The sequence below is a fragment of the Pleurodeles waltl genome, chromosome 7, assembly GCF_031143425.1.
Source record: "Pleurodeles waltl isolate 20211129_DDA chromosome 7, aPleWal1.hap1.20221129, whole genome shotgun sequence".
Classification (NCBI taxonomy): Eukaryota; Metazoa; Chordata; class Amphibia; order Caudata; family Salamandridae; genus Pleurodeles; species Pleurodeles waltl.
Genome location: NC_090446.1, coordinates 50,939,524 through 51,227,881, shown reverse-complemented (window position 1 = coordinate 51,227,881; position 288,358 = coordinate 50,939,524). Strand labels below are relative to the sequence as shown.

The window sequence follows — 288,358 nt, the reverse complement described above, 5'->3', positions numbered from 1 at the left end:
GACTGTTCTAGCACAGTGTTAGCTACACAGTTAGGGGGTCATTCTAACCCTGGCGGTAAAAACCGCCAGGGCGAATGACCGCGGTAGCACCGCCAACAGGCTGGCGGTGCACCGCTGGGCATTCTGACCGCGGCGGTTCAGCCGCGGCCAGAAACGGAAAGTCGGCGGTGTACCGCCGACTTTCCGCTGCCCATGAGAATCCTCCATGGCGGCGGAGCGCGCTCCGCCGCCATGGGGATTCTGACACCCCCTACCGCCATCCTGTTCCTGGCGGGTCTCCCGCCAGGAACAGGATGGCGGGAGGGGGTGTCGCGGGTCATGGGCACTGCAGGGGCCCCCGTAAGAGGGCCCCACTTTGTATTTCAATGTCTGCTTTGCAGACACTGAAATACACGACGGGTGCAACTGCACCCGTCGCACCGTCCCACCTTCGAACCTTCCCACTGCGCCGGCTCAATTCTGAGCCGGCATCCTCGTGGGAAGGTTGATTTGCCCTGGGCTGGCGGGCGGCCTTTTGGCGGTCGCCCGCCAGCCCAGGGCAAATCTCAGAATCACCGCAGCGGTCTCACGACCGCGGTGTGGTGTTCTGGCGGGGTTACTTTGGCGGGCGGCGGAGTCTCTCCCAGTGATGGACTGATCTGGGCCTAAAGAGTGCTATTGTTTAAGAGATTGTGTGCAGGAACACACCCTGATCAGTGGTAGGTGTGTACATGTTTACTATCAAGATATATCTGCAACCTGTAAGAATGGTGTATTCCCCCGCAAAACCCCTGTGCCACCCTTGTCGCTGAGGATCTGGAAAGGCAGTCCAGGTTTCGTTCAAAAGAGTAACTCTCTTGGAAATGCGGAGTACTCTGTAAATATTGTTTGGCCTCACCAGAGTCTTTGTAAAGTTACTCCTTCCCGTCTCTTTAGTTGGGTTTCTTGCAATAGGACCATGTATATCCTATTTCATTTCAGATAATCCTGGAGCCTGTAGCATTTTTTCATATTATTTAGCCCCCTGAGCTTACGGGATACATTCCTTTCTATAGCGTGTCTGTGCCATCTAGATTATGTTTTTAGCCCAGTCTGTCTCCGATCTTCGCCACCGACCAGTCCAACCACCCGTTCCCCACCAACCCAATACAGTGCATGGAGCACTGACAATCACTGACAATCACAATAAAATAAAAAAAGTACACCCTTTCCTTGCCCCCGAACAGAATGGTAACACCCTTCCATCCTAATGTGACAAAATAAAGCAAACATTCAGGTGAGCGATAATGCCCACACACCTAAGGAGAGGAGATACTCAAGGTGTGTGCAAACTCCCCAGCAGTACCACTTACCATTCGGCCATGTCAATGTACCGAGTTAGGCTGTCACTTATCTTCAACTATATCAGGGCTGGAAAGGATGCCTTCATACTTATACAACAGGTTTGTATCCCCACACTCACCTGTCTCCCTAGTTTATCATAGCCTCAAAAACATTTTAAAGTGATCCACTTCTCCATCCCACAAATTTCAAGCCGTCTTGCTTCCAGCAATCTTTTCACCTTCCTCACAATAACATCAATCCATTCCCAAACTCTCTCACTTCTTTTTTTTCAAACATCTCGTAATGAAGCCTCATTCTCTTGCCCGAGGTATCCCACACAAACATCTTCCTTCATCTGTGCTCTCTCCCTCCCACAACCAGGGGGTGCACATCCACCCACATCTGACTCTCCATCCCCCAACTACCTCCCAAAAACCCTTCAGCCTTTCCTACTATGGAAGCTTGTCGGCCCCAATCCCCTTAGTTAATGTAGGGTGGGTGGGTAGAAAAACCTTCTTAGCCCCCTAGTGGTGCGAGGAGTCAGGAAGGGGCAGCAACCCCTCTCATGACTCCATAAATAACATATCTTCCCATACCCCACCCACAACACTACAATCTGGTCCGGCCTGCCTAACCCCAACAAAGTTTCCCAGGGGAAGACTAGGCTGTGCTTTAGCTTCCACTGGGACCCTCTTTCTCACTTCTTTTTCCCAAACATCCTCCTATGAAACCTCTTTGTCTTGCCCCAGGCATCCCACACAAACGTCTTCCTTTGCCTGTGCTTCCTTCTCCCCCACTCTCCCTTCCCCAAGGGGTGCTCCCCACCATCTTACTCTCCATACCCACCAACTACTGCCACCCAGGAAAACCCCAGAGGGTGTTTTACTGCCCCACCGAAACTACACAACATAGCAATCCAGTGTTCACCCCTTTCACACAAACATCACTCACTCCACAGTTCTCAAAGCAAATCTCTAAGCTTCATCATATAATATGCATTGCCCAGGTCAGAAAGATGGACCCCGTCAGTACTAAAACATTTAATTTCTTCTTCATTAATGCTCCCATCTGCCAGCACCTAATGTCCCTTGCCAGAACACCCTTATAGCCCGATTGAGCTTGCATGTTTGGTAGCTCCCCTCCAGTTCCCACAAGGTGCAAATTCTGTCCATACCAGGCAAGCCCCCGCCAATTTCTGTTTCAGTAAAATCAAGTCTCTTTGCATGTGTTGCAGTAATATCCACGCCAATAGTTGGACCAAATAGTTTTCTCTCACATTACAAGCATGTCTGGATAACCCCATTTTAGTACCATGGTACCTAAAAATGGCAACAAATTGCCCTATCTCATCTCACTCTTCCCCCCACCAGAGCAGCTCATTTCTGCTGCAAGGCAATCCCAGGTTTCTTCCATATATCTGCCACTCTGCATATTTAGCTGCCCATTGAATAAACAAATGTCCCACAAGAAAAAGAATAGCTGAGCGAACTTCATGGATAAAATCCCTTTCATTCCCCCAGCCAGTGCTCCTCCCTTTCATTTTCTCATATATGGCTCACAGAATTTCGACTTCCACCTACCAATTCTGAAAATCTGAGACTAACACAATCCCAAATGCACAGCCGCGTTTGCTGCTCCAATCCAAGAAGGGTGAGTCCTGCATGATCATGGCCTAGATTCTTCAAGGCCCTAATCAGTACTGCCAGGAGCATAAAATATGTGACTCTATAACCTCCTTCATGACAGAATATCGCTTCCTCCCTGCATCCTGGGCACAGCCGAAATCTTCACCGTTCACTCAGGAGACATGCTTGCTCTCGTCCACCTTCTTGCAACTGTATCCACTTTCCCCTCCCTAACTGTTCAGTATTGGATTTCTTCTGTCAGATGACCAATTGACTCTGCTCCAAATGCATCTCTCCATGCCTCAGCCAGCCTCACGTCCTATGCCCAACAGTTCAGACACCCTAAATGCTCCAAAAAACATCCAGACCATGCATAGCTTGGCTACCCCAAAGTTGTCATAACAGCAATCAGATAAGCATTGTAAAATATCAAACTGCAAGTCAAAAGTAATGGCTTCCCGCAGCTCCCTGTCCCTCACACTCCTCTCCCTGCCATTCCCTTTCAAAATTCTACCCAAAATCTAACCTCTCGCTGTGTCTAATCTCCATTACAACTTAACGTAAAAAGACAAACCCGCCAACTTCCCCGCCATTGTTGTGGGCAATAAACCTTTATCAGGTAAGGACAAAACAAAAACGTATCACCTGTCCTTCCCAGACACTTTGATCCTGGGTCAGAGGCCTCCCTGATCTCTCTTCAAAGACTTTATATTTGTTCCAAACAAGCTGATAGCTCCACCTGGTAGATTCTACCTCAAGACACTAGCCGAATCACTCTCACACCCACCATTCCCAGTACTCTGCAGAAACAGGCATCTTGTTATCCTGTGACCTGGGTGCCAGACCCAATGCCATGGCCACCTCTCTGCACACCATCACCCATCCCAAAATAGGCCAAACCTTGAGGTCCTGCTACATCAGAAAAAAATTGCACCCACCACACTGTGTTCTCCTCATGAAATATCATAGTCACAACATTGAAATCCTGCAGAAAACATTTCCACTCATCTAGATCCGCTCTTACTGCCAAGGAAATCAGCATTCTGTGGTGGGGCAAAGTCGCACCAGCCATGGCCATGCAGTGGTTACAAAGGAATCACAAAAGCACTTCTGACTGCTTGTTTAGTAGTAAAATATAGCAAAAAGTTTTGAGTGGGTTTCCCAGAGCTTTTGTCTCCTGCTGCACCATCCACATCATGGCCCTGCTGCCTGCAGGATAAACTGCGCGTGTGACTGCTTGCTTAGTGGTAACGTACAGCAATAATCTGTGCTCAGTGGGCTTCCTAGGGCGTATGACCCCAGTGCCACTGCACTTACTGCACCATCCAAATCATGACCCTAGTACTTGCAAGGTAACTGTGCTTGTGACCGCTTCCCTTGTGGTAGCGTATAGCAATAATCAGTGCTCAGTGGGTTTCCTAGAGCCTTTGGCCCCTGCCGCACCATCCAAATCATGACCCTAGTGCTTGCAAGGTAACTGTGCTTGTGACTGCTTGTCTTGTGGTTGCAATAATCAGTGCTCTGTGGGTTTCCTAGAGCTTTATGCCCCTGTGCCACTGTAACTGCTGCACCATCCAAATCTTAGCACTACTGCCTGCAAGGTAACTGCACTTGTCAGTGCTTGCCTTGTGGTAACATACAGCAATAATCCGTGTTCAGTGGACTTCCTGGAGCTTTTGGCCCCTGCGCTGCTGCACCATCCAAATCATGGCCCTAGTGCCTTCAAGGTAACTCCGCTTGTCAGCGCTTGCTTAGTGGTAACATATAGCAATAGTCAGTCCTTGGTGGGATTCCTAGACCTTTAGGACTCTGTTCCCCTGCATCTGCTGCACCATCCAAATCATGGCCCTAGTGCCTGCAAACTAACATGAGGAAATTGTTTATATTTAATAATAATGTATGAGTTCTGAAAAAAGCACAGTTGTAGACAGAATATGTAATTTTTTTGTAGTTAAACACAGAAGCTTATGTACAAAATGCTTTTAAACTTATCCAATTCTCCAAAACGAGTTGCCACAGATGTCATAATTAAAGGTTATGCTTTACACATCTAAGTAAAAAACAAGCTTTGTTAAGTTGCATTGTAATGTGTCTGGCTCTTTTCTGTGAAAAGATCTTATCCTCTGCTTCACAGTGAACAAGCCATAAACAGCATAAATTGCCCAAGATCACTATATGTTAGGCTGAAGCTGAGACTGAAATGTGTTTTGTACTTTGTACCTAAAGATGCATTTTCACAAATTAAATGGACTCATAAATGATGAATTTTCCCCAAAAAAGTGCTAATGTTTTGTGCAGCTGAAAAACAAGATACCTATTGAGATAGCTTAGTCTAAAATCAAATTTAAAAAAGGATACAATCAGGCTCCATGGGGAAAGGCTGCATTCCTCTTTTCTATAAAAGCTGTCACTTTAAAGTCAGCAGATAGCAAAACAAAAAAAACAGTCTCCTACTAAAACACATCTTGACATTGGACCTCAGTGGTTGAATGCCTAGCAAAGGTGACGGATAAGAACAAGATTTAAAGGCCTATTGACAGAAAAGGAGTTCATAGAACATGGCTTTCTCATCTGGCGGGAGGAACAGAACCTGGACAGCCTAAAGCAAATAAAGCCAGCAAATGAGAAGCGAGAAATATGAGTTTCAAACTACAAAGCCAATGACAAGCGACGTCAGAATGCATCACTAGGCCAACTTTCTGAATCTCCACAAGGTGTCTGTTGCAAATCAGACAGGTGTGCTGTCTGGTAGGCTCCAACCTAAAAACCCTAACAACTTCTGTATCTTTCTGCTCTTCAATCTTCTTTCTCCCATCACCTCCTCCAGAAAACTCTTAATCTCCTAAACCTTTCCTCTTGTTAATCTTGCAGTCATCGGGGTTTCGAGCTAAAAAATAGCAATGAGAACACACTATTAGTTTTATTGGATGCCACCAGGTCAGTAGGTGATCAGGGCAAAGCAGTTGCCCTGGTTCTACTTGAGCTGTAAGCAGCCTTTTAAACCATCTCTCATAGTCTGCTGAGCAACAAACATCACAAATTTGGCTTACATTCTAAATCCTTACAGTGGTTTGGCTCCTTTCTAAAGAATAACATGCAAACAGCCCAGCTGGATACTTTTAGTTCATTCTCTTATACATCTAAATGTGGAGTCCCTCAGGGCTCTTCACTGAGTCTGACCTTTAATGTTTGTTTCATCATTACCAGAAATTGTAAGAAAATGGGGTTTCGAGATCTGTTCTTTTGCAGATGATACCCAGCTGATTATATTAATTGGGGAGAATCAAGATGAAACCCAAGGATATGTAATCAAATGTTCTTCTGATGTAGCAGGATGGTTGACAAAGCATTGTCTAAAACTAAACACAGATAAAACGATCCTGCTATTCGGTGGGGCCTATCGGATTTGGGACCCCTTCTGCAGGCTGGCGACGCTAGTGGATATGCCAACACCCATGAAATCAGCCAAAAATCTTGGGGTCATCATCGATGTTTCTCTTTCCACGCAGGTACAAGTTAATGCCACCTGCTGAAAATGCTTTGGCATTCTTAAACTTCTGAGAAGGTTGTTAAAGTGGAAACCGACTGCCTGGTGAAAAAGTATAGTTCAGGCCCTTTTATTAAGTAGACTGGACTATGCAATGCATTGTATGTGGGACTGGTTGACTACCTCTTAACTAGACTACAAGTGATTCAGAATGCTGCTGCAAAGCTGATCAGCAACATGGACAGATTCAGCTCAGCATCTGCTTGCTTGACTCCCAGAATTGGTTGTCTATGTCAAACACTTGTTTGCCATGCTCATTAGGGAACTGCACAAGATTAGGCCCGGAACTCTGCAGGCTAGAATGGAGTTTTATATACTATTGTACGGTCTGATACCCTGTAATCTTTCTCTTGTTAAAACTAAGCAAAAACAAATGTCAGAACAGTGGTGGCTGATCCCTTTTTCACTTGCCAACGGCCCTTCGGCATTTTCTACCTCTTGATCTTTGTCTCACAGATAACCATTTTTGGTTTAGAAAAAAGTTAAATGTAACTTTTTTCAAGATAATGTTCCCCTTTCAAATGATCATAATGATAGATCTGTTCGCACAGTCGAAAAGATAGGGTGCCTTCTAGCACCATGATATTCCCTAAGGGATGAGTGTTGCATTCTGTAAGTATTTTAAATATAAAATAGATATTGTTAACAGTGTCCAGTCCCATGCCTAAAAAAGTAATCAGCAGCATGCTGGGGCCTTCTGCCTTCTCTGGGCCAATGGAACCCCCAAGTCAGCCACTGTAGCCTCAAAATGCCTCAAAGCTCTGTGGCTTTGTCCTGAACCTCCCCTCCCAACAAAGAGGAAATCGTCCAAGTAGGTTGATACTTCCTGATATCCACTCTGCTTTGTAGAGACTCATTGCAAGAAGGAGTTGAACCCTTCGACAAAGCACAAGACATGGGCACGAATGTCAACGTAATGGGCAAGACTGTCAATGTAAATACCACCCTCAGATTGCATGCCCAGCAAAGAAAAGGTATCTGGGTCTATTAGCAACAGCCGAAAAGTTGACTTGATGTCACACCTCGCCGATTCTGCCCCCTGGCTACAGACCCTGACCAACCTGATGGCATCATCCACGGAGGCATACACAACTCTAGTGTCCTCTACTGCAATTAATTCATTCACCAAAGTACCCTCCGGCCAGGACACAACCTGTATGCCCTCTCCACCTTTTTGGGCAGGAACTCTGGAGGAGATATGATCAAGTCATTCAAAGGCCATTTGTAAAATGGGCCCGTAACCCTCCCTCTTTCTTTCTATAGTTTGGCTGCTACCACTTCAGGCACTGCCTTGGCTGAGTGCAAATTGTCAGCCCACACTGTAACTCTGGGACCCTGGAAACCAATCTGAACCCCCCCTCCCCACACAAAAACCCCACTCCACTCTCACAGCTGGCTGCTTGCCCGGGTTTTGTGCTAACCAAGACATTAAGCCGCCCAATCTAATTGGCACAGGACCTTTGGCCCAACAAGGCCCTGCTGTCCTCTACCTCTAGACACCTTCCACTGTTGATAGGGGGTGGCCAACGTGAAACTCTGTGTGATGGGATGTCGGTCTCTACATTTAGAACACTCATGCTTACTTGCAAGGGTGCCTAGAGCAGACGCCTCTGTTAAAACTCCAACAATCACCTGTGTTACTACCTGTGACTGCTATCTTTGGCACATTACCAGCTCTCCTTGACACGCTGCAGCTAAGGGAGACCTACACAGCATCTGAATGTTCCCAAATAAATCTCAGCCCCCTGGTGGTGGGAGGAGTCAAGAAGAGGCAGCAACTTGTCTCCTGACTTCTTTAAATAGCCCTCCTACTCCAAACCCACCCACAACACGCCAATCCTGTTCAGCCTGCCTAGCCCCCCAGGGAAGACTAGGCTGTGCCTTAGGTTCCCCCTGGACACTCCAGCAATTGGGGCCATAAAGTGAAGGAATCCAATACCCACTTTACCCAGTATTGTTTCAGAGGGGTAGGAGCATGCAGCGTGTGAGGATTGTGCCGGGTTGCAGAGCCACGCTGGGAGCTACTCCATGAGCCTTAGGCCAGTGTCCCTCTCGGCAACATCTACTTGTGATATTTACAGTAACTTACTAATATTGTCTATGAATCTAAATACCCCAATGAATGTGTCAAATAAAGAAATTTAAAAATTATCGCATTACACCTTATTTCCCCATCCTACGTCGCCACTGTTCTTAAGAGTATTCTTAACTCATTTTAAAAAGCTCTTTGCGGATCTGTGCATTGAACCATGTTACTCAAACCTAATCAGCAAGTTTCAGAAAGTCCCTTTTTCATGTTATTTACAGACCTTCATACTGCGTTACAAAGGGGATTATCATCACTGGATTGGCTTGAGGAGGGATAATAAGACTCAGCTGTGGATGTGGGTCAACGGTACCAGATTCAACAACTGGTAAGTGCTCGTTTGTTTGCTTTACTCACTACCAGACACTTTCACTCACTAGTCCTGTGTGAAGCTAACTACAAACCAACATACAGCTCAACACTGATACCTCTGTTAAAAACAAACTCACACGCAGACACAGCTGTTCTGACCACAACACCTATGTATTTTTAGATTCCTCTCCTGTAAAGTGTTCTGTCTAAAGCTCTCCACTGATACAATGTCAAATACTATAAAAAAAGACTAGCATTGGAAAAGCTAGTAGGTGTGGCCTTCACCGCCAATGTCTGTGGTGTGGTGGTTTATTGTGTTTTTTTTGCAAGCATATGGAAGATATATCAAAATAATAAAAGTAATAAGTGCTGCCAGATAACTATAGACATAGGGGGTCATTACAAACCTGGCGGTCGGTGACCGCCAGGGTTAAAGTGGCATTCGTACCGCCAACATGCTGGCGGTACGAAAACCCATATTTTGACCACTGTGGTTGCACCGCTGGGGCCGGTGGTATTCCGCCATTTTAGCCCCGGCGGTGATAATCCGCCAGAGCAGCGCTGCCCTGGGGATTATGACTCCACTACCGCCAGCCTGTTTCTGGTGGTTTGCACCGCTAGGAAGAGGCTGGCGGTAAGGGGACTCTGGGGGCCCCTGCACGGCCCATGCACTTGGCATGGGCAGTGCAGGGGCCCCCAGGCAGAGCCCCGTCGCGCATTTCACTGCCCGAATTTCGGGCAGTGAAATGCGCGACGGGTGCTACTGCAGCCACTGTACATCCGCATTGCCGCCGGCTCAACTACGAGCCGGCAGCAATGTTGATGTGACTTTTACGCTGGGCCAGCGGACGGTAACTCTCCCAGCGGAAAAGTCAAAATACGGAGCCAGCCATACCGCCAGCACTGGCGGTATTCTGGCTCCCGAGACCGCTGAGGTTGTAATGACCCCCATAATGTGCTTCCAATGAGAAAACGAGTTACAAGTCTAACAGAGCAGTCGGCGGACATCTTGGGACTGGATTGAGCATTTTGTTTTACTGTTCCAAGAAGGCCAATCACTTTAATACACACACATAGGTAAATACTTCACATGAAATTACAGATACTTGAAAATACTTACAAAATTACAGTTGGCAAACAATATGGAGCCCTCCTTAAGGTGGCCTAATGAGGATTATCGCGCTGAAGATTTTTAACCCTCGCGGCATATGAAGCAAACCACCAAATCGCTGGCCAACAACGGAATGTAATATAATAGAAACAATTTACATGCTTCACCTGTAATAGCATTTCACCTTTCTGTTCGTATTGTCTTTAGCATATGCGTTTCACAATAAATAAGACATAAAAATGTTCATAATTAAACAGATCAGAAAGCTAACACAACTACTCCCAATAAATCAGTTACACACTTTGCCTGTATCATGAGCTTGACACCAGCCAGCACAGGCCTGTAGTAATGGCATACACTTCCACAAGGCGAACATCATGAATACCGTCTCTGGCATCCGCTTTTAGTAAGTTAAATTTTGGGTATATATATTTTTTAAAAACATAAAATTGAAGGACGCCTCCTCTAAAGCACACGTTTTCAGGCAGATGTACTCATGTACAAAAGAAAAATGTCACTCGGAGGCGGAACATTAAATACCTGAAGTGTTGCTTTTGATGGTGGAAGCAAAATGAGAATGGCATTTGAACAGACCGTGTTTGAAGATGACTTGCCCCATGCCCTTCTAGCTAATGTATGTGTGTACAAATGCTTTCCATAAGCAACAGAAAGCCCAGGAGAACAAGGCTGCCCCACAGCAATATTAACCTCTTTTGGAAACAGTGAGGGTTAGTGATGAGTGCATTCAGTAATTGAGAAATAAGGTTATTGTATGTTGGAGCAGAAAGGTTCTGATGCTGTAACTCATCACCCTGAATAAGATAGTTCAATGACAGCCTTTTCCAAGAGTCAGGGCTATGTTCAGAACTGAGAGTGGTACGGAAACCTGAGAAGACTGTGAACAGAAATGCCAGAACCCCTAAATTCAAGGTGTTACTCTCTTCTGAAGAAGGGGAAATATCCTCAAACACGTCTAGAGTTACCCAGCACTGGCTGCAACAACAATGGTGAATACTAAAGACTTCACTGTCACTGAACTTTCATTCTCCTGGCAATGAGCCTGTGCACCAGGTCACTTGCCTAAACTAGATTCATCCACCACATCTGAAAACAATTCCAAAGCACCCTCTTCCTCATCCCTGCCATAGAAATCTGATGGACATCCTTCAAAGGTATTCCACACTCACAAATCCTTTGTCAACCCTGAGTTCCAATGCACTTTCTTTTAGGGAATCTAAGACCCAGAAAAGATGGCCAAACTCAATCTCTGGTAAAAAGTATAATCCACACTCACCTCTCTACAGGCAAAATTCAGATGGCCAAAAATGTACCTGAAAGTCTCTGACTTGGGACTTTTCTTTTGCCTAAATCTTGTCAAAATATCTATTGATTTTTCTTTTTTTTACAATGGCAAGCTCACCTCAATGTTTTCTGAATCCAGCTCCAAGCCCAAAAAGTTAGAATTTCAAATGTGATCTAGCGGAGAATTTGCACTCTTGTATCTCAGGCTAACGACACCCCCAAAACCTACATCAAATCTTAAAACTTGCCCAACAAAACAGTACATTCTGCTGATAGTGGAGTACCAACTATGAAAAAATAATCTAAATAATGCGTCATATTCCCTGTTCTAGCACAAACCTAAACAAACTCTGATGGAAAGAACTCAAAGCCTCCAACAATGAAGAAGAAATGGAAAAGCCCAAACCTGTATACTGAATCCCACATAATTCAGAATCCACAGGATGCACTAGCAGTAGTCAGAAAGCTGACCTAATATCACACTTCGCCACAGCTGCTTCTCTCCCAAACTTGTTACCCAAGGGAATGTAAGAATCCACCAAAGTATAGTGGACCCTCCTCATCTCTTCTGGTAGGAAATCATATACTGACTGCCCTTCCGGACAGGGTAGGTTATGTATAAGCCTAAATTCCCCTTTCTCCTTCTTGGTACCACCCCAGTGGGTAAAATGATAAATTCAATGGCCAATCTGAAAAAGGGCCTCGCATTCTCCCTCCCATTCCTCTTTCATTAGTTTTGTCCAAATCAAATGTTCAGTTGCAGAATGTTTGTTCTCTGCCCATCGACGTTCCTTGGGCTCTCATATTAAAGTTCAAAACCTTCCAACAGCAGTGAAGTCTCTCCATAAAATGAAATCTAGTGCGGCAGTCTATTGTTCTTAACTGACATACAAGCCTTTCCCAGGGTGTACTCACCTCCACCACCCTCACCGCAGTCATTGCTGTCAATTCTCCCCCCTCCTCCCTTGGCCCCCTAGTGCCCCAGTGCCCTGAAAGGGCCTATATATCACTAGTCACCGTTAGGCAGTATATATCGTCAGTGCCAGCATTCTAGTACGTAAAAAGAATTCATTGTCCAGCTGTCCCCAAATCCCATCTTCCTCTTCCCTAAGCATGCCATGAACTCCTTGTCATACCTAACCGATGCCCAGCTACCAAGTTAGTTGCACCTTCTTCCTTCAAATATATTGAAATAAGACCACACGGTGATTAGGAAATGTTTCTTAATATATACTAGAATAGATAAAAAAAGGCAGCTGTCCAATTCTCTACTGAAACCAGCACCCTGGGCCTCATGGAAAGCTTGTATTCTTCTTTTGAGCCCTCCTTTGTCCTCAAGTCCCTATGTAAGAGCCTGCATATTTCAATATACTCCCTTTTCCATATATGCTCCTTGATCAACACCATCAAATTCTGCCTCAAGGGATTAGTAAATCCCTTGTAAGGAATCTTCTTCTGTTTGATATCTTTGCTGTCCTTGTCCCCTTTACCATCCGCCTTTGTCAAGCTCCCTTTATCATTCACTCCTTATGCTGCATCCTTAGTGTTTACCTGCTCCACTTTATCACCTTCTGGGCTGGTCCCTTGATCCTCCACATACTTGTCTTTAGACAACCTCCCCACCTTACCATCAGTTCTGTCAACAATATATACCCCTATAGATTGACCGAAAACTGTTCTTCCCTATTTTCTGTAACACTTTCTTGTATCATTTAATGGAAGCTGGCCGTAATGGTTCTTTCTGGAACAACACCACCTAATTTTCTTCCAGTCTCTGGAACACCGTCTGCAAAACTCCAATAACTTTGTTAATCATTCATTCGCCCACTATGTTGATTATCAGGTGCCCACCACCACTCTTTTTCCTGAACCTCCACACTACATATTTAATCTTCTTCCAAATTATCCTCATCATAACCCAATGAGGTATCCTCCCTACTAACACACATCACTTCATGGTGCTGGGTATTTAAGCCGCACTAGACTGTCCCTTCTGTGCTCCTCTGTCACTGACACTGACCAAGCCTACCTTTCCCACCTGATCAGCTGAAAGTCCACCCTTTAGATGGATCTCCCTCTTCACTTGACTATTCTTTTCCAGCCACTCCCAGCTGCCCTTAGACTGACAAAAACCCCTCTGTCCTTCCTCCTGGCCCCAGCTCCACTGAAGGTGGCCCATACTGTGCTTGGTCATTTCTTGCCCCACTTGAAACAAATACTGCTTTGTCTTGCTTAATAAAAGCCCTTTTCATAAAGACAGCTGATTCCACTGGGCCACTAAATGCCTAAGGAACAGCCTCTCTATAACATTCTGCTAAATCCACACCGCCAAACTAGCCTCATTCGCCTTCCCAATGCCCCCCACTATCATCATCCAGCAAAGCTTGTATTATCACCAAACAGGACACCGAGTTCATCTAACCTTGCAACCTACCATGTACGTTCATGGCGTGAAGCTGCAGCAGTCCTATTTTTATTTCTGTTGACCAGGCCTGCCCTCGAATATGAGATAAATCTAGATGTAGGTCTGTGTCACACAATGGCCCATCCACCTCCTCTATTGCTGGTGCCACCTCCAAAGGAACAGAAAGCATTGTGATCGCAGAGGAGTCAGACCGCTGGGGTTCCTTCTCTGAAAGTGGTATTGGGCCTATCCTCTGCAACCTACATGCCTTGTTCATGGCCTCCAGAGCCCCTTCTGGCTTACCCTGCTTCCTAGGCACTGCCTCCGCTCACATTCCTCCTGTGACGGGCCGGTCCTCCTCTCTATCACTCATCTTAGAGGGGCTGCCACCTTCCCAATGCATTTTCCCTTTATCACACCTGCCCGTGGGGTATCTCAGCCTTGGAGGGTCGGCCCACTGGGGGCACCTCATCTGCTCCTTCCACTGCATCCGGCTCTACGACCACCGGCTTTAATATGCTTTTTGGGGAGAGCAGGCTAAAATAGCAGTCACTACTCCCCCAGCCTAACGCCTCCAGGCTTAATATGATGGGCTCCCCTCTAAGGCAAGTAAGGCTTACTGTGTGCTCTTGACAGCACTATATCCACCTTTAGCAGGAAGGCAGTACAAAAACCTGCCAAATCTTGCACTGTCCCTGATGACTGACATGTCGAGTATCTAGAACAAAGGAGGATTCAGTCTTAACTACCCTCTTCTTTAATGTTTCTGACCTTGCCCCTCTAGACTACTTGCCATTGGTTGTCCCTCCCCCTTCCGTGGTTACCGGACCACACCACCTGCCCCAGAAGCCTGGAGGAGTTCAAACACCCTCTGAACAGCAGCTGGGCAGGGTGCAGCTCCTCAGACACCACTGGACACCACGCTCCTCCTTGGTGACCCATGAGCTCCTCATCTGAGCCCTGAGGCCAGAGTCACCCAGATGAGGTTATTGCAATGCTTATATATTTTGATCTGCCTTCTCTGTCCTGCTCTGTTGGATTCTCACAGGCAGATCAGGAGATGTCAATCTCTTACTGGTTGTGTTTGTTCATTTCTGGGATAAAAGACAAGCTGTGCTAGCATGATCCCTGTCCCTCCTTCCCTCCAGTGCATACATGTAACCATTAATTCTTAAAACTTATGATTTATATCATTCACTGTCACCCACATTGCAAAGTCTCTCTTGATATTGTTCTGTAAATGTGACTTCCAGAAAAAGGCGCACATGTGCAAGCCCTGATAACAGTACACTGTATCACTGGGTAGTGGACAAGATGGGGAAATTGAGGTTCTACTACAAGCTCCCCTCCATCCTTACCTACTTTCCAAGCCTGCCACTGAAATATACCCACATTTATACTAGCAAGGACTGGGCTATATCTAAGTATTCTTGCTTACTGACATTTGGTCCTGAGATGGGGCTGGAATTGCCCTCTGCAAATGTGATTACTTCCAAAGGTGGAGCTGAGTGGCCTCCTCTGCTGGCAGGGAAAACCTGCATTCGGAGCACACACCATCGACTCAGGTGTACCAATCCAAATGTATCTGCCAACTATGCAGTGTGCGCCTGTGATGTGTATTGTGATGCGGCCCTTCATGCTCCCTTGTTAGTGACGTTTGGATGGAAAAGACAACCTCCCTTTTCCTTCTCATCTCCATCTGCATCCCATCTGTTCCTCCTGCCCTCTCTGTGGACTTGTCATATTATTTAGCCCCCTGAGGGATCAATACATCCCAGCATTCCTCCGTTCTCTGACCTTTCCCAAAGTCTTGTCACATTGGTTATCCCCCTAAAGGTTGGATACACCCCAGATCTTCAGATTATTCACATAACATATCTTCACTTTCTGATTGTAAAAAGCCCTCGTTTGCCTGCTGAGTGTTCCTTAGTTGTGATTTTGCAGCTTACTAGGCTGACCTATTGTAAACCCTTGTTTACCCTAAAGAGACTCACATTACTTTTCCTACCTCCTCCATTGAATGAATTCCTTTATGATGTCTTGCTTTGCAAATAAGTCTTCACTACCTGCCGCCTGCTGCACAGGGTTAAATGTGTAACCAGAGGACCACTAGACTGAGACATGGTTCCCAGGAAGCCCATGTGCCACTTTCAGATGCAGCAGTTCACCGAGTCCACCATCCCCGAGCCAGTGTCTGTCCTGCCAGGCTTCCATTCCCAGGCTGGTAAACTTGTAGAATGGTTTTCCCTTTGTACAGAATTTGGAAGCATTACTGATGTATAAGACTTTGGTAACATTTATTAATTTCTTAAAGAAAACTTCTAGAAAGGCACTAAAACTGTTTTTTTCTTGTTGCAGGTTCACAGTAAGAGATTCCTCGGAATGTGCTTACTTAAGTTATTTAAAAGCCAAAAGTTTGGAATGTGATTTCCTAAACAAGTGGATCTGCACCAAAGTGATCACATAGGAATGAAAGGACAGAAAATGTAATACATCATCATCACTTTCGTGGGTGACAGTGAGAGAATATCTTGAGCACTCTTATCCACAGTGACTGATGGAACTCCTATTACGCGCCCTCCCTTCCCCAGACACCTCCTGAGACCGGGCGCTTCTCTCACAAGTTGCAGTGACTGATGAGACTCAGAGGTTGAAATGAGTGTGGAATTATTCACTGCATTCTTAACTTTATGTTCTGCCTTTCTAGATGGAAACATCTTATCACACTGCGTGCTTGGAGTGGATTTAAACGAAGTAAAACATAGGTGTCAGAACAGTGACGTTTTCAGAATGATTAGCTGCAGGATCGAGCAGCGACTTCACAAAACTTTTTTTGTTTCAGTCCGTTGTCGTTTCTTCGCTCACAGGCTCTGAGTAGATGACCAGATGAACAACAGCTGCCTGGAATGTGACAGAGACCAGACAACCAGGCCTGCCCAGACTAGAGCCCCTGTTCCGGCGGACGAGACCATGATTCTGAATGGACCCAAATCTTCTCAAACTGTGACTGCTGTTTATCCCCTGCAGCTGGTGATTGACAGGCTGTGGAACTGCACCAGTGGCACAGGTGGGTGTGAGAATCCATCTGCATGAAGAGCACAGAAGTGAACCAGGGGCTCAGTCCTCCAGAAATCTACTCCCTATGGTGAGTCAGATTTTATCAGTTCGAGCTATTTAGGGTCGTTCTGGCGAGGAGGCAAAGGACTGGCCTGACTGGTGTACAAAGGATGTGGAATTGGAGGCTGTATGATGTCAGGTTCTTTTTCTAACACTGTACAAATATTCCAAAATCTTTTTTTTTAGTAAAGATGAAAACACTTACTTTAAAAATAATTATTTGTTAACATATTTTAATGGGATGAAAACAAATCAGAACACTTTACTTGGTGATGTGCAAGTGATAAATATTTTAGCTGAAACCCAATTTCCACAGATTATAGTTTATGCACTATATCGTTTTACTGGTAAAACTGCATGTTAGTGGGAAATTTGTGGCCATTTCAGGGAAAAATGTAATATTTGTAACTGACTGTGTGCTCACGGTTTATTTATATATTGATTAAAAAGAAGGGCCGTATTTACAAAGCTTTGGCACAGGGCATCGGCGCAAGCCTTTTTGCTGTGCCACCCTGCGTCAAAACAAAAGGGCAGGAATGCACACAAATTGCTGCAGTGCACCAATGCAGGCACCCTTGCAACATGGTGCAAGGATGCCTGCATTGCAGGGATGACTGTTCTGTGCAGAAAGGGAAACCTTCCTACACAAAATCAATCAATGGCGGCAATTCGCTCCTATCTGTGCAGCTGAATGCAGCACACATGGAAAGAGAAAAAAATGGGGAGAAATAATTTTATTTTTCCCCGTTGGGCCACTCTTACACCACCCCTGGGAGGCGTAGGCTTTTGACTCATTCCCAGATTTAGAAAAGATTGTAAATGTTGGAATGCGTCAGAATCGATGGGTATTCATGGTAACACCCACTGCAACACCCATGGAACGTCTCAGTGACGCAAAGTAAGGTAACACAGCGGCTTGCACTGCGTTGCCTTACTCCAGATCTACAAGGCCATGTAAAGCCACGCAAAGTGGGTGTGTGTGGCCTGGTAGATATGGGTCTGCAGTCTGTGCTGCTGGTGCGTCACAAAAAGTGACGCACCGGTAGCACAGGCTGCTTGTAGATATGGGCCCGGGTTTATAAACATCAACTGAGTAACATTCCCTCCCCCGTCCTGAAGACGATCATTAGTGAACTAAGAGGCAAGTCAGGGGCAAGATTCTATATGAGGGCTAGATTCGTATTATACATGGAGCAAATATGTAGCTATTAAATCAAACACATTTTTTTTTCGTACAGCAGAAATGCTGACCTCACCTCACCTATCTCAAGGTGCTCTCATTTGTGATAATGAAATAAAAGGTGACTGTAAAATAAATTATTGTGTAAGATAACACAATTTGACACCATTTTCCGGGTCATACGTAACAGTTCAGTAGAGTACATTTTTCAAGACACTAGAACTGCATGTAAACAGGCGCGGCCTGAACTTGGCTGTGGTGTTAAGGTTAATTGTGCCATTGTATTCTCTTAAGTGTGTTTAACACAGATAATTGTAAACCCTTTTATGCAATAAAGCTTTTTACAAAACAGTTTATTTGAATTGCATATTTTTCTTTTTTTTTTAAATCACCATTGATTTGGAATTTCTGTGTTCTGTGATACATGTTCAGGCTTAGCTACCATCCGTTCCCCTCTCCCCCCTCCACACACACACACACACACACACAGACAGACAGAGTACTCCCTGATAGTAAGTCTCTGCTCTTAACCCTGTCACCCACTGAAAGTCAAGGCCTTAAGCACAGGTATTCTGCAGTGCAGGGAGCTCTCAGCAGTACCTGCTTCCTCTGCTGCATAGGACAGTGACAATACTTATCACAAGGATTTCCTGACTACCCGTGAGCTGCAAGTGTCCCGGTGGACTGGGCTGGCAGTGCTTCATAAATCTCCTAAAAATTGGTGCGCAGGTGTATCACACTAGCAAGGTTCTAGAGATATTCTTAATTTACTGTGAGGTTTCTGCCACACTAAAAACATACACCAGGAATTAACCATCTGTATCCTAACAACCATCCAGGGTGAAGCACGCAAGCTGTATGTCCAGCCAACCCATTATAAAAATTATCCGATTGGCAGCAAGCTCCTGGCTGGGCTCTTGGGAAGTTAGGTGCTATTGCCCCCACCCCTCTCCCCATTTCCCATCAGGATTGACCACAGGGTAGATGCCAGATTGCTCAGGTTTACTGAATAGGAGATATCTCTTATGGTGCTTTAAAATGTTTGGTTACAAGAGTTACTAAGCTATCCAACAATAACACACTAAAGTTGGGAAGCCAAAAAAAGAATATTCCTGCGTGTGCCACAGAGCTCTGTCCAAACAGGTTTATGACAGTTAGTTTGAGAACTATGAAGTCGGCTCGTCATGCCTCACTCTTATGTCCCAGACAGTTCTGTTCCTGTTATCTCCTGTTTATCAGATAATTACAGAGCAGAAACATATTAATGTGCATTGAAGCACGTGTGTTGTTGAGCCTCACCATTCCCTGATTTTATTTCATTACTTTCCTTTTTCAGGCATATCTGCTACCGCAGTAGATTCCTTCATCTGAGAAGTTCAATCCTGTGCAATTATCATTGGGGATTCCCTGTTGTCTACTCACTGCAGCACTTGCTGAGCTAGAATTCCAACCCTAAGAAATCGGGCTTTAAAGTTTGTGAGTCTTTTCTCTTTACCACTCCCACCACCTCAATGTTTTGTGTGCTGCATCACAGAGGAGATAATAGATCCAAAAATGCTGCTAGGTTACAAGTTCAAGCCCAAGAAAAGAAAATCATTGTATCCGTACAAGTTGCACCAAATGCTCAGACCATGACCTTGCACCACTTGTATCAACCTGCTCACATTCTCTCTGTAGTTACCCTTACTTTTTAGGATCCAAGGCCACTTGTGACACCAACCGTGATCCGGGAGTGAAGGGTCAAGCAAGCAGGTTGATGTAAGTGGTGCAATGTCACAGCCTCAATCAGAGACCTGCAACTAAAAAAAGCAAACTTAGCTTGTAATTTACACAAAAGCTTAAAAACAAACATTTGAAAAGTCACCAGGTCTTGCTTTTTAGACCTATTCAACAGTTGGAGGGGGAGGGGGGGGTGGGTCAGGAGAGAAAGCAGCAATGGACGGTGGGTAATTCAAGGGTAAAGCAATCAGGACAGCGGAGGGTGGATGGGCACTAAGCAAAAGTGACAAATGATGGAGGGTGGGTAGGGAAAGCAACAGGGGGAGGGCAGATGGGCAGGCACTAATCTGCAATGGAGGGAGGATGGGCAGGGAAAAGGCAACAGTGTCATTGTAAGGCAGGTGGGCGAACACTAAGCAAGACCAGCAAAGGAGGGAGGATGGATGAGAGGAAAAACCAATAACCGCTGGTGTGGGTAGAAAGGTCAGTAGCGAAAAAAATAAACAAATGGGATTGGGTAGAGTAAAGCAGGAAAGGAGAAGATAGAAGCTTCAGGGAAAGTGAAAGCCACACTGGCGACAGCGGTGAATGCAGTACGTCATATAGAATGACATAGGTGGGAAGCTGGCTAGAGGATGTAAAAACACACATCTCAGAAGGTCTCGGATGAGAGACCATGTGGACTGTGGTGAGGGGACAACAAAACACAGGAGTGCCATTAATAGTCATGTGATCTTGGACACTGGCAGAAAGGCACACATGATGTAGGCAGGAACATGACAACTCTCTAAAAGTAGAATTTTCAAAATAGTAACTTAACATTTGACTTTCCTATTACATGAGTGGAAGACATATTTCTCTAGCTGCTCCCAAATGAAGTTATCACTTATTAAATGTAATAAAATATCCCAGTGTTAGTCTACAGGAGAGCTAATCTTGCTTCAGTGAACAACAAGTTTGGGAAGTTTCACCTCCAAGAACTGTAAGACATGAAATATACATGTCCTGCATTTTAAATACTATGCAGGCTGCCTATATCTGTTAGGGCCTACTTTAGGGGTCACATATGCATTTCTAAGGAGGGTTTAGGCCTGACAAAATTTGTTCTGACAGATCAAAATGGCAGTTTCTAAAACTGCACTACAGGCTTGTTTCACAGTGATACTTTAATGGGTCACCAAATGAGTGCTGCAGCCCTCTTGTAACATATAATTTACAGGTTCTGGGCACATGTAGTACCTTATATTAGGAACCCACAAGTAAATTAAACAATCCAATCCAGTGTATACCAATATTACCTTGTTTGTTTGAGGTCAGTATTTTCATGGTTGCCTTTCTTTTCATTTCTTGTCTATCAACACAGTGTTTTGGTGCCAGAAGCAGAATCGCAATCGGAATCGGAGCGGGCGGCGGTCAGCGGCTGTCAGTGTCAGCATCTGCACAGCATCCGCCTCCGCACAGCATTTCTCCAGCTCTCTCCAGGGGCCAGCGGCAACCAGGCAGCCCGGGAGATCTGGCAATCCACGGGCCAGGAGCCGGCGTCGGAGCGATCCAAGCCTGGTGGGAGCAGACCGAGGCTTCAAGGCGGGAGCCGTAGCAGCCGGAGTTGGAGTGCCGGAGCTAGGGAGCTTCGGAGATGGTGTCAAGCGGCCGGGCAGGCTGGTAGCACTCTGAGCACCTGAGCACAAGGAGTCCAAGTGCACAAGGGAAGTGGCAAGAGGACCGGGCTAGGACCGGGAACAGCTGAGCTGCCTGGCCTAGTGAGCACCCGGCAGGCGGGCGCAGGAGTGAGGTGTGGGCAGGAAAAGCAGAGCCTCGCAGCAGCGGCGGCAGCGGCAGCGGGGGCTGCAGGAGCTACGGCGGACCAGAGAGCTGTTGCGGGGACACTCGTCTCCCTCTCAGTGTGTCAGGGGGAAATACAGAGCAGCAAGTGGCAGTGAAGAGAAGGACGCCGCGAACCGGAGGTTCACACCGCCGCGGGGCACAACTACACGAGAAGGATCGCAGAGGAGCAGGGTTGTGGGGACCCACCGGCCAAGTTGCACCCTTCTGTGGGGGGCACGAAGCGCAGGTGCGCTAGTGAAGGAATCCACAAACTGCTGCCAGCAAGGAGCAGAAGTTCCCTTTCTTCTCCGGCCTTCCCCACCAGATTGAAGCTACCTGACTCCACTCGGCTCTCTTCCTCGCAGCAAGCCACTGACTACAAATCACCTAAAGGACTTGGCAGCACACCACCCTTCCAGTGCTGAACCAGCCAGGAACAGTTCCTTGTGATCAGCACACACGCAATTTTAAACCAACCACCAGTCGAAAGCACTTAGATATTGCCTGTCAACCCAGAGGCAGCAGCAAGGATGACATTAACACGTGGAAGGAAAAAAGCAGTAAAGAGGCAAAGGCAAGGCTCCCCAGGGGAAGGCCAGCACAAGCCAAAAAATGAATCAAGAGAAAGGAGAGTACCCCCAAATCCGGCACAAACAAAGAAACCGCCTTGCAAATCTCCAAGCAAGGGAAACAAGCAATTGCAATGCAACGGGTCTCGCATTTGCTCGTGTTAGAGCTGATAGCGTTGTAGACTCCTAACCCGACTTTTCACCTATCGGCAAAAGTGCATTTATGTACGTAACCCGAAAAAGTGCAATTAACTGTGTAAAGCGCTCGACTTCTGCCAAGAGACAGAAAACAGCGAGCCTCGCATGTTTTCTGTACTTGGTCGATGCGCTCGAGGAGGGCTATCCACCGGAAAAGGCATGACATGTGCATGCCTTCCACTAATGAAATCAAGCAGATTCTAACAGGCAAGTCCACAAGCCAATGACAGACACTGACCTGACGTGGACAGGGCTCCGAGCCCTTTTTAATTACTAAAGCTTCTCGCTTAGCGAAACGCATGCGCAAACGCATGCGACGCAGGCTCAACCCTAAAAAAGCAGGATACAAAATCAGACTTATTGCTCACCAAAAAGGAATCAAATTCCTCCAGCGCCCTAACGGGCATAATTCCTGCCAATGACTCTGAGACAATATGCATAGCCGATGTAAAGACTGCGCAAGACACTGAGAGGTCCCACATGGACTTGGGAAAAATCACCACGCCAACTCCCCAACCAAATAAAACCAGCTTAATGATCAGTGCAGAAATCCACAGATGTTACCTAGATGACACTTTTTCTACTTTAAACCTTAGTAACTGGAACAATTAGGATGAGAGCCCCACCCCTTTTCCAAACAACCCTCCCAGGCAGAGTTCGACAAAGAGTGCATCATAATTGAGGGATTTCCACTGATAGACCTTTCAGACACCTGCTCAGATGCACCTTAGGGCACTCATACTGCAAATAACAATACACAAATGAGATCGACCTGTACTACAAGCTCACCACGAAAAGATCTTTCACCTTGTAATATAACAACTACAACAACACTCGACAAGCATGTATCCTCAGCTGGCATGGCAATGGAGCAACCAGAGCAATTTGAGGAATTTGAAGACTCACTAGACCACACAACGGGGGCTAAAGCAAATGTAGTACCATCAACATCAGGAGACTCATGGAAGGCCTTGTTAGCAACAATGGATGCGATATCAGCAGCCATCCAATTTCAAGCAGACAGGCAAGACACTCAGGTAGATTTACTCAACATCCTGGCCATCCACATTGTGAGCATCGACAAACAAAGCTAAATCCTTGAATGATCTGATACACTCATACACCCAGCAGGTGAGATGTCAGTGCTCCATCACAGGCGATAACTCACAAAGATCCCTGGACATCTTAAACGACATCTTGAAAGACGTAAAAATCCAGACCCTTAGAACTGAAGAGCATTTTAGAAGTAGCGGCGAGAAGACCCCCAAGAACCTAGCAAATAAGGAAAACCCACAAAACGCAAAGAAATCCTATGAGGAAAGCAATAATATCAGCGATATTCACTTATTCGGACAGGGAATGCCTCAGAGCAACACAGAGGGCAGATCATGCCTTAGTACACAAGAAACGCGTTCCCCCACAGGCGGATTGAAGGTCTTAACTTTCAACAACTCAATAGTTGAGGAGACATCCCGCATGAAACGGGAAAAGAAACAAAAAAGGAAGGCACGGAAAAAAACAAAGGGGATCCAGCAAAGCTGCATATGGAAATCATTTGCTCAATTAAATGGTACGCAGTATAAGGAATCAGAATGCACTGAAAACAGAACCAAGAGCCGCCAACCTAAACAGAACAGGTCGGAACGGCCAGGCAGCAAGGATAATTTTACGGGCGAACCAAGTGCTTCAGTTAATCAATCAACATCACAGCAACAATCTCCGAAAAACCCCTGTTCCAGCAATAAGCAGGGAAGCAGTATTTTGCACGGCGAGTCAGCCTTAAAAGAATTCCAGGGAAACAGAACAATCACCAGGCAGTGCGCAGAACAGGCAATACAGCGGTCTACTGATAGACAGGAAACTGGCAAACCTAGGGCGCATAACCCTCAACGCATAAGCTCTGCACATAACATGACTGTAACTAACCAACCTGCAGGTAACGACAAACAAACTTTCGATCATGGCTACCATCTTTGGTCAGATGACTGCACAAACAGCGCAGCACAAAAAAGTATCCCAGGATACCAGATAACGCAGGACGACGTGGCCTCAGGAAAATAAATTACTTTTCATTCCTTGCTATAATTTGAAGGGGGCTTTTGACATTCTAAATAGAGGCACCATATTGAAGTTAATAAATGCGATTTTGTCGCTGGCTCACATTTCAACAACTGAATTGATGACACTGGAGTTCACTCCACTTCCAAACAATAAATACAAAGAGTGATCGCTTGGACGCACTTGTGTGACTCCGAAATTGGGAGACTTTTTTTATGGAAAATGTATTTATTAAGGTCATAGAGTCAAGAAATAAAGTCAAGAGTCGCACAGAAGAAAAGCCATGGTTCAACAGGACATTGCGCAGTCAGAAAAATTAAGGCCCTCATTCTAACCCCGGCGGTCGGCGGAGAGGCGGCGGTCGGACCGCGAACAGACCGGCGGTCCAAAAAATGGCATTCTGACCGCGGCGGTCACCGCCGCGATCGACCGCCACTTTCCCACTCCGACCGCCACGGCGGTCATGACCGACGGGCTGGAGTTTGCGCACTCCGGCCCGGCGGTCGACCCAAGACCGCCAACCGCATCATGACCCTGCTTACCGCCGCGGTTTTTGGCGGTCGGGAACCGCCATGCGAACCATGGCGGTAGGCACTATCGGGGCCAGGGAATTCCATCCCTGGCACTGATAGGGGCCTCCCCCACCCCCCATTACCCCCCACGAGTCCCCCCCCCACACCCTCCACCCCCTGCCACCCCCCCCAGAGATGTTACAAACCCCCTGCCCCCCCCACCCCGACATGCACATACACGCACCCCGACATGCACGCACCCCCAACATGCACATATGCACACCCCCTACACACACACATACACAACGGGGGCACATACCCGCACACATACATGCCAACATGCGCACCCGCCGAACTACACACATTGCCCGGTCGGAATACGCGCCGCGGCATACCGCCGCGGTCGGCGGTCTTTACCGCGGCGGTAACTCGGCGGTCTTGCGAAAAGACCGCCAAGGTCAGAATCACCCCCTAAGTCTCTAGAGAATCAAAAAAAGTCCTAATGGACGTACACTGGGGGAGGAAATCTGATGGCACAAGGCTTGCTGAACTAAGAGGCAAATATAAGAAAAACTGCTGGATGGCAAAAAAGATTTATCATGAGGAGCTGTGGACCAAGCTGCTTATGTCCAACAAACAGAAAAATAACAAAAAGTTCTGGGAACTAATAAACTAACTTACTAAGGGGAAAAATCAACACACGAATGCAGGTATTGATGCAGCCACATGGGTGGCCCACGTACAGACAATGTTCTCACTTCCAGAGCACCAAGTGAAGGAGGAGGCCACACAGACAACCAACGACTTAAGTAAGATTAATTTTGGCTTCAGAATAACAACGCAACCAGACTCATCCCCAAATGGAAACAAAGGAAAGCACGCATTAATGACCGTTGATATAGAAACGCTGATAAACCTTATCAAGAAACTAAAAATGGAAGGGGCAGCTGGTCAGAACGGTATTCCGAACGCCTTGTTTAGAGGAGACCCTTCATTCTGGGCGCAATATTTGGCGTTGCTCTTTAACGATCTCCGAGGCTCAACGGGTCTTCCAGATGCATGGAAAGGCGGCATTATCCACCCTATATACAAAGCAGGTAACCCCGCAATTCCTTCAAACTACAGGCTAATTGCATTGATAGATGTGGAAGCAAAACTCTACGCATCCTGTCTACTGCAACTAGGAGAATGGATTCATGACAGACAACTAATCCCCCAATGCCAGACAGGTTTCAGAGTTGATATGGGTGCTTCCACCAACCTGGCAACCCTGGCTTTGCTGGGAAACAAAGCCAGGCTCAAGAATAAAAGGTTACTTGCATGCTTTATTGATTTAAAGACAACTTTTTATTGCGTACCAAGAACCCGCCTATGGGAGAAATTGAAAGGTTGGGGCCTACCATACAGCCTTCTTGGCGCAATGATGGGCCTGTATACATGCACTGGGCGCAAGTAAAAATCGGAGAGGGCAGCCACCTGACAAACAGATCACTAACAGCAAAAGGACTTAAACAGGGATGTGTATTGGCTCCCACGCTGTTCAATTTATATCTTGCTGACCTAGCCGAGGCTCTAGCTCCCGTAAATAGCCATCCGCCAGTGTTGGCCAAGAAAGGAACCACATGGCTACAGTACGCAGACAACATAGTTCTACTCAGCCAAACACCTGTTGGGCTACTGCATAGCATTGATGCATTTTATACTTACATAACAATACAAGGCCTAGAATTGAAGTTGAGTAAAACTAAGGTTGTCCGCCTAGTTGACAGGAAGTTTAAATCCGCTTCATGGTTCATAAATGGATCCCGGGTGGAGCTTGCACCCACATAGAAGTACTTGGGATTTACCATGGACCGTCTGTTGTCTTTCAAGCCGCAGCTAGCTGTCGCTCAAGCAAAAGCTCTCTCATTGACCTATGGCTTTAAGGTTCTAAAACAAAAACTGAGCTGCCCCTCATACACTCACCTGCTTTCTGTCATGGCAGTGCGGCTAATGGCCACCATCACTTATGGAGCCGAAATCATGCTGGGGAAGGAGGCAGCTTTCATCAATCGAGTCCAGACAAAGGCTTACAAAACAGTCTTCCGGATACCATGACCAGTATCTCCAGCTCAGGTTCGTTTGGAATTGCGTCTGAAAAACTATGAATTTCAGAGTAGATGTGCCTTCATAAAACTATGCTGGAGGATGCGCGCAGCTGAGACTGGTACATTAAACAACCTATGTTGGATGGAAATTGAGGAGCAACAGCTTCATAATGATAAAAGCACCTGGGGTAACCACTTAAATAATTGCATTTTAGCACTAGGTTTGCTAGAAGCCTGGGACCTGAACTCGGACAAAAAGGAGTTTTTTCGAAAGGCAAACGCTGTCACTAAGAAGAAATCCTTAAATTCTGACAAACACAAACTTGCAAGTAGACAGCACGTCTGGACTATAATAACATCATATAAAACTTTACGGGCACAGGAATATCTAGCAGCAACCTTCACCCAGTCGCTGAAACATCGGGTCATGCTTTTCCGCTTTGGGTTGATGGAAACAAGGGTATGGTCCCTTCATGGAGATAGCAGGATCTGACATATTTCTGTCGACTGTGTGGGTACAGACAAGTGTCATTAGAACACATTTTTGTGTGTGCCCGGCTCTGCAAAACCGCAGGACATTTTATCTGAAAAACATTTTTAAGACATTGAACTTACGCTCGTGTAGACCGGCCATTATTAGCTGGCTCAGTGGACTTTCAATCCAGTTTTCTTGCTTAGGGACCAAATTCATGGTACAGGCCCAGAAAGAATTAATAAACAAGTTGAAGCCGAGTGTGCAAGGGCCACCATTTCATGATTAGTAAAGCTCTGAAAGTTTTGTTCCAGCCAGGAAATAGCCCTAGGTACTACTTAAGATGCTCACTCAGCTTCACTCAGCTATTATTATAGCGTTCGCAAGGGAGCAAGAAGTCCTAAAATTAAGTTTAAGATCAAGTTTTGGAATCAGTGGAGAACCTTTTTAGTTATGCACAATTCTTTATCATCCCATGTCTCCTTTTACATAATGAGAAGGCAATGTTTTATGTCATTATGTATTTTGGAATTGCGATGGTTTTAATTAACTGTGTTAATAAAAACTTTTCAACTTTCAACTTGATTGAAAGGGAGAGTACAAGCCCTTTACCATTGGTTAACAGGCATAAAGAACGCAGAGTCCTAAAGCTGACAAAAAGAGATTCTGGAGTAGCAAAGACAAAAATCCTGGGAAATACCATGCAAAGGATGATCATTTTTTTAAAACACTTATCATGGCATGCTTCACGAAAAATAAAAAAAAACGTTCCAAAAAAAGCAGACACTGGTGGAATCATGGAAGGGGCCAGTCAGATGGCAAGGAAGCTGTGCTCCATGGGAAGGACGCACACCACCATAAACAAAACCAGCAAATAGAAAGCAAGCAAATGTGACAGACAAGTCCAGTGGTAAGCAATGGGCTTAATGCTTTCCTGGTAAGCTTATTGCATGTCCTTGCGATCGTTTTGACCTAAAACTCAATACTCTGAAAACTTGACCAGCCTGTACATGAAGTCTGATTCCCAGACAAGCAACAACCAAAAGGCCTTTCCTGGCCCCTGCTGTATACATTTGCGTGATGGGTGGCATAATGAATGGTGGCCATGTTGACATGTGTCAGGGGTTTCCTTTATGTTGCGTACAAACTAGAACTAATTGAAGGCCAGACATGAGTATGTGTGCATAATGCTCAGGAAGCTATTATTCTGGATGGTGATGCTAACTAAAAGAGTTTGTGTGAAACTACCATATTATCTTAGTAGCAGGTTGACATTCGTTGTTTAACAAAAAAAATCACAGTGGAAAGGCATCTTCTGTTCTGCTGTTTGGAGAGTGAATCACAGTGCAAGGCTATTTCCTTGGAAGGAACCAGCATTTACTAAAGTTGCTTGATTCTTTTAATGTATCTCGGACTGTGACATTGTTTGTGGATTTCAGTGCAAATGCAAGAGGCTGCACAACTGCCCTCTCCCCTCTTATAGAGAATCATCATAGGAGAAGATTTTTTTTCAGAGATCTGGAAAATTGAGAGATGCATACATGAAGACTGATTGCATGCTTGAGCGAATATGCTAGAGTGCCATGATCAAACTGCAGGCCACACTGCTATCCATGGTATGTGAGAATATGTGCATGGCTTGGCATAAAATAGGTGGGGAAATTATTAATTGATAATTGTTCAACTAATATAATTCGCAGGAAGCTGATACCAACTAAATACTTCAGTGTGAGGTATGGATTAGACTCATTTATTAGCACTAGTACAGACATGCGATGTAAAATGTTCTCTGTGTTTCTATTTTTCGTCTTATTCTCAAAAATGAGATTACCAAAATAATTACCAATATTCTGATTAATAAGGTTCACCTACCAATAGTAAACAACCTTTCATTATTAAATGCCAACAACTGTATATGTCTACTATTTCCAGGGGCTGGGCTAGGGGTTCATGTTTCTATATAGCACCTATGTGAATAGGGCTTTGTGTGGCAGAGTTGTCTGACTCATCACACTCTGAACCTGGATAAGCCTAACTTGTCATAGAGAAGAGTGAGGCTCTGTCAACACCTGCCCCAGCTTCCTCCACTGCTGTGTCTTGTCTTGATGTATATAACCCTTCAGACACCCTACATTTTTATCAAACACTTCAGAAAATTATTTAATGAACCTAGAGTCTCTTTCAGTTAACACAGCTTTGAAGCTTTGCCTATCACACTACTATATTTCTTTAGTATAATCTTCCTTCAGTCCGACTAGTGGCGAGGCTTTGGGATCGAGCAAAATTCCCAGATGTCTCTGATGAGGCCAACTCAAAACAGAGTGCCCTTTAACAGGAACATACACTTTCCCACATATCTTGCTGCTCTAAAAAACAAACAAACAAAAAAAGAAAACGCTATAGTCTGTCCACCATATCTACTAGGTATGACATCAGGATCTTTTAAAGCCATTTTATCTGACTTTATTTGTCAAACATCTCATTGTACATCCAACAGAACTATGCACCCAAGTCCACAGGAGCTTCCATAGATAACCCATCAATGAAAATTATATCTTTAGGGTGATTTTTTTTCCTTTCTCCATCAGTAGATACAGACGAGATGCAATATCCTACAGCTTTAATGGACTCAGAAGAAATTCCATCAAATTTACTCAAACTTTTCAGTGAGTGACAACATTTAGCAAAATGTCATTTCTTGGAACACAGTTTCCAAGCCACATTCAAAGCTGGACATTTAAAAAAAAAAAAGGCAACATGTCCAGGAAAACAACATCTATAACATACCCTTTTAAGTTTCACCAGTGTTATTTGAGATGTTCTGCTTTTGCTGTCTTCGTCTGAAGACAGATTTACCTTAACGACACCAATTTTGTTGTTTCTTTCTAGTTCGTCCACATAATCTAAAAAATGCTCCACACATTTAGCAATGGCAGTCACTTAAATCAACGTGGTAACATCCTTCAGCCATAGTTCTTCTTTCATTTTATTAGAGCGACAACAAAGTATGAATCGATCCCTTATTCATTACTTCAAACTGAATTTAGAAGTTGAGGCTAATTTCTTCAAGGTAGTTCAAGGTAGTTATATACTCTTCAATACTCTCCCCACATCTTTGCTCTTTCATACTAAAGTGTTATCTCTCTAACACTGTATTAACTTAAGTTTGTAAATGCAAATTCCACTTTTTATTTTTATACGTCAAACTCTTTCAAATCTTCTTCTTCGGCATTGTCCCAGAAATTTCTCATCCTAAGCAATGCATAAGAAGAGATTTGTTTTCTCAGGAGTAAGGTTGGATCCACATACTTTGGCAAAATGTGCAAATGTTTTTTTCAATTTGGACCAAAGTGTACATTGTACTGCCTCCGTCCAGGAAGGACCAAAACACGTTGGTTTCTGCAAACAGTTTTGTTTTGTGGAATAAAACTGTTGGAGAACGAAGCTGAAAAACTATGTGACTTATTCTTTTGTTGTAAGGAGCAACACTATAAGAAATATGGTCCTGCTGCACAAGCACCACACCCCGCATGTCAAAGAGCACTGTAGCATCTCAATGAGAAAGACCCAGCAGCTGTAAAATATATATATAAATATTCACACACCCACTCAAACAGGCAAACACTTTCACAGTCACTTTCACACCCAGACAAACACTCTTACACCCATCTCAGAGCCAGAGAGACACCCTCATACCCACTAGGCACACCTCTGACACCCACTCTCACATGCAGACAGACACTCTCACACTCACTCTCACATCCAGAGAGACACTATCATACCCAGTCCCTGAGGATGAAATGTGTGGGCAATGGAGATTATGGGGTCAGGGTAGAGGTTCCCTGATCCCCTATGAATAAATAAGATGTGGCTAAAGACTAAGGGGGTCATTACAAGTTTGGTGGGTGGAAAAGGCCCCCGCAAACTCCGGCGGTCAAGTTGCTGCCAGTGCAGTCGCCTTCCCGCAGGCTCCATTACGAGTTCCCTGCTAATTCAGTGGGCGGAAACTGTGTTTCCACCAGCTGGCCCAGTGGGTAACAGCCCACAACTTTGACATCGGCTCATAATTGAGCCGGCGGGAATGTTGCTGTGTGCAGGGTGCAACAGCACCCATTGCGCTGATCATTGTCTGCAATACAAGCGCGATGAGACTGTCCATGGGGGCCCTGGCAATGCCAATGCCAAGTGCATGGGCAGTGCAGGGGCTTCTATGGGCCCCCTGCACCCTGTCTCTGCCAGCTTTTACATGGCAGTTACAAAGCTGGCAGAGAGGTGGGTCGTAATCCCCAGAGTGGCGCTACATGCAGTGCTGCCCTGGCATATTAGGACTGCCAGCACCACCAATCCTGCCAGTGGAGGGAAACTGGCGGTGCTGGCGGTCTGACCGTGGGGCAACCACTGGCGGTCCAACCGTGGCACAACCGCCACGATCAAAATGTGGCAGTCAGACCGCCACCGTGACCCTGGCGGTCGTAATGAGGCCCTAAGTAGTGGGCAGTAATTGCCCACTTCATTTTTTGACATTTTTCTAAATCCGCAGCTCCAACTGCAAGGCTCAACACTGCCCCCAGTGTAAATCGAGGACTGTATTGGCAGATGTTGGCGAACGTCAAAATAAAATACATATATAATCACACAACCACTCAAACAGGCAGACAAACACTTTCACAGTCACTCTCACACCCATACTCACAGCCAGACTCCTTCACACCCACTGTAACACTGAGGATCAGACAGACACATACACACACACACTCATACGCCCTTATACAGTATAACGCACACCCTCTCCATGCGCTGCTAATTACCCCACATATTGCAACACTCATGATATCTTTGATAACCTCAATACATGTATTGCGCCACTTTGTAAATTTGGCGCAAAATTTTGGCATCATTGAGCCACATTAGTGTAAAAAAAAATGCTAATGTGCACAAGGAGGTGCTACGAGGTCCTAAATTGGCGCCTTAGCTTTTTTCCCTTTTGTACTTCTGTTTCCATCATGAAGCCAATCGTCCAAGTCCTGCCATTGCTGTTGCTACTTGACGACGGACCAATTCAACCTCGTTGTCGCGTGAATCTCAGGTAAGCTTCTTTTGTCACTTGTCATTTGAATTGCCTGTTACAATTTGCTCTAGACTCGTACATTTAATAAAATGTTTTACAAGTTATTTTTTAAAATGTGTAATGCATATTTGTTCATGATGTTGTTGTTTATGAAATATTAGGAACACACCTGTAATAACAGTTTTTTTTTAAAATTTGTTCTAAACTTACATCATGATAACGGACAGCTACCACAAATTTGACATAAATCTAAATACATATTTTGTATATACAGCCGTGTTCATTTCATGAACATATGCATTTCACATTTTTTAAACATTATAAATCTAATTTAAATCAGTAATAGCACTCAACAAGTTAAGAATTTTTTCAAAATAAATGTAAAATCAATTTTAGTTTCAAACTTAAAACATACCTTCAATTTATTGATGTTACATAACCCTTTGTATAGTGCATTGTATTACTTTTATTTTGGAATTATTTTTATTAAGGTGAAATGCATAGGTGCTGTTTTTTTACTTATCAAAATCAAATAGCAACAATCATATTAAGACTTAAAAATAAAAATATGATTTATAATTCTTGGTGTAAGTGTCCATTATCATGAAGAATGCTTGCACCAAGTTTATAATGTCATTACAAGTACAAATGTTTCTCATGTTTGAACTTCATAACATGTCATACTAAAAACTTGTATTTATGGTTTAAATGTAAGTAAGATTATGTATTTCACAATTACATCATAAACATTTTAATAACCAATGTATTGTACATGACTGTTGCAGGATTAGCGCGAGTAATGACACGAGTCTTGATGGATATACGGGTACTTGCTAATTTATTGGTTGAATATAATAGTATCTTATAATGGATGGTTGTTTCGTGCTGATTTCATTCTCTGGATATTTATTCCAGGCAGGGGTTCACGGCCTCTTCCTCTTTTCTTTCTGTTCTTTTCGGGCTCTCTGGAAGCACATGTGGGAAGAAGAAGAACAGTCTCGGTAAGTGTTTGTGTTTTAATTTTTCCTCTTCCTGTCTCTGTCTTTCCCTTTTCCACCAGCTCTCACTTCCTGGTCTTTGGGATTTGGTATCTCTCTCTCTGTCGGTACCGTTTCCTTTTTTCTTTCCTTTTCTGTTCTGCAGTGGCTTTTCTGCTTTCTGGTCTGTTTCTCACATCTGGGTGGATTTTCCTCTGATCACTGGTTCACTGTCCCTGTATTACTCTCTTCTCGTTATCTCTTCCTGTCCAATATTATACTCCCGTTGCAGTTCTAGCACCCTTCTCTTTTAATCCCGCTCACCCTCCCTTGTGCCTTTGTACTAAGCATTTGTGCCTTCCAACCCCCATGAATTTGGGCTTAGAAAACATCTTTCCCCACCCTCGCGAATAACTCCCCTCCCGTCTTCCCTATCCCTGCCCAGGTTACTGCCACGCACCTGACTCTGTCACGCATCTCCTGAAGCGTGGCGGGAGGTTGCACTCTGCTCTCCGGAGTCTGCTTGCTCCGTCCCCGTTTGGGACCGCCGACTTCCTGGTTCTCTCCTTCCTTCCGTATCCGAGTGGAGCAGACTGCTCCATGATCTCCCTGGGTCCTCCGTTCGCATCTTCAGTTGCTCCCTCTTCCTCCTCCGACTTTGCCGTCGCCTTCGCATCTCTCTCGTTCGCCTCCTCTGCTCACGAACGCGATGCCGAGCCATTAAAAGGGCCGTGTACCTGCTGGTGCTGACACATGACCTCAGGATTGGTAGGATGGTGAAACACTTCTGGGTCAACAGAGGAAGTGCCAGCACAAGCAGTGGCATAGTGCGGGCCAACCCAGTCCGGCCCGTCACAGACACTCCTCCTAGAGAGCGGCAGCAGATGATGCTCAGGAGCCGGATAGCGGGACAAGAAATCTGCATTCAGCATGCAGGTACCAGGTGAGTGCACAATCTGAAAGGAGAAGGGTTGCAATGAAAGAAACCACCTCAGGACCTGAGAATTAGTGTCTTTGTTGCGGGCGACCCAGGTGAGAGGCACATGATCCGTGACAAGGGTAAATATCTGACCAGTGAGATAATATCGTAGCGACTCCAAAGCCCACTCAATGGGCAAACATTCTTTCTCGATTGTTGGGTAGTGGGCCTCTCTGGGAAGAAGCTTTCAACTTATATACAGTATAGGGTGTATGGACCCATCAATCTGAGTTTGGGATAAAACCGCCACAAGCCCCACATCGGAGGCGTCAGTTTGTAATAAGAAAGGTTTTTGGAAATCCGGACAGCATAATACGTGATTCGTAGTTAAGGCTCTTTTCAGCTGTTCAAAACTGTGTCGTGCAGCTTCGGAGAGGGAGGTTAGAGCGTTGGGACAAGTCTTCTTGAGCAGATTCGTGAGTGGTTCTGCCACGGTGAAAAACTGAGGGATAAACTGTCTGTAGTACCCTACTAAGCCTAAGAAGGCTCTTACATCTTTCTTTGTTCGTGGTATAGGTATCTGTCTGATGGCATCTATTTTTTCAACCTGTGGATGGACCAGTCCTCCTCCTAAGACATAACCAAGATATCTGATATTGGTGTACCCCAACTTGCATTTTTCTGGGTTTGCGGTTAGAGGGGCTTCCCGTAATGTGTGTAAAACCTCACTCAACTGTTCTAGGTGTTCATTCCAGGTGTTACTATAGATGATGATATCATCCAGATACGCAGCCACGTATTGCTGATGGGGTCGTAAGATCCTATCCATAAGCCGTTGGAACGTGGCAGGAGCCCCGTGGAGCCCGAACGGAAGGACTGTGAACTGATGAGACTGGGACCCGACGGAGTTGTGAATGCTGTTTTTTCTCTATCCTCTCTTCTCAATGGGATTAGCCAAAACCCTTTTGTAAGGTCCAAAGTGGACATAAACCGGGCTTGGCCTAATCTCTCAACGAGCTCGTCGATGCGAGGCATGGGATGTGCGTCAAAGTAGGTTAACTCGTTAACTCATCTACAGTCTACGCAAAACCGAGTACTCCCATCCAGTTTTGGCACCAACACCACTGGGAAACACCAGGGGCTGTTGGAGGGTTCTAAAATGCCGGCTTCCAACATTGATTGGACCTTCTGTTCTATAACATTTTTTTTTTACTTCTGGGATACGATAAGGGGGCTGTTGTGAGATAGCCTCATTTTTGGTTTGTATTGTGTGTTCTGCTAACTGTGTTCGTCCAGGATGTTTGGAAAAGACATCACGATCATTTTTAATTACTTGTATTAGTTGTTCTTGATAGGTGTCTGTGAGAGTGGAATTCGTCTGGGGAAAAATCTCCTCAGTAAGATGCTGCGTGGGAAAGGACAGATGTGGGATTTCATCTGTGGCCTCATTGGTAATGCCCGTTGGTTCCTGCCATTTTTTTACAGAGGTTTATATGGTATATTTGTTCTCTACCTTGGCCATAGGGAAAAGCTAATTTATATGTGGTGGGATTAATCTGCTCAACATCTTCGAAGGGTCCTTGCCACCAGGCCAGTAGTTTGTTTTCACAACTGGGAAGGAGGATTAAGGCGTTGTCCCCTACTTTTAAACTACGAAGCACACTTTTAGTATCATACCATTTTTTTTGTTTCTTTTGTGATTCCCCTAAGGTGTTGTGGGCTTCATCCCACACCATTTGGAGATTGTCCCTCAACTCCTAAGTATATGTCAAGAGGTCTTTAGCCTCGTCTTTGGTCTCTTCCCATTGCTCTGCCAGCATTTAGAGAAGAGTCCGAGGAGGTCGTCACAATAATAATTCAAAGGGACTGTGTCCCAAAGAGGACTGACCGTGTGTGCGAATAGCATATAGCACGAGAGGCAGTTTTTTTCCCCAATCTCTACTTACTTCGGAAATACTCTTCCTGTGTAAGGATTTTATTGTCCTATTGTACCTCTCCACGAGACCGTCCGTTTGTGGGTGGTACACTGATGTTCTGATTTGCTTTACTCCTGGTGTTTTACTTACTTCTGCCATTAGTCGAGACCTAAAAGGGCTCCCCTGGTTGGTTAATATTTCTTTGGGGAAGCCTACCCTGGAAAAGAAATCAATCATTGCTTGTGCAATCCCTTGGTATGCATACTGGGGAGGGGGATTGCTTCTGGATAACGGGTAGCATAGTCCACCAATATCAATATATATTGCCGTCCCCTACTGGATGGTGAAAGGGGTCCCATAATATCCATGCCCACTTGTGAGAAAGGTGTCTCTATGACTGGCAGAGGCTGAAGCAGAGCAGGTTGGTGTGGAGATGGATTGAACAATTGACATTTTGGACAGTCAGAGCAGTGTCTACGTATGTCCCTGAAAACTCCAGGCCAATAGTACCGCCGGAGTATTGCTACCTCAGTTTTTTCCCTTCTGAGATGTCCCTCCCCATTATCCCCATGAGCTAGATGCAAGACCTGCTGTCTGTGACTTCTAGGAATTATCAATTGCTTCTGCCGCCCCCCCTCTGTAGTAGGTATTCTATATAGGAGATGGTTTTGTATAAGAAACTTTGGACCTACTGCATGCTCCTCTGGGTTCAGGGCTTGTTGCCAAGCGTTTTTCAGTGAGGGGTTGTCTCGTTGGCTCTGTCGGAAGACCCCTGGAACGGTATACACCTTGCTTGCTACTTTTGGCCTAGGACTGAGCAAAGTATTGTGGTTTTGCATATAGTCTTGTCGTTGGACCCTTTTTTGTCGTATACTGAGGGTTACCTTTGGATTTCGACTTACTCCCTCACCTGCCCCGAAAAGGACTTCCTCCCACCAAGTCTTAAGAGTGTGCTCCTGACCTGCTTTTGTTAACAAAATGGAAAAGTCTTTATAGTCAGTTCCAATGATGATAACCTCTTCCAGGTGAGGCAGCACAACTACTTTGAGGATTTCCTTCTCTTCTCTCCACTGTAATTGTATCAGAGCCACCGGGTAATATCTTTGATCCCCATGTACACATGCAATCAATACTTGTGCCTGGGGTATTAGTTGTCCGTGTCCTACCAACTCCTGTCGTATTACACTCTGGCTACATCTGGAATTGATTAACGCGGTCCTCTCCACACCATTGAGAACAATTGGGAGAGTGTAGGAGGGTTTGTCTCCACCGGCCCAGAAGACTCTCCCTTTTGCTACTCTGATCTCCATGGGTTCCGCCGTATTCTTTTTATGCGGGCAATATCTTGCTATATGGCCCCACTCAGAGCAGTGGTAACACTGAGGACCAGTGGTTGGATAGGTGGGGTTAGAGGGGTTGTTTGATAGAGTACGGTCTTGTCCCTGTAATAACATGGGCCTTTGTGTTGTTCCTCTCCCTACAGTTGGACGCACAGGGGAAGGGGCTGGATGTCTGCTGGGGTTGACTCTGAAATCAGGGCCCCTGTGATACGCACAAGCTAGATCGATAGCTGTTTCGTTAGTCAGACCTTGGTGCTGTCTCACCCAGTTATGGGTGGTAAGGGTAATGCATCCAAACACTTTTCCAAGACTATGATGTCAAACATTTCTTCTCAGGTGTTTTCTGTTGGATGCAACCATGCATGTTGAACCCTATAGTAGAGGGTGCGGGGATTCTCTTGTTGTTGCCATTTGGTTTGACGGAACCTGGCACGTAGCTTTCGCTGTCCAGACCTACCCTTTCTAGTATGGTTTTCTTGATATCTTCACAGGGAAGAGTACCACTGGGGTTGATAGGTTGATAGGTAGCTTGTAGGTGCCCTGTAAGCAGTGGTGCGATATATTGTCCCCATTTCTCTTCTGGCCAGCTCGCAGTGCTTGACACTCTCTCAAAGTTGGTGAAAAAGGAATCCGGGTCTTCATGTTCCTTTGTACCTTTGCAATACGCTGCTGGGCACATTGGGATGAACCTTCGTGTGGGGTATGGTGTCTGTAAGCTTTCCTAGGGATGTTTCATGTACAAGTTGATTGTTCGCCATTATGGTGGCTTGGCTCTTGAGAGCGGTCTGTAGGGCTTCTCGTTCTTTTCTGGCATTACGTCTGCCATGGTAGGTTTCTCCTCCACTGTTTTTGATGTGTTTCACATCCCACTTCTGACTCCACTTGTTCCAGGATTGGCGCGAGTAATGACACGAGTCTTGTCGGATATATAGGTACTTGCTAATTTACTGGTTGAATATAATAGCATCTTATAATGGATGGTTGTTTCGTGCTGATTTCATTCTCCGGATATGTATTCCAGGCAGGGGTTCACGGCCTCTTCCTCTTTTCTTTCTGTTCTTTTAGGTGTCTCGGGAAGCACATGTGGGAAGAAGAAGAACAGTCTTGGTAAGTGTTTGTGTTTTAATTTTTCCTCTTCCTGTCTCTGTCTTTCCCTTTTCCACCTGCTCTCACTTCCTGGTCTTTGGGATTTTGTATCTCTCTCTCTCTCTCTCTCTCTGTCGGTACTGTTCCTTTTTTCTTTCCTTTTCTGTTCTGTGGTGGCTTTTCTGCTTTCTGCCCTGTTCCTTACATCTGGGTGGATTTTCCTCTGATCACTGGTTCACTGTCCTTATATTACTCTCTTCTCGTTATCTCTTCTTGTCCAATATTATACTCCTGTTGCAGTTCTAGCATCCTTCTCTTTTAATCCCGCTCACCCACCCTTGTGCCTTTGTACTAAGCATTTGTGCGTTCCAACCCCCATGAATTTGATGATATTTTGACTCCACCCCCTGTTGCTAGTGAATAGGAGAGAGATATTGTGAATAGTTTACTAACAGAACTACAAACCTGTTTCGGTGTAAAACATTGATTCACTTTAGCGAAAATTAGAGGCAGCCGTCCTGTTAAAACTAATATGCTGTTCAGTATCTACATCTCTCAAATGCAAACAAGAAGATTAAATAGACATCTAAAATTAGATCAGCCCCCAATTCTGGTAATAGGTATCAAGCCTCAGTTTGAACCAAATTCACTTGCTTTCTCTCTCCATTGATATACAATTATAATGCTTAAACGTGTATAATCAAAATGCAACAAATCTCCCACGTTTATTTACTTCTAGGCATAAGGTGATCTATTCATTTAAGCTTTTAAATGATCATGCTAAAAAGGCCATTCAGCGCCTGATTTAGATATTGGCAGACTGGCTACTCCATCACAACAGTGATAGAAATCTCATCCGCTGAAATCGAAATAATGACCTTAGTTTAGAGACAACCATACCTGTAAAATTGGTATGGGGCACAGAACCTTGGCAGGTTTTAGGGTTAAATTCTTTGTCATGTGACAAGGCTTATATATCTTCGCTCTGGTCTAGTCTCACATCCATGTTCTTGGGGTGGGGTATAGACTAAAGATTAGCGTATTTAGGTGTTGGGTCGGCAAGTTAACTCCTTTTTAGGCCTCACCTACTAGGGAGCACAAGCTGTCTGATTGCAAAAGACCTATTGTCAGCTTACAGTGGGCTTAGAGCTCGCCCATTGCTTACCAATGGTATACTTTATTGTCATTCTCATGTGCTTGCTTCTTATTGAAACGCTTGCCTGGTCCATCTTGCCTTTTCAATGCTCACTTTTAGGTAAAAACGTCTTTCTTTTTGTCTAAGCGCTCCACAAAGGTGCATGAGTTTTCCAGCTGTTTGCCTCATATGCTTCTTCCCGCACCCATGCTCGTACTGCTCTTTCTCACGCATGCCCTTTCTTCCTCCCACCTTGCTCTCTCTCACCTGTGTACTTCTCTTACCCCATCTGAGCTCCACATTGCTTTCTCTTGCGTGGGTTCTGCGCTTCCGTGCCCTCCATGTTGCTGCCACCCACTCTCCATGTTGCTTCCACCACCTTCCATGTTGCTTCATCCTACCCTCTGTGTTGTTCCCACCATCCTCTGTGTTGCTCCCCCACCTATGTCCCCTGTGTTGCTTTCCCTGCCAGCACCCTGTGTTGCTTCCCCCACCTTCACCCACTGTGTTGCTTGCCAACACACTTAAAAACACTGCTTTTGTGCTCTTTTTTACCAATTCAATTTAGATAGTTAAATAACAGGTAAAAAAAGCACCCTTATCATTTTGTTGCCAAGCACATGTATGGTGTGCATCCCTACAAAATGATGTGGCCCACATCATTATGCCCTTTCCCCCCCTCTTTAGCCATGCTCTCCAACATCCCTAAAAACTATTGGCAAAGTCAATATGTCCCACAGGTGAGACCTACTGGCTTTGGTAATGCTTGTTTTCTTCAGCTGTTAGTTTGGTAACTGCATTCAAACTGTTGGACTGTCCCTTATAAGTGATGAATGTTGGACTACTATGTTGGCCATCTATACTATCCTCAGGAAACTTTGTTTAATGTACATAATGTCACCGACTATTATAATAATGATTCACTTGCCATAATATTCAAACATGTTCCATTATCAACACTTAAGAACAAACTCTCCCAGCAGATTCTCATGTTTTATATGTAGTAAAAATCTAACAACACATAAATACATACACAAACAATCCCTAATTTTATTTGTGTGATCTTCTACATTGTTTTGTGTTTTCACTACATGCAGGGGCCTTCCTCCTGCATGGGGTCGTAGCTAGTCCAAACGTGGAGAGCGCATTTGTATTGTCACCTTTCTTCACCATATTTGTTTTTATTTAAAAACATTAAATTCACTCTATTTTAAATAATTCTTCAAATCTTCAGAGTAAAACAAAAGACACAATCCTTTAAAACGCTTTGTTGCTTAGTTCAATTATGTTGGAATCTAAGATAGGCAGTGGGTTGAAGAAGCTGCAAACATCTTTTCAAACTTAAAGCATGGGATTAGGCGAAGAAAAAACCTTTTTTGCATAATCCTTTCATCTCCTTTGAAAGACTGACTCTCGAGAATTTTAGAAAAATGTAATTCCTTACTATTGGAGGCCATAAGCAGAATTAATAAAACAATTGCTTGCCATAGTTTTGATATACTTTTTTGAATACAGTTGATTTAATATTTAGAATTGGACATATGAACTCACCATTTGTCTTTTTCACATACCTTTTACAGCAGACTAGGCTGGCCACTGATCATCACATCAGGGCCAAGTGCTTGTTCAGCACTGTAAAGTCAGTGTGAATGGCACAACACTGTATGCCAGAGGGCGCTGCTTCTTTCTGCCACTCGAGTAGATTTTCTTTTTGAGCTGAAGCTTTCTTAATGTGAATGGACACAATGGGCTGCAACGGCCGACATTGAGACATCTGGCTGGAAGGTGTTCTAGCATCCGAAAATCTGCATAGAGGATGCAAATTCTCACTAACCAACTTAGTGTTGGCGAGCCACGTACAAGAAAGAACTGTGGGCCTGATTCTTACCTTGGCGGGCGGCGGAGGCCGCCCGCCAAAGTCCCGCCGTCAGGTTACCGTTCCGCGGTCGAAAGACCGCGGCGGTAATTCTGACATTCCCGCTGGGCTGGCGGGCGGCCGCCTTCAGGCCGCCCGCCAGCCCAGCGGGAAAGAGGCTTCCACGATGAAGCCGGCTCGGAATCGAGCCGGCGGAGTGGAAGCTGTGCGACGGGTGCAGTTGCACCCGTCGCGTATTTCACTGTCTGCGCAGCAGACAGTGAAATACATTTAGGGGCCCTCTTACGGGGGCCCCTGCAGTGCCCATGCCAGTGGCATGGGCACTGCAGGGGCCCCCAGGGGCCCCGCGACCCCCCCTACCGCCATCCGGTTCCCGGCGGGCGGACCGCCGGGAACTGGATGGCGGTAGGGGGGGTCGGAATCCCCATGGCGGCGGAGCGCGCTCCGCCGCCATGGAGGATTCAGACGGGCAGCGGAAAGTCGGCGGTACCCCGCCGGCTTTCCGCTTCTGGCCGCGGCTGTACCGCCGCGGTCAGAATGCCCGGCGGAGCACCGCCAGCCTGTTGGCGGTGCTACCGCCGACCTCCGCCCTGGCGGTAATTACCGCCAGGGTGAGAATCAGGGCCTGTGTCATTTGGCAGTTGGTGGAGTTTTGCTGGAGCTCTGCGCTCCAAGCAGTGCCTAGGGTGGGCAAACTCCACCAGCGGAGCAGAATTGTTTGTCCACCCCTATTAGAAATGTGGTTTCTGGTTGGCTAGGGTATGCACCTCAGCCAGACAGAACCCACCCACTCTAGTCAGGGCAAGGGATTTACACGTCCAAGATAACCCCTGCTCATCCCCTTGGTAGCTTGGCACGAGCATTCAGGCCTATCCCAGAGGCAACGTGTACAGCATTTGCACAACATACGTGACGCAATATCCCCACCACAAAGGAAACTCAACACCACATTATATGAAAATATACTGTATTGTACACAACGCAATTATTAGACCAAACATCACATATCAGTAGTATCCTGCTACTTTAACAGTTGTCAGAATGTTAGACATTAGTTAGTCTGCAAACTAGCAGTAGTCACATATAACACACAGGTTGCTCAGTATTCCACAACATAAGCAGTAGTCAGGAAACACGTTATTACACCAAAACACTTGTCATAAGAATATCATATTTGCCCATAGTAGGAACATTATAACCCATATGGCAAGTCATCAAAACATATTAGTGTGGTATGCCATTAATAGGAACATTTACATACATACTGTATATAAACATCATAAAGCAGGAAGGCAATATATGTATTCATCAAGTCTGTAGAAAGAACTTAGAATAAATATATGGTTCCTTTAGGGAATACCTGTGGTAATGATGAAGTCACATCCAGTGCATAGAAGATGAAAAATGGGGCCCCTGGCGCTTCTCTGCGCAAAACGGGGGCCTCTGGTATCCTTTGGGTTAGAGGAGGGTGGCAGGCACCTCCTCTATGTTGTGGATGGGCCCCTCCTGGGGCCTGTGATCACTGGGGGTCTCCCCGGGCCTCAACTGGCCCTCACGAGAGGGGGGTACAGCGTTCTCCAGATAATGCAGGGGGGGGTGCGTGACAGGCCCCTCCTGGGGCCCTTGATTTCTTGGGGTGTCCCCGGGCCTGCACTGTCCCTCTGCTGTGGGGGGAGACCACCAAACTGACGCCAGCCCACGAGGGGGCCAACGAGGAGTCTGCGGCTCGGGCGAGCCTCCGGTGAGGCTGCCACCCTGCCCGCAGTTTAAACAAGAGCCCTCCAGGGATCGGCAGGCGAGGGAGAGGCGTCCTCCTCTCCTCCCTGCTTTCCACGACGTTCCGGCCCAAGGCAGGGCCTTCCGGTCCCCCGGGGGTGCTCTTCAGAGTGGTTTTCACCCCGGGGGCACCAATAGGAGCACGCTTGCTCCAGCTTCAGCCAAAAAGATTTTCTTTGTGCCCGGTGGCACCAGGAAGTGCTCTCCACTCGCGCTTGGATAAAACAGCCGCCCCGGGTTGCGGCGGTGATTCTCAGCTCCACAACACACTTTTAAAAAATCACTTGGGCAGCAATTGAAGCCCAGGTCGCGGCGGTGATTTTGTCATGCCACAAATCGGAGAAAGAGCAATCTCCAAGGCGCTTGCAGCAGCACTCCCCACAGCTCCACTTCCAGACATCGGGAGAAGCACTCCTGATGTCTGCAGTTCGTCGCAGGAGTCAGGGACCACAGCACCCTGCACCGGGGGGTGGGGGGGGGGCAGAAGGCTTAGGAAAAAGGCCCACAAGGGGAGGGGCCCAGCAACAGGCCAGCAAAGAGGATGTGAGCAGGTGGCAAGTCCCGTACAGTGACCAGGCAGGTCATAGGTCATCACAACAGCAGCAGTCCTTGGCGGTCCCTGGTGAGTCCTTCCAGTCCTTTGTGTCCAGTTCCATGATGATTCCAAGAGTCTCCAAATTGTGGGGAAGATTCCCCTGTACTTATACTCAGTCCTTACAATGTTTTTCAATGGTAGGGAGGGGAGGTTCCAGTCAGTTACAACTGGCTCTGGGAGTGCCGCCTCTCTCCTTCAGCACAAGCTCCAAACATCAATGGGGGGTAAACTACCCTATTGTGTGAGGCAAGGGCACAGCCTTCACAGATGCATGTGTGCCCCACCTCCCCTTCGCTCAGCCCAGGGTGACTATTCAGTATGCAGATGCACCTCTGTGACACCTCCACCCTCCCTGTGTACAGGCTGTCTGAAAAGTATGCACAAAGCCCCAACTGTCACTCTGCCCAGACGTGGATTAGAGTCAAGCTGCAAAACACCAGAGTCATAAGCACAGAGAAATGTGCACTTTCTAGAAGTGGCATTTCTGTCATAGTAGTAAAAGATACACCTACACCAGTTAGCAGCATTTATTATCACAACCATACCAAATATGCCTACACTACCCCTCATAAATCAGACAATACCCCTTAAGCATAAGGCAGGTCATTTCTAATGCAACCCTTTGAGAAGGCAGCACTCACAACAGTGAGAGACCAAGTTAGGCTGTTTGTCACTACCAGGACAGGCCACGCAACCTGGCACATGTCTTGCCTTCTACATACATGGCACCCTACCCATAGGACTAACTAGGGCGTACCTTAGGGGTGAATTACATGTAGTAAAAGGGGAGTTCTGGGCCTGGCAAGTACATTTAGATGCCAGGTCCCTGTGGCAGAAAACTGCGCATACAGGCCCTGCGCTAGCAGGCCTGAGACAGGTTTGAAAGTCTACTTCAGTGGGTGGCGCAAGCAGCGCTGCAGGCCCACTATAGAATTTAATTTACAGGCCCTGGGTGTAGAGATACCACTGTACAAAGGACTTACAGGTAAAATAAATATGCCAACTAGGTATAAGCCAATCATACCAACTTTAGATGGGAGAGCACCTGCACTTTAGCACTGGTCAGCAGTTATAAAGTGCTCAGAGTCTTAGAGCCAACAGTGAGAGGTCCGATAAAATAGGAGGAAGGAGGCAAAAAGACTGGGGATGACCCCGCGTAAGGAAAAAAAGTCCAACAACACCTATTTGATGTCACTAGTGAGGAAGAGGAAGCCCACTCCAGCATAGGGTGTGCACCGGCCCAGCGACAAACAAGACCTTTCACCAAAAGACTCCATACAGAACTGAGAAACCAACTAGATGGTGTATGAATACCACCAGCCAGAAAGAGGCCAATATTGGAGTTCCTCTTGGCATTGAGCAAGAGTACGCAGTGATGACTGAAGGCATGCCCTTTCACCATATGGACCTGTTCCCACCCCCTTAACTCCAGAGTCCCCCCATACTCTTAGACCTCCACCTGCAGCCTCCATAGCAGCATCATCAACTCCTCCCAGTACCACCAAGAACAACACCAGCAACTGAGGGGCACTTCAGTCCATGAATTCCACAGCAAGTTTGTATAGCACAGTCTTTCTCTAGCTTATGTATCCTTGATTGTTCTCAAAGGAGGCCATGGTCTCTAAGGCCAATCAGAGAAGCTCAGGGAGAAACCTCTCTTGATAACCAGAACTTATTTGCAGTGGTCAGTGTACTTTGAGAGATGGCCAACTAAGCAGCTCCAAACATTTTGTGGTCTCATGAGCTCCCTGATAGCAGGTCTAATAACACTTCTGCCTCCCGCCCCACCAACTATTGTCCCACCTCCTGGTTCATCTGTCATCCTTGTTTCTCCTTTTATACCTTGTTTCCTTTTTCTCGTTGAGCTTCTGTTCCTGCCACAGCAGCCATTTAAAGTCCACATCAGAGGAGGACTTTACAGTTGTATGAAGAGCGAGAATGAGGATGGCCAGAAACTTTTGACCCTGAGTGAGGAACAGGACTCACCCCCTTTCTCTGATTTGAGGGTTTGAATTTATTATAGTTTGGGATAGTGGGCTGTTTTTTTGGACTCTTGATGGACATTTTTTGATTGGTCATCTTTGTAAATTGACTCCTTCCCTTGATGTTTCCTGATGTGTCATATTATTCGCACACCTTGCTTCAATTTTGGCTTTCCCCTGTACATTAAGACTCCAGTTTATTTAATTTTGCCCTTTCCTAACGAAAGGTTAGAGTTTTACAAAAGTAATATTTTGCCTAATACTTTTTTATGATATATAAACATTTCACAAAGTTTAACACATTAATAGCATTATTGTCTTTCTTGAATACAACAATATTTACAGAGTATTGCATTGAGTATCAGAGAAAATAAATATTTAGTTATGTAGAAAATGTCAATAATATAATCAGTATTAAACAAGACTTTAAAGGACAAAAAAGAAGATATCCTAAATAACAATTGTGTATGTAATAACTTCAACTTCAAACATTTAACACATATGAAAGACACAGGTATTTTTAAAAAATAGGATACACTATTTTATTCTTACAAAATACTTTCAGTGAGTGTGTTAGGGATGCAGTTCAGAAAGTTCACAAAACATAAATTATTTTTGGGGATTTATTCAACTTCACCTACGCAATATTGGTGGTGAGATTTTTTGAAAGTGTGTTACTGTTGTAGGTGGCTGAGTTGGTGGTGTTGGAGGTTGAGGTAGTGTAGGTGGATGAGCTGGAGGTGCTGGTTTGGCAGAAGTGTGAAGTAGCGCAGGTGGTGTGCCCCTCCAAGGTTGAGGTGCCACTGTAGAACTGAATGCCCAGTGTCATTGGCATGTTTTGCTTTTTGCCTCTATCATCTTTATGGCCAAGTCCTGCTGACTTCCACATTCTCCACTACAGCATCAAAGATGTTCTCAATGCATCTTGCCATGTCTTGGTAGCATTTTGCAATGATATCCAAGGCATGGTCTGTCTGTCAATCATGTGAAGAAATATTTTAAAGGAGACAGCTATCTCATGCAGAGTAGCCCCATTACATTAAAATCCTCCCACCCATTAGACAGTTGATCCTCCCAGAGAGAAGCATTAACCATGTTAAACCGCCAGCAGGCGTTGCTATCCGACATAGATAGCAAGACAGTTGTGGAAGTGAGAATGACGATTGGGGGGCAACATGTTACTCACAAAGCTTGTTCTCTCACCCTCAGATGACTGAGAGAAGACCAAAAAATCACTTTCTTAGGAGGAGTGTGTGTGAGATTGTACAGTACCTGTTAGCTGAGAGCTGTTCGCTCATCTCCTCACTTCATTGTCTATGTATCCTTCCTCCAGCTGCAGGAATATAAGAAATACACTTTCACTATCTGGGAGCACATGCCTCACCCTATATCTTGTGCAAGGCCAGGTCGCAGGTATCCAAATAGATCACACAGGACTGCATTACTCTGGCTCACTCACACACATAATACATGTATCGACTGCACACTACTGTGCTTAACACACACTTTGGATATTAGTGAAAATAAGTGAGTAAACCCATAAAAACAGAACTTTCAAAGAGTAGTTAAGTAGGCCTCCATTCCAGTGACACAGAAATAATGGTCTGGTGACACTGTTGATCCCTAAATCACTGTATACTGCACCACCACTCTTAGGCCCTGATTTATACTTGTTTTGCACCACATTTGCGTCATTTTTTGATGTAAAAGCAGTGCAAATTTACAAAATATAATTGCATTTTGTAAGTTTGCACCACTTTTGTGTCAAAAAATGATGCAAATGTGGCGCAAAAAAAGGATAAATCAGGGCCTAAGTGCTAAACACAATGTCAGGGACATAAGTAATTTGTCATGAAAGAGGGCATGCTTGGTGGGCCTCGCTTGGAAACAGGTCAAGTCCAAGACCATTTATCATGACAGACAGGCCAATCTCTTGCACACAGGCTAGATTAGTGTGATGCCATGGCCAAAAGAAAAAAAATAGGAAACTGGGAACATATAGTCAGGCATTTAGGGCAAGAGCTTTCAACTGTTACTATGTAGGGGACATTTCAATCAATCAATCAATCAAGGATTTATAGAGCGCACTAATCACCCGTTAGGGTCTCAACGCATTGGAGGGGGGGAGCTACTGGTCATACATCCATGTCTTGAGGCGTTTCCTGAATGTCAAGGGAGTTCCAGGTCTTGGCGGCTAGGTGTGAGAAGGATCTTCCTCCGGCGGTGGTGCAGCAGATGCGAGGGATGGAGGCGAGGGCGAGGCTGGCGGAGCGAAGATTGCAGGTGGGGGTGTGGAAGTTGAGTCTGTCGTTGAGGTAGGCTGGGCCTGTGTCGTAGAGGGCCTTGTGTGCGTGGATGAGGAGTTTGAAGGTGATCCTCTTTGATACTGGTAGCCAGTGAAGGTCTCTGAGGTAGGGGGAAATGTGGTCACGGCATGGGATGTCCAGAATGAGGCGGGTGGATGCGTTCTGGATTCTTTGCAGCTTTGTTTGGAGTTTGGTTGTTATTTCTGCATATAGGGCGTTTCCATAGTCCATTCGGCTGCTGACCAGGGCATGGGTGACAGTTTTCCTGGTTTCGACGGGAATCCACTTGAAGATTTTGCGGAGCATGCGGAGAGTGTTGTAGAAGGAAGAGGAGATGGCATTGACCTGCGGAGTCATGCTGAGTGTGGAGTCCAAGATCAAGCCTAGGTTGCGTGCCTGGGTGGTGGGTGAGGGCGCGATTCCTAGGGAGGTGGGCCACCAGGAGTCATTCCAAGCTGAGGGGTTGGTGCCAAAGATGAGGACTTCTGTCTTGTCTGTATTTAACTTGAGGTGGCTTGATTCCATCCAGCTGGCGATGGCGTGAAGTCCGTTGTGGAGGTTGTTCTTTGCAGTTGTAGGGTCTTTCTTGAGGGAGAGGATGAGCTGAGTGTCATCTGCATAGGAAACTATGTTGATGTGGTAGGTTCATGCGATCTTGGCGAGGGGGGCAATGTAAATGTTGAAGAGCGTGTGGCTGAGCAAGGATCCTTGGGGAACGCCACAGATGATTCTGGAGGCTTCTGACAGGAACGTTGGGAGGCGGACTCTGGGTTCTGCCTGAGAGAAATGACGAGATCCAGTTGAGTGCCTTGTCACGGATTCCAGCGTTGTGGAGGCATGTGTGGAGAGTGTGATGGAATACGGTGTCGAAAGCTGCGGAGAGGTCCAGGAGGATGAGTGCTGCTGTTTCTCCTTCATTGAGCATGGTCCTAATGTCGTCTTTGGCAGCAATGAGTGCAGTCTCGGTGCTGTGGTTTCTGCGAAATCCGGATTGGGAGGTGTCGAGTACCTTGCTGTCTTCCAGGAACCGGGATAGTTGGCTGTTTACGGTTTTTTCGATTACCTTGGCTGGGAAGGGGAGGTGGGAGATCGGCCAGTAGTTCTTGGGGTCATCTGGGTCTGCCTTTGGTTTCTTCAGGCGGGCATTGATTTCTGCATGCTTCCATCTTTCTGGGAAGGTGGCTGACTCAAAGGAGCTCTTGATGGTTTTGCAGAGGTGGGCGGCAATGATGATGTTTGCCTTATTTAAGATAATGTGTGGGCAGGGGGTCCGATGGTGATCTGGAGTGGATGGAGGACATGGAGGTGGTGGTGTCCTCTATGTTGATGGGGGTCCAGGTGTGGAGGAGGTGGGTGTTGCTTGGAGCATTGGTTTCTTGGATGTTTGTAGTCAGCTGGTGGGTGTGGGGTTTGAAGCTATTGTGGATTTCAACGGAAGTGGGTCGCCAGTGAGTTGCAGAACTCCTGTGATGGCGGGGGTTCGTTGAAGCAGGTCCTCGGGGTGGAGAGCTCATGGATGATGCCGAAGAGCTCTTTACTGTTGTGAGCGTTGGCGTCAATGCAGTTTTTGAAGTGGGTCCTTTTGGTGGTGCGGATCAGTTGGTGATGTTTGCGTAGGGCATCCTTGAAAGCGATGTGGTTGGAGTTGGTAGGGTCAAGGTGCCAGGTTTTTTCCATTCTGCGACATAGCCGTTTGGATTCCTGTAGTTCTGGGGTGAACCAGCTAGCCTTGATTCTGTGGGAGGTGTTTGGGGATTTTTGGAGCGGTGCGATGGTGTTAGCGCAATCTTATATCCAGGTTGGTGGTGGCTGTGTTGGGATCCAGGGTCCCAGGGGGTGGGGCCCGGGCGAGAGTGGAGATCAGTTGATCCATTGATATTTTGCTCCAGTTGCGTCGGGGGGGGTTGTGTGCAGTGGTGGTGAGTGACTGGTTTCTGGTAGGAGAAGTGGATGCAGCGGTGGTCTGTCCAGCTGCGTTCGGTGGTGTGGCTGAAAAAAACGTGGTTGTTGGGAGAAGATGGGGTCTCGTGTGTGTCCTGCGGAGTGGGTGGGTGAAGTGACGAGTTGCTTGAGGCCGAAGTTGGCGAGGTTGTTGATTAGGTTGGTGGTGTTGATATTGTTATTTTCTAGCTAGAAGTTTAGGTCACCGAGGAGGGTGTAGTCTGTTGAGGCGAGGGCTTGGGAGCTGATGGCATCGGCGATGTCGTCGCAGAACTGCGGTCTGGGTCAAGGGGGTCTGTAGACCAGTGTTCCTCTGAGTGGGTTGTTGGCGTTGATGTGGATTTTGAAGTGGAGGTGATCTGCGGAGTTGATGGTGTCGTGGGAGTTGGTGGAGACTCTTATGGTGTTTTTGTGAACTATGGTGATTCCTCCTCCTGGTTTGTTGATTCCGTCTCTTCTGGTGATCTTGTAGTTTCTGGTATGGCTATGGCTACGTCTGGTTCTGAGGCCAAATTCATCCAGGTTTCGGTGAGGAATGCGACGTTGGGTGAGTATGTGGTCAGGAGGTCCCAGAGTTCAATTACATGTTTGTGGACGGAGCGGGTGTTAAGTAGGATGCATCTTAGTCGGTTGTCTGTTTGATTTGGAGTTTGGAGGTTAGGTTGCAGGTGAAATTGCAGGCTTTGCAGGAGAAGGGGCCTTTGGTGCGCATCGGTGTGGACTGGAAGCAGATGGAGGAGCATCCTGGATTAAGGGCGTGGAGTTCGTTGGCACTATAAAAGTGTTCAGTGGCACGGGAGGCGTGTTGGCCTGGTGGTCTGGCATTGGGCGTGGTCTTGGCGCAGACGGGCTTGCCTTTGCCAGCGGTGCGTCCGCACTGCGGCCGGCATAAGAGGGGAGGTGGGAGGGAGTGGCAGCTGGGAGGAGGGAGGGAAACCTCCAATGGGAATGCAGGGGGGCGGGGCAGCAGGAGTCAGGAGCGGGAAGAGCTCCGAGGAGGAGGGAGGGGGGCAGGGCCACAGGGAAGCAGCAGCGCGAACCTTCTGGGAGAGGAGAAGCCAAGAGGCCCAAACAAGCTCAAACAAGCCCAAACAAGCCCAGACAAGCCCAAAACAATGGCAGCACTTACCGGAGCAGTGGTGAGGTGGAAGCGACCTGCCTGCAAGGATGCAGGGTCAGAGGTCGCTTCTAACCTCGTGCTGCGGCCGGCATAAGGGGGGAGGTGGGAGGGAGTGGCAGCTGGTAGGAGGGAGGGAAACCTCCAATGGGAGTGCGGGGGCAGCAGGAGTCAGGAGCGGGAAGAGCTTCGAGGAGGAGGGAGGGGGCGGGCCGCAGGGAAACAGAGGCGCAAACCTTCCGGGAGATGAGAAGCCAGGAAGCCCAGACAAGCCCAAAACAATGGCAGCACTTACTGGAGCAGTGGTGAGGAGGAAGTGACCTGCAAGGATGCAGGGTCAGAGGTCGCTCTTCCAACAATACCCAAACACAAATTGCAGATTCTATGAGCCAATTGAACTCTCTTATAGTTTATAAATGGCAGCTCTCATTATGGAGGTTTTGATTCTGCATTTCCAAGTGGTTCAGAGCAGTCTAGTTATTTTGTTGCTGCAAAACTGACCTTGCAACCAGACCATGAGAAGTTACTTGGAAACAGTTTTCTTTTTAAGGTATACTTCTAAGCTGAGGCAGAAAATAGAGACGTTTTCTGAGGTTTTACATTGTGTTTGACATGAACCTGAATAGTTTGAAGTAATGATTTTAAGTTTACCTCTGAGGAATATAGATCTATAAGTAGTGATTGATTGGTAGATAAATAGGCAGAGAGAGATAGCTGAAGACAGATAATTAGATATAAATATAGACAGTTATAGAGATAGATATATATAGAGAGAGCTATACATAGAAAATCTCAAGCTTTCAAACTATGATATACAGAAAACTCATGGAATGCAATTTATTGGGTGCCCCCTAAGGTCTTCAGAAACTACACTCCCACACTCCCTTATAAAGCATAGTAACATGAACGATGAGGAACTTTAGCTTTTTAAGAGTGATTTAATCAAATTCAAGCCTGGACAAATTAACAGCTTTATTTCAACGCACGCATCATTTTCTGGAGGCTACTAATTGTTTCTGAGATTTTGCCCCACTGAGTTATCCGCACGTGTATCCTGCTGGGATTTCCTTCATGCTTTTACTCCAGTTTACACCCTGGACCCGCAGCTGTCAGCATCCTTCTGGCAGATCCAGAATAAACTGTTGGTGCAACTAGAGGATGCTATGGAGCCGCTGTTCACCGCTCCACACCGGCCTCCATCAGCAGGGCCTGTGACACTGAACCTGAAGAAACATGGACATTAATGTGAGGCGGCGGCTGTCAGTGTTAATAAAACAGACTTTTATTACAAAACATTGCGTTCATCGCAGTAAAATGTGAAGCGAGCTTTAGTGACTAATGTGCACAACAAAATAGCTTCCACCGGAGTGTGTCACAAGACATCTAAACAAGGGCATGTGTTACTAAAGTGTTTTAAAAATTCAAACTACAGATCTGAAGTCCTTCTCCTGGCTGAACTAGTTATTTACTGAAGTGCAGCGATGAGAAGATGGCACTATCTGCTGCTCACGGTTACACAGCTGTCTCCTCTAATATAAACTCTTGTAGGTGCCCTGCAAATAAAGGTGGAGTATGGTGAGGGGTTAGCAAGGACCTCTGCTGTGCAAAGGAGTTACTGTGTGCAGCAAAAAGCACATCGACACTGATAAGATAATTTAGACACTTGGATAATTGGAAAGTAAAACGCAAACCAGAAATAATATTTTCACAGGGCTTCACCGGCCACTATACCCATTTATTTAAGCACATCAGGTACAACGAGCACATTCAAAGTTTACTGCATGTTTTCGCTCAATTGTTTCATTGTGACACCAACAGATTTGTCTGTAATTAAAGGGCATAGATTATTCTGCCTTAATGTGGTATCATTGCATCAGTGGTGAAGGTTTTCTGCTTTAGTGTAAATGTGGTTCCTTATGAAATATTTAGGGTAGAGATTTTAAAGCACAACTTCCTTGCAAAATAGACACAGTGATGAAACTACTCTATGACATCCTAAACCACCCTTTGGGGTATTTAGCAGAGTAGTAAAGTAGATTACATACAGACTAAAAATACTCTGTGGAAAAATCCCATCAAATGTTTCCTTACACATGGGCTACACAATATGATATTTTGTGTCTTTCTAAGATTCTACCTAGCTTGTCATTGCATTCTTCGTGCAAAATTACAAACGGTCCCCTATTCAGGTACTTATATAAGGACGCTTAAGAAAACAAATAGGTTATGTATTATTTGTGACAAGTAGATAGGATGAAATGACAGCTTTACACTTTGTTTTGGGAATGGCTCAAAAGGTTGACTGAAAATCTTAGTTCCAAATGGTGTTTTCCATCACACATTTGGCCAGAAACTAGCTAGTCAATCTTGGTACACAAGACAGACACAGTTCTTATATTTGATGTAGTGAGTCACTGGGTCACACAAACTGTAGAAAAGCTCATTCTCACTCATGAAAATCTAAAGATTTTTTTAATAACTTTTGGACCTCTGCTGTGAATGAGTCTCAATCACATAGTTTCATCAACTGTGAACTTCTGCTAAATTATTTGAGCTACAACTGTTAGCAATTATCTTTTAAATTAATGTCTGCTCTGTTCAGCTGCAGAAAGGGCACTAAGCAGGTTGTATGCAACAGATGTTTAAATGTGTCTGTAGATGCACAGAGTCTGGGAGCTGGACTTTTCTGTCTCACTTAGTGTGGCACCTCTACAAAGGTAGCATTATGGCAGATGGAACCCATAAAAAATGTTTAATGTCTGCTTTGGCTTTCCAATTCAATTGTCAGTGGAAGAAGAATGGACCCTCTCTTTTGGTTCAAGAATAAAGCCTTTAGTGTTTGGATTGACCTTTACATTTTGGTTAAAGTGTGCCTAAAACATCACTTTTGGCTGTCTCAAGGCACAAAGGGGGTCATTTTGACCCCGGCGATCAGTGGTAAAGTGGCGGTGTTACCACCAACAGGCTGGCGGTACATACCGCCACATTATGGCATTGGCGGGTTGGCTGAAGCAAACCCACCAATGTACCACTCCGATCGCCATGGCGGTAGCAGCCGCCGGGCTGGAGATAAGAATCTCCAGCCCGGCGGCTGCTATTATACCGCCTCAGGCATTTTGACCCTGCCTGCTGCCATGGTTTTCCTGGTGTTCATAACACCACGAAAACCATGGCGGTAGGCCCTATCAGTGACAGGGAATTCCTTTCCTGTCACTGATAGGAGGCCCCCTCCCCACCAAACACTGCCCAGATGCCCCCACCCTCCATACACAATCCCCCTTCCAATCCCCCACCCTCCCTACACACACACATGCAGACACGCACCACACATACACACACTCACACAGGCATACATACATTCATACACGCATGCATCCATTCATTCATGCACACATCCGGACCACATTCACACTGACACGCAGACACGCATTCACATATCCATTCATACATGCATTGTCACACATGCATACATACATGCAAACAACACTACACATACATTCTTCGCATTCACTCACACACTCACACATTCATGCACATCCCCCCAACACACACACAACCTCCACCCCCCTCCCCCCTGTTGGAAACCCAACTTACCTGGATCCAGGGGGTCTTCCTGCAGGGGACAGGACGGGGGCTGCTACCTCCAGCAGAACACAGCTAGGCCATATTATTTGACATAATACAGCTGGCGGCGGTCTACTGGCGTGGTGCTGCTGGTGGTAGGAGTGCCACCTTAACGCCATCCGCCAGCATGGCCACAGCCGGATTTCTGCCCTTCTTGTAGCAGAAATCCGTCTGTGGTCATATTATGGAGGACGGATGTTAGCCTTTGTTAGCGGTCTTCTGGCAGCCGTCGCCGCGGCGGTAGGCGGGATTTACTGCCAATCTTATAATAAGGGCCAAAGTCTTTTATGTGACTTTTTTGTAATAATTCCTTGGTCAGGGCCTTATAATAAGGGTCTTATTCACTCAATATGAGTTACTTGACGTATTAATATTTAGGCATATCTCCCTGAGGCAGATTCAATGGGACTCATGCTTTGAGATGCCACACTAAGTCAGATATTTACTCTGATGGGCTGCTATTCGTTTAAAACTTCTTCTTTAACAATGGGAACATTCTTGGAGATTGGCCTAGTCCTGGAAGCAGAAAGCATATGTGAGTGAAATCTCCATGAGCTGATTTGCTACTGCTCCCTGAAAAAACTTTTGCAGGCTGCTCCCATATGGAATAAAGGGAGGACAGGGAAATTTCTGGTGCCAGTACCCTTCAAAGTCTGCCGGAAAGAACCCAGGTCTGGATGGCTGAAGATTGTCTCAAATATAGATATGTCCTAGTTTTTCTCTCAGAATAGTTATTCCCATAACATTGTCCAAAAGAGTTGGACAGCCTGTGTAGAAAGTCACAGATTTGGATGCTCAGATTCTGAAACTCTCCATCTCAATTTTTAAACTCCTGCAAATGGAATCAAGACAGAAAAGTAGAGGAGCAACAGAAGGAGGAGCACTGACTCATTCAGTAGATGAACCCTGTCCAGAATGTGGAGAATCCACTCTGGGTGGGTACTCCTAGCCTTTATTTCCAAAGCAGGTGGCACTAGCTCTATGCCTCCTTCTTAGATCTCAGGACTTGTAGTCATCTACAAACGCTCTATCAAGTGGTAACCTCCACAGAAAAGGGTCTTGATTCATTGAATATCTGCACTTCAAGCTGCAAAATCTCCCAGAACTTCACCCTGAATGGAACTCTATCCTGCTAACCATCCAGATTGCGATACTCTTTCACCAGCCTCATAACCAACTTCATCACCCACCCCTCACCATCAACTATCAAGCCTACATACTCCTCTGCAACCTCAACTTCCACCTGGAAGACAGAACAGAACCATGCTCCAAAGCACTCCCTGTAAGCCTGAACAACATTGGACTTACTCGGCTTGTCTCAAGATGAACACACATTGCAGGTGTAGGAGGCCCGCCTGGTTTGTAGTGGGTACCAAGGGTACTTACACCTTACACCAGGTCCAGTTATCCCTTATTAGTGAAATGTAGTCAGTGTCTAGAAGCCAGGCTGTCTAGGGGTAGCTGTAGCTGAGCAGCCAATGCTGAACTAGGAGACATGCAAAGCTCTTGAAATAACACTGTAGTCACACAGTACTCACACCCATGAAAGGAAATACTCAGTGTTACAAAAATAAAGGTACTTTATTTTGGTGACACAAATGCCAAAAATACCTTAGAGACTATACTCTCTTAGGAGCTACGTAATCTACACAATATATACACTAGTATCCAAAAACAGGTAAGTAAACAGTGCAAATATACTGACAAGCAGGCCAAAAACCATAAGCACTGGGGTCCTGACTGGCAGGATCCCAGTGACACAGTCAAAACATACTGACGTCAAGCAGAAATTGGGGGTAACATGCCAAAAAGAGGGTACTTTCCTACAGCAGTACACACACTGGACCCCATCTTCACCACCAGAAACAAAGTACAATGCCATTTCACTGCTCACATGGACAGGCCACACAATCATCCACATCCAAATCAACACACTACAAGTCAACGCACCCACCAGCATCAGCCTGCCAAGCTGGGGCAAATTCTGAAAATCAGACTGGATTAAACTGTGCAGACTCCCTCAAACCCAACAAGCACAGAAGAGTCAACAAGCAGGCCAGCTGGTACACAGAGGACCTTTGAGACACCATATAACACTGCACACAAATAGAGAGAGAAAATGAAGAGCCAGCCACAAATCCATCAACAGAACCACCTGCAAGGCTTCACTCAGACGCTCCCACCAACAACTGAGAGACACTAAAAAAAGAGCACTTGCTGAAAGCATCGAATGGAGCTCCAACAGCATCAAAGACATCTCAATTGTCAGTCAAAGACTTCAATCAGTTTTCAGAAAGAACCACAGCACGCAAACAGCAGTCATTGCAGCTACCAATGACATCTAGGCCATCCTAGAGTGAGGAGAAACAGCAACGCCCATCCTTTTCAACCTTTCCATGGCAATCAATACAGTATCGCACAACACACTTGTCAACAGACTCCATCAGATCGACATCCAAGGACCTGCACTCAAGTGAGTTTGTTCTCTCCTCCTAATAAGAAACCAAAGAGTCCGACTGCCACCCTTCACATCTGAGACCAAGAACCTGATCTGCAGAGTTCTCCAGGGATCGATCCTCAGCTCCACCCTTTTCAATATCTACAGGACACCACTCACCAACATCATCTGATCCCAGGACATCAATATCCTGTCCTACACCGACAACACACAACTCTTTCTCTCCCTGATGGACAAGACAACCACCACCAGATCCACCTTCACCACTGCATGAGCAGAATGGATGAGTAACAACTGCTTGAAGCTCAATTACAAGAAGACGGAAGTACTGGTCTTCATAAGCAAGAACTCTAATGGTGGCTGATTAAACTAGGACCAACACCAAACCCTCACTTACCACATCAGAAATCTGGGGATCATTCTGGACAACAAGCTCAACCTGAAAGCATAAGTCAACGCAGTAAGCACCACCTGCTTCCACATCCTTTGTTTGCCACAAAACATCTTCCAGTGGCTGCCACTACACACTAGACATATTGTCACACAAGCACTCACCACTAGCATGCTTGACTACATCAAAGCACACTATGCCAGGATCTCCAAGCAGCTCCTAGTCAGACTCCAGATCACCCAGAATACCGCTGCAAGACTCATATTCAACCGCCCATGCTGCATCCACATCTCACTCCACCTCAGAGAGCGCCTCTGGCTCCCCTTTCAAAAACACGCAAATTCAAAATCCTCATGCACACATACAAAGCCTTACAAAACAATGGTCCAGCACACCTTAACAACCTCATACAATTTCACAAGCCTAACAGACACCTAAACTCAGCCTTACTCCTACTCGCACACATTCACTGCATTCACAAGAGCAGAACTGAGTTAGTTTGTTCTCATACATCCCATCAAAAAGATAGAATGGCCTCCCACAACACCTCAGAGTCTTCTGCGTACTTCTTGAGTAACAGAAGAAGCTGAAGACCTGGCTCTTCTAATTACTCTGAAGGGATACTTACCTACCACCTGCTCAACCAACTGGATAACCTCACAGGTGTTAGTAGTACCAGAGTGCCATACATATAGACATAACATGACAATACTTAATTTTGCTTGTATTGTTGTACATTTCCTTAACGTCTGTACGGCGGGTGTCGACCAACATCCACGCACCTTCCTCAGTGTGGCTGTCGACTATTGGCAAACACTGGGGAGGGTTATAAAGGGCCCCCATAGAGCTTTGCTCCTGAGGGTTTTCTTTTATTCCCACAAGGTTCAGGTTGCTCAGGAAGAGCTTTCCAAGCAGCCTGAGCTTTTTTTTTGCTTGTAATGACAATCAGTGCAGGGCGAGCTGACTTCATTACAAACAAAAGTGAAAGTAAAATGAGCTGAAGGGCTTGTTTCGCTTTCACTGAATCAGTGCTCAGGGTGATATCTCATCCCACCCGAGCAATAATTCGTATGGGAGAAGTATTGTTGGAAAGGGAGGAATCTCCTCTTTCTGATGAGTGGATCTCAGCTTGGGGGTCACCACAGGAGAATGATCACCAAGCAGGGATCCACCCTCTAGGCATCAGGGATGGGGGAGCGGCTCCTTAGGCAAGGGCTTGTGCGCCCCCCCAATATATTTGTACAGAACAGCCTTTCTGCCCACCCTGGTAGGGCAGATGGGGCAATTGAGCCAATCTGCCCCCCCCCGGTAGGGTGGGGGCAGAACGACCACGAGACATCAGATATCTTTTTTATTGAAAAATATAGGGGTAGAGTCTGCCCACCAAGGCATGGCCATACCCTCACCCAAAAACACCTAGAATAGTCTTTCTGACCCCTTGGGGGCAAATGAGGACAGAAAGCCCACTAGACACCAGGGATTTAGTTGAAAATACATTTAAAATATAAGGGTGGGGCCTGCCTGCCAGGGCAGGGCCGTGCCCCCTCCCCAAAGTACCTGGAACAGTGTTTCTGCCCCCCTCAGGCCTGGGGCAGAAAGTCCACTAGATACCAGGGCTTTCTTTATATACATTTAAAAATGTATTGGTGGGGCAGCCCACTAGGGCATGGCTATGCCCCCATCCCAAACTACCTATTACAGTCTTTCTGCCCCTCTATGGGGCAGATGGGGAAATTGGCCCGATCTTTCCCCCGGGGAGCAGAAAGCCTACTAGACACCGAGATTTATTTTATATACATAAAAATATAAAGAGGTAGGGTTTTGCCCATAAGGGCATGGCCGTGCACCCCTTCCCCCAAAATACCTGTTACAGTCTTTCTGTCTCCCTGTGGGCCAGATGAGGAAATTGGCCCGATCTTTCCGCCGGGGAGCAGAAAGCCCACTAGACACCAGGGATTTCTCTTATATACATTAAAACATAAAGAGATAGGTTTTTGCCCATAAGGGCACGGCCATCCCTCCCCCCCCAAAAAAAATACCTAATACAGTCTTTCTGTCCCCCTATGGGGCAGATGGGGAAATTGCTGCTGATCTGCCACCCTGGTTGGGGGATGGGGGCAGAAATCTCACTAGACACCAGGGATTTCTTTTATATACATTTAAAATTATTGGAGTGGGGCTGCCCACCAGTGCATGGCCATGCCCCACCCCAAAATAGCTGGAACATTCTTTCTACCCTCTGGGGGGCAGGAGGGGCAATTGGCCCGATCTCTACCCTGGGAGCAGAAAGCCCACTAGACACCAGGTATTTCTTTTATCTACATTAAAAAATATAGTGGTAGGGTCTGGCCATAAGGACATGGCGTGCCCCACCTCAATATACATGTAACAGTCTTTCTGTCCCTGAGATGGACAGAGAGGTAATGACCACAAATTCATCCCCTCGGGGCATAAAGCCCACTAGGCACCAGGGTATTTCTTTGAAAAAACCTAAACATAGGGGTAGGAGTTGTCCACCATGGGAATGGCTATTCCCCACCCCACTGATCTTCCATTGATATTAAATAATACCACATTCAATCCAGAGGGGATTTTAAGCAAAAGCACCATTAAATTGGGAGAATCTACCTTTAGTAGCGTATGTGAGCATGCAATGTTATTTTCCACCACAATTAGCAACCCTCCAACCTCCGGCCCAAATTTCTTTGGAGGCATTGCATCCACACTATGTGTGACAAAGCCATTTATAAACACTTTTTCTACTGCCTATGGTTCTTGTACTGAGCAAACATTGTGGTTCCCTATAAAATAAATTAATTCAGAATCAATAAATTTGGGCTTAATCCCTGCCAACTTCCATGAAATCATGGAAAACCCTTCATGCAGCTCAGACGTCACTTGGACCTGACGATCTTCATCCACTTTCTCATGTGGCATCATACTGGGGTCAATTAAAATAAGGGTGACTTTTCCCAGTTGTATCTCCTGATCCTAGAGTATTCCATGAAAGTGCTCACATTAGGAGGGTTAGAACCTGAGGACTATAGAAAAAGGGAGTGCAGAGCATAATGTGCACACACAGCCTGATAAATGGTGTTCCAGTAAACACAGCTGAATCAGTGTCGACCTGTGAGAGAAGTGAGGATGTATGAAACAGGAGCTTAAACACTTAAGTGACTATGCATTGAGAGGGCAGTAGTTCTCATATCAAGAGGTAAAATGGTAACTAATGCTGGTTTAAGACAGAACTAAGGTTTCACAAGCATGGTAAACAATTTTTTAGTTGAAAGAGTTGCAAACCCAGGAAACAGCTCCTCTGAAGTGATTTCTAAGGCAATGAACAGCCTAGAACAGCCTAGAACAGGGCCGGACTGGCCAAGGGGGGCATTAGGCATTTTCCCGGGAAGCTGGAACTGTGGGAGTTGTATTGCAGTGGTAGGGACTGTGTTTTTTTTCTACTTGGGGACGGTTTTGCAGCGGTGCAGTGCTTCACCCTTTCATCCAACCCCTCCCCCTCTTCCCCCACGGAGCTGGTCCAACAAAATTGCGAGGGTTGCTTTGGGTTCCCAGTCTGGCCCTGGCCATTCCTAACTATCCATATTGTCAATTAGTTCATTTAACTTGTTTTCACTGACGCTGAGCCAATATCTAAGCTCTGCTGTCCAGTGCCCGACACCTGTCAGAATCCAGCTGCTTAGATGACCGGCCCAATAATGTGGACACTGTCAGCATCTCTTAGTCAAGTTTGAGTTGCCTCTGCATGGGCTTTTCAGGGATGGGCAAGGGCAAACCTTCTGGTGATGGGACAGCACAGAAGCGCCCTCTTTGTGCTGTTGAGGCTTCTCCAAGGCAGTGTCAAACCAAGGAATATCTGGAAGTGGGCCAGCCAACAAACTGACAGGAAGAGCCGAGCCAAGGGTCTGGCTCAGATCTTAAAGTACATACAGGAGCTGAGCCCTGAAAATATTTTCTGTGTAAATCATACAACAAACCACGTAAAATATGGTAAAGTCTCTTCAAAAGTACGAAAAAAGTATATTTCTTTAACATGTGGGTACATTGACATGAAAAGGGACAATATAGCACTGCACGGAGAAGTATTCATTCAAAGTGATAGCTTTGTACACTGGTAGTCTGAACTCTCATATATGAAAGTTATTTAGTATGCGGCAATGAAGAAAAACAGGTTTGGTGAAATAAAGTATTTTCTTAGGATCATACAGTATAAGTTGGGAAGTCACAATGTATCCTGTTTTTTGGCTTCATTTTGTACAAATTAGCCTGGAAATTGGACTCTCTTTGTCCTGCCTTAAATTAAGGCTTTGTTTTGACCGCAGTTCAATTTCTGTCATTTTTAAATACAGCGTGAGCTCGAGCCAAAGGCATTAACAGCAGCTACTTTACACGAGGTCACATGCATGATCTACCAGCAAATTATGTGATGCGCTCAGAAGCACAGGGTTCAGAGCCCACCTTGAGACTCCCCAGTTCCACAGTCGGCAGCTCCAACAATAATGCTATATCCTGGGCAGAGAGGGGGAAAGCAGCCAAGGAGAAGCCGCGTGAAAGCTCGGCTCATTATTTGCTCGGCAACAGGAGATCATGCAGAACCAAGCCAGGCTCACCCACCCCTAGGCATATCTACTCTTGCTGAGCAATAGCGCCGAAGTATGGGTGGCAGATGGAGTTGCTGTCTAGGTGGGATAAATCCAAGACAAACAGCAATTACGAAGAGTCAGTATTCACAAGGACATACACACAGACACACAAAATCACACTATCCAGCTTGTGAAAGTCTCCCCCACTTATCTGCGGCTGCTGCTGCCAGAAGGCCGGCTTCTAGCAGCATGAAGACAGAAAAACTACAGCAACACAAAAGGATGATGGACGGAGTGTTAAAACTTTTAAAACACTCACCCCCAGTCATAGATTTGGGTTTAATCTATCATTCTTTTGCTCACCATGCCACCCCAGTTTGGAGCCTGACATATGCAAATCAGTCTTGACCCTGTTCCACATGGGAACAGTTCAGACCGAACTGCCAGACAAGTTCCTCCCTGGACCAGTAACACGCATCCTGGGACCGGTTTTAGGGTATCACCCTTCATCACCCAGGCTAGCTTGAATCCAGTGGCAGAGTGAGCAAGGGACCCACGTCTGGACATACCCTTCACACTTAGGGAAGAGATGGGCACAGTAATTACAACAGGTCAAATCGCTTGCACGCTCATCCTAAAAAATGACAACAAAGTTAATAGATTTTGCATAGGTATAAGGCAGCCAGATGACATCAGATGCTGCTGCTGACCTATTAGCAGTAAGAAAAGGAGAGTGACCGGAAAGCCTACTAGTGGTAAGTAGTGGGAAGGCCGGTGGTGGGATGTAGTCCACTTTTACATTTTTTGTTTTTCACTCAAAAGATTTTGCCACAGCGCAAGCACCGTGCAGGCGAAACCTAAAAAGGCTGCTGCGTCTTTCTTGTTAGGGTCGAGCCGACGTTGCATGCGCTCGCGCATGCGTATCGCAGCGAGACGCTTTAGTTATTAGAAAAGGGCTCGGAGTCACGTCAGTGTGTTTCATTGGTTCGTGGGCTTGCCTAGTAAAATCTGCTTGCTTTCATTAGTGGAAGGCATGCATACGTCATGCCTTTTCCAGTGGTTAGCCCTCCTCGAGCGCAGCGACCAAGTACAGAAAACATGCGAGGCTCGCTGTTTTCTATCGGATCGTGGACTACTTTTTCTCTATTTTCCTAGCGCGATCTCGCTTGGCAGAAGTCGAGTGCTTTACACAGTTAATTTCACTTTTCCGGGTTACGTACATAAAAGCACTTTTGCCGATAGGTGAAAAGTCGGGTTAGGAGTTTACAACGCGATCAGCTCTAACATGAGACCCGTTGCATTGCAAATGCTTGTTTTTTCATGTTGCAAATGAAATCATCACAAATGATGTGTTCAATTGGCCTCTAAACTGCCTTCCTCCGCCAGCAATGCAAGCTTCACCTGAACGCTAAACTGCTGACTGAAAGCTAAGCCGGAAAAGGAAACACGTCTATAGCACGCAGTCCGGCATTGTGGGGCGAGCCGAGATTCGTCCAGACTTATAAATGACTGCTTGGTAAGCAGTTCCTTTCTGTGAATTACGAGACGTGAGCAAGTAATGCAAGGCACTGTTAACAAAACAAATGCCGTCTTCCTCGCTGATGGGCACAAGCCACCCGCTCGGCTCCTGCCAGCCTCCTGCCCGGGCTGTCCTGTCGATCAGTGCACACGCCCTCCAGTCCTGACCAGGCATGCTGACCAGCAATCAGCAGCATTTCAGCAGCCGGCGTCCCCTGCCCGCTTAACTCTGGTCGCAACCCGCAGTTGAGAACACGCATGGCTCATCTCTGCACATGGCCACCCTGAAGTTACTTTGTATACTATCATGCAGATAATGTGAGCCCGACCCCCGCATTGTAGGTGTTATTGTAACTATCATCGCGCAGACCACACTTGTTTTATTGAACTGAGCGAAGCTCAATGTGGATACAAAGACTCCAACCGCCACGGAAACTGTGCTTTATTGGCAGCACTTGCCAGGAATACGATACTCCTCGTATTTTCATTTCCATTCCATGCCTGAATTTTGAAACACATTATCTCGAAAAAGTATCAGTCGAACTCTAGACACGGACACAATGTCGAATCATATATATACAAATAAATAACATTTTATGGTGTATTGTCTTGCTTACGTTGGATACAAATAATACCAATACTCAGTGCTTTATTTGTGCTTGTTGTTTCCGGTGCTGAGCACCGGCACTTATTGTTGAGGGCTGGCGCTTATTCTTCGCCCGCAAGCATTTGCTGCTGGCAAAAGACACATATGGGAAAGATGGAGGAAGGGAAAAACGAAAAAGCGTCACAATGAGAGAAAGCAGTAAGCTGCAAGAGTGAGCTGTAGGGGCAGGAAGTGGCTGTAAAAAAAGAATGAAGTGGCCCGAGATGGCTTCAGGATTACGCTCCCTCAGTATTCCGTGTTACCACATTTAATTGCAACACCCACAAGTTTAGGAGGAGAACTGTGAGCACTGGCACCTTTTTATTTACAAATTAAGCACTGCCAGTACTCTTCCCGTTCTGGCCATGCCTGTCTTAAAAGCAGAATGTTGCACACAGGAGCAGTGTAAACACAGAACACATCTACTTATATGGAGTGCGGGCAAGGAGTGAAAAAAAGTACCTCAGAAACACGATGCTTGTGGAAGGACACTCGCTGCCAGCCTCTCATCACAAACCAGAAAGGGTACTTTGTCCAAGCTCCAAGGAAAGGAAGAAGCCCACGAAGACAATGAATCAAGAGAGGAAGTACAGCCAGAGATGCCAGAGGCAGCTGCTGACCAATTAGAAGTAAGAAAAGGAGAGTGACTGGGAAAGCCTACCAATGGTAAGTAGCAGGAAGTTGGGAGGAGGGCAGTAGGCAACTTTTAATACATATTTTTTCTAACACAAAAGATTTTGCCACAGCACAAGCGATGTGCAGGCAAAACCAAAACAGGAAGGAACCCAGAGAAAGAGACACCCACCGGGAAGATGAGTGGGTGAGGAAAAGAGGGAAGGGCAAGAGTGAGCCCTGGATGCAGTGAGGAGCGCAAGGCAGCACAGGGAGAGGAGGGAACAAGATGTGCGCTCACTTTTAGTGTAGAATAAGAAATGAAAGAAAGATAAAGTAGATCCATTGTGTCAGCAGGATAAAAATGTTTTAAGTCCAAAAAGGCACACAATGCCATAGTAGTCCCTAGCACTAAAGAAAACTACTTTATGTGTGGATATGCTCCTTGTGAAAGGGAAACATGTTGTAACTCACGGTGAAGTCAGACAATGGCTGAAGTAGGCAGTGGTGAAAGAAAATATGAATGACTCATCAATTGACTAGTGGATACAATCTGGCTGAAAACCCCTACAAGTAATTATGTTATTCACATAATTTTAATAAAAACAAAGGTCAAACCAACACCTGACCTAAGAAAGTCAATGGATTTGGGGTTAGCTGTCAGCCTCTTCCCTTTGCTAATGCTTTTTTGTAATATTTTGTAAATCTTTATTACAAATAGAAGGCGAGAAGGTTGAAAAGATATAGAAGAAAAGAGGCTTGCAAAACAGAGATGCTCACAATGAAAGACAGAGAGGGTTGGATAGATAGATAGTGCTAGACCTGGCATCCTTGGTGTGGTCTCTCCTAACATTTTGCCTCTGTTTCCCGGGTTGTTTCTGTGTGCTGGACTCTGTTTTTGCCATTTTTGTTACTCTGGGCACCTTACCACTGCTTCCCAGTGCTAAAGTGGAAGTCCTTCTTATTTGTAAATTGCATGTGTAATTGGCTTTTCCATTATTGGCATATTTGTTTTACTAGTAAATACCCTTTAAAATGCAATACAGGCACCCAGGGCCTGTAAATCAAATGCTACTAGTGGGCCTGCAGCATTGGTTGTTCCCCCCACAAGAGTAGCCCTGTAAAACATGGCTCAGACCTGCCACTGTGTGTGTGTGCAGTTTTAAACTGCCAATTCGACTTGGCAAGTGCACCCACTTGCCAAGCCTAAATCTTCCCTTTTTATACATGCAAAGCACCCCCAAGGTAGGCCCTAGGTAGCCCCATGGGCAGGGTGCAGTGTATGTTGAACGTAGAACATATAGTAGTGTGCGTTATATGTCCTAACAGTGAAATACTGCCAAATTCGGTTTCATTGTTGCAAGGCCTATCTCTCCCATAGGTTAACATGGGGGTGCCTTTAAATATAATATTAAAATGTAGATTCCCTTTGAGAAGAAGATAGAAATTTAGAGTTTGGGGTCTCTGAACTCACAATTTAAAAATACATATTTTAGTAAAGTTGTTTTTTTGATTGTCTGTTTGAAAATGGCACTTTTAGAAAATAGGCATTTCCTTGCTTAAACCATTCTGTGACTCTGCTTGTTTGTGTATTCCCCGTCTGGGTCAGACTGAAGGTTGGGCTGCTTGTGAATCCTCTCTAGACAGTGATACAAAGGGAGCTAGGGTGTAGCCTGCATATCTTGATGAGCCAGCTGGGCTGGAGGGGAACAGAGGAGTGGTCACTTAAACCTGAATAGGCTGTGCCTGTCCTCACACAATGCAGTCTCCAACCCTCTGGTGTGTGTCTGGGGCCTTGCCTGGGCAAGCCAGGATCTTGCAAACAACTGAGACTTCTCTTTGAAGTTTGCCAACTTCAAAGGCAGAAAGGGCTATAAGTAGTAGACCCAAAACCTCAGAACATCAGATTGCTTCTCAAATCAAGAGGAACCTCTGGTGAGCTGAATAGCAGAGGAGCTGGAGGAGGAGTACTACCCCTTTGCCTGTGAGTGTGCTTTGCTGGGTTAACCTGCAGTTGCTGCATCTGCCTGAGAGGGGACAAAGATGGACTTTGTAGTATATTCCTGCTTGTGAAGAATCTCCAAGGGCTTGAGTTAATTTGCCTCCTGTTTTGAAGTCTCAGGGCCATCGAAGACTTCCTCTGCCAGCACCTGGACTCTCTGCTGAGGCTCCTGCCCTGCCAAGTGGTGCCCTAGCCTGTCTCTGGGCCCTTGAAAGGGGACCCTTGAAAGGTGAAGCTGGCAGAACAAGGACTGAAATCCACGCACAGAATGCTATGCGGGGAAAATTTAAATGCACCACCTGCCATGCGGCTGAAAAACCATGTGCCACCCACTCTGAGGCTGAAATCAACGCATCACCAGCATCGCAGCTGGGAAATCGATGCAACGCCTGCTTCGTGGCTAGAGAAACCAATGCAACACCCGCTTGCGGCTGCTAATATCGATGCAAACCCTAAGCAGCGTGGATTCCTAACACCGTGCAACCGGATTTCACATGCAACATCGCTGGGCGTGAAAAATTGACGCAAGCCTGCGTGGATCCAAGGTGGCCATCTGGGAATCGACACATCTCCCTCTTACGGGAGAGAAAAACGACGCACCGCCGACCTGACCAGAGAAGAAACGACGCACGGTCTCGCTTGCAAGTGAGAAATCAACGCATTGCTGGCTTTTTCGACCTACACTCGCCCATGCAGCTTTAATTTTTACACAAACCAGGCACTTTATATAACATCAACGCATCCATTGTTTTCTATGGAGTAAGACTCTTATTATTTAAAAAATTCATACCTTGACTTGTGCATGTCATATTTTTGTCGTTTTGGTCTTGTTTGATTTATATAAATATTCACTATTTTCCTAATAGTGTTGTGCCCATTTTGTAGTGTTGTCACTGGGTTACTGTGTGTGTTGGTAGAAATAATTTACACATTGCCTTTGACATAAGTCTGACTGCTTGTTCCAGGCTAGAAAGGGGGTGAGCAGCTGGTATCTTGAGTGTGTCTCTCCGTTGCCCTGGATAGAGCGAGGGTCCCTGCTTGGACAGAGTGCAAACTGACTGCCAACCAGAGACCCCATTTCTAACATTGGTGATCAGCGGTTGGGATTGGACTTGTATTTGCACTTGACATACAGTGATTAAGTGTACACAACTGTTTTCAGTGCAGACCATTACGTGACCACATATGACTTGTTTTTGCATTTTCTCTTTTTTGGACTTCCCTGCTTCCAGTTTTTTGTGATTTTTGAACTTGTCTTGGGAACTTTCTGTTATTTGTGAAACTTTGCATTTTTTGAGTAAACCTTACCAACATGTCTCAAACTGGGGATGCACAGCTGTGTCTACAAAGGCAGTTTTTGAGTTGGAAAACTTGAAGAATACACAGTGGCTCACCTGAAGCAGTTTTGTAAGGATATTGCCTGCCCAATCAGGAGCTCCACCAGGAAGGAGGAGCTGCAAAAGGCATTGAGGCCCTGGGTGGAAGCCAAGGAAGCTGGGGGGTGGGGGGGCACACAGAGGAGGAGGGTGAGGAGGGGCAGAGTGTTCATAATGTGGTAGTGGATGTACCCGTTCTGCCTGGGGGGGGGTCTCCAGGGCAGGCAGCAGTGTGTCATCCAAGGGTCTGACTCCTTAAGAGTTGCAGGACAGACAGGCAGAGAGGGCTCACCAGTTGGAGTTAGAGAAGCTGAAAATGGAGATGGGAGAGAAGAGACTGGCCATTGAGGAGAAGAAGATACTGTTGGCTCATGAGCTTAGTTTAACGGAATACGATTGGAAGAGCTAGTCTAGTAGACATGGTGGCAACAGTACCTCAGTGCAACCTGAGACAAGGGTACACATTTCACAGGACTCAGGGAAAGACTATAAGAGGATGACATCTATCTGTGGTTTAAGGGGTATGAGTCTGATCTCCACATGAACATGGTCCCTGAAGCACATTGGGGGGCGAGTCTGTGGAAGCACTTTGAGGCAGAGGGGAGGGACACTCTGACACCCTTAGGGGATCCTGAGGGGCTCACCTACTCTATCATGAAGCATGCCCTACTCACAAGATATGGTCTCACCTCTGAGCAGTATAAGGAGAAGTTTAGGTCCTATAAGAAGAAGGATTCCTAAACTTGGTTGGAATGTGTAGACTCTTTGTGCAGGTCACTGGATGGTTGGGTGAAAGGCAGTAAGGTAACAACTTTTGAGGGGCTGTAGAATTTGATTGCTTGGGAGCATTTGTATAGTCTTTGTTTTCAAGAGCTGTGTCAGCACCTGATTGACAGCAAGCTGACTGGCCCCAGGAAGCTTGCGCAAGGAACAGACCGCTGGGAGAGCCCCAGGGTCAAGAAAAGGTACGGGGGAGACCATGCTTAGGGTGGGCATGGTCCCCATCATGTTGTCGGGGTCAGGGTGAACAGGGGGAGTCCTCTAAAGGGCCCCAATCTAGTTCCCTGGGTAAGGATTCCCAGCCCCCAGTTGAAAAGAAACTATGGGTCTCAACAGGGAAACCTGCAGGGACTGGTCCCCGCAAGTGCTATGCATGTGGTCAGGTTGGTCACAGGAGGGGTGATCCCCATATATCCTAAGGAGACACAGGCACCTACTGGTGCTCAGTAACAGGGTTTAGCCAGTGTAGCCCTTGGAGAGTAGTTGGTTCCAGGTTGGTGGAAGCCAGCTGAGATGACCCTTGTCTCTCAAGGGAACAGTGATATGATCCAGAGAACCCTTGTGTCTGAGAACACTAAGAAATACAGACAGTGGGTAACAATCAACGGACAGAGGGTGGAGCCTCTGAGAGACACAAGAGCCAGTGTGACTACGGTGAGAAGTCACCTGGTGTCTGGAGAGCAGGTAGCACCCAGGCACTTGACCAAGTAGTTGCAGTGGACAACTCAGAGTGCCTGTGCAGAGTAGCGCAGGTTCCCTTTGAACTGGTGTGGGGGAGGTTCCCCAGGTTCCTTGAGGGTAGCTGTGAGTCCAACCATGCCTGTAGATTGTCTGCTTGGCAATGACCTGGAGGATTGCCCCTGGAAGGAGGTGGAACACAGATCTCACCTGGAGATGTTGGGTCTGCCTGGATGGATGTGTGTGTCAACCCATTCAATGGCAGCCCGTCAGGGTGATCAGGAGACACTAGAGCCTGAAAGAGTGCCCCGAGGTGTCTGTAGGAGGCTGGACTGGCTTGTAGTGAGTACCAAGGGGAACTTACACCTTGCACCAGGCCCAGGTATCCCTTATTAGTGTATAGGGTGTCTAGCAGCTTAGGCTCATAGATAATGGTAGCTTAGCAGAGCAGCTTAGGCTGAACTAGGAGACGAGTGAAGCTCCTACAGTACCACTAGTGTCACTTGCACAATATCACAAGAAAACACAATACACAGATATACTAAAAATAAAGGTACTTTATTTTTATGACAATATGCCAAAATATCTCAGTGAGTACCCTCAGTATGAGGATAGCAAATATACACAAGATATATGTACACAATACCAAAAATATGCAGTATAGTCTTAGAAAACAGTGCACACAATGTATAGTTACAATAGGATGCAATGGGGACACAAAGGGATGGGGGCAACACAAACCATATACTCCAAAAGTGGAATGCGAACCACGAATGGACCCCAAACCTATGTGACCTTGTAGAGGGTCGCTGGGACTGTAAGAAAACAGTGAGGGTTAGAAAAATAGCCCACCCCAAGACCCTGAAAAGTGAGTGCAAAGTGCACTAAAGTTCCCCAAAGAGCACAGAAGTCGTGATAGGGGAATTCTGCAGGAAAGACACAAACCAGCAATGCAACAACAATGGATTTCCAAACGAGGGTACCTGTGGAACAAGGGGACCAAGTCCAAAAGTCACAAGCAAGTCGGAGATGGGCAGATGCCCAGGAAATGCCAGCTGTGGGTGCAAAGAAGCTGCTACTAGGCAGTAGAAGCTGAGGATTCTGCAGGAACGACAAGGGCTAGAAACTTCCCCTTTGGAGGATGGATGTCCCACGCCGTGAAGAGTCGTGCAGATGTGTTTTCCCGCCAAAAGACCGCCAACAAGCCTTGCTAGCTGCAAATCGTGCGGTTAGGGTTTTTGGATGCTGCTGTGGCCCAGGAGGGACCAGGATGTCGCCAATTGCGTCAAGGGACAGAAGGGGTGCCAAGCAAGACAAAGAGCCCTCTCAGAAGCAGGCAGCACCCGCAGAAGTGCTGGAACAGGCACTACAAAGAGGAGTGAAATGGTGCTCACCCAAAGTTGCACAAAGGAGTCCCACGCCGCCGGAGGACAACTTAGAAAATCGTGCAATGCAGGTTAGAGTGCCGTGGACCCAGGCTTGGCTGTGCACAAAGGATTTCCTCCGGAAGTGCACAGAGGCCGGAGTAGCTGCAAAAGATACGGTTCCCAGCAATGCAGTCTGGCATTGGGAGGCAAGGACTTACCTCCACCAAACTTGGACTGAAGAGTCACTGGACTGTGCGAGTCACTTGGACAGAGTTGCTGGATTCAAGCGACCTCGCTCATTGTGCTGAGAGGAGACCCAAGGGACCGGTGATGCAGTTCTTTGGTGCCTGCGGTAGCAGGGGGAAGATTCTGTCGACCCACGGGAGATTTCTTTGGAGCTTCTAGTGCAGAGAGGAGGCAGACTACCCCACAGCATGCACCACCAGGAAAACAGTCGAGAAGGCGGCAGGATCAGCATTACAGAGTTGCAGTAGTTGTCTTTGCTACTTTGTTGCAGTTTTGCAGCCTTCCAGCGCGGTCAGCAGTCGATTCCTTGGCAGAAGGTGAAGAGAGAGATGCAGAGGAACTCTGATGAGCTCTTGCATTCGTTATCTAAGGAATTCCCCAAAGCAGAGACCCTAAATAGCCAGAAAAGAGGGTTTGGCTACTTAGGAGAGAGGATAGGCTAGCAGCACCTGAAGGAGCCTATCAGATGGAGTCTCTGACGTCACCTGCTGGCCCTGGCCACTCAGAGCAGTCCAGTGTGCCAGGTCTGGAGCACACTGGAGGAGCTCTGGGCACCTCCCAGGGGAGGTGCAGGTCAGGGGAGTGGTCACTCCCCTTTCCTTTGTCCAGTTTTGTGCCAGAGCAGGGCTGAGGGGTCCCTGAACCGGTGTAGACTGGCTTCTGCAGAAATAGGCACCATCTGTGCCCATGAAAGAATTTCCAGAGGCTGGAGGAGGCTACTCCTCCCCTGCCTTAACACCTTTTTCCAAAGGGAGAGGGTGTAAAACCCTCTCTGTGAGGAAGTCCTTTGTTCTGCCTTCCTGGGCCAAGCCTGGCTGGACCCCAGGAGGGCAGAACCCTGTCTGAGGGGTTGGCAGCAGCAGCAGCTGCAGTGAAACCCCTGAAAAGGCAGTTTGGCAGTACCCGGGTCTGAGCTACAGACCCGTGGGATCATGGGATTGTGCCAACAATGCCAGGATGGCATAGAGGGGGCAATTCCATGATCTTAGACATGTTACATGGCCATATTCGGAGTTACCATTGTGAAGCTACACATAGGTATTGACCTATGTGTAGTGCACGCGTGTAATGGTGTCCCCGCACTCACAAAGTCCGGGGAATTTGCCCTGAACTATGTGGGAGCACCTTGGCTAGTGCCAGGGTGCCCACACACTAAGTAACTTTGCACCTAACCTTTACCAGGTAAAGGTTAGACATATAGGTGACTTATAAGTTACTTAAGTGCAGTGAAAATGGCTGTGAAATAATGTGTGCATTATTTCACTCAGGCTGCAGTGGAAGGCCTGTGTAGGATTTGTCAGTGTTCCCTATGGTTGGCAAAAGAAATGCTGCAGCCCATAGGGATCTCCTGGAACCCCAATACCCTGGGTACCTCAGTACCATATACTAGGGAATTATAAGGGTGTTCCAGTATGCCAATGTGAATTGGTGAAATTGGTCACTAGCCTGTTAGTGACAATTTGGAAAGAAATGAGAGAGCATAACCACTGAGGTTCTGGATAGCAGAGCCTCAGTGAGACAGTTAGTCATAACACAGGTGACACTTTCAGGCACACTTATGAGCACTGGGGCCCTGGATGGCAGGGTCCCAGTGACACATACAACTAAAACAACATATATACAGTGAAAAATGGGGGTAACATGTCAGGCAAGATGGTACTTTCCTACAGTGTCTGCCAGAGGGAGGAAGGGTAAGGGGTGTGGGAAACTGGCCCCAGAAGTTCCCACGGTCCACGAGGAGGCTAAACCTGAGGGAGATGCCCTGGAGCCTACAGGGGAGCAGGTGGCTGAACTGGGGGAGGTTCCTGAGCTGTTACAGCGGCAGCAGGAGGGGGGATCCACCAGGGAAAGGATTCTGTGAGGCACAGAAGACATGCCCTCTCTGGTGGGTTTGCAGCAGCAGATTGCAGACTAGGCGTCTGGCAAGGAGCCTGGATCACATCTGATCTATTGGGAGGATGGCCTCCTGTATAGCAAGCCTAAGGTTCCTGAGCCTGGGTCTGCCCTTGTGCTGGTGGTACCCCAGTGCCTCAGAGCCTTCCTACTGGGTCTAGCTCATGATGTGCCTTTAGCTGGACATTTGGGGCAGGACAACATCTTTCAGAGGCTTCTCACCTGCTTTTACTGGCCCCAAATGTACAGGCACTCAGATGCACACTGCAGGTCTTGCCAAACTTGTCAGGCAAGTGGCAAGAGTGGGGGGGGGGGATGTAAGGCTCCCCTCCAACCTTTTCCAGTTGTTAGCACCCCATTTGAGAAGGTTGGTACTGAGATTGTGGGACCTCTGGATCCCAAGACAGCCTTAGGCAACAGATTTATCCTGGTCTTGGTGGACCATGCCACCAGGTACCCAGAAGCCATCATTCATTTAAGGTCAATCACTGCCCCTGTGGTGGGATGTGAGTTAATGGGTGTTTCTACCTGCATGGGGATCCCCAGGGAAGGGGTACCAACTCCATATCTACTTATATGAAGTCTCTGTGGAAGGAGTGTGGGGTGACATATAAGTTCACCAATCCTTACTACCCCCAAAGCAATGGTCTGGTTGATCGATTCAACAGCACCTTGAAAGGCATGATCACAGGCCTGTCAGAGCCCTTGAGGCATAAGTGGGGGTCCTCTTGCCATGCCTTATGTTCGCCTACAGGGAGGTGCTTCAGAAAGGTCTTGGATTTAGCCCTTTTGAATTACTGTCCACCCTGTCAGGGGATCTTTGAGGTTGGTGAAGGAGGGCTTGGAGAAAGCCTCCAGTATGCTCCCCGAAGATGTATTGAGCTAGATGCTGGCCTTCAGATCCCAGACACCCTGCTTCAGGAAGCTCGCTAAAGAGAACCTGGAAGCAAGCCAGGAAGACCTGAAACGCTGGTATGACCAGAATGCCTCTCTGGTCGATTTTCAGCCTGTCCAGAAAGTGTAGGTGATGGCCCCAGTGGAGCATAGGGGTCTCCAAGATAAGTGGACTGGGCCTTTTGAGGTGGTGGAGTGCAAGAATGATGCCACCTATCTGGTGAACTTGCGGACTCCCAGGAACCCTTTGAGGGTCCTGCATGTGAAACGCCTCAAACAACACTTTGAGAGGACAGAGGTACCAATGCTCTTGGCAACAGATGATGGGGTGGAGAAAGAGAGTGGGCCTCTTCCTCACCTCCTGTCTGCCAAGGAGAAAGATGGTTCAGTGGAGGGTGTGCACCTCACTGACCCCAGAGCAACAGAGGGACTGTCACCAAGTGTTGGGACAGTTTGCCTCTCTCTTTTCCTTGATCTCATGGGTCACTCATTTGTACACACATGATGTGGACACTGGGGACAGTCCTACTGTAAAACATAAAGTTTACAGAGTGACTGATGGAAAGTACCCTATTTTGCCATGGTTACCCCCATTTTCTGCCTGATGTATGTCAGTGTGCTTGACTGTGTTCACTGGGATCCTGCTAACCAGGACCTCAGTGATAATGCTCTCTCTCCTCTAAATTTTGTTGTTGCATACTGGTAACCCAGTATTTCACCCACAATTGGCATACTGGTGTCCCCCTTATATATCGCTAGTATATGGTACCTAGGTACCCAGGGCATTTGGGTTCCAGGGGAACCCTATGGGCTGCAGCACATCTATTGCCACCCATAGGGGGCCCATGCAAAGGCTTCTGCAGAACTGCCATTGCAGCCTGTGTGAAAAGATCCATGCACCCTTTCACTGCCATTTACACTGCACTAGGTCACTTATAAGTCACCCCCATACCAGGCCCTCCGGCCCTGATGGCAGGGTGCAGAGTATCTGTGTGTGAGGGCACCCCTGCACTAGCAGAGGTGCCCTCACGACCCCCAGGACCATTTTCCAGGACTTCATGAGTGCGGGGACGCCATTTTCGCGTGTACTGGACATAGATCATTACATATGTCCATCTACATAATGGTAACTCCGAACATAGGCATGTTTCATAGCAAACATGTTGGAATTATACCCCAAAGCTTTTGCAAGCATTGTTTGTATGATTCCAAGCACTCTGGGGTCTCCTTAGAGGACCCCCTGTATTGTCATTCCAGCCTCCTGAGGTTTTCCAGGCAGCTCCTGCTGCTGCTAACGCTCAGACAGGTTTCTGCCCTCCTGTTGCTTGAGAAGGTCAAGCCCAGGAAGGCAGAACAAAGGATTTCCTTTGAGAGAGAGGTGTTACACCCTCTCCCTTTGGAAATAGGTGTCACAAGCATGGGAGGGGTAGCCTTTCCAAGCCACTGGAAATGCATTGAAGGGCACATTTGGTGCCCTCCTTGCATAATTCAGTCTACAACGGTTCAGGGACCTTCAGTCCCTGCTCTTGCACAAAACTGGACATAGGAAAGGGGAATGACCACTCCCCTGTCCGTCACCACCCATAGGGTGATGCTCGGAGCTCCTCCAGAGGGCCCCTGGGTTTTGCCATCTTGGATTCCAAGTTGGCAGGGAACTCTAGGAGCATCTGAGTGGCCAGTGCCAGCAGGTGACGTCAGATCCCTCCCCTGATAGGTGCTTACCTGTTTAGCTGACCAATCGCCCTTTCAGGGCTATTTAGGGTGTCTCCTTTGGGTGGTTCTTCAGATTCGGATTGCAAGACTCCAGCAGGAATTTTCTGCATCCTCTACTTCACCTTCTCACCGAAGAAACTGCCTCTTGACCTCCAGGAGCTCTACAAACTGCAACAAAGAAGCAAAGACGACTTCTGCAACATTGTATTTTCAGCTCCTGCCAGAAACTGCAACTGTTTCCTGGTTGTGCTTCCTCAGAGGACAGCCTGTCTTCACCCTGCACCAGAAGAGTGAAAGAATCTCCCTTGGAGCGAAGTAGTCACTCCCCTGTTTCAGCAGGCACCTCACTTCATCAATGACCAGCTGCGTGGATCCCCTCTCCTGAAAAGCTGCATGGATCCTGCATCACGGGTGGTGGACTGAAGTGGTTCCAGTGGTCCTGATGCCCGACTGTCCAACTTTGGTGGAGGTAAGAGCTGCCTCCCCACGCAAGACAGTACCCCCATGCACACTGTGTTTTGCAGTTGCTAAGGCTTGTTGGCATCCTTCCACAAAGTTCTTCGTACACTGTGCAGCTCTGGCCCCCATCGCTCTATCCTGCAACGCACATCTTCCTGAGTGGTTCCCTGGTGGCATGGAGGCCTTTGTCGTAGTGCTGCATGGGCCTCCTTTTGCACCTTTCTTGTCCCTGTGCTGTGGGACTCCTGTGCGCGGTGCCTGGTCTTCTGTGGGCCCTCTGAGTTGCTTAGAGCCCCCTCTGATTCCCCTTCCTGGGTAGAGTCCACCAGGTCCCTCCTGGTCCCTGGACGCACCATTTTTCGCTAACCATGAGCTTTGCGTGTGCCAAGGCTTGTTGGTGGACTCCAGCAGCGCAAACCAGACTTAAATTTTCCAACCGGCATGGGACATCATCTGCACCAACCAGGAACCTGAATCCATCCTCATGGGTGCCGTACTGACTGTTCTTCTTCACCTGTGGTTCTTCCGTTTCACCTTCATCCGGGTTAGAAGGGGCTCCTGTTCTCCATAGACTCTTCTGTGCTTCTTGGACTTGGTCCCCTTCTTCCACAGGTCTTCAGGTACAGGAATCCACGGTGTCTTGCAGTCTCTTCTGGTTCTTGCATAATCTTCTTTCTCGTGTTTCTGTGTGTTCTAGGAAAGTTACTGTGTTTTACTCCTGCTTTCCTGGGCTCTGGTGTGGGCTCTAATACTTACTTTTGGTGTTTTCTAATTCCCAGCGCCCCGCTACACATCACACTTGCCTAGGTGGGAATCCGACATTCGCATTCCACTTTCTTAGTATATGGTTTGTGTTCCCCTTAGGCCCATTTCTAACTTTTCTGTTCTTGCACCTGTTTTTGCATACTAATGTATATAATTTGTGTATTACTTACCTCCTAATGGAGTATAGTCTCTATGGTATTGTTGGAATTTGTGTCACCAAAATAAAGTACCTTTATTTTTTGTAACACTGAATATTTCTTTTATGTGTGTGCGTACTGTGTGGCTACAGTGGTATTGCATGAGCTTTGCAAGTCTCCTAGAAAAGCCTTGGCTGCTCAGCTACAGCTACCTTTAGAGAGCCTGGCTTCTATACACTGCCTACATTTCACTAATAAGGGATAACTGGACCTGGTATAAGGTGTAAATACCATAGGTACCCACTACAAACCAGGCCAGCCTCCTACAGAGCTAACATCAAGGATGATGTATCCAAGATGTTAGCATTAGGGGTTATTGAGCTTTCCAGTATCCCTTGGGCCAGTCCTGTGGTCTTGGTCCCAAAAGCTGCTGCTCCTGGTGCCACTCTAGAACTCCAGTTCTATGTGGATTACCGGGGACTCAATGCGGTCACGAAGACTGACGCACACCTCATCCGCAGAGCTGATGAGCTTATTGATCAGTTATGGGCTGCCAAATATCTAGGTACTTTTGACTGGACCTCTGGATATTGGCAGGTTGCCCTGACTGAGGGGGCTAAGCAGATGTCTACATTCTCCACACCAGATGGGCACCACCAGTTTAGTGTGATACCCTTTGGGATGAATGCCCCTGCCTCCTTTTAGAGGTTGGTTAACCAGGCGTTGGCTGGACTGGAGGATTTCAGTGCAGTCTACCTGGATGACATTGCTGTGTTCAGGAACACTTGCAGCACCTCGGCAAAGTTTTGGAGGCCCTGCAGAAGGCAGGCCTCACTATTAAGGCCAGTAAGTGCCAAATAGTGCAGTGTTCTATGGTGTACTCTGGACACAAAGTGGAGAGTGGCCAGGTGGCACCCCTACAGCCTAAGATTGGCACTATTCTGGCTTGGGAGCCTCCAAAGACCCAGACTGAGGTGAGAATCTTTTTTAGGTCTCACAGGATATTATAGGAGGATTGTCAAGGGGTATGGCACTATTGTTGCTCCCTTGACTAAGTTAACCTCCAAAAAGCAGCCCAGAAATGTAATCTGGACTGAAGCTTGCCACACAGCTTTTAATGCCCTGAAGCCAGACATGTGCACGGCACGCCTGCTGAGGGCACCTCACTTCTCGAAAGAATTTGTCGCACAGACTGATGCTTCAGAGCATAGTGTAGGTGCAGTGTTGTCACAGCTAAATAAAGGGGGCCTAGACCAACCTGTAAACTTCATTAGTAGGAGGTTACTTACTGGGGAACGTAGGTGGAGTACCATTGAGAGTGAAATGTTTGCTGTGGTCTGGGCACTGAAAAAGCAAGACCTAACTTGTTTGGGTCTCATTCCCAGGGTCAGACAGACCACAGGCCCCTCAGATGGTTAATGCAGATGAAGGGTGAGAATCCCAAATTGTTGAGGTGGTCCGTCTCCCTACAGGTAATGGACTTTACGATGGAACACCACCCTGGACCAGAACACGCCAATGCTGATGGTCTGTCCAGGTTCTTCCGCCTTAGTGATGAGAACTCCCATGAGGTTGGGTAGTTCCCCCACTTTCAGCTGGGGGGACACATATTACACCTGACATCCTTGGTGTGGTCTCCCTTAACTTTCTGCCTCTGTTTACCAGGTTGTTTCTGTGTGCTGGGCTCTTGTTTTGCTGTTTTTGTTACTCTTGGCACTTTACCACTGCGGACCAGTGCTAAAGTGCAAGTGCTCCTTATGTGCAAATTGTACGTGTAATTTGCTTTTTTGATGATTACCATATCTGGTTTACTAGTAAGTACCTGGTAAGGTGTACTAGAGGTGCCCAGTGCCATGCCTGAAAATCAAATGCTACTAGTGGGCCTGAGCACTGGTTGTGCCACCCACAAATGTTGGCCGGTAAAACATGACTCAGATGTGCCACTGCAGTGTCTGTGTGAGCAGTTTTAAATTGCCAACTCGACTTGGCAAGTGTGCCCACTTGCTAAGCCTAAACCTTCCGTTTTTATACATGTAAGGCACTCCTAAGGTAGGCCCTAGGTACCAAAAACCACTGGAAGTGTGGGGTGATCAGATGAGGGTAAAACTGGATTAGTGGACCCTTGATTAGTGGTGCTGACTCAGCGTGTAATACATATAAGAGGCTGTGTGTAGAGAGTGTCTATGGTAGTGGCTGTGTCTAAAAGAGGGAGTTCCTTTTACGGACTAGGTGGTCTTACACACATAATAGTGTCTTGCTTCATCATTTGACCACTTAGCCCCACCCAGGTAAGATAGTGCTAGCTGGGCGGACTCAACCTCGTTCTTAAAGGAACGACAGATGGAGTGCTGAAATAAATCTGACTGGATATTTTGCAGGGATCTAGATGAGGTGGGAATAAAATTACCATACATGTCACCTATTACGATTAGTTGGGTATTTTAATAGAGGTGCATGTAGGTAAGGTTAAAATTGTGATTGGGACTCAGTTGAGTTTTAATGACTCACAGAGTCTAAAAAACGGTGACCAACATGTTTCTGCCCTCTCTACGTGCTGGAAGGTCAGGGGAATTTGTCAGGGTCATGGATCCCTTAGGGGTGGATGCTATGTAGCATGCTCAGTGGGTGATAAAAGGTAGAGTAGTAAGCCTAACTGAACTGATTGTTCGTATATAGGTAGGTCGGTAGGAAAAATTGAAATTTAAAATAGGGAAGGTGAATGAGTGTCACAAAACACAGCACACAGCACAACACACAGGGTGGTAAAAATGCAGTGTAGAAACATAAATACACACGCAAACATGCAATAGGAGACTTACCCCGAGGAAAAAGGCGGTTGGCCCCTGGTCTGGGAGATGCCGGAGGGAGGGTATCCCTTGTAGTCACACTCTGTTAGGAGATTAGAAATTGACAAAAGGGGAGAGAGAACTAGTGAAATCTACAGATTACAGTGGTGGTGGTAGGCATAGGGAAGAGCCCTAGATGGTAACTAAATGTCTAAATAAAGGCAAGGAAGAGAATGCCTGGTAGGAAAAACTTGCCTCAGTTTAAAAAAAAAAAGTGCTTAGAACGAAAGACAGGATGTTGCCAAAGCTGTTATGCCACTTACCACTCCAAAGGGATTACCGGATGGAGTACCTAGTGCCCAGAGCCCAGCCGCTAGAGACGGGTGAGCGCCCGGTGCTTAAAAAAAAGGATATTAGGAGTTAATTAGGCACGTTGAAAATAGTGGGCCGGAAAATCAGTGTTTTACAAACGTTAGGGGCGCACCCGCGTCTCGTGTCTGAGAGCAGAGGCGGGCACGCAAAGATTAGGTGCCGACGTGGCTCGTGGTAGAGTACATGGTCTGGCGCACAGTGATGACGCGTCGCGGAGACCGTGGCGCATCGAGGGGCTCCCAGGGAAGACGGAAATGAAGTCTCCCTGGGAGAGAGATGCAAGAACAGCGCAGCGCGCTGAAGTATAGCGCGGCGCAGTACAACAAGCACCAGCGCATAGGGAGTGAAATTCTCCCTGATTGTAGGGAGCCCAAGTATGAGCTCAATATATAAAGAGAAACAACTCTCTGAAGAAGCAGGGGAAATGGCTGGGGGGGAGAGCAGAGGAGGAGGAGCAAGGGTAAAAGGCCGCGAGTGAGAGGGGAACAAGGGGGTAAGAAAAGAGGAAGGGGGAGCATAGGCAGAAGAAAAGATCAAGAGGGCCAGAGTGGCGGAGGGAAAGGGGAACAAAGAGGAAATAAAAAAGGAAAAAAAGAGGGAGAGAGGAAAGAAGAGGCAGAAGGATTTGTGGGGGGTGGGAGGGAAAAAGAGGGACACAAGAGGGGAATTGGGAGGGGGAGGTTGAAGATCAGGGTGCAAGAGAAGAGATGGGAGGAGGGATGGGGGTAGATAGTGGGAGGAAAGGGGGGAAGAGGGGAAGAAGGGGACAGAAAAAAGAAGAAGAAGAAAGGAGGAAAAAAGAGAAGATGATACAGCAGAGGGCATGAGTGGTTATCTACACCTGAATGGGCTGTGCCTGCCCTCACACAATGCAGTCTCCAAACCTCTGGTGTGTGCCTGAGGCCTGGCCTGGGCAAGGCAGGATCTTGCAAACAACAGAGACCTCCCTTTGAAGTTTGCCAACTTCAAAAGCAGAAAGGGGTGTAAGTAGTGGACCCCAGAAAATCAGATTGGTTCTAGATTCAAGAGGACCGTCTGCCAAGGAGAAGAGCTGAAGAGCCGGAGGAGGAGTACTGCGCCTTTGCCTGTAATTGTGCTTTTGCTGGGTTGGCCTGCAGTTGCTGCTTCTGCCTGAGAGGGGACAAAGATGGACTTTGTGGTATATTCCTGCTTGCGAAGAATATCCAAGGGTTTGAGTTGAGTTTGCTTAATGTTTTGAAGTCTCAGGGCCATGTAAGACTTCCTCTGCCAGCACCTGGACTCTCTGCTAAGACTCCTGCCCTGCCATGTGTTGCCCTGGCCTGTTTCTGGGTGAAAGGTGAAGCTGGTGGAACAAGGACTAAAATCCACACACAGGACGCTGCGCGGGGAAAAGTTAGACGCACAACCTGCATCGCGGTTAGGAAATCAATGCAATGCCTGCTTCGCAGCTGTAGAAACGACACAGCATCGCTTGCAGCTGCTGATAACGATGCAAACCCTGCACAGCGTGGCTTAATGACACTGTGTAACCAGATTTCACACGCAACATCGCTGGGCATGAAAAATCGACACAAGCCTGCGTGGATCCGAGGTGACCATTTGGAAATTGATGCATCGCTGTCTACGGGAGAGAAAAATGTTGCACCGCCGATCCGACCGGAGAAGAAAAGTCACCCAGTCTCGCTTGCGAGTGAGAAATTGACGGATCGCTGGCTTTTTCGACACACACTCGCCCGTCCAGCTTTATTTTTGATGCAAACCAGGTACTTTGTGTAACATCAACGCATCCACTGTTTTCTATGGAATAAGACTCTATTATTTTAAAAATTCATATCTTGACTTGTGTATGTTGGATTTTTGTCATTTTGGTCTTGTTTGATTTAGATAAATATTCCCTATATTTCTAAACTTGTGTTCATTTTGTAGTGTTTTCACTGTGTTACTGTGTGTGTTGGTACAAATACTTTACACATTGCCTCTGAGATACGTCTGACTGCTTGTGCCAAGCTATCAAGGAGAGTGAGCAGGAGTTATCTTGGGTGTGTATCTCCATTGCCCTGACTAGAGTGAGGGTCCCTGCTTGGACAGAGTGCAAACTGACTGCCAACCAGAGATCCCATTTCTAGATAGATAGATAGATAGATAGATAGATAGATAGATAGATAGATAGATAGATAGATAGATAGATAGATGGACAGACAGATAGATAGAAAGACCACTAGAGAGATAGACACTACACAGATAGAATGGTTGGTAGAAAGACAGGTAGATAGATACATAGGTATGTAAACACACATAGAGGTAGATAGACATAGGGTTGCAGAGATAGATAGATAGATAGATAGATAGATAGATAGATAGATAGATAGATAGATAGATAGATAGATAGATAGATAGATAGATCGACAGATAGATAGATAGATAGATAGATAGATAGATAGATAGATAGATAGATAGATAGATAGATAGATAGATAGATAGATAGATAGATAGATAGATAGAGTTGCAATTAGGTTCCTAACCCTTTCAGTATGGTCAGATTATTTGCTTTTTGGATCACCTGGTTTTGGACATTTTACTGTGGTTGTCTCATTACATGTGATTCACCTACGGTAATCAGATGGGAAATGGACTGTGCATGTTTACCACCAGTGTCCACCTTTTAAGATAAAACCACTGTGACGCAGCATGGATAAGGAGCTCTTGGCCGTCTGCAGCCCGGTAACTGCACACAGGTAGTCTGGTGCTGAGCAGACTCTGCAGGATTAGATGTTGACCAGGTAGACCTTATTATGTTAGTGTACACTGATATGGAAAGTCAGTGTGATTTACTGTTTTGTCTGTAGAAACACTTTATTATACACATAGGGGGATAACTACCTTAGAGCACAGTTTTGCTTACCCTTGGCTTATGTCCAGTGACATATGGAAATGAGGTGGGACCTGTATGAAAAATCTAAAATCTGCAAGTTCCAAGAGGATATCTGTACAACTTATGGGACAAGCAGAACTGTCATATGTCTCTGGGTCTGCTTAGGATCAGAGCCCAGACCTTTCGTCACCCTACTGTGCCAAGTTAATTACATTTCACTACAGCAGCCTGAAAAAAGCCCCCTCCCACACTCAAAATGAGTAATTAACAGTTCTTCCCTCTGCTACTGAGGAGGGGAGGGTGGGGATAAAAGACCTGCATCTGTTTAATACCTGTCACCTGTCCCTTTCATGCAGTCGAGCTGGTGTAAGGTACCAGTAGGTAGCAATATTGCTGTCTCTATGCTGTTTGTGCTGTATGCTGTGTGTCTTGCCCTGTAGTAGATCGCCTCCCGAACCGGTGGTGTCAGTGATCTGCCCGGTTCTGCCTCCCAACGGGCCTGGCCTGGAGTCCTAGATGTTGGGGTCGCTTGCTGAAGTAAGACACAGAGGTCCGATATTATATGCTGGTCAGTCGTTTTTATCAATAGCCATTTTTGGTATTGCGGGAGGGGTCTACCTGTCTGTTTCTGATTCGTGGGCTGCAGCACCCAATGGCGAATCCGTAGATAGTGGATCCTCCCTACTGACTGTGAGAGTGTGGTCTTTAGGGTTTCAAAAGGCAAGAGTCCCTCTTCGTCAAACAAATGTCCTACTGTTCAACATGCTGGAGATGCCCAAGGGTGGAAGGCTCCTTGGTCTAGACCCGGTGTGAAGTTCGGGTTCCCCCAGGTGGATGACAGGGGAGAGGGAGAGGAGGTCAGGCCTCTGGGGATGCTGTTTGGTCCCAGACCCTCAGGGTTGCTCTGGTAACAGGGGAGGAGTACAGGCCCCATGGTCTGTGGCATCGGAGCAAAAAAGGGATCTTCCAGAGAGGGGTACCGGCTACTGCCCAGTCCATAAACAACCATCACCTGTCCGGCTCCTGCCGGGACCATTCCACCAAGTAGTGGATTTGGACTTAGTGCAATGGTATATTCTCCCCCCCCCCAAAGACCACCCAGTTATCTCTAGGCTGTCCCTCACCCTTTGGGTGAACAGCTCCATGTAGAGGGCGAACAGGAGAGGGGAAGTGGGCACCCCTGACAGGCTCTGCGGTTGACTGGGAATGAGGCAGAGGTCTCCCCGTTAACTCTGACCGAGGCCCTCGGGTGACTATACACATTCGCTATCCAGGCTCAGAATCGGGGTCCCATGACAAAATGCTCCAGGGTAGCCTGGAGATACGGCCAGTGGACGCGATCAAATGCTTTCTCTGCATCTATACTAAGTAGCATCAGTTCCCTCCTCAAGCGCTTGGGCTTTATCTAATATGTGCATGATCCGCTTGGTGTTGTCCCCGCACAGCTGATGTGGGATGAAACCTGCCTGGTCAGGGTTTACTAGGCCAGGCATGAGCGGATTCAGACGGGAAGCTAGGATGCCCATTAGGAGTTTGAAGTCTACGTTAAGCAGAGAAATTGGTCAGTATGACCCGCATTCTGTGGGGATCACCACAATGGCTGCTTCTAACATGGAGGGTGAGATCTCCCCCGGTCCCGTGATAGCGTTAAAGTGGCATGTCAGCATCGGGGCTAAGCTACTGCAGAATGTTTGATAAAACAGGCCTGGTAACCCATCTGTCCCCAGAGATTTCGAAGCCTCCAGTCAACCAACCTCCTCTATCTTGAGTGGGGCTTCCAGCAGGGCCACCTCCTCAGCCGAAAGTCTAGCCATGTGGGCTCGGGTGAGATACTGGTGGGGAGCCTCCCCATTCGTATCCCGGGGGAGTAAAGGGTCTGGTAGAAATAGCGCAACAGCGAAGCTATCTGTGCGTCCTCCGCCACCTAATCTCCTTCTGGTCCCTGGATTGTTGCAACCATGAGTGCCTGCCTCTGGGCTCCAAGCATGTTGGCCCAGAGGTGCCTACACTTATTGCCTCCCATGTAAAAGGAGTGTCGCCGGCAGAGGGCTGCATACTCTGCTTTGTCAGTAATCCTTTTGTGGATTCTCTCTAATTCCATCACCTGTTGCTGCAGTTGGGACCACTTCTCCTGTCTGATTTTATTATCTGCTGCTGATATTGCAATAAATTCCCCTCTAATAACTGCCTTCAATGTTTCCCAGAGTAGTGAGGTAGGTGTGTCTGCCATGTCATAAATCTTTAGGAAATGGGAAATGACCTTCATTATCTGTGCGACCACCTCCTTCCTCAGCAGGAGGGTGGTTCTCAGCTGCCAGGGGCAGTGTCTTTTGGATTGGTGGGGAATGTGTGAGACGAGGGACACTGCTGCATGGTCCGACAGTGCACACAGCTCAATGTCTATCTCCCTTCGCGTCTGCCCAATATCCTTGGAACCCAGAAGAAATCAATGCAGCATAAGTCTTGTGTGCATGTGAATAATATGTATAGTACCTGGTTGTAGGATGACTGCCGCTCCAGAAGTCACTAAGGCCAATTTCCCGCAGTCTCCACACCCCCGTCGACAGGGCTCCTGTTCCCCCATACCTTGAGGCCATCCTGTCCCAGTCGTTGTTAAGGACAATCTTAAAGTCCCCTCCCGCAAGCATCCGTCAGTCCTGTGTAGTCTTGATCTCGGCCAGTGCCCAATGTATGAAACCCTCCTGTCCCTCGTTTGGCGCATATAGGCCCTCATCATGACATTGGTGGTAAATCCCGCTTACCACTGCAGTGGTGGCCGCAAACATACTGGCTTTTCTCCATATTATGACACACACACACCAATCCGACAGAATACAGCCACATACACAGATCCGCCAGTGTTAAAGTGTCGGTACCAACACACATACCGTTACACCAACAATACAACGACGACCACATCATGACCCACCAATCACCACGGCAGACATTCAATGGCGCTAAACCATTGGCGGTACACACGGGCGAACTCATAATGGACACCCAATTACTAAACTACACAATATTGGGCAATATCAAAAACACACACCTGACACTCATACACACACCACACCCACCCATCCACAACACTATAAAGCACACACCCACATTACCCACAACCCCTTACAAATTAAAACAATTGCCACCAGACTGACACCAAGACCACTGAGCCAACGAGACACAAATCACATACACCCATACATCCCTCATGCACCCCACATCCCACACCCCACCACAGCACACAACACCCTCACACCAACACACACCACACAACACCCTTGTCCCCACTAATGGAACCCCTGTTTCACTGATGAGGAGTTAAGGGTCATGGTGGAGGAAATTGTCAGGGTAGAGCCATAGCTGTTTGGAGCACGGGTACAGCAAATATTCATTGCCAGGAAGATGGAGCTATGGCGGAGAATCGTGGACAGGGTGAACGCCATGGGACAGCATCCAAGAACAAGGGACATCATCAGGAAGAGGTGGAATGACCTAGGGGGGAGGGTAGGTTCTGTGGATGCAAGGCACCAGCTCGCCATACAGACAAGCGGTGGACCCACATCTCCTCCCCCACAGCTCACAGCATGGGAGGAGCAAGTCTTGGCTATACTGCATCCTGAGGGACTCACTGGAGTAGCCGGAGGACTGGACACTGGGGAGTCAATATTTACTACTTATCACCCCCATACCTGCATGCCATCTCACCCCCTCATCCTCACTCCCATCACTCCACTCCATCCCACGCACTGCACCTGCACATATGACTAACACCAGTGCCAAGCCCTGCATGCTATACCAAGGCATGGACAGCCCTCCCAGCCCTGCATGTGCACCCATCACAAAGGTATACACAGCATAGGGGAACTAACAATCCCACAATACATTACCATACACAAAAAAGGTGGCAGGGCAACAGCAACGATAGAGGGTAGGCTAGGGATGTAAAATATGTCACAGATATGAAGCATATTACATCACTTACATCCCCGCAGGTGCCCCAGCCAATCTCAGCGGAGAAGAGGTGCCACGACTATCCAGTTTCCCAACAGAAGATCCCCCCAGTGAAGACAGTAACTCTGGACTTCTGGATCAGGATCAACAACCTGGCCCATCAGGGTCCACTGGACAGTCAGTCACCCCAGCCCACTCCCAGTCCACCACAGAGCCTCCCTCAGCAGTATCCAACACCACAGCACCCACCCAGTGTCCCCACTTCTCTGTACCCAGGACACGTCAGTCAGGAGTGTGCCCACCTGTACAGGGACCCCAGTCCACACCTCGCCCCCAAGACAATCAGGTACCTGGGCTCAGTGGCAGTGGGCACACCGTTCACGGGACAGGGGCACAGGGGCACAGGGCAACAGGGACACTGGGAGGACCGCTGGGATGCCAGGGGGAGGATGGGCCCTGGAAACCTATTCTCCAGAAGGCACTCACAAAGATTCTGGAGGCCTGCCAACATCCCAGGACACAATGGGCCAGATCCTTACCAACAAGCAGGAGAACAAGCAGCTGCGGACTTGCAGGCCCTCAACACTACCATGATCTCCATAACAGAGGTGCTGGCAGACATGGCCAACATCATGAGGGACTGGACAGCACACCAGCGGGCCCCTACCACTAGCCAGTCTATTGACAATCCCTCCACTTCCACTGCAGCTAGTGAGCAGGAGGCCCGCCACACAGACTGTACAATATCCTGGACTTTCCTCTACCATCACCCCATTCCATTGCACTTGTCCCTCAATTTTATAGCACTACAATAAACACCCTTGAACACAACTTGACTAATAGTATGTTATGTGATGAAAATGTGCATTTATGGGATCAGTCACATCTAGTGCAAATTATCAAACACTGTGATAGCAAACAATTAATGGCCTGTAACTGTCTGTAGTAATCACATCAGGACAGTGTTGTCATATGACCAGCATCGGGACAATGACAAGCCATAGGTGACAGTAAGTTTAGATGCAAAGGAAGTAAATGTCATTATGCTGCAGTCACACAAATGAAATCAATAATCAGAGCAATGAGCAGTTACACTGTCTCACCTGCCTGTCATTGGAAGTATTGATGTATAACTGATGTACTGTTGTCCACATCCTCATCCTCTGCCTCCTCATTCTCACTGTCCTCAGGGTCCATTGCTGCCACAGGTGCATCTCCAGTCTCTCCCTCCTGCAGAAAAGGCACATGTCATCCGGGGGCCAGGTTGTGCAACATGCAGAATGCCACTACTATCTGGCAGACCTTCCTGGGTGAGTGGCACAGGGATCCATCTGTCAGATGGAGGCACCTGAACCTGGCTTTTAGGAGGCCAAAGGTCCTTTCAATTATTCTTCTGGTTCGCCCATGTGCCTAATTATAACAGTTCTCAGCCCCTGTCCTGGCATTCCTCACAGGGGTTAGGCGCCACAATAGGTTTGGGTAACCAGAGTCACCTGCAAGTATTGAGGGACAAGCATTAGCCTCACACAATACTACGGGGATGACAGCTGAAGGCATACACTGACATACAGTGGGTGGGGACCCAGGCTCACCTATTAGCCACACCCTGTGCCTCTGTAGTTGGGCCATCACATTTGGGATGCTGCTATTCCTCAGGTCAAAGGTGTCTTGCACCAACCCAGGATAATTGGCAATGATGTGGGAGATGTTCTGGTCTACCAGGCACACCATTTGCACATTCAGTGAGTGGAAACTCTTCCGATTCCTGAATATCTGTTCATTCTGGCGGGGGGGGCAAACGCAATATGTGTACCGTCCTTCGCCCCAATAATATTGGGCATATGCCCCATCACATAGAATCCTGCCTTCACAGTGGACAAATCTTCTACCTGGGGGAAAGCAATTTAGTTGCACATGTGTTTCACCAAGGCAGACAATACCCTTGCCAGAACGATTGAGAACATTGGCTGTGACATTCCTGCTGCCAAGCCCACTGTCACTTGGAAAGAACCAGTTGCCAGGAAATGGAGCACTGATAGCACTTGCACAAGCGGGGTGGATCCCAGTGGGATGACAGATAGCTGATACCAGGTTAGACTCCAATTGGGCACACAGATCTGTGATTGTGGCCCTGTCCAGTCTATAGGTTAGTATTATGTGCCTGTCCTCCAGTGTAACCACGTCCCCAAGGGGTGTGTACACGGGGCTCTGTCTCCTCCTCCTATTCATCCACAGCTGTAGGTATCTAAGGGACACAAGGTTGAGTAGGCTGTCACAATTTGAACAATGGAACCACCACCTCAGTGCACATACAGCATTAATGTGATGGGACAGTGGAAATGGCTATGTATGTGCAATTTTCAGCAATGATGCAGGTATGGATCATCTGATTGTTGTCCACCACCATGGAATGTCGACTGCTTGTCCTGTATGTAAGTACAGGTGGAAGAGATGTAACTCTGCCGACGTTGGGCGTTGTGGCGGAAGGCGGACTTGCACCGCCGTGCAATTCCTCATTGGCTAATATGGGCCTCTATGGAGTACAGTGGGCAATGGGTATTAGCGGCGGCGGTGTACACCGCCGCAGACGTGACTGCCATTTTCTATCTGAATCCTCACTTGATTCCTGACTTTCCATAGGAGAACACTTACACTGCGTGTGCTGCTATGACCTGTGCCTGGAACCTACCCCGTTTGACCGGGGAAAGGGGTCCTGCCTTCACTTCGATGGAGTTGGAGCGACAGGTGGATGGGGTCCTACCCCAGTATGGACTCCTGTATGGGCCTCCAGACCAAGTACACCTTGGGGACGATGCATGTGGGAAGGATGCATGTAGATGTGTGTGCCAATGGAGATGGAAACAGGATTGGTGGGCCATATGTGTGACAGGCTGGATTGTATGTGTAATGGTGTCCTCATGTCTGTATTACCTCTGCAGGTCAGCGCCCATCAGGAGAAGGGATTATGGCGTGCCATCGCCAAGGACGTGCAGACCCTGGGGGTCTACAGCAGGCGGAGCACCCACTGTCGGAAAAGGTGGTAGGACCTGAGATGCTGGGCACAGAAGACCATTGAGGCACAGCTGGAGATGGCCTCTCAACAAGGAAGGGGTGCCCTTCAGAACCTGACCCCCCTGACGGCCTACATACTGGCGGTGGCCTACCCAGAGCTGGATGGGCGCTTGAGGGCATCACAGCATCCACAATGGGGTGAGTACAGTGGGCGTTACTACAATACTTGGTAGGTGGCATGGGATTCGGGTGATGGGTGTGAGTTAGGGGGTGCCCCTTAATCACAGGTCATACATTGCAAGGTGACCCAGCTCAAGGGTAATGGGTGTAACCTAGCTCATTTGTGTTCCATGTCAGACAGGGCTTAGTGGGTCCCAGGAGTGGGGCAGTTGGTGGTGTTTGGCCCTCATCTTGCTGTGGCATCTAGCTAATTGAATGCCAGTGCAATGCATAGTGCTCAATCCTGATCCCTGTGTGTGGCAGTACTGTGTATGTCAACTGTGGTGTTGGTACTGTAATTGACCCTGTGTTCCCTTTCTCACACTTTCCCCCCTTTCTTCTTCTGTCATCCTGTTCATGTATGCATTAGCATCATCTGGCCGAGGAGAAGGGGCACCGGTGACAGAGGGAGCTGCATCCCACAGGACCCAGGTGGCAGAGTCCACCGACGCCGAGGGAACCGGAGGGACAGAGGGCGAGGGGAGCACCACGGCGGAGACAGGAGGTGACAACACAGACTCTGATGGGAGCTCCCTAGGGGTGGTGAACACCTCTGTGACCACCCCAGCTGCAGGTACAGCCGCCACTCCCTGTACCAGCACTGCCCTCCCAGTAGCCCCTCAGCGAGTTGCCCGTGCCCGCTCACCCAGGAGGGTGGGCATCTCCTTCGCCCCAGACACCTCAGGCCCTGCCCCAGTGAGCCCGCTGCCCTGAGTGAGGAGGCCATTGACCTCCTGAGATCCATCTCTGTAGGGCAGTCAACCATTGTGAATACCATTCAGGGGCTGGCAGCTCAGATGCAGTAATACAATGCATTCCTAGAGTGCATCCACAGTGGATTGGTGGCCCAACAGAGATCGATTCAGGCTCTGGCCTCCTCTCTGATGGCAGCCATTGTCCCTGTTCCTACCATCCCCCCTTCAACTACCACTTCCCAGTCCCAGTCTCCTCATCCCCAACCCATCCCATGCACACATACAGACGAGCATGCACACAAAACATCACACAAGAGTGACACAGTCAAACCCAAGCATCACATGTCAGTCAAAAAGAACTCAGACAAACAACAGACAGTTGCACACACATCCACATCCACTGCCTCCACTGTCTCCCCCTCCTCATCCAACTTCCTCACAGCCACGTCCACACTCACACCTGCATGCACTTCTTCAACATCCACGACCAACATCACCACACCAGGCAGCATACACACCTCACTATCAGTCACCTCCACGACATCCATTCATGCGTCCCCTGTGTTCTCTCCCACCCTGTCTTTACCCCCCCTCCTAAAGGACAGAAACCCAGACACTCAGACACCCAACAGCTATCCACCTCACATCAGCACACTGCCCATGCACCTGCAGCCAAGTCCAGCAGACGTATTCCTCTGACAACCACTCCCTCAACCTACACTCCCTCAACCTCCACTCCCATCCCTCCTCCTCCTTCATCCCATCCCAACGTCCCTAAGAAACGTTTCCTTGCACATCTTGACCTCTTCCCTCGCACTCCCCCATCCTGCCCGTAAGAGCAGGTTTTCAACGACCCAGCCCAGCACCTCAGCCAAACAGTCCATGGGGACAGTGGAGGCACATTCTAGTCAGGAAGGGGAAGGAGCCCACTCCACCAGCCAGGAAGGGGAAGGAGCCCACTCCATCAGCCAGGAAAGGAAAGAAGCCCTCACTTCCAGCCAGGAAAGGGAAGAAGCCCTCACCTCCTGCAAAGGCTGGCAGGGTACCAACATCAACACCACCACCAGTGGGCACGGGCCCTCATCCCCTGCTGACATGGAGCAGCCCTCACCTCCAACAAAGGCTGCCCAGGAGGCCCCTTCCCCTGCTGAGACACAGCAGCCCTCACCTCCTGTAGCGGCTGGCAGGGTACCAACACCACCACCAGGGGGCACGGGCCCTGCTGAGACACAGCTGCCCTTGCCTCCAACAGAGGCTGCCCAGGAAGCACCTTCCCCAGCTGAAACACAGCAGTCCTCGCCTCCAGCAGAGGCTGCCCAGGAGGCACCTTCCTCAGCTGAGACACAGCAGCCCACACCTCCAGCAGAGGCTGGCAGGGTACCAACACCACAACCAGTGGTCATGGAGCCCTCACCTCCAGCTGAGACAATGCAGCCCTCACCTCGAGAAGAAGGCATGTAGGCCACCCTCCAAGAGCTGTAGTATAAAGAGCCCCCTCTGGACCCAGTGAGCAAGTTCCCCACCTCAGAGACTGTGACCTAGCACTCCCTAGCAATAAGAAATGGACATGGAGCCCCCTCCAGAACCAGTGGGCAAGTTCCCCACCTCAGAGACTGTGACCTTGTACTCCCCAGCAATGAGAAATGGGCATGGAGCCCCCTCCAGAACCAGTGGGCAAGTTCCCAACTTCAGCTGAGGTGCTCCCCACCCACCTCCCCCATGAGGTGCCTGTCCACTTCAGAGATGTTGCCCCTGCACAGTTTTGTGCGGAGTTAGTCAGGATCAAGTTGGGGCTTGGACTGTGCCCTGTGGCCATGTGGGCCCTTTGTACTTTGGACTGGGCATTGGCCCTTTTTGTACAATTGTACATATCTCTTTGTTTCCGAATTGATTCATACGGTGGCTGTTCCCATTCAATACATTCTCAGTACTGCCTTACTGTAGCCCTTGTATTATTATGCCATGTGTCCTGTGCCATTGGTTTACGTCTGCAGCTGATTGTATGTATGGTGTGTGTTTGAATGGTGTGTGTCATGCATGTGTGTGTCACTCTCCTTTTCCTCCCTCCGTCCCTTGTGTACTAGGCGGCTGTACTCACCGTCGTCATCTTTGTCAGCGTTGGTGTTCAAGGTGGAGCATGGGGTAGAAGAGCATGGGGAAGACTTGAAGTTCAGGTCCCATGGCAGCGTTGTTCATCTCTGTGTCTCCGATGGTGAGTCTTTGGTCTTCTGTTTTCTGTTTCCACCAGGCTTTTGATGGCGTTGGAACTGGCCCAGAAATCGTGGCGGTTTGCAGTGTCATGATATGGTGGGCGTTACCTTGTCATCTGCCTGGCTGTTGATGGCTACCACCATGGTGCGTCGTATTTACGCCCTGGTGGATGGTGTGGTACATTAGCTGTCAAAGGAAGTTATCACTGCCATGGTCTTAATTTGGTGGTAATTACCACCAGCCTGTTGGCTGTACTACCACCACTTTAACAGTTACTGCCAATGTCATAATGACCACCATAGTGATGCAACAATAACTTGGAAGTCCCCTATGTGTATCCGGAAGGCCAGTAAGCGACCCTTGATTTCAGCTATCTTGTCTCCCACTCCTACGTAGAAAGACCACGAGACAAGAAGTGGTACCTCTGCTACCTTGGTCCCAAGTGACGAATAGTACTGTATTGGGAAAGAGACCCAAGATCTTTAGCGCAGTCTATGGTGGCCTGCAAGTATTATGCGAGTCTCTTGCAGGAGACATATGTCACCCTACATGTGTTCCAAGTATGAGAGGACTGCTTATGCTTGGTTGGGTTGTTTAACCCTTTGACGTTGAGGGTGACTACTTTAAAGGTTATTGAAGTGAGTCAGGTGAGCTGTTGGTTGTCGGTGGGTCTATCTTTTGAGCCCACTGTCCCCCAAGCGGGAGTGGTGACCTGACCTTCATGGCTATCTGCTATTTGTGTGCATCTGTGCAAGAACATTGTGCACCCTATCCCAACAATAAACAAACCAAACTCAGAGAACCTGTTCTGATGGCTCTCCTGTGGGAGCCTGAATTCCTGCATAGTCCAGGAAAGTGAGTTGAGTGACATGAGCTGTAGGAGGCTGGCCGGGTTTGTAGTGGGTACCTTGGGTACTTACACCTTACACCTGGTCCAGTTAACCCTTATTAGTGAAATGTAGTAGTGTTCTAGCAGGTTAAGCTGATAGAGGTAGCTATAGCAGAGCAGCTTAGGCTGAACTAGGAGACATGCAAAGCTCCTGCAATGCCACTTATAGTTACACAGTACTTATACACAAGTAAAGACAATACGAAGGCCCTCATTATGACAGTGATGGTAAAAACCGCCTACCTGCACGGCGACTGCCGCCAAAAGACCGTCGCTGTGGCTACCAGCCGACCGCCATATTATGACCGTAGCGGGAATTCCGCCAGAAAGCTGGCGGTATTCCAGCTACAGTCATGGCGGCAGATGGCGGTAAGGTGCCGCTGTTTCCAGCAGCAGCGCCATGCCAGTAGACCGCTGCAGACCGTATCATGACCCATGATACGGTCTGGCAGTTTTCTGCTGGCAGACACTGCTTCTGGCAGCAGCGCCACATCCCATCTCCTGCCGGAGGACCCCCTGCAAGCAGGTAAGTCGGGTGCTCCGACAGGGGAGGGGGTGGGGGGTGTTGTGTGTGTGTGTGTGTGTGTGAGGGTGTGGGTGTATGTTTATGTGTGCGTGCATGCGGGTGTGTGGCATGTGGAATGTGTGTGTGCATGAATAGGTGTGAGTGTGCGTGTATTATGTTGTGTGAATGCATGGGTGTTTGTATGTATATCAGTGTGTGAATGGATGTATGAGTGCGTGGGTGAATGTGGATATGAGTGTGTGTATGCATGTGTATATTGGTGCGTGAATGTGCGTGTATATCTGGGGGGTCGGGAGTGGGAGGGTGTGGGAGAACTCTGGGGTGGGGGGAAGCCCCCTGTCAGTGTCAGGGAAGGAATTCCACTGGCACTGATGGTGCCTACCGCCATGGTTTTCGTGGTAGTAAGGGAACCACGAAAACCATGGCGGTAGGCGGGGTCATTATCCCGCGGGTGGGACAGTGACGGCCGCCTGGCTGGAGCCTGAAGTCTACAGCCCGGCAGCTGTTACCGCCCTGGCGGACTGAGTGGTATATTGGCAATTTGGCTTGAGCCAAACCACCAATGTCATATTTTCGGGAAAGGTACCACCAGCCTGTTGGCAGTACCTTTCTCCAAAATACCACTGTCCACCAGGGTTGTAATGAGGGCCTCAGTGTTATCAAAAATAAAGGTAGTTTATTTGGGTGACACAAGGCCAAAAATATCTTTGAGGCAATACTACTTATGGAAGTAAGTATTATACACAATATATACACTAGACACCAAAATAAGGCAAGTAATTAGACATAGCATAGTGCAAATGTTGGAAAATGGGTTATTGGTAAGGGCGAGTAAGTACCTGCACTTAGCAATAGGCCACTAACCTCCACTTAGGTCCAGTTAGGTCTCAGTAAATTAAACCCAGCTCAACCCTTGGTAGCTTGGCAACGAGCGACAAGGCTTAACTTAGGAGACAGAGTGTAAAGCATTCAAATATCACAAAACAGTAATTAAATAAAATACAGGAAACAGTTTAAAAATCCAAAACCAATTTATAAAAATAGATTATATTTTTATCTTTTAAATGACACAAAAACAAATAAAATCAGATAAGGGGAACCGGAGAAATGAATTTTTAAAGAATTATTGTTTTCTAGCGCCTCGAAACAAAAGCGTCAATCTGGTCATCTGGTCGTACCTCGACCGAAGCAAAGTCAAAGTTTAAGGCCGACCGCGATGGAGCTCGGCTACAGCCCGCGGGAGGCCTCAATCAAAAGTTTACCTTCACACTTAGTCGTTTTTCTGAAGATTTTCTTCAGCGGGACGAACCTGCCACTCCAATCCGACCTCCTGGAACTCTTCTCTGGATACGCGTTGCGGGAGCTCTCGGTGGAGATTTTTACCTTTGGATTTAGTCATTTTTTCGAGGTGAAAATCCTTCGACCGGGGTAAACCTGGATCTTAATCCGACGTCCTTGGAGCCCTCCTCGGATACGCTGGCTGGGAGGTCCCGGTCAACTTTGTACGTTCTGACTTAGTCTCTTTTTTGGAGATTTTCTTCACTGGGATGAACCTGCAAGTCAGGCCGGGTCGCGGGTGAGGCAAGCCACGGCGGGTCGGTCCCTCTTTTGAGCATTTTTTCAAAAGTTCTCCAAACTTCTCCAAACTTCTGGATCTTCTCCCAGATGTTCATTTAATGTTCTTTTAGGGTCCACAGCTCACCCCAAGGTTCCAGAAGCTCTGAGATGATCCTTGGGGGTGTGGACTACAACTCCCAGAATGCACCTGGTGCAAACTCCTTTTTGGCTACTGGATAGTGGTTAGCTGGTCGGTTTCTTCAGGAGTTGGTGAAGGGGACTCTGGTTAGCAATTTTTCACCTGTAGCAAACAGGGAGTCCCTCCTTGAACCAGTTGAAACCAGTCAAAGTCCTTCTTGTGGTGAAGCCCGAGTGTGCAGCTGGTGCAGTCCTTCAGAGTGCAGGGTCCAGGTGCAGGCCAGGGGTCTAGCAGGACAGCCCTTCTTCTTCTGTGGTTCTTCCTTGTTGGAATCTGATGGGGGATCTGAGGTGTGGGTGCAGGTCTGCCAGTTTTATCCTTGCTCCTGGATGAAAAACAGGGGGGTCCTGGTTCTCCAATCAGGGGCAGGGTCCTTCCCCCTGTGATGACTACTTCCTGGGAAGTGTGGCAAAAATCAAATCTCGGAGGCAACATTCCTCAAAAATCCATCACGGCTGAAAGTGATTTTTGGAGGTTACATCTGGCTGAGCCCACCCACTGGTGTGGCTAAAAATCATAAACACACCCTCTCATGCCCTCTCCTAATCTAATCAAGGGGGCACCTAGTTGTTTGGGTTGCAGGATGTGGGGGTGTTGCTGGGTTGCTCCAAATATCCTTCTCTGCCTTTGAAGACCAGTTTGGCAGCCCTCCTCCTTCCTGCTTCACCATCTGCTGAGGGGAGATCCCTTCCCACAGGCACATCTCTTTGTCTGAAGCCAGGCCACTTCACACCTCATCAAGGCAGCCTGGCCAGGCTGCTAGAGGCGGGCCAATCAGAGCACAGCACAAAAACAATGCAGAGCTGAAGTTGGCAACTTTTCAGGTAAAGTTTAAAACTCTTTACCTGAACAAGTTATATTAAATCCCACAACTGGAAGTTGTGGGGTTTATTATAACAATTAATTTGATACCAACCTCTTTGTATCTTTCACTTAAGGGGACTATTCAAATTAAAATAAAGGCTCCCCTTTCTAGCCTATGAAGGCCATTCACTACAATGAGGGAAAACAAATTTGGCTCTTTTTACCTCACCAGGGCTTATATGACTATTTTTATAAGGTCCCTGCTTATAGTTACATGGCACCCAGACCTAGGGGCACATAGAGCACACCTTGGGGGTGACTTTTATGTAAAAATAAGGTAGTTTAAGACTTTGGAACTACTTTTAATTCTAAAGTCGAATTTGCGTATAACTTTAATTTATAAACAGCCAGCAAGGCAGGCCTGCCTTTAAAATGACACTGGGCACCTCAGCAGTGCACCTATGGGTGCACTACCTATGCGGGGGTCCCTAAACCTACATGCCCTACCATATACTAGGGACTTATAGGTAGGTTGATTTAGCCAATTATAATTAGCCTAATTTGCATACTGATTATATACAGAGCACAGGCCCTGGGACTGGTTAGCAGTATCCAGGGCACCATCAGAGTCAGGAAAACACCAGCAAAAAGTGGAAAATGGGGGCACAAAGTTAGGGGGCCTCTGCAATCAGCCCTGTTCTCTCACAGCAAACAATAGGAAATGCTATAGAATGCAATGGGAGAAAATAGGCCTAGGGGCAACACAAACCATATACAAAGAAAGTGGAATTTGAATCACGAATTCCCCCCTAGACAAGTGTAGTGTGTAGAGAATCGCTGGGAGAGTAAAAATACAGCAAATGTAAGTAAAATACCCCACCCCAGAGCCCAGAAAAGCAGGAGTTAAGTACTGCAAGTTTCCTTAGGACACACTTCAAGTCGTGATTAGAGTTATTGCAAGAACCAAGCAAGACTGCAAACAACAAATGGTGGGTTCCTGGACCTGAAGACCTGCAAAGGAAGATGATCAAGTCCAGAAGTCAAAAGAAGTTCCAGGAAGGACAGGAGCCCCTGCCAACCCAGAAGAGGGTGCAAAAGAAGAGTCCCTGGTTGGACAAATACTGCAGAAATGCACCCAAGAAACATGTCAGCAGGTGCCTGCATGATGCCAGTGCAATGCATAGTGCTCAATCCTGATCCCTGTGTGTGGCAGTACTGTGTATGTCAACTGTGGTGTTGGTACTGTAATTGACCCTGTGATGTCCCACGAAGAGAAGTTGGATGCAGGCGAGTTTTGGCACTGGATTCATCCAACAAGCCTTGGTTCTGGCAAAGTCGCGTTTTACATCAAAGTGGCGCTTTCTGGACCTAGGAGGGACCTGGGGGCCTCAACTCTGTGTGAGGAGGAAGAGGGGGCTCTAGGCACTTTAGAGAGCCCTCAGAACACCAGATAGCACCCACAGGAGTCCCAGGATACGGAGACAAAGGCGGCGCAAAATGCTGTTGGTGCAGCACTCCAAAGGAAGTTCCCACGCCGCCGGAGATCAACTCAGTGAGTTGAGCATCACAGGGCAGAGTGCTAGGGACCTGGGCCAGGCTGTGCATGAAGAAATTTTGCAAATAGTGCACAGATGCCTCAGGAGGTGAAGAAGAGGCAGTGCACTGGGGTACTGTCGTTCTCTGGGAAGGCAAGGTCTTACCTCCTCAAAACTGGGACAGCAGGACCTCAGGACAGTCTGTGTTGATGGGGTCCACCCTCTGTGTTCCAAAGAGCACGCTTTTCACCAGGAGAGGAGTCCAAGAGAGTCGGTCGTCGACTTAGAAGGTGCCTGCGTGAGCAGGGGAGTGGCTCCGTCACTCCACAGGAGATTTCCTTGGTTCTTCTGGTGCAGGGTGAAGACAGGGAGTCCCCAGAGCGTGCACACCATGGGAACTGTGCAGTTGCTGGCTGGAGCTGAAGATGCAGAGAAAAAGTATCCCTTGTGAATACTTTGTTGCTGTTACAGCAGGTCCTGGAGCAGTCTGCTGTCGATCCGAGATCAGAGAGAGAAGAAGTAGTAGTTGCAGAGGCTTCCTGATGGAAACGTGCAAGTAGAATCTGAAGAGAACCCCCCGGAGAGACCCTAAATAGCCCTGAGAGGAGGATTGACTACATTATCAGGTAGGGACCTATCAGGAGGGGTCTCTGACTTCACCTGCTGGCACTGGCCACTTAGAGCAAGATGGCTGAAGTCTGGGACACACTGGTGGAGCTCTGGGCACCACCCCTAGGGTGGTGATGGACAGGGGAGGGGTCACTCCTCTTTCCTTTGTCCAGTTTCGGGCCAGAGCAGGGGCAAGGGGTCCCTGAACCGGTGTGGACTGGCTTATGCAAGGAGGGCACTATCTGTGCCCTTCAAAGCATTTCCAGAGGCTGGGAGAGGCTACCCCTTCCAAGCCTGTAACACCTATTTCCAAAGGGAGAAACACCCTGCTCCCAAAGGAAATGCTTTGTTCTGCCTTCCTGGGACTGAGCTGCTCAGACCCCAGGAGGGCAGAACCCTGTCTGTGAGGTGGCAGCAGCTGTAACTGCAGTGCAAGCCTCCAAGAGCTTGTTTGGCAGTACTGGGGGTCCATGCTGGAGCCCCCAGGATGCATGGAATTGGCTCCCCAATACCAGATTTGGAATGGGGCAATTCCATGATCTTAGACACCTTACATGGCCATATTCGGGGTTACCATTGTGAAGCTACATAAAGGTATTGACCTATAATGGTGTCCCCACACTACCAAAGTTCCAGGAATTGGCCCTGAAGTATGTGGGGGCACCTTTGCTGGTACAATGGTGCCCTCACACTTCGTAACTTTGCACCTAGCCTTCATTAATTGGATGTTAGACATATAGGTTACTTATAAGTTACTTAAGTGCAGTGAAAATGGCTGTGAAATTATGTGTGCACTATTTCACTGTTTCACGCAGGCTGCAGTGGCAGTCCTGTGCAAGGGTTTGTCTGAGCTCCTTATGGTTGGCAAAAGAAATACTGCAGCCCATAAGGATCTCCTGGAACCCAATGCCCTTGGTACCTAGGTACCATATACTAGGGACTTATAAGGGGGGGTCCAGTGTGCCAATTGAAATTGGTAAATAAAGTCACTAGCCTATAGTGACAAATTTAAAAGCAGAGAGAGCATAAGCACTGAGGTTCTGATTAGCAGAGCCTCAGTGACACAGTTAAGCACTATACAGACACACACATTAGGCCATAAACTATGAGCACTGGGGTCCTGACCAGCAGGATCCCAGTGAGACAGGCAAAAACATACTGACATACAGGCACAAATGGGGGTAATATGCCAAGAAAGATGGTACTTTCCTACAGGAACCTCCCACCCTTCTTTCCCGATTGGCCATCACCGTTGTGATACTTTCTAACCTCTGTAGCCTCACACTCTGTCAGGATTCTTCATGTCTCCCACTAGGGATTCTAGAACTGCCTTCTTTCGGATTCCTTGGTCTCTAGGTCCAGTTTGGTGTTCCCCATCGATACAGTCTTCCAATGTGCTTGTCTCCGCCGCCGGCGATCTGGTTGCGGCGAGGGTGGTTGTTCCTCCGGGGGTTCCTCCAACCGTAACAGCTTATACACCTCGCCCAATGGGCACAGCTGGTGGATTTTGCCTTCCCATTGGAAGATTAATCTGAAGGGATGGCCTCAGGAGTAGCTGACTACTTTGTCCCTTAAGTGGGAGGTGATCTGGCAGAAAACTCTCCTCTTTTGTAGGGTAATCACTGCCAGGCCCTGATATAGGAGCAATCCGCGCCCCTCGGAACTTCAGAGGATGTTGTTCTCTTGCTAGCCATAGTATGCACTCTTTGAGGGGGAATTCGTGCATGCGGGCCAAGATGTCCGCTGGGGGCACATGAGACGGTCTCAGCAGGCCCACTCTATGCACTCTGTCCATTCTGATCTCCTTGTCCGTTTCACCCCAGAGAAACTGGCAAGAAAGGGCCGGAAGTAACTGGAAATATCGTCCTCCTCAGCCCCTGGTGGCGCCCCTCTAATACAAATATTGTTCTGCCTTGATCGATTTTCCAGGTCCCCTGCATGTGCCTTAAGATCATTCTGATGCTCCTTCAAACTAATTACTTCCTGCTGGAGCTTCTCTATCTCCTCATCCCGGCTAGTCTCATGGTCTTCCAGGGTGGCCACCCTCTCGCTGACCTCCTCCAGCTCGTGTTGTACCTCCACAGGTCTATTTTTACTGCTTGTAAGTCCTCTCTCAATTATGTGAACAGGACCACTAGAAATGCCTCTGTAATAGCACCCTCTCCCTCCTTCTCCTGTCCCTCGCACCCTTGTCTCGTCCGTGGCCGCTGCATTCTCTTCAGCTTTGCTCGTTGCAGGCCTGGTCAGCATGTCCTTCACTGATCTATCTTTTTTCGAGCGTGCTGTTACCATTGTAGTCGTCAGGGTCTATCTGCGGCCATCTCTCAGCCCCTTTGTCTGCTGGACGCCCCACTTGCGATGGGTCACCGAGTTGTGGTCCTGGTGTGCTGTCTCGTCTGAGCCGCCAGGTTTGTTTCACATGCATCCTCTCTACTGGGGAAGTCCCCCCTAGGGGCCCCTCACCTCCTCGGCCCCAATGGGAAGTCCCTTGTGTTCACTCAGTGGTTGCAGGGGTTTCGCTCCCCTCTTGCCTGGATGATTCCAATCCCAGAAGCAGTCCAGTGCCTATTCTCTGTCCCGGTCAGGGGGAACCACTTCTGTCCATGCCCCTTGCTGCCTCGTCCAGGCTGTTTTCCAAGGGTGGGGAAGAAGGGGGGCCTGGACCGGTCCCATTTCTCCCCGGGCCGTTTTTCACTTCAGTTGGGTAGGCCTCTGCTCCAGCCCCCTGTCGTTCCTAGCTCGGCCGTCTCACTCTACCGGTCCTCCGGGTTCTCCCGGCATCCTTCAGTTCCACCACGGCTGGCACTCCCTGTCAGTTCGCATGGGGGGACCCACCTCTCCTCACAGTCACCAGTGGCCGTGCAGTTGGCCCCAGTCCCCAGCGCTTCTCAGACGGGTCCCTGCTTGACACTTCCTCCTCACCTGATCTACTCCTGGTCGGACGGTGCTGCTCCGCAGCTGCCCGGCTGTGCCTCTGTCCTCGGCCATGGGGAATCCGCAGGCACCGCCTGCGCAGGCCGGCCCACTCCACTTAGGCCCACTTCTGTGTCCCTGTCTGTCATTAATCCGTCTATCGATGGTGCCTATCGGACCGGCCCACCCACTGCCTCACTTCCTCCCAGCAGGTTGGTGAGCAGGAGCCCAGCTCTCTGCGCGGCCCTCCCAGGTCCCTCCTCTGGGGCGTCTGCGCTAACGCGGTCTGGTTAGGCCTCCTTCGCCGGGTCTGCCTCTCCAGCACTCCTCTGCGGCCCCGTCTGGTCGGTCAGCTCGGCTCCACTGCTTCTCACCTCACCTTCCATCTTCGACCAGGTGTTCTCTGCCAGGGCTCTATTGGTGCTCCCCCATTGGGCCCTTCATTCGTTAGGTCACCCCCTATGGGGTCTGCCGTTCCAGTCCCCTCCAGCCGCTGCTCCAGGCTCCCCGACGGGCTGAGCTGGTCGTCTCCCCCTCTGTTCTGCACTCAAATTGTGCTGGAGGGGCCCTCCCTGGCTTCTTTTCTAAGCCACAGGTGTCTCCTGTTCGCCACGGCCGGCCGCACCCTGACTCTCTGCAGGCGCTGTCATCTTGGGGATCTGCTGGGCTCTTTGCGCGCCGAGCTTGTACTCAGCTTCTGTCACCCCTCCACCTCCACTATCGCCTTTGGTGCAGCAGGAGTTCTCCACAGGCCTTGGAGTGATGGGGTTTGCCATTAATTGCCCCGGGAGGGGCAGGTGGACGAGGATTCTCGGTGGACTGGCGGAGAGGCACAGAAATCCACTCTACTCATCTTCATCTTGGCTCCTCCTGATGATACTATCTTGAACTGTCCCAGCATGCTGTGCAGGAGGGTTGGGACATGGGTAGAGAGGTGACGTGACACCATATGATTGGCCAGGGGTGCATGGCTTCTTGAACCTTCCACCCTTCCTTTAAACACTTTTGCAGAACGGGGAGGTTATCTCTTGGTTGGTGCTCTGGATTAAGGACTCTGCCCAAGTTGACTTCAGGACCAGAGGATCTCCCCATGGGCTAGTGGGGCTGGCCCTTCTACAACTTCTCAGGAGCAGTTGGGGGAAAGCCTTGGAGTTCTGCACCCAGACACAAAGACAAGGAGGAAGACTGGCACTGTGAGGCAGAAGAACTAGCACCCTGTAGGTTACACCAGTTTGGAGGCGAGGAGGTCTGCTGAAACTGAGGCCGCCACCGTGAGTAAGATGAGTCCAAATTACCCAAATCAGCCCAATGGGTGCTGAGTTATGGCATTTTTAATTGGTGACCTTTGACCTTTAGCAAGGATTGGCACCCATGGGGCTCCACGGCATCTCCTTCAATTACCCCCTGGGGTTGGCCAGGGCCCAGTGCAAATTGCGTTTATTTAGGGAGGTGGCATGCATGGGGTCCCCTCACCAGACTCTCTATTGGCCCAAGGAACCCATTCAATTTAAAGGGTGACCAAGAACCCATCCACAGCCTCTGAAAATAAAGAAAATGGGGGAGCACCATTGTGTCCCCACCTTGCCCGCGCCTGGGGGTGGCAGGGGAGCCACTGCAGGACTGCAGTTTGCTGCACAGAATAGGCAGGGAAAGGAAGAGTGCTGACTCCTGCGCTGGTGCGAATGAGGACGGTTGTGCAGGGAGCTGGCTGGGCCATGTAGGAATGAGCTCCCTGCATTGCCACAACAGATGGGAGATCTGGGGTATCCGGGTGGGACTGGGCACCCAAAACAAATTAAAAAGAAACAAAAGAAAAACTTTGCGCCTCTCACTGGTACAGCAGGAAAGCCACTCATAAAATATTCACTGCTCCTACAACTGGTGTGCCTCATAATGGCTCAGAAGAGAGGGATTTACATGTGTTTTCCTCCTCTTATGGTAGTCTCAGGTCGGCCAATGTTAACCGGTTTGGTGCCACGGACGTAATGGTTACGTCTGGTGGCACAGCACTGCTGTCCCATGGATGGAACCATTACGTCTTGGCACCGGCACACATACTTGGACAGGGATGGCAGCAGAAGCATTTCCGCTGCCACCCCTCCCCCCCAGGCATCTAATGACATCAGTGCACTGCACGCTGAATTCATTAGGGTCCGCCAGATGTGCTGGAAGCCATATGCTTCTAGTGCGCTGAGGAGTAACAAGGTAGGTTTCTCCTGTAGCTGGGGCGGTTGTCTAAAAGAGACATCGGGAAATAAAAGGCTTTTCCTTTCCCTCGATGTCTCAGCATTCCTGCTGCCCGCAGGGATTTCTTTTTTGTCAATTTCATTTAGGGGGAGCGGTCCCTTGGGCAAGGGTCACACCCCTTAGGGGGGCATATTGTTTATCGCCATTCTGGTCCCCCGTGGGACAGCAGGGATTTTTTCCTTCTGTTTTTGTTTGTGGGGGAGGATTGTGGGTTACACAACTGTTGGCCATTTCTGCCCCCGTGGGGGCAGAACAACCTATTTTTTAGGCCCATCTGCCCCCAAGCGGGGCAGAAAGCCCACTAGACACCAGGGATTATTTTGTTTTATTTTTTTTTGTGTGGGGGGGGCACATAACTTTTGGTCATTTCTGCCCCCTTTGGGGACTGATCGGCTTATTTTTGTAAAGCCACGAAGACGTCAGGTATTTTTTTCCTTTTTTTTTTTTTTTGTGGGGTGACCTCTTGGGAAAGGGTCAACCTCCAAAGGGGACACACAGCTGTTGGTGTTGGCCATTTCTGCCCCCTTTGGGGACAGATCGGCTTATTATTGTTAAGCCACGAAGACGCCAGGGATTTTTTTCCTTTTTTTTTTGTTTTTTTTGTGGGGTGACCCCTTGGGCAAGGGTCACCCCCCCAAAGGGGACACACAGCTGTTGGCCATTTCTGCCCCCCTTTGGGGCAGATTGGCCTATTATTATTAGGCCCGAAGCCACGAAGACGCCAGGGTATTTTTCCTTTTGTTATTTTGTGTGGGGGGCGGCCCCTTGGGCAAGGGTCACCTCCCGAAAGGGGGCACATAACTGTTGGCCATTTTTGCCCCCAATTGGGGACAGATCAGCTTTTTTTTTTTTTAGGCCCCTCCGGGGCAGAAGCAACAGAGACGCCAGGGATTATTTTGTTTTCCGTTTTTTTGTGTGGGAGGTGCAGCCCCTTGGGCAAGGGTCACCCCCCCCCCCCCCCAAAGGGGTTGCATAGCTTTTGGCCATTTCGGCCTATCTTCTTTAGGCCCATCTGCCCCCGAGGGGGAGGAGGGCAGAAACCATTAGACACCAAAAAAAGTTCTAAATGTTTGGTGGTGGGCTGTTTGTCGTCTGGCAAGGTATTTGCATGTGTGATTGTAATCTTTTATTTCTAATTTTTCTTCTACTTCAACACTTTTGATTCCTTTGCTGTGACTCCTTGTGTTTTTGGCAGTTCTTGACCTGCAGTTTGTGTAGTTGCATGTTTTGGGTAAGAAAAACTATTTTCTCCAAATGAGTATCGTTGCCATGAATTAATTCGTTTTTTTGTAAATGTTGTACTAAATGCAGGATTATGTGTGAAATTGTCTTTAGATTTGTGCACAATGATATTTGTGTTGTCTTATGTGTACCTTTCTTTTCTTTTTCCTTTTAAGTGGTATCTCATTGGTGCTTGCTGTGTCTGTGCAGAGTAGTTGCTGATGAGTCTAGCTTTTTCAGGTAAGTGAATGGTATAGTTTTTGAGTACATAACTCTCTGTAAGAAAGCCACAGTTTGTTTATTACTTTTTTTGCACAGTGCTGGTTGTTGTTGGCGCATTTGTCAAGTTACTTTTCGTAGGAAGGATCATGGCTACCCGCAGGGTGACCACTCAGCAGGATGTAGGTATGTTTTTGAGTCATCTTCTGATCATGATTATGAGACTGACTCTGCATCTGAGGCAGAGGAGGAAGTGAGAGATTGTGGCAGTGAGGTCTCTGTCCGAGAGGAATCTTCTAATGAGGAAGCAGCTCTCAGTGCAGATGAAGGGCCTGTTTTAGAGGACACTGATGTGCCAATAGTGCAGCAGCCAGCAGCTGAAAGGCTTGCCATTGGAAGACCTGAGCTCTGGGTTGCTCCAAACATGGAGCAGCCAGAGTTGCCTGCCTTTACTGGTCTCCCGGGGAGTAGAGTGTATACAGAAAACCTTTTGCCTATCAATTTCTTTCAGTTGTTTATGGACGATGTATTTTTGGAAGAGATTGTTGAGCAGACTAATTTGTATGCTGAACAGTATTTGAGGGACAACAGTGCCAGACTTAGGCCACACTCTAGAGGTACCCAGTGGATTCCCACAAATTTCTTAGGTTTAACTTTTTTGATGGGGCAGATAAGGAAGCTGTCACTGTCTTCATATTGGTCTATTAGTCCCTTGATTGCAATGGCTATATTTCCTGCAACCATGAGTCATAACTGGTATTTGCATCTTCTTTAGATGCTGCATTTTGTTGATAATGCTTTAGCCTTGCCATGCAATGATCCTGTTTCTGGCCAGCTTTTTAAGATTTGGCCTGGCCTTGATCACTTTGTAAACAGATTTTAAGAGATATATGTTGCAGGGAAAGAAATAGTTGTGGATGAGTCTTTGATCCTGTTCAGGGGCCGTTTGGTTTTTAGGCAGTGCATTCCTAGCAAGAAGGCACCTTATGGAATTAAGATGTAAATGCTGTCTGAAAATAGTATGCAATATGTTTATCATTTCCGGGTCTACACTGGTAGGGATTCCAGTATTGACACCCCTGGTAGTCTGTCCACTTTTGGAGTTAGTGAGAAAATTGTGTGGGAACTTGATAGACAACTGTTTAGCAAAGGTCACCATTTGTACATAGAGAACTTTTACACCAGAGGGCAGTGAATTGTTCAAAGTGGACACTGTTGCTTGTGGCACAATCCACTCTACCCGTAAAGACTATCCATGGGAGCTTGTACGTAAAAAACTTGAGAGCGTACAGTGCAGTGCCGTGAGTAATGATGAGCTGCTAGCTGTGAAATGTTCAGACAGTAGGGATGTCTATATGCTGGCTACCATCCATGATGAGCGTACTTCCCCTGTGACTGTTCAGAGTCAGGTTGCTGAAGTGCACATGTAAGAAAGTAGCCTCTTTCTAGCATGGTTACCCCCATTTTTGGCCTGTTTGTCAGTGTGTTTGACTGTATCACTGGGATCCTGCTAGTCAGGACCCCAGGGCTTATGGTTTGTGGCCTAATTGTCACTATATTTCACTGTTTTTGTCAGTATGCTTGACTGTGTCACTGGGATCCTGCTAACCAGGACTCCAGTGCTTAGGCTCTCTCTGTTCCCAAATGTGCATACTGGTAACCCAGTATTTCACCCCAAATTGGCATACAGGTGCCCCCTTATAAGACCCTGGTATATGGTACCTAGATACCCACGGCGTTGGGGTTCCAGGGATCCCTATGGGCTGCAGCATTACTTTTGCCACCCATAGGGAGCACATGCAAAGGCTTATGCCATTGCAGCCTGCGTGAAATAGTGCATGAACCCTTTCACAGCCATTTTCACTGCACCAGGTCACTTATAAATCACCTATATGTTATGCCTTCCAACCCTGAAGGCTGGGTGCAAAGTACATGTGTGTGTGTGTGTGTGTGAGGGCACCCCTGCACTAGCAGTGGTGGCCCCATGTTGTCCAGGACCATTTTCCCAGACTTTGTGAGTGCGGAGATGCCATTTTACGCGTGGACTGGACATAGGTCAATACCTTTGTCCACTCTCACAATGGTAACCCCGAATATGGCCATGTAAGGTGTCTAATAACTGAGAATTGTACCCCAATACTAATTCTAGTATTGGTTGTACAATCCCATGCACTCTGGGGCTCCACAGTGGACCCCTAGTACTTCCATACCAGCCTTCTGAGGTTTTCCAGGCAGCCCCAGCTGCTGCCACCTCACAGACAGGTTTCTGCCCTCATGCTGCTTGAGCAGCTCAAGCCCAGGAAGGCAGAATATAGGATTTCCTCTTGGAGTGGTGTGTTACACCCTCTCACTTTGGAAATAGGTGTTACAGGCATGGGAGGGGTAGTCTCCCAGAGCCTGTGGAAATGCCTTGAAGGGCACAGATAGTGCCCTCCTTGCATAATCCAATCTACACTGGTTTAGGGACCCCCAGTCCCTGCCCTGGTGTGAAACTGGACAAAGGTAAGGGGAGTGACCACTCCCCTGTCCATCACCACCCCAAGGGTGGTGCCCAGAGCTCCTCTAGAGCGTCCCATCTTGGATTCCAAGGTGGTGGGGCACTCTGGGAGCATCTGAGTTGCCAGTGCCAGGAGATGATGTCAGAGCCCTCCCCTGATAGATGCTTACCTGGTTAGGTGACCAATCCCCCTTTCAGGGCTTTTTAGGGTCTCTCCTCTGGGTGTTTCTGTAGATTCAGATCACAAGACTCCAGCAGAAATTCTCTGCATCCTTTACTTCATCTTCTACCAATGGAACCGCGACTGAACCCTCCAGGAACATTACAAACTGCAACAAAGAAGCAAAGATAACTTCTGCAACTTTGTATCTTCAGCTCCTGCCAGCAACTGCAAAAGTTTCCAGGTCGTGCATCCTCCGAGGACTGACTGTCTTTAGCCTGCACCAGAAGAACCGAAGGAACCTCCAGTGGAGTGACGAGTCACTTCCCTGCTTCAGCAGGCACCTCTCTGCAGCGACGACCGGTGGCGTGGGACCCCTCTCCAGATGATGAGTTTGGATCTAGCAACACAGTGCTGGACTAAAGTGACCCTGACAGTCCCAAGGTCCAACTTTGGTGGAGGTAAGGGCTTGCCTCCCCATGCAAGACAGTACCCCCGTGCACCGTGTGACTTGCAGTTGCCAAGGCTTGTCTGTGACCTTCCAAGAAGTTCTTGATGCACAGTACAGCTTAGACCCACAGCAATTCATCCTGTGACGCACATCTTCCTGAGTGGTTCTCCGGCGGTGTGGGATCCCTTGGTGTCGTGCTGCGTGGGCCTCAATTTGAACCTTCTTTGTCCCCGTGCTGTGGGACTCCTGTGTGTGCTGCCTGGCCTTCTGAGGGCTCTCTGAGTTGTGAAAGCCCCCCCCTGTCTCTCCCTCCTGCGTAGAGGCCACCTGGTTCCCTTCTGGTCCCGGGCAGCGCCATTTTCCGCTAACTCTGACCGTGTGCCCAGGCTTTTTGGCAGAATCCAGCGACGCAAACCAGACTGCAATAATCCATCCGGCGTGGGACATCTTCTGCACCAACCAGGAACCCGCATCTGTCTTCTTGGGTGCATAACTGACTTTGGCCCTCATTATAAACTCGGTGGGCCGCCAAATTTTGAACCACCTGAAAAACACTCATCACCAGCAGAGGAGTGCCGACAACGATGGCAGACCAATCAATAATGAAGCAATAGACCGCCGTCAGATCCAGGGCGGGAACCACCGCCACACAAAGCCACGCGGAAACAAAACAAATAAAAGGAAACACTCACTGGAGCCTCACACAACATGCCGAAGCAGACATGGAGAGAGAGTCCTGCTCCTTGCCATATACCTCCACGACTGAGACCGCCGACGAAGACGATGACGGTAAGTACAGCAACCTACTAAACAGGGGAAGAAAGGGCACAGTTACATACTCACCCACTCCACCCACCCTGCAAAGCACCCACAACCCCTCCCAACAGCATAGTCCATACACCCCAGAGCAAGAGGTACTTACCCGACACAAGGCCAAGATAACCTGCCCAAAATACACACATGTGCACAACAACCGCCCACAAAGAAACAATGAACCACAGATCCAGAATGTGCCTAAACCAACACTGGCCATGTAAACTTTTTATTCAGCTCCAGGAGCAACAGAAGTCCAACAGAAGGCCAATGGCCAGTCCATAGTTCAAAGTCTGATGGGTCCAAATTGCCCCCACAAGTACAAATGGTACTCCACCTTAAAGGGACAACAATGGGGCATCCAGGCATCTCAGGGAACAGGGGCAGGGGACTTACGACTGGGAGGGGGGGCTTGGCTTTACGTTTGGGAGGTGGAGGGGGCTTGGGTCTGGTCTTTGAAGCTGGTGGAGCGGCCATGGACTGGGGTGCAGCAGATGTACCTGGGCCAGCACGGGGTCTCAAGCTCTCAGGGGAGGTAGCACGTGAATGGGAAGGGCGGACAGGGGTGGGCTGTGACGTAGGAGGAGTGGACAGGGCAAGGAGGTGGGCAAGTTTAGGGACGAGACGGGGTGGGCCAGTGGGTTCGAATAAGTCAACACGGGATAGGAAACGTTTTTTAGGGGCAATCAGGGTGGACCTGGAGGAAGGCGTGGGAGTGGAGGTAGAGGGAGTGGTCATGACAGGTGTAGGTGTGCGTGACGTGGTGGCAGGTGACTGTACAGTATGCTGAGGTGTGGTGTGTTGGGTGGGTGTTTTGGAACGTTTGAGTGTCTTGGGAGGAGGGGGGTGGACACGATGTGTCAACCAAAGTCATTGTGGTGAGTGTAGGTATGGTGTCTGGGGCACATAAATGGATGTCTGATTTTGTGGTGACTGCCAGACTGGGGTCAGCAACAGTGAATGAGGGTGCAGTGCCCGTGAGTGTGCATGTAGAGGTGACAGACAGGGTGGCGGAAGAGGTGGACACACTGGGGAAAGTGGATGTTGGTGTGTGTGCCTTTGTATATTGGCTCTGTGTATGCCTGTGGTGGGAAGTGTGGTGCTTGTGTTCTTCAGTGTGCTTCTTGTGTGTTGAGGTGTGTGCATGGCTGTCAGAATGTGTGCTTGGGACGGGTGAAGGGAGTGGGGTGCTGGAAGGGGTAGAGGTGGTTGGAAAGAGGACGGAATGACCAGGGACCCTGGCTGCAGTCAAAGAGGAAGGCCAGAGCCTGAAAAGATCTCTGTAGGCCAGACACGGCAATGTAAATGCCATCAAGGTAGGCATTGGTCTGCTGCACCTCTGATGCTAGCCCCTGGATGGCATTGACGATGGTTGTCTGCCCTACAGAGATGGTCCTCAGGAGGTCAATAGCCTCCTCCGTGAGGGCAGCAGGGCTGACTGGGGTAGGGAATGAGGTGCCTGGGGCGAAGGAGACGCCCACCCTTCTGGGTGAGCGGGCACGGGCAACTCAGTGGGGGGCAAATGGGAGGGCGTTGATGGAATGGGGGTGGCGGAAGATGACACTAAATGGGTGGGCCCACTGGGGTCTGCCACTGCCAGGGAGCTCCCATCGGAGGAGGTATCAAAGTTACTACCTCCAGTGGTAGTTGCCTCCCCCATGGTACTCCACTCGCCCTCCAACCCACTGGTCCCCTTGGCGTTAATCGACTCTGCCTCCGTGGAACCGTGGGCCACTGCATCCTCACTCGCCGGTGCCTCAGCTCCCTCGCCAGATGATGCTGATGTACACAGACAACACAAGAGAACAGGGATGGGGAGACAAAACAGGAGAGACAGTTGTAAATAGCTGAATGGAGGTACGTAACTGGTTCACACATACACCCACCCTGCAAATATTTCACCATGCAGCACCTACCGCTAAACACATGGCTGTGCCCCTGACTAGTAGCCGCAACCCTGCTCTACATCCATTTCCTACAGCACAGAGGGACCTGAAGTACTGTAGACCTGTCCCTTACAACCTTACTTCCCTTGGGGGCCATTATGAAAATGTCATCAGTCAGAGTCCCTGCCAATAGACAACATACATACTACAGCACACTAACACATCCATCAAGGAGGCATACAATGGTTTCTGTACTCACCTCCTTGTGTATGATGTTCAGCCTTCAAGCGCCCATCCAGGTCGGGATACGCCACCGCCAGAATGCAGCGCATTGGGGGGGTCAGGGCCCGACGGGCACCCCTTCCTCGTTGGGAGGACTTCCCCAGCTGGGCCTCGCAAGTCCTCCTTGCCCAGAGCTGAAGGTCCTCCCACCGCTTCCTGCAGTGGGTGCTCCACCGGTTGTAGAACCCCAGGGTCCGCACTTCCCTGATGATGGAGTGCCATAGTCCCCTGTTCTGACGGGCGCTGACCTAAATGGGACACACAGAAAAAGTAACACAGAGGTCAGACAATGACCACTAGATACAGCTGGTTATACGTCCCCTATGGGACGGACACTCACAACAGCAGAACAGGACCTCACACATGCAGCATGTCATGAATCCCACAACTGTACAGTGTCAAATGTGCACACATGTTTACAGCCATCTACCACCATTACACACATCCATGCCCCCCAATCCACTTACTCACCTGTACCTCTCGTCGACCATAGAGCTTGGCAAACAGGGGTAGGACCTCGTCCACAAGCTTATCAGTTCCTCACTGGTGAAGGCTTGGGCCCTTTCCCCTGCCACTAATGCCATTTCCAGGACCGGAGTCAGGACACAGCAGCACACTCAGTGGAGTACCTGCATGCACGTAATCCAGGAGTCAAGTGAAGTTGGGGTGACGAGATGGCGCACGCTCGGCGGCGGTGTGCACCGTCACCACCGGTGGCGATCATGATACACTAATATTCCTCATTGACAACCATGTTAACCAATGAATAGTCGCCCGGCGGTCATCACCGCCTTACGCTATTACACCAACTGCTAGTGGTATGAGGTCACTTCCACTACAATATTTCTGAGTTACAGGGGGCAGACATTTTGGCCATTACTACGCAGTTATTCATTTCTCATTTGCCCCATGCAGGCCCAATTGTCCCCAACCCCTATAGGCATGTATCATTGAGGACATGCCACTCCAGTTTAACATCCCACTATGCATATGTGTCATCGACTTGTACGCCAGCAGTGCTGAATATTTAACATGATGGGCAGATGTATGTGTGTTCCTCCCATGCGATCTCAACTCCTCCTAGGTACAGACCTATGTGGCGAGGGAGAGCCCCATCGGTGTACAGACCACTTGTTGATTTGGGGACCATGGTGGAGCGTCATATCATTATCAGTTACAGACTCAACCGTGCTTCTATTCATGAACTTTGTGCATTACTGGATCCAGCATAGAGACCGGCTAATCAGAATCAGCGTGCCATCCCTACTGAAGTGCAAGTGCTCTCTGCACTCCATTCCCTGGCCACGGGCTTATTTCAAGTGAAAGTGGGTATGGGTGCAGGTTTTTCATAGCCAATGTTTTGCATTATACTGTCCAGATTCCTGAATGCATTTGTACGACAACTGCAGTCCTATGTGAGGTTTCCCCAAAGTGCAGACCTTCCTGCCATCAAGTCAGACTTCTATGCCTTTGCTAACATTCCCCATGTGATAGGTGCCATCAATAGAACCCACATAGCTCTCATCCCCCCAAGAGTAAGTGAACAGGTGTACAGAAACAGGAAGAACTTTCACTCCATAAACATTCAATTGGTGTGTACTGCAGACCAGTACATCTCACATGTGAATGCCATGTTCCTTGGATCAGTCCGTGATTCCTTTGTGCTGAGGAACAGCAGTGTGCCACACATGATGGAACAACTACAAGGGGACAGAGGATGGATCATAGGTATGTGTGTCTGACACTTTTTGGCACATAGTAGACAGCCAGGCTGTCCTCAACTGAGGGTTGTCAGCGACAGTCCTGTTTTGCCCCTTTTGCAGGTGATTCTGTCTACCCCAATATGCATTGGCTCCTGACACCAATGAGGAATCCTAGGACAGATGCAGGGAGGAATTACAATGAGGCCCATGGACATAGTAGGAGGGTGATAGAGCGCACAATAGGGCTCATAAAGGCTAGATTCTGTTGCCTCCATATCTCTGGGGGATCCCTGGCCTATGAGTCTGAAACAGTGTGTAGAATAGTGGTAGCCTGCTGCATGCTGCACAACGTGGCTGTGAGGAAATCTATTCCCCTCTTGGAGGAGGATGGGGCTGTATATCCAGACCAGCTTCCTCAGAGTGGGGATGAGAGTGATGGTGATGATGAGGAGGGGGGAGATGTACACTCCAGGAACCAACTGATCTAACTGTCCTTCCAGGGGGACATTTACATTGGTTAACAGGTGTTTTATTTGGAGTCAGGGATGCCATGGTGCTCTTTACAGTGATAGGAGTGGGCTACTGATGGATGTCCATATTGGCTACATGGTCTCAGCGATTGCTGGCAGTGGTAATATGTCCATCTGTTATTTACAGTTTTTGGGGTTGTTATTGCACAGTGTGGATGGTGGTTCAGTGGCACACTTGGAGGACAGTTCTTGTCAGAGTCCTCAGATAGTGGCACAAGTCCAGTTGCTGCTGTTGTTGTCTGGGCTGTATGTTGGCCTGTAGTAGGGGCTTCCTGGTCTGTGGGTGTCTCTGGCTGGGTTGGGACAAGGTGCAGCAGCGCACTTGCTCTGGTTGCCATGGTGGTATTGTGCAGTTTCCACTGCTCTATGGTCTCTTGGTGTTAAGCTCTCTGCAGCCTTTGACTCTGCTCCAGGGTGGCCACAATCTGGGCCAATCTGTCCTGGTTATGGTGGTATGCTCCCAGGACCTCAGTGATCACATCCTGGGTTGCAGCATCCATCCTGTGGCCTCCCCCATTGGCCACTGATGTCCTCCCACTGGGACTAGCCCCATGTGCCTGTGTCCCCTGCACAGGTCTGTCGGTACCACTTATACTGGGGCCATCGTCTTCCTGCCTGTTGGTAGGTGGTGACTGTGGCCTCTGTCCTTGTGTTCCACCAGTCTGTGGCCTGGATACACAGGTGTGGGTCCCGTTGCCCTGGCCTGATGTTGGTGGGTGTGTGGTAGGGGTGTCAGTGGTGTCCTAGGTGGGTCTGTTGGATGGTGACAGTCCAGGACTGTGTGAGGGGCCATGGTATTCCTCACTGTCCAGGGTTCCCTCTCCAGTGTCCTGGGTGGTGCCTCTGTCTCCAGGTGGGCTCCTTGTCCTGTCCGTCAGGGTGGCATGGGTGGTGGTGCCTGTTGGCGGGAATGGACATGTCAGTTACAATTGCATAATAAGATGGGGTGCACAGGGCTGGGCTGTTTTGTGCAGGTTTTCCACTTTTGGGCCATGCAGAGTGCCTTTGTGAGGTTGCCATTGCATTTTGCTTAGGATGTGGAGGTGCAGTGTGGGTGGTGTAGTGCTTTTGTGATTACTTGCAGGGATAGGTGGCTGTGCACAGGTGGAGCTATGTGGGCCTGTTGGTTGGATTTTGAGCATGCAGGGGGACTGAATGTTGTGAATATGGCCTGGGTGGGGTAGTGGTCCTGGTGGATGTTGGAGGGGTGGGGTGGTGCATGCATTACAGGTGTGATGGATATGGAGTAATCGTAGATGACTTACCCGAGTCCATTCCTCCAGTGAGTCCAATGAGGCCCTCAGGGTGCAGGATGGCCAGTACCTTTTCCTCCCAGTCAGTGTATTCGGGTGGTGTTGGTGCAGGTCCTCCCCCAGTCTTATGGACTGCAATGTTGTGCCGGGATGCCATGGACCTCACTTTCCCACGCAGGTCGTTCCATCTCTTGCGGTTGTCGTCCCTTGTGCGTGGATGGTGTCCCACTGCATTGACCTTGTTGACAGTGGTCTGCCATAACTCCATCTTTCTGGTGGTGGGTGTGTGCTGGACCTGTTCCCTGAATAATTGTGGCTCGACCTTCAGTATCTCGTCTGCCAGGGTCCTTAGCTCCCTTTCTGTGAAGCGTGGGTGCTTGGGGGGTGCCATGGTATGTTGTGGTTGGGTGTGTGATTCATCTGTTGTGGCGTTCAGTGTCTGCTTGTGGAGTTCTCAATCTCAGTTGTCCTATTGGCGAGGCAAAGGATTGTGGGATGTGTCTGGGAGTGTTTTATAGTGTTGTGGATGTGTGTCAGGTGTGTCGGTTTCCAACTTGCCAATGTGTGCAATCCTTACTGTTGGGTTCCATTGCTGGCGGTGGTGGTCTGTACCGCCAATAGGCGTTCGACTTCCACTGCTGCAGTTATTTGTGCATCATTATTTGGAGGGCGGGGAATTTGTGTGCTCGGCGGTGGTGGGGTGGGATGTCCTGCATTTTTGCCGACAGGTTCCTGGTGGTGACTGGTGGCTGGGAAACTTTTGACGGATTCAGATTTTTGCATCTTTATATGGTGGGTTTCTGTTCACCGCCAACGGCGGGTTTCTGTTCATCATCGCCACTGTGGGGAACAGTGTTTATCACCATGTTTATAAAGACCCCCTTTGTCTTCTCACCGGTGGTTCTTCTTTTGCATCTTCATCCAGGTTAGCAGGGGCTCCTGTTCTCCCTGGACTCTTCAGTGCTTCTTGGACTTGGTCACCTTCTTCCACAGGTCTTCAGGTCCAGGAATCCTTCATTGGTGTCTTGCAGTCTCTTCAGGTTATTCCATAATCTTCTATAAACTTACTGTGATTTACTCCTGTTGTCCTGGGCTCAGGAGTGGGTTCTGTTACTTACCTTTGGTGTTTTCTTATACTCCCAGCACCCCTCTACACACTACACTTGCCTGGGTGGGAAACCGAGTTTCACATTCTACTATTTTAGTATATGGTTTGTGTTCCCCCTAGGCCCATTGAAACCTATTGTGATTTTCACTTTTTGCACTGTTTTCTGACTGTATACTTACCTGTTTTTGGATACTAGTGTATATATTGTTTTTATTACTTACCTCCTAAGGGAGTATAGTCTTTTAGGGATTTTTGGCATTTATGTGAGTACTGTGTGACTACAGTGGTATTGCAAGAGCTTTGCATGTCTCCTAGTTCAGCCTTGGCTTCTCTGCTACAGCTACCCCCAGACAACCTGGCTTTTATACACTACCTACATTTCACTAATAAGGGATAACTGGACCTGGTATAAGGTGTAAGTACCTTTGGTACCCACTACAAACCAGGCCAGCCTCCTACAGCGCAAACCTGTGTGCATTTTAGACTACAATAAGCACATAGGTGGTGTAGATAGAGTAGATCAGAGGTTGGAACCTTACACTGCTGTTCGTAAGGCTTACATTTGGTATAAAAAGTTGGCTATACATCTCTTCCATTTAGCAACTTTTAATGCTTTTATTGTGTTCAAGGATTGTTCCCCTGAGTTAAAGATGACATTTGTTAAATTTCAGGAGTCTGCGATAGAGAGCCCTGTTCTGGTGGAACAGGCAAGAGTTCCTAGAGAAGCAGTGGTGGAGGATGTAGCTAGATTGAAAGATCGCCACTTTCCTGATCACATTCCTCCCACGCCCAAAAAGGACTTTCCTGCTAAGAAATGTAGAGTCTGTGCCTGAAGAGGTATCTGGAGGAAGTTTTGCATGTACTGCCTCGATTGTCCTTCTAAAACTGGGCTGTGTGTGGCCGGGTGTTTCAGAAGTTACCACACCCAAATGAATTATTGGTACTTACATATAATTAGTTAGGTTTTCTTTTTTTAAGAAAAAGTGATGGTGCTGTGCATGGAGTGGTGCTTAGCTGGTGGTGTGCATGGAGTGGCACTTTGCTGGCAGTGTGTATGGAGTGGCAATTGGCTTGTAGTGTTCGTGGAGTGGCGCTTTGCTGGAGGTGTGCATGGAATGGTGCTTGGCTGGCAGTGTGCATGGACGGTGCTTGTCTGGCGGTGTGCATGGAGTGGAGCTTGGCTGGGGGTGTGTATAGAGTGGCGCTTAGTTGGTGGTGTAAATAGTGACTTGCTGTTAGCCACTACAATTCACTGCTAGCCAAACTCCAGTCCACAGACTCCATCAGCTGGTGTGATTGCTGTGTCAGGCATGTGGGCATCTGAAAATGATGGGCCCTTGAATGGCACTGTCTGTTGATGTGAGTGTTGTAATTTGCTGGGCACGCGGCCGGCGACCTCAATGGTCTTGTACATTTCAGGTATGAAAGGTGTGAATGGACTGTAAAGCATCTTGTGCCTTCACGTGGCTTCACAGCTCATGAGCTGTGAGTCATTGGTTCAGATTTATGGCTTTTCAGTTATTAACAGTGCATTTCATTTTTGTGATATAAAATTTGATGTACTGAACCATCACTCACCCTCGTTCCAAATCCAATCAGTATGTGTGTGGCAAAATAAAAAACAGAAAAACCTGCTCTGCTGTAATCAGGCGTTAAAGCACACCCGTGACATGGTAAGTGTCTCGGGTGGGACCCCAATGATGAAGCATGCCACCAGCAAGGTTAGTGGGTGAGGGGTCTTTTTAACATAACCTATGGGTGTTTCTTTTCACAACAAGTATGGAACATTACAGAAGTAAGAGTCTTGGTGGTGTTCTCTAGGGAAAAGGTACCAACTCTAGATAAGTTTGAAAATTAGACTCCCAGTGGAGTACAGGGAGTAGAGGGCGGTGTGTCTCTTGTAGATCCCAACAAGTTTCTTAGCCACATTGCCCTGTATACTTTAAAATGCGACTAAAGTCACAAATTTTTCTTTAATTTCTGTACCATATTCTTCCAGATGCAAAAATAAACCCGAAACTTACTACCACCCACTGTTTGCCCGGTCTCCTGCTAAAAATGCTAACTCACTTGTGTGGGTGGGCCAAGTGCCCTCCACAGGGAAGGGGCCAAAACACAATGTGGACACATCAAAATGATTTATTACAAATCTACCTGTTTTTGCAGGGGGGTCATCTGCGTTTTTGGTCCCGGGCATGACGGTCATATAGGGAAACGTACCAAACCTAGACATTTTTTAAAACAAGACACCTGATGGTGTCCATGGAGGTTGGCTTGCATGGATCCCCCAACATTTTCTTACCCAGACTCCTCTGTAAACCTAAAAAAAAAAAGTACATTTTCCTGCCTTTTCTTTGTATTATCACTGCACCAACACATATTTCCTACTAACCAGCATTCACCTCGGTCTCCCAAGTAAAAATGATATCTCACTTCTGTGGGTCCCTAAAGCAGAGTCAGCCTAAAAATGTGTAAAAAAAAATTGTGCTTATCAACTTGCTGTGAAATCCCCTCAATCTCTACACATGTTTGACCCATCCCTGATGCAGCCACTTGGGCCACCCACACAAGTGAGGTGTCGTTTTTATTGGGAGACCAAGGGGAACGTTGGGTGGTAGAAAATTTGTGCCAGAGCCGTAATCCCACACAGAAATGTGAGGAAAATATGATTTTTTTAGTTAAATTTGAGGTTTGCAGGAGATTCAGGGTAAACAAATGTTGGGGGATCCAAGCAAGCCACACCTCCCTGGACTCCACCTGGTGTCTATTTTTCAAAAATGTCTGGGTTTTGTAGGTTTCCCTAGATGGATGCCGAACTCAGGACCAAAACCCCAGGTGCCTCCCTTCCAAAAACAGTTAGGCCCTCATAACAACCCTGGCGGTCAGTGATAAAGTGGCAGTAATACCGCCAACAGGTCGGCGGTAACCAAAATGGAATTATGACCACGGCAAACCGCTCAGACAGAGCAGCCAGTTTAACACACTGACTGCCACGGCGGAATCAATAAGCACCACAGGGGTAACCGCCAATAGCCAGGTGGTGGCCGAATGTACCACCCACACTATTATGACTGGCCTATCCGCCACCTTTTCCGGGGCGGTACCAATGACATCAAAAGCTTGGTGGAAACACTGCACAGAAGTCAAAGGACTCACCTGTGGAGACTCAGGGAACAACCATGGTGCCATGGAGCCCGAGCTGCAAATATGTCCAATGCTCGTCTACCGTCTGCTGCATTATGAACATCAATGCTGGTGAAGACGACCACGGTGAGTACTGCCGCCTAGCACAAGGGAGGGGGAGGAAAAAGAGAGTGACACACGCACACAGCACACACACCCCCAACACCATATACACAACCAGATGCAATAACATTACATATTCACCCCGTACCCCTCAGGAATAATGCAAGACAAAATGATTTGAAGAAAGTGAGTTTAATATGATAAAATACTATGAATAAGTGTACCAAAATACAAACGTATATACATGTTTACAAATGTTGGGACACTGCCCAGTCCTCAATGTCTGTGGGCCACAGGACCACAACACATAGGCCAAGGCCCCACCTCACCCCTACAACAACACAGAGAGAACACTGCAGGGGCATCAGGTCGAAAATAGTCAGACACCTCAGGGGGATGGGGAATGGGGGGGCTCCTCAGCCGGAAGATGGTACAACACCACTGGTCCTGGAGGGGGCTACATGCCCTGTGCGATGTCCTAGGGAGTGCAAGGCCACAGTCTCTCTAGTGGGTGGTTTGCCCACTGCTTGGTCTTGGGGAGTGCAAGGCCACAGTCTCTCTAGTGGGTGGTTTGCCCACTGACTTGTCCTGGGGAGTGCAAGGTCACAGTCTCTCTAGTGGGTGGTTTGCCCACTGCTTGGTCCTGGGGAGTGCAAGGCCACAGTCTCTCTAATGGGTGGCTACTTCCACTGGTTTCTGAAGGGGGCATAGTGCCCAGTGTGCTTCATCCGGGGAAGGATGGGGTGAGTGGGTGACTTCTCCACTGGTTCTGGAGGGGGCATTGTGCCCGGTGTGCTTCATCCTGGGAAGGATGCAGTGAGTGGATGGCTTCTCCACTTGTTCTGGAGGGGGCATTGTTCCCTCTGATGCAGATCTTGAGGAGTGAAAGGTGACAGTCTCTCACCTGTGTGTCAGACCCACAGGATTTGCAGGGGACAGGATGCACAACAGCCCATGGAGGCAGGACTACACACTGTCTGCCGGCGGTGATGGCTTCTCAGTGGTGGCAGTGGCGGGCTGGTGTTGGTGCTGGCAGTGGTGGGGGGAGGCTCCAGCCCATCCCCTGCAGCCACGGACGGCTGCCCACTGGGCATGCTGCTGCTGGCAGTGGTGCTGGTGGTGGTGCTGGCAGTGGTGGGGGGAGGCTCCAGCCCTTCCCCTGCAGCCTCGGTCGGCTGCCCACTGGGGCTGCTGCTGCTGGCAGTGGCGCTGCTTTTGGCAGTGCTGGTGTTGGTGCTGGCAGTGGTGGGGGGAGGCTCCAGACCATCCCCTGCAGCCTTATATGGCTGCCCACTGGGGCTGTTGCTGCTGGCTGTGGTGCTGGTGGCGGTGCTGGTGTTGGTGCTGGCAGTGGTGGGGGGAGGCTCCAGCCTATCCCCTGCAGTCTCGGACGGCTGCCCACTGGGGCTGCTGCTGCTGTCATTGGTGCTGGTGACGGTTCTGGCAGTGGTGGGGGGAGGCTCCAGCCCATCCCCTGCAGCCTTGGACGGCTGACGACTGGGGCTGCTGCTGCTGGCAGTGGTGCTTGCGGCGGTGCTGGTGGCGGAGCAGAAGTGCACAGAAGGCCGAGCAGCTGCAGTTCATGCAGTACACAGGATTACTGTCTGGCGTGGGAAGGCAAGGACTTACCTCCACCAAATTTGGACAGAAGGGCCACTGGACTGTCGGGGACACTTGGACCCAGCTCTTGTGTTCCAGGGACCACGCTCGTCAGAATGAGAGCGGACCCAGAGGATCGGTGATGCAGAGGTTTGGTGCCTGCGTTGGCAGGGGGTAGATTCCGTCGACCCACGGGAGATTTCTTCTTGGCTTCCAGTGCAGGGTTAAGGCAGACAGCCCTCAGAGCACTATTTATCGCAGGACGCGCTTGAGATTTCTCATTGGATTGTTCGACAGGCTTTTTCTTATTCACCGTAACGACAGATTCCTTTCTCACAAATTGTGACAATTGATGTCAGAAGTTCGCAATTTAGCTCTGAACTGGGCCTTGAGAAAGCCCCCGCCTACCCGCCAAAGGGGCGAAACACGTGTTGGCTGTTCCTCCTTCAAATATCGCTACTCGATTACTTTCTCAACATTGGTTCGATCGCTTTATTGTTTGATTGGACTACTACTTTGTTGACCTTTGGAACCTATTTTCAACTCTAAGACTGTCAATAAGTATTTGGATTATATACCTATGGAACTGAACTCTTCATTCTGATGCATTAAACAATTATTCAAGCATTGGGCTTACTATTTGTAATTTCTGAAGTGGGAACTCACCTATAACTAATTTAGCCCTCAGAGCATGTACCACCAGGAAACAGTTGAGAAAGCTGGCAGGATGAGGCGCTACAATGTTGCTGGTAGTCTTCTTGCTACTTTGTTGCAGTTTTGCAGACGTCCTGGAGCAGTCAGCGGTCGATCCTTAGCAGAGGAACTCTGGTGAGCTCTTGCATTCGTTATCTGGTGAGATACCCACAGGAGAGACCCTAAATAGCCCTCAGAGGAGGATTGGCTAAAGAGAAAGGTAAGCACCTATCAGGAGGGGTCTCTGACGTCACCTCCTGGCACTGGCCACTCAGAGGTGTCCATTGTGCCCTCACACCTCTGCATCCAAGATGGCAGAGGTCTGGGAGACACTGGAGGTGATGGTCAGGGGAGTGGTCGCGCCCCTTTCCTTTGTCCAGTTTCGCACCAGAGCAGGGCTGGGGGGATCCCTGAACTGGTGTAGACTGCTTATGCAAGGAGGGCACCATCTGCGCCCTTCAAAGCATTTCCAGAGGCCAGGAGAGGCCACTCCTCCCAGGCCCTTCACACCTATTTCCAAAGGGAGAGGGTGTAACACCTTCTCTCAGAGGATGTCCTTTGTTCTGCCTTCCTGGGACTGGCAGGGGCCAGGGTCACACTGGAGGAGCTCTGGGCACCACCCCTGGGGTGGTGATGGATAGGGGAGTAGTCACTCCCCTTTCCTTTGTCTAGTTTCATGCCAGAGCAGGGACTGTGGGTTCCCTAAACTGGTGTAGACTGGCTTGTGCAAGGAGGGCACCATCTGTGCCCTTCAAAGCATTTCCTGAGGCTGGGAGAGGCTACCCCTCCCCAGTCTTTAACACCTATTTCCAAAGGGAGAGGGTGTAACACCCTCTCTCAGAGGAAATTCTTTGTTCTGCCTTCCTGGGACTGGGCTGCCCAGACCCCAGGAGGGCAGAACCCTGTCTGTGGGGTGGCAGCATTGGTAGATGCAGAGAAAACCCCAGAGAGTTGGTTTGCAAGTATCCGGGGTCCATAGTGGAGCCCCAGGGGTGCATGGAATTGGCTCCCCATTTCCAGATTTGGAATGGGGGACAATTCCATGATCTTAGACATGTTACATGGCCATATTCGGAGTTACCATTTTGAAGCTACATATAGGTATTGACCCATATGTAGTGCATGCGTATAATGTTGTTCCCGCACCCACAAAGTCCCGTAAAATGGCCCTGAACTATGTGGGGGCACCTTTGCTAGTGCAAGGGTGCCCTCACACTTAGTAACTTTGCACCTAACCTTCAGAAAGTGGAGGTTGGACATATAGGTGACTTATAAGTTACTTAAGTACAGTGAAAATGGCTGTGAAATAACGTGTGCGTTATTTAACTCAGGCTGCAGTGGCAGTCCTGTGTAAAGGTTTGTCTGAGCTCCCTATGGGTGACAAAAGAAATGCTGCAGCCCATAGGGATCTCGTGGAACCCCAGTATCCTGGGTACCTAGGTACTATATACTCGGGAATTATAAGGGTGTTCCAGTGTGCCAATTGAAAATGGTAAAAGTGGTCACTAGCCTATAGTGACAAATTTAAAGGCATAGAGAGCATAAGCACTGAGGTTCTGGTTAGAAGTGCCTCAGTGACACAGTTAGTCACTACACAGGTATACACATTCAGGCCACAAACTATGAGCCCTGGCGTTCTGGCTAGCAGGATCCCAGTGAGACAGGTAAAAACAAACTTACATACATGTAATAATGGGGGTAACATGCCAGGCAAGATGGTACTTTCCTACAGTCATCAATGGTAATCATCTGCCTAATGAATATATTTGTAAATTAATGTATATTTACTAGTGTGTGTGTGTGTGTGTGTGTATTTGTGTGTGCATGTGTCTGTGTAATAAAGAAAATGCACGGACTGGCCAATCAATTATTGAGTTTTAATATTGCATGACAATGATTGGTGATTACTCGTCCACACCACTTCCCCTGAGTAGGGCTTAGGCTGCTCTGCTTTGCTACCCTGAGAGAGTCAAATGCTACAATGAAGTTTTTGTTTCTCAGGAAGGGGACATTTTGTGCTGTTATTTGTGCAGGTCACACAACTAATACCCCAATTTCTTATAGATAGATAGATGGATGATACAACACAGATTCAATTAGCAATATAATATTTAAATATCTATATAAGCACGATATATAAGAGCACTGAAAACAAATTAGAAAGACATACTTTGGGCAAACAGACTACATTCATTTACATGTACAGCTGTAGTCCTCAACTAAAATACACATTATTTGCATGCATTCTAAAAAGTGCATTCCTTTATAAATAATAGATTCAAATTGACATAATCTGGTATATTCTGAAAGAGCAGTAATCAGATAAAAAAAAGCAGCTACAAACGAAATGTGTAACATCATTAGTGATGGTTTAGCCTCGCCCCATGGCCCTTATTTCTCTGCATGTCTTATTAACTGTTGATCTCTACCCAGATATGCCTTAGATAATTTCAACATCCTCAGTGAGAACCTTTGGGACTTGATGCTTCTTACAGAAACTTGGCTCAAGGATTGGGCAGCCTCATCTAGCCCCCCTTGATTTCTCTCTCAAGCACATAGACCGGCTGGAGAAAAATGATGTTGGCCTTGCAATTATACATCACTCCTCGTTTCATTTTCCCATCACAAAATTCATGAATATCAATAATATCAAAGGTTTGGCCTTTACTATTATTTTGACCCTCCTCTTTCTCCCTATCTCTAGCGCTAATCTATTGATCCCCCCAATGCTTTGGCTGACTCCTTACATCTACTTGCCAATGCTCTTGGTCAACTGTCTCTGCGATATGCTAATTTTGTGCTACTGGGGGACTTCACTTTACATGTTGATGATCGGAATAACGGATTTGCTCATCAGTTCCTGACCTCACTTCAAGGTTTTTATTTTGGAACAACTTGTAATGGAGCCCACTCACAAAACAGGTCATACTCCTGATCTTATTTTTTGTACGTACAGATTTGTTTGGCCACATGGTACTGTTCGAAGAAATACTGCTATTCCCACCTCCCATGGTTCCAGACACCTGATATAATTGCCTAGATAGGAGAGCCAGTTGCCCCACTCCTTTTCAAATGTATTGGTGCAGCCGCAGATTTTGTAAACAATCTGTTTTGCCAGGTGGCACCAAGCTAGATCGGCCTCCCAATCCTCCACCCATGGTCGATCTACTGCACGCTAGGCTTGCACTGTGCTGCATTGGGCTACTCCAGCTACTCCGGCTGCAATCATTAACCATAACATCTGATATCATGTTCAGGACTCCTCCCCTGTGACAGTTAGCAGGAGTCACTTAACATCCAGTGGGACCTCCAGTGCAAACACCTGAGTCATCTTTCATACTACTTCTACCCAGTAGCCCTGGATCGCCAGTCATTCCCAGGGTATGTGGAAAAAAAGTGCTGTCTTGACCACAGCCTCTGAGGCACAACGTGGAGGTTGCTTTCCCTACTTTCTGAGCTGGAGTAATAGGACCTGCGCAATATCCTAAGTTAGATCATCCTGAAACATGTGCGAAGCACTACCTACCGTGGGCTTTGCAGGACTTCAGTCCAGTCATCGTCATCTAGTGATCCCAGATCTCACTCCAAGGCTGCTCTCAATTCCGTTGTTATGGTTGGGGGAGTTATTGACAAGCTTTCTATAAACCATGAATATTGGCTTTTCTTCTATGGGATGTACCAGCAAGCGATCCTAAAGTGGTCCTGCCTCATGTAGCTGCTCCCCTACTGCTATGTTTCTCCTAAGGGAATGCTCGAGTTGTAGGTACTTGTATCTTTCATTCTCTGCAATATCATACTCTTAGCGTACATCCTCGAATGTGATAAGCGTGTGCCCTCTCTATATGTCTCCCGAGTGTTCTACACCAATCAGGACCCACTTTGATCTACAGTTAGGGTTGACTCAGTATTGAAACTCTCTTGGTCAGACCACTTCCTGGTTCCTTTTAATATTCCTTTCCCTGCTCCTGGCCAGGCGCAGAGACCGGTTAAGCAAACCAACAGGCTATTGTGGAGATGCTACAGTCTACCCCTTTTAAGTGTAGTGGAGATTTGGAATCAGACATTGCAGGCCTTAATAACTGGCTGATAGGTGCTCTGGACAATATAGCTCCCCCAAAAAAAATCCATGTCTATTAGATCTAAACCTTCTGCACCATGGTTTTCTGATGCATTTAAGGCAGAAAAAGCCTTTTGCCAAGGGCTAGAGTGGAGCTTGAGGTTCACATAGGATCAGGAGGCTAAAGAGTAGGATCTGTAGTCTAAAGCAATATACAAGGCCGCACTTGAAAGTTACAACGTCACCAGGCAGAAAACTCAAAAATAATTCCCTCCAACTCTGAGGCAGCTAACAAACCTCATGAGCTTTTCAAAATTGTGAACTCCTTCCTCTCTCATTGCTAAAGAAAATGTTCCCTCCCCTTTGTCAGAGCTATGTCAAGATCTATCCAAGTTCCTTTTTTTAGGAAAATCTAGAAAATGTACAAGTAATGCACTATGCAGGTGCCTCAGGGGCATGGGGATTCTGTCCCTACTCAGCCATCCTCTCTTCTCCTGAGGTTTGATTTAAAATTCCCTGAAATATTCTGGTTGCCCTTTAGACCTCTGCCCTCCTACAATTCTAAAGGTCACCACCACTGTCGTCAATCCTGTTCTTTACAAACTGATAAACACTTCTCCTGAATTAGCATTTGTTCCTAAAAGTTGGAAACACGTGCTATTGCTTTCTCTGTTAAAAAAGCTGTCTCCGGACCCAAAAGGCTTGAGCAGTTTTAGATCAATTTATCTTCACCCCACTGTTGTTAAACACGTGTCCAACCTCCATTTGCATGACTCACAATCAGGTTTCCGTGTGGGTTACTGTACCGAGCCTGTCCTACTCGAAGTCTTGGAATTTATTAAGGAAAATCTGGACCAGAGATCCTCTGTTATACCACGCTTCTGGATTTCTGAAGATTGATATCAGAGTCCTGGCACTACTCTGGTTCAAATCTTTCTTGAAGGATTACTCTGAAGCAATTTTCTTGCCACTTTCACCTCTTCATCCATGCTTTTAGAGTGTGGCGTGCCCCAGGATATGGCACTCAGCCCCTCCCTTTTTAATATCTACCTGGGGCCTCTGGTTTTACTTGTTGAATCCTGGGGAGTGTTATAGTCTCCTATGCGGATAACACCCAACTCCACCTGGCCTTTCATGAAAACGCACTGACAACCTTAGTTCTTTCAAGCCCAGTTTGAAGGCAAATGTGCAATGGATTAATAAAATTTGCCTGAAACTTAATTCTGAAAAAACTGAGATCCTCTTCTTTGGCACAAAATCCTCACCTGAAGCCAGCATCTTATGTCCATCGGAATTGGGTGCCCTTCCCCATCTGGCACCAATTATGAGGAACCTTGGGATAAAATTTTACTCCAATCTCAGTTTGCTTTGCCACTCTAAGGGCACTCCGGAGGATACTCAACCTTATTTTGAAGGACTGTTGGAAAATGGTTGTCAATGCCTTGGTAACGGCCAGACTGGAGTATGCAAATAGCCTTTGCAAAGGTCTGCCTGCTTTCCTAATTAAAAAGCTCCAAACTATCTAGAATTCTGCTGCATGCCTAATCTTGAAGATGGCCCGTGTTCGCCAGTTTTTTCTTCACTTTTGACACCTTCATTGGCCCCCGGTCCTCAAAAGGATCCAATTCAAGGCTCTCACCTTTGCCTACAGAGCCTTTATCAACAAAGGTCCTGTTCACCTAAAGCCCTATTCTCAATCCAGATCCTTAAGATCTAACCATCTGAAACTGCTCCAAGTTCCTCACATTTGTAAAGTAAGAAGAATTGGGAGATCTTTTGCTCATTTGGCGTCCAAACTATGGATTGCACTGCCACTCAGTTTACGGTGCAGTCCCTCTGAATCTTGCTACAGACATAGGGCCTGATTAAGATTTTGGCGGGATAATCGCCATCACGCTACAGTGGTGGACCTGAGTACTCCATCAAGTCGACAGAGTTCTGACTGCTGTTTTTAGGTGTACTGTGGTTGAACTGCCGACCGACTTAATGGAGTGCTCTTCCTAGCCGTCAGATTGGCAAACTCCCGCTGACCATATTTAGATGTTACGGTACTGCAGGTGTTGTTATGGTGGCACATTCTTGACGGAGAGAGACCGCTGCAGGTACCAATGTACATTGTACAATGGCAGTAGCAAGGGCAACAAGGAAGGTAACACTCATCCCATGGAAATTAGCCATATATATCGAACTGCATTACACAACACACTATGGTGGTCATTACAACCCTGGCGGTCGGTGTTAAATCGGCAGTAAGACCGCCAACAGGCCGGCGGAAAAAAAATGGAATCACGACCGTAGCGGAAACCACCAACATAGACAGCCACTTTAACACTCCGACCGCCACAGCGGTACAAACAAACAGCATGGCGGTCACCGCCAACAGACAGGCGGAAGACAATGTACCGCCTACAGTATCACAACCTACCAATCCTCCACCTTTTCCGGGGCGGATTCACCGTGAACTTCGAAGGGAAAACGCTCACCTCTGCACACCCCACGAGGAATCAGTATGCCATGGAACCCGAGCTCCAGATCCTGCCAGCCCTTATCTTCTTGCTCCTCTACCAGGAGCACGTACGCCGGTGAGTACTGCACCTAAGACACAGGGGAGGGGGCAGGGTAAAAACAGGGACACACACACGCAACACCCCTACCCCCACCCTAACCCACTACAACACACACACTAATACAGCATGACACATTACAGTTACACTCCCCAAATCCCCGGAAGAATGCAAAGACAAAATGAAATGAGTGTAACCATTGTAATATATTAAAATCCAGTGCACAAAAATATATATACACTATTAACAAATATATACACCAAGAATAGTAGTCCAGGTAGTGCTCCATTGAAGTCCGTGGAACACTGGGCCCACACGGCATGGGCGAGGCCCACAATCAATCCCGAACATGACGGAGAGAACACTGCAGGGGCATTAGATAGCAATAAAACAGGCACCTCAGGGGGAAGAGAAAGGGGGGGCACTTCAGCCAGTTAAGTGCACGACGCCAAATCCACGAGGGGGCCGTATGCCCACTGTTCAATCCTGGGGAATGCAAAGCCTCAGTCTCTCAAGTCTCTACAGTGGGTGGTTTGCCCACTGTTCAATCCTGGGGAGTGCAAAGCCACAGTCTCTCAAGTCTCTACAGCGGGTGGGTTGCCCACTGTTCAATCGTGGGGAGTGCAAAGCCACAGTCTCTCAAGTCTCTCCAGTGGGTGGGTTGCCCACTGTTAAATCCTGGGGAGTGAAAAACCACAGTCTCTCAAGTGGATAACAGTCTCCACTGGTTCTGGAGGGGGTTTTGTGCCCAGAGTGCTTCATCCTGCCAAGGACTGAGGAAGTGGATGTTAATCTTCACTGGTTCTGGAGGGGGCTTTGTGCCCAGAGTGCTTCATCCTGCTCGTGGCAGACTCAGTAGCGTCAGTGCCCTTGGCGCTTATGGGCCAGCGGTGCTTGTGGCGGCGGTGTCCTGTTCAGCGGTGCTTGTGGCGGCGGTGTCCTGTTCAGCGGTGCCTGTGGCACCAGTGTCCTGTTCAGCGGTGCTTGTGGCGGCGGGGTCCTTGGCAGTGACTCAGCTGCTGGCGGTCCTTTATGGCCCAGCGGGGCTGGTGCTGGCGGTCCTTAATGGCCCAGCGGGGCTGGTGCCGGCAGTCCTTTATGGCCCAGCGGGGCTGGTGCTGGTGGTCCTTTATGGCCCAGCTGGGCTAGTGCTGGCGGTCCTGTTCTGGGCAGCTGGGCTGGTGCTGGCGGTCCTGTCCTGGGCAGCTGGGCTGGTGCTGGTGGTGGCCTCCTGAGCAGGGGGGATGATGGCGGTGGCCTCCTGGGCAGCGGGGAGGATGGCTGTGGCCTCCTGGGCAGCAGGGCTGGTGCTGGCGGTGGCCTCCTGGGCAGCAGGGATGATGGCGGTCTTCTCCGCCGTGCTGCTCTTCCCAGACTTGCTGAGTTTTTTGTGCCCCTTCCCCACCTTGGAAGGTGTCGCAGCTGACTCCACACTCCCACCTGTACCTCTGGGAGCGGCTTTGGTGGCTGGAGTCTTCCCCCTCTCCCGCCGGGCACTGGCCAACTTTTGATGTTTGACAGGTGGGAGACTGTCTGTGCTGTGGCTCCGTGCCACACTGGCTGCCCTGCTGACAGGTGCACTTCAGATTCTGGTGACTACAGGTACCACTGGTCCCGGAGATGTTGTGGTTGAGGTGCTAGGTTGGGACCTGGAGAGTCAGGCCCTAGGAGACTGACGGGGTGGGGGAGGTGAGGGAAAGAGGTCAAGGGTGGACAGGAAACGTTTCTTGGGAACACTGGGACGGGTAGCTGGAAGGGGTTTGGGAGTGGAGGAAGAGGTTGTGGTTGTAGGAGGTGTTCGTTTAGTGACTTTGGGTGAAGGTGCATGAGCTGTAGGCTGTCGTGAGGTGGATGGCTGTTGGGTGGGTGTGTGGCTGCGTTTGTGTATCTTGGGAGGTGGTGTCACAGACACATTGGGAGAGGACACAGGGGATGTGTGAATGGTAGTGGGGGTGGTAAGTGCACGTGAGCGGGGTGTGGTGGTGTGTGCTGGTGATGGAAGTAGTGGCTGTAGATGTAGTGCATGCAGGTGTGAGTGGAGACGAGACTAGGAGGGAGGAGGGAGACGAGGAGGATGGGGACACAGTAGAGGCAGTGGATGTTGGTGTGTCTGCATGTGTGTGATGCTTGCGTGAGTGCCTGTGGGATGTGTGATGCTTATGTTTGCCTGAGCTTCCCTTGTGTGTTGACGTGTGTGCATGCTGGTCTGAAGGTGTGCTTGGGATAGACTGAGGTAGAGGGGATTGGGTCTGGGTGGAGGAAGTTGGAGGGGGAGGCTAGATACAGGGACAATAGCTGCCATTAGTGCTGAGGCCAGAGTCTGAAAAGCTCACTGAAGGGCCGCCTGACCAGAATGAATGCCCTCCAGGAATGCATTTGTTTGTTGCAACTGCCTTTCTACACCCTGGATGGCATTCAAAATGGTAGACTGCCCAACAGTGAGGGACCTGAGGAGGTCAATGGTCTCCTCACTGAGGGCAGCAGGGGTGACTGGGGCAGGGGCTGAGGTGCCTGGGGCGAAGGTGATGCCCACCCTCCTGGGTGAGCGGGCACAGAGCAAAGGCTGAGGGGCTGCTGGGAGGGCGGTGCTGGTAGGTGGGGTGGCGGCTGTACCTGTAGATGCAGGGGGCACAGATGTGGCCACCACCACAAGGGAGCTCCCAAAAGAGGACGAGTCCGTATCACTGGTGTCAGCTCCTGTCCCTGCCGTGGAGCTCCCCTCGCCCTCTGTCCCACTGGTTAATTCCTAGTCCGTAGTCTCGCCTTCCAGGGCCATGTGGGATGCAGCTCACTCCTGCTCCGGTGCTACTGCTCCTCCGCCTGATGATGCTAATGCACACAAGAACAGGGAGACCACAAAAGGGGGGGAACGACAGAAGAAAGACATGTTGAGTGCATGCATTACCGCTACTGTTGGCGGACACGACAGACACAGAAGCCCCCTGCACTACACCGTGTACTTGGGCTCCACTGTTCAATCCCTGGGACATGGCCTACAAGGCTATGGCCGACATCTGCACACATGGATGTCACAGGAGCCTGACTAGGTGTACTTGGCACTGTACGTAGGTGGAGTGGGGTGCCACAGGGTCTGCCAGGACAAGGGGACCTAACTAGCACACTCGCCCAAGCCTAGGGAAACCGACAGCCCACCTCCCCCACCCAGACACCTCCACTGCATGCAAAATCAGCAGAATGAGAGTGTACTCACCCCCTTGTGGCTGCTGTGATGCCCTCAAGTGCCCATCCAACTCCGGGTACGCCACCGCCAGGATCCTGAACATCAGGGGGGTCATGGTGCAGCATGCTCCCAGTGTACTTACCTGTTTGTCTGAAGGACCGTAGAGTAGCGTGTACTGGGGGAGGACCCCATCATGAGTTTCTCCAACTCCTCTGATGTGAAGACAGGGGCCCTTTCCCCAGATGCACTAGCCATTGTCTCTTCCAGACTGAGGTCACAGCAGCACTTGCAGTGTAGGTCCTCTCCTGTCGAAGATCAGATATCGAGTGATTGAAAAGATAGAAAATGTCGGTCACGTCCGTGGCGGTGCATACGGTCACCGCCGGCGTGCATCGTCATTGGCTCCTGGGACCCATAGGGTCCAATGTTAACCAATGCAGATTTGCGCCACGGTCTTCGACCGCCTACCGCGACGGTGTACAACGCCAGCGCAGTTACCTCACGTCCCATTGTCCCACTTTACAGGTCAGATAGCCGCCATTTCAGGGGCCCACATGGCTTAATTGTTAACTGCTTCACACATACCTAGGCTTTGCCTCAACACTCATACAGGCCAAATTTCGGAATATGATTCATGTTCTGTGTAAGCTGTGGGTACATACCTCTGAGTTGGTTGATTCTGTGCTCGCTGTTGTCCTTCATAGGCACCATCCGCTGGGACATGTGAGGAGATGGCGGCATCATCACCTACAGGCTTGATCGAGCCACAATCCTGGAACTGTGTGCCCAGCTGGAGCCAGACCTGATGTCAGCTATCCGCCATCCCACAGGAATCCCCCCTCTAGTGCAGGTGCTGTCAGTACTCCATTTCCTTGCAAGTGGGTCTTTTCAACCAACAGTGGCCATATCATCAGGGATGTCCCAGCCTATGTTTTCCAACGTGTTGTCCAGAGTGTAGTCTGCCCTGCTGAAACACATGCGGAGCTACATCGTTTTCCCTCAGGTGGAGGATTTGCCTACAGTGAAAGGTGACTTCTATGCCCTGGGACATATCCCCAACATCACAGGTGCCATTGATGGAACACATGTGGCTTTGGTACCCCCCTGCAGGAGTGAATAGGTGTACAGAAACCAGAAGAGTTATCATTCCATGAATGTGCAGATGGTGTGTTTGGCAGACCAGTACATCTCCTATGTGAATGCCAAATTCCCTGGCTCAGTGCATGACGCTTACATCCTGCGGAATAGCAGCATCCCTTATGTGATGGGTTAACTCCAGAGGCACCGTGTGTGGCTATAAGGTGAGCACCTGGAAGCAAGTCAATCGGAATGGTTGTCTGGGTCTGGGGATATCCCTACAGGTTAATGTGTGTCTAACAGTTTCCCTCGCCATTTGCAGGTGACTCTGGTTACCCCAACCTGTCATGGCTACTGACCCCAGTGAGGAATCCCAGGACAAGGGCAGAGGAATGCTACAATGAGGCCCATGGATAGACTCAGAGGATTATAGAGCAGACCTGAAGGCCAGGTTCAGGTGCCTCCATACGACAGGTGGATCCCTATCCTACTCACCAAAGAAGGTGGGCCAGATCATCGTGGCCTGCTGCATGCTTCACAACTTAGCTTTGCGATGACAGGTGGCTTTTCTGCAGGAGGATGGTCTAGATGGCGGTGTTGTGGCAGCTGTGGAGCCTGTGGACAGTAAAGACGAGGAAGCAGAAGAAGAGGACATCGACAACAGGAACTCTGTGATCCTGCAATACTTCCAGTGAGACACAGGTAAGAATACAAACCTGCCTACTACATGTACTTAAACACTACTACCTCTCTACTGTCTGTCGTTTTCACCCAGTGTATGGTCACTGAGTTGTCACTTTCCCTTACGATTTCACAGATGTGGGTCCCACTGTGTGACATCTGCTTTGTTTCCTCATGGACTAGAGCTGTGTGACATAGGTATGTTGACATTACAATTGAAAGAGCATTTTGTCACTGTAATTGCTAATACACTATTTCTAAATCACAGACAGACTCCAGATAGTTTTGTGCTTTAAACATGTGTATTTCAGTGCTCAATATTGGAGGAGGTTGTAAAATGGTGAGGGGTGATGGTGGAGGAATGTCCATGGCAGAGTCCAGTCTATTAGTCTCACAGGTGCATTGCCCAAATGGGAATAGGAAGTGGAGCTGGGGCAGTTTGAGGATGGACAGGGTGACAAGGTGGGACAGAAGGATGACATTCAGGGTGGTCTCATTTCTTGGCGGGGGTCTTGGCATCGTTCTCTGTCTTTGTCCTGGATCTCAGGGACCGTTTGTGGGGTGGTTCTCCCTCTGCAAGGGGTGGGGTGCTGGTGTGGTGGTCCTGTGGCTGTACCTCCTGTCCACTAGCGCCGGCGGAGGTGGTGGGCAGTTCATCGTCCAGGCTAGTGTCAGGGGCCCCTTGTTGTGCCACAGTGTCCCTCCTGGTGTTGAGGACTTCCTTCAGCACCCCTATGATGGTGCCCAGGGTGGAATTGATGGATCTGAGTTCCTTCCTGAAACCCAAATACTGTTCCTCCTGTAGGCACTGGGTCTCCTGAAACTTGGCCAGTACCGTTGCCATCGTCTCCTGGGAATGGTGGTAGGCTCCCATGATGTTGGAGAGTGCCTCGTGGAGAGTGGGTTCCATTGGCCTTTCCTCCCCCTGTCGCACAGCAGCCCTCCCAGTTCCCCTGTGTTCCTTGGCCTCCGTCCCCTGGACCGTGTGCCCACTGCCACTGTCCCCAGGTCCCTGTTGTTGTTGGGGTGGTGGGTTAGCCTGGGTTCCCTGTAATGGTGGACAGACTGCTGATTGAAGTGCTCTGGGGACAGAGGTATGGGCCCGCTGGGTGGGTGCTGTGCTGGTGTTTCCAGAGGGGGGAAGCTCTGTGGTGGCCTGTGACTGTGTCAGGGGAACCGACTGTCCAGAGGTCCCAGATGGGCTGGGCTGGTCATCTAGATCCATTTGGACAGAGCAGCTGTCATCACTGTGGGACTCTTCTGTTGGTGGTGTGGACATGTGTGGACCCTCCTGTCTGGTGACGTTGGGTAGGAGTCCTGCAGGGTTATAAAAGGATGTTTATTACATCTGTGTGTGCCATGGCTTGCAATGGGTGGGTGACCGTGTACCCCAGTGCTTGCACTCCTGTGTGGGTCCTTGTGTGATGGTGGTTTAGGGGGGTGTATGGGTATGTGCAGTGGCCATGCTTTGGTGATGGGTCTCCATGCTTTGTTGTTGCATGCAGGGCTTGGTGTTAGGATGTGTGGTTTGTAATGTTGGGACATTTGTGAGGAGCTGGAGTGATGAGGGTGAGGGTGGGGGTATGTGATAGCATGCAAGTAGGGTGGGGGATGTAATAGTTAAGATTTGACTTACCAGAGTCCATTCCTCCATCTACTCCTGCAAGGCCCTCAGGATGCAGAATCACCAAGACTTGCTCCTCCCATGTTGTTAGTTGTGGGGGAGGAGGTGGGGGTCCGCCGCCAGACCTCTGTACCTCAAGGTGGTGTCTGGAGAACACGGAACGCACCTTCCCCCTCTTCCTGATGTCATCCCTATTTATTGGGTACTGTCCCACTGCGTTGACCCTGTCCACTATTCTGCACCATAGCTCCATCTTCCTAGCTATGGAGGTGTGCTGCACCTGTGATCCGAATAGCTGTGGGTCTACCCAGACGATTTCCTCCACCATAACCCTGAGCTCCTCCTCTGAGAACCTGGGGTGTCTTTGCCATGCCATGGGGTGGTGTGGGTGATGTGTGGAGTGGTGTGTGTAGTGATAAGTGGGGTGATATTTGGTGGTGTGTTATGTGAGGTGCGTGGAAGTTATGTGGGTGATGGTATTGTGTGCCTGTGGATGCTTGGTAGTTGTTTGTAGTGTCTCTATCTGGCCTTCTCTCTGTAATTTTGTCGTAGGGGTTTGCGGGTGATGTGGGTGTGTGTTTTATATTGTATTGGGTGTGTGGGAGTGGTGTGTGTATGTGGATCAGGTGTGTGCATTTGGAATTGTCCAATGTGGTAGTGTTTTGTAAATGTGTGTGTACTTTGAGTGCGCCGGTGTGTACCGTCAATGGAATACCACGGTTGAAAGACCGCCACGTGGATTCGTGTGTCGTGATAGTGTGGGCGTATTTCTGTTGGCGTGGCGGTGGAGGTTTTGGTTTCGCCAGTTTATCACTGACCTTTGGTGTGGCGAACTTGTGTGGGTGTCTGAATTTTGGTGGATTCCAAGCATTGGGTCATAATGTCCGTGCCGGAATTCTGCTGCCGTAGTGTTGAGTTGGCGGTCTTCTGCACGGCGGTAAACAGCTTTTGCCGCCAATGTTGTAATGAGGGCCTATATAAACTATATACAGCCAGATATATCGCACTGCATTACAAAACACACTACACACACCATGATCCATTGACATTCCACCACATCACACATGTACATACACACAGCCACACCTACCAACACAATGACACACTCATATACACAAACACACTCACACAAAAGCACATCTACAAACATCACAACAACCACAACAACACTGACCTGAATGTTGCACACAGCAACACAACACACAACCAAACATACACAACAAACATCAGATGCACATGAATGTGGCACACATACATCTCAACCACATCACCCACTCTAGCGCTCTCTGCCTCAACCAGCCAATCCCTTCACACATACACGTACTAACTCCCATACACAAGTGGGACACTTACAAGACCCATTGCAAAGTGCACACATCGACAGAGTTTACAATGATGATGTTATTTTTATTTTGGGAATGAATATTTACACCAAAATTAAAATTGTGTTATGTCATCGATTTATGACATATACAGGTGTGTCCCCATTAATGTTTGACATAGGTATTTTATAGACATACGGCTGTCACTAGTGTATTTTTTAAATAATACTGTGACGTATATTTCTGCAGTGGTTCCGAGCTAATGTGAGGTAACTAATCACAGGACAAAAGTAATTCAGAATGCTTACCTTCGAGTGCGGCAACAACAGGGTTGTGTGTCTTTCGTGGTCCAGTGGTTACGGCAAGGGGAGAGGAGATCTCGTCCAGTCGTGTCCAGTCAAATATGGAAGTGGAAATAGGAAAAAAGGTATGTTTTTTATCTCATTTCCCTTCCAATCTGACAACTCAGGTGTAGAGGTAACACCACCACAGTTGCCTTGGCGGGACAACACATTGTAATCTGCTTGGTGTGAAAAGTGGCTAGAGTCCAGCCACCAGCTTTTTTATCCAATGGTGCTATAGATGCGGGCGGAGATTCCTGGTGGAGTCGGCTAGACTCGGGGCAATCTTTTGCCTGTGGTCTCACCAACATCTAAATAGGGCGGGCGGACAGCCAAGGCGGCGGACGGGTTTTCTGATGGAAAACCGGTAACAGGACAAAATCTAAATCAGGGCCTTAGTCTCAAAACCCTGCGTTTTGACTCTCGCCTAGTAAGTTCATACGTTTTTTATCTTTTTTTGGCTCCTTCTCCTCCATTAGCTTACTGCTAGCGCCAGGACCTCTTCGGAGGTAGCTGTGCACTCTACATGTGCCATGAATTGAATTGAATTGAATTAGCAGGAGACAGGAACTGATAAAGCTGGAATGTGTCCTGTGTTGTGAAGAGCTGGTAAAAAGTGTCCTACTATTGCATCAGGTTGTAAACACAAACCTAAATTAATAATTAAGTACAGCCAAAAACACTGGCATAGAATGGAAATGCATTTTGTGTGGATATGCTCCTTGTGAGAGAGCTCAATGCAGTCACTCAAAGTGAAGTAAGCCAGTAGATGAAGTAGGCAGCTCCTTTGCCCCATGCTGCATGCTCTAGTGGGTGGAAGTAAAATGTGAATGGCACAATTACAGACCAATGGATGAAGAGGGCTGGCTGAAAGCTCCTTTAAGTAAATATACTATACATATAGAGGGTCATTCTGACCCTGGCGGCCGGTGGCCGCCAGGGCCACCGACCACGGGAGCACCGCCAACAGGCTGGCGGTGCTCCAATGAGCATTCTGACCGCGGCGGTTCAGCCGCGGTCAGAAGCGGAAAGTCAGCGGTCTCCCGCTGACTTTCCGCTGCTCTTTGGAATCCTCCATGGCTGCGGAGCGCGCTCCGCAGCCATGAGGATTCTGACCCCCCCTACCGCCATCCAGTTCATGGCGGGAAAGCCGCCATGAACAGGATGGCGGTAGGGGGGGTCGCGGGGCCCCTGGGGGCCCCTGCCGTGCCCATGCCAATGGCATGGGCACGGCAGGGGCCCCCGTAAGAGGGCCCCGAAAAGTATTTCAGTGTCTGCCTTGCAGACACTGAAATACGCGACGGGTGCCACTGCACCCGTCGCACCTTCCCACTCCGCCGGCTCGATTACGAGCCGGCATCCTCGTGGGAAGGTCGTTTTCCCCTGGGCTGGCGGGCGGTTTTACTGGAACCGCCCGCCAGCCCAGGGGAAAACTCGTAATACCCGCCGCGGTCTTTTGACCGCGGCGTGGTAATTTGGAGGGCGGGATCCTGGCGGGCGGCCTCCGCCGCCCGCCAGGGTCATAATGAGGCCCATAATCTTTGTAAAATCCAAAGGCTAACACCAAACCAAAATGAGAGCTGAGATTAGCAAGCAAATCATCTAATCATGAACAAGGGTTCACTCAGTGTATTATTGCATACAATGCAGTCTAGTGTGCCATGGGTGCAGTTGAGATAAACACTACATGCAGCACTGGACATACTAGTTAATGTGAAGGCCGTTGTGCCTGGGATGTTATTAAATGATGTTGTTGTAAAACAGTTCTTTTATTGAATAATTTATAAATATTTAAGCATTTTAAGAGTGCCCCTTCAAAATGGCTTTTAAGCCTCAAGCTTTGTAGCCAGTCTTTGGCAGGTGTGGTGTTTAAAGCGCACCATTTCAGTTTGTAACATTTGTTTCAAAATGTTCAGTGGAGCCCCCTCCTCACCACTCATGGAAGAGGGGACCTTGCTTGCTTCTGTGCTTGCTTCCTACAATCCGGGATGGGGCTACCCCCCATACTACTTTCAAACATCACCAGCCCCCAACAGTTTGTCTGTATAAATAATAAAACCTAGAACATGTTCTCAGTCTTGCATTTTCCACATGAGTGAACGGGTGATGTTAGCGACAGTCATCATTTCTTTAAGATGAGTAAATCAGCCAATCACAGGGGAGAAGCATCAGTCTGAATTCAAACACATTAGTGTGACATTGGCAGCCGCAGGAAAAGTGTTATGATTCTCTGTTGGAAAGTGGGCACAAAATGTGACGAGCCCCTTATCCACACTTTATAATATCCTCCCCCGTAAGAATACCAGTGACACTTACACATTTCCATTCAGAGCAGATCCATTTACCCAGGTCCAGCGCCATCCAGCGGCTGTGATGAAAAGCCCAATCCAAGCCTGGATGGTCAATTTGGATGTAAGATGCTCCTGCACAGAATAAACAGCAATAAATCTTTGGTACAGACCTATTTCCCTTTGATGCAAATAATAACACACAGCAATGTTTATCTGGAACAGACTGGTGCAAGTCAGGAAGTGAGCTGGGTCTGCCAGACCACAACTTGAGTCCACACAGGTGAGGTGGACAATACTTCAAGAAATGTTCTCACTTATGTAGGCAGCTTCAGGTATCCAAATTGTAATAATACATTCAATTTATCATAACAATTACAATGCTACCCCAGTGCATTTCCGGAAAGACTCCTTCATGGCGATTGGATGCAGGGCATAGCCAGAGGCCAACGCCTGTGCCCAAAACCCACTGGGCATGGCAGCCCTATTTAGCTTTCACTAGACACTGAAGTATTTCATTACAGAATTCAACAATTCTTTAAGAAAACATTGTTAATTGAGTTAAGTTACCTTTGCTCCCACCTAGGCTTTTTGGTTTTCAGTTTGAATTTATTTCAAACGATAAAAACGTGCAAAATTCCACTTTTAAAAAATGGGAACAAAGGTGAGCACAGGTGGAACCTGCCAGGCCACACACTACCAATAGATACCAAATGTATATAAGAACGTTGCGTTTATTGTTTAAACAAAATGACACAGGGGAATGCCCCCTTGGCTGTCTTCAATTTATATGCTATTGGAGCAACGTATGATCACTAAGTGACCAACGCAATGTATGTGTGAAAAGTGTCACTGCAAATACAGGGTCTGTCCTTACTGGTGTCAAGCGGCACACAAAGGGAGCACTATTGTGACTTAATGTTTCCTGGTACTTCTCACAATGTGTAACCTCACACCTGTAGGTTATAGACTCACATGAAGTACTTAGTACTGCTTAGAGCTCATTTGCTTCACCTTTTCCTCAGATGCAAGCACAAAGTTGTGACAATACAGTGTCACTCTGCTCCATTCACGTGACCATACTTGGCACAAGATGGTGGCTATACACGGTTACCTAGCATATCGCATTATGATAACACGCATCTTGCGTGACACTCTACTGCTACTCCCTTGCTCCTTCAGCTGGGAACTGCTCTGAAGACAAGTGAGAGTGAGGGACTGTGTGCACACAGGTTATTGAGAGAGGACTGTGTGAGAAACTGTCTTCTTGCATAAAAGGCTGCTCTGGTATAAAGTGTAACCCAGTCCAGGAGTACCATTGTTTACCAGCAAGCCCCTTTCTCTGACAAGGTAGGTTTTTGGGTGGCGGCTCCTTCCTCTTAGTTATAACAGATTAAAATCCTCAGGTGCTTCATCTGGAAACCTTCGTGTCTAGTCTCAGTACTAGGAGTGGGCGTAACATGTAATTCTGTGTAGCGTAATCATGTGGAATTATTTAATAAATCCAAGTGATTATGCTTGAATAATGCAAGAAGGATAATTCTGTGCTTAGCTCTATTTCTTAGAGCACAAATGCCTTCTTGCATCGAAAATGGATGCAGAGGTGCATTTTGTACTCAGAAATAGTGCTAAATGCAACAGAACATGTAGGGAGTACGGTAATATAGCACTATTTTCTTAGGGTGAAATACACCCTCACATCCAAAGTGGGCTAAATGCAGCAGAACATGAATAGCGCTAAAAGGGATCTTGCGGTAGGATTCTTCCCCATAATTACTCTTACACACGTGAGCAAGAGTAATTGCTAAATTAATGATAATTCTGCATCAAACAGTAACCCGAAATTACTAAAATTACTCAAATTTCTCCAGTGTTATCATACTTCTGTCTGGGCCTACTCAGGCCACACAAACTCAATGCTGAATCACGTGATGGCCTGAAGGTCTGAGGTGCTCATTGCAAAATTGTCGGCCCCTACAACCGTAGAGGGCAAAAGGTGTTTACATCCACAAATTCTATAAAAATACTGTGGTATCCACCAAGGGCAGCTCATCCATTAAGGTGGAGGAGCATCACCCTACTTACTAAATTGCCCCGGACATAAAAAATAAAATGGTAATTAAGTTAATTATTTACCATTTTATTTTTCAAGCTTTGGCGTAGTCTCCCCTGTCTTTTTTGCCTCTGCTTTCCATGTTTTGACTGTGTGCTGGACTTTGTTTTTGCTGGTTTTGGTACTCTGGGCACTTTACCACTGCTGAGTAGTGCTAAAGAGCAAGTGTTCCTTGTGTAAATTGTAAGTGTAATTGGCTTTTCCATTATTGGCATATTTGATTTACCAGTAAGTCCCTAGTAAAGTGCACTTGAGGTGCCGAAGGCTTGTAAATCAAATGCTACTAGGCCTGCAGCACTGATTGCGCCACCCACATGAGTAGCCCTGTAAACATGGCTCAGACCTGCCATTGCAGTGTCTGTGTATGCAGTTTTAAGCTACCAATTCGACCTGGCAAGTGTACTCACTTGCCAGGCCCAAATCTTCCATTTTTGTCCATGTAAGGCACCCCTAAGGTAGGCTCTAGGTAGCCCCATGTGCAGGGTGCAATGTATGTGAGAGGTGGTACATGTACTGATGTGTTTTACATATCCTAACAGTGAAATGCTGCCAAATGCATTTTTCACTTTTGCAAGGGCTCTCTCTCTCATGGGTTAACAAGGGCCGGCCTTTAAATATCTTTTAAGTGCAATTTCCCTTTGGGAGCCGATAGAAATCCTGAGTTTGGCGTCTCTGAACTCATAATTCAAAAATACATCTTTTGGTAAAGTTGTTTTTTAAATTTTCAGGTTGAAAATGCCATTTTTAGAAAGTAGGCATTTTCTTGCTTAAACCAGTCTGTGACTCTGATCACTTCAAGATGGGGGTGTTTGATTAAGGAAGAAGCGGCGCTCTAAATTATGAGTTGTATCACAATTTACCAAATTAGCTCCAAACGGTGCACTCTTATGGGGATTACACCCTCCAACCCCCTAAACTGATGGGTAAACGAATCAGTATAAATAATGTACAACTCAGAGGTACCCGTTCTTATTATTACACACGTACGAGATGCCTGCATGCTAGTCGGACGCATTGATAAATAACACCAAAAGATGCATATCATGAACACTGTGTTTCAAACTACGAGTCTGTTAGGAATAAATCCAACACAGAGGAGGCGTAATACAGTCTTTTGATTCAATGCAGCTTTTCATGGGATTTTAATGTCTTTGTCCCGTGTTCATATTCCATATTCTCATCATATAAATACCATCCAAGTTAATTACAACAAAACATCCAAAGATTTCATATTTCAAGCATGTGCCTTTCTGATTTTCATTGGCTTCCTAGCCAATAATTGTGTACTCATCAGTTCTAATATTGGCCTCACAGTCTTATATGCTCATCAGTTCCATATTGATTTCACAGCCATTGTGTGCTCTTCAGTTCCAATATTGGCCTTACAGTCTTAAGTGCTCATCAGTTCCATATTGATTTCACAGCCAACACGTGTTTCATCCACCGACTTCCTCAGGGCTGAAATGTCTTATAAAACCATATAAGGAGTATGTCAACGTCACAACTCCCAATAGTATCTGGAATACCTTTCCTGATAGAAGAAATGGGATGGATAGCCACACAAGAGCTCTATGAAACCAGTGTAATCTTAAGTGATAATTCCATGTTAGTCATGAGTTGCTACAAATGTGAACACTATCCGTAAGTGAAAGTAACACCGAAACCTCAAAAAGCCCATGTGAACCCTAGACTAATTTTATCCCTATTCAGTAACAAAATGTAACCGATCAGAGTTAATGAAATTACTTGTTTATGTGTATGGTAACAAAAGCAAAGGCAGCTGATATCCAAACACACTGTGTTCAAGATTAACCTTATAGGGTCACACCCTCCGCGTGTCAGGTGCTGTTGAATATAACAAGCATGCTCAATACCTGATAATCTGTATCATGAAACAGAGTAACATGGCACTATTTGTATTGATTAATCACGGGAAACCATAATCCTCTCCATTAAGGTGGAGGAGCATCACCCCACTTACTAAATTGCTCCAGACATAAAAAATATGACTGTGTGACTCTGCCTGCTTGTGTATTCCCTGTCTGGGTCAGACTGACAGTTGGACTGTTTGTGAATCTCCACAAGACAGTGACATAAAGGGAGCTGGAATGTAGCCTGCATATCCTGATGGGTCATTTAGGCTAGAGGGGAGGGAGGAGCTGACACTTACAGCTGAATGGGCTGTGCCTGTCCTCACACAATGCAGTCTCCAGTCCCCTGGTGTGTGTTTGGAGCCAGGTCTGGGGAAGGCAGGATCTTATGAACAGAAACTTTCCTTTGACGTTTGCCAACTTCAAAGGCAGAAAGGGGTATAAGTAGTGGACCCGAAACCCCAGATTTTCAGATTACTTCTGGAACCAAGAGGAACCTCTACCAAGGACAATAGCTGAAGAGCTGAGGAGAAGTGCTGCCCCTGCCTGTGACTGTGCTTTGTTGGGCTGTGCTGCAGTTGCATGCTTCTGTCTGTGAAAGGGGACAAAGATTGGACTTTGTGGTATATTCCTGCTGGTGAAGAATCCCCAAGGGCTTGGATTGAGCTTGTCTCCTGTTTTGAAGTCTCAGAGCCATCAAAGACTTCCTCTGCTAGCACCTGGACTCTCTGCTGAAAATCATACCCTGCCAAGTGGTGCCCTATGCAGTCCCTGGGCCCTTGAAAGGTGAAGCTGGTTGAACCAAGATGAAAATCCACGCACAGAAGCCATGTGCGGAAAAGTTCGACGCACCAACTGCAACGTGGCTGTAAAAACAACGTACCACCTGCCTCGCAGCTGAAATTGAAGCACCACCTGCATCACAGCTGGGAAATTGACGCATAACCTGCATCGCAGTTGGATAAACAACGCAACACCCTCTTGCGACTGTTGAAAATGACCCAACCCCATGCAGCATGGTTTTCTATCACCGTGCGGCTGGATTTTGCACGCCAAAATCAACGTGAACCTGCGTGGACCTGAGGTGCCCTGTCAGGAAATAGACACATCACTCAATTGCAGGAGAGAAAAACGACACATCGCTGACTTTTTTAGCCGCATGCTCACCCGTGTGGCTTTATATTAGATGCAAACCGGGTACTTTGTGTAACAACAATATTTTCCTTGTATTCTATTGAGTACAAATCTATTATTTTAAAAACTACCAAAGGGATGAGCAGGGGTTATCTTAAGTGTGTATCTCCATTACCCTGATTAGAGTGAGGGTTCCTGTTTGGGCAGAGTGCAAACTGACTGCCAACCAGAGTCCCCATTTCTATCATTGTTGATCAGCGGTGAGGGCAGAACTTGTATTTGTACTTGACATACAGTGATTAAGTGTACACTACCGTTTTCAGTTCAGACCACATACTACTTTTTTTTTTTATTTTTTTTTTTTTTACTTTTCCTGCTTCCATTTTTTGTGATTTTTGAACTTCTCTTGGGAACTCTCTGAACTACTTTTGGAACTTTGCATTTTTGGGTACTCACCAACATGTCTCAATCTGGGGATGCACCATCTGTGGCTACAAAGGCTGTTTTTGAGTTGGAGAAACTGGAGGAGTATACAGTGGCTCACCTGAAAGAGTTTTACAAGGATCTTGCCTGCCCCATCAGGAGCTCCACCAGGAAGAACGAGCTGCAAAAGGCATTGAGGGCCTAGGTGGCACCAAAGGAGGCTAGGAGGCACACAGAGGAGGAGGATGAGGAGAATGAGGATGAGGAGATGCAAAGCAATCCGGGCGGTGTGTTGAATATCGCTGTTCTGCCTGTGTGGAGTGTCTCCTGGGCAGGTAGCAGTGTGTCATCCACGGATCTGACTCCTGAGAAGTTTCAGGACAGAGAGGCAGAGAGGTGCACCAGTTGGAGTTAGAAAAACTTAAAATGGAGTTGGTGGAGGGAAGGTTGGCTATGGAAGAGAAAAAGATGCTCTTGGCTCATGAATTAAGTTTGAGGGAGCTGGACGAAAGGAGCCAGTCCAGCAGGGATGGTGGCAGCAGTACCTCCCTGCATTCCAAAGGACTCAGTAAAGGATTACAAGAGGGAGGATAACATCTATCTGTGCTTTAAGGGGTATGAGTCAGCTCTCCACATGAACATGGTCCCTGATGCACATTGCGGGGCGGGTCTGTGGAAACACTTTGAGGTAGAGGGGAGAGACACTCTGACATCCTAAGGGGATCCTCAGGGACTCACCTACTCTATCATGTAGATTGCCTTACTCACCAGATATGGTCTTACTCCTGAACAGTACAAGGACAAGTTTAGGTTCTACAAAAAGAAGGAATCTCAAACCTGGTTAGAATGTGTTGACTCTTTTCGCAGGTCACTGGATGGTTGGGTGAAGCGCAGTAAGGTGACAACTTATGAGGAGCTGTACAATTTGATTGCTTAGGAGCACTTGTATAGTCTTTGTTTTCCAAAGCTGCACCAGCACCTAGTTGATAGCATGCTGACTAACTCCAGGAAACTTGATCAGGAAGCAGACCGGCGGGAAAGCACCAAGGTCCAAAGGAGGTTTGGGGTAGACTCCACCAAGGGTGGGCAGGGTCCCCATCAGAAGAAGTGGGGGAGGGGTTAACGGTAAACAGGGGGAGTTCTCAGAGGGGCCCCAACATAGTTCACTGGGTAAAGATTCCCAGCCCCCAGTTGAAAAGAAACTATGGGTCTCTACAGGGAAACCTGCAGAGAGGGGTGCCCGCAAGTTATATGCATGTGATCAGGTGGGTCACATGAGGGGGGCCCCAAATGTCCCAAAGGGTCACAGACACCAAATGATGTTCAGACACAGAGTTTGGCCGGTGTAGCTCTTGGGGAGGAGTTGGTTCCAGGTGGGTGGGAGCCAGCTGAGATGACCCTTGTCTCACTAGGGGACAGTGAGATGGTCCGGAGGACCCTGGTGCCTAAGAACACTAAAAAGTACAGGTAGTGGGTGATCATCAATGGATAGAGGGTGGAGGTTCTGAGAGACACAGGAGCTAGCGTGACGACTGTGAGAATTCCCCTGGTGTCTGAAGAGCAGGTAGTTCCCCATGCACTTCACCAAACAGTTGCAGTAGATAACTCTGAGCGCCTGTGCAAATTGATGCAGGTTCCCTTTAAGTTGGTGGGGGTCTTGGGTTCCTTGAGGGTAGCTGTGACTCCATCCAATAACCTGGAGGATTCCCCCTGGAAGGAGGTGGAACACAGGCCTCACTTGGAGATGCTGGGTCTACCTGGGTGGGTGTGTGTATACTCCCGGTCAATGGCAGCCCATCAGAGTGATCAGGAGACCCTGGAGCCTGAAAGAGTGGCCCATGTGCCTGCCAGAAGGAGGAAGTGCAAGGGTCGTGAGAAACCTGTCCCAGAAGTTCCCATGGTCCGGGAGGAGGCTGAACCAGAGAGGGATGCCCCGGAGCCTACAGAGGAACAGGTGGCTGAACTGGGGAAGGTGCTTGAGCTGACTCAGTGGCAGCAGGAAGGGGGTCCCACCAGGGAGGCATTCTGTGATGCATAGAAAACATGCCCTACTCTAGAGGGTTTGCTGCATCAGGCTGCAGACCAGGCATCTGGCAAGGAGTCTGGATCACACTTGATTTATTGGGAGGATGGCCTCCTATATAGTGAGCCTAAGGTGGCTGACCCTGGGGCAGCCCATGTGCTGGTGGTACCCCAGTGCGTCAGAGCCTTCCTACTGGGTTTGGCTCATAATGTGCCTTTAGCTGGACATTTGGGGCAGGACAAGACCTTTGAATGGCATGTCACCCACTTTTACTGGCCCCAAATGCATAGGCACTCTGATGTGCACTGTAGGTCTTGCCAAACTTGTCAGGAAAGTGGCAAGAGTGGGGGGAAATGTAAGGCTCCCCTCTAACCTGCCTTTTCCATCCCTTTGAAAGGGTTGGTATTGACATTGTGGGGCCTCTGGATCCCAAGACAGCCATGGACAACAGGTTTATCCTGGTCTTGGTGGTTCCGCCTGGTACCGAGAAGCTATACCTCTGAGGTTAATCATCTGTGGTGGGAAGTGCATTGATGGGGGTTGTTAACCCTATGGCGTTCACCAAGGAGGTGTTATCTGACAGGGGTACCAATTTCGTATCCACATATATGAAGACTCTGTGGAAGGAGAGTGAGGTGACCTACAAGTTCATCACTCCTTACCACCCCCAAGGAAATGATCTGCACCTGGAAAAGCATGATTATGGGCCTGTCAGAGCCCTTGGGGCACAAGTGGTGTAGGAAGCTGGCCTTGTTTGTAGTGGGTACCTATGGTCCTACACCTTATACCAGGTCCAGTTATCCCTTATTAGTGAAATGTAGTCAGTGTCTAGAAGCCAGGTTAGTGGTAGTGTGGATGAACAGCCAAGGCCTAAGTAGGAGACATGCAAAGGTCATGCAATACCACTGTAGTCAAACAGTACTCACATACATGAAAGAAAATACTCAGTGTTACAAAAATAAAGGTACTTTATTTTGGTGACACAAATGCCAAAAGTACCTTAGAGGCTATACTCCCTTAGGAGGTAAGTAATATCCACAGTATATACACTAGAATGCAGTAATAGCTGTTAGAAAACAGTGCAATTAGTGAAAATCACAATAGGTAGAAATGGGCTTAGGGGAACACAGACCATATACTAAAATAGTGGAATGCGAACGTCGGTTTCCCACCTAGGCAAGTGTAGTGTGTAGAGGGGCACCAGGAGGGTACGAAAACACCAAAGGTAAGTAATAGAGCCCCCCCCCAGAGCCCAGGAAAGCTGGAGTAAATCAAAGTAAGTTTCCTAGAATACACAAGAACACTTGATAGACCATTATGCAAATTAGAGGAAGAGACTGCAAGACACTCACAATGGACTCCTGGACCTGAAGACCTGTGGAAGAAGGGGACCAAGTCCAAGAAGCACTGAAGAGTCCAGGGAGAACAGGAGCCCCTGCTATCCTGGATGAAGGTGCAAAAGAAGAACCACCTGTGAAGAACAACCGTCAGTACTGCACCCAAGAAGATGGATGCTGGTTCCTTGTTGGTGCAGATGATGTGAAAGCAAATACTCAGTGTTACAAAAATAAAGGCACTTAATTTTGGTGACACAAATGCCAAAAGTATCTTAGAGACTATACTCCCTCAGGAGGTAAGTAATATACACGCTATATACACTACAATGCAGTAATAACTGTAAAAACAGTTAGAAAAGAGTGCAAATAGTGAAAATCACAATAGGTAGAAATGGACCTAGGGGGAACACAGACCATACATTAAAATAGTGGAATGCGAAAGTCGGTTTCCCACCTAGGCAAGTGTAGGGTGTAGCGGGGCACCGGGAGGGTACGAAAACACCAAAGGTAAGTAAAAGAACCCACCCCAGAGCCCATGAAAGCTGGAGTAAATCACAGTAAGTTTCCTAGAACACACAAGAAGACGTGATAGAAGATTATGCAAGAACCAGGAGGGACTGCAAGACACCCACGATGGACTCCTGGACCCGAAGACCTGTGGAAGAAGGAGACCAAGTCCAAGAAGCACTGAAGAGTCCAGGGAGAACAGGAGCCCCTGCTAACCTGGATGAAGGTGCAAAAGAAGAACCACCCGTGACGAACAGCAGTCAGTACTGCACCTAAGAAGATGGATGCTGGTTCCTGGTTGGAGCAGATGATGTCCCACGCCAGATGGATGATTGCAGTCTGGTTTGCGTTGCTGGATTCCGGCAACAAGCCTTGGCACACGAAAAGCACGCAGTTAACAGAAAATGGCGCTGCCCAGGACCAGGAGGGACCTGGTGGCCTCTACCCAGGAGGGGGAGACAGAGAGGGCTCTCAGCAACTCAGAGAGTCCTCAGATGACCAGGCAGCACGTACAAGAGTACCACACCACGGGGACAAAGAAGGTGCAAAAGGAAGCCCATGCGGCACTACACAAAGGGATCCAATGTCACCGGAGAACCACTTTGGAAACTGTGCATCATAGGAAAGAGTGCTGGGGACGGGAGCTGCACAGCGCACAAAGAACTTTGTGGAAGGATGCCAACAAGCCTTGGCAACTGCAAAACATGTGGTGCACAGGGGTAATGTCTTGCGTGGGGAGGCAAGCTCTTACCTCCCCAAAGTTGGACAGCTGGACCTTCGGGACCACTTCCTTCTACCACCCGTGTTGCTGGATCGATGCTCCTCTTCAGGAGAGGGGACTCAAGCCACCGGACGTCACTGCAGAGGCGTACCTGCTGAAGCAAGGAAGTGACTCCTTCCCTTCAAGGGAAATTTCTTCATTCTTCTGGTGCAGGCTGAAGTCAGGCAGTCCTCGGAGGATTCACGACCTGGAAACAGTTGCAGTTGCTGGCAGGAGCTGAAGATACAATATTGCAGAAGTCGTCTTTGCTTCTTTGTTGCAGTTTGTAGAGTTCCTGGAGGGTCCATATGCAGTTTCATCTGTAGAAGGTAAAGTAAAGGATGCAGAGGATTCCTGCTGGAGTCTTGCAATTTGAGGAAACACCCAGGAGAGAGACCCTAAATAGCCCTGAAAGGGGGATTAGTCAGCTACACAGGTAAGCACCTATCAGGGCTGTCAGGGGAGGGCTCTGACATCACCTGGTGGCACTGGCACTGGCCACTCAGGAGTGCCCTCAGACACAGGTACTCTGCACCCAGCCTTCAGGGTTGGAAGGCCTGGTATATGGGCAAATTATAAGTGACCTAGTGCAGTGTAAATGGCTGTGAAATGGTGCATGCACCATTTCACACAGGCTGCAATGGCAGTCCTGTAGAAGCATTTGCATGGGAAACCCTATTGATGGCAAAAGTAATGCTGCAGGCCATAGGGATCCCCTGGAACCCCAATGCCCCGGGTACCTAAGTACCATATACTACGGACAAATAAGGGGGCACTAGTATGCCAATTATGAGTGGAATACTGTGTTTACAGTATCCAACAACCAAATTTAAAGGGGAGAGAACATAAGCACTGGGGCCCTGGTTATCAGGATCCCAGTGACACAGTCAAAAACACTGATAAACAGGCCAAAAATGGGGGTACCCATGCTACATAGAGGCTACTTTCTCACAGTCGCAGAGGGTGGCCTGGCTTATAGTGGGTACCTAGTGGTACGTACACCTTGTGCCAGGTCCTGTTATCCCTTATTAGTAGATTAGTAGTGTTCTAGCAGCTTAGGCTGAACTAGGAGACATGCAAAGCTCCTGCTATACCACTTATATCATATAGCACTATATCACAAGAATCACAATACTCAGAGTTACTAAAAATAAAGGTACTTTATTTTAGTGACAATATGCCAAAAGTATCTCAGAGGATATACTCCTTTGGGAAGGAAGTAATATTCACAAAATATGCACACAAACCAAAATCAGGTAAGTAAACAGAAAAGTAGTGCAAGCACTGTAAAACACAATAGAATGCAATAGGAGACAATAGGCCTAGGGGCAACACAAACCATATACTCCAAAAGTGGAATGCGAACCACGAAGGGACCCCAGGACTAGTGTAGTGTGTAGAGGGTCACTGGGAGTGTAAGAAAACACTAAGGGTGTCCAAGATATCCCAACCCAAGACACTGAAAAGTGGGAGTACAGTTACCCTACTGCCCCAGAAAGTCAGTAAAGTCGAGGTAGGGGATTCTGCAAAGACAACAACTGACTGCAAAGCACTGAAGACAGATTCCTGGACCTGAGGACCTGCAAAGGAAGGGGACCAAGTCCAAGAGTCACGCAAGTGTCCGGGGGGGGCAGGACCCCACTAAACCCCGGATGTAGGTGCAAAAGGGCTGCCTCAGGGTGGAAGAAGCCGATGGTTCTGGAATAACGGAAGGTGCCAGGAACTTCTCCTTCGGTCAGAAGATGTCCCACCGCGTGCTGGAGGATGCATATTTGTTTCCATGCAGAAATACCACAAATAAGCCTTGCTAGCTGCAAGAGTCCCGGTGGAGGATTTTGGGAAGGACCTGGAGGTCGCCCCTTGGAGGAGGAGACAGAGGGGGCGCTCAGCAACAGAGAGCCCATGCAGAAGCAGGCAGCACCCGCAGAAGCACCTGAACAGGCGTTCAGAAGATCTGAGCACAGCGGTCAACTCAGCACAACAAAAGAGCGTCCCACGAAGTCGGAGTCCAATTCAGTGAGTTGGGCAATGCAGGACGGAGTGCTGGGGACCTGAGCTGTGCTGTGCACAAAGAAAGTCTTGCAAAAGTGCACAGAAGCCCTAGCAGCTGCAGTTCACGCAGTACACAGGATTACTGCCTGGCGTGGGGAGGCAAGAACTTACCTACACTAAATTTGGACAGAAGGGCCACTGGGCTGTCGGGGACACTTGGATCCAGCTCCTGTGTCCCAGGGACCACACTCGTCAAGATGAGAGGGGACCCAGAGTACCGGTGATGCAGAAGTTTGGTGCCTGCGTTAGCAGGGGAAAGATTCCGTCGACCCACAGGAGATTTCTTCTTGGCTTCCAGTGCAGGGTGAAGGCAGACAGCCCTCAGAGCATGTACCACCAGGAAACAGTCTACAAAGCCGGCAGGATGAGGTGCTACAATGTTGCTGGTAGTCGTCTTGCTACTTTGTTATGGTTTTGCAGGCGTCCTGGACCAGTCAGCGGTCGATCCTTGGCAGAAGTCAAAGAGAGAAGTGCAGAGGAACTCTGGTGAGCTCTTGCATTCGTTATCTGGTGAGAAACCCACAGGAGAGACCCTAAATAGCCCTCAGAGGAAGATTGGCTACCTAACAAGGTAAGAGCCTATCCGGAGGGTTCTCCGATGTCACCTACTGGCACTGGCCACTCAGAGACCTCCATTGTGCCCTCACAGCTCTGCATTCAAGATGGCAGAGGTCTGGGACACATTGGAGGAGCTCTGGGCACCACCCCTGGGGTGGTGAAGGACAGGGAAGTGGTCACTCTCCTTTCCTTTGTCCAGTTCCATGCCAGAGCAGGGGCTGGGGGCTCCCTGAACCGGTGTAGACTGGCTTATGCAAGGAGGGCACCATCTGTGCCCTTCAAAACATTTCCAGAATCTGGGGGAGGGCACTCCTCCCCAGCCCTTAACACCTATTTCCAAAGGGAGAGGGTGTAACATCCTGTCTCAGAGGAAATCCTTTGTTCTGCCTTCCTGGGCTGGGCTGCCCAAACCCCAGGAGGGCAGAAACCCGTCTGAGGGTTGGCAGCAGCTGTAGCTGCAGGGAAAACCCCAGAGAGCTAGTTCAGCAGTACCCGGGGTACATGCTGGAGCCCCGGGGATGCATGGAATTGTCCCCCCAATACCATAATGTTACTGGGGTGACAATTCCATGATCCTAGACATGTTACATGGCCATGTTCGGAGTTACCATTGTGAAGCTACACATAGGTATTGACCTATATGTAGTTCACACGTGTAATGGTGTCCCCGCACTCACAAAGTCCGGGGAAATTGCCCTGAAAAATGTGGGGACACTTTGGCTAGTGCCAGGGTGCCCTCATACTTAGTAACTTTGTACCTAACCTTCACTAAGTGAGGGTTAGATATATAGGTGACTTATAAGTTACTTAAGTGCAGTGTAAAATGGTTGTGAAATAACGTGGATGTTATTTCACTCAGGCTGCAGTGGCAGTCCTGTGTAAGAATTGCCTGAGCTCCCTATGGGTGGCAAAAGAAATGCTGCAGCCCATAGGGATCTCCTGGAACACCAATACCCTGGGCACCTAGGTACCATATACTAGGAATTATAAGGGTGTTCCAGTGTGCCAATCAGAATTGGTTAAATTAGTCACTAGCCTGCAGTGACAGTTTTAAAAGCAGAGAGACCATAAACACTGAGGTTCTGGTTAGCAGAGCCTCAGTGATACAGTTAGGCACCACACAGGGAACACATACAGGGCACACTTTATGAGCACTGGGGTCCTGGCTAGCAGGATCCCAGTGACCCAGGCAAAAACAAACATACATACAAGTAAAAACATGCCAGGCAAGATGGTACTTTCCTACAGTCTTGCAATCCGAATCTGAGGAAACACCCAGAGGAGAGACCCTAAATAGCCCTGAAAGGGGGATTGGTCAGCTACACAGGTAAGCACCTATCATGGGAGGCCTCCGACGTCACCTGCTGGCACTGGCCACTGAGATGCTCCCAGAGTGCCCCACCACTTGGAATCCAAGATGGCAAACTTAAGGACACTCTGGAGGAGCTGTGGACACCACCACTGGGGTGGTGATGGACAGGGGAGAGGACACTCCACTTTCCTTTGTCCAGTTTCACACCAGAGCAGGGACTGGGGTCCCTGTACCGGTGTAGACTGGATTATGCAAGGATGGCACCATCTGTGCCCTTCAAAGCATTTCCACAGGCTCTAGGAGGTTACCCCTCCCATGCCTGTAGCACCTATTTCCAAAGGGAGAGGGTGAAACACCCCTTTCCCAAAGGAAATGCTTTGTTCTGCCTTCCTGGACTCGAGCTGCTTGAGCAACAGGAGGGCACAATCCTGTCTGTGTGGTGGCAGCAGCTGGAGCTGCCTGGAAAACCTCAGAAGCCTGGTATGACAGTACTGAGGGTCCACTGTGGAGCCCTCAGAATCAGCATTGGGGTATAATTCCAAGATGTTAGACACCATCCATGGGCATATTTGGGGTTACCATGGTGCAGCTGGACATAGGTATTGACCTACGCCCAGTGCATGCGTAAAATGACATCTGCGCACTCACGAAGTCTGGGAAAATGGTCTTGGATGATGTGGGGGCAACTCTGTTAGTGAAGGGATGCCCTCACACACAGGTACTCCGCGCCCAGCCTTCAGGGTTGGAAGGTCTGGTATATAGGGGGCCTTATAAGTGACCTGGTGCAGTGTAAATGGCTGTGAAATAGTGCATGCACCATTTCACACAGGCTGCAATGGCAGCCCTGTAAAAGCATTTGCATGGGCTCCCTATGAGTGGCAAAAGCAATGCTACAGTCCATAGGGATCCCCTGGAACCCTATTGCCCTGGGAATCTAGGTACCATTTACTAGGGAATTATAAGGGGGCTCCAGTATGCCAATTAAGAGTGGAATACTGTGTTAGCAGTATCCAACAACCAAATTTAAAGGAGAGAGAGCATAGGCACTTGGGTACTGGTTAGCAGGATCCCAGTGACACAGTCAAACACACTGACAAACAGGCCAAAAATGGGGGTAATCATGCTAGAAAGAGTGTACTTTCTCACACAGCCCCTCCCCTTACGAAGGACATTAAGGCTAACCTGGGCCAGTTGACACTTTATTGTTCAAGTGGTGATAAGTGGAGGGTAGACTGTGTGGTCCGTTCCCTGTGGGAAGGTGAACCGCCCTATTTGGAGATTTTTAGCTAGAGAACAATGCAAGTTTGAACTCTGAGATTCCCTATTTGTAAGGTTATTAAAAAGTTTTAAAGTGGGGCAGGATGACAGTCCCAGGGATCCTATGTCAAGATAGGGCTGCTGTCCTAAGGATTGTAATGCTAGACAGGGATGCTGTCTTAGCAAGGCCAGAGAAGGGCAAAAAGTTTGTCCCCATGGCTTTACGAGAGGACAGGGTTGCTGTCCCTCTTGGGTTGGAGCAGGACAGGTTTGCTGTCCCGAAGGCTCCTGTCCTAAGTTTTTAGAGGTAGTGCAGGGGTGCTGCAACAAAGTTTCTTTGGGAGGGCTTGAGGGGTGCTCCATATTTACTAAGACAGGTATTCTTGTCTGTTTTAGGCCCATATTTATACTAGGTTTGCGCCAAATTAGCGTCATCACATAATGTCAGCACAAGGGGAAGGGAGCCTTAAATAATGATGCTAAGCTTGCTTAGCACCATTATTTAACGCCTGGGTCGGGCAGCCGTAAACGGACCTGTAGGCAGATTTCCATGATCGGAGACCATAAAAATTGCCCACAGGTGCCCTTCCCTGTCCCCAGGGACACCTCCACCCACACCAGGAGGACACCTAAGGATGGGGGACCCATTCCAGGTAAGTCTGCGTGAGTATATATATTTTTTTTCTCCAAACACAGCTCGGGCCCCAACTTGGGGCCTCCTGCACGGCGCTGGCCCAATGACCAGGTCAGGGGACACTCGTCCCCTGGCTTGGCCATTGGGGTGGTGGGCATGGCTCCTGTCTTTACTAAGACAGGAGCCATGTCCATGGGGGTTGTGTGCCAGAAAATGGTGCTACGCTGCTGAGAGGCAAGCAATTTCTTTGCCTCTAAACAGTGTAGTGCCATAATTTGGCGCACAAGCCGTGGTTCCCCCTATGCCTCCCCGCCCTGTTAGCGAACTAGGACGCACCCGGCCGGCGTCTAGGAATGGCGCTATACTTTTTGACGCAAACCTGCGCCAATGCAGGTTTGCGTCAAAAAGTATAAATCTGCGCCTAAGTGTTTCCACAGAGAGGAACTTTTACTGCTGGGAGTTCAGGTGTGGTAGCTGTTGACTCCTTTGATACAGGTTTCACCCTAGGAGAGATATCTCCCACCAAAGGAATGGTATCCTCAGTGGTAGGGTGGGTAAGGGATACTTACCTGTGGGGCGAGGAGGTCCTGAGGCTTCAGGGCTCCGTCTCTTCTTTGCTTTTTCATCTCAGGTAAGATTAAAGGAAGCAATTCCTTGGGGATACCCAGCATGGATGCATGGATACTAAACTCTACTTCAGCCCAACCTGAGGCCTCTTGGTCATTTCCTAGGAGACAGTCTACAAGTAAGCAAGGTGACACCACCAACTGTTTAGAGCCAGTAAATCCACCCCAACTAAGTTGCACTACAGCTAAGGGGAGAGACTGAGTAGAGTTGTTGACATCAGTAACCTGGTACTTCTGTCCAAGGAGGTGGTGTGCAGGTGACACTAAGGTGGTCATCCCAACCCTGGCGGTACAAAACCGCCAGGGTGAATGACCGCGGTAGCACCGCCAACAGGCTGGCGGTGCACCGCTGGGCATTCTGACCACGGCGGTTCAGCCACGGCCAGAAACGGAAAGTCAGCGGTGTACCGCCGACTTTCCGCTGCCCATGAGAATCCTCCATGGCGGCGGAGCGCGCTCCACCGCCATGGGGATTCTGACTCCCCCTACCGCCATCCTGTTCCCGGCGGTTCTCCCGCCAGGAACAGGATGGCGGTAGGGGGGGCCGCGGGGCCCCTGGGGGCCCCTGCCGTGCCCATGCCAATGGCATGGGCACGGCAGGGGCCCCCGTAAGAGGGCCCCTAAAAGTATTTCAGTGTCTGCATTGCAGACAGTGAAATACGCGACGGGTGCAACTGCACCCATCGCACCTTCCCACTCCGCCGGCTCGATTACGAGCCGGCTTCCTCGTGGGAAGGTCGTTTTCCCCTGGGCTGGCGGGCGGTCTTTTGGCGGCCGCCCGCCAGCCCAGGGGAAAACTCAGAATACCCGCCGCGGTCTTTTGACCGCGGCGCGGTATTTTGGAGGGGGGAAGTCTGGCGGGCGGCCTCCGCCGCCCGCCGGACTTGGAATGAGGGCCTAAGTTTTCAGTCACTAAAGTGATAATGGCACCTGTGTGCCTGTAGGCCTGGGCCTCACACCATTCATTTCAATTGACTGCTTGTACTTATCCAGTTAAGGGGACAAGCAGCCAAGGTGGCAAGGCCAATGCCACCAGGTGAGACAGAAACTGTCTTGGGGGTTTCTACACCTACCCCTGTTTCTATGATGGACTCAAAAGTGAACCCAACCACACCTTTAGTTTGACTATTGCCAGTAGTCCAACCACCATTACTACTACTACTACTACTACTACTACTAGGGGCACTAGAAGTTGAAGTGGTTGTAGTAGTGGTGGTATGCTCAGGGGATTTACCTGAACAAGACTTGTCCCTTGGACTGTGGCCTTTAGCTCTGCACACATAGCACCAAGGCTTTTTTTGTGTGTTATAGGAGGAAGAAGAAGAACTTTGATCCCCACCCCAGGGGACTGTTGTGGACCTGAAGAGAAATCTTTATTTTTATGTTTGTCCCCATGCTTGTCCTGAAACTTATCACCTTCTTTCTTTTTCTTCTTCACCCCCTGTATGAGCTTTTATGCTCACTCTTGTTCTGGCCCATTTGTCTGCCTTCTTTCCCAATTCTTGGGGAGAGGTCAGATCTGAGTCTATCAAGTATTGGTGTAACAAATACAACACACAGTTATTCAAAATATGCTCTCTCAAGATTAGATTATAAAGACCTTCATAGTCAGACACTTTGCTGCCATGTAACCAACTTTCTAAAGCTTTGACAGAACAATCCACAAAGTCAACGTCCTATTGTCATGCCTTCTGTTTGCTTACAGGGAGGTGCCACAAAAGGGACTTGGTTTTAGCCCCTTTGAGTTGTTGTATGGACACCCTGTGAAAGGTCCTCTGAGTCCGGTTTAGAAAGGCTTGTAGAAGGCCTTCAGTATGCCCCCCCCAGGATGTATTTCGCTACATGATGGCTTTTAGGAACCAGACAGCCCGCTTCAGGAAGCTCGCTCAGGAGAACCTGGAAACAAACCAGGAAGACATGAAATGCTGGTAAGACCAGAATGCCACTCTGGTTGAGTTTCAGCCTGGCCAGAAAGTGTGGGTTATGACCCCAGTGGATCCTCGGGCTCTCCAGGACAAGTGGACTAGGCATTTTGAGGTGGTGGAGTGCAAGAATGATGTGACCAATCTGGTGATCTAGCAGACTCCCAGGTACCCTTTGAGGGTTCTGCATGTAAACCGCCTCAAGCCTCACTTTGAGAGGTCTGAAGTCACAATGCTCCTAGCAACAGATGTTTGGATGAAGGAAAAGACTGAGCCTCTTCCTGACCTCCTGTCTGATATGGAGAAACACGGGTCTGTGGAGGGTGTGACTCCAGAGCAACAGAGGGACTGTCGCCAGGCGTTGTGACAGATTACCTTATTGTTTTCCTTGATCCCAGGGGTCACTCATTTCTGCACACATGATGTGGACACTGGGGACAGTCCACCTGTAAAACACAAGAGTTACAGGGTGTCTGACGAGGTCAGGACTAGCATCAAGGATGAGGAATCCAAAATGCTAGCCCTTGGGGTTATTTAGTTCTCCAGTAGCCCTTGGGCCAATCCAGTGGTCTTCATCCCAAAGGCTGTTGCTCCTGGTGCCACTCCAGAACTAAGATTCTGTGTAGACTACCATGGACTCGATACTGTCACGAAGACTGACACACACCCCGTACCCCGAGCTGATTAGCTCATTGATCATTTGGAAACTGGCAAGTTTCTCAGCATGTTCGATCTAACGTCTGGGTACGGCAGATTGCTCCAACTGAGGGGGGCAAGGACAGGTCTGCAATTTCTTCCCCAGATGGGAACTACCAGGACAGGGTGATGTCCTTTGGGATGAAAAATGCCCCTGCCACCTTTCAGAGGATGGTTAAACAGATTTTGACTAGGTTGGAGGAATTCAGTGCAGCATACCTAAACGACATTGCTGTGTTCAGCTCCAGTTGGGAGGAACACTTGCAGCACCTCTACAAAGTGTTGGAGGCTCTGAAGAAGGCAGATCCCACTATTAAGGCAAGTAAATGCTAGATAGGACAGGGCTCTGTGGTGTACTTGGGACACCAGATGGGAGTGGCCAGGTGGAACCCATACAACCAAAGATTGACACCATTCTGGTTAGGGACCCCCCCAAGACGCAGACTGGGGTGAGAGCCTTTTTAGATCTCACAGGATATTATAGGAGATTTGCCAAGGTGTATGGCACTATTGGTGCTCCCTTGACTGCGTTAACCTACAAAAAGCAACCCAAAAAGGTGATCTGAACTGAGGCTTGCCAGACAGCTTTTGATGCCCTGAAGGCAGCCATGTTCACGGCACCCGTGCTGAAGGCACCTGACTTTGGAGTTTGTTGTGAAGACTGATGCTTCAGAGCATAGTGTGGGAGCAGTACTTGCACAGCTAAATTAAGAGGATCCAGACCAGCCTGTAGCCTTTATCAGTAGGAGGTTATTTCCCCGGAAACGTAGGTGTAGTGCAATTGAGGGGAAAGCTTTTGCTGTGGTATGGGCACTGAAGAAGCTAATCCCGTACTTATTTGGGACTCACTTCAGGGTTCAGATGGACCACAGGCCCCTCAGATGGTTAATGCAGATGAGGGTTGAGAACTCAAAACTATTGACTTGGTCCATCTTCCTACAGGGAATGAACTTTAGGGTGGAACACAACCCTGGAACAGAACATGCCAATGCTGATGGTGTGTCCAGATTCGTCCACCTTAGTGATGAGAACACCCATGAGGTTGGGAAGTTTTCCCCATTTTCAGCTGGTGGGGACATGTGTTAGACCTGGCATTGTTGGCGTAGTCTCCCCTGTTTTTTTTGCTTCTGCTTCCGATTTTTGGACTGTGTGCTGGATATTGTTTTTGTTGCTTTTGGTACTCTGGGCACTTTACCACTGCTGGCCACTGCTAAAGTGCAAGTGCTCCCTGCATACATTGTATGGATAATTGGCTTTTCCAAGACTGGCATATCTGATTTACTAGTAATTCCCTAGTAAAGTGCACTAGAGGTGCCCAGGGCTTGTAAATCAAATGCTACTGGTGGGCCTGAGCACTGATTGTGCCACCCACATGAGTAGCCCCGTAAACATGGCTCAGACCTGCCACTGCAGTGTCTGTGTATGCAGTATTAAACTGCCAATTTAATCTGGCAAGTGTACCCACTTGCCAGGCCCAAACCTTCCCTTTTTGTGCATGTAAGACACCTCTAAGGTTGGCCCTAGTTAGCCCTATGGGCAGGGTGCAGTGTATATAAAAGATGGGACATGTACTGATGTGTTTTATATGTCCTAACAGTGAAATACTGCCAAATTTGTTTTTCACTGTTGCAAGTCCTATCTTTCTCATAAGTTAACATGGGGACTGCCTTTAAATATTGTCAACATCAGGGCAGTGCGCTCTACGGGTGACAAGAATGCAAAAACCCAACAGTTTGAAGCTAACATAATTTATGCATTGTGATGATATGATGTTGTTTAACCTTTTGCATTGGAGAGTTTAATCTTAAAGACTTATGTTCAGCATGCATATAAATACTGTTCACATGCTATGTACTGCTGCAGGTTGCCAGACTGTGTCAGGGTGTGGTCCCCTTCCAGGGCCTTCATGAAGCTCTCCCTGCAGCATGCCTGGGTGTGGTTTGTGGGCTGGGCCAAGACTCTATATAGGGGGGGCCAGCTCAGCTCCATGTGCTCACTATTCAGAGGTCCCGGTGCAGAGCGGCAGCAACTTCCTGAGCTCCTGTTCTGGTAGCCTACTTTGATCTTCCAGGCCTCAGCCCTTCATTAACATTGGTGATCCTTAATCAGGGCGGTAAGACGGAGGTTGGGCTGGGTCACCGACCCCGTTATCGAGGACGCTCGAGTTCTTCAGCCTAATTCTTGCATGATAAACAATTTTACTCTTGCACGTGTGAATGTGCGCTTGGGCGTTTCGTGGCATTTGCATGCTGACATTCGAATCGGCAAGAGGCGCGATTCATGTTCTTGTGATGGTTTAATCATTGATATTTATTGTGCGATACCATTCCTTGACAGTTACATGGTGGCATTCAAACCGGCAAGACGCACAATTCATGTTCTTGTGATTTAATCATTGATATTCATTGTGCACTACCATTCCTTGACAGTTACGTGGTGGCATTCGAATCAGCAAGACGCACGATTCATGTTCATGTGATTTAACCCTTGATATTCATTGTGCGCTACCATTTCTTGACAGTTACGTAGTGGCATTCGAATGGGCAAGACGCGCGATTCATGTTCTTGTGATTTAACCCTTGATATTCAATGTCCGCTACCAATCCTGGGCAGTTACATGGTGGCATTCGAATCGGCAAGACACACGATTCTTTCCTCATGCTTAATTCATGTTATTCATTGTGCGCTACCATTCCTTGACAGTTACATGGTGGCATTCGAATCGGCAAGACACACGATTCTTTCCTCATGCTTAATTCATGTTATTCATTGTGCGCTACCATTCCTTGACAGTTACATGGTGGCATTCGAATCGGCAAGACGCGCGATTCATGTTCTTGTGATTTAAACCTTGATATTCATTGTGCCCTACCAATCCTGGGCAGTTACATGATGGCATTCGAATCAGCAAGACGCGCGATTCTTTACTCGTGCTCAATTCATGTTATTCATTCTGCGTTACCATACCTTGACAGTTACATGGTGGCATTCGAATCGGCAAGACGCGCGATTCATGTTCTTGTGATTTAACCCTTGATATTCATTGTGCGCTACTATTCCTTGGCAGTTACATTGTGATATTCGAATCGGCAAGACGCAATATTCTTTCCTTGTGCTTAATTCATGTTATTCATTGTGCGCTACCATTTCTTGGCAGTTACATGGTGGCATTCGAATCGGCAAGACGCGCAATTCTTTCCTCGTGCTTAATTCATGTTATTCATTATGCGCTACCATTCTAAGGCATTTACTTGGTAGTTTTCGAGTTGACAGGCTGCGTGATTTATTCCTCGAAACTATGTTGTGTTATTCATGGTGCACAATCCTTCTATGGTGTTTACTACCTATATGAAAATATGCAATGTGCGCAATTCATGTTCCGACAATTTGAGAGAACAAAAAAAGACCGGAGTCCTAGATGTAATGTTGTGTGTTCCTAAAAAGTTTTCTCACAAAAAAGATTCATATGATGGTTTAGAAATTATTGAGATTGTTTCCTGATTCTCATGCAAAGGAAAGTACTTGAATTTGAAAGTTTTCATTTAACCTTTCTTGATTCCCTCACAGGTATCCAGTCATCTTGAAGCCTAGTCATTTTAAGTCTATGCTTAGAACTGATTTCATGAGATGTATTTTTGATGTTGTGTGTTTAACTTTTGCTTCCTACAGGTCTCCTTCCCAGCTGTTCCCTTCCTAATCCCCTTTTCCCCACTTGGACTCTCTTAGACTCTGTGTCAAATCTAATCAGAGTATTGGAGCTGTCTTGTGGTGGAAGTGTTGGGAACGTGTACAGACCCCGAGGATCTGGTGACTCTGACAAATATCTTTCAAGTGTAATTTTCCCTTTAGGAGAAGATACAGAGGCGGAGTTTGGCGTCTATGAACTCATAATTTAAAATTACATCTTTTGCTAAAGTTGTTTTTTAAAATGTCAGTTTGAAAATGCCACTTTTAGAAAGTATGCATCTTCTTGCTTTAAGCAGTCTTTCCTGTCTGGGTCAGACTGACAGTTGGGCTGGGAATCTCCACTAGACAGTGACACAAAGGGCAAGGGCACTGGAGTGTAGCCTACATATCCTGATGGGTCATCTGGGCTAGAGTGGCGGAAGGAGCTGACACTTACACCTGAATAAGCTGTGGCTGCCCTCACACAATCTAGTCTTCAACCCCTGGTGTGTGTCTGGAGCTAGGCCTGGGCTAGGCAGGATTTTTTGAACAAGAGAGACTTTACTTTGAAGTTTGCCAATTTCAAAGGCAGAAAGGGGTATAAGTTTTGGACCCAAAACCCCAGATTTTCAGTTTTCTTCTGGAACCAAGAGGAACCTTTGCCAAGGAGAAGAGCTGATGAGCTGGAGGAGTAGTACAGCTCCTTTATCTGTGACTGAGCTTTGCTGGGTTGGCCTGCAGTTGCTGCTTCTGCCTGAAAGAGGACAAAGACTGGACGTTGTGGTATATTCCTGCTTGTGAAGTGTCTCTTAGGGCTTGGACTTAGCTTGCCTCCTGTTTTGAAATCTCAGGGCCATCAAAGACTTCCTCTGCCAGCACCTGGGCTCTCTGCTGAGACTCCTACACTGCCAGGTGGTGCCCTATCCAGTCAATTGGCTCTTGAAAGGTTAAGCTGGTGGAACCAAGGTGGAAATCCACGCACAGGAGCCGTGCGGGGAAAGGTTTGACATACCACCTGCAAAGCAGCTGTAAAAATGATGCACCACCCTCTTCACGGCTGAAATCGACGCACCACCTGCATCACCGCTGGAGAAACGATGCAACACCCACTTGCGGCTGATGAAAATGATGTAAACAGCACGCAGCATGATTTTCCGTCACTGTGCGCCCGGATTTCGCATGCATCATCGGTGGCCTTCAAAATCAATGTGAACCATCGCGGACTCGAGGTGCCTCGTCTGGAACTCGACGCATCGCACCCGTGCGGGAGGGAAATACAACACATCGCTGACCTTTTCGACACAGGCCCCCACCACCCTGTGCGACTTTATTTTTGATGAAAACCTGGTACTTTGTGCAACAACAACGTTTTCATTGTTTCGTATGGAGTAAGAGTGTATTATTGTCATTTTCTCTTGTTTGATTTTGATAAAAATTGGCTATTTTTCTAAACTGGTGTAGTGTTTTCACTGTATTATTATATGTTTTGGTACAAATACTTTACACATTGCCACTGTGATAAGCCTGACTGCTTGCGCCAAGGTACCAAGGAGGTGAGCAGGGGTTATCTTAAGTGTGTATCTCCATTGCCCTGACTAGAGTGAGGGTCCCTGCTTGGGCAGAGTGCAAACTGACTGCCAACCAGTGACCCCATTTCTAACACTATCCAAACCGGGTGCTGCTCTCATGCTGGCTAAAAGCACAAAGAGCAGCACCAGGATTGGTTAAGCGAGTTGACTGGAGCCTCAATGAGAGCAGCAGAGGACCTGAGCAGGAGGACATGTCATTGTGCAGCCTGCAGCAAGCAACATAAATTATTTTTTATTCTATATCCTAGGTGCCTTGCATCTAGCTCACGTGAATGCTCCCACTCCTCCCACATTTGCCTCCCCACATCTCTCAGAGTTGTCAACTGACAATGGTATCCAAAATACTTTGTAAAGCAAGAATTCTTCAGTGCAGCACTTAACTTCTGATTTCCATCTGTTCTAGAAAGTTTTCTCCTGTTCAAACTCAGCATTTTAAAAGAAAAACTCAGTCAACTATTGATGATGACCACCAGCATACATGACTAAAAAGTCCTGGGCTTCTGCCCTATATTCTGTGTCAGCATGATATGGATTCTGTTCAGGCAATACACCGTTACGCAAATTTGATTTGTGGACATTTCACCACAGTGTAAAGTATTAATGCAGCACACAAACAGTAATAAAGTGAAAACACAACGCAAGAAAAATCCCACACCAATTTAGAAAAATAGAGCACATGCTAATAAATTATTTGACACCAAAACTCTAAAAATTCAATCAGTAAAGTTATGAATGTTTATACGTTTTTAGTAAATACTAGCATCTATAAGATCCATGTGCCAAATGTGGACATCTAGTCACGCAAGACTGGGTCAAAGTCGAAACATATGGCCGACCACAATGACGTGCAGTTCGAACACAAGAAGTGGATTGGACCCAGTCAGTGCTAACCTTCGGACTTAGAAGAATTAATGAGAAAAATGTTCTAAGAATGTAGAGTTCAAGTGGGTCAAGGTCACACACGATGTTCGAGGAGGGAGTCGTCATTGGGGAGACGTAGGCCAAAGCTGTGGTGAAGATTTCTACCTCTGGACTTAGGGGCTCACTGATTATGAGTACAGCACGCACTGTTCTACTAGCAATTTTTCAGCAGTCCGACCACTGACTTCTCAGCGGTCTGACCTCCTGATTAGGAAATGGGCGGTGACACCACCTCAGGACCGCTGCTACCTCCAACATTTCTGCTACTGCAGTGGAAATGGCTGAGGCGTTCCATGGAGGGAGTTATGACCAGATCACCACCCTCCCAATTACATCCTGGCTTTCCGCTGACCTGTCACTGGGGGGACCCCGACATGTTAAAGATGGCAGAAAGGTAGGTAAGTAGCCACATTAATGTCTCTAGTGTGATTATGCCCTTTCACGTGAGCTGTCACTCACTTTGTGCCCTGCAGTGCCGGTGGGTCACTTATTAAAAACAATACAAGGACACAGTGCGCCCAACTAGCTGGCAGCACCACAGTATGGCCGGCATTCATTTCGACTCTTTCTAGAGTTGAAGCATGCAGCCGTGAGGACTGCAGCACCCATACACCACCAGCCCCGCTAGAAATTCAAAATGCGACGGTCAGAATGCCATTGGCTTGGCAGCCTTCTCTCGACCACTGCTGTTGCGGGCTGGCAGTGTGCCTGCCAAACTCGTAATCAGCCCCTTAGTCTCTTTTTTGAAAGTCAAAAATCTCCAGTGCAATGATGCAGAGGACTGAGGCGGAGAATAGTTCCACAAGGCTGGATACCCTTTTGGCGAGGGGCAGCTGAACAGGATTGAATCACAAAACAATCTGGAGTCAGTCTGTGCTTTCACAAATGTGTAATTGCAACCTCTCTGAAATATAGCAATGTCAATGTACTTGTTCACATACCAATGTTACACAGTTGTAGGCCAGCAGTAAACATAGCAGAGGGCACAAAGTGGGGCCCAGATCTGTGAAATGGAAAGGCAAAGTGACAAGTCAGGGTCCATACACAGAGGTAAAAAGGCAGATTTATGCTAGGTCCAACAATAGTATGAGATGTGGGATGCAGTTCCATCCTCTTACCTGTGTCTCACTGGAAGTATTGCATGATGATGTTGTTTCGGTTGTCTACATCTTCTTCTTCTGCCCCTCTTCTTCACTGTCCACAGGCTCCGCAGCTACCACAAGACCACCATCAGGCCCATCCTCCTGCAGAAAAGGCACCTAGCGTTGCAAAGCCAGGTTGTGCAACATACAGCAGGCCACGATGATCTGGCACACCTTCTTAGGTGAGTAGTATAGGGATCCACCTGTTAGATGGAGGCACCGGAATCTGTCCTTCAGGAGGCCGAAGGTGCGCTCTATTATCCTCCTAGTTCGCCCATGTTCCTCGTTGTAGCGTTCCTCTGCCCTGTCCTGGGATTCCTCACTGGGGTCAGTAGCCAAGACAGGTTGGGGTAACCAGAGTCACCTGCAAATATTGAGGAACAACTGTTAGACATCCTCCAAACATTAGGGAATCTCCCATACCCAGACAGCAAATTAAACTATGTGGGGACTTTAGGCTCACCTATTAGCCACACCCAGTGCCTCTTTAGTTGCCCCATCACATAAGAGATGCTGCTATTCCTCAAAATGTAAGCGTCATGCACTGAGCCAGGATACTTGTCATTCACATGGGAGATGTACTGGTCTGCCAAACACACCATCTGCACATTCATTGAATGGTAGCTTTTCCGGTTTCTGTACACCTGTTCATTCCTGAGAGGGGACAAATGCCACATCTGTCCCATCAATGGCACCAATGATGTTGGGGATATGTACCAGGGCATAAAAGTCACCTTTCACTGTGGGCAGATCCTCTACCTGAGGGAAAACGATGTAGCTGAGCACGTATTTCAGCAGGGGAGATAACACTCTGGACAGCACGTAAGTGAACATTGGCTTTGGCATCCCTGATGCCATGGCTACTATTGTTTGAAGAGACCCACTGGCCAGGAAATGGAGTACTGACAGGACCTGCACTAGAGGGGGTATTCCTGTGGGATGGCAGATAGCTGACATCAGGTCGGGCTCCAACTGGGCACACAGTTCCTGGATTGTTGCATGATCAAGTCTGTAAGTGATATTGATGTGCTTATCTTCCATTGTTGACAGGTCCACCAGGGGTCTGTACACTGGAGGATGCCGCCATCTCATCACCTGCCCTAGCGGACGTGCCCTATGGAGGAGAACGGTGAGCAGAGGGTCATACACCACATAGGGTTCACAAGGCTGTTTAGCACAATCGTTAAATTTTCTCTATGTGACTTTGTCTGTCCGTATTCCTGGTCTAAATAGGTGTGACACAGTTAGTTGGCCTGCCATGTGGCCCCCTGAAATGGCGGCTGCCTGACCTGTAAGGTGGGACAAGGGGAAATGAGGTAACTGCGCTTGCGTTGTGCAGCATCGTGGTAGGCGGTCGAAGACCGCTGCGCGATTCAGCATTGGATATCATTGGGCCCTATGGGTTCCATGAGCCAATGCTGATGTACGCCGGCGGTGACGATACGCACCGCCGCGGACGTGACTGCAATTTTCTATCAGTTCCCTTACTTGATATCTGACCTTCAATAGGAGAGGACCTACACTGCAAGTGCTGCTGTGACCTGTGTCTGGAAGTGACAATGGCTACAGTGTCTGAGGAAAGGGCCCCTGACTTCACTGCTGAGGAGTTGGAGAAACTGGTGGATGGGGTCCTCCCCTAGTACACACAACTGTATGGTCCTCCAGATAAACAGGTGAGTAAACTGTGTGCATGGTGGATGGAACATGATTGTATGGAGTGTCGTGGATGGAAGAGACGGTGGGGACAGGCCAGCATGTGAGGATGGTGTGTGTTTGTATGTCTGGACCAGGGTGGGAGGTTTGTGGCCAATGTGTGAGAAGAACTGTACCGGAGAGTAACATCCATTATAACTTCACTTTTCCTCTAGGTCAGCGCCCACCAGAAGAAGGGGATTTGGCGTGCCATCGGCAAGGCAGTGCGGACCCTGGGGGTCTACCATAGACGGAGCACCCACTGCCAGAAAAGATGGGCGGACCTGTGTCGCTGGACCAAGAATACAGCGGAGGCCCAGCTGGGGATGGCCTCCCAACGTGGAAGGAGTGCCCGTCGCACCATGACCCCCCTGAAGTACCGGATACTGGCGGTGGCATATCCTGAGTTGGATGGGCGCTTGAGGGCATCACAGCAGCCACAAGGGGGGGAGTACACTCTCATTCAGCTGACTCTGCGCGCTTGACGAGGTGTCTGGGTGGGGGAGGTGGGCTGTGGGTTACCCTGGGCCAGGGCAGACGCGCAAAGGTAGATCCATTGATTTGCAGCCTCATTCCCAGTCCAACCCCAAAGGTGGTATTTGCCCTCTACACCTAGTCAGGCTCCTATGGGTTCCAACTGTGTATGAAATGGTTCTCAACAGAGTCCCCCATGGGCATGTGCTTTTCCCCTGCCCTGGCAGTGCATGGCTTAGTGCATAGGGCTGCTCCCTGAGTGTTGTGTCCGCCACGGTAGTGGTGTTGCAGGCATTGACCATGTGTCTCTTGTGTCTTCCCCCCCTTTTTGTTTTATCACCCTGTCCTTGTGTGCATTAGCATAATCTGGCAGAGAAGCATTGGCCCGGAGCAGGAGGGAGCTGCATCCCACATGGCCCTGGAGGGTGAAGTAACGGAGTCAGGAGGCCCCAGTGTGACGGAGGGCGAGGGGAGCTCCACAACAGGGACAGGAGCAGACACCAGCGTCAGCGACTCCTCCTCTGATGGGAGATCACTTGCAGTGGCGGGCACCTCTGTGCCCACTGCATCAACAGGTACAGCCGCCACTACCAGCACCACCCTCCCAGCAGCCTTTCATTGAGTTTCCCGTGCCCGCTCACCCAGGAGGGTGGGCATCTCCTTCGCCCCAGTCACCCCAGGCCCTGCCCCAGTCAGCCCTCCTGCCCTCAGTGAGGAGGCTATTGACCTCCTGAGATCCCTCACTGTTGGGCAATAAATCATTTTGAATGCCATCCAGGGTGTTGAGAGGCATTTGCAGCAAATAAATGCATACCTGGAGGGCATTAATTCTGGCATGGCGGCCCAACAGAGAGCATTTCAGGCTTTGGCCTCAGCACTGATGGCAGCCATTGTCCCTGTGTCCAGCCTCCCCCTCCAACTTCCTCTACCCAGACCCAATCCCCTGTACCTCAGCCTATCCCAAGCACACCATTAGACCAGCATGCACACTCATCAACACGCAAGAGTGGACATGGCAAACATTAGCACCACATATCCTACAGGCACTCACACAAGCACCATCCCCATGCAGACACACCAACATCCACTGCCTCCACTGTGTCACCCTCCTCCACATCCTCCTCCTCCCTCCCTGTCTTATCTCCACTCACACCTGCATGCACTACATCTTCATCCACTACCTCCATCACCAGCACGCCCACCACCACACACCGCTCACGCGCAATCACCACCCACACCACCATTCACACATGCCCTGTGTCCTCTCCCAGTGTGTCTGTGAGTCCTCCTCCCAAAGTAGACTAACGCAGGCACACACCCACCCAACAGCCATCCACCTCACAAGAGCCTCCGGCCCATGCACCTTCACCCAAATTCAGCAGACGTACACCTCCTAAAACCACTACCTCTTCCTCCACTCCCAAACCCCCTCCATCTTCCCGTCCCAGTGTGTCTAAAAAACTTTTCCTCGCAAACTTGGACCTCTTCCCTACACCTCCCCCCGTCCTTCCCCTAGGGCCAGGCTGTCCAGGTCCAATCCCAGCACCTCAACCACCAAATCATCCAGCACAGTGGTCTCAGAAAGTCCAGTCACATTGCGGGCGGCACCCATCAGGGCTGCCAGTGTGCCACCTAGCGAGGCCAAGGAGCAGGCCATTCCACCACCTGCCAAGGTGAAGAAGGTGCCCACATGCCGGAGGGAGAAGCTGCACCTACCACCAAGCAAGAGCTCCTCCAACCCAAAAGGGGACAGTGGAAAGGGACATCAAAGGTATGGAAGGGACACAAGGCAAAGAGCAGGTCAGGACAGGGCACGGAGGCTGCGGCTGAGGGACCAGAGTCACCTCTTCTGTCAACCAGAACATCAACCTGTACGGCAGTGGACACCGCCACCTGCACCGCCGTCTGCACGTCTGCTGCCTCAGCAACAGTCCCCAGCATCATCCCCAGTGGGCAGCCACCCGTGGCTGCAGGAGATGACCTGCTGTGTCTCTCAACAGGTGCAGACACGTGCACCACCGCCAGCACCTCCGCCACAGACACCGCCGCAACCACCGCCACCAGCCCCGCGATGTGCTCAGACAGTGCCACCACAGGTGACATGGCAATCATCCCCAGTGGCCAGCCGTCCGAGGCTGCAGGAGACATCCTGGACGCTGCACAGCGTACGTGAAGCATGACACTCAGCACTGTTTGTACCTGCAGGTGGCAGGCGAAGTTGCAGCAGGGTGGAGTGTGTCTCTGCCTCCATGGAGTATCTTGCTACCTGTTCCCAGGCAATCTCGTGGCACACACACCCAGGTGAGGGAATGGGACCTGCCACACTGCATGTGAAGCACTCTGGGCACAAAGCCACCTCCAGAACTAGTGGAGATTAACACCCACTACCTCAGTCCTTGGCAGGATGAAGCACTCTGGGCACAATGCCCCCTCCAGAACCAGTGGAGACAGACATCCACTTGTGAGACTGTGGCTTTGCACTCCCCAGGATAAAGCATTGGGCAACCCACCCACTGGAGAGACTTGTGAGACTGTGGTTTTGGACTCCCCAGGACCAATCAGTTGCCAAACCACCCACTGGAGAGACTTGTGAGACTGTGGCATTGCACTCCCCAGGATAAAGCAGTGGGTAAACCACCCACTGGAGAGACTTGTGAGTCTGTGGCTTTGCACTCCCCAGGTCCAATCAGTGGGCAAACCACCCACTGGAGAGACTTGTGAGACTGTGGCTTTGCACTCCCCAGGATAAAGCAGTGGGCAAACAACCCACAGGAGAGACTTGTGAGACTGTGGCTTTGCACTCCTCAGGACCAATCAGTGGGCATGGAGCCCCCTCGTGGAGCAATGGCGTCGTCCGTTCATCTGGCTGAGGTGCCCCCTGTCCCCCTGAGGTGCCTGTTTATTTTCCAGCTGATGCCCCTAAAGTGTTCTCTCTGTTTCGAGTCAGATATCTTGTGTGGGCTTTGCCCATGCATTTTGGGACACTGAACCACGGACAATGATTCCATTCATATTTGTATATACTGATATCTGAATTTGGCCTATCTGATATTTCAGTTATTACACTTGTTACAATCATTTCCTTTTGTCCTTGCGTTCTTCCAGGGGGTGACGGGGTGTATAAGTAATGTTGCTGCATGTATTTGTGTGTATGGTGTTGTGGGTGAGGGTGAGGGCGGGGGTGTTGCGTGTTGTGTGTGTGTGTCACTCTCTTTTCCCTCCCCCCTCCCTGTGTGCTAGGTGCAGTACTCACCGTGGTCATCGCCAGCATCTTTGCTGCTCCTGATACAAGAGGAGGTAGACCAGCATCGGCAGGACCTGTAACTCGGGCTCCATGACGTCCTGGTTCCTCGTTGGGTGTCGAGAGGTGAGTTGTTTCCATTCCAAGTACTGTTTCCGCCGTGCTTTTGATGGTGTTGGTACCGATCCAGAAAAGGTGGCGGATAGGCGTGTTGTAATACAGTGGAAGGAACCTTGTCTTCCGCCTGTCTGTTGGCGGTTACCGCCGCAGTGTTTGTTTCTACCGCCGTGGCGGTCGGAGTGTTAAAGTGGCTGTCTATATCAGCAGTTTCCGCCATGGTCGTGATTCCACTTTTTTTTACTGCCGGCCTGTTGGCGGTATTACCGCTGCTTTAACACCGACCGCCAGGGTTGTAATGATTGCCATTGTGTGCAGTTACAGAACGATAACCCAGCACACCAGGGTATTTAGTCAACTGGTGCAAAACACCAGTCGTTTAAATAAAGAATTTTGCTCTGAATAAGCAACTTTAAAATTAATTGTTGAAAAACGTGGTGGAAATTTCTATTACAAATTCTGAGATTCTGCACTTGTTAGTCAACCAAGCATAAGTCTAACCTGAATAAAGGAATTAGTGTACATCTTAAACTGAGTAAAGTAATAGTTTGTATTTGACCTCAACCTGCCTTTTGACATCTGACTTAAACTTACCCAGGGAATTATATAGAATAGTACGGAAACAACAATGAATTTTTCACCCATTTGACAAGCTTTTTCTTTTTGAGATGCAGTTATTCAAATTAAACCATTCAACTGCTCTAGGTTATTTTGTAGCTACTCTGGCTACTCTTCTGTGTGTACAGCTTCATTTAATGTAGCAACACACAAACTAGTTTTACTGACCTCCTTCAATACTTCTGAAACAACCCTGTCCAGGGTAAGAGATTGCCACGTTGTAGGAAAATATGGGGAAAATTAGCTGTTGAAGAAATTTCATAAAAAGGATTATTTTCACACCAGAATACAATTGCACTGAAAGTTAAATGGTCCATGGTTTGCACCTGATTTGGGTGCAGTGGGCCAGATAATGTGTGCTCTATCATTGGAAAGATCTTACCACTGGCCAGACAAAACATAATTAGAAAGTACCTTGGATCCTTCTTCAATGAAGTCCTGTTTTTGTGAAAGTTTTTCCGGGACCCCCACCAGCCTTAGGCTATCCCATCATGATCTGCTCTACTGATCCTCCAGTTTGTATTTAACCTGGTGCACGTCTTTTAGAAACTGAGATGCTGTTCCTGAGTGAGACCGTTGCACATCCTCCAAATTTGAAATCCCTTCTTTGTCTTCTCTACACCTAGCATTAAAGTTCTGTTGACCTTTATTAATTAAATCCAAATTGCTCTCCATTTTATCTGCCATTTCCATATGAGTTGTTTTCGTTTACTGGATTTTAGCCAGAGGTTGCTGAGTAAAGTACATAGTTCAGGATTAGATTTCTTCAAATCACCCACTAGCACCCCCTTTCCCAGACCTTGAGCTAATAGGCTTCTTGGTAACTTACAGGGGCACTGCTTCTAAGGCATCTCTTGAGTTATATTCTGAGCTCCTTGCAAGTCTGTAGGAAAGAAAGTCAATTTCTCCAAGCCAGGCTTGACCCTACCATGAATGGTCTTCCTCCAATCCAGGCATATCAAGCCCATTATGTATTTCCCTACTACCCCCCCTCTGCAGGGGGATCATCTTAAGGACTCCGACCTTGAAAACCTCGAGGCAAATTACTTGCTGAGCTGCGAGTGGCATTAGTGGTGGTATTTCTAGCTAGTGCCATAGAAAATGGTCTAAGAGTAGCTGTGTTCACATGAGCCTGAACTTGAGCTGATCTTTTAGTCCACAGTGAATTATCACAAATATCATCTTTACACTGATTGTCCTAGGCCAGCCCAGCAAGCAAGGGGGCATTTAAGGCTAATTCTCAGTTTCATTCACAGTGTCCCAGCAGCGTCTCCATCACACTGTCTGAAGAGCCTCTCTCTTAAAAAAGAAACAAATTCTGTTTGAATTTGCAACAAGTTGGGCATTTCTGGTGCTGCACAGTGGTGCAGATGTAATTCCACAACCTGAGCCTTCAGGGCTCTGGAGAGCAAATTGTGTGAATTAAGCAGCCCGCTCCACTGTGGCGAATTCTCTTTGCTGCTAATATGCAAACCTGTCTTTTCTTTAGTGAGTTTGGTCTGAGCTCCCTTTGAGTATAGTTAGTGTGAGTTCTAAGGTGGGGTTTTGTGCCTTCTAATGCTTTGTTCTTTCTGGCTGGGTAAGGCGTCAGATTTTCTATCTTGAGCTGACCTAAAAGTCCACAGCACAGCTTCCCAAACAACAACCCTACAATATTACATCTTAAAAAATTGAGTCTATAAAATACCCAGATTCCAGCCCGATACTTTAAATCCCCTGGGGTTATCATTTGTTTTTAATCAAAGTCTATCTGTTGTTGCTGTTGCCCTCTCATTAGTGTCTACCCTTTCAGCGATTTGGCTAAAAAAAAAAATACAGAAAACACCACAGGATGATGGACACAGCCTGAAATAAGATAAGGGAGAAAGGGAGCAGAGACTACAGCCGTCGCCCTCGACCAAGCACAAGAGGCCCAGTTATAGCTCACCTCGGGGTGGGCAAAAAAGATAACAAGGCACTCACTAATTTCACAGATCATTGCACACTTCTGCAGCACTAGTAATTTAGTCCAACTATCTCGTTTATACAATTTGTGTCCCCATCTAAATGTGCACTTAGGAGTGCACTTCAACTCCAGGTCCAGCTCCACGCATCAATAACCAAACAAGCATGGGGCAAGGCCATCAATGTGCACAGCGGAGACACCGCTACAAATTACCGCTCAGCCCCTTCACAGAGACTCCTAGATTTCCAGCCTCCTGTCACTGAATGCATTGTGGGGCTTGCTCAGATTGTCAAAATACCACCACGCAGCGTGGTTAGGATCCACAGACAGGAGCCGACATCCTCCTCTTTCAGCTCCAGGGCCCCATGATGTGGTCAGGGAGCGCCCATGCTAGAAATATTTCTCATAATCCCTCCCATCAGTACCTTTTCTTCTGAGATTTAATCTCAATGTGGATTTTCTACAAGGGTTTGTTTTAGTAATTTGTATCCTGAAGGCCCAGCTGGCAGAAATTCTAATCTGCAGGGAACCCTGGTGTATTGCATAGATTCAAACATGTGCTTCTTGATCTTTTCCTATCTCTTAGTTTGCTCCCTACATCGCTGAAGTTAAATCATATTGAAAGTGACTGCCAACATATTTCAGTAGACCAGGAAGCCAAAGGCTCTTGCTTTACCTATTTTCTTGCTTGTAGTGTTATGTAAGAAAAATTCTAAATGCATATAGATCCATTAACACAGGAGATGATACAGTCTAATGGAATGTGGAATCTTTATCCATAGTACTAATAGTTTTATATTTAATGACAATAAACTTATAGCACTTTTCCCAAATATATAACACAGCATGCACATTTATGGTGAGTGGTAAATGTGCTAGCTTAAGATAAGATTCTACTTCACAACAAACCTTTAGATGTGAGCGTTGGCTGTTCAAACTTGCTGTCCATGATAGACAAAGGTCTAAATAGATTGTTTGTGCATCAGGGAGCTTACACTATTATCTGGGGTCTATGGTTCCAGCCAGGGTCAACAAAAATATTTATTGCAAAAGTTTACCTAGCTGGCTTTGAGGTCCACAAGCCTGAAGAATTGAAGAATTATATCACTCAAGTGTTACCAGCCCTATTGATGTGTGTAGCATGAATGAGTTACCAGCCCTGCTGCTCTTGTATCACTGACGTTTTACCAGCTTTACCTGACTCTTTTTTACTACATCTTATCAGCTCTACTCAGTACTTTATCAATGAAGCCTAATTAGTCTGCCTTATCATGTATTACAGAATAAGACAGGTTTGTCTTTTCCTGTATCACAAGTATGTTACCCACACTGCCGGTTCCTCTGTCACTAACACCTTACCAGCTGTCACTGCTGGCTTGGCTCGTATTACTGTCTTACCAATTCTTTCTGGCCTGCATCCTGGCCAGCAATGACATACTGGCCACACCATGTCCTGTATCACTAAAGCTTTTCCAATTCTTGATGCCCCTGTATTGCTGTATGTCTTGCATTTCTTACTGGGCCTCCATCACTGATGCCGTACTGATGATTGCCAGCCCTGTCTGGCCCAGTATCACTGATGCCCTACCAGCTCTGCCTGGTCCTGTGTCACTGATGCCCTACCAGGTCTGCCTGGTCCTGTATCACTGATGACTTATCAGCTCTGCCTGATCCTGTATCTCTGATGCCTTACCAGCTCTGAGTGGCCTTGTATCAATGATACTTTACCAGCTCTGCCTGCTTCTGTATCACTGATGCTTTACCAGCTCTGCCTGCTCCTGTATCACTGACGTCTTACCAGCTCGGCCTTGTCCCCTATCACTGATGTCTTACCAGCTCTGCGTGCTCCTGTATCACTGATGCCTTACCAGCTCGGCCTCGTCCTCTATCACCACCAGGCGGGAGCTCCTAGAGGAGCAGTCTTCATGGCTCGCGCTCCAGCTCTTCTCATCTGTTTTTCCTGGAAAGTAATAGCACTTCCGTCCATGCTGCTCCCAGTGCAGAGGACAGGATGGCGTAGGGGGAACTGTTGCTGGAAGAAGAATGGAATGAATTGTCACTAGGGTTAAAGCTACTGAGTAAAAAAGCTAAGCAAATTGTGCCAGTCAGGAAGCTCAACTGGTCAGACGTGTTAGAGATTTAATTGTTCAATGCTGAAATGTGTCACTTTCATGTCACAGGTCTGAATATGGGTGAACAGGCTATGTGCTAATAGATGGTGTAATATTTGTAGCATCTCCTAGTTACAACACTTTGAAACAGCAACATTCCAGGTGCTAATGTTGCATTAAAACTCACGTGCTATTAGTGTTGGTTTGTGCCACTGCAGCAAAAGAAAAATAAGCTGAAATGGACAACCATCAGTAAAATGTCTTCAGCGAGTTGTCCCTAAAATATGCTGCTTGTCCACAATCTCAGTCAGTCACAGTCACGTGAAGCCGTGATGTGTTGTGACAGAATATAAGAGATGACATTTATGGAACATGTTAATTACACTGGCACAGCTTCCATTTCAGTCATATCACACAGAGAGATGGGCATCCCTCTGAGACTGCTCAATCCCATCTACTCTCTCTTTCCACAGAGACTGCCAGCAGACACGAGCAGAAGTGTAGCCTGCATTACCACGGTGGGGAGGTAAGTGACAAATTAAAGAAACGTCCGGGGCTGTAGGGTGTGTGATTGGTCAGAGTACTTGACAGGGGTCAGGAGGTGTCTGATCACAGTAGTGACAACCGCATATGAGTCTACACATTGGTCAGAACATCATAGACAATACCTAGCGCATAGACGACTGCGCATCTTTAACAACATTATGCTAATTGAGATACCACTCAACATGTGAGCCAGCATTCTCATAAAGCAAAGCATGGGAATGAACTGCGAATGGGCAGAATACATAAAAACTTAGGGAGAGAGAGCGCGTGCAAGAAATGAAAGTGTCAACATCCTGCAGCAGCATCTTGGCTTTCCTCTGCTTGTTGTTATAGCGGATTTTGTGCAGGGCTCAGCATTTCGTAAGAGTAGGTGCAGGTATTAAAATATACCTTCCTTAACAGTCTCTCTGGGTTTAGATCTCCACAGCAGAGTAAAAAGGGCTGTCGTTTGATATTTATTTTGAGCACATTTCTGACACTGGCAGACTCACAAATAGCATCCGTTCACCTACATTCCTTACGACCTTGAAATGTCCGGGGTCATGTAGAATCCCAGCTCTGAAAACGGTCTCATCTGGTAAGATCTCTTGTTCCCTCTCACTAAACCCACCAGCACAAATTGAATTGTTTTCCCATCACAGCCACACCTCTGAAAACTTCCCTAGTTCATCGCACCAGTAACTGAGCTAGGGAGACGTTGGCACCAAAGACTAAAAGATCATTGTTGTGTTTGGTGTAACCAAGACCCACCTTCAAAAGCAGGTTCTCAAAAATTCTTTGCTACACCATCAGCCAGTCTCTAAATTTCACCTGCAGATACAACACACTGTTCTTCAGAGAGCATCACTTAACATTAAATACGCCCAATTGGACTTTAAACATAAATTACAATGGTTTTAATACACCCTCAGATATCCAGTCCTCAGTGGCCACTAATGCTCTGGTTTTCGGAGACCTGGAGAAGAAGACTATTCCCTTGCCAACCCAAGCCACTCCATTGAGTGGATTATAATGAGTTTGCTATTAATGTATTTTGAAGTAATCACAAACTGTAGTTTTTGGGCCTCAATTATTACCAAACTCAACGTGAAACATACAGAAAGGAAACTGATAGGCAATGACCCTGGGGCTGCACATTGTGACTTGTCACAGGGGATTCACCTGAATACTTTTGTTGGATTTGTACTATTTTTTTTAGGTAGAGAGAGATGACTAGTGGTATTCATGGTTGGAAATGAGAGTTAAGATGTAGATGAGCATCTGATAAATGGTGAAAGATTTAGTTGAAATCAGATAGGGTTGAAGGAGACTGGTTACATTAATTACAGATGTGACAACTCTCCAGGCCTCCTTGCCTTGTTTTTGACCATCTTGATGGACAGTCAGGAGCAGTTGTATCAGATAGTCCAGAGGCTTTGAAGATTATAGGAGATGTTGGGAAATCACAAGAGTGTCACACCAGGCTGTCAGCCTTAGACAGTGGGAATGGGTGGAGAGGACAGTAAAGTTAGATTGCCCTATCATCCTGTCAGTCACACAAGCTATATTTTATTCGGTCTAAATAACCATCAAAGCAATAACTTGCAACAATAAAATCATGATCTATACATAATAAATATATAATAACAAGATTAAAAAGTAGGTAATGAGGATGAGATAAAAATGCTATAAAATGAGAGATCTGCAAGTGTACAAAGAGAAAAAATTAATAGAAATCTTCACATATGTATCCCATCTTAGAAGTAAGGGGGAGGTGTCAAAGTTCCTTTAGTTGGGTGCTTTTAACTTCCTCATCGATAAGTTATAAGAAGTTCAATGAATAAAACAATTGGGTTGAATAAGATAAAATCAGGGTTCAATTAATATCATCACTGTGATCCTTTTTTAAAAAGTATGGACGTATATGCCAAGTGAACGCAAGGAACTTGCTGACCGCACAGATTAGGAGAGAGGAGCAATCTCTCAACATCAGCCTCAGGGCATCTCTACACGTTCTCAACCCCATGTTTCTACAAGCGGGATGAAGCCATTTCCGCCGGGCGATGCCATAGGCAGGACAAATAAACATAAAATGCACTACAGTTTCCACAGAACCATTACAGCAAGGGCATTTATCGGATAGCAGGGTGGAGCTCCATGAACTAGAAAAGGACTTCAGAGGGAGGCATCCATACCTAAGTCGAGCATACAAACTTTTACTTAGTTGATCGGTAATTAAGTCCAGGAAGGGTTCGAAGTGGGGAAACCACTTGTAATCGAGGAAAAGATATGTCAAACTACCATGTGAAGTAACTGCAGATATTTTTCCCTAACATGGGACCAGTAAACAGATTTCAGGTGGTCCTTGTGAGCCCTCCTTAAATTATTGGGCTGGCTCCAAAAGTTACTGGGTCCCAAGGTATGGAACCATTCCGAAATGTGCTTGAACCAAGGGATAGAAAGTACGTTTGGTCTATCCAGTAAGTCTTGCAAAGATTCCTTGTAAGTGACTAATTCAGGGATAGTCCAGATACGAACCCAAAAAGTTAAAAGGCTTAAAGCTATTACATCAGAAATGCGAGGGAACCCTAGGTCCAAAAACACTGGAACCAGGGGCGTACTACGAGGGCATGCCAAGAGTGATCTTGCAAAATTATTTTCCCCCACAGATAACTTGCTAGATTTGGAGCAACCTGTCATTAAATTGAGTCCAACTTATAAACTACCACAGCGCATGATGATAGGTGTATGTCAATCAATTCAAGTTACTTTTCTGAATCAATTATCCCTTATCAAGAAGTAAATACATTTACAGCTTACACAAATTAAAGATTACCCACTTGCAACAGAATAAAAATGAAATCACTCTTACAAAAGATACTTCATAGAGTTTACATTCAATAACAAAACTAGAACAAAAGTTTATGTGAGAACGGTTTGGACTCATTTGTTCAGTACACCTACCCTTTTGTTTACAGACTTCCGTCATACAAGGAGAGGGGGCTTAGCAAGGATCAATAAGGGTGTGTTAATCAGTCTTTACATATAGTCATAAATTATATTGTCCTAATGTTGGACTTGTGAAGCAGCAGAACAACATGGTCTCTTTTACCTTCACTATTTAAAATTGTTTGAACAACAGAATCAGCCATCTGGGACATAGACTTTTATAAATTGGAAAAAAGATAAATATGTGCTATACATCACTTGTGGGGGGGCTATTACAAAGGCAATTTTCTGAATTACTCTTTCCGCCAACCTTTTTCCAATATACATTGATTGTCTTTTAGTGTCAAGACACCCAGTCTCAGTTTCACATAAAAAAGTATCTCTTCACGTTCAGGTGCATCTGAAATGGCTCGTCAGCCACAATTAGCTCCCACTGAGGGTGGTGTGAACATTTCAGTGAGTGAGGGAAATGCCCCAAAACACAATGGGCACATCACATTTTTCTAATGAAAACAGGCACATTTATTGAAAAGTGCCTAGCTGTGGATTTTGGCCTGTAGTTCATCCGGCACCTAGGGAAACCTACCAAACCTATACATTTATGGAAAGTAGACACGTAGGGGAATATTTAGTCTCCCGATAACAGCGGTACCTCACTTGTGTGGGTAGTCCCATTGCCCATGACAGGAAAGGATCACACAACGGTCAATGTTAGTCCTTACATGAGGGCAACTGTTGACCCTGGGGTGATCCATTGCTGATGCAGACACTAGGTACAGGCACTCAAGTGGAGTAGCGTTTTTATCAGGTCAGGTGGGGAAACACTGGTTGGTAGCAATGTGGTGGATCCCAGCATATTCCTGTTGTTTGTGTGACAGAAATGCAAGAAAAAATTAAATTCAACATTTCACCTTAGAAGGGTATTATGGGTAAGAAAACTTTGGAGAATCCAAACAAGCCACACCTCCGTAGAGTCCCCCGGGTGTCTAGTTTCCAGAAATGTCTGGGTATGGTAGGTTTCCCTATATGGCCGCTGAGCCCAAGACCAAAAACGCAGGTACTTACTGTACAAAACCAGTTTGTTTTGTGATGGATCATTTTGTACAATACAATTTGGGCGGTGGAATTTGGGGCTGAACTAAATTGGGGAGCTCCCTCTGTGCTTGCCGTCGCATGCACCAGCTCTCTGGGGTGGGCTCAACTGCTATTGTCCCGCTGCACAGACTGTGCTTGCGAAGGGATAACATGACTGTCCTCATCACCTCCCTTAGAATCACAGAGAGAGGAGTTGTCGGATGGGACTCCTCTGACTGAAAAATCACTCTCAGAGTCTGCTCCACTGTCCTATTCCTCAGATGCTGCCTCAGTATCTGTTATCTCAGCCTCTGATCCTACATCAGAGCTGTCTTCCATAACCCGAGTTAGGGCTCGATCAGCAGTCATCCAACGAGACTCCATCTCTGCTACTGGCTAAACTGTCCCTCTAAAATATTAGCCTATGTAGACAGTCAAAAAATTGCTGGTTGGTGTGTGATGCGTGCAACAGTAAAAGTCAGTCACCTTACCCTCACTTCTTCCCTCAATGAGCACGTTCTCTCAAGACAATAAAAAAAAAAAAAAAAAGACACACTGTGACTTCACCTTGTGACATGTCCATCCTCACAGTCTTTATTGCCTGTGGCGCCCAGCACGACAATCATTATTGGTGCTCCCACTCCCATGACCTCCTCCTCGGATTGCCTCACTACCACCCAGAAAAGTGCCCTTCATCTCACCGTAGCCCCCCTCACACATACATTTAATTTGTATTATAGCGCAGTTAATGGCTGGCTTTACTAATCCATTCAGCTATTTACATAAAATACAGATTTGATCTTTGCAGCAGGCATATTAACTTGCTTTACTTAATGGCATCAAAACTGCCACTAGGCAAAAATCTTCTCCTTCTCCTTCTCTAGCAGAAACATACCCACAAGAGTTATCTTGACTTTTTTATTGCTGCCTAAAAGCTACGGTTGAAACTCATTGGTTGGAGTATGTGCAATGCTTTTGAAGACGTGCGGTGCAAGACAACTGGTGGTGATATATATATGTATATAAAACCCATATATATATATATATAGATAGATATGTATATATATATATATAGAGAGAGAGATCACTTTTAGATGTGGGTGTGGTTTCCCTGGGGGCTGATCGCAGCCCCCAGGGAAACTGCACACGCTTTGACAAAAGTGATCTCCATGTATGTGATCAAGACCGTGAAGGTTGAAACGCGTTGGTGCTTGTTGTGGGTGTCAAACTGCACATTAAAATGAAAAACTAAAGCCCATATTTATACTAATATTGTACGTTTTTGTGACGCAAAAATGGCGCTAACTTACAAAAAATACAATTGTATTTTGCAAGCTTTCACCACTTTTGCGTAAAAAAATGATGCAAATACGGCGCTAAAAAAGTATAAGTATGGGCCTAAGTATCCCGTGAGTGCCACGTCTATGTTGAGTTTGTGAGAAAATAATTCAGGGAATAGGTCCTTCCCTGGTGTGGGCACTGACTGAATAGAGCGTGCCTTTAGTGGACCCCTTTGAGACTATATATATATATATATATATATATATATATATATATATATATATATATATATATATGTATATATATATATACATACATACATATATATAGATATATATCTATATATATATATATTATATATATATATATATATAGAGAGAGAGAGAGAGATAGATCTATAGATATAGATCTAGCAATATATAGCTCTATGTATATATATATGTATATATATATATATATAGAGAGAGAGATATATATATATATATATATATATATATATATTCATATATATATATATATATATATATATATATATATATTACTGATTCTCTTGGTTTATAATAAAGAGAAAAACGCACTCCGAGGTTGTACCATTATTCTCTTTCACTTTAATATGCGAGCTCAACAAAAAACAAACAAAGTTCAGGGAGGGAGAGGACGAGGACGAGGCGCAAGAAGAACAAACGTACAAGAAGGGGACAAAGAGGGAAAACAGAGAAAAAACAGAGCACAAACAGCAGCTGTTTTCAAGAGTTAAACATTATTCACCTCTCCACCAGGGAAATGTCCCCGTCGGAGGAATCTGTTTTGAAAAAGGGATTACATTTTTGCCCCACCACTAACTTAGACTTGGTACAAACACAAATAGACCTTTATAAGTTTATACGTAAAATTAAACTGGAGAAGACATTTGCAGAAGTTAAGACCAAAGAAAAAAATGATCCACCAGAATATGAGTACAACTTAACAGCATCAGATAAAGAAACTTTGATGACTTTGGTAAATCTAGACATTACATCAGGAGACAGACCACTTGAAGAGACTGAAGATGTAGCACCTTTGGGGGCAGGTCTTACGGGAAAAAGACCACAATCCAAGTTTTATCCCGTGTTACCAGCAGGGAATAAAATTTATCTGTTCGCTGAAATGGTAATTCATGACTTATATAAAAAGTGTTAGAATAAAAATAAGGATAACTTATCTCTATTGGAGAAACAGGCACTCCATAAATTACAAACGGATACAACTATAGAAATCAAGCCAGCAGGCAAAGGTGGAAATATTGTGATACAAAACAAACAGGATTATGTGAAAGAAGCTATGCGGCAATTAGCAGACAAAACATGTTATGCACAGATTGGTGGAAATCCATTAATAAAATGGGAAGATTTGGGTCTTATTGATCAGGATGAGGTCAAATATCTGAAACTTGAACACCCTGTGACTTCAACAATATACTTTCTCCCCAAAATTCACAAAGATTTGACATATCCTCCAGGCAGACCAATAATATCGGCAAAGTCATCTTTATTAGAACCAATGTCAGATTACATTGATTTTTTTCTAGCACCCTTAGCTAGGAATTTGAATTCCTATCTGCGTGATACAGGAGATTTATTACAACAATTGGAAGGCATACCTTGGCAAGATACATATAGATTGGTAAAGATGGATGTGGTGTCACTTTATACAAACATAGAACACCACAGAGGGATTAAGGCATGCAAATTCTTTCTGAGTCAAACAAATATACGCTTCTCCCAACATAATGAGATGTTGTTGGAAATGATTAGTATTTGTCTGACCAATCATTATTTCCTTTTTAATCAACAACTGTATCTGCAAATGAAGGGCACAGCGATGGGATTCTCATTCTCTCCGAATTCTGCCAACTTAACAATTGGTTGGTTTGAACAACAAATTGCATGGGTAGGAGAAAATGAAATACATCAGCAAAAGTTGGTGACTTGGCTTAGATTTATTGATGACTTATTTCTTATCTGGAATGGTAAAGAGTTTGAGGCATATTTCAGGATTCTGAACACCAACATAGCCAATTTGAATTTTACTTATGAAATCAACGGGTTACATTTTTAGATACAGAAATCTATATAAAGAGGGTTTAATTCAGACAACATTACATAGAAAAGTGACAGCTACGGATTCAATATTATACGCAAAAAGTTTTCACCCCCCAAAAACCAAGTGGAATACTCCTTATGGTGAATTTTTGCGAATAAAGAAAATCTGCTCAGAACCCGTGGAATGTGACAAACATCTTAAACTGTCTGAAAACAGATTTGTAGTTATACAATATTCCAACAAATGTCTATTTCAGGCTAAGCAACGCTTAAACAAACTATCTAGAGAATAATTAATCCAGAAAGTGAATCATCCTCCAAAACAAGACAAACAGCAACAGTTGTAATTCATAACCACATACTCACAAAGTGCTACACAAGTTCGAAAAATTTGGGAGAATCATTGGCCAATTTTATTAATGGACCCTGTAGTAAGAGAAATCATAGGACAATATCCTCAAATGACATTAAGAAGAGCATCCAATCTAAGTGATAAATTAACACACAGTCACTTCCTGAATAAAAAACAAAACTGGCTACAGAAGCCGGGATTCTGGAAATGTAGTGATTGTAAAGCATGTAAAATCGGGAACAATAAGCAAGAATATTTGATGAATACTGGAAATGTGAGAGTGATTTGAAAACACTTAACCTGCAAAAGCCGTTTTACAGTGTATGTGTTTGAATGTGCCTGTGGTCTAAAATATATTGGCAGCACGATTTGTGAGACCAAAAAGCGAATTTTAGAACACATTCGAGCAACTATCAACTTAGATAGGAGTTATGCTACTGCAAGGCATATGGAACAGAAACACAGCAGTAAAGGGGAACTAATAAAATATTTTTTAATCGATCAAGTACCAAAACAAGAAGGGGGGGGGAGATAGAGAAAAGAAGCTACATCAGTTGGAGTCAAGACACATATTAGACATTCGTTCTTTAACTCTGCTTGGTCTTAATCCGGTCCGAAGAGCTATTTGATCACTTATAAAGACAATGAAAATTATATATATTTTTTGCTATACCCTTTGGTATTAATAAGCTGGGAGGCGGTTACCTCTGCATGGCCATTTGGCCTTGTCTCTCTTTTTTTCATTCATTCTTATTTATTTTGTGTGACATTCATATGGGCACATTCAAATTAGTTAACAAACTTCACAAGCATAGACACACTAATGTTCAAGTGTAGAGGAAAGATTAATTTCGAATAGTTAGAATTTTTAAATTAGATATAAATATTGACATTATCAAACATTAATATTATCTATTCAACACTTGAGTTAATAAGTAATCACTTGAGATTTAGATTAATTAATCTTCTGTAATATATAAAACTGATAACTACATTTACCAGAATTCATTGCATGGGCATAAAAGAAAAAGACCGATGCAAAATCTATATAATCTCAATATTATTCAGCAGAGTTTGTCTTTAGTAACATATGAAGCTTTGGCCTTTGAGGTGTAAACAACCACAATTGAAATTGGTCTTTTGTTTGTGCATTTGTGATTTTTGGTTTGTATATTTAAAGCACCAGAAGAATGCACAGGAAGTTCCTGTGAACAAGGTCTAGTGAGACCGAAACGCATCAGGGGATTCCTGACCTTTTGTATTAATTTAATGTAATCTGTATATATTGTATTGATTAATTGATAGGTATGTATCATTTTCATTTTTTACTTATGCTAATTATGTTTTATTTGAATTCTCAATTAATTTAATGGTAAGTGTTTTTGAAATTTTGTTTGTGAACTTATTTTTGTTTTTAAATATTGTATTCATTTAAGAGAAATCAATTGAGAACTAATTTCAGAAGTCTGTATTTCTTCTTGTTAGGCAAGTGAATGTTAGAAGTAATTTTATGTTTTTAGTATTTATTTGATTATATATGTTAAAAAATCATATTTTGTTTTTAAACAAAATAGAATCTTTATAAGTACTATAATTTGATATTTGTATTAGGTATTGGAACATTTCTACTTACAGTATTAGGACTTGTATTCTTATATGTATTCCCTTCAAAGAACAACATGTTCCCTTTTGTTGCTAATAGTGGAGAGAGAATAGTATGTCCTATTCTTCTGAAGTCCAACACTTTCCTTCTTGTTGCTTAGACTGGAGGGCGATAGTAAATCTAACCCTTCAAAAGTCAACACTTTCTCTACTTTTGCTTAGATTTGAGTAGAAATAGTAAATCTATCCACTTCGAAGTCCAACATTTTCCCTATTGTTGTTTATAGTGGAGTAGGAATAATAAATCTAAACCTTCCAACATTTCCTTTAGGGTTCCATAGATTAGAGCGGAAATAAAAAATCTATTTCTTCCGAAGTCCATCAACATTCCTACTGTTGGTGGCTCTGAATTTATATTATTGTTTATTCATTTATTTTTAATACTGTTTGTTTTTATCTTTTGTCTCATGTATTTATTATTTTTAGTAAAATATGTTTTTGAGTGGTTTAAAATTTTACTATTTAATATATTGGTCAAAATGATTTTTACATTTTGTAATAAAAGTGTTTACAATTTATTTCTTTTTACTGTTGATATCATTTGTGCAGTTATTTAATTGTGTTTATATTGTGTGTATATATACATATATATGAATATATATAATATATGTCCCAAGAGAAAATCTCTGCTCACTCCTAGAGCACAACGGGAGGGGTGCTCGATGACTGGAAGAGCAGCCAAACAAGTAATTCCAACAAACAAAAAGAAAATAGTAGTGCTCACAGGAGGGTGAGGAAAAAATATACTTTATTTACCAAGGGCCTTTAGTGGTTCTCCAAAGCCGTGGAGGGGAGGCTGCCACCAGACTTCAGGCATCCCTGCCAGCCCTATTATGATGTTCCTGCTGGTCTGCCCCTCTTTGATCTAAGAGCAATGCCACTGCACAAGGGGCCCATGCAGCACCCAGGGAATGTGCACTGTCTGCTCATGCATGGGGAGCCCTGCACTTTCCACAACATAGTCGTTATTGCTTTTCCGCCAGCCTTTCTATGGCAGGAAGTAAGCTGTGGAAAGGCTTGCAGAAGAGCAACTTCAGATCAGTGCGGCGGAGCATAATTCAGCACCACCATGGCTGATTTGGTAGAAAGACCACCACCACCGTGTCAGTACCAATGATCCTGGTGGTGGGGGCAGTCCACTGACGGTCCGACTGTCATATTCATAATCTGATGGTCAGATTGTCAGGAGTGTGGCGGTCTGGCCTTTGCTACAGTATTGGAGGAGGCTGGACCACTATGCTCATAATTAGGCCCCAAACTACAAAATAGGCATTTTCGCCCAGCCGGGCTTTGATCCATTGGTTTCAATGTGTATATGTGCATTATTTTACCGGGTTCTGACATGCATGATTTCAACCCATAAGGGCGGGCACAATGGTATTCTGACAAATTTGATTTCAGTTACTTGGAATTGGTTTTCAAGCACATGAAATATATGTACACACCACCGTCCTTAGCCCACTTGGGCCTGATCAAGGGGGTAGTAACAAGTAACTCACTTTGATATTTCTGATTTCAATGTCACATCCGTATACTGTTATACTAAATTGTTATGCATGTTAAGCACAGTATTTATGAAGCTGAAAGATTATTTGCTTTGTATTTCATTTTGGTGCTCCCTTCAACTATGTCGATCCCAGGTGCACCTATTTTATTCCACTTTTCTATGTGGTATATTTTGTTGATGTTGATGATTGTTTGAATATTTCTAGGCAACTGGGTCAAGTGATCAAGGCCTGTCTCGGCCAAAATACATCTTTTGTAGTCTTGGTGAATAAAGGAAATTTTTTCCTCACACTCCAAGTGTGAGCGCTACAAGTTTCTTTTTGTTGATATTATATATGTTTATGCATATGCATGTATATGCATATATAAACGATACTTATATTTAATTTTATTTGTGTATTTAATTTTATAATTTAAATACCATTATTTTTATATGTTTTTTAAATATTTAAATTAATTAATATGTATGTTTGTTTAAGTTATTTTTATTTTTTAGTTCTTAAATCATAATATTGTTAAGAAATGTATTTGAAAAATTGTATATACATATATGTGTGTGTTTATATAATAATATATATTTATTCATACACATATGTATACATTTCTGAAATACTTAGAGAAAACAATTTTACATTATATTAATTTTATATATTTTAGTATTTTAAATGTATTACTTTAAAGTGTAAATATATAATAAAAACATTGTTTTGTCTGTTTTTCAATAAAAGTCTTGTCCACAATATTTTGACTAAACATTCTTGATATTTACATCATCTGTAGTGGGATATTTTGGAAAACAATATTTTTAATGCAATATTTTTGTCAAGAATAGTTTTTTGTCGATCTTTCTTTATTGATGTTTGCACATAGCAAAATTGCAATAGTATTATCATCTTCTGACACTATTATTGTACACAAGGATGCCTAGATTGGTTAACAATTTCCACTAGGAGAAAGTGTCTCTGAGTACAGCACAGTTGTGATTACATTATATTGGTCAGCTCACTCAGTTTGACAACCATTTTACCCATTAACCTCCCCAACCCCCTAACAAAACCCTTACATGAGGGTAATGTAGTCAATAATAGATAGTCTGACAAGAGGCGGGGGAGATAATAGAGGGGCTCGAATCTGAGAGATGGGGTTCAGTGTCACTGGGTGTGTATGGAAATGGATCACCATACTTAAGGCCTTGTTATGAGTATGGTGGTCTTTTGGCAAGACCGCTGTGGTGGCAGCCATCAAAAGACAGCCATGTTTGCGGTGATCCAACCGCTGTATTAAGACTCACCCTTGAAGTCTGTCCATTAGGACACTGGAGGACGGAAAAGAGGCGGTCCCACCACCAGCACCGCCAGCCAGACAAAAATCCACCCATAAGATTACGATCCACAAATCACAACAGCGGTTCTTCCATGTCGGAGACACCCCTACAAAGCCCACAATCCTTTGCAACCAAAACGCCACACTCAGCCACAGACAACCAACAGTTTAGAGAGAAACAAAAAGAAAGAATAGGCACCCCCTTACATTTCACTACTCACACATCACAGCTGCACAACATACACAACACAAATTGACAAATTGTACCATCACACATAATCCACAAAAACCATCACCCACTCACATCACAGCACCTACACCTCATGCTTTACCTTTTTCTACAGCCTTTTTTCTTTGAACACTATCACACCGTCTTCACCACGACTACCATTTCCCCACAAAAACACCCACGTTTCATGGAGTTGAGGGTCATGGTGAATAAAATTGTCAGGGTAGAGCCACACCTGTTCGGAGCACAGGTCAAGCAAACATCAGTAGCCAGGAAAATGGAGCTGTGGCAAAGAATAGTCAACAGGGTCAATTCTGTAGGCAGCTATCCAGGTACAAGGGAGGACATCTAGAAGAGGTGGAACAACCTCAGGGAGAAGGTATTTTCCATGGCATCCAGGCAGCAGCTAGCGGTAATGAAGGCTGGCGGTGGGCCTCCACATCCTCCCCCTACTTTCACATCTTGGGAGGAGAAGTCTTGGACATACGGCATCCTGAGAGCCTGACAGGAATACCTGGGGGAGCGGAGTCCCACAAAATCCATGTCACCCAATTGTCATGTCCTGCATGCTTCCTCACCACATTAACCCACCCCAATTAACATACAACCCACTACACCTCTGTCCAAATGTTCCAATACCGCTCTTTGGTATGCGACATGTCCACTAAACTCACCTGGCTTCACAACCCTTGGGAATGGCACGTGAAGTACAGGCAACTCATACCACTACTACTCCCAGAATGCAATATCCCACCAATGTCAATGTGAAAACCTGAACAGAGATGTCATGCATATGAAACTAACTACCAATCTAACCCATCTTGTATGTGCAAGTGTGAAACAGTTAATGCCAATGACAGCAAGGCAATGGCCCACTCCTACTATCATCACAAGCAAAACACAGCTATAGCTGAGTGCCCAATTCTAATGCCGTAGAATAAAGATTCCTAGAATGTAAGTTACTCACCTGGGCAGGCAATATAGATGCCAATGTGGATGCACATGCAGAATATCCAATTATAGGTCAATATATTTTGTTTACTGCCATACTGTGTCTCTACTCTGACACTATTGTACATTGTACAGCTCTTTTTTGTACCATGTATCATGTCAGACACTTCACTAGGCAACAAAGATCAACACCCATGTCAATAATCAGACAACATAAGATGGTATCAGCAGTCCAATCACTACCAACATAGTTTAACAGCTTCAAGCATGGTGTATGGTATTGAAATTACAGAATCAAATGTTGTACTAAGATTGTGCAGCAGTCATTGCCACTGCTTGGGATCATGTCAAGGCACTGTCTGATTCTCACACAACATCAATAATACCCTAAATGTAACAGCAACTCTGTGTTCCAATTCTTCCACAGAAGACTGTCACTGCCCCTCCGGATAAAAGCCCCAGTGAGGACAACATCCCTGGATGTGTAGACACTGAAGACAGAGCTGGCGCATCAGGGACACATGGTCAGTCAACAACTGCCAGCCTCACCCTGCCCACCTTGACTCCTTCCAGCTCTGTTGCATCTACATCACAGACAACCATTCACCCCGAAACATGTGTCTCAAGGACTGTATCATCCATTGTGTGGCCCACACTGTACTGGTACGTGAGTCTACTCTTGTGACCCCTGACAATGATGGTCCTGCCACCATTGGGACTGGGCACACTGTGCCAGGGGCAAAGGCATGTGGGGGTAGGGTGCGTGGGAGGGATGGTTTGGGCCAGAGGATGAGGGCTCAAAGGGAGAATACTGACCAGGAAACCATCTCCGAAGTCTTGGGAGCCTACCAAAATTCCCAAGGCATTATGGGCCGGGTAATCACCAAGATGGGGGAAATCCAACAGCTGCAGAGGGACTACCACTAGAAAGTCATGCAGCAGTGGCAGGCACAAAATGCCTGCTTGGCTTCCATTGCTGGGGTGCTGGGGGACATCAACACTACACTTAGTAGGCCTGCAGAACAACATAAGGCCTCTTCGACTGGTAATGACTCTTCAGGCCCTGGGCTGCTAGTGGAATTGAGGCCCTACCGGGGAAGGGCATGCCTCAGACACCCTACCCTCTGTAGCAGAGGAACCCAACCCACAAAGATGGATGTCCACCCAGACATCCAGGAGGAGCAGATGCCAAGACCAAACCCACTGCCAGGATGTGACCCTCTCCCATTGTGTACCACAGATACACCATGTTGACTGTTCTGGAATCAATCTCCATTTTTCCATGGTACAGGGACACTGGACTTGTTCATCCTAATGGTGTAGCAGCTACCCTCATGATTCCAGCCACAATGACTGAACCGTTCACCGTTAATATTGTGTTTTTGTAAGTTACTAGTCACACATATTGTTTTACTGTTCACAACAAATTACACTTGAACATAGGTCCTGTGTATGTGTCATCTATCGACAATGCACAACTGTTATGCATGGCAACACTGCTATCAATATGCCCCTCTGTATTTTACAATCTATGTTATGGACATCACACATGAACTCTCTCATCAGGAGACTCATTCCATTAGGATTCCAACATTGACATTCAAAAATAGTTGTATGCTACATCTACACACATTTATCGGTAGACATGCAAACAGCACATAGAGTAAAATAGTTAGTAACATCAGGATGTTTGCAAAGGTGTCAGACAATGCTAAACCACAGGATACAGAAGGTAGGGACATGTCAGTCTTCCTACGAGCCAGCAGGCATACCGAATGGTCCAGCTGGTAAAGCCTTAATACATAACCTTACCTTAGCTTCCTAATATACATACCCCATGGTACAGACAATGATGTACAGGTGCCCTCAGTCCAGGGATATTTCACTTACATTGGTCACATACATGTAGACCTGACACTCACCTATGTCAGTCCACAGAGACATGCACATTAGTCTTCAAAGTAGGAGCACTGACTGTTAGGTCCAAGGTATGTTACATTCAACAAAACCATTGTGGTAGAGGCTATGGTTCTACATTTCGCATGTGCCAAACACATATGGACACACAAATGACACCATTTGACCACCTCTAGTACCCTAGTGATTATCTTGATGGGAAAACACAATGCCATCCCGGTGTCCTGACAATCTGGCCATGTTATTTACAATCCACATACTCATTGCAATTATTACCTGGTTTCAGCCACGTCCACCTCTCATGTCTGCCTGCAATTACCATCTGCTTTTGACACTGTCTGGGTTCTTTGCCAAGGATGAGGAGCCAAACTGGAACTCAGCAAATCTGTGATTGACATAGATAAGAGATAGGACATAGCAGAAAACATTCCTCAATTCAGACAAGTCATATTCACAAGAGCGACTTTGCATGTGCAAACCAAACATGAAACTGTAGACCATTCTGTTCTGTCCACAATACAAAATTGCAGTCTGCGTGCACTACTCACTCATAGGCATTGGAGCTACTTAAAATCTCATAGCTGATGGTAAACAGGAGGTGACATGCTACCCATCAACCCTAGGTTACAAATTTAAATCACTGCATCAAGAATACATCACATACCTTGAATCAGTTGAAGTACTGATTGATGAGATGTGCCCTGGAGTCTCCTGCTTGATCCACATCTGGCTCCTCATAACTTGGCTAATCTGTATTTCCACCTCCAGGTTCTGCTGGCTCCCCCTCATCTTGTAGGAATGGTATGCAATGTCTCAGGGCAAGATTGTGGAGCATGCAGTAGGCAACAATTATTCGACATACCTTGTTGGGGGAGTAGAGGAGGACTCCTCCTTATCTGTCCAGGCAGCAAAATCTTGCCTTGGGAGACCAAACGTCTGCTCCAAGACATGCCTTGTCCTTCTTGGGCCTCACTGCAGCAGACTTCCCCTGGCGGGGTTGGGTACCTCACTGGTGTCAACAACCAAGGACGGTTAGGATAGCCAGAGTCACCTGTAAGCAAATAGGTAGAAATACACAAACATATATCGAGGACCTGCACAGTTATGATAGCAGGAGATAAACTTTGCAAACACACATGTCAAATCTGATTTACCAACCAGCCAGGCCCTCTTTCTGTTGAGTCGTGTCATCATCTGTGGGATATTGCTGTTCCGCATGATGAAGGAATAATGGACTTATCCTGGATACTTTGCACTGACTTGTGAAATGTACTGGTCTGCCAAAAACACAACTTGAACGTTGATGGAGTGGTAGTTTTTCCTGTTCCTATATACCTGTTCATTGGCACTGGGGGGAACTAAAGATACATGGGTGCCATCTATGGCTCCAACTACATGTGGAATTTGTCCCATTACATAAAACTGCCTTCACATAGGCCAAATCTACACGCTGGGGGAAACCCGATGTAGCTGTCCAGGTGTACCAACAATGCACACAGTACATCCTTTAAAACGAGACTGAACTTAGGCTGAGACATCCCTGCAGTTAGGGCAACTGTATTCTGAAAGCAACCAGTGGCCAGGAAGTGTAGCACTGACATTACTTGAACAATGGAAGGTATGCTATAGGGATTGTGAATGGGAGGCATCCGATTTGGCTCCAACTGACCACAAAGATCCGTGATTGTATGCTAACTCAGACAATATGTCTGGATAATAGGTCTCTCCTCCATGGTGTGCAGGTCTGTTAGTTGGCGGTACACTGGAGGTTGTCTTCCTCTCCTCATGCCAGGATAACTACGTGGAAGCATATACATTTTGTAAGTGTCAAGAAAAATGCACATATAATGAACATGTACCTATACAACTCAGACATACTGTATTGTATTGTATTGTAATAGTATTTATATAGCGCTTACTACCCCTGACGAGGCGTCAAAGCACTTTTCGGCAAGTAGCACGCTATCTGGAACCCAAAAGGCATTAGTGGTGGATTAGTATGGGGGAATATGAGTACAGTTTTAGTATTATTATTTGTTAATTTGAGCCACGGATATGTGAGTTTGTTAGTTAGATTGACTGGAGTAATGGAGGGTTGGAGGAGGGAAGAATCCAGAAGTGTTAATTGGGAGTTTATGGTAATAGGATTTAGGCTTGGGATGAGTAAAGGGGGGGACAGGAGGGAAGAGTCTGTGAAAAGGGTTAGGGAGATCACAGTAGCAGGGTGAGATAAATGAGGGAGAATATAGTAGGGTTGTTTGGGAGATCATGGTATTAAAGTGAGGTTTGGGTAAGTTAGATGTGGAAGAGTAGAGAAGAGCTTAGGCAGGGTTATTTAGGAGATGAAAGTAGTAGAATGGATTTGGGATGAGTGATAGAGGGAATGGAGGATAGATTGATAGAGACATGACATATGGTGATGGGTAGGCAAAGTGTGATATAAAATGAGAGCAGGGATTCATAAGTATCTAGTATAACAACATATCTAGGAGTTATGCAATGATATATATATATATATATATATACACACACACACACACACACATACATACATGAATACACATACATATTCACACATATATGTACATACATGTACATATTTAAACCATGAGTAAATATACATTAGTTAAACATGTTTAAAGAGTTCGTGTGTAATTTATTGTTATGACATAGTAGCAATACATATTTTCCAAAGAACTGTATATAACTATAATATACACATAATCAGATACAAAATATTTATCAACATAGGCATATGCAGTCCATAGCTGTTTGAATGTGGTGGTTATGAAGGAAAGAGCCAACTGTTGTAGTTTTCTGAAGACAAGATAGTTATCTGTGGCTCTTATAGTTGGGGGTAATGAATTCTATAGTTTGGCTGCTTGAACGGAGAAGGATATACCACCTATAGTCTTTGTCTTGTATGGTGGTGTTCTAAGGCGGGGTGCCAATCTTGAGCGGAAGTTTCTTTGTTTTGGTTATTTTGTTTCTGATAAAAGTCCTGTTCCTTGTATAGCTTTGTGGGTGATACAAAGCAGCTTGAAGGTGCATCTTCTGGCAACGGCTAACCAATGTAGTGCTTTCAAGGCAGGGGAGATGTGGGCTTGTGGCTTTATATGTAATAGTAGCCTGGCTGTGGAGTTCTGAATACGTTGTAGTTTTTTCTTAATAGATCGAGATGATCCATGGTAGAGGCCATTGGCATAATCCGGTTTGGATAATACAAGAGAGATAGTAGCTGCCACCTTGTGTGCAAATCTAAGGTGGGGGAAAATGCATTGCAGAGTCTTCAAGGTGATGAAGCTTGTTCGTGCTAATTTGTCCACTTGGGCATTCATTGTTAACTTGGAGTCCATGGTGATTCTAAGGTTTTTAACTTCATTGGATAATTGAGGAGGTGGTCCGAGATCTTCGGGCCAGGAACACAGTGGGTCATAACTTTTCCAGTCACCACATATGAGTATTTCTTTTTGGAGGCATTTAGTTTGAGATGGCTCCAAGTCACCCACAAATCAACGGCTCTGAGGCAACTGAAGATTTCTGAGATTTCAATGTTTTTGGGGCATTCTAATTTAAGTAGTATTTGTGTGTCGTCTGCATAGTTGTAGCATGTGAGATGAAACTCATTGATCAGTTCTGGTAATGATATCATGTAGATGTTGAAAAGTAAAGGTGAGATGATTGATCCCTGGGGGACCCCTGCTTTTGTGAGGGAGGGTTTGTATGGGAAGGGGGGAGAATAGATGATATTAGATCTTTTTTGAAGGCAGGATGTAATCCAGTCGAGAGCAGTCCCTTCTATGAAGGCTTTGTGGAGTCTTTGAATTAGGGTGTCATGGTCAACCGTATCAAAGGCAGCCGAGAGGTCCAAGAGAAGTAGTGCAGCAACTCCATTGCGGTCGACTGTGTTTTTAAGATCATCCCAGATTGCTATGAGTGCTGATTCAGTGCCTCTTCCTGGGCGGAATCCAGTTTGGAAGTCTGAAAGTATAGAATTTTCTTCAATGAATTGTGACATCTGGGCGAATGTTGCTCTTTCTATTAGTTTGCCCAGGAAAGGTCCATTTGTGATTGGTTTGTAGTTGTTGGGGTCTTGCGGGTCTAGGTTTGTTTTCTTTAATAACTGTCGTATGTATGCCTTTTTCAGGCCTACAGGAAAAGTTCCTGTAGTTAAAGAGTTGTTGATGATTCTTCTTACAAGTGTGGTAGCAGAAGTAGATAAAATAATGTTTTTGAAGATGTGTGGTGGACAAGGGTCAAAAGGGCAATCGGAAGGTCTGCTTGCCTTGACCAACTCCATAAATTCACCTTGGGATATTTGTTGAAAGGACTGTAGAGGCTGGGTTGGTTTATTCTGAGAGGGTATTTTAGGAAAGGGGTTGGTGCAGATGGTTTTCTTCTGTTTTAAATAGGAGTCCAATGTGTCTGCCTTGGTTGTGTAATGAGTTGCCAGTTTTTTTGTGAAATCTTGAGTAGTGGGATGACTTCCTTCCATGCATGTAGGTTTTCGAAATTCATTGAGAATTTTATAAAATTCTTGGGTTGCAGATTTAGCATTTTGAATTCTGTCTGAGTAGTACCTTTTTTGAATGAAGATTTATATATTCTGTCAAGTTTGAGTATCTGCATTTTGTCTTGACTGTTGTTTGTTTTGAGCCAGGTCCGCTGCCACTTTCTGATTTGTTGCTTTATCTTTTTAAGTTCTGTGTTTCTCCAAGGTGTTGGTTTTCTTTTGTCGTGTTTAGTTTTTCTGAGTGGTATTGGAACAGAATTAATTGTATCTAGATCTGTGTTGGCTGTTAGTTGTGTTTCTAAGTCATCAAAAATGAGTTTGCTCCAAGGTCAACAGGTGCATGTATGTAAGTAGTTGTGGGGTGTGTTGATTTGTGGAGTTTTATGTCGGAAAATTATCAAATGGTGGTCTGCACTGCAGGTTGGTTACAACAACTGACATCTACAGTACAGCATATTGCTACACATCATATGACACTCCCCTTGATGCACATCTCCTCTATTATCTAATGTACTATACATGCATTTATATCTTCGACTGTCAGTGTTTGTTAGTCCAATCAGCACCTATACTACATCTCCAATGCACAAAGGATGCTGACAGCAGGTGTACAATTTTATCACCACAGATCGCTCTTCACACAGCTTTAACTACTCACATGCACAAATTGACAACAAAACCTGCATGCAGTACTTACTGATATTTAGCACATTATAGTTATTTGTTAATGATGCAGATTCCAGTACTTTTCCATACATTTAGGGCCAGATGTAGCAAAACTCCAAATTGCGACTTGTAATTTGCAAGTCCCTGCGACTCGCAAAGTGCAAGTCGCAATTTGGAATGCTGAAAGGTGTCTCAGACACCTTCTGCGACTCGCTAGTCCCACCTCATTAGACCCACCTCATTAATATTAATGAGGTGGGTCGCAATTTGCGACCCCATAGCGAGTCTGCATTCTCACGGGGATGGTCCATGTCCGTGACTGCTTTTGAATAAAGCAGTTTTTTTTTTTCAAAGTGCAGCCCATTTTCCTTAAAGGAAAACGAGCTGCACTTTGAAAATAAACCGAAACCTTTAGTTTCTGATTTTTTCAGGGCAGGTAGTGGTCCATTGGACCACTGCCTGATCTGAAAAAAAAAAATTGGGCCAGTCACAAAGGGGAAGGGGTCCCGTGGGGACCCCTTCCCGTTTGCGACTGGGTTACCATCCACTTCAAGTGGATGGTAACTGCGATTCCATTTGCGACCGCTTTTGCGGTCGCAAATGGAATTGCATTGCATTGCGAGTCGCAAATAGGAAGGGAACACCCCTTCCTATTTGCGAGTCGGAAATGCATTTTGCGAGTCGGATCAGACTCGCAAAATGCATTTCTGCATTCCGGTGAGGCTTTTGCGCCGTTTGCGACTCGCAAACGCTTTGCTACATCTGGCCCGAAATGTGCTAAAAATGGCAGCCATCTGACCTACTGTACTGGACATGTGGAAGTGACCTAACTCCGCCAGGGGAATTACGTCATGGTGGTAGGCGGTCACAACCGTGGTGGAAATTGCCATTGGAACACATTGCTGCTTTTGGCGGTCATGGGCCAATGGTGTTGTCCGCCGGCAGTGACAGTCCTGTACGTGGCGGATGTGACCACCATCCTCTGCAGTATTGCTCATTTGACTCCTGACACTGCTGGCAACAAGACCTCGACTACCTGAGCTGCTGTGTACTGCCTCTGGGAGCTATCATGCCATGTCCTGCAGGTAAGTAGGGTCCTAGCCTTTACCCCAGAAGAGCTGTACAAGCTCGTGGAGGAGGTTCTACCCCTGTATGAACAACTATATGGTGCACCAGAGGAGCAGGAGAGTCAAATCCTATGTGTGAAAGGTGGGGTGTATGATGGTGTACCTGAAATTTGAAAGTTGTGAATGTGTTGATGCATGCAGAAGCGTAATAGTGCATGAGTGTGTACCGAGATCATGGAAATGTTTGCCTCCTTGCTGTCACTGAAGTGTTCTGTCGACTTGTGTTGGTATTGTGCATGTGGACATGACTTTTTGCTTTTGTCTGCGTCATCCATTCAGGTCAATGCCCATCAAAAAAAGGGAATCTGGTGTGCCATCGCCAAACAAAAGTGGACCCTGGGGGTCCACAGCTGGCAGAACACCCACTGTAGAAAGCGGTGGGAGGACCTGAGACGCTGGGCCCGGAGGACCGCAGAGGCGCAGCTGGGGATGTCCTCCCAACGAGGGATGGGTGCCCGTTGGACCATGACCCCTCTAAAGGCCCACATTTTCCGTTGGCCTACCCTGTGGTAGATGTGCGTTTGAGGGCAGCATAGCAGCCACAAAGAGGTAAGTACTGACTAAACACATGTATATGCCTCTGTCAGTTAAGTGTATGATGTTTAAGTATCACAGCTGTGACAATGTGGTAACTGCTACAGGTAAAGGGCCTCCTAGGAAGACACATTACTACAGTTGCTACCATAGATACTCAGCTGTGGACATTGTACAGTGTATAAGGGCATGTTAGTCTGTTAACCAAATAGTATGACAGCATGTGGTGGTGCACATGTGGCAATGTCTCATGTGTACCTTAACACTGCTATACATATGTCTAACCTGCTGTTCATCCTTCCCACCTACTGATCCACAGTCCATATACCCAACTGATAAGTTGCCCAGCTCTGAGGTCTCTGGCCAGTCACATTCCAGTGGATCTAGCTCAATATGGTACATTGGGTCTGACAGATGAGTAACAGGGCCATTTAATCCTGTGTTCTGCAATAGATGGAAAATTCATGTGAGGCTGTCATCCCAAACAGGAATTAGACATGGCATACTTACTACACTCTATCTTAGGTGTTGTTGTGTAGCCATTTTAGTTTTATCTCCATGCACATTATTTTAACATACTAGGCCTGCAGCTGTGCACTTTAACCTAGATATATTTTATACAGCTTTGCTTTAATATTATTATAGTAGCTACTTTTACGGTCTTGTTTTATTTCTCTCTATCTGACTGTTTTTGCCTAGGCCAGCTCTCAGTTCTCAAACAAGACATTCTTGCTCACTCTGTGCTTCTTACAAGTCGGCAGTAGGATAGGTTGCCGGTGAATGTGGTATAAAGTTTTGTCTCTGACATTCATAGAAGGCACGCATCCTTATGTGGGGACATTTTCTTAGAACATCAGCTGTCTTATTATATAAACACTTCCCTGTCCCTTACACGTTAGAGGGAGGTTCCAGCCAGAGAACCACGACTGTATGCTGATTGCGGAATGCTTCGCTACAACTGCTCATGCAGACTTCAGGCCTTTGCTCAGGTATGGGGGATAATGTCTTCCCAGGGGCACCTGAACGGCAGAATTAGAGCTTAACCCACTGTGCTCTATTATAGCCAAGGTAGGAATTTGTCTTTTGACTCTAGTGACAATATGGTAGAGTTATTTTTATGCTTTACTCTCCTTGTAACAATTTTAAACTTGTCATGCTGTATCATCCTGGTTCTTGCAGCCCATGCTTTGCTATCTAATATTCAGTTGCTTCATTAAACAATTTCTGAAACATATACTGCCTCCGATTGTCATTGTGTATGTGAGACCAATGTAACTGAGAGAAACGGATGCGACCTGAGCGCCCACGGTTTCCCTGAGAAATCAATTATGTCATGCGCTCAGCTGCCCAATCATCCTGCCCTTGGGTGGAGATGAGGCGCTGCTAGTTAGCTGGAGCAAAACGCGGATTGGAGCGACAGGTGTCACCTGTAGTGGGTTAGATTCAGTCTCCCAAACTGCAGGCTATTCTCCTGCTCAAAATCCAGTAGTCTCATTAGAATAATGAGAGCCTACGCGACACGGCGCCGTCAACGTTTGGTCAGGCTCAGGTTTTTGGGTCCTAGTATCTCTGTCTCACTATATTAAAAGACACCTCAGTTCTATATACAGAGACGTCCATGGTATTGAGGATTTCCTCCTCAGCTAAGTAGGGCACCCTATCTGACGCTGGAAGGTTGTTCAAGCATGATCTCTAAAAGGAAAATCCCCATTTGACGTGCCTTCTCTGAACAAATTTACAATCCTCTATGGTGAATCCGCAACAGGTAGCAATTGCAGTCAATATGAGACAACCACTGACTGCACATTTACTAGCAAATGGCCAAACGGCCCAAGGGGGTCCAGTGACAATTGTGGTGGACGCACATGCAGCTTATAGAACAGAACATGTTTATTCTTCGGTCACATTTCCAGCAGCAGATGGGAATACAAACACATTTCATCACTATACACTTGCAAACCTACCTGGACAATACAGAGCATATGAATATTTAGAAATACCTTTATCTTATCGTGAACATAATAATTGGCTTGATGGTGCCCTACCACACATGATTTTACCAGTTAGGTTAGGTCCTCTAAGTAATGAGGGTCCTACCTGGCCTTTATTGGCCACTTATAAACCTCACCCTATAATAGCAAACCTAGCAGTAGCTGAAATCCGTCGCTTATATACTGAGCTCACAGCAATACATAGACGATTAGTACAGTTTGTAATGCAAAAATTGAATACAAACCCAGCACGTGCTGCTCCAGTGCAATCACATGCAGTGACGACAGGTATTAACCCTACAACTGTACATTCGATTATGGGTAAAGTACCCGCCAAATGCGAAGAAATTCCGTTTTGGTTAGCTCAAAAAATAAATGCACTAGAAGCAGTATTTCCCGATACCGGACCTTAGGATAAACAGAATTCGAATGATGTGCTTGCCATTTGGGATGGTCCCCACAGTAGATAACTATAATACATGGGGCACGGTATTTGCTGCGCTCTACACTACCGCACACGGTATTCAATATGTGAATTTTCCAATTTCACAGAAGTGTTGAAACAAATTCAAGATGAATACGGGGCTGCCTCGGCCCTAGATTTGGGGATGCCATTAATGGACAATTTTGCCACATTATTCTTGATTATTTTAAGTAACCTTAAAGAGGAAGCGGTCGCACTAGCATTGTGCATGCAGCTCCGGGATGTTCCTCAACAGGATCAAGAAAGCGAGCTGCCAAAGAGTATCGCAGAGACCTATTCTAACATTAGTTGAGATAGTCTAGGGGCCAGACCAACTAAACCACAGTTTCAGGGCAAATCTAATAAAGATTTCTCCAAGCAAGCTCCTGAGGGTAACAAGGAATGCTGGGATAAAAAACAACAAACTCCTAAAAAAGGAAGGGGAGAATCTCCATGTACGGAGACCCCATATAACCTCAGAAATAGAGATAATATAAAAATGCCTGATAGATTTCAATTTACTAATACGCGCCAATCTCGTTGCTTTCAGGACTCATCAGAAAAACGCAGTGAGAGAGGTGGGCGATCAGAGCGAAGAACAGAGTACATGAAACCAAGGCAGAAATAACAACACTCAACAGAGGTTTCTGTTAAAAAGGAAGAGAAACCTCCCCAACAAGAAACCCAGTTTAAAAAGAAAAAGGTGTCAGCAGTTGCAGTTTGACATGCCGCTAAAGAAGATGGTCCTCTTGATGAACAGGACAGCTAGACAGCGTGGCAGAGGTCACAATAGTTCGCCGGAGTCTTCTAGAGCATTTGGAGGTGAATGCAACTGATCACTTTCTACAAGTAGAAACTCTGGACATGCGTGTCTCCACGTCTGATAGGGTGTATAAAGTAATGCTACACTTAGAAGGAGACATTGAACGCACAATAGACGCAATCCTTTGTGATCGCATAGTAAATAAATATGATGTTTTGTTGGCTGAACAAGATTGGCTATCTGAATTTGTCCGTACCTGCCCATATGGGGAAGTTGTTGTTAAATGTTCTTTCTCTACCCTTGTTCCAGAGGAACTCGTTGAATCCTATACCATCGATTGGGCTTTGGTGCAGGCACCCACGTTATATCGCAACCACGTAGGATGGGATAAAGAATCCTCCTACCATGTAATTTCTAATAAAAATCAACCCCAACCTCAGTATCCAATAAAACATGATGCTAAAACACCCATGAGAGAAATCCTCATACAACTAGAGTATCAGGGTGTAATTGAACCCTGGGTCTACAACAATTAAGTCAGGTAGCCTGCATTGTGGGATTTGTTGAATTTAGCCACAAATTCAAATAACAAAAAAATAGCCTTCCTCAGCGTCCTGTTTCTGGGATATGAGCTATTGAATGAAGGAAAGAACTTAGTGCCACAATTCTTGGAAAAATGCACACAATTACAACCTCCAAATACGATTAAAAAAAACTCCAATCTCTATCGGGTTTACTAAATTTTGGCAGAACTTACATTCAAGAATATGCAACACGCATAAAACCTTCATATGACTTAATACGTACATTTTGGACAGTCGAACACACACGCATTCTCAGAGACCAGCAAACAGACATGCTTGCAGCACAGCATTTACACACAAGGGGCAACAAAACACATTTGGTCATCAGAGTAATTGCTGGTGCCATTGGTTTCACCTATGTAACCTTTAATGAGGGTGAGACCGTTCCAATTGCATACAAATCATATTTGTACTCAGCAGCAGAACAACGCTTAGCTCCCACTGAGAAAATTCTCATTGCTGTTCAGATGGCTGTACATAAAGAAAGATCTCTAGCCCAGGGCAAACGCATCATTGTCATTTCTCCCATCCCACTCTTGAACCTGTCACAAAAGCCAGCATTCCTAATGCTAAAGCATTACATCCACGTTGGATACAATGGGCCACGCCTTTGACAGCCACTGGTGTAGACTACATTTGTGACCCAAAATTACAAACTCAAGAATTTTTGCAATATGAACTAGAATACCCAGTTCCTGCAAATACACTGCCAATTGATCAACACCAAAGAGTCATGTACACCGATGGCTCAGCGCAACCTGCAATTGGCACAAAGCATCAATACACCGCTGCTTGCACAGTCGTAAGTGGCTACCTGGAGGATAATACATTTTATCCCCAACATACATTCACGTAAACCCTAGGGCATGGTATAGCACAATTAGCAGAGATAAAAGCTCTGGTGATGGCACAGGAACATACGGATCCTGCACAGCACACACTGTTTGTGATTCATGCTGTTGTGTCCAGTCCTTCAATGAATACCTGCATTACTGGCGGCAGAATGGGTTCATAGATTCTAAAGGCAACACCATCAAACACAGACTTCTGTGGGGGAAAGTAGCAGATCTTAAGGAAACGCTACCAAATGTCCATGTTGTACATACACTTGGGCACCAGCGCATTGGAATACACGTGGCTGGGAATACACTGGCTGATGAAGCCGTAAAGTCAGCAGTTGCCACGGCCACTGTTGCTGCAGTAACCCGCTTATGTACAAAACCGGATGAAGGCATATGGGCTGCCGTGAAATCTACGGCTGATGGTACGCCCTATCTAAAAGCATTTCCTGCTAAATATTCCTACCGAATGGGAGGCTACCTGAACACTGAAGTTAAAATACCAGGCATAGGTGTTCAAGATATTCCCAACAAAGATATAAGACCGACCAGAGTTGTTTAAAGCAGTGCATGAGGGGGAAGCATTTGCCCATGCTGGTGTGGCGGCTACAATATCTTTGCTACAAGCTCATTATTGGTGGCCAGGCCTATACAAAGAGGCCAAGCAGTATTTCCTTTGATGTGACATCTGCCAACAAATTTAAGTTTCCACTTCTAAACGCCTACTGCAGACACCCCTCCTAATCTCCAACAAACCTTTACAATGTGTGTACTTGGACCATTGCGGTCCCCTAACACCGGACAGTGCATCCAAATATATTTTAGCTGCTGTTGACTCCTGCTCCAGATTTCTATGGGTGTGGCCACAACGCTCGGCTGATGCTCAGGCTGTTGTTAATTATTTGCGAGTCTTAATCGGTACATATGCAATTGCGACTTTCCACTCGGACCAGGGCCCTGCTTTCGCCTCAAGGGCATTCAAGGATGCCATGGCTTCATTGGGGGTCCAACTCCAGTACTCGCCTCCATTTCCTCCCGAGGAAAATAGTGTCATGGAGCGATTAAACAGTGATTTAAAGCTATCCTTAACAGCCAGAGTCTTAGGTACGGGTCATAGTTGGCTTAATCACCTGTATGGAGTCCAGAGAGCACTTAAAAATCTGCCTAGAAGGTCCCTAGGGAGGTCGTACTTCATATGAGTGCCTGTTCAGAACTCAAATGTATGTTCCAGATCTTGAGGGTCCTGGTGTGGAGGCGGCAGAAACACCTTTTGACATAAATAAACGTGTCACTGTCTTACAGGAATTGTAACAGTTCCGTGACGAAAACGCTTCTGCCAGTGTTGCCTCCGCAAGAATTAAGGATGTACCTACAGGCTGGATTCCTAAAGTTGGGAATCTAGTACATGAAAAGGTTGCTGTGAAAAAGCAATTTGGTCCTTCTTATCATGCACCTGTTCCAGTCTTGGGAATACACAGTACCAGAACTGTCAATCTACCACCGTTGACAGGTGCCATAGAAAATCGTTTTGTCTCCATCGACAACGTCAAACTACACCATGTGGCCGATCCTGCACAGCCGACCAAAAGGAACAGCAAGTAGTTTCTGAATCCCTCTCACTACTGGTTAAGAAGTTCCTCTACGAGTTGTAAGCAGCAATACTGACACCTCTCCAAGCTTGGGGAGGGTGGAAAATGATCTTGCATTAGTTCCACTCACATCAAACAATACAGAGATGATTGATCGATTTGACACAACTTCAACACAGACGGATGGTGCTATTTGTTCTGTGCCATCACGGGAAACACCAACTCCACCAACTAACATGGCTCCAGTTTTTGTACGAACTGCTTCTGGATACTTTGCCGACATCAACAATGACGTTTCGGACTCATTCGCCTCTTCGACACCTGAACTGTCAAAAACACGTAAGCTGATAAACTGGCTTAAAATACCTTACTTTATTCTTCCATGAAACTATCTGTGGCTTTCCTTGACTGTACTCGCTTTCCTGCTTTGGATTGGATTTGTCAGCACTTTCTTTTTGTTAATACGTTGTAATTTTCTTCCTGAAAAATCAACAGTTGAGCTGGTGGAGGAGGTCCTAAAACCACATTTTTCTTCCCACAAGGTCTGCAGAGATTTGTCTTTTGGGAACATTTCCGCCATACCAATTCCTGATGAAATTGTGTGGGATAAAGGAACATTTGATATATACGGCCCTACGGAGGTAATTCAAATACTATGGGGGTTATTCCAACTTTGGAGGAGGTGGTAATCCGTCCCAAATGTGACGGATTTACCACTAGCCGTATTACGAGTTCCATAGGATATAATGGACTCGTAATACGGCTGGTGGTATATCCGTCACTTTACCGTCACTTTTGGGACGGATTACCACTTCCTCCAAAGTTGGAATAACCCCCTATATGTGTTTAAATTTTCAATTAACAATATAATACTACCTGGAGTTGTTTCTGATGATTGGGATGAGAAAACAATTGATTCTATGATGACTGAATTACAGCAATATACTGTATTTGAAACGAAAATGTTTATCAATCTAAAGAGAATTATCGTGATATGTTTTGCTATAATTATTATGGGCACCATTTAATCCACAGAGCAAGTACCCCAAAGACTGTTTTTAATTACACGCAATGGGAACATTATCCTACTCCCCGCAAGGGAGTTCTAAAACATATTCTGAAAAGTTTACATAGGGTTCTGGGCATGATGTTGGAAATACTGAGACATATTATTTTAAATTGCTACCTACAGAAAATGTATGCATATTATTGACAAATATGAAATGTATTTATTCGGATTCCTTTGTTTCCCAGTTGACTATAGAAGGCTATGAATATTGGTTGAAGTCGATTGACTTAAAAAGTGTGTGGGGAACTAGACATTGGCAAATACGGGGGAAGGAAGCTTTATTTAGAGCATGCCTGATACCTGTTTAAATGATATTTTTAAATGAAACTGTACAACAAACAGGTTGTTTAGGCTTGGCAAAGATTAAGGAACTGAACACGCCCAGTATACCTGCCCTTGCTAAATTTTATTTTATAAATGGCAAAAATACATTAATGCAACTGAAGACCAGCTCAATGAATGGGTCCAGAATGGCACGTTTAATGTTTCACTGTCACATCCTGGCGGTGGTTATTGTGGCTAATAGTTACAAATGGGCGTCATAAATGTTTTATAAACTCCACGGGGTTTTTAGAACTAGTAGGCCGGACCCTCCCTATATATCTCTTCTGCAATAGACCTCATACAAACAGATATGTCTTCATTATACCATGGACAGAGTCAACTAAGGTCCTTTATGCAGTTGGGATGGACACTTCAAACACTGAAGGCAGGTCGCGTTTCCTGGCAACACATCAGTGCAAGGGAAATATTTTCTACCTTTAATCTAACTTGACAACAACAACTAATGACTAAAAAAGAAGCGACTTATGTCATGCTAAATATTGAAAAGTTAGAAAAGTTGCCTTTTACTGTGGCTGAAATACCATCTGATGAGTGGTTAATACACGGGGTCTTTAATCTGCCTATTTCTACACTTCAATTCACCTCCTGTTTAAAACACATTCTGGTAGGCAGATATGAAAGGCTGGGAGATAGTTACATCCATGAGGTTTGGGAGCTACCCTTCTCGTACAAATGTCTCAGTGACATGAAAGAAGTCTTTCTTAGCGGTAGTGAATGCAAGACTTCTGTCAGCCATTCAATGGTTTGTAAACAGCTGTCCTTGCATGGGGCGTGTATGCATCTGCAGCGAACTTGGCTTGTTATCTTAAGGGAGTTCCAGTTCCCTTGATTAGACCTATGTTCCAGGTGCTTTCAAGATATCCTCCTCAATGGTGAAGACTGTTGTGGAATGCGAGCCGGAATAGTTTATGTTGTTTCGATCTCTAAGATTGTTACATGCTGCGGGAATGTACTTTTGCAGACATTTGGCCTCATATTGCTGCTTCTAATGTGAATTTTGACAAGTTGAGCAGACTCAAGGCTTTATTGTTTCAAAAACATGTGGCTCTCACATCTGCACGCGAGACCTATGCACTTCAGGTGGCAAGGTCGTCAGCAGAGATACAGTCCCTTTTAAGTACCAACTTTCCGAAGCACTTTGGTGAACTCGTGGGATGGATATTGAAAGCGTCCAGTACTACTGGGATCGCAAATTTCTTTAAGGCTGTTGGTGCTGGTTTCATTCACACCTTCTCCTCCATATTTGGTTTAATACCATCAGCCATTCACTCAATTTTCTTCAGCATTTTCGGGGGGATTTCCAATATCTTTGGCTATAATAGTTGGTGTTTTACTGTTGATATTTTTTATGCGCAATGGCTGTCCCACCTCAACATGGAGGAATGAAAGCGCTCCCATCAGCCCAGCTGTGTCGTGAACGCATGATGCAGTATTTTGGAGCAATACTCCTGGAGCAATTGGAGTGTGACTGGTCTCTGTCCTTCAGACCATTTCTACATTGTGTGCAGCCCGTGTTTCGGTGCCGCTGGTGCCTTTTCAAACATGCACTGGAAGTTTGTCTTTCTACGCAGCGATTGCTTTCATTGAACACTGATCTGTTGATGTTCTCGTTGAGGGCTCATTACCAGACATGTGCGTTGAGGGTGCGTTTGCTACGGGAAGTTACTTATGAGTTGCCCTTCCTGGAGGATGCAGCTCTTAACTCATTATTGGGCACACCACGGAATGCCGCCTTGGCTAAGGCTCAGGCTATGGATCACGACTGCTCCTTGGTCCTTCTCGGCGATGCCTTTCCAACTTTAACACCTGCCAAAGTGGAAGATTTCCTGTCCTCCATTGTTCCGGAATGGATTGGAAATTCTAAAAATAACTCTGACTCTTGAAATTTGGTCCTTTTTATGCCACATGTTAATGGTTTTAAATTGTCCTTTTATGTGCTTGTGTGTCCTTTTAACTTGTCATAATTTAATTTTTTTACATATATATCTTTGGTTGAGTTTCAGTAGCTTTTATGTATATTTAGGCTTTGAACCACCTTCAACCAACAAGGGGAGGGTGTTGTGTAGCCATTTTAGTTATAGCTCCATGCACGTTATTTTAACATACTAGGCCTGCAGCTGTGCACTTTAACCTAGATATATTTTATTCTGCTTCGCTTTATTATTATTACAGTAGCCACTTTCACAGTCTTGTTTTATTTCTCTCTATCTGACTGTTTTTGCCTAGGCCAGCACTCTGTTTGCAAACAAGACATTCATGCTCACTCTGTGCTTCTTCCAAGGCTGCAGTAAGATAGGTTGCAGGTGAACATGGTATAAAGTTATGTCTCTGACATTCGTCAAAAACACAAATCCTTAAGTGGGGGCAATTTCTCAGAACATCAGCTGTTTTATTATATAAAAACTTCCCTGTCCCGTACACGTTAGAGGGAGATTCCAGCTAGAGAACCACAATTGTATGCTGATTGCTGAATGCTTCGCTACAACTGCTCATGCAGACTTCAGGCCTTTGCTCAGGTATAGGGGATAATGTCTTCCCAGGGGCACCTGAAGGGCAGAATTAGAGCTTATCCCGCTGTGCTCTATTATAGCCTAGGTAGGAATTAGTCTATTGACTCTAGTGACAATATGGTAGTGCCATTTTGTTTGCTTTTCTCTCCTTGTCACAATTTTAATCACGTCATGCTGTATCGTTCTGGTTATTGCAGCCCATGCTTTGCTATCTAAAATGCAGTCGCTTCAATAAAACATTATTGAAACATATACTGCCTCCGATTGTCATTGTGTTTGTGAGACCGACGTAACTGAGAGAAACGGATGAGACCTGAGCGACCACGGTTTCCCTCAGAAATCAATTACGTCATGCGCTCAGCTTCCCAATCATCCCGCCCTTGGGTGGAGATGAGGCACTGCTAGTTAGCCGGAGCAAAACCCAGATTGGTGCAACAGGTGTCACCTGTAGTGGGTTGTACTCTGTTTCCCGCACCGCAGGTGATTCTGCTGCTCGAAATCCAGTAGTCTCATTAGAATAATGAGAGCCTACACGACAGTGTGAGGAGGTGTCTCCATTGTAATGTTTGAACTATACATTGGCAAATGTGATGTTTGATCAGGGTGGATATACTACATAGTGAAAAGTATGGTAGTAATAAAAGATTAACAGTACAAGACATTTCATCTACATGTGCTTTAAATCATTTTGTACCATGTGTGTAGTATTGAGAAGGTAAGTGACTAGCCTGCTGATCCCTTAGACCATTTATATTGTCCATGCTACATAGGGCAGTGTCATACTTATATGGGTGAAACATACACTGTTTTGTGCCTACATCTTGTGTCAATTGGCACTTCATGCCTTTTGTAATGTTGAGGCCTCTACTTACCTCTGCTAATCTAAGGCTGTTAAAACCGATTTTGAAGTGTAGCTGGTATGCCATTTGACATATACATGTTGGTGGAATTTGCTGGACTCTAGGTGTATGTGTCCATCATGGTTACATTAGAAGTGGGTTATGTCAGTGTTACTTCAGTCCTAAAATGTTAGGTTACACATGTCTGGATAGATGTTAGTGATGTAGGTTGTTTGATGTTGTCATGTAGAGGTTTCTACTCAGCATGAATAGTGGTATACTATGTGGTCTTAATCCATGTGATTTGTGTTCATTGTATTGGAGCTGTTGGTATGCTCCCTTTGGTTGTCTGTGGCTTCATCCTGTGTTCTTTGTTGCAACATGCTGTGTTGTAGTTGAAGTCAGATGAGTTTACTTTCATGAAACATGAGTACTGGTGATGGACAGGGCATTTGTGGATTAGGAGTAGACATGATATTGTGAAATCAGTTAACAGCATTTGTTGATACACAGTGATGATCTATATAGGGAGAGACTTGTGATGTTGCTAATTCATCTTGTGCATGAATAGTTTGTGTTACAGGTGAATTGGTGAGATGGTGATGTAGTGGTCAGATGGTTGGCTTATGTTGTGGGTGAGACTGTTGTCTTATAGGATTGTTGGAAGTACATAATTGTGAGTTGATGTAGGCTCTAAATGGTTGCTCCCAGGGACTGGCAACTCAAGTCCAACAGAGTAATGTGTTCCAGGAGGGCATACACAGTGCAATGGCTGGCCTCCAGAGACCCTTTCAGGCTCTGGCCTCCACACTGACAGGAGCCCAGTCATCCTTTTCTCCTGTCCCCCCTGCATCTTCCTCTTCCCAATCACAATCCCCTCTTCCCCGACCCAGTCAAAGCACACAGACAGACGAGCATGCATCCACCTCAACATCCAAGGGTAGCTCAGACAAACACAAGTACCAGAAGACACACCATTGTCATGCACACAAGCAACATACACATGCACACACAGCAACAGTCATAACCTGCCCTTATACCACCACCAACCCCAGCATCACTGACAGCACACCTGACATGCCTGCAGACACCACACCAGCATTCACAGATCCAGCCAGTAAAGCTATCCTACCCACAGACTGCACCACAGTAGACCCTCAGACATCCACCCCAGTCACCACACCCGCAGGCACCACAACTACAGAAATGCCTACATGTAGCACAACCACCATACCTGCAGTCACCACCCCAACACTCACCCACCCACGACTTCATCCCCCAGCGCCTCCGCCACCCCCTTCTCCCAAGACACATTAACACCCTCACTTACCCACCGAAGAGACACCCACAAACCTACCTTGCACAAACATGCACATAAGGCATCCACAACAACACCTCAGACAACCACTCCATCTCCCTCTACACCCAAACCCTTTTGCTATGACAGTCCAGGTGTGTAAAAAAAAAAGCTTTTCTTTGGGAGTTTGCCCTTTTCCCTACTCCTCTTCCATCCCATGATACCCCTAAATCTACCTTGATCCTTCCAACTCCAAGACCTCCCCTGCCCCCCTGCAAGCTCACATGCCCCTCCGCCGCCAAAAAGTCAACCCCTCCACCTAAATGCCAACCCTCCTCTAAACCTAGGACCAAGCCCAACCCCTCCCCCCAAGCCAGACCCCTAAAGGTCCCCCTCCAAGACCGAAACTCAAACCCCCTCTGTGCCCCCCACCAGATAACCCCTGAGGTGCCTGCCTGCCCCATAGGTGCCCCTGCCTGTGGAGGTTATATGGCAGTCAGGAATCAAGTTCGGAGCACACATATGTTCACTGTGTGCATTGAGACTTTTTATGATGGACTGGCCTATGGCCTTTTGTTTTACAAATGTTATGGTTCTAATAATTATTTGAACCAACCAGTTGTTGGTTTCCTGGTTACATAGTTGTCATGCATTAGTTTCCCTAGTATGGAGTTGCTCCTGGCTGATATTAGTTGTGTTTCTGTATGTGTATGTGTGTGTGTTCTGCTTGGGCTACATGTGTTGTTCAGGCAGTATGTGAGGTTGTGTGCAGTGCTTTTGTCTCCCAGTGGTGGGGTATGTGTTGTGTGATTGACATTTCTGTGTCCAAGAGGTATTATTGTGTTGGTATTATGTGTTGTTTTTGTTGAGATGTGTTTGTTTGTGTGCTGTGTGGCTTTGTGTGCTTTGACTGTGTGCGTGTTATGTGTTGGAAATGTTAGATATGGTGTTCTTTGTAAGTCAATCAGTAAGTAGTATGATTGTGTATTTGTATGTATTTAATGCCTGTTGGTGTTACATTGTGATAAATGTGTGATGTGTACCTGGGTAGTTGACCCTTGTGGGTCCCTGCCAAGAGATGGTGTGGTTGTGTTGTGGTTGTGGCATGTTCTGGCGTTGTGTGGTTCTGTGTGAGTGTGGGCCTGTGCATTGTTTCCGTGCGTACCTGCTTGTGTTTGTGACGTGGGTATGTGTGTGTGTGTGTGGTGGCCCTGGCGTGTTTGTTATAAACCAAATTAAAGACTTACAGACTCATTCAAGATAGACGAATCTAACATGCTATATGGGCAGATGATATCTAGGAATTTCTATTTTTTAAGAGAATATTGTTCATTTTGATGTGTTTAAGTTAGCATAAAAAGACTGCAATTGACATTACTAGCTCTTTGCCTGCTTGCATTGGCATCTTTTTTAAAAGATGCTCAAGAAATAGTGTTTCATTGTGTGGAAGCAAATTTCCTATGTGGATGGTTTCTTTCCCATGTCTTTCAATTTTAGAAAATAAATAGGAAATAGAAAAAGTGTTATGTCTTGTTTTCTTGTGCTGAGTAAATTGTAGTTACTTTTCTGCCTACAGAAGGCAGCTGTGTTATGGATAAGTGCTGATTGTGTAACAGTTTCAAGTCCTGCTTCCTTGGCCACACGTGTCATCCTGTTCGCAACTCTAATGGTTTATTTGTTTCTACTTGCTTTAATTATGCAATGTCTTTCCCTGTTTTTGTAGAGGCAAGGTTTCTCATCTTTATGGATTAGGAGGGTGTTTCTAATAGTCTTACATTCAATGTATAATATGTATGTGCAATCTGATTTGTTGAATGTGTGCCTTTCACTGTGAAAACCCTACACAATATAGCCCTTTTGGGATGTGTGCTACACTTTCCTTGCCTTTTAAGCTATCAATCTCAATGTAAGTCTAGCTAATGATAACATAGTTACGTTTTTTGGCACTTTCTTTGGAGGCAGACTTCATGCTGGCACTTTTGCTGTTTTAAACTTAGAATATTCATGCCTTTTAAGTTGCTGAATTATACGTTAGTTCTAGCTATGAATCTGCTTTAAAGGTTGATCTTAAGTTTATTTCCCTCACAATTAAGATGTTTCACTAACTACACTTTTTGTCTTCTGTTATGATTCTATTGTTTAATTTCAAATTCTATTCCTTAGGTCACTGTTTTGAGAGTCTCATTTGACCTTGATCCTGCAAATCAAGTACTTTGAATAATTGATAGCAAAACGCACCAACAGCAGTTTATCAAGTTGCGCACTAGATGTTGACTTCTAGTGTGACCAGTAGTAAATATGTTATCACTCCTGCAAGGGCTACTCAGCATTTTGCAAGGTGGTGCCATCACTGATTTGTGTATTTCTAAGATACGGGATAGCTTTCCAAGGCCCCTAGGCATAGACTAGCCATCATACAATTCTTATTTATTTTCAGCATTTAAAAAACAAAGAACGTATAGTAGTGTAAGTCTTATGGGCATATTTTCATTCCAATTGAAGCTGCTTATTCTTTTCAATAGGTTCTGTACACCTGAAATTTAACTATGCACCGGCTAAAGGATATTTTAAGTCTGTTCTCAGTTTTTAGGTGAGCTGGTCCACCGGCAAAAATGTTCATGTTATAAATATATGGTCCCTGTAACACAGAACACCACAAGGACAAAGTAAAAGACATTTGAAATGAATTTCAAGAATTATATTCTTGATGCCTGGTAGCTTGATTTCTATTTTTTTTTTTTTCTTTTCTTGTAAAGATGATGTAATAGATTAGTCTCATATGATTTCCCCTGCACCATTTTCTGGATGATGGGTGGAATGGAAGATTCATCTAGCCCACTTCTTTCACCGATTCATGAGTGCCCAACTGGAACAAGTAGGACAGAAGTTCAGGGTATTGAAAGAGGGTAAGTCAGCACAGAGTATAACTGAAATCTCACCTGTTCTCTTACATAATGGATACAGGGAAACCTGTACAGAATTGGCTATCTGCAGAGCCGATTTATACTTTGCCAAATCCCCACCCTGTGAAAGTCCATGCTTGACTATGGAGAGGAAAACAGACACCAACAAAAATTCAAAATGTATATCTTCACTACATTTAAGGTATGTAGATTTCCTGAATCTCATAGAACAAGGGTAGTGAATACCAAGGAACACCTGCTCCTGATAGCAGCCTCTTCACTGCCATGTCTACCAGGCCATGTTCTGAAAAGCCATCTACAGGATTTGATCACACATAAAGATGCCATATTCAAGATCACACCACCATCCACTTATTTAGACTTTGAGGTAGGGTACTTCACAGCTTTTGGGAAGATGCTATTACTTGTTACAGTGTGCCGTCTTGTGCCTGGTTTTCTAATGGTGCATATGATACAATGTATGACAGGTCACCATTAATTAGCTAACCTCCCAAGTAAATACAATCACTGTGAAGCATACAAGGTGCATACATGACCATAAACATTTTTTGAAAGCAAGTGTTCTCAAAGAACTCATAATATAGTTAATTTAATGTTTAAGCTTTTTAAACTTTGTAATAAGTAATCAAGGACTGCAAGCAATGGTCTTCCATTATTTCTTGTGCATGGTCTTTATGATGGGCGGCGTTTGGTGGGACATCAGGCCAGAAGCAGTTAAGAATGGTTGGTTCATCATCCCATGGCTACCAGTGATTACATTAAGGACTTTTATATAAAAAATCTTTGGGTTCTGACATGTGCAGTGTTTGTTTCAATTAAATTAATAAAGTAAATGTGTTTTTACATTTTTTTTTAAATAGTTCAAGACAAGATGGTGACCTGCCTACATGGTGTGATAGGGCAACCCTACTGGCGATTGTTGGCACAGATTGCTTGCTGAAAGCTCAATAAAACTGATGCCATTTAGGAACACTGTACACATTCCGTGATGAACGGTATCATTGTTTGAACAAATGTAGTTGTCAAACAAGCTAAGGGGCATTCATTTGTCAAATTAAGTTTGACAGTTTAGCACTTTGAAGAAGTCTTAACACTGGGCGGAAACTGAAAAGTGCCATGGAATTTTAGCTAACATTACGCTGTGGTTTCAGGTGGCTATTTGTTTGTGAGAACACTGGTAAAATGAGGTAGAATCTAATTAATTATGTTGTTGGACATATTGACAAAACACTAGCCTCACACAATGTACAAGAATTTCTAATGGCAATACCAAATCCTACACATCATTTATTTATTTATTTTATTTATTCAGACTCTTCCTAAAATCTGTGTACATAAGTGGTAGGATAGAAGTATAAAAATGTTAAGGAGAGTGATTTGATAAAAAAGACCATAGTCAATGATGACCACTCAGTCCATAAAATAGGATGACCCTGGGGCATTTTTCAGGATCTCTGAATGTCTTTTAAGCCTATGTCAGAACATATTTCAGGACATTTGCAGTATATATGAGCAAATTTGAGACCTTCTTATGACAAATTCATGAGATAAAAGCCCCATGCAGCTTCTCGAATGAAGGATGCTCTAATCAGGTACAGTAATTTGCAGCAATATTAAAACATCTATATCACAGATCTGTATGCAATTTTCACCCATTATAAATGTCTGGCATAGAAGGCATGGCCTGCGCAGCATTGCTTCCTGACTGCGGAGGACCATTCCTCATAGTGTCCTCAGACCTCATTGCTGTGGACCTGAAAATAAACAAATGTTTGTAAGCATTGATATTGGAGCAGGAATGTCCAGCGACACTCCACAGGGAATGTGGTAAAGGGAGGTTGCCACTACAGCAATATGGAGCAAAACACAACTGGGGGCTATCGCAAGAGTCATCAGAGGCACGGCAGCCACAAGGGCTGCTGGCTAGGCTTATGGTATGTCCGTACCTCTTCCCCCTTTTCAGCCGGGTGGCCTCATGGCTCTGCCTGCTTCTACCTATCCGGAGCACATAGGAATCAACCTAGGGCTATCCCGGTTGAGATCCTCTTTGCACCATCAAGGGACTGTCTTTGCCTGGAGGTGGACATGACCACAGAAAGCACTTGAGTGACTGGACTGCTGTGTCCGCTGCCAATAAAAAAAGATGGATGCATCTTGATGCATCTGTATGAATTAGATCTTATTGAAAACTGAACAGCAATACAATGCAGTGAGTGCTGACACAACAGGAACCATGTACACAATTTTCTGAACCACCCTGAAAAGACTGTATGAAGTAAACATGACCTATTTCATGAGTGGCATTGGAGTACAAGTACGGATAGTTCCTCACAAGGTCATTTGTAGGCTGAAACATTGAGCATGACAGTGAATGTCATAAACAACTGTTAGTACTTGGTAAATAGAGCTTCAACATAAATAAAGGAGCTAGAGTACCCTTCACTCCAGGATACAAAGCATTAGTAGGTGGCCCATTTGGATTAATACCATGTTGTGCTTTGGGGCACGTTCTGCACCTTTAACATGCCTTCCAGCAAAGGCAAACATGGCAGTGTAGCTAAATGGGAAAAACAACTGTCACAGAAAGGAAACTGCCTTTCACCTTCAAGAAAACAAATAAAATATATCAAGACCTAAACTCAAGAAGTGGGGGGACACAAAAGATGTTATGTAAAAATGATGGCTGATGTGGCCCAACACCCTGTATATAAAATTTGGAATGATACGGCACAGTGACACAGTACGCAAATGGAGATACTATGCATCAGTCAGATGATTGCACAGGTAGGAAAACCTCAAAGATCTGGCATATCTGTGTTGCACTGCAAGGATAAAGGTGCTTATCAACACAAAACTTTGCGACAAGGGAATCTGGCTTATCAGGATGTGTTAACAATGTAAGACTGAGAATGCCACAGGGTGCATGTCCCTATCAAATACCCTGCATGCACAACTTACATTTTAGTTTGGGTTTTGTATATTAGTCAGTAGTTAAGTGGAAATGTATGGCTCAGTTGAGAGGGCAGAGTGGGCGGAAGGAATATCAGTTGGGGAGATTAGTAGGCTGTACACATGGCACCAGAAGAATTGACATCAACATTCACACCAACATGTGTTATCACATTATGTAATATGGGCACCCAAAAGTACATTACCACATGCCATTGGGTCAAATGCAGTCTGAGTGACTGATATGAGAAGTGGCTCTGGTCTAAATATGTTGCAACGGAATATTAGAGGGTTAAATAATGTTAAGAAAGTTAGGAACTTGTTAGCTTTTCCTCAGAGGCATTATAAATTGGTGGTATTCATATAGGAAACATACTTGACCACTAAAAGAGAAGGTCAAATTAATAGGGAATGGAGAGTAGATAGATTTTTTTTTCTCTTACAGTTGACATTGTAAAGGAGTAGTTATTCTGATAAATAAATATGTGTTGTTTCACCATATGTTTAGGATTAATGATAACTAAAGAATATACCTTATTGTCTAAGGCAAGATGTAAAAAGGGCATATTATGTTTATTACTGGTTATATACCAAATAGTGATGCCCCTGAATTTTTCACACAATTATTTGTAGTATGTAATAAACTGGAAGCTGGCACAGTTTTCCAGTGCTGCAATTTTAACACAGTTGGAGCGACATAGAAACCAACCAAAACCTTCAGTGTGTGCATGTGTGGCTCCCCAAGAACACCTGCTAGGTTAGAGAGACATCTTAGACTGATAGTACATCTAGAAAGTCTGACATACTGAAATATGTGACCATACATATTATTCTTCAGAGCCTAACTCCACAACTAGCCTATTGGCTCTTATCCAAAGACACGTGCTTTGGTGATGACAGACACAATTTTATCATGTACGCTATCAGATTGGTACTTATATTGTTGAAAAGTAGAGGTACAGACTCCCCCCTGAGGCCCTATTTGGATCAGTAGTTAGAGCACAGATTAAGTAGTCAATAACTGAATAGTTCATAAAAAGTTTACTTGTGCCTTCCATTGCTCTTCCTGGCCAGATGAGGGAGGCCTTTAAGACATGCATTAGAACAATGAGTATAGCTCAGTAAGTGCAGAGGGCGGTTCGGGAATCTACAGAGAGACAGGAGATTGAGATATGTCAATAAGAGATGGGATATCAAAGTGCAGGCGGTACAGCTTCTCTTGGTAAATTAAAGTCTTAGGGGCCTAATAAACAACCCTGAATTGGTTGGAACACTTCAGCACAGCTGTATGAGAGGGCCATGATATGACACTACTATGTTACCCTGGTGCGGCATATTATATTTTGGTTCAGACACACAGCTCTCTGTTCCCACATGTTAGCAAAGGAGATGGCAGACCACATATCCTCATTCTGAAACCAAACCATTCAACAAGCTAAAATTATTGCGGTGCGTGGTCTGCATAAAAGTATACAGGTAGCATAAAAGTATACAGGTATTAGCATGAGTGCAAAACCAATTATGAAATCTTGTATAAATTGTCATGTAGTGAATGACAGACTAAACATGTTTCGCTAAACAGCAAACATCTTCAGGGGCATTTTTAATATCTGCAGGAGATGTACCATACATCAGCCTTATTGCAAACTTTTGACATGTATCAAGAGGAACACAGAACGTGTTGTCCGGGCCACTAATATGCCTGACTGGTTGCATAGAACTGACTAGGAGGACTTCCTCCTCTTAAAACGAGACTAGGGCATCAAAGGTATTTGTACAAGTGGCTACTGTGCTAGTGTGTGACGTGAGAGGGACAGGAACAATTGTTCTTGCCAGTCAAGTCACTCTCCCCATATCCTGAAACTTAGCAAATGGAATCCTCAGCTGATGAGTGCGCTTCAATTGTGAGTTGACAAACAAGGATATCCAGACTAGTGAGGACTGGTGTGGTGGTTGGAGTTACAGAAGAGGTGCCTGCTGGGAGCAATAGTGAGCTCAGTCCCTGTACTACTCAGAGTATAGCTATGTTCTCCCACTAGGTGATTACACTTCACTTGGCAGTTTAGAAACATGGGTATTCTGGTAGCTGAGCACTGGGCTGGTGTTTTAGAGTAGTTGTAACAGTGCCTGATGGGAACTGTGGTCAGCTCAGACCATGTACTTCACACACTGTAGAAATAATTTCCTCCCCAGGTGAGTTTACTTTAATTGTAAAATAACATACAGAGGTATCTGGACAAGTGAAGAGTGGTCTGGTGGTTGGAGTTACAGGAACAGGGCCTATTGGTAGGTGTACTTAGATAAGTGTCTGTACTACACACACACTACCAATTATATCCTCCCAGATAAATGAAATTCCGTTGAGTTAACAGGCAAGGCTATTTTTGCACATGACCACTGGTCTTGTTTTTGTAGTCACAGAGACAGTGACCCCTGACCTTGTCAGTCATGTCAGTCCCTCCACTTCCCACCACTTGCCATATGTTATCCTCCCAGGTGGGTGAAGTGCATTGGAGAGATTACAGACAGGTGTATTTGGACCAGCGAAATCTATGCTGTTGTAGGTAGTCAAAGAACCAAAGCCTACTGGTAGTTGCAGACGTCACTCTCTGCACTTCACACACTGTACAACTGTCATCCCCCAGGTGAGTCCACTTCAATTGGTCTTTGTTAATACAGATGCGTAGTATCATGATGCCACTGTTGTAGTGTTTGCAGTTACTGAAACAGTGCCTGCTAGGAGCTGTCGTTAAGTCAGTCCCTTCACTACACACACAGTACAGATGGTACTCCCCATGGTGAGTAAAGCTCATTAGTAAGTTGATATATAATTGTGTTAGGTCAAAGCCACACTGGCTAATGGTCAGAGTTACAGAAACAGTGCCTTGCTGGGAGCTAGAGTCAGCCCAGTCCCTGTACTACACATGAAGTACAGATGGTATCCCCCCAGGTGAGTAAAGTTCAACAGTCACTTGATACACAGGTGTGTTTGGTCAAAGGCACACGGAGTTAATGGTCAGAGTTACAAAAACAGCGCCTGCTGGGAGCTGGAGTCAGCTCAATCCCTGTACTACTCATACAGTACAGATGGTATCCCCCCAGGTGAGTACACTTCAATTATGATTTGCCAAAAAGATGTCTTTGGACAGGTGGACACTGGGCAGGTGAGTGGCGTAACAGTAAATGTCACCCAATGTAACTAAAGAGCATGCATAATCTTACATTTTAGTGAGCCTTTTAGCATTGTAAATTAAAAGACGCCACTCTCCCAGGTGGTCTTGTCAAGCTCTTAGGATGTAGGATGGCACAAACTTCTCCTCCCAGGGATGGAGCAGTAATGGGGCACTGAGAGGGCCACCACCAGTCTTCTTGGACTGCAGCTGGTGCTGGGGGACCATGGAACAGACCATGCAGACCATGGGTAATTCCAGCTCCACATGATGTCCTAAGTTGTCCACAGGGTGGTGCCTACAGCATTCACTCTATTTACTATCCTGTCCCACATTTCCTGTTTCCTATTGAGAGCAGTGTGTTGGAATTGCACTCCAAACAAATATTTCTGTACTCTTATGATCTCATCCACCATGACCCTTAACTCCTCATCTGTGAAACGGGGATTTTTATAACGTGACCTGATGGAGAAAAACATCGAAAAAAGGGGTGAGGGTGACCTGATTGACAGAGGTGTGTTATACGGGGTGAATGGTCAGTGGGTGGTATGGGATAGGGAAATTTATGAGGATGAGTTGTCTCTATGCTGTGCAAAAATGCTGGAATCTGTGAGTTGCAGTGTGGTTGCAAAGGATTGTGGTCCGTGAACAGGTGTGTTTTATAATGTCATTTGCAGGTGTGCCCAGTGTGTCAATGTGTTTCAGTTGTGTCCCTTTCAAAATCCACCAATGGGCAGTGGTGTATTGCTTGGCAGACTGTATACTGCTGTGGTTCAGACTGCCATTGGCTGGTGGCAGTCAGGGGCTGCCACGGCGGCTGTGTTCTTCTAATTTGCTCAGTGGTTGGTTGCAGGGCTGTTGGGAAGGGAGGTCGGACCGCCATTGTCCCGACCACCTTGCTACTGGTGGTTAGTCATTTTTGGTGGGTGTGGGGGGTCTTGCCTATGTAACTTGTAATAGGGCGGTGTGGAAGACAGCCAAAATGGCCTTTTTGTTTTAGGCCGCCAACATGGTAGTCTTGACCGGCACCTGCCAAACTCATAATGAGGCCCTATTTCTCTATCCACTCCCATCCTGATCATAAACTGCCACATTTTGTTTCTTTTTACCTGGTCAAAGGCCTAGGTAGGGTCCATGAAAACTAGGTGAATGGAACTTGGGAGGTCAATAGTATATATTACCCAAGGCCATATATAAATTCAGGAATTGGTCCACCGTGGACCTACCAGAGTGAAACCCATACTGGACATCTGGTAAAATATTCTTCTCCGCAGCCCAATGCTAGAGCCCGTCCATGATAACACATCCTAACACCTTTACCACAGAATCTAGGCAGGAGATAGGCCTATAACAATGCTCACAATCCCTAACCCCCTTCTTATATATGGGCACAATAATAGAAGAAGCCCAGGTACGCAGAGGGCGCTCACTCACTCACTGCGGTATTTAACACTGATGTCAGAACAGAAGCCCATACTTTAGCATTGTTAATAAATAGATTAGGAGGAATTCCATCGGGCCCAGGTGCCTTGTTCTTGGTCAAACTCACTATCCCGCTGTCTACCTTCTCCTGGCAAAAACATAAATTTGAGGCTTCCTCACCCACAGGCTCCATACCTTGAATACCACCATCAATAGATGACTTATAAGCTTCTTCAAAGTTTGAGACCCAGCTGTCTTCAGTGATGTGAGACGTAATGGAGGCAACCGTATCCGGTGCCAATAACGGTCTGTTCACTACACTTCAAAATCTAAAGCTAATTTTCATCTCCCATGCTGTTAAAAGATCCCCCCAGGCAGCATCCTTTAAAATGTTCTTCCTCTGGGTTAATTCTAACCTATAAAGTTTGCGGCACCTCCTGACAAGAGACAAATCCTTTGGCTTGAAGTTCATCACCCCCTTAAGATTTTTAAGTGCCTTAGAACAGCCTTTTTCAAACTATTTGGGCACATTAGATGCATGTAAAGTTGTCCCCCCTCCAAGAAGACAGAAATGCTATCAGAGATTGTGAGAGTGTGAATTTTCTAATATGTTTATTAATGATTTTAGTATACTAACTACATGATGAATTAATGTGTAAAACGGGTGACTTTTGAAAATGGTTGCCACAGTTTATTTCTGTTCCTAACTGAGCAAAATTCTAACTAAATGTTGTAGTTGTTTTCATAATTTAATGCTTACATAAAAGTGTATTTGATGCTTTAATAGATGTGTCCACAGCTACCCCTAGTGGGTTGCTGCATTATGTTTTACAAGGCGATGTTTAACTGAATTTATGAATAAGTTCTATTGTTTGATAATGTTACTAATACGTGGTTTCTGTCTTGAGGATGGAAATGAATGTAGCAAGTGAGAAAGTTTCTTCCTGAGAAGAGAAGTTTAGACAAGTTGAAACAACAGAACTACAGACGAGACGGAAGAGGAAAAGTTACTGTTGAGAATATATCCCAGTTAATGTGACATCATAGTATTTTAGGTTATCAATTAAAATTACTATTGGCTGAAATGTAACCACCCCATGGACCATAACACCTTGAGTAGGATTTTTAGTTAGTTAGAAGATGCTAGACTTTAGATCGAAGTCGACAGATTCCAGAGTTCCTGCTAATGGTACAAGTCGTATTAGCAGTGTGGGTTTGGCTGGTGTTAGGCCCAATTCTTCTGAAGACATACCTGATGGTGTCCCCTTGCTGAAGTAGTCTGCATGTTGTTATAGATTAGGCTAATATATGCAATTGTTTGTTATATGTGTTTCTTTTGCTTTGCAGGTACCAGCTGCAACTTATAATCTGATTGCTGCATACTAATAATGTTTTTTTTATAAATAACCCGAGTTAAAAGAGATTTATTTTTCTAAATTTTTGTTTCTAAATTCTTTTACATGAAGCCCAGCATGTTGATGGTTAGTGGAGGTATTAATACTGAATTCTCAAGATTTATATTGACAGGTTTTGAATGTTGCACTAGTGCATAAATTGCCAATATTACTGACTTTGGTGTTGCTAATCAGTGTTATTGTATTTGCATGACTCTTTTGATTAAACTTAGGTATATTAGATGTTCTAATCAACCATTATTAATTTTATATGCTTACAATTTGTGTTTGAGAGTTATTTTCGTGACATTAGCGTTGTTAATCTAGGGAAATACTTTTGAAAATTATTTTTAATAAACTGTTTTGGTTATTGTTTGAGATCTTAGATTATATTGATTATTATTGATCATTACATTCCTCATTGATGACATCCCCTCAAATCTATGTCACTTCGATCCATTGACCTCTTGCGCAGAATCCACTATTCGGTTTAAGTAATAGCTAGGATTTCGTGGAGCTGCAGCAAGATCAAGGCAAAGGCCCCTAATATGTCTCCAGGCAAGGAGGTACCACATTCACAAATGCCATTTTTACTCATATATTTTTCAAGCTAAAAATAAACATTTAAATAAAGTTAAGTAAATACAAACAGTTTTATAATTTATTAATGAAAAGACATACAGTATGTGGCATGTTGATTGAATTAATTTTTCATTTTCTATTGTTTAACATTGTTGATTTTTTTTACATTTTATACCTTTTTATTTATATTGTTACATTATTATTTAAACATTTTGACAGTACATATTAAATAAAGATATATATATTTTATATTATTATTTAATTTATACTTTACAATTTGTTACATTGTATTACAACATTTTTCAACATGCTTTACATGTTTCATAACTTTTTACTATTTTATATATTTGTTCAACATTTTTCAATATTTCCCATTGATTTCAAAGGAGAGATAGTCTTTTTAGTTTCACAAATGGATTTGTTACTGCTACCTTCTACTCTGCCACCTATTTGTGTCATTTTTAGTCTATTTTCCCAGATCCAGATCACTGTAAGATGCAGATTTTCATCGGAACAGGTAAGTCATTTTTTAAGCATTTTTGAGGGTAGGGGGTTAGGGAGAAGTCTACAAGTTTGTTGTAGTGTTGTTTGTGGGGTTTTTGCATATATTTAGAATTATTAGTGTTATTATTTTTCACTAGTTTGTCATTTTGGCTTTTTATAAACTATTTTAGTAATGTGTTGCTCTATCATGTCAACTTGTGTAATGTTAGTAATACTTTGATGATTAACTGTTATATATATATGTATTTTTTGGAAATGTACCTTTATTTGTGGGTGTGTTTTTTTAATTTGCGTTTCTTTTTTTTCTTCTCTGAAGTGATATAATTTGCAGCTTCTGCCCTTGTATCTGAAAGTAGTAAACTGTATAAATTAATATAATAATTTCAAGTCTGTGCATTTGTTATTCACATGTAATGAGGTGCAACTACTTCTAGTTTATATACTTACATGTATTTCCACTTTAGATGTTTCACATGGTTTTGCAGCTTTTCCAATGGTGGTGTTCTATTGTTGGTTGAAAAAAATGTTCCATTTGAAATATTATTTGCTTGCTAGGTTTTAGAGCTTGAGGCCGTTAGGTTTATTTTTGCATGCTATTTGGGAGAGTTTGCAGTTTTTTAAAATTTTTACTAGTATACTTACTTTCTTATATCTTTTTGCTATTTTGATTATATCTTTTTGCTATTTTGTGGTAGTTGTTATTTTTGCCAGTTTATCAGTTAATCATGATTACGACTTCGGCGGAGGGGATTACTCCTTCCCAATGTGACAGAAATCTCGCCTGCCGTATTACGATTTCCATATGATATAATGGACTTGTAATTCGGCGGACGGGGTATCCATCTCATTTGGGATGGAGTAATCCCCTCTGCCGAAGTCATAATCAGGCCCATACATTGGTAAGTGTTTTAATATTTAGTTGCTTTTTTTTAAATACAATAACATTTACATTTTAGTTTGAATGTAAGTTTTACTTACTTGGTTAGGTAGTTGTACAGATATTTATATTTCCTCCTATTTTGTCTGGTGAGCAAATCCATCAGAGTTTCCTTGCCTTGCAGCACTTATCATTTTTTAAGTAGTTAGTTGTTTAAATTAGTGTGCTTTTCATACCATTGATTTGATCGTTTCTTTATTTTTATTGGTTAAAACTGTTTATAGTTTTATTTTAATGGTTGGTTTAGTTTTAGTTTGAATTTGTTTTATTTGCTGAGTTCTTCTATGGTAAACACCAATTAAGGATGCACCTTTTATTGCACAATATAAAGTTTGATAGTTTTGGATTTAAATGTATTTAGATATATATGTATTATTATTCAGTTTGGGGTTTAAATATTTATAGTTATTGCACTTTTTTTTAGAGTTGTATTGTTAATATTTCAATTATATAATTCACTGGTGTGTAAGGTAAATATTTTGTTGATGTAATATATTTGTAATTTATTTAAATATGTGTGAAATGTTTTTTTTTAAGTAATTGATTTATGTTAAAAGTGTTTTATTTTTTACATTCATTACTGATTAATAATGTTAGCAATAATATTTTAGTCAATATTGTGTGAATCAAAATGTTTGACATGTATATATTTATTTAAAGGTAACAATATATTTGTTTCTGATATTTTCATTTCTGATATTGCAAAAAACAGATATTTTAACAACAATATTTGTGCTCTCGATTTTTGTGTTTGAGTATAGGAAGTCAATACTTTTGTTATTGATATTTAATTTCTTAAGTTTTTGTGTTTCGATTTTGTTTGCATCAATATTATGTCGGTGATTCATGCAGAAAAAGATCTGGAGTTGAGCTTCTTGAAAGTATTTGTATATGTAGGGGAGGATGATTTCCCAGTGGTCCTCATTATTTTCCACGATACACAAGCTTTCTTATCAGCCAAGATAATATGGTCTCTCAATGGCTGTAGGGACTGTATGTTTCCCTTGGGGAAGCTGACCCACAGGGCTCTGAAGAGATACATCAGCCTGGATAATACATTTTGATTAATAGTCACCACTCTGCCTACCCATGAGATGCATAGATATATTCATCTATGAAGATCCTTTTTATAGCATCAAGCAAGCAGCAGTGTAGAGCTCTCAGTATTACAGAGTAATACAGACACCCAGGTATGTGAGCTGTTTAATAGTCGTCTATTGCAATGGATTCATAGTTCATAGCCTTTTTTTTCACCCCTGAAGACAGGTCCATACTAAGCATCTCAGATCTGTCTTGTTTCACCTTGAACCCCAATACTTTCTGGTATGTCTCCTTTTCCGAGTTTTAATCCTGCAGATAAGGCATTACATGAGGAATCCGTTTTAACACACTGAATTCAACGTGTTTCACATTTTTTACATGCCTTTACTCCTGAATAAATTTGGGTCAGTTTGAGCTTCCAGTTTGAGAGTGTGATAAGTATCACTCAACTCGTAATTCAGATTACATTGGAATTAAGTCATGAAAAGAGAGATTGGTATAACACAACAATGCAGTAACATGCATGTGAAGCAGAACCAACATAGGCAAAGTTACATCCTTCAATGCAGGAATAATAAAGTCACAAAATGATGGTAAGGATGTGAATGTAATTTTTAAGTGACCACAGACCAACCTTAGGCATGTGTCTGGCATAAATGGAGATGTTCAGCTGTTGATCAAAGAAGGAAGATGGAAAATGTTTCCGAGACCAAGGCCACCTTCACATGTTCTGGGCTGAACTACATTCCCTGTGCAAACACGTATTGCACAGTGATCTGAACTGCCATTTGTGTGATAATTATCACACCTTTGCAGTTTTTCCCTGATAAATTTGGTAAGGTTAAACCTGATATTATTTTTTAATTTATTGTAATATTATTTCCCAACATTATATTTTTGTAGTAGATATGTATCTTAATTGTGTTATTTTAAGAATACTATATTATTGTAGTAGAGACTTTGATAGTAGTTTTATACTTTCTATATTGTTTAGTGTCAATATTTTGCTAGTAGATTGTGTACAATAATATTTTGGTACATAGATATTGTTGTAGTGGATATTAGGACTGGAATCCAAGGATGGGCACTCTCAAGTTAGGGGCAGTAGTGTATTCTCCACTCCCATCACTGCTCTTTACTCACCCATGCGGCCATCTATTCATTCATTAATGCATCTAGTTGTTGACTTTTTTTTATCCATCCACAATCATCCATGTTTACCCACTCACATAACCCTCATTTTATCTAAGTGGTCTTTCTGTATATCACCAGACAAACGTAAATATAAACTCAACCACCTATTTTCAGACTTTTTCAATGTTAAAATGCTATTGACACTAGACACTACAATTAACATGTTCCAGTTGGTGCTTCTGTGAATGTAAAGTGAAGAGGCCACATCTACTGGTATTTTCCAACCATACTGCACTACCCAGCTAAACATAACTGAACACTTAAAAATAATTATTTCTGAGGAATCAGTTTTCTCCTACTTGGTTGTCATTAGCCAAGCATTCTAAAGATGTGTGTCCTGGAATTCTATGGTGATGCAAGCATATAGGGCCAGATGTAGCAAGTCATTTGCATGTGGAAAACTGCGAAAAACGCAGTTTGTGCCATGCAAATGTTCTCCCGCGATGCTCATTCCCAAATTGCGAGTCGGTACCGACTCGCAATTTGGGAATGTGACTCGCAAATAGGAAGGGGTGTTCCCTTCCTATTTGCGACTCGCATCGCAATTCAGACTTGCTTTGTGACCACGAATGCGGTTGCAAAGCAACTTGCAGTTACCACCAGTGTCACACTGGTGGTAACTCATTCGCAAAAGGGAAGGGGTCCCTATGGGACCCCTTTCCCTTTATGAATGTCAACAAAAATATTTTTTCAGAGCAGGCAGTGGTCCTATGGACCACTGCCTACTCTGAAAAAACGAAACCAAATGGTTTCGGTATTTTTTTCATTTTGCAATTCCTTTTCCTTTAAGGAAAACGGGCTGCAAAATGAAAAAAAAAAAATGCTTTATTTAAAAAGCAGTCACAGACATGAAGGTCTGCTGACTTCAGCAGGCCACCATCCCTGTGAGTGCAGGGACTCGCTATGGGCTCGCAAAAAGCGACCCACCGCATTAATATTAATGAGGTGGGTCTTTGCGGCCCCATAGCGAGTCGCAGAAGGTGTCTGAGACACCATTCTGCATATGCTTTTGTGAGTCTGAAATTGCGAGTCGCACCGACTCGCAATTTCAGACTCACAAAAGCATATCTTGCTACATCTGGCCCATACTTCTTTAGTGAAACAGAATGCAAAAAACATCACAAAGAGAGCTAATCAAGTGCAAAAGCCCCATTATTGCCATTATCTCAGTTTGTCCAGTGAGCTCTTTGAGACACAAGGTTTACAGTATCCCCACAAATAGCACAACCCCCGTGTGACAGCCGATCTTTGGGGGCTGGGGTTGTCACACTTCTTGGTTGAGATCTAACAGGACAGCTGGACCAGGTATGGAACAGTCTATCTTTTAGCATAAATTAGGAGGGACTAGGTCCATAGCCAGGAGTAAATATTCCATACTGGTAATACTAACAGCACTTAGGGACACATTTTCCAGTATTCTTGTGTCTGAGGCCTTTTTTCCTGGTGGCAAGAATGGATTGGGACCCTTTCTCTCTTTAACTGTTTTGGGGGCCTTGAAAGAATGCTGTAGTTTTAATTTTATTTCCCCTCTCTTTCTCCTATTGGGTACATTGACCACCCTTCTGGAAGTCCCCTCCTGACACCTTTTTAGACACACTGGTGCTGACCCAGAGATAAGCCTCCTCAGCAGGCTTCCTGGTATCAGTAAACCAACTATTCACTAGGTTTTGGCACAGCTCTTCAAAGCAAATATTGAGTATGCATTCCTTCAAAATTAGGTTGTACAACCCAGTAAAATCATCCAATTTACTTCCCCTCACTCAGCCCTGCAGTGGCTTGCTGGCATAATCTAGGAAGCCCACTTAATAATTGTTTGGGAGTTTATGACTGTCCTTAAATCTATGATGATACTTCTCAGGGGTCAGCCCAAATTTAGCAACACGTATGTGGGCATGTGCTCCCACAAATTACCTCACCTGTATTCCTCTAGGACCTTGTGTATCCTGAGAGCAAATTCATATGCAGCAAACTTATTGTCTGTATCATCTCCTTTCACATAGTTGGACACCAGCTCCTTGAGTATGTGGACTCTCACCTCTCCAGCAGACACGGTAGGTACACTGCCAACATCACTGCTGGGTCCTGAAGCGTGCCTTTTCCTTTAGCTCCAGCTCCCTCATGTTCCAACAGTATTTTTTGTCAGTCGAAGCCCTCTCAGCCTTCTTCTCTGGCAGGACCTCTCAGCCCCAGTCTTCTTTTCCTCAAACTCCACTTATAATTTGGCCAGCTGCAGCTTGAGCTTTCTCACCTCCCTCCTTCCCTTCAACTGCACTGGGGACAGGTCCCTGGAAGACACACTGCTCCCTGTGTCACCCTGGGGATCCTGTTTCCCTTTGGGGGGCAGTTGGGCCATCCCTACAACCTACAGTCCCTCTCTGGGACCTGATCCTCTTCATCATTCAAGTCCATCCCCTCCTCCGCAGAGTCATCCTCTACTGTCTGTGCCTGTAACCTCTTAAATTCCTCATAGGCCAGGAGGGCTATCTGTAGATTTCCTTTGGAAGCTTAGGGCACTTTAATTTAGGAAAGGAAGAATAATGGAAAATTAAGAAGAATTTAAAAAGTCTTGAATTGCTATCAAATTATTTAACTGGGATTTTATGTTACACAAATGACTGCATGGCACTGCACGAAAACAAGTCCTGATTCACACCACTGAATGCCAATATGAGAATTTGGGTTGATGGTTGAGTAGTGTGTGGCCCCTAGTCAAGCCACAGTCACAATCGCTTGCAGGGTAAACCGCAAAATTTCACTAAATTAACCTGTGGTTAACACTGGGTAGCTTGGCACAGAAAGAAATCAGGATAACTGTAGAGGTAATGTGAATAGTACTTATGCAGCACACAAACAGTAATGAAGTGAAAGTACAATACAAGAAAGATTCCACACCAATTTAGTCAAATTGAGCACATTTTGGTAAACCATTAAACACTAAAACAACACACACCCAATCAGTAGAACTGAAGTTATGAAGTTTTACATTTTTGATAATAATTAGTGCCTAAAAGATCAAAGTGCGGACATTTAATCATGGCAGACTAGGCCAAAGTCAAAAAATATGACTGACTGTGAAAGAACATGTTTTGGATACAAGCAGCGGGTTGGGCCCAGTTGCTGTTTCCTTTTAGACTTTTGAGAAAATGTTCTCGGAAGGCAAATACCAGTTGGGGCATGGAGCAGGGTGTGTCCGAGGAGGAACTGTCAGCGTCAGGAGGCCTTGAGTTAAAGCTTCAGTGAACATTTCTATGTTCAGACTTATGGCCTGATTTCCCATAGGAAATAATGGGATTTATATTTCAGTGGATGGGATACCCGTCACCGTTGTGATGGAGTAACCCACCTGCCCATCTAAATCAGGCCCAAGTCTCTTTTTAGGAAGTCAAAAAATCTCCAGTGGGACTAGGCAGAGGGCTGTAGCCAAAGACAGTTCACCAAGGCTGGATCCTCATTTGTTGAAGGACCACTGAACTGGATATGCTGCTGCAGGGAAGAATACAGCAAGAAAAGCTGCAAAGTCAACCTGGCCAGCAATGCACCTTAGGTGGATAGGCAAGCAGGTTGGTGCCGGTCTCCTCCCGGTTCGCAGAGCAAGTTTTGGACAAAACATTTCTATGTCCTAATTTTTGGGATTTGTCCATCTGGGCACCATTAGCACCTCAACCATGGGTCCAGGACTAGTAGAACACCACATGGGCATTCAGGACTCACTCAGGCCGGGTCCAGGTGTGGATTCAAGATGGTGGGAGCCTTCTGTGTCCCTGTGCTTTTGAACCGGAGGCCAGCAAATTCACTGTAGGAGTCACTCTGGCAGCCCTGGGTTCAGGTGAGGAAAAAGGGTGCAACAGCAGGGCTGGCCTCAAAGGCTTTAGGCAACAAAGTAGTAATTCCAGGTACAACAAAGCAGTTTTGTAGAGTGTTCATCAGGTAACAGCAGCAGGCAGTCCTCCTGCATGTCAAGGAGTGAACTGAAGACTTGGTGTCCAAGGTCCTATTTTTATACACTAGTGCCCTACTTCTGGAAGGTTGGAAAAACCTCTAGACAGGGTCTTTGAAGTGCATGAAATTTCCTGAGTTCCCTGCTCTGGCTGCATGCTGGGTGCAATGAAAATGTGGAGATGATAGGTCCCTTATGTGAAGGCCGAGCCTGTTCACTTGTCAGCGAGGCTGTGCAAGGCTCCCCCCAACTCCATCCTGCCAGCAGATGGCAAATTCAGGCACAATAAATCCCTATATTGTGTGACAGTCTAGGAAGATTTACAAAGTCTTTCAGTTACACCTAGTCATGCGACCCAACACAAGTTGCAGGCAAAAAAGGGCTAAAGGGAGGAAAAGACTAACTTTCTAAATGCTGCATTTTTCTAAATTATAATCAAAACCCTGACTTCACCATTACTTAGGGTTTTTCATTACAATGCCAAATACATCAAACATGAAATAGGCTTCTTGCTCCCAATTAGAAATAACAGCTTATCAAATGTGATAAGGAATCTCCAATGTTATCTTATGCAGGGATAGGCTTTACAGCAGTAAAAAATGAAATTTAGGATTTTTCCACTACCAGGACATGTAAAACCAAAATGTTAATGTCCAACCTTTAATTTACAAGGCACCCTCCCCTATGAGCTACCTAGAGGCTTCCTTAGGTGTGATTTATATGTAATAAAAGAGAAGGTTAGGGCTTGGCAAAGGGGTTTTTATTGCTAAGTTGATATAGCAGTTTGAACCTGCATTCAGGGTACAGTGGCAGGCCTGGGACATGTTTTAACTTACTACTTAAGAGGGTGCCACAATAAGTGCTGCAGGCCCACTAGTGGCATTTAATTTACAGGCCCAATGTATATGATATACCACTCTACAAGGGACTTATATGTACATTAAATATGCCAATTGGGTGTACACCAATTTAACCCTGTTTTAGGGGAGTGGGCACAAGTACTTTAGCACTGATTAGCAGCTGTAAAGTACAGAAAGTCCTAAGGCCCACACAAATAGGTCCAGCAAAAATGGAGGCAGAGAGGCAAAAAGTTTGGAGGAAGTTCGCCCTAGGGCTAACAGCTCATCAAGGTCCTGTTACCATGTCTTAGTGGATACTGCATCCATTAAATAAGAATCAAAGGTGTTAAATAAATTAGTCTGTCACATAAATAAAATCCAAATGAGTTAAAACTTGTTACCCGAGTTGCCTGTTGAGTTCTTCCATTCACATTCTTTTGCAGTGCTCTTCTTGTGTAAACCGTGGACTACTGCAAGAGAAACATAGAGTTAGAGCGGGCAATAATAATTAGATCTGAAAGTATATTTATATTTGGCAAGATAGTTCAACTATAGGAAAGCATTCTTCTTCGGAAGTAGTAAGTTAGATACCACTTGTGCAGCAACTGAGCCTTCACATCTTCTTTAGCTCCAACATTCATCACTTTGTTATGCTTCATGGTCCATTGTGATTTAGAGCTTACCCAGATAACAAAACATCATAAGCCAATATATCAAAGGTTTTTTCCAAACATTGTTTTGGTTTGGTCTTGGTATACTTTGGCCATTGGCCAAACAAATGAAGTGCAAAGGAAGGACAAAAGGCATTTATCCACAGACACAGAGCCTCGCCTAAGGCAGAGTTCTGAGCCTAATTTAGGAGGCCCATGATGCCTCTTCCTAGTGTGGCAATGCCCTGCACAGCACCTGCATTCTCAGACATTCTTGAGAATGACTTTGGCACTATATGCAGGTGAATTGGTTGCAGGCTTGGCCCAATGCCAAGCCTTGAACCCATTGCTCGCTGAGCTCAGTAATAGCAAAGCACTGAGAAATCCAAAGAGACAATGGCTCTCTGCAGCAGGCTTTAACTTTGGTAAGAAACTAAAGAATTTGAATGACAACTTTGTTAAAGCCATTGGGCCTCATTACGAGGCTGGCGGGCCGACCATTGGCCCTGCACAGCCCTTTGGTGTGAAGACCACCACGTTCCTGGAGATCTTTACACCGGACCAACTTAAAGGGTCCCACTGCGCTGACCAGCGGCCTGGTCAGCCCTGTGGGAATTGTGCAACAACATTGTTGTCTGGTTTGAATCGAACCAGCGGTAATACTGCAGCACTCATGGTGCACCAGCACCTTTGAAACATGCACTGTCTGCACAGCAGACAGTACACGTTTTAAGTGTGCTGAATGGGGGGAACCAGTCCAAGGGCCCCCATGTGGCACCCTTCTCCTGCTTTCTGCCAGCTTTTTCATGGTGGTTGAACTGCCATTAAAAGGCTAGCAGAAAACGAGGTTGTAATCAGCATGGCGACGCTGAGTTGAGCACTGCTGTGGCTGAACTCCTAGACCACTGTCAGCCTGTTGGGAACATTTTTAATGAGGTGGTTGGATCACCATAATCGTGGCGGTCTGATCTCCTCTGCGAGGTTGGTGGTCCTCATACCGCCAGTCTCGTAGTCAGGCACATTATGTTTATTTGTTAAGTTTTTGCGTTTATAAAGTGTGTACTAAGAAAACAGACAAATTCCCCTTAAAATCCATTGAGGGGACATTCTGATTGAGTTTAAAAAAATTTAAAAAACGTGCATCTGAGTCACAAAAGTATTTATGTATACAGGAAATAGTGCAACAATCACACTCGTTTACATATTCTGCCCGTAAAGTCCTTTGTACTTTTACATGCCTTTGTGGATTGGCCCCAAAAATTCTAAAATGGGTATAGACTGAATATTCAAGCAACATTCATATGCATTTAGTACAAATACAAATGATACGCCCTCTTTGCACATTTACTAACTCACTCCCTATTAGTACAAAGATGGCACATTCCTTTCAGTTTGCACTAAATGTAGATGAATATTTTGTGAACATTCACTTTGCGTATCCATTTTAGGTGTTTGAAGCCCCTCTACACAGGCAAGAAAAGTACCACAAGACCACTACTTTACATATTCCAAACTGCTTCTCTGAATAGGTTTCACAGCTGTTTGCAAGTTTTGAAAGACTGCACAACCATTACTCCATAAACAGACTGCTTCTGATATTACACATTATGGGCCTGATTCTAACTTTGGAGGACGGTGTTAAACCGTCCCAAAAGTGGCGGATATACCACCTACCGTATTACAAGTCCATTATATCCTATGGAACTCGTAATACGGTAGGTGGTATATCCGCCACTTTTGGGACGGTTTAACACCGTCCTCCAAAGTTAGAATCAGGCCCTATGTCAGGGACATCAACATCAAAATGAAATTATAAATGGTAGTACCAGTAAAATCACATATTATATTACTATCAACATGATCAATTGCATTGTGAAGTAGGTTACAACTCACGGAACAAAGAGTTCAATGTGTTTGGTCTGTGACATTTTCAAATAATGTAATGATGTACCCCAGAGTTCATGACCACAAAGAAAACTAGGGTCTATTTTAGGATGCAGCCAACAGACTGTAGACACTAACCCTGGGCTTTGACTAGGCTAGTTGTGCTATATCACTTCCCCTGGAGCTCACTGTGCTCAATCTTTGGTTACAGTCAGGAAATCTGAAAAAGGGACTGGCCTTAGCACAAGCCTTGTGCTCAGAACTACTTGAAACCAGAATCTAAAGAGATGATTTACACAAATATATAAATGAATAAGCACTACAATTTTTAACTACCTAAATATTCATTTTAGTATTTACTAAGCACATTAACCAAACTTGCATGCTATCAACAATTCTGGGGGCATTACTTGAGCCCGAGTGGAATGGCAGCTCTCCCTTGAGCTCTGTGAAGCCTGCTGCAATTCTTGCAGTACACAGCTGCTCCTGGACACTTCTGGTGATGAACTCATCTCATAGAGGTCAGCAGTGAACCAGTCAAACAAGTGCATCACAGATGTAAACTCTGTGCTGGGACTTCAGAACTTTTTTGGAACCAGTCGCTCCATGTCCGGAGGATTCAAGATGGCTGCCCACAACCAGCATGAGTACGAACCTGGCAGCAGGAGTGTGGCGTCAAAGCTCTTATGCCTGCCTGATCATTAACTTTCCCTACAGAGGACATCTGCATGAACTTGGGTTTTGGTGTTCTTACTGCCTTAAGCAGCTGTCCTGCTAGGACATTGCTACATCCTCCTCCTGCTTAATCTGTTTTAAGCTGCTCCTGCATAGCTCATTGACTTATTTGCTCAATTATCCCTTGCTTCTTGGACTTGTGCTCTGTACCCTGTTCAGTTTAGGCTATTTTGTGATGAATACAATTATTTTGAGCCACTTATACCTAAGCCTGGTGCTATAATGTGCTCATATATGTGCCTACATTCAAAGCAATTATATTCACAACTGAGTTACGCAGCTCCAACTAAGGAACTGGTTGCCTGTGGGAAGTGCTTGACCCAATTAGTTTCAATATCCTATACCATGGTGTACTTCCTTGTAGGTTCTATATTTGGCGGGGTGTTTGTGCGATTCTGAATTTCACAATGCTGTTGTCTTTCTCTGAGGCTCTAGAGGGCGTGCTGCATACAAAACACTCACATTACCTCTTGGTTCCCCAATTTTGCTTGTATGGCTGAATTTTGCTGTTAACCGGTACAGGAATTCTTTGTCTCTCAAAATGTTGGGCTTTAAAACCTCCAAATTAAAATAACCAAAAGGAACTCTCAAACATAACAAACAAGAACTGATTCTTTAGCAGCAATGGACAAAATGGATGACTCTTCCATCCTTGAGACCATCTTAAAAAAGTGAAATTAAATACATTATATTGAGCAAAGTACCAAAACCAACACAGACGAACCACAGGTGGAAGTTGCTGGTGTTCGGAAAGATCTCAAGGATCTGACATCAGGTTGATGAGTGCGGAGGGATGAATCAACTTGGTGAAATATGGTGCCTTAGCACAATAGAAACAGTTCAACAAATTAGATTTGTTAATCGCCTCTCTCAAACAGGACATTAACGACTTGGAGGACCAGAATTGAAGGAGGAAACTCAGAATCTTCAGCCTTCCAGAGGGTCTTTCGCTAATTGCTTTCCTCTAATCCTGGATCCTGAATGTGGTTAACATTATTTTATCTAAAGACTTTGATCTAGAGCCCGCTCAAAGGATTCCTACTTTCAAAAACAACAGTTCGTCCTCCCTGAGAACAATGATCTTCAAACCATTATTATGCAAACAGCACACTGAACTGATTCTTGCACACAAGAGAAACATTAATCCATCTCATGGCATGGGGCAAAGATCTTTATTTCTAAAGACTACTTGAAAACCCATAAGAAAGGCTTCCTGACGCTCAGAAAAAGACTTGGACCCCCATTACAACCCTGGCGGTAAATGCCACCTACCGCCGTGCTGACAGCCGCCAACATACCGTGACCACGGCAGCATTCCACCACGGGTATTATGGCCCACACAGAGAATTCCGCCACGATACAGACACCCACACAAGTCCGCCATACCAAAGGTCAGTGATAAACTGGTGATAGCAAAACCCACACCGTTGCGCCAACAGGAATAAGCCCACAGTATCAAGACCCACGAATCAACGTGGCGATCTTTCAAACGCAGTAAACCATTGGCAGGACACAACGCCACGCTCAAAATACACACACACTTACAAAACTACACCACATTGGACTATTCAAAATACACACACCTGACACACATACACACACCACACCCTCACACTCATACCACTATAAAACACACACTCACATTACCCATAACCCCTTACAACAAAAAACAAGCATTTTCAATGCAACGGGTCTCGCATTTGTTCGAATTAGAGCTATTAGAATTGTAAAGCAAAAAATACACAGCGCGATCGCGCTGCGTGGAAAATAAACAGATAAAGTAGTCCGGACTCCAGGCTGAAAACATCGAGCTTCGTATGTTTTTGGTACTTTACCGGTGCTGTGTAGGTGGGCTAAACACCGGAAAAGGCATGACGTATGCATGCCTTTCACAAATGAAAGCAAGTGGATTTTAAAAGGCAAGCCCACGAACCAATGAAAGTGACTGACGTGTCATGGGTGTGGTTCCAAGCCCAAAGAGAGATAACAGAATGGATGGAGCACTTTGTGCTCGCCCATAAAAATGAAGACCAGAGCTACTGTTCTCTGCTGGGGGTGAAAGAATAAGTCTTTTAAAAAAAAAAAAAAAGTTGAACAACCAGGTTGAAATTGCTACAAAACACAACCTACAGCTATGATCCGCTTGTTGAAATCCATACATCTCCAGCATGAAGTTACTGACCACATCAGCACTAAAGAAAACGTTGAAAGTTTCAGGCAACTAAGATCATGAGCAGGTTATCTCCACACTAATGACCTGCTTCTAAAGTAGTGCTCGAAAGTGGTTTTATGACACATAGGATAAAATGTTCCGTTCCCAAAATGTTAACACCATATTGCACTTCGGGAGCTGTAGTCAGGTGGAACGTTGTGCCCTCGGTGACATGTCGCCATCTGGCGGCACTGCTGTTGCTGAGTTCACATTCAAACTACTGACCCCTGAGAGATGTGAGAAGGCCATTCAAGCTTGTTCTTTTCTTCGCAGTCTGCCGCTTGTTACTTTGCATGCCTCACAAGCCCCTCAGGACATCATTACAAAGGCAGCTTTTCAGGTGTCAAATCTAGTTTAAAACTACGAGTGGCCACATGAGATGAGGCATCTCGCCCCCCCTCACCTCCCACCTACACATATAATTTATTCTGATTTTTCAATGAAAAACACATATGATTTCACACATATTTTAAACATTTAGAAAATTACATGCAGTTTTTAAAATTGAACATTTCTTGCATTTGAAAAAATTCCAGTTTTTGTAAGTCTTAACAGGGCAAAAATGTCTGCAACTGACATAAGTGAACAAATCTGCGGGCTCCGATTAAAGTCCTAATTAACTGACTGTAATGGCAGAATACGTAGTTGCAGAATGAACAGTGAAAGGGCACCTGCATTAAAACTATAATCATGGAAGCAGCCCAGCCAGTAAATGCTTTCTTCAATCCAATATGCCAATGTGCACACAAAGAATGTGCTCCCATGGGTATAAACTTAAACAAGCATTTACAAAGCAACAGGTCTTACGTTTGCTCATGTTAGAGCTGATAGCGTTGTAAACTCCTAACCCGACTTTTCACCTATCGGCAAAAGTCCATTTATGTACGTAACCCGAAAAAGTGCAATTAATTATGTAAAGCGCTCGACTTCTGCCAAGCGAAATCGCACTAGTAAATTAGAGAAAAAGTAGTCCATGAGCCAGACAGAAAACAGCGGGCCTCGCATGTTTTCTGTACTTGGTCGATGCGCTCGAGGAGGGCTAGCCACCGGAAAAGGCATGACGTATGGATGCTTTCGACTAATGAAAGCAAGCAGATTTTATTAGGCAAGCCCACGAACCAATGAAAAACACTGACGTGACGTCGACAGGGCTCCGAGCGCTTTTCTAAATCCTAAAGTGTCTCGCTGCGATACGCATGCGCGAGCGCATGCATCGCAGGCTCGACCCTAAAAAATGGACACGGGCAAGTTGATGAGTAGAGGGAGTCAAGTCACTATCATCAAATCAGAGGCGTACGAGGAAAGCTGAGGCACTGCATAAGGATGCACAATTTGCCTTTTTTCAACAAGATTTAATACACAATTCCTGGATTTCAGCTTATTTTTTAAGGATCTGTGCTGCCTCGAATATTTGTGCTGCAGAGTTCGATCATTAACAGGCAGCGGCATAGTTAGGTGTCCTGCACACCTTTGTTTACTCACCAGTACTGCCCCAGATAAGATTTATAGCTCTGCCCCTTTCTACCCTACAAACCCTAGTAAACCGAAGTCAGCGCAGCCAATGCTCTTGACAGAGCTCTGTTTTAGCATTTATAACGAAAACATTCACCCAGCTCAGGTCTGCTCCTGGAGCCAGGTCGTGCAGGGGGGAAACCTGCCGAGCCTCATGCAATTAGATTACTTACTCCATGCTCACTGAAACATTTTTGGCCAACGATGATTTGGAAAAGCAGTGTCTCGTTAAGCAAACCCAGCTTCCTGTCGAGACTATGGCACTGAGAATGCTTTTGAACAAAACACTCCGGCTTGGAAAATAGAAATGAACAAAATGCTAAAATATTATGCAAAGTGCTCAACTTCTGCCAAGCGACATCGTGCAGCGAAAACAGAGAAAAAGTAGTCCATGAGCCAGAAAGAAAACGGCGAGCCTCGCATGTTTTCTGTACTTGGTCGATGCGCTTGAGAAAGGCATGACGTATGCGTGCTTTCCACTAATGAAAGCAAGCAAATTCTAATAGGCAAGCCAACGAACCAATGAAAGACACTGATGTGACGTGGACGGGGCTCCGAGCCCTTTTTAATTCCTAAAGCGTCTCGCTTGCGAAATGCATGCGCAAGCTCATGCGGCCCAGGCTCGACCCTAAAAGGAGACCAAGCACAGAGAGACAAGCAAAGAGCACCCACTCAATCAGAGGCACATAACACCATCACCCATACACCATCCACACACATCACAGCATACACCACAACACATCACCCCACACATCACCCCACACATCCTCACACATATCACTCACACCACATCCATGGCACCCCAAAGACACCCCAGGTTTTCAGAGGAGGAAGTAAGGGTCATGGTGGAGGAAATCATCCGGGTTGAGCCACAGCTACTCGGATCACAGGTGCAGCAGACGTCCATTGCTAGGAAGATGGAGCTATGGCGGAGAATCGTGGACAGGGTCAACGCCGTGGGACAGCACCCCAGAACAAGGGATGACATCAGGAAGAGGTGGAACGACCTACGGGCGAAGGTGCGTTCAGTGGTTTCAAGACACCAGATTGCTGTACAGAGGACTGGTGGTGGAGCACCACCTCCTCCCCCACAACTAACAACATGGAAGGAGCAAGTCTTGGCGAGCATGCATCCTGAGGGCCTCGCAGGAATAACAGGAGGACTGGACTCTAGTAAGGCAAATCTCTATTACTATATCCCACACCCTACCTGCATGCCATCACATATCCCACCCTTACCCTCACTCCCATAACTCCACCAACTCACATATATCCCACTATCACAACCCACCCATCCCAATACCAAGCCTTGCATGCAACAACAAAGCATGGGCCCCCATCACAGACCTGCATGTGCATCCATCACCCAAGAATGCCCAATAGAGAGACTCACCCAGCCCACAAAATCACACCGAACACAAGGCCAAGCCGACAGGGAAAGCACAATCATACAGGGAAACACACCCATGCACAAGATGGCACATGCAGATACATTAACAATTGCATTTGCATCCCAACAGGACCCCTACCCAACGTCCCCGGAGAGGAGGTGCCAGATACATCCAGCCCCCCCCAGAAGAGGCCCACAGTGATGACAGCAGATCTGCACAAGTGCATCACGATGACCAACCTGGCCCATCAGGGACCTCTGGACAGTCGGATCACCCTACCACAGTCCCAAACCACCACAGACCCTCCCCCCCAAGGAAACACCAGCACAGCACCCACCCAGCGGGCCCATACCTCTGTTCCCAGGACACGTCAATCAGCAGTGTGTCCACTACTACAGGGACCCCAGGCAACCCCACAAACCCAGGACAATCAGGGACCTGGGGTCAGTGGCAGTGGGCACACGGTTCAGGGGACAGAGGCACAGGACAACAGGGAAGCTGGGAGGACTGCTGTGAGACAGGGGGAAGACAGGCCCAGGGAACCGATCCTCCACGAGGCACTCTCAAACATCATGGGAGCATACCACCATTCCCATGAGACCATGGGCCAGGTACCGGCCAAGTTACAGGAGACCCAGCGACTGCAGCAGGGACAGTATCTGGGGATCAGGGAGGACCTAACCAAAATATACACCATCCTGGTCACCATTGCAGGGGTTCTGGCTGACATGGGCAAAGACCATGAGGGACACAGTGGCACAACAAAGGGCCCCTGACACTAGCCAAACCAATGAACGGCCTTCCACCTCCGCCGGCACTAGTGGACAAGACCAACAGGCCACCAGCAACCCACCCCCTGTAGAAGGAGAACCAACCTGCAAACGGTCCCTGTGATTCAGGCAGAAGAAAGATAACACTGCCAAGACCCCGCCAGGAAATAAGACTCTCCTGATTGTCACCCTTCTGTCCCACTATGTCACCCTGTCTACCTTGAACTGCCATTGCACCACTTCCAATGCCCCCTGGGACAATGTACCTGTGATACCAATAGACTGGACTCTAACTGGACATTCATCCACCATCACCCCAGCCCATTGCACTTACCCCCATACTTATTTGCACACAAAAAACCTTGAAACATAAACCATACTAGAGTCAGCGTAATGATTAGAAAAATGTATTATTACAAAATCATCAAAGCATTGCAACGTCTATGTTCAGTGCTACAGGATGACCTTTGGTGGGCAGCAGTACATATAGGAGGAGCCAGAATGGGGTACACAGATCTGAAAATAGAGAATCCAAAGGGAACAGTCAGTGTCCATAAACAGAGGGTAAGAGCCTGCCATGTACAAAGTTCTAAAGATTACTGTAATGTAAATTGTGTTACAGTCTCTTACCTGTGTGTCACTGGAAGTACTGCTGAATAATGTTTGTTCTGTTGTCCACATCTTCTTCATCTGCCTCCTCTTCCTCACTGTCCACAGGTTCCACTGCTGCCAAAAGACCTTCTTCAGGCTCATCCTCCTGCAGAAAAGGCACCTGGCGTCTCAAGGCCAGGCTGTGCAACATACAGCATGCCACGATGATCTGGCACACCTTCTTGGGTGAGTAGTATAGGGAACCACCTGTCAGATGAAAGCACCGGAACCTGGCCTTCAGGAGGCCGAAGGTTCTCTCACTAATCCTCCATGTACGCCCATGTGCCTCATTGTATCGTTCCTCTGCCCTTGTCCTGGGATTCCTCACTGGGGTCAGTACCCATGAGAGGTTGGGGTAACTAGAGTCACCAGCAAATATTGAGGGACAACTGTTAGACACAGATACTAAACCTCAGGGACAGCCCCATACTCAGACCCCTATTTATACTGTGTGGGGACTTTGGGCTCACCTATTACCCGAACCCGGTGCCTCTGGAGTTGCCCCATCACATATGGGATGCTGCTAATCCTCAAGATATAGGCGTCATGCACAGAGCCAGGATATTTGGCATTCACATGGGAGATGCACTGGAAAGTCAAACACACCATTTGCACATTCATCGAGTGATAGCTTTTCCTCTTCCTGTAAACCTGTTCATTTCTTCAGGGTGGGGATAAATACCACATGTGTACCATCAATGGCACCAATGATGTTGGGGATATGTCCCAGGGCATAGAAGTCAGCTTTCACTGTGGCCTAATTATCCACCTGGGAAAAAACAATGTAGCTGCGCATGTGCTTCAGCAGGGCAGACAACACTCTGGTCAACACGTTGGAGAACACTGGCTGAGACATTCCTGATGCCATGGCCACTGTAGTTTGACAGGAATCACTTGCCAGAAAATCACGCACTGACAAAACCTGCACTAGAGGGGGTATTCTTGTGGGCTGATGGATAGCTGACATCAAGTCTGGCTCCAATTGGGCACACAGTTCTTGGATTGTGGCACGATCAAGTCTATATGTGATGATAACGTGCCTGTCCTCCATTGTCGACAGCTCCAGCAGGGGTCTGTACACCTGCGGATGCCGCCATCTCATCATCTGCCTCAGTGGTTGTAGCCTATGGAGGAGAACGGTGAACAGAAGGTCATATTACCACATAGATGGCCCAACTGTTGTCGAATTTACGTCACAGAAGCAGTGTGTGAAGTTGAGAGGCAGTTGATGTGCCAATGTCTGCTGTGACGCAGTTAGGTGCCATGCCATGTGCCCCTCTGAAACGGCGGCTGCCTGACCTGTGAGGAGGGACAAGGGGAAATTAAGTAAGTGCGCTGGCGTTGTGTTGATTCGCGGTAGGCAATGACCACTGCGCAACTTCGCATTGGTTATCATTGGACCCTATGGGTCCCAGGAGCCAATGGCGATGTACGCCGGTGGTGATGGTATGCTCCGCCACGGACGTCACCACCATTTTCTAGCTATTCACTCACTTGCTACCTGTCCATCAACAGGAGAGGACCCACACTGCATGTGCTGCTGTGACCTGAGTCTGGAAACGACAATGGCCAGAGTGTCTGGGGAAAGGGCCTCTGCCTTCACTGCGGAGGAGTTGGAGAAACTGGTGGATGGGGTCCTACCCCAGTACACGTTACTCTACGGTCCTCCAGACAAACAGGTGAGTACACTGTGAGCATGATGTATGGGCAATGCATGTTTGCAGTGGTGTGGATGTAAGCCACATGTTGGGGGGTGCTGATGCATCCTGGCCTGAGTGTTGCATAAGAGGTGGTCAGTGTTTGTGTGTCAGGGCATGGGTGGGAACTGGTGGGCAATGAGTATGACGGTCTGAACAGGTGAGTAATTTCCTTTTCTGCTGTCTTTGCCCCCTAGGTCAGCGCCCACCAGAAAAAGGGTATTTGGTGTGCCATCACCAAGGAGGTGCCGACCCTGGGTGTCTATCACAGGCGGAGCACCCACTGCCGCAAGAGATGGGAGGACCTGTGCTGCTGGACCAAGAAAATGGCGGAGGCCCAGCTGGGGCTGGCCTCCCAACGTGGAAGGGATGCCCGTCGCATCATGACCCCCCTGATGTTCCGCTTCCTGGTGGTGGCATATCTAGAGTTGGATGGGCACTTGAGAGCATCACAGCAGCCACAAGGGGGTGAGTACAGACTCTGAAAGCTGGCTTTGCATGCTTTAGGAGTTAGCAGGTTGGAGGATGGGGACGGTGGGTGCCCCTAGGCCAGGGCGATCATGGCAGGAGAGGTCCCTTCTGTGCAGGCTCTGAAGCACTCCAAACCCAATGGTGTTAGTGGGCAACTACTACTGGGCAGGGTCCTGTGAGTGTCAGGTGTGCAGATGCTAGCATTAGACTTTGTACCCCATGGGCTTGTGGCTACCTTAGTGACTAGTAGTACATGGCCTAGTGAATAGGGCAGCTCCCTGTGTGTTGTGTACGCCAACAGTAGTGTTCTTGCTGGCACTGAACAAGTGTATCCTCTGTCTCTCCTCCCCCTTTTTGTTTTGTCACCCTGTCCTTGTGTGCATTAGCATAACCTGGCGGAGGAGCAGAGGCACCGGCGACGGAGGGAGCTGCATCCCACATGGGCCTGGAGGCCCAATCCACTTCAGGCCTCGGAGGCTCCAGGTGAAGGACTGGTGCCCACCATTAGTCCTGACAGCCTAGCAACCTGTACCGCGAAAAGCACCGCCGCAGGTGCCGCCACCTACACCGCCATCTGCACCGCCACCTGCCCTGCCGCTGCCACAACAACAATCAGCAGCATCATCCCCAGTGGAAAGCCGTCGGAGGCTGCAGGAGACGGCCTGGTGTCTCCCTCCACTACTACCAGCACCTTCACCACGGCCAGCACCGGCAGCATCTCCACTGTAAGACACCGCTGCAGGAACCGCCACCTGCACCGCCATATGCACTATCACATTCCAAGCCGGTGCCACTACATCTGTCATCAGCAGCATCCCCAGTGGGCAGTCGTCTCAGGCTGCAGGAGGAGTTGGAGAAACTGGTGGATGGGGTCCTACCCCAGTACACGTTACTCTACGGTCCTCCAGACAAACAGGTGAGTACACTGTGAGCATGATGTGGGGGGGCATGGACCCTCCAACTACCACTTGAATCACCACCACCAGCACTGGCACTACCAGCAGTTTGCAGCCTACGTCGCCGCAGGATGGAGTCTGGCTCTACCTCCATGGAGTATCATGCTACCTGTTGCCTGCACATCTCGTGCCTCAGACACCCAGGTGAGAGAATGGGAACTGGCATACCCTAGGTGCAGCATAAATGGGCACAAGCCCCCCTTCAGAACCAGTGGAGATATGCATCCACTCTCACTATCCTTGGCAGGATGAAGCAGACTGGCACAAGGCCCCCTCAAGAACCAGTGGAGATATGCATCCACTATCACTATCCTTGGCAGGATGAAGCAGACTGGGCACAAGGCCCCTCCAGAGCCAGTGGAGATATGCATCCACTCTCCCCATCCTTGGCAGGATGAAGCAGACTGGGCACAAGGCCCCCTCCAGAACCAGTGGAGAAGCCATCCGCTTGAGAGACTGTGGCTTTGCACTCCACAGGACCAAGCAGTGGGCAAACCACCCACTTGAGAGACTGTGGCTTTGCACTCCCCAGGACCAAGCAGTGAGCAAACCACCCACTTGAGAGACTGTGGCTTTGCACTCCCTAGAACCAAGCAGTGGGCAAACCAACCACTTGAGAGACTTGAGAGACTGTGGCTTTGCACTCCCCAGGACATCGCTGTGGGCATGTTATCCCCTCCAGGAGCAGTGGCGTAGTACCATCTTCCGGCTGGTATGCCCCTCTCCCCTTCCCCCTGAGGTGCCTGCGTGTTTTCGACCTGATGCCCCTGCAGCGTTCTCTCCATTTTGAGGCAGTAGTTACATGTGTGCTTCACCCATATTTTTTTGCCCACTGGGCCACAGACATTTCCAAAGGACAGTATATGGCCTTCTGTACATATTGTAAATATTTGTATATATTGTTGTTTACAATCATTAACTTTATCTGCATATTTCTAAATATCACTATTTGCACTCAATTCCTTTTGTCCTTGCGTTCTTCCAGGAGGTTACGGGGTGTAAATGTAATGTTGCTGCATGTTTTTGTGTGTATGGTGTTTTGGGTGAGGGTGGGGGTGGGGGTGGGGGTGTTGCGTGTTTCGTGTGTGTGTCACTCTCTTTTTCCTCCCTCCCTCCCCTGTGTGCTAAGTGCAGTACTCACTGTGGTCGTCGCCGCCACCTTCTTTGATATTCCTGGTGTATTAGCAGATACACCAGCATCGGCAGGACCTGTAGTTCAGGCTCCATTGCATCCTGGTTCTTCGTTGAGCGTCAAAAGGTGAGTGGTTCCCCTTCAGAGTACTGTTTCCGCCGTGCTTTTGATGCCGTTAGTACCTCCCCGGAAAAGCTGGCGGATTGGTGCCTTGTAATAGAGTGGGCGGTACATTGTCTTCCGCCGGTCTGTTGGCGGTTACCGCCGCGGTGTTTGTTGCTACCGCCGTGGCGGTCGGTGTGTGAAAATGGCTTTATGTTTTGGCGGTTTCCCCTGTGGTCGTGATCCCATTTTTTTTACCGCCGACTTGTATTACAGCCGCTTTATCACCGACAGCCAGGGTTGTAATGAGGGCCTTATTGTCAAATCTATTCTACATGCATTAATTGGCACATCAAAATTCAAAATAGTATTTCAAGGGGAAACAATTGTCTTCATGGAGCCAGCTGACTTGGGGTCATTTTTACAAAATAAATCTGAAACTCTGATGGTTGCGAACAACAATATTACCTGATTTGACAGGCATAACAAATCCACAGATCTCCTGCTTGAGATAGTTTCCCTTGTGAACTGAAGTATTGGATGCTTTCCCATCATTCTCTTTTTTTGACATTACTTTCTAATTCATAGCTCAATGTTGTTGCTCTGTTTCCTGATGTTATAATTGTGTTGCTTTACAATGTTGTCAATATTTATGCTGTTATTGTGCTGATGCGTACTACTTTCCACTATTAATGAAGGTTTGAACTTGTTAATGTTTTCACCATGCTTTATTTTGCAGGACTATGTACTGTGATGTTACCGTACAATATTAATGCTCACATGTGCTCACTTCTTCTATACTTTAACGCCTTTTTATACCAGCATGTATTACTTTGCCCGCTTACAATGATTGCCGCTGGTGATCTCATTATAGCTGTCCATTGGCCTTATTCATTTGTCGCTAGATCTATACATTGCTTGGGTGATTATAAGAACGTACTGGAGACTCTTGTTTTATTATACCATTGATTTGTGGTGGAGATATTCCCACTTGGGTCCTCCCTAGTCCTGTTCGATGACCTTGTCCCTTTTTCAGACACTCCACTCTTCTGTGAGCTATTGCTCTCAAATGATTGGTTCCTCTCAATTTTATGTTTTACCTATTATTTTTTTAAATATTCTCTGAGTTTTTTACTTTTGGTGCTTCTGGGACTTTAGGACTCCGTGCTCTTCTGTGGGGGTAGGCCATTGCTCTTAAATGTTTGATTGTTCTCAATATGTTTTTTCTTGCTTATTCTCTGCATTTTTACATTTTGATACTTCTCTCTTTTTTAAAATTTTATTTCTGATCCGTCTATTTGGTAGTCATGGGTCCTGGCTCTCTCTCTGCGTTGCTTTTTGTCTCAACACCTTTTCCGATTCTTACATTCAACATAGTGCCATCACTATGTAATCTTCTTTAACTTTAAAGTTTTGAACCATCCCTTGAAACACTGCAAGTTTTTGATTACTGTAACAAACTTAAAGATGACATTGTTTTCTTATGAGAAGCTGAAATAGGTTACAGAGAGGTGCATTCCATGGTTAGTGGCTTGATTCATGATTTGGCACCCTGCCCTACTTCTAGTAAGATAAATAGTGTACTCACCCTCATCCTCACAGCCTCTGGGCTATCCATTATTTCATCAGAGCATGAGGATCAGAGCTAGTTACTCAGCTGCAAAGTAGCAAATTAGAATTATACACTGTGAACATTTGCACTCCCAACAGCGAAATTCATCAATTTTGGTCTGCTTTGAAATTTAAACTTGCTTCCCTTCCTCTTGCAGCTCAAATAATACTTGGGAGTGCCTTTAGCCCCCTTTTGGATCCCATCCTTGACAGACTATCAGCATGCACATTCAGGCCTCCCCCTGTTCACAAGAGTATGTGTTCTCTCTTCACCAATCACAGCCTGCTTGATATGTGGAAACTGCTAAACCCTACCAGTAATGAGTTCACTTTTTTCACCACCACATAAATCCTTTACTAGAATAGATTACATCTTAGTCAATTCTTCTTTAGCTCAAGATACAGTATCCTTCTACATTGAACCAGGCATGATCTGTGACCATGCAGATTGCCCACCATGTCCAACAGGTTGTTCTTGGCGGATGAATCGAGAATAATTAAAACATGCCTCTGATGTTCATGAATTTAACAACCAGCTAAAATGGTTTATCCACCAAATTAGTAACTCTGTTTCCGCCCCGGTTACTCTCTGGGATGCCCTGAAATTTCAAATGAAGGGTCAGACTATTATACGTATGGCAAAAAAAAAACTGAAAGATGCTAGCTCATCCATAGATAAGCTGGCGAAAGACATTAATGAAAAGAAATTCTTTTCAGAGGTAATGAATTTAATGACTCTTCCATCCATGCCACCATCAAATGCCAAAAACACTAGTACAAAGCAATCAATCATCAGCAAAAGCACTAATCTTTAGGTTCACGCATGGAGAAGGAAAAAACTCCTTGATCTCAATAATTCTAAAAAGACGCTGGCAGCTTATTTACATTTTTTTTTTAAAGTAACCGAATCTCCTCAATCAAAGATCCGGCAGGCTTAATTAAAGTTAATTCCTCTGAGATTTTGAAGGTCTTCAGGAACTTCTAGTCATCTCTTTATACCTTTACCTCATAGATATCTAAATCTTCATGCCTCAAATTTGTGATTTCCTTACCTTGAAAATGTGTTTCTGAGTCTTTTAAACTCACAATTAATAATCTGACCATAACATGTAAAAATCTTTTAAAAACTCCAATAGCTCAAAAGTTTGAAAAAACACTGTTGAAGTGAAGGTATTGTTGCATAATAAAACTAAGCCCCTCTGAAAAGAGCCAGGCGTGGTTAGCTACAGAAGTGATAACTAACACACTCACCTTGAATACCATACCCTTTAAGACCTCACCACAGCTATACTACTAAACAAGAGAACACCAAGGATTCAGCCAAATAAAAAATTATTCTGAATACATAGTGATGCCATTGGTAGTGGCAATGGTAATATGATATTTAATGTTAACAGTGATGTCATTTGTGAAGGTATCTGTCATATTATGTGTGAGATCAGGAATCTAATTTTGGGTAGGTTCATGTTTTTCATGGCAGGGGTTGATTTTATGATTTGTGTAGTCGATCATAACGGCCCAATTACAGTGTTTTTTAGGTTTATTCATGTATTTTTTATTTAGTAGGTGCCAAATACCAGTACAAAAGATATGAACAATCATTATAATAAATTAAGAAGTGAGACAATTTGAGCTCAGAAAACTGTTCACCACTGATGAGTCTAGGGAGTAGCAGACACAACTAGGAAAGACTGTCATAGAAGTAGATAATCTATGTACACTGGGCCTCAGAATTACTCAGCAGAGTCTCCCTCAGCACACTATTAAATAACAGCAAGAAGTGAAAGGATCAAATATCAGGTGGGAGGGAGATTCACATGGGGGAACTCAATAAGTAAAGAGGGCAAACCATTGTGATGGCACATGGTGCTTTGGTGAGGCCAAAGCATCTCGTTTGGCAGTTTAAGTGTGGGGGATAGTGTATAGCAATAAAGAGTGACATAGGTATCTGAGGGTTAAATTGTTAATAGATTTAAACATTAAAACTAACAAATTGTCCTGTTGTTTGTGCTGAGAGACACCCACCTAGAGACATAACTATAACTACATATATGTGTGTGGGAGAGGTCTACACGACCTTACAGCCACCTTTTTTAGGCTACACTTTGGTAATCTCACATGCCCTAAATCCCCTTCTTGATTATTAACCTTTTGGCATGGTTGATCAAATAAAATCTGAATTTCTTTCTCAAGAGCTGTCTGAAACTTTATTATGGAAAAAATCTGCACTGACATGTTTATGAAATGCATCAGCACCAACCGCGCCAGCTGTACATAACCATGCTGGACTCAGGAAATCAAAAGTCCTTCTCCTCCAAAGTGCACAAAAGCGAATCACATCTGTGATATTGTTGGTAGTTTTACACTGATCCAAAAGCATCACTCTCTCTTTGGTACCATCAGACCCATTCCCTCTCACACCCTATCCTATCTCATTCATCCTCTCTGCAATCCATTTACTTTGAAGATGATAGAAACTACAATGTTTAAGATTGATGCTTTCACCATGAGAAATTCCCTCATATCCTTAGATATAAACTGCACCTCTTTGTTCACTTACAAACCTGACATCTAATGACTTAGAGACATAATCAACCAATAAAATGGTTTATCACTACTGAGCAGGAAGGCGTAATTGAGATAAAATGGAGAATAATTCATCTCTGTCCCCTTTCCCTTCTCCGAAGATCCAGGCATTAACGCCACCAGTAATCAACAATATCCCTTGGGATAGATCTGGGTAAAACTGATTATAGCTTTTCTTGTTTTAGGTGGCAGATGATCATTAAACAATATTATTTTTTTAGTGTCAGAATAATGATGCACTTACTTGAATTCCATTGCCAATAGTGTTTTGGAAGTAGAGTTTATGTGTTTTTCTGTCTGTCCCAACTGGTTGTATATCAGTATTATTCCAATGGGATCTCTGTTTGGGTGTTTCACCACTAGGGGTCACAAAAAGTAAAACTTCAGATCCTTTATAGTTCAGTACTCTTACTTTCTTGTAAGCATGTGATGTGATACTTGTTAAGAAAATGTTATTAATCATTAATTGCAGTTAATAGATATCTTTTGAGTAGGGCTATATTCCATTATGCAAATTGTTCTAAAGTGTTTCTAGGAGATAGGATAGAACATCAAAAGTCATTGTTGATAAATTGGTTAGAGTTAATAGTTTGGTACCGAGCACAACAATTTGATGGTCCAAGCCCCTTTCCGTGCTGGATCACCTTTGGACATTTGGCATTTGTGTTATTTACTATTAGGCAGCTTGCCCTTCTACCCCCGTGTAGTGTAATTAGCAAATGTTCTATATCAATAGATTTCACAATATAGGAGCCAAACAATGCTTATATCTAATAGTAGATAACTTGATTGAAAAGTCAACTTATTTAATATGTCAATTAGTTAGTTAGATTTATTTTTGTCTGTCATGTAGCATCAACATTTTTTGACTGCCATAGCAGACTGGTAGTGGCATAAATGTATCATGAATTTACAAGGACCTCTCTCTGTGGCTCCCTTTCCAGAATTCCAAATGTACTGAAGTCTATCTGAGGCACCACCAATCGGGATCTCCGAGTTGTCCACCAGCCAGAGTAAATACTTTGAATAGAATGTGAACATTCAAATCCTTTGGTATATGCCTCTATAGAAGTATCACTATATATAATGGATACCCAATATCTGAGCATATTTGGAGCCATTACAATTTAGGAGGCCTGTTCACAAACTGCATATTGTTGAACATTTTATTGCACTATAATAGTATGCGAACCATACTTTAAAATGCAATTCACAAACATACGTGTGGAGGTTCTGCCTCCACCTGACTTATCTTTTCCTATGGGTCAATCTCCACCCTGACTGCAGAGTCTCTGCATACGTAAATATACATTTTAGTATTATATGTGGGAGGGACAAGGGAAGTGGCTTAAAATGGTGAATAGATATGACCAAAGAGGAAGGGATTTAGAAGGCATAAGGAGGGAGTTTAGAGAAGTATAATTAAATAATAAATTCCCACCACAATTATTTTTTATTACTAATTCATTAAAATGTTAGGTGATTTATGGAGTTAATTAAAAGTGATAATTAAAGTTGCTTATAATTAAATAATAAATATGAACTATTTTTAGATGTTTGAAACATTAAAGTTTATTGTTTTACAATGTTTCCTACCTACCTACATTATTTTCTATTGGAGAGTGCATCACTGGATGGCCATGTGTGGTGCTTGACTTCTTTCTGTTTCTTTTCTGGTAGTAGTAACTTACACTTGTAATATTGGCTCTGTCCCCTTTTTCGATAGGTGGAGACATGTAAGTCTTCACTTTCAGTAACTTTACACTTAGATTTTTTGCCTACGTAAAAGTAGCAAGGTTACTCAGAAGGTTAGTAGTAAATTACACATATAAATTGTTCACGGCAATATCTAACTCAGGACCGTTGTTGAACCTGCTATCAAGGCCTCCCACATGCAACATTTTCAAATTTCATAGATGTCAGCACTTACCCCAAAGACCACTTCCTATGAAAACGAGGACAGCAATTATAAGCAGTGCTCCACTGACCCATAGTATAAGTCTATGCCACTGTGGACACTGGAAATCAGCTGTAAAGATGAAAGGTTGAGAAAATAAGAGAATATCAATAATTAAACAGTGTGCATGCAATAATAATTTCAGGTCATTAGTTACAGGTACAACTAAGATGCAGTCTTTGTAGAAGCTGTAGAGGACAGAGAAGTAGCCTTTGATTAACCATATCCCATCTCTCACTTTTATGGTGTTGTAATTAGAATCAGAGGAGTTCTGAGCACTGCCTCTGGTATTGACAGATGGGTTCCTTGGACAAAAGGGCAGAAGATTATTAAAGAAGGGTTCATCCTCTACCGCCAATGTTCAACAAAGGTGGGTGCCAACTATAGGAAATGTGAATTGGATTCAGAGAGGTGATGCCTTGCACCCCATTGCCAAACTAAGGCTATGAGAGGGCAGAACATGCAGAGTTTCACTCCATGCCAACAGTCAGAAATATGAATGTTGCGCTGCAATGTAGCATCAGTAGCGTGAGCAACTCTGAAACATCAGAAAGAATGGCACTATACAGTGCTCAAGCATACACAGCCATTTTGGTTGATTTTGCTGCCACTCTAGTAGAAAATCTACTCGAGCAGCAGCAAATCTACTTAAGAAACAGCCCTATGACCGCTACCGCATGTCTGCCCACAATTATTTGTGTTAGAAAATGGCAAGAAAGGCTGCTCGCATTTCTGTAGTCTCATGGGAAAATATTCCACCATGCTTTGATTGGCAGAATTTGGCCAGCATGTCGCATTACAAGGGTAATGCAAAATCGCCAAATTCCACCTGTTCTGTCAGGCGGAATGAAAGGTTCCACCTACCCCTAATTATAGGCTGCTCTTTGTGAGTGAGCAAATATAATAGACCCATTCAAGTTATTGGGAGATTAGGAATTTTAAGAGTTGTTGTTGACTTTCTGTTGAGTTGAAACTGAAACAGGCCCAGGTGGCGCCTATTGCCAATGTGAAAGCTGGAGTTTGAGATCCACATGAAGTACATCATAAGTGGGGGTAAAGCCATCTTTACAGAGTACTTGCATCAAATTAAGGGATTGCTTTGTTTTAATGCAGCCAACCACAGCATGAATGGTTTTATAAAATGTTTAAAAAGCTCTGTCTTGTTGCAGTATCCCCTACTCTAGAATTGCAGAGTGACATATTGTTTGCAGCATATAAAGCAATGTCTTTAAAGTCATTGGCTGTTAATGAATTCCTAAATAATACCTAACTGTGAAGAGCACCTCAGAAATAACTTTCAAGACACTGAATGTATGGAAACTAAAGAAACATCCTTAGTTGAGGAAGATAAATATCTTCTCTTTCAATGTCCACAGTGCAGCAGTGGTCCATCTATCTCTGTCAAGGACAGAAGTACTGAGTCAGCTGTAGGGATGGTAATTAAAAGGAAACACACACATTGGTCTACTGTCAACATAAAATTGCAGAACACTTTTAGAATTCAACCCAGAAAGATACTAATTTACAGCATTAGCCAGACCTGCAAGAGGAAAGTAGTACTGAGGTAGACGAAACATTTGGAGCAGGTGAACTGAAAAACACTTGTTACCCTATTCCGAAGCAGAGGTCCTGACAGAATAAGATATGAATAACAATCTTCTGGAAGCTAAAGTAGGACACAACTGAACAACAGGAAGGCTTTTTACACGTGGCCACCTGAAATATCTTCAGAATGGACAGTAAAAAACGATTCAAAGTTAATTTCACATTTTTGGTAAATATGCTAGGTTTTCAAAAATCCCCTAACACAGTGAACTAACTGCTGTTTGGCATCATGCTGACATCAACTCTGAATTGTGAGGAGCCCACACAGTGGCATTAAGAAGCTGGGTGATCTGAAGGGGAGACTGATTTAAGTAAACAATTGAACAATTTTACCTGTTATGCACATTGTTAAAGCACACTCTCAACTGCAAGGGTGGCCTGGTACTGAGCAGGTGTGTGCACCTAGCCTGACTATTGCAGGTTGGTTTATTGAAAAGCCAGGTCTTAGGCTTCATGTGGAATTCAGGAAGAGAGGAAGATATTCCCATGCAGAGTGTGAGGTCATTCCACACTTTAGGATGGATTTAAGAGAAAGTTTGTCCTCCTGATCTGGTTCTGTGTATGCTTGAGATGTGTGTGAGTATGAGACCTACAGAGTGGAGGTGCCTGGGTGGTTGCTGGAAGGAGATGTGACTGTTCAGGTTGGTGGAGCCTAAGTTATGCAGCACCGTAAATGTGTGTGGGAGGAGTTTAAAATGAGCGTGCCTGTGGATCGGGAGCCAGTGGAGCTCTATGTGGTGTGATGTGCTTTCTGCGTGGGAGGATGATAATGAGTCTGGCTGCTGAGTTCTGGATAGTTTGTAGTCTTCTAGTGAGTTGCTTGGTGATCCCAATGTAGAGGGTGTTCTCATCGTCCAAGTTGCTGGTGAGAGTAAAACATTTTCTACTGTTGCTTGAGTGCCATTTAAAGAGCTTCTTAAGCATCTTCAGGTAGTAGAAACCGGATGCAGTGATGGTGTTGACTTGATGATGGCTGGCCACCAGCTGGAGTTCCATGGTGAAGTGCTGTTGCCTAAAATCACAACTTATTTTTTGTCTGTGTTGAGTTTGAGGCAGTTGGCTTTTATACAGTTATCCATTTTGGTCATGCAGGCAGTAAACTTGATTCTTGTGTTGGGGTCTTGCCTGAGAAGGAGAGTATGAGTGATGTGCCATTGGCATAAAAAAGTATGGTGATGAAGTGTGCACAGATGATACTGGCCAGAGGGATCATGTCTGCATTCAAGAGGTTTGGGCTGAGTGATGAACCTTCAGGTACTATGCAGATGGGTTTGTGGGCTTCCAAGGATTAAGATGCCAGTATGATAGCCTGTGTTCTATCCATTAAGAAGAAGCAGATCCAGCAGAGAGCGGTTCCATGAATGCCAATCTCATGCAGGCGTCTGATGAGGATGGAGTGTGAGACTGTGTCAAGTGCTGCAGAGAGGGCTAGGAGAATGAGGGCGTCCATGTCACATCTATCACATGCTTTAAAAAGGACTTTCTTTTGATTATTTGGTTGGGAACAAACAAACACAACTATGGTAGTATTTATATAATCAGAGGATTGATGGATTTATATAAAAAGAAGCAAATCTCCTTGGTATACAAAAGGAGCCATTTAAAAAAAATATTGAAAAATGGTCCAAAATCGAAAGAGACCTGAGAATTAAGGATGTGAGAAATTGTAGTGTTTCACCTAAGGTTCCAATTACCAATGTATATCATACTTCACTTAATCTAGGTTGTACTTCACTCCGCAGATAATCCAGCCTGAGTTCCCAAATGCAAATCCACAATATCCTTGCAATAAAAGAGTGGCTTGGAGACATATGTTCATTGATTGTTCTACATACCTAGAATTCTGGGAGAATGTTCACAATCAATTATCTTTTTTAAGCACCATAAATGTAGAGCTTGGGAATAAAACTTCATTAAGTGGTCGCCCTACCAATTGTACTTCTAAGTGGAGGCCCAAAATTAATACAGTATAATTAGCGACACATAAAGTCAGAAATTGTTAAAAGGTGGATGCTTATAAACCACATGAATTGGAGGAGTGGAAGGGATTGTTAAATTAACTGTTGAGTTTGGGATTTGTATATTACAGCGAGCAGGAAAATACAACATGAAAAAGCATCTTAAGGAGACTTTATTGCAGAACATTCTTACATAGATAAATCAGACTGAAGTGATTAGTACACAGGATGAAGAACTAAGTTATATAACGGTATAGATCATGGTGTTTTATTAGTAAGCCTAGAAGATAAGGCCAGATTTACATCTTCCTGTTTCTGTTAACAGATATTATTATAGTTTGAAGATTTAAATTAGCTGGAGGGATTACACCTGAACAAATATATAGAAATGTAATTTACTGTGAATATATTTAAAAATTATGGATTTGGTTTTGTATCATTGGTAACAGAATAGAATGACAGCATGATGGAACTCCTTTGCTCCAAATTACAAAATTACCTCCATCCCCTGGCAGAACAGCCGGATGCCCCCCCTCAAAAGCCAAATAAATTCCTTTCAGTTTGAAGGTGGTCGTCTTTTATCACTGTTCCTTAGACATATTAATGTTATCTGTCCAGATGAGCTTTGTAAGTATAGTTTATCGCAGATTCAAGAGCCTATTACTAAGATATAATTTCCAATTTCTAGAGCTATAAATATGGTTACATGAGTAAAGTTGAATAAATTGACACCTGTAGTCTGTAGAAACCGGTCTCCCGAGTGTGGGCTATTTTATTATGGCTATGTACATGTGGCTCAAAATTAAAATAAAACTAATTAGACTTTTTCTACATCTGTTCTCTATATCAGGGGTTTTAGTAGAATAATCCATATCAGTAGGAAAGCTGGAGTGAGAACATGTCAACCACTGAGAAGTGATGAGGGTGGTTCAAAATTTGACCACATTTCTTTTCATCCTAGTTTTAATTTTGTAGTAGTGAACTACAAAATCAATAAATCAATGAGGTAGTGTCAGAAGATGGAGCAAGGACAGAACATACACATCAAACTTTGCTCAAGAAATATACATCTAAGAGCTTTGGATAATCCCACCAGGCAACTTGTTTACTGGTGTGGAGCGACTCCTATGTAACCTATTGTGGGTGAGGGATCTGCTCCCTTTTTAAAAAAATGTCTGAATCAAGAATTCATTACAGTTCTATCCTCACTGAAAATAGTCTTGAATACACAAAAGGTACATGCATAAGTCTTGGTTTCTGTATTTTGAGAGGAAGAACTGTTCTGCTTCCATTACTAAAGTCCCAATTCTATTCGATTGAACTACAATGTTATGCTTCACATTTTATTGAACTACTATGTAATACTGCACATATACCTAGAAGTATTTATCAATAATGGGACTTAATCATATATTTCAGAATATATATATATATATATATATATATATATATATATATATATATATATATATATATATATAATTCCAAGCTAAAATATATATATATACATATATATATAAATATATATATATACTGTATATATATAGTTATATGTAGAAGATATATATATATATAGTATATGTTTTCAAACCGTGCTCTAATTTCTGTGACCAGTCTCTGACATAGGGGGTCATTACAACCTGGCAGCCGAGGTTTGCGGGGGCCAGAATACCGCCATTGCTGGCGGTATGGCTGGCTCCCTATGTTGACTATGCCGTCACATCAACATTGCCGCTGGCTCGTAATTGAGCTGGCGGCAATGCTGATGTGCAGCCTCTTCCTGGCGGGCCCCTGAGTCCCCTTACTGCCAGCCTCTTCCTGGCAGTGCAAACCGCCAGAAACAGGCTGGCGGTAGGGGAGTCATAATCCCCAGGGAAGCGCTGCTTGCAGCGCTGCCCTGGTGGATTATCACCGCCGGGGCTAAAATGGCACTACCGCCGCGGTCCAAATACGCCGGGAGGCACCGCCAGCCTGTTGGCGGTGCTCCCGTCGTTTTGGCCCTGGCGGTCAAAGACCTCCAGGGTCATAATGACCACTTTAGTCATGTAAAGTTGGTACTAATAGTTCATTTGGCAAAATCTCCAATTATAGGGAGTCTCAGACTGACCTTCCTAATAAATAATATTTAGGCAGGACGTTATTTGTGATCCTTTGTAATTGGCTGCAAACATAGGAATGGTGACCTGCAAGGAACAATAGGCACCATCCCTGTGTTTACATTCCCAAACAGGAGACTTTGGGCCTGAATTAGAGTTTGGTGGATTACTCTGTCACAAACGTGATGGACATCCTGTCCGTCGTATTATGATTCCGTTATATCCTATGGAAATTGGAATATGTCGGCTGGAATATCTGTCACATTTGTGATGGAGTAACCAGTCTGCCAAACTCTAATTCAGACCCTTGTGTTTTAAACACCCCTCATTGTTTAAAGAAACAACAGTTTCTAGTTTGGGAAGATATGTGGGGGTGGCAGGAGTAGGAAGTTCCCCAGGATGACATCAGAAACAACTCCCAAAAGGAAAGGGGACCCTAGAGGACCCCATAGCCTTTGCAAATCACTCACCCCAACGTTTGAGATGTTGATAACTAATCAATATATTGCAACTGCTGATGCTATTCAGTAAGGGTCACTAAACCCATTTTTCAAGTGAGAAATGCATTTGAACACACAGAATGCTTTGCAAACACTTTAAAAAACACAGTTTATGTTCTGCAAACTCTGATTTTGCCAATGGTTTCATACATGGGGGGCTATATTACGGAAGAGCCCCGGGGGAGCAAAGAGCATTTGCGCCCTCTTTGTGCTCCCTCTGGGCACTTTGGTATTACAGAAGGAACTGCAAATGCATGTGCAGTCCCATCTGTAATACAGATAGTGCTAGTGCGCATATATTGCCAGTGCTATCTCAAGAGGGTGTTCCCTCATTGCATGGGGGCATGAACGAATTTCTTTGTCTCTGCCCATGCCATATCACGGATATGGGCGCAGAGGCAAACATGCCTTTAGGAGACACACTTTAATTTCACCACAAAAAGATGGCACGCTTTCAGTGTGCCTCCTAAAGGCAGCCCTCTGGGGGGATGGACCTCCGAGATACCCCCTTACAGACAAGTGCATTCAATCACTGAACCTGCCACCAAGGGGATCTCAGATCCCTCTTCAAAGTTGAGACAGGTTGCCGCATGCACAGAGAAACACAGAATCGTTTTTAAACATCTGCTCAGTGTTGCTCTTGAGAGGGCAGTGCATTCTATTGATAGGGCATACTTTTCCTGTTTGCACCTGGCACACCTGCTTAAAGGTGCACTGTGGCGCATACAGGAAAGGTGTGCCCTCTAGTAGGTCCTCTGGACTTCAATTTTGTTATGTGCCCTTCAGTCCAGGTGACCAGGAAATGTCATCTGCTGGGCCATCTGTGATCCATTCATACCCAGAACCTACTTGATGTGCATGGTGGCAACAGCAGAATGTTTGGTGAGGCTCAAAATGGATGCCAGACAAATTGGCTGTTATTTCTGATGATAAGCATAATTTTTCTGCCATTGAATTTGCTTCTCTTCCATTGACTGAATTAGTTAGTCCCTGATACACAGTATGCAGGGCTAGTCTGAGTTTTACACAAAACAATTAAAAATAATGCCTAAAGTGTATATTCCCGTCCTTATTCAGTTAATTACTTTTGTCCAGCAGTTACTTTTGCTTGACAACTACCAAACAGTTATTATCAAAGTCAATATTCCAGGCATTGACTGATTACACTTTGGTTATGCCAAATATTAATAATGTGTAATTATAATAATTATAATATTTTTGTAAGGAATAGTTTTTTTCATGAATTCACACAACTCAGGAGCAGCCCGGTAGCTGTTGGGAGAGTTGTCAAGCGCTTATCTGAGTAAATAAATCATTGTTTAAAGGCCAAAATATATATATTGCACCAGTGGTGCCTGACACTGAAGGGGCTACCTATTGTGCAGATGCGCACATTGTTCAAGAGGAGAATGCTGTCACTCGCAGTCAGGTAAGCCAATATGTGAAGTGGACAAACTTCTGCCTCATTCTGCATGTTGTGGACGGTGGAAGTAAAATGAATGAATGACACTGCAGCAGACCAATGCATTACTAGAGCTGACTGGAAGCCCGCGTAAGTTACTAAGGACAGTATATACATATATATTGTATAAATACATTTTTTAAAACAAAAGGTGTTGACTAACTTGAGATGTGAAAAGTAATAATTCATTTAAAAGAAAAACAAACCTGTGTTATCACTGTAATCTTTGACCAGCTATCTTGGTCAAATAATTCACTAGACTGGCTCTCTGTTAATAAATGTGTAGAGGTTGATGCTTTGTACTTTACTAAATATCAGTCTCATTTTCTCTTTGCTCCTAAATTGAATTGTCAATTTTTGGAAAAGTACTTTTTTTCCTAGTACTGTCTCCGAAGGAAATGCAGGGGTGATCCCTATATTAAAGAAGCATAAAATACAAACCAACTACAGATGAAGGGCTGATTTAGAACTCAGCGGATGGGTTACTCCGTCACAAGGGTAACGGATATTTCATCTACTGAAATCTAAATCCCATAGGATAGAATGGGATTTAGATTTCAGCGGAGGGGATATCTGTCACCGTTGTGACAGACTAGCGTGTTGACCCCATGCTTAATGAGACTCGAAGTGTTTGGACCTCAGGAAAGTCCTCAGGGACTGCAATCCTAATAATAACCATTACACGCTCTCATAGGGTGTCTGCCGTTTGTAGGCACTGCATACTTTGAGAGACCTGCAATAGCTAAGTAGGACCCAACAAGTGAATGATTTACTTTACAACTCAAAACAATCAGAAGTTCTCTTAATTTAAATCCTGCATCAAAGATGAGTTTAAAAAGTATGATTTAATTTGTTGTAATCAAAAGAATATATCGTAGGTATTTTGTTCTCTGTCAGTCAACCATCCCTTAAAATATAACTTACAATATCTTTTGCACTTAAATTAGCACATAGTCACCATAATATCTTTCTTAGTGATGGTAGACAGGATTCGACTAAAAAGTAGCAATTTCACCAATATTTCTGTACTTTCTTTCAATGTTACCTGTTAATGCACTAGAATACTTTTTTATAGAAATAGATATTTTATTATGAACATTTTATGTCAAAATAACAATAAATCCGAATTTTTCTTAATAAATTAAAGTACTCAAGGAAATAATAGGTACTAAGGGCCAGATGTAGCAAACTCCAATTTTGCGAGTTGCAAATTGCGAGTCAGACCGACTCGCACTTTGCAACTCGCAAAATTGTATGCAGAAAGGTGTCTCAGACACCTTCTGCGACTCGCTATGGGGTCGCAAAGACCCACCTCATCAATATTCATGAGGTGGGGAGCAGTTTGCGACCCCATAGGGAGTCCCTGCACTCACAGGGATGGAGGCCTGCTGTAGTCAGCAGACCTCCATGTCTGTGACTGCTTTGTCAATAAAGCAGTTTTTTTTTTTCATTTTCCAGCCCGTTTTCCTGAAAGGAAAACGAGTTGCAAAATGAAAAATAAACCGAAACCATTTGGTTTCGTTTTTTTCAGAGTAGGCAGTGGTCCATAGGACAACTGCCTGCTCTGAAAATATATTTATTTCTGCATTCACAAAGGGGAAGGGGTCCCATGGGGACCCCTTCCCTTTTGCGAATGAGTTACCACCAGTGTGACACTGGTGGTAACTGTGAGTTGGTTTGCGACCGCATTCGCGGTCACAAAGCAACTCAGCATGGCGATGCGGTCGCAAATAGGAAGGGAACACCCCTTCCTAATTGCGAGTCGCATCCCCAAATTGCGAGTCGGTACCGACTCGCATTTTGGAGATGAACATCGCGTTCGGCCTTTTGCATGCCGCAAACTGCGTTTTTCGCAGTTTGCGACATGCAAAAGGCTTTCTACATCTGGCCCTTAGTTCCTTCATTGTGTGTTGTTATCATGAATTGTTTTACTGAGAGAGCTCTGGTTTTGATTACTGGATTAATATTTTGTGGTTCTCAGATTAAGGTGAAGTTAGAGATAGCATTCATTGCTTTATTTTGTTTCTCTGATTTTATTTGTATTTCACAAAAACATATCTCCTTAGCTTTGACTATTTAGAAAAATATGTGTCTTTATTTCGATTGGCAAAACCAGTGATAAAAATATAGTTAATGCTTCACCTATAATGTACATTTAGAGCTGTCTTTTGGAAAAGAAAGGGGTATTTTTTATTGTGTCACATCTATGCTAGTGATCAGTGGCTTATCTTTTCCTCAACTACAGAACAAGCATAATTTACCATAATCTTGTTTTAAATGGATTAAAATAAACTATTTCTAATTCAGAGTGCCATTAATTTATGTAATTTTAATTTACCACATAATGCTTCAGTTTATGAATGTTGCTAATGTTGTTAATGTTAAGTGACAAATAAAGACTGATGTCGGTTATTGTCGTAGTAGAGGTCGGACCACCCCAAATGCGGCGGGCCGGCCTCCACATTTTGACTGTGGTGAAAGCGACATTGTCTGACCGCTGGCACCGCTAGGTTGCCGCAGGTCGACAGCTTGGCGGTGCTGTCGGTTTTAATCTGCCAGGGAGGATTACAACCCCAGTTTTCTCCAGTCTGTACATGGCGGTTCCAGCGCCATGCAAATGCTGGAGGAGACGGGGTGCCGAGGCCCCCATTAACAGCCCCATTGCGCTTATCGCAGGCAGTGAAAAGCACAACGGTGCTGTCGCACCTGATGCACAGCAACATTGCTGCCATCTCAATTGTTGTGGTGAGTTTCCCACTGGGTCAGCGGGTGGAAATGCTGTTCCCCCGCTGGCCCAGCAGGAAACTCTTAATAAGGCTAATGGGCGGAAGACCGGACTGGTGGTCTTCTGTCCTAAAGAGTTTGGCGGGTGAAACTCTTAATGAGGCCATGAGTAGCATATTTATAAGAATGTCACACAGTGCAATAGAGCAAGGTGACTTACCTTGAAAAGTCACCTTGCCGCGCTGCACCGCGTGGCAGGGAAAGGACAGTATTTGCTGCATTTAACTCAATATGGTGCATTCCTGCCTTTTCCTTTGCGCTGGTGCCCTTTTGGTAGCCCAGCACCAACACAGACACCCATGCACCATGGTGCAACTGTGTCTCCCTTGCATTCACGATTGGTTTTGAGCAGGAAGAGGCACCTTCCCGCTCAAAAATAATCCCCTGAGGCATACTCCTCTATCTATGTGTTGCAGAATGCAGCACACATATAAAGAGGAAGTAAGAAGAGGAAATAACAATTATTCTCATTGTTACACCTCCCCTGGGAAGGCATAGTGTTTTGGCACGGTCCCAGATTTACCCATAGATAGTCTTCCCAGGCCAAAGTTCTTCCCAGGCAAAAGTGAGGCAAAAGAGTGATTTGCACTGTGTTGCCTTATTCCAGATTAATGAAGCCACTCGAGAGGGACACAATGTGGCCTTGCATGACTTCATAAATCACATCTTGGGTGTGTGTCGGACATGTACCCCATTATGTGGTGCAAACCCTATGCAAAATGCCTCATAAAAAAGATTGTCTACCTCATGGGTTGTCAACATTACTCAAATTTTTAATTTTCTGTACAATCAAATATTTCTACTACAATTTATGTAAAAAATGAATACTCTAATATCTACTTCTTGTCGGTCATGCTCATTTTCTCCTAGTCCTTTTTACACTTATGAACTTTGAGAGTAGTTTAATTCAGCCCTTTCAGACACAGGTTTGAGAAAAGATTAATACTGTATTCGAAACAAATGCTCCCATAGTTTTGCAAATTTTTGATTGAGGCATAGCTGATAATATTAGACAACAGTAAGCATTATGAAAATTAGAAAAGGCATGTCTAACATTTACATGAAAAGAACCCAATACTTCATGATACAGTTCTTTAATAAAGCAAAGAATTGTTGTAGGAAGTCAAGGATTTGGGAGAAATGTAGGGGCAATCAGCCTCTCGTGTCAATGTAATAACAGACACGCCCACAGCTGTAATTTTACTCAATTTATTGAACGATATATAAGTTTAAAAAGCATTTATAGGTAAAGATGGCATATTCTTTTGTAAGTTGAGAGATGTTTCACTTTATAAGGCGTATAAAAGCTACCATACAGCTCTAAAAAACGTTGTGCTATCGAAAGGTAAATCAACAGAATGTGAGCGGTGTAACATCTTTACCTTTATCGCCAATCATCAGACCTCTTAGTTGTGAATCATCATATTGAAGGTATCAATAGTTCAGGGAACTTGGCCCTCATGAGCTAATTGTGTTCAATAAATACCGCACAGAGTCACTATGTCAAGGAATTTCTTTTGGGATGTCACAGTAGCTGGAGACTTTTACTAAGTATCCACTGTTTGAAAAAATCATAAGGATTTACTGGGATGTCCATTCAACTGGGGAGAGACATGCTATTTAGGATTAAAAATAGTGTCATCACCTCATAAGTTTTACCGGGGAGCCATAGCTTTATTGGTTTATTAGGGGTGGAATTCCACAGAGCTACATAAAAACTCAGTGATATCCTGCAAAATTCTTACAATGGATGGAAAATATGAATATCCTGCTGCTTACTCTACAATTTAGCACAAGTAGCATGAGCAGCACTGAAAAATCAGCGCAAACAGCACCATGCGGTGTGCAAGAGTGCACTACCATTCGAGTTGATTTTGCTTCCACTCAAGTAAAACAATTTACTCAAGCAGCAGCAAATCAATTCGAGCAGCAGCAAATCAATTCGAGCAGCAGCAAATCAATTCGAGCAGCAGCCCTCTGATTGCGACCACTCACGACCGCCTGCTACCATCCGCGTTAGTAAATGGAGCTTGGGGATGCCAAATCTTTCTTGTGTTGCTTTCCTGGAGCATTGCAAGAAAAAATTCTGCCATGCGGCGATTGCCAGTAATTTGTCCGGAACTCTGGGTTACAGGAATAACACGAAGTCACCAAATTTCACCAATTCTGCTGGTGGAATGTTTCCTCCCCACATTTTATGAGGGAACTTGCCAAGCAAGATTAATTTTCACAAAGGAATTCCATGCACAGGAGAGCACAGTTTCTTCTCAGCCATTGTGAAACGTTTTCCTTTGCATTTGGCTCAGTGACTACTGCTGTCACCTGCTTGGAATCCCAGCAAAGTCAACTGTGCTGTTCATCCTTCTGAGGTGAGTCAATTGAGTGTCATTAAGTTGGGTATCAGTACGAAAAGAATTAAATAATTAAATTGGCAACTTAAATAAAAACACATTAAAGTTACTTTGGTGCATATAAAGTGTTGCGTTACTCAGTAATTAACAAGCTGGGATATTCCTAGGAGACTCAGCACCCTCACTGATTAGAGCTGCTACAGAGATGGAATTATAACTGACCCTCACTAGAATACTCTGAAGGGACCAGGCTCTCCCACGTTCACCTGCAACATTATTCCAATGCATTAAAGGAATAACTCCCTCGTAAAATGACATGTAAAAATACCTGTGTGTTTAAATGCATCTGGGATGGTAGAATCCTAGGGGATGCCTGGCATCGGTGAACACGCAGAAGCAGCTACCAGAGGAGGAAAGGGGGGGCCAGCGATCAGCATGAGTAGTAAATTGTGCCCCTTGGGCTCCAAGAGGCAGGCACTGTCACTGGGGTGTGAAATGAGGCTTCATGAGTATTTTACTAATAAGGTTCTGTTTTGCTTAGAGATTTTTTCACATTGTGCAGCATGTAATCCTCACCACTCACGAAACCATCAATAGCAGCAAATCACCCCTATATTTGGCGCCCCGACTCTGTCGCTATACCATCCATCATACGAATGCACTCACACCTGGTTAATGTAGTTGACATCTCCCTACATTTTGCCAGGAGGTCACCGAGAAATGTGCAGTGTGTGAGAGGAATCGGCCGGTGTAACACTGAATATTACAGATTGTAATTAGAAGGTAAACTCTCAGTAGGAGTTAGGCTCTCTGGCGCACCTCTGCAGCGACTTGAAGCGCCTAAAGAAAATTTAAAATAAATAACTACTTACAGCGCCTGCTTGCTGCTCTCCTCTCCTTGGCGCGCGAGGCACTCTCAGGAATCCTGATATCTGCATACACAACATCCCCCGCCATGTGAAGTGCTGGGAAGGACGAGCTCTCGGGGTCCTGCGGGCATCAACTCTCAGCTCCTGGAGTCACAGAAAGGAAGTGTGTAGCGCCTCTAAGAAGCGGAAGTGCGGCAGCGCTATGTGACGAGGGGCCACTGACGCCACTTACGGAGATTCCTCAGACCCAGTCCACTCCCTCAGCGATCCCACCCGATCCTGTGACCTTTACTGCAGTGATGTCATTTAGAAGTGCGTGGAGTGAAAACATAGGATTAGGGTAAATATTAATTTCTAATTTTATTTTAAAATTTGGTTTCTCGTGCAGAATCGGATCACGCTACAGATTAAGTCACAGGCAAACAATAAAACAAGAAATGCTAAAATTCAAACTAAGTGAGATTTGATGTGGACCTAATTAGTCTGTACACATTTGGAACGATGAGACATCTTTGAAGAAAAATGACTCCTTGAACATTGGAGACTTTTAATCTCCTTTTGAAAACCAGAACATTTGAAGTGAAATGTTATTGTGAGGCGCATGCCCTGAACCAGACTCCCTGTGCCTGGTCCTGTTCATCCCTGGTTGTACCCGAGGACATTCAGACAGATCATCAAACAGGTTCTTTAACAGGCAGTTTCCTGAGGAGCTGTTGTTGGGTTCAGTGATAGACTGAAGTGACTTCAGTGATGCTGGCGGGTGATAGACTGAAGTGACGTCAGTGGTGCTGGCGGGTGATAGGCTGAAGTGACTTCAGTGGTGCTGGCGAGTGATAGACTGAAGGGACTTCAGTGGTGCTGGCGGGTGATAGACTGAAGTGACGTCAGTGGTGCTGGCGGGTGATAGACTGAAGTGACTTCAGTGGTGCTGGCGGGTGATAGACTGAAGTGACGTCAGTGGTGCTGGAGGGTGATAGACTGAAGTGACTTCACTGGTGCTGGCGGGTGATAGACTGAAGTGACTTCAGTGGTGCTGGCGGGTGATAGACTGAAGTGACGTCAGTGGTGCTGGCGGGTGATAGACTGAAGTGACGTCAGTGGTGCTGGCGGGTGATAGACTGAAGTGACTTGAGTGGTGCTGGCGGGTGATAGACTGAAGTGACGTCAGTGGTGCTGGCGGGTGATAGACTGAAGTGACGTCAGTGGTGCTGGCGGGTGTCTTCCTCCTCATCAGATGCTCTGAGTGAGTAGCTGTCATTAATGAGAAGCTGAGCTGCTGAGTTCCGTGCCCTGTGAGTGAGATAGAAGTAGACTTTACTGAACAGAAAGCTACAATGTACTGCAGAAGTTTAACTCTGACATCATGATGCTTTCACTATGACACAGCTCCTAATGTTATAGCTGGTTCTAAGTTGCCGGCAGTAATCACTGATGTTGGACTTCTAGTGTCTGAAGGTGACAAGAAGGTCCACATACCCAAAGGCCTGGTCCCCAACTATGTGGTGGAAGATGATACTGACAAGTGTCTTGCTGCATGTGAGAGGGTCCTGAGGTTGCACAAGATACCAGAGGAGTACTGGGGGGTTGCGTGTGGACGCATAATCCTACAGTGGGGAGGGACACACTTCTCACACTAGTGGTAGATGACCAGAACAAGTATGCCCCCATTAAAGTCATTTTTGTTTCTACATTTGGGATGCCCCCCAAGCAATACCCCAAGAGGATCAGGGACAGCCACAAACTTCAAAACCGGTCTTATGTAGATGTCTTAGATTCCTATAATAAAGCACTGAAGGACTGGGTGACGGGCAGCAAAGTTTATGATTATGATGAGCTGCACAGCCTGATTCTGAGGGAGCACACACTCAAGATTTGTTTTACAGCACTGCACCAGCTTCTAGTGGTTAGCAGGCTGACTGATCCCAGGAAGCTTGCTGAACAGGTGGACGTCTGGTACAGGAACAGAGTGTTCAAGAAGTTACCTGGGAGTGACCCCAAGAAGGGTGGTTTAGGTTTAGGTTCCCTCCTGCAGAGTGAGGGGGAGGTTAAAGATGATCCAGACAAGTCCCAGTGTAAGGCGGGGGAAGGGTTTCCAAGTCTTTCTGAGAAACCGGTGGTTCTGGTGGCCCCGGACACCCGATTTTAAACCTGCCGCTTTGAGTGCTCCCAGTTAGGACACAAGTAGGGGGACTCTGTTTTTCCTAAGAAAACACCCACTGGCTGGATCTTTACAGTCATGGCAAATATGGCCTTAGCGGTAAATAGTTCACAGGGGCAGGAGGTAGATCATACCCTAATCTCCTATAATTGGGAGATAGACTCAGAGTAGACTTGGGAGTCCTGACTGTTGGGGTCCTCACATCCATCCCTTCAAGGCGAATGGGCTCCCAGTCACTGCTCTGAGGGACTCTGGACCAGCCGGAACATGGTAGTTAGTCTAGAGCTAGGGCAGGGGCAGCAGGAAACCTGTACAATACACATATGGACCTCTGGATACTTTGCCAAGAAGAAGAACCACTGTGCTGCTGAAAGGACTTCTATTCTGCTGGACTGCTGCTCTGAAGGTCTGAAGGACTGCTATCCTGCTGTGCTGATCTGATGCCTGCTGCCCCTTTGCCTTGGTGGGAAGGACTGGACCTTAACTGATAGATTTTGTACATACAGGCCCTGCTCAAATTGATTATCATTTATTATGCTTTGGGGAGGAGACAGCAGGTCAAGGAGAACGCTAGGTTGATTATACTTATATTCTCCTAAAAATCTGAGTATAATCACCCTCCTGCACATCCCATACTCAAGGGCCCAGTTCTAAATAAGAGACTCTGCTCTCTACTCAATTTACATATTTTGCTTCATATGATTCTCCTGCATTGTCCTATGTTATATTTAGCAGAACCTCTGTTTATAATTGAGGTAGAGAACATTTCTAACATTAACCCATGGCATACAGCACTCTATTCTCCATACATAGGCCACACCAACAAAACCCTACTCATCCACACACTCAAGCCCTTGCAGGCCTCCAGGTGTGAGGTAATAGCGCTTCAAGGTCACACTAGTGGCAGAAATGTGCTTTATGAATGAGAGTGGGAGTATCTTTGGAATTTATGCCATTCGCTGGAGACAGCACAGCAGTGGTACATTCAGTGACATAAGCTCACTGATAATTATATCTAAGCTCAAAGTGGATTCTCTGGTAGAACAGGTGCTTTCTTACCATTGTTGTATAAGAGAGACAATTCTAGTTTCTAGTACCTCAGAGCCCTAAAAGTCATGGTCCATGATTGCTTGTTGCTGACATTACAACAATAGCTGGGTGGTAGACAGTACATGCACAAGGAGCCTTCATTTGTAAGTGCTACCTTTCCATGCATACTAAATACTTGCACTATTCTGAGTTTATGAGGAAAAATGGATATCAAGAATACTTACAAATATAGGCCTGCCTAAAAACAAGCTTAGCTGAATGGACAGTAAAATAAAGATTTTAAAGACCATGATGCCTGTGAAACTAATTGAAAATCCTCACAGTCATCAAATAATAGGGTTTACAAAATGTAAGAGTTATACTGGATGCTCGCCAGTGGACAGTGGGCCAGATTTACAATGTTTTGGGACAGGGCAGTGCCACAAGCCTTCTTGCTGCACTGCCCTGCCCTGTGTCAAAACAAAAGGGAAGGGATGCACTATATCTATGAGATAAAGCATATTCCTGTCCATTTCCCCTGCGCAGACACACAAATTGCTGCCGTGCACCAATGCTGGCACCCTTGCACCATGGTGCAAGAGTGCCTGTGTTGCAGGTATGATTGCTTTTTGTGCAGGAAGAGGCACCTTCTTGCACAAAAACAAACCCAAAAGAAGTTTTGCTCTTTCTATGTTTGTTGCAAAATGCAGCACACATAGAAAGAGGCAAAAATACAAATATTTCTCCCCATTGCGCCACTTCTAACCACCCCTAGAGTGGCGTAAGGTTTAGACTCATTTTCCCAGGTTTACAAAACCTTGGAAATCTGGGAATGTGTCAAAATCCATGGATTTTGCTTGGGAACACCCATGGAAACGCCTTGATAATGCAAAGTACGGTAATGCAGTGACTTGCGTTGCTCTGCCTTACTCCCTATCTACAAGGCCACCTAGAGCCGCTCAAAGTGGTTGTTCGTGGCCCTGTAGATATGGGTCGGCAGCATGCTCTGCCAATGTATCAAAAAAAGTGATGCATCGGTGGTGCAGGCCGCTTGTAAATCTGGGTCAGAGTTAATAGCAAATGAAGATGAAAAAAGTGGGGAAGATACAGACCTACACAAAGAAGGCATATTTGCAGCTGATTCAGAACATAAGCACGGAACAAGATCATTAAAGGGTTGAAAGTCGCTGGTGCACAATTTATGAGCCATCCTACACTAATTTTCAGTTGGGATGGTAAGATTTCCTAATGCAGTTTGTACATTTCTGTCCAGCTGAGTTCTAGGGTAATAAATAAATCAGTGATTTCAAAAGCGGGGCTAATCACCTGTAGGTGATCCACAACACACACCACACAACACCCATGTCCCCACTAAGGCACCCCTGTTTCACAGATGAGGAGTTGCGGGTCATGGTGGAGGAAACAGTCAGGGTAGAGACACAGCTGTTTGAAGCATAGGTACAGCAAATCTCCATTGCAAGGAAGATGGAGCTATGGCGGAGAATTGTGGACCAGGTAAACGCCCTGGGACAGCATCCAGAACAAGGTGTGACATCAGGAAGAGGTGGAACGACCTATGGGGGAAGATACGTTCCATGGCAGCAAGGCACCAGCTCGCCATCAGGAAGCTGGCAGTGGACCCCCATCTCCTCCCCCACAGCTGACCGCCTGGGAGAAGCAAGTCTTGGAAATACTGCATCCTGAGGGACTCACTGGAGTAGCCGCATGACTGGAGACTGGTGAGTCAATATTTACCATCTATCACCCCCTCATACCTGCATGCCATCTCACCCCCTCACCCTGGCTCCCATCACTCCACTCCATCCCACACAGTGCACCTACACAGCTGACTAACCCCAATGCCAAGCCCTGAATGCCATACCCACCACATGTACAGCCCTCCAAGCCCTGCAGGCACACCCATCACCTATGCATGCACAGCATGGAAAACTAACAATCCAACAATCCAACACCATACACAAACAAAGGTGGAAGGACAACAGCAACAATATAGGGGAAGCTAGGGATGTAGAATATGTCACAGACATGAAGCATAATACATCACTTACATCCCCACAGGTGCCCCAGTCAATATTAGTGGTGAGGAGGTGCCAATGGCTATCCAGTCCCTCAACAGAAGATGCCCCCTGTGATGTCAGTAACTCTGGACATCTAGATCAACTTCCTGGCCCATCAGGGACCACTGGTCAGTCGGCCACACCAGCCCACACCCAGTCCACCACAGAGCCTGCCCCCTCAGTATCCAACACCACAGCACCCACCCAACGTCCTCACACCTCTGTCCCCAGGACACGTCAATGATCAGTGTGCCCACCTTTACAAGTATCCCAGTCCAAACCTCTCTGGCCAAGACAATCAGGGTCCTGGAGTCACTAGCAAGGGGACAGGGACACTGGGAGGACAACCATGCGACAGGGGGAGGACAGACTCAGGGAACCAACTGTCCTGGAGGCATTCTCTAATGTCCTGGGGGTTTACCAACAATCCCAGGACAAGATGGGCCAGATTCTTGACATAATGCAGGAGAACCAACGGCTGCAGGAGGTACACCATCAGGAGATCAGGAAAGATTTGCAGGCCCTCAGTACCACCGTGGTCTCCATAGCAGGGAGGGCTGGCTGATATGGACAGCATAATGAGACTATACAGCAAACCAGCGGGCCCCTACCACTAGCCAGTCAACTGAACAGCCCACCGCATCTGCTGCAGCTAGTGGACAGGAGGCCCTGCCACAGGACCCACAGGCCACCAGCACTCCTCCCCCTGTAGAAGGTGAACCACCCCGCAAACGTTCCCTGCGGCCCAGACAGATGACAGAGACACTTGCCAAGACCAAGACCACCACCAGGAAATGAGAGCCTCCTGAATATTCCCCTTGTGTCCCACTCTGTCACCTTGTCCACTTTGAACTGCCTTTTCTCCCCTTCCTATGCCCCTTGGACACTGGACCTGTGCTACAAACAGACTGGACCAAAACCCTGGACTTACCTCTACCATCACCCCATTCTATTGCACTAGTCTGTCTATAAATATCACTACAATAAACACCATTGAACACAACTTGAGTGAAAGTGCTTTATATGATGAAAATGTGCAATTATGGTAATAGTTACATCTTGTTCATCGATCTGAACTCTGTGATAGCATACAAATAATGACGTGTAGATGTCTGTAGTCATCACATCAGTACACAGTTGTTCTAACACCAACATCTGCAAAATGAGAAGGCATAGGTGACAGTCAGATGAGATGCAAAGGAAATGACTGCCATCCTGCTACAGCCACACTGAAAAGATAAATCAGAGGAATGGTCAGTTCCACTGTCTCACCTGGATGTCATTGGAAGTACTGCTGTATAACTGATGTTCTGTTGTCCACATCCTCCTCATTATCACTGTCCTGAGGGTCCACTGTTGCCACGGGGGCAGTTCCAATCTCCTCCTCCTGCAGATAAGGCATATGTCGTCTGAGGGCCAGGTTGTTCAACATTCAGCATGCTACAACCATCTGGGAAATCTTTTCATGGGAATAGCAGAGGGATCCACCTGTCAGATGGAGGCATCTGAGCCTGGCCTTCAGGAGGCCAAAGGTACATTCTGTGGTCTGCCTGGTTCACCCATGTGCATCATCATACCGATTCTCAGCCCCTGTCCTGGCATTCCTCACATGGGTTAGGAGCCACAGTAGGTTTAGGTAGCCAGAGTCACCTGCAAGAATTGAGGGACAAACATTAGCCTTACACAATGGTATGGGGAGGGCTCCTGAAGGCATACACTGACATACATTGGATGGGGACTCTGGCTCATCTATTAGCCACGCCCTGTGCCTCTGTAGATGTGACATTTGGGATGCTGGTATCCCTCAGGACGAAGGCGTCATGCACCGACCCAGGATACTTGGCAATGGCGTGGGAAATGCACCGGTCCATCAGGCACACCATTTGCACATTGAGTGAGTGGAAACTCTTCTGATTCCTGAACACCTGTTCATTGTGCCGATGGGGGGACAAATGCAATATGAATGTGAATGGCAATGTTTGTGCAATTTACAGCGATGACGCAGTTTCCAATTTCTGATGGTTGTCCACCACCATACAATGGCGACCGCCTGTCCTGTAAGTATGGACAGGTGGAGGTGATGTAACTCTGCCGGCGTTGGGCGTCATGGCAGAAGGCGGTCTTGCACCGCCATGCTATTTCTCATTGGCTAAAATGGGGATCTATGGAGTAGAGTGTCCAATGGGGATCACCAGTGGCGGTGACGGTGTACACCACCGCAGACGTGACAATTTCTGTCTAAGACCTCACTTGATTCCTGACTTTCCACAGGACAACACCTCCACTGGATGTGCTGCTGTGACCTGTGTCTGGATCCTACCATGGACCATTTGGCAGGGGAAAGGGCCCCTGCCTTCACTTCAGAGGAGTTGGAGCTCCTGGTGGATGGCGTCCTACCCCTGTATGGACAGCTGTGTGGGCTTCCAGACCAACAGGTGAGTACACCATGGGCACGATGCATGTGACAAGGTTGCATGGAGATATGTGTGCTAGAAGTGTGTCATTTGGGTGGGGGTATGCCTGGTGGTAGTGTACATGCAGTGCTCCAGGTGATGTATGTGCCAGTGGAGATGTAAGTGGAATTGGTGGGCCGTATGTGTGGCAGGCTGGATTGTATGGTTAATGGAGTCCTCCTGTCTGTTTTACCTCTGCAGGTCGGCGCCCATCAAAAGAAGGGATTGTGGCCTGGCATCGCCAAGGACATGCAGACCCTGGGGGCCATAGCAGGCGGAGCACCCGCTGTTGGGAGGACCTGAGATGCTGAGCCCAAAAGGCAGCAGAGGCCCAGCTGGGGATGGCCTCCCAGTGAGGATGAGATGCCCGTCGGAACCTGACTCCCCTGATCACCTGCATACTGGTAGTGGCCTACCCAGAGCTGGATGGGTGCTTGAGGGTTGCACAGCAGCCACAAGGGGGTGAGTACAGTGACCGTGACAACCATTTTTGTTGGGTGGCATGGGATCCTGGTGGTGGATTTCAGTTAGGTGGTGCCCCTAATGCCAGCTCAGCCATTGCTGCGTGATCCAGCTCAAGGTAAATGGGTGTATAGCTAAATCTAGTAACCTAGCTAGGTTTCATTCCATGACAGACAGGGCTTACTGGGTCCCAGGAGGGGTGCAGTTGGCGATGGTTGCCTCTCATTTTGCTGTGGCACCTAGCCAATGGAATGCCAGTGCGATGCATAGCGCTCATTCCTGGTTCCTGTGTGTGATGGTAATGTGTATGCCAACTGTGGTGTTGGTGCTGTAATTGATCCAGTTCTCCCTTTCTCTCTCCCTTCCCTATTTTCTTCTGTCATCCTGTCCATGTGTGCATTAGCATCAGCTGGCGGAGGAGCAGGGGCATCGACAACAGAGGGATCTGCATCCCACAGGACCCAGGAGGCAGAGTCCACCGATGCCGAGGGGACCAGTGGGATGGAGGGCGAGGGGAGCACCACGCGGAGACAGGAAGTGACAACACTGACTCTGATTTCTCCTCCGATGGAAGCTTCCTGGTGGTGGTGGTCACCTTTGGAACCACCCCAGCTACAGGTACAGACGCCACAACCCATACCAGCACCGCCCTCCCAGTAGCCCCCCACCAAGTTGCCCGTGGCCACTCACCCAGGAGGGTGGGTATCTCCTTCGCCCCAGGCACCTGAGGCCATGCCCCAATGAGCCCTGCTGCCCTCAGTGAGTAGGCTGTTGACCTCCTGAGATCCATATTTGTATGACAGTCAACCATTGTGAATGCCATCCAGGGCTGGCATCCCAAATGCAGCAATGCATACCTGGAGGGCATCCACAGTGGGTTGGCGGGCCTACAGAGATCGTTTCCGGCTCTGGTCACCTTTCTGATGGCAGCCATTGTCCCTGTTCCTACCGTTCCCCCCTCCAATTACCACTTACCAGTCCCTGTCTCCTCAACCCCAACCCATCCCCAGCACAGATACAGACAAGCATGTACACAAAACATCACACAAGAGTAGCACAGTCAAATACAGGCAGCACACTTCAGGCCACAAGCTTTCACACAAACCACAGACAATTGCACACCCAACCACATCCACTACCTCCACTGTCTTCCCCTCCTCTTCCTCCCTCACAGTCACATCCGCACTTACAGGTGCATGCACTGCATCAACAGCCACCATCACCACATCAAGCAGCACACACACCTCACTTGCAGACACCTCCACAACATCCATCCACCCGTCCCCTTTGTCCCCTCGAACCCTGTCCATGCACCTGCACCCAAGTCCAGCAGACGTACACCTCCGACACCCACTCCCTCAACCTCCACCCCCATTCCTCCTCCGACATCCCACCCCAACGTCCCTAAGAAGATTTTCCTTGCCCAACTTGACCTCTTCCCTGACCCTCCACCCCTCCTTCCTGCCCGTAAGAGAAGGGTCCCACTGCTCTCATCAAATCATCAGCTGCTGGCACAAAGGGGCCCGAGAGTGTGACGGCTGCCACTCCTACTGAGATCACACCTCTGGCTCAGAAAGGAAGGTCTAGGGTGGTGAAAATCAAAGGACAGGAGACTGGGACAGTGAAGGCAACTCCTGGTCCTGGAGGCAACGACACAAGTGACATGTCAAAGGTCAAGTGGACCCGTCACAAGAGGTGACACATGGATCCCCCTCCACCACCAAAGATTGCCAAGGATCCTACTCCACCACCAATGAAAGGGAAGGTTCCACTCCACCAGCAAAGAAAGAGAAGGTACCCACTCTACTAGCAAAGAAAGGGAAAGTTCCCACTCCACCACCAATGAAAGGGAAGGTTTCCACTCCACCACCAATGAAAGGAAAGAGGCCCACTCCACCAGCAGAGGGCAAGGAGCCCTCACCTCCAGCAAAGACACAGCAGCCCTCATCTCCAGCAGAGGCACATCAGTCCTCATCTCCAGCAGAGGGTAAGGAGCCCCCACCTGCAGCAGTGGCACAGCAGCCCTCACCTCCAGCAGAGGGTGAGGAGACCCCACTTCCAGCACAGGAACATCAGCCCTCACCTCCAGCAGAGAGCAAGGAGCCCTCACCTCCAGCAGAGGCACAGCAGCCCTCACCTCCATCACAGGCACAGCAGCCCACAACTCCAGCAGAGGCACAGCAGCCCTCACCTGCAGCAGAGGGCAAGGAGCCCCTACCTCTAGCAGAGGGCATGTAGGCAACTCTCCAGGGACTGTTGTACACGGAGCCCCCTCCAGAACCAGTGAGCAAGTTCCCTAATTCAGAGACTGTGGCCTTGCGCTCCCCACCAAAGACAATTTGGCATGGAGCCCCCTCCAGAACCAGTGGGCAAGTTCCCCACTTCAGAGGCTGTGGCCTTGTACTTCCCACCAAAGACAATTGAGCATGGAGACCCCTCCAGAGCCATTGGGCAAGTTCCCCACTTCAGCCGATGTGCCCCGCCACCCTTTCCTCCTCCCCCCTGAGGTGCCTGCCCATTTCCAACATAATGCCCCTGAACAGTGGATTCCGGATTGTGTCAGGAGTCAAGTTGGGCCTTAGACTGTGCCCTGTGGTCATGTGGTCCTTTTATACTCTGCTGCTGGTTCTGTGTATGGTGTGTGTGTGAATGGTGTGAGTTGTACGTGTGTGTGTCACTCTTCTTTTCCTCCCTCCCTTGTCTGCTAGGTGGCTGTACTCACCATCGTCCTCTTCGTCGGCGCTAGTGTTCCAGGAGGGCCATGGTGTAGAAGAGCTTCTGGAAGGCTTGAAGTTCCGGTTCCATGGCGGCGGCAGAGTCCTCTATGTACTTTTTGGTGAGTCTTTCGTTTTCTGTGTTATGTTTCCCCCACGCTTTTGATGGTGTTGGTACCACCCCGGAAATCCTGGCGGTTTACCCTGTCATAATAAGGTGGGCGGTACCTTGGCTTACACCTGGCTGTTGTTGGCTGCCTGTTGATGGCTGCCGCCGTGGTCAGTGGTTTTAACGCCCTGTCGGTTGATGTGGTAGATTGGCTGTCTATGGGAGGTATCACCGCCAGGGTCATAATTTGGCAGTAATTACCACCAGCCTGTTACGGTACTACCACAACTTTATCACTCACCGCTAATGTCATAATGACCACCTAAATTGTGAAATAGTGTTCATTCTATTTGTGTTTTCATGCTCCGTTCTAAGCATGATTATTTTTCTTTTCTTCTGTTAAGAAACTTTGACTGTTAATACAGGACTTTACATTTGTTTATTACCTACTTAATATGGCATCAATTTAAGGTTGCATGCTCATTTATTGCCTGTTCCCTGTATTTTTATCTAACGGGGCTTATATGAGTTATATATATGTTGGTGTGTGTATGTTTGAATGTATGTATATATATATATATATATATATAGGTATCAGAAGGTGTGACAGCCTTATAGTGATCAAGTTAGTCCCAAGGGAATTCATTCTCTGGTTCTGCCTTCTGGTTTACCGCAGGACACACTTCACAACTGATGTATTGAAGTTAATTGTGTGTAGCACTACAGATTTATCGAAGATTTCCCTGTAGTTACAGGCCAGGTGGATTCTGGTACTGTGGAGCAAATTAATGGCACTCTGAAATCTAAGATGGCCAGGTTGTGAGTGTCTACCTCTTTGAAGAGGCCTGACGTTCCTCCCATTGTTTCGATGAGCCTTTGAAGCACTCCAAATCCAATGATTCGCATAATGCGACATTCAAGTTTTGAACATCATATTGCTATTTAACACAATTTTTTCCCACCCCATTTCAATGCTGATCATTCCTTGCTGCCTCGTCACTTGGCTTCCATTCATCGCTACACCCAGCCTCCTTGTCTAGTGTCTCCCCTTTCATGCCTCCACCTGCCTCCCGTTTGACCTTCCCATCACTCCACTGCATCTCTCTCACACCAAACCGTGCTGTTTTCCACTTACCTGCCCAGATCCAATTGAGAACACGCATAAGTTGACAAAGTAAGACTGATTGACTGTGCCAATGCTTCTTTCATTGGTGAACCCAATATATTTAAGCTTGAGATAGGAGTAAGGTTAAGAGAGTCCTCAGAACACATCTTGTGGACTGCCTCACACTGATACTGTAAGAGATCACAGGACCATTGCATTGCTCCTCTGTACTGCTATTTCTTCTTATGCAGTGAAGATTTTTAAGGATTCTTCACAGAAGGTTTTCCCAGGCTGTCTTAAAATTGTCCTACTATGTAACCTTTTAATACTACAGAATATCGGATTCTATGTTTTGCATTTGGCATTTGTGAGGCAGCTCAGTGACCACTCAGATGTAGTGATAGTTTTATGGGTTTCTGGGAAGGGACGGAAAGTATTATTACCCCGAGCCTGCCTTAGTAGATAGCACCAAACCCACTACCATGTGAGATGCATGTGTCAGTTTTACTATGATTGATTGTTGGACAGAAGACGATTTCAGAATTTCTGGAGGCTCACTGGCCTGAGAGCTCCTGACTGACTTCTGAGGGGCCCCTCCATGTACTTTGCAGGAGGGGAGTCACGTTTTGTTATGCCACCAAAAATCAATTTTCTAGAGTAAACATTGATTCTTCAGCCTCTCTGCTCCTTCAGTGTCAAATCCAGGAAAGGAGGCACTTGGCAATTCAGTGAGTTTGCATTAGCATCATGGTTCTTGTGGTATCAGGTAAAGATGGCAATATTAATAACAGGTATAGCCCAGGTACCCCTGAGTACAACTGACTTGAAAGGATGTTGTTGTATATTCTGAATTTTCATGTTGTTATCTGTCTGTGCTTTTGACACACACTAGACATACCACTCTCAGACTTTTGATGTTAGTTTCTCTAACTAACCAAATACAAAAATATTTCAGCGTGGTTCTCACCACACTGTCCGGTCACAGACACACCAGTGATAACGCTCGCCTGCGCACGTCTGAGAAACACGCCAGGGACCATTGACTACAGAACCACAGAACCACAGAACCACAGGAAGCGAATGACCACAGACGGTTTCAATTCAGTAGGTTTTACTGTCACAGAAATGTGCTTCTGTAATAACACCTAGAGGGCAAAAGACTTTTAAGATGGAGCTTATGTCTCAGCTTGGTAACCTGCTCAGCAATTTTATTACTTAATATCTTAAGGTTGACTCACACTTAAGAGTTATTACTTGACGGAGCATAGTATGGATGTAACACTACCTTACCAACTCCTAAAAAGCATAGTTCAGAACTGACACTTGCTAAATGGACCCTAAAGCATTTTTCACTCTTTTTTGGTAACAACAAACCGAAAGTGCATTTTGAATACTGTAACTATTCAAATGTTTACTTAGTTCAAATAGAACTATCATATTGGATCAGAAAAAAAAATGTAATAGGGCTATCATAAAAACTTTAAAAGGGTGAGTGATATGAATTACAAATGTGTTACGTTCACTCCTGGCTGTATGATAATGTTTTTGCTTAAGTGGAAAATCAAATGAAAGAGTAAAGCATGTGCTAGACCCAGTCCAATAACAGAACACTTCATTAAAACTGCCCGCGTGGACTGAAGTTTCATTGCACATTGTGTAAACCTCAGCACTCTTTTGAGGCTGCTTGGGGCATCCAACCTTTAAGGAACTCAGAATCACTCACAACCCAACTGTGCTGCGGCCAAATATTCCCCTTCTATGCTCCCCTTTCCCCCAAGACTGCTACATGTCTGTCGTCAGCATTCCCCAGCTCATGGTGGCTACTGATGCATTGCTCCACATTCAGTGGCAGATTCCTCAAAACACCCCCTCTGCACATCCACACAGGGCAGGTGTATAGTGGGTAGGAGGATCCAAAGAAAAACATGACTCACCTGGAGCTGTTGCTCACCTGAGGAGATGGATGTTGCAGTGTCACACTCAGATATTTACTCTCTGAAGCATTCTAGCACTTGGTATGTTTTGCCATGTTCCCCTATTCTTTCGACTTCCCTCAGTCATACTCATCACTCGGCACTCTCCCACCTGCAATGTTCCAGTAAAAATTACATTGACACCTAAGCCCATATTTATACTTTTTTTGTGCCGCATTTGCATCATTGTTTGATGCAAAACCAGAGCAAACTTACAAAACATAATTGTATTTGGTAGGTTTACACCGCTTTTGCGTCAAAAAGTGACGCAAATGCAGCACAAAAAAGGTATGAATATGGGCCTTCGTTGGTTGGTGAGTAGCCTACAGGCAGGCCCTGCAAGGTATTGATGAAGCTTCTTTCCTTAATGTAAAACTGTCCTTCAACATCATGGTGTGCTTGTTGTCTCTGCAAAAGCAATGTTATCAGTCTTGGTGGGGCTGAGAGGTCTGTAACAGGGAAGTCATCACCCAAAAGCAACCAACACTGCAGATTGCAAATTACAGATTGCTAATTACAATATCAATAGAAATATTATTGTGCCAAGGGCTTTGTTTAGACCTAGAGCCTTACCTGGGCACCTGCCAGGTCTTAATCTGCAGCCTTCCTGCTTAGGAGTAGAACCTCTCGGTATAACATGAGCAAGCTAGAGCCTCAACAGGGGACCAGAACTAATTACCCTGCAAGAAACAGCTACCTATCTTGTATGAAACATTTGTAGGTAGAGAAAGTCATTTTAACTGACATGCCTAGGAGTGACTGCCTTGGGTTCACTACTGTTGCTGCGTGGACACTTGGACCTGAGTTCTTATCACTCAAGATGGCTCCATCCATCTTCAGTTTGGGAATAGAGGGTCTGGAACGTAGCACCTGTGTGCTTCACCGGGAGCCTGTTCTCAACACTAGGGCCCATATTCACGAGGTCCTTGCACCGTTATTGAGTCCCTTTTTGTGATACAATGTCACAAATCACTATATCATGTTTATGGATCCATGCAACGTCGCTTTGGCCTCAAAAATATGGAGTAAGGCAAGGCAACACAAATGTCTACATAGGTGTTATGTGGATTTTGCGGTGAGTGTTCCCCTGCAACTCTCATGGATTTTGATACATCAACAGATTTACAATACCTTGTAAACCTAGGGATGCAGCAAAACTTTGCACCTCCCCCTACTATTGCTCCTCGTTTTTCCCTCTTTCTAGGAAAAAGCCTCCCAGGATTGTTTTTGTGCAGGAGAGTGGCCCTTCCTGCACAATATCAATCCTGCATGGAATGCCTCGATGCAAGGGTGTCTGCATTGGTGCTAGGCAGCCAAAAGGCCACCAGCACAGAGGGAAAGAACAGGAATGCACTGTTTGCCATATATGCAGCACATTCCTGACCTTTTCCCTTTAACACAGTGCCACAAGGTGACGTATTGAGCTGCCAGGGTATAAATTCCATAAATCTGGGCCTAGATCTCTGCATGTCATTGGTGAAGAACCACATCAGCATAACATAAATTCCGAGCTTCATTCAGCTCATTTAGTTAGGCACTTTGAACTTATTTTTTACCTTTGTTTAGCCAGGTTATTAATATAATGCTAAAATATTGCATTTAATTCAGAATATCATGTGATATAAATATTGCGTCCCACATGTAAATTTCAATAGTATTGTCCCATTATAGTTAATCATAGAGCAACTGCACTCAGTGGGACAATATTCTTTTAACTAGTATTTAGGACACAACTGTAATATCGAAGCAGCGACAGCTGGCGCACATTTCATGGGGAGGAGCACGGAGGATGGTTAGGGGGAATTAAAATAATAATTTAAAAAAATAATACCTGCTTCAAAGCCACCGCTGCCTGCCTCAATCCTCTTCTCTCAATGCTGTTAGTGTCCCAGCAGCCCCTGGGACACCAGCACTGGCTCCCCAGCAACCCTGGTGCTGCTCTCATGCTATACCTAGCATGAGAGCAGTATCTGGATTGGTCTGATCGGCCTGGTCTGCTGCTCAGACAGTGCCCCAGTGTTTGTGCAGTTTCTCCAATCTGGCTGTGCAACACAGCCGGGCTGGTGAAACCTAAGTGCGCATGTCAGTTTGCAGGCCTAGGATGGCCGGCCAAACTAGCATGCGCACTTGGTGCACTGACTCCACTCCTACTCCTCCTTCTCCCTTGCGTGGACCATCACCACCCCTCCCTGTACATGCTCGCTGAGTCAGCAGCTGAAAAATAAAAAAATATTAAAATATCCTTTTATTTTTCAGCTGCTGGCTCAGCCACTGGGGCGAAGCTCTTTTGCCATTGCGAAGGAGCCACCCCTATGTCGAGGCACTTGTGAACAGAAACAAACCATGAAAAGACTTGCAGAAACCAGTGTTGGGGGCCACAAGGGGACCCGGCCAGCACCCTTGGAATGCGCACTGCCTGGTATGCAGGGGGTGGGAGATCAGCTGCACGATATAGATGCCCTTTTTTGTCAGTTTGCCTCCTTCTACACTGACCACTATATCTCTCAGAGAGTTGTAATTGATAAGGAGATTAATGACTACCTTGCTAGAGTCACACTGGCATGCATTGACAGTGATAAAAGAGAGCATCCATTAGAGAGCATTCAGTGGCAGGTATAAAACTAGCTTTCCAAAAAATGCACAGTGGTAATACTTCTAGAAGTGGTTGTTTTACAGAATATTAAAAACAACACAATCAAAATACAGAAATATTCCCAAACAAATATCGATGAAAAAATATTGTCACCCTATTCTTAAAAAAAAACAGCCAAAAATATCAATTGCAAAAATATTGCTTTTACAAATATCTGAAATACCCAAACAAACAAAAATAAAGAAATACACATACCAATAGAACACAACCTAATTATGGAAAACAAAATTATTGACAACCAATGTATTTCATAATAAAAAAGTAACTATAATAAAAATCCACTAAACTACTTTTTTTAAATGCCATAAACTTAGAAATAACAGATTCAAATATTATAAACGTTTATTCAAAATATAAACACAAATTAAAACATTTATAAATATTAAATAAAATATATAAAGGTAACATTAAACTAAATTAAGTAAAAACTACATTAAACCAACATTAAATCAAAATTATAAATGTAACCAACAAATGCAAAAATTACAACAATAATTATATAATTTTACTTAAATAAAGTTTAATCAATATATCTAGAAAATAAATGGCTACATAACATTAACTCACACATACTAGGTAGAAATGGCCAAATAAGACCTAAGCCAAATAAACACAAACAAAACCAACCAATTAAATTAATCTTTACACAAATTAACCAACACACACACTTCACTAAATACATAACCTTTAAAAAAAAAGATATGAGTTAATTTACAACAAAAACACCAACGGTTCCAGGAAGCTACACTCTGCTGCATTCTACACATAATAAATGAAGAATCCAACTCCAAAGAAAAGAAAGCGAACTCTAGAAATCAAGTAATATAAAGTATATATGTTGTAAATAACTAACACCAACAGCCACACCGTTAGCTTAAGTACAAAAATCAATATAGTGCTTTGTATATATATATATATATATATATATATATATATATATATATATATATATATATATATATATATATATATATATATATATATATATATATATATATATATTATAGCAAATACCAACAAAGTAAAGTCAAAAAGTAGAAGATGCAGAGTGTTATTTTAAAATGCAGCACTCTGTAGATGGCCCTTTGGATTGCATAGTTCAACTACAGTCCCCTCACATAGGCAATATCCATTTTATTTAGCGGGCATATTGTGCATGCCTACGTGGCCCCGTGATCGAGCCTTATTAGTCCTGGGGACCCCAACCCCCAGGGCCAAAAGCAATAAAAAAGGGGAGGAGTTTCTTGTGGTAGCACCCCCACAAGCCTTTGAAAGACGCAGGGACCCCATTCCACCTGGAAAAAAAAATAATAATTTAGAAAACTAGCCATGCTGCCCACTCCTTGAGCCTTCTTGTGCCTTATGGAACCCATTTTCTTGGGCCACATGCAATTAAGCAGGCCTGAAGGGTGTGCGGCCCCTGCCTTGAGCCTTCTTCAGCCCGGGGATCCCATCCTTCAGGGCAACATGCATTTAAAGAGGGGAGAGTGCATGTAGCACACTTCTGTGAGCCTTCTTCTGCCTAGGTACCACATACCCCACACAGCGGCACCCACAGATCTGAAGTTGAGGGCTGCAGGGGAGCCCTAGGGCCCCTATGGCCCCAGTTGTCTCTCTGCATAACATGAGAACCGGTACTGCTCACACTTGGGGGGAGCAGTTATCTTTGCATGCTCCGTCTAGGTTGTAGCAATGTCTTTTCCCTGACTGAAGAAAAGCAGGTAGAAAAAATGAAGACTACTACCACCCTGTGGAAGCATGTTTACATCTCCCACCAACTGGGAGCTAACTTGCCATCCCTTCCTGCACTCCGGCAGGCATGGAAAACATGTTTACTCCCTTCTGGTGGGAGATTGTAAAATGCTTCCACTAGGCGTGGAGTCAAATGTTTGGCAGGGATACTACTGTGTCCAGTGGGTGGGCTCCATAGAACACATCAACTGGGTCAGCCCCTATGGATGGTGTCCAAGTGACCTTTAAGGCTTTGGAGTAGGTCTTTAAGGCTTCCTTCTTTTAAACTTCATTTCGCCTCTGGGGATGGGGTTTAAGGGTCTACAAAGGTTCATGGTGGGGCCATGTGGCATCCCTCCCTTTTTTTTCTTACCAATCGTCACCAGGGGATGGTGTGCCAGGGAGGCCCGTGCACCACCTTCCCTTACTAAAGGTACCCCACCCTACGGGAATGGGTTCTCTTGGGCCGAAAATGGGCTTGTGGAGTGGGGCCCCACTCACATCCTTCCCCAAATATTTAGAAAAAAGGTGGGGCACAGTTGTGCAGCTATCATGTAGGAGTTCCATGGGATTGTGACAAAAAAGACTGCTTTGTTTTTGCCCTAGGAGATCCACTCTGGGTGCCCCACAAAGGGTCCTGGGTGGAAGGGCATATAAAATATGCCCCCTAATATTATTTTCATTTTAAAACTTCAGGATTGGGGTCTAAGACCCCGAGTCCTATAATGGCTGCCAGCAAAAAAATGTTCATGTTGTGTTGCTGGCTGCCAATCAGAGCACTTGCTTGCACCGGAGCCTGACCCCCACAGGATCGAATTGATCCAAGGGAAAAACGCAACCATGGTCTATTAGAAGGCTCTTTTTATTTAAATGGGGTTTGTGGGACTCATGCAAGACTCTCTCAAATTGAACAGTCGAGATGTACAAACATTTTGGAACCCTAATCACTCTAAAACTACCCATCAAGTTTACATCAAATTATAAAAAGCATGCTTTCAGGTCAAGATCTTTCTTCTTGCCAAATTTCGTATTACTGTATTTAATCATTTTTGTGGTAACACTGTCTAAAAAAGGCAATGGAAAAGGCATGGGGATTTTGAGTTTTGGGACCCCCTTCTGGAAACAAATTTTCTTCCCTATAAATATGGTGTGCAATAACAGGCTGCACGATTGTTCCATACAGTCTGCAAGTTGAACAAGAAACAGTTCTGCTTTCCCTCTTTTTGCCATTTCTGTGAGGGGATAGTGTGGATGTTTTATGTGTCTGTCAATAATGAAGAATGGAAATTCAACCCAGAGTATTAGCAGAGAATCAAAATAAGGACTAGGGCACTGCTTCTTATATGCATGTGCATTATTACACTGTCACAAAACGTATGAAGCAAGATGTCTGATAATCTGGTGGGGGTGTGTAATAAAATGCCACAAGGCTGTCAATGAAGCATGAACTCTTTCACCTTCCCTTCCTGTCACAGGAGAGTACATCTCACCCATCCACCATCTTGGCCACACACCCCCTCGGGGAACTTTAAAGACCAACAGGCGTTGCCTCCCCCTCATTTCAATCACCATCATCACTACAAACCACTCTGTACATCACCAGAAAAGTCTAAGAAAACTAAGAAAAGAAAGAACCCACATGCGAAAACAATGTCATTGACGTGGTCTAGCTATTATAAAGACATCTTCTTTATCGGACGAATTCCCTCATCCAGCAAGAGGTGGCATGCTTCGTCATAGGGAACTTCTTTGCCCCGTGATGGCTATTCACGATGCGGACTACAACACCTTCCTCTGGGAGGGGGGAGCTCTTATGGATGTTTTAAGACATACAATCAACCCTTACTCATGTGGAAGGTTTGGTGAGAGGGCAGAGGATTAACAGCTTTTGTGTGATGCTGGTAACTGATGTGGGTACATCCGGTTTGTCCAGGACTGTCTAGCATAGATCCTCTGCTGAATGACCCTTCTCTAAAAAGTGGTTGGTTCATTTAGTTACTTGCCTTCTGCACCTTTCTGTGCTCTTGCACTCAATGATACGGGTCTTCACCTTGCACGTTATCATTCTGGCATAGAGTAAACCACATAGACAGGAGATCAGGTAACTCACGTTGTCACTATTCCAATTGGTGTGTTGACGTTGCTCCCAAGATTTGGTTGTATCAGCATCAACCTGGGTCGAATGGGTCATCCGCACGCAGACCCCACAGTTGCCACAGGAGAAGTGACTCATCACTGGAGAAAGACCCCAAAGCGGTGTGCTTTTTTCAACTGAGTTGGCGCTGGTCTAGTGTACACAAGTGCATCTTTCAAGTTACTGCTGCTCTTAAAGGCACACAGTGGGAAAGAGATCTTTCTGTCACCCTTAATTTTTTTCAGCAGTCCTGAGAGGCTACTAAAAGTATTGACACACACCAGCCTCTCCATAGGTGGCTTAGGTAGTCTGATTTTCAGGAGTGCTTCTCTGTTGTTCTTGCATGCTCTTTTGGCTGATTTCCTTATGATTCAAACTGCACAGTGCCTCTCTTGTAGTTGGGAGAACAATGCTTTTGCATGTGTTTTATACTGTTGCACTTGGGAACCATTGCACCAAATGGGAGATTATCCCTTAAGGACTTGGGATTGTAGCTGTTGTACGATAGCAAGGCATTCCATGCCATTGGTTTATGGAACAGCTCCATCCCAGGGAATCCAGCTCAGGGATAAATCCCTAGATCCAAAAATGGAAGTTGGTCATTGCTGTACTCACAAATGAACTTACGAAAGGGGTTGAGTGTGTTGAGCCAATGGTTGAAGCTTATGATAGATGCTGAGGCTCTCCTCCAGATGACCAAAATAACATCTACATAGCACTTCCACATAATAATGTGGGGGAGGTATGGGTTGGTGGACACAAGTACACTTCTCGCCTCAATTGCTTTCATGTAGAGTTTTGCAAAGGCTAAGGGCTAAATTACTGCCCATCGATGTTCCTGACATCTGGAGGTACGAACAGTCCTCAAACTGGAAGAAATTGTCTTTCATAGCCAGCTGTGCACATTTCATGATCAAAGAGACGGTTGCCAAGTCATCCATATTCCTGGTGTGAAGTAAGGACTATACTGGCTCCAAAGTCTGGTCTTGGGGAAGGCATGTGTATAGTGATTCCACATAAAAAGACACTAGGAAGTCGGTTTCTGAATTAACTTCAACATCTTCTAGAAGACTTATGACATCCTTTGTATTTTGAAGATAAGTGGGCATTTCCTTTACCAGTGGGCAGGGGAAAAAATACACAAAACAGCATGGACCCTATCGCTGAAATGATTGGTCTGCCTGGAGGCAGTCACTTGGATTTGTGGATCTTTGGCGCTTCATAAAAGTATGGAAGCACTGGATCGTCCGCTACCACAAAGTCTACTTCTTTGGCTGTTATCCAACCATTGTTCTTGGCTTCCTCCACCATTTCTTTTATTACCGCAATTAATCTTTTGGCTGGGTCACGTGTAGGTGAATGATAGGCACTTCTGATTCCTAGTTGTCTCAGACATTCAGCTCCATATGTGTAAGT

At 46.1% G+C, this 288,358-nt stretch overlaps 2 protein-coding genes across 3 annotated transcripts in view; one reads left to right on the top strand and one right to left on the bottom strand.

Moving 5' to 3' along the window:
• Positions 1-18,337, top strand: part of LOC138246796 (uncharacterized) — a 55,951-nt gene extending 37,614 nt beyond the window's left edge. Inside the window, exons 4-5 of the mRNA XM_069201558.1 lie at positions 8,782-8,888; positions 16,048-18,337. Of these exons, the coding sequence (XP_069057659.1) occupies positions 8,782-8,888; positions 16,048-16,156 (216 nt within the window). The 3' untranslated portion in view covers positions 16,157-18,337. The remainder of the gene's footprint in view (positions 1-8,781; positions 8,889-16,047) is intronic.
• Positions 18,338-52,521: 34,184 nt separating this feature from the next.
• LOC138247173 (killer cell lectin-like receptor subfamily B member 1B allele A) lies at positions 52,522-266,484 on the bottom strand. 2 transcript variants are annotated; one of them, XM_069201915.1, is made up of 6 exons: positions 266,347-266,484; positions 252,692-252,790; positions 232,803-232,871; positions 176,287-176,450; positions 139,817-139,923; positions 52,522-52,682 (listed from the first exon to the last, which is right to left on the bottom strand). In XM_069201915.1, the coding sequence occupies exons 1-6, from the start codon at positions 266,429-266,431 to the stop codon at positions 52,547-52,549; spliced, it is 660 nt and encodes a 219-aa protein (XP_069058016.1). In that variant the 5' UTR covers positions 266,432-266,484; the 3' UTR covers positions 52,522-52,546. The 2 variants fall into 2 exon arrangements, with proteins under 2 accessions (XP_069058016.1, XP_069058017.1); XM_069201916.1 differs by lacking the exon at positions 252,692-252,790.
• Between the last annotated feature and the right edge of the window lie 21,874 nt (positions 266,485-288,358).

Coding starts and splice junctions, on each gene's coding strand:
- LOC138247173 (XM_069201915.1), bottom strand. CDS start 266,431: ATGGCGGGGGATGTTGTGTATGCAGATATCAGGATTCCTGAGAGTGCC. Junction 252,791..266,346: donor GAGAGCAGCAAGCAGGCGCT/GTAAGTAGTTAT, acceptor TCATCTTTACAG/CTGATTTCCAGTGTCCACAG. Junction 52,683..139,816: donor TCTGCTCTGAATGGAAATGT/GTAAGTGTCACT, acceptor ATGTTTCTTCAG/GTTCAGTGTCACAGGCCCTG.